Source organism: Lissotriton vulgaris, chromosome 3_1 (genome assembly GCF_964263255.1).
Source record: "Lissotriton vulgaris chromosome 3_1, aLisVul1.2, whole genome shotgun sequence".
In the NCBI taxonomy this organism is placed as follows: domain Eukaryota; kingdom Metazoa; phylum Chordata; class Amphibia; order Caudata; family Salamandridae; genus Lissotriton; species Lissotriton vulgaris.
Genome location: NC_141689.1, coordinates 1,348,568,930 through 1,348,857,287, shown reverse-complemented (window position 1 = coordinate 1,348,857,287; position 288,358 = coordinate 1,348,568,930). Strand labels below are relative to the sequence as shown.

Sequence of the window (288,358 nt, the reverse complement as noted above, 5' to 3'; positions counted from 1 at the left end):
TGGAAAGATCACTTTCACTGTGACTCCTTTTCGTTGTTAAACCCAGCTCTGGAACTGCAGGGGATGGGATGGGAGGGTGCAGTTTGTGGGAAAGAAACTGAGTTCAGTGCGTGGGGCAAATAAGATTTGAGTCCACAAAGGGGCCAAGAAAGGAACTCTTTTCCCCATCGAAGCAATTTAGAGTTGGTAACGTTGGTGGACCCCAATGGACTCTGTTGGTAGGTAAGTGAGCTCCAAGCTGGATCCTACCAAGGTTCTGATTCTTATCAAGAGGTTTAAAGATGAACAGGGAAGGGTACTCTCTGAATAACTCAACGGTCACCTATATGGTGGGTATATATCATTTACCAAATACAGCTGCTGAGAGCACAGTTCAAGATGGAGGTTAGGGAATGATTGATTGATTTAATAATATGTATTTTTTTCTCTTTAGAACTTAATACCACACAGTGGCCCCTTCCAAGCTCCGTAAATGACCTGTCGCTTTTCCCCAGTGTATGGTACTCCGCTTACCTGCCTCAAAGGATGGTGCCTGAATCTGGCCAGGAGAGAATCAACCGTGTGATGTTCAGAACAGAGCATGTGTCAGCAATGAGCGTTCAACTCACTGAGCTGTTCTGCTCGCACAGTGAAAGGGACTATGGGTTGTGACCAGGAAGAGAATTTGGATGAATTGAGAGGAAAATAATTCAGAGTCAACATGCAGTAGGTTTATCAATGGTGGGATGAAGGTAGGTTTATCAATGGAGGGCTCAAGGTAGGTTTATCAATGGTAGGATGAAGGTAGGTTTATCAATGGTGGGATGAAGGTAGGTTTATCAATGGTGGAATGAAGGTAGGTTTATCAACGGTGGGATGAAGGTAGGTTTATCAACGGTAGGTTTATCAACGGTGGGATGAAGGTAGGTTTATCAACGGTGGGATGAAGGTAGGTTTATCAACGGTGGGATGAAGGTAGGTTTATCAACGGTGGGATGAAGGTAGGTTTATCAACGGTGGGATGAAGGTAGGTTTATCAATGGTGGGATGAAGGTAGGTTTATCAATGGTGGGATTAAGGTAGGTTTATCAATGGTGGGATGAAGGTAGGTTTAAATGGTGGGATGAAGGTATGTTTATCAACGGTGTGATGAAGGTAGGTTTATCAATGGTGGGATGAAGGTAGGTTTATCAGGACAATTCAAACAGATTTTGAAGAGAATGGAATGAGCAAGGGCTAACCTTATACATTTTTACCTTAATCATTTTGAATCTTTTTAGGCTCACACAATTACAATTGGTTCCTCTTTCCGTATTTCAATTTTATTCTGCAACATAAGTATACAGGACACTTCCCTCCACCGTAATAGAACTGCTTGTGTTTGCTTTGAAAGAAGGCACACTTTTCAGCATTATAAAATGCAAACAGGATGATTTGGAGGTCACCGCTAAGAGGTTCAGCAGACTATTTGGATCTTTGCCACAGCATAAACATACTTATTGTTTCTTAACTCATGCATCCAGCACAAGTAGGTAATGCGAGACACTTTTATTCCATCTTTACAGTTGTCCAGGTCTGATTTCTCAACAGACAGGGATGCTTGGGGCTCTAATAATGGTCTGTATTGACATGGGCAGAATGTAGGTTGCAGAGCAAGAATCTACCAGTAAGCTGCAGATGAGAATAATAAGGCAATCTAGCCGGAGAACCCGGAGAGATGTCCTAACATCATCTAAAGGAGGACAGTTTCACTGGAGCAACAACATTCGATTGTGCAAGTTTTAAAGTCAGGGCCACTCTCTATCGAAATAAGCATTGCCTTATATCCACCTCAGCAGGGAAGGACATTTGCTGTAGTGTTGACGTCATTGGATGCAGAAACAAACTTTCAGTTGAGGTTTTGAGAATGAAACCAGCACTCGGAAGGCTAATTTGAGGCTCTAACTCCAGCTCAACAATTCGGACCGGTCAGAAGTTTTGTGCAGAACCACACCCAAACGTCACGTGGCGTAGATAGATATGTTAGAGACAGAGTGTGTGTGCGCGTGTCTGTGTGTGTGTGTGACAACATGACCCTGAACATGGCTAAGTGGAATAAAATACTGGGGGCATGGTTGATGTAATTAAGGCTGTGGCTTAAAAATACCTAAGCTAAAAACCTGTGCTTATCATAGTGTGCTCCCCAACTGTTATTTTGTGGTTTCTGTAACTGCATCTAGATATATAACAAGTAACATTACACCTAAACAAGCCAGGATTATTGGCTTTGTCAGTGATTGTTAGTTGCATAAGATAAATAACCACCAGCTATGGATTTGTTGTGTAGAATATTGAAAATGATTCAGTTCTGAAATGAGGAGACTGGAAGAACTATAAGGGATCTCTTCGAAGTTACATCAAAGGCAGTGAAGGGTGGTACTGCTGCAGAGTTACAAATGTCACCCTGAGGGTGAGGGCAAAAATCGAGAGCCCAGTAGGGACCAGTCTCAGCACCAGCTTTATTGAATTGTTGATGCTGAGCACTGTCAGGACCCAGAATACTTAAACCCCTGGCCCTGAAACCAAAAAGCAGTGTCTGCGTCATATGACCCCCTACTGCAGCTCCCTTGTGATAGCCTTGCTGAGATATTTGGTAAAGTGACACAGTCAAAAAAATTAGACCAGACGGCCTATGTACTATTCTTGCCCCAGATCAAGAAAATTTTTGGATAAATAGAAAGGTTCCCAAATAGGATGAAACAGGACTAAACTGTTGCACTGTAGCCTTTCGCCATATCAGATTTATTGCTGCCCCGAGGTAAAAAAAAGTCTATGAATGCTAGTAGCTGCTCTGAGGGTGCCGCTCAAGACAAAAAAACAAGCTTGCAAAACGTTTGCGACTCTGTATCGGCATCAGCTGGGCAGCACAGTGGGTGAGCAAGGCAGCGCAGATTACCTGAGTCTGATGCGCAGTGCTGGGTTCGTCTTACGAGCCCCTTTACAGCAGTTTCCCTATGCAGCGTCTGGGTGTGTCTAATTACGAGCCTCCGTGTTCCATTAGTCGACACTGAAGAAGGACTCTTCAATAATAACAATGACAAATGCGTCTCACTCTCGGCGGGTGGGGGGGAGTGTGGCCGAGAGCAGGGACATACAACGATTTCCTTGCAGGAGCGTGCACCATAATTGCTAACAGATGGCATTGCATGCTCTCGCAAGGGAATAGCCAAACGTGCACGCTTTGCAATTGAAAACAATGCAAAGCGTGCAAGTTATTTGGCAAAAAAGCTGATCGTTTACAAGAGGTCTCCCTACTATGCAGCACATGCGTGCTGCGTAGGCGAGACCTAAAAATACGATATAATACTTGGATGGTATCCAGCATTACTATTGAAGGCTACCTAGAATTTATGTCCCCTGCCTCAAGACAGTATAAGTACAGAAGGCCACGTGGCGGACTCTTGATTTATGCCTCTACTAAACTGTCCCAAAGCATTAAACTGTTAAAATTTGATGTAGATTGGGGTGCCGGTATTGTGGTTGGAAGTCCAACATCAGATAGCCAGTTACTCCTACTCAATGTCTATATTTCTCCACATACCTCTGAGAAAAAACTTAAAATGGATCAACTGATTGACATTGTCTGTAATATACTAAGTGACCATGGTAGTATTCCCTTCATAATCTCAGGAGACTTCAATACAAATCTCTATTGTAACTCTCCCGAGGGCACTGGGACTGCCTCTCTAGTAGTTCCCCCGCACCTCGCCTCACAACCCATACCAGCGGGACACAGACCCTTGAAACTGGGTGAATATACAGCCTTCCAGCTTAGCAGAGTGGGGTCTACCGTACTGAACAGGCACTTTCCTACAGGCAGTTCTTGTCCGCTTGGACAAGAACTGACAGTCGAACCCATTCATATTTGGACTTCACATTAGGCAACAGCGAAATACTCCCCCTGATTGAGAGCTACTACATTGCTTCGCAAGGGGAGAGTGACCACCGACCCCAAAAAATAAATCTCTCGTCCAACATCCCACGCCATCAGTAACTTGCTCAGATGTACTTAGGTTGCCATACAGAGAACTTAAGGAGAAAGAAATGGTCGGTCAGTGCTGCCTTCCCCACTATGGAAAAATGTAGAGCTCTTCTACACTCATTGAGTGATAATGATCTTCCTGTGATTTGCGGCTGGGCAGCCTTGGCAAATCAATTACTCAATTTCCATCTAAAAGTTGCACCTGGCAACACACAATGCAATTTCGCATTTCAGCAGCGAGAAAATGGTTAAAAGCTCAAAGAAATGTGGCTCTTTGCCTGGCTAGGAAAAGTCCAGGAAACAAAATCCTATTTTTCAACTATAAGCAAGCACAAAAAGCTTTCAAGTCATCCATATACAGTGATAAACACGCAGTGTCCGACCAGTTCTGGCTGAAACTAATCCACACAAGCAAGAACTCCAATGCAAAGTTATATTGGTCTCCTGTGAACAGGTTCTTACAAGGAGGAATCCGTCATGGTAGCGCAAACATAAGCGCAGAAGAATGGACTCAGTTCTTATCAGCTCATTTTGGCGACCATAAAAACAGGGACGACTATTCCAACTTCTCTTCAATAGCCGAGCCACCACCTCTTGACGCCAAACGCCCAAGCCTGTTCGGACCCACGATCTCAGTTAATCATGTCATGGCAGGAATAACAAGTGAGGGATAGGCGAAGTGTGACGACCCAATGATAGAGACTCCAACGATATTAGAAGCGCTAAAAAACAACATTGCACGCTCAATTAGGAAAGCTCGGGCAAAAGGAGCCCCACGGCCTAACAGTCTTTCCCAGGCCCTGTGCAAATCGGATGTAGAGTTGTGGTCAGAGTATCTGGCCCCATTGTTTCTCTACTGCAGGCTACAATATACCATCCCGGAGGCCTGGAAAGGCGCTATCATCCATCCAATCTATAAAAGTGGGGAGAGTAACGATCCTAAAAACTATAGAATGATAGCTTTCCTGGACATCAAATCTTAATGTTACACCAACATTTTATTGGAAGAACTCTTGGCCTGGGCAGAGACAACAAAGCGTCTCCCTTTCAACCAGACCGGTTTTATAGCTAACTCCGAAACAACAAGCAATTTACTCACCCTATCTGTCTTAATAGAGAAAGCGGCAGCCAAAGGTAACCAACTCCACTGCTGCTTTGTCGATTTTAAAGCGGCTTTTGGCCAAGTGCCCCAGGGAGGATTATGGCAAAAACTACAGCTCTGGGGTATACCTTTGGCTCGTTTAAATGCCATAATTCAACTCAGAAACTTGGATCAAAATTAAGTTGGGAGAAGGCTCCCATGTTTTCAAGAAGATCGAGACCAAAAGCGGCATCGAACAAGGCTGCTTGTTGGCCCCACTTCTTTTTAATTTGCTCATTATGGTTTTATCTCCCATACTCGATAGTGTTAACAGCCACCCTCCAAATAGACAGAACCCACATTAGTAATTTGTTGGAAGTCGATGACCTTGTGTAATTAAGTCACACAAAGGTAGACCTACAGAGGTTACTCGTTCAGCTGCTTCCCTATGCAACAAAAAACTGGCGTGAGCAGAACTTGTCAAAAACAAAAACTATTTCTTTTGGGAAGCAAAAGCGGCAGATCAGACGGTGGCTCTTTAATAACAAAAAGATCGAATCAGTATCCCACCACAAATACTTGGGATTTATCTTGACAGCAGAGACTCTTTTGTAAAGCAGAAAGAGGCACAAAGGGCTAAAGATCTGTCACTTGTGGCTGCCTCCGCGAAACTTTCGAAATGACTACTCGTCCCTAGTCTAACCCCAGTACTAAAGGTGATGAAGGCAAAGATTACCAACTCCTTGTCATATGGGCATGAGGTCATAAAGAGCGTAATAAGTACTTTAATAACTAAATTAACCATCAAAATCTTCAAACAAGCTTTTCCCCTGCCAAGATCCGCATCACCAGCACAAGACAGACTAGAATTCAGTTTATTGGACTATCACAGTGTTGAGGCAGGTGTGTTCATAAAGCTCTGCAACAAAATGCGTAACGTCAAGGAGGGCTGTCTGGAGGCCAGACTTTGGAACGAAATTTCGACCAGCCAATTTAGTCATAAACATCGGCATCACCTGGACTATTCCCTGCAACTACCCGGTGTCAAAGAATATTGGGGAACAAATCCATCCCAGCCGGCACTAAAGGCAGTCATCAAGTCAAGCGTCCGGCTGTGGTCTTTCTACTCCGACAGGGCAACACTGTCCAGAAGGAAACACGCCTGGGTGGTAATCTCCGATTTTAAACCAGTAGTCGAATCATCTTATTTATCAAGCACATCTGCACTTTTCTGGAAGCTAAAGTTTATGGACCTGAGGATGGGAGAATGGCCTTCTTTTTAAAGAATTTGCATGAATGGCGCTGCTCCAATGCTAGTATCAAATGCAGGGAGTACAGCTATCACTCCGAAGCAATGGAGCATATAGCCTGTGCTTGTCCCCCTCTGCTGATCGACAGAAGGTCCTCACTGCGGGACGATTGGAATAAACTCAGACTTCGTACCTGTCGACAAGCCATTATTACTGCCCTAAACTCAGACAATACGAAGCTGAACATTTGGTTCAATAAGTTTGTTGGGAAAAATCAGGGCCGCAAATCACCCTCAACCTGGCTGTGCCGCTACGTTGCCTTAGGCCTAACCGAAGAATTTCTGATTGCCCAGAACAGTCTATTTGATCATTGTTTTTTGCTTAATATTAATTGTTTACTTTTCCTTATATGGCTCTTTGTGAACGTATGTTTAGCTGTCCTCTAGATTACCCCCCAAAAAAGCGATGCTTCGACTGATCTGATACCTCAGTCTCTGAAAGTCATACCTATCTCCCTATTTTAGATTGTCTTACTATTAATTTGAATCTTTTAAGGCTCTGTTTTTGTACCTAAGCACCGAATGCCTTTAAAAAAAAAATATGTATAAACATATTGTAATGGTTTTAAGTAATCACACAATAAAGTATTATTATTACTATTTCAAAAGTTATGATAAATGTCTCCGTAATGTACTTATAAGTGAACAAGGGGAGAATAAAGAGACAGGCCCTGCTCAGCCCTTTTAAAAATGTTTCCACTTAGGGGCTTTAGCAGTGGCATTTAGACTCTTGCTGGCAGAGCCAGGTGCCACAACTAGCCACAGTGACAGCCTGTGAGGCCTCCGGCAAGAGGTTTGGGGAACAGACAATCGTGCTGGATAAGGTTTATCCCTATCTGAAAAGGCAGATTGCGCTAAAAACAATTAAATAGAATGCGATCCGAGCCTGTGGCAAAGATTCATTCAAACATTCCATTCACCCCTTGTTTGTATTTCGAATTATTGTGGGGTGCATTATACCATTGCACAACACCACCGTGGACATTGTTTTTTAAGTGTGCTTAGTCTTATGTTGTAGTTTTGAAGTTTTTGTAAATGCAACTCCTGCACTGTGGGAGAAAGTGAATCAGTAGATTAATCCATCTTGAGGGCACTATGTGGGCCCAAAATGAGGGTTTAAATCAGTCTGCGAGTTGTTAATAACAGAAGCATTAGTGAATGAATGTAGGTGCTCCGCTTTTAACCAGAGAGAATTTATAGTGGCGGGATCAATTATCAAATTCATAAGGTTGAAGGGCTCTGGGATATCATGAGGAACAAAGAACTCAGCCAAAGCTGGGGACTTTAAGTAGCAGAGCTGCGAGGCCTCAGAACAGGCAGTCTAGATGAATGAGAGCTTTGCACGACTAGCTTGTGAATCCAGCACTTCATTTGGGCACCTACATTTTTGTGGCACCACTTTTTGATGTATCTTTAAGGGTCCTACTGAGTCCTAATAACAAACCCACCCTGCCACCATCAAGACCTAAAATGTAATCTGACACCCCGAGCCCTAAAAAGTACCTTAACCCCCTTAGGCCCCAAAAACGACACCAAGGGCCCAGGGCCTGAGAGGCACCTTAGGGGTCTGGAACTCGCTTAAGATGAGTCCAGGAGCTATTGGGGAGTCTGCTATGTCCCTGAGGCTCAGATAAGGAGGCCAGCAGACTAGCTCTTTGAGTTTCATGTCCAGTTGTTCTTTCCCAGGGAAGGGGGAAGCAGGCCACCAGAAGCACAGAAGTTCCTTGTAGAGCAGCAGTCCTGCAGAGTGGCAGTCCTTGTAGCAGCACACAGCAGTCCTTCCGGGCAAGTATCCACACCTCCAGAAGTGTACTGAAGTGGTATTGTGTGAGTTCCTTCTTTTATACACAGTTGTGCCTTGGAAGTGGGGAGAAGCTTCTGGAGGCACACCTTTGAAATGCACAGATGCCCTGCCTTTCCTGCCCTGGCTCCAGACTAACTACAGGAGGTTTGCTGCCCTTTGTGAGGAGGTGGGACACAGCCTATTCAGGTGTAATTGAGGCTGACCCTAGCTCCTCCCTCCTATCCTGCCAGTGATAGCCCATCCAGTCACACCTAATATATCATTGTGAATGGCTTTCTAGGAGCGTGCACTGTTTCTTCTGAGACCTGCTGTAATTACTCAGTAGGCTTGCAGTCAGGTTATCTTCTTGCTGAATTTTGACTCCTACATTCTGCATTTTGATTTGTTAAAGGCATGTATTTGTCATGCTTTTTACAGTTGACCCTCCCAGAGAGCAGTGAGTAATTGCAATCTTACTCCTGCAGTCAAGAGGATATGGCATAACGGCAAGATTTATGAGTTTTGGTGCTGAGGATCAAGGTTCGAGTTTGGGGACCAAGGGCCTGATTCACAGAACTATCTTAAGACAAAATCCTAATCTTACTATCATTTTGGTATTCACAGAAGGCACTTACTCACTTCGGTATTCACAGAAGTTAGGAGTCCTAACTTTAGGACTCTTAAATGCCTTCTGTGAATACCGAAAGTCTTAAACTTAGGATTTTTCTCAGTTTAAGAGTAGTAAAGTTAGGAGTCCTAACTTTAGGTCTCTTAAATGCCCGGTGAATACCGAAAGTCTTAAATTTAGGATTTTTCTCAGTTTAAGAGTAGTAAAGTTAGGACTCCTAACTTTACTACTCCCGTGAGTCAATGAGCTGTCGAGCTCATGGATGAAGCACCTGCACGCCAGTGAGAGGTACCGGACCTGATATAATGTTTGGCAGCCTACTCAGCAAACCCCAAAATACAACTCTGTATTCTCTACTGATGACGGTTAATAAACCAGAAACACGTGTCTAGAGATCAGCACTATCTGCGCCAACCTTGGCCAAACACTGGAAAATATCGGAGCGAGCTACAAGTGACTGCATTTCCCAGAATGCCAGGAGCGAACCTTGCCTGAGAGGTCAGAGGTGTGCTCCCACATCCTGTTGTTTAGTTTTTCAACAGTTGTCCAGGCAGATTGTGGTAAAAGTGCCTCATATCCCGTTTTTTTGAGAGGGTAAACTGAAAACAGTGTGAGGCTCTTTTTTAGGTGTTCCAAAGCATGGCTAGTAAGCAATTTAATGAACAGGTATGCTGCTGGTTTTAAAAATTACATTGTATTCATTTTCTTAGTGCCTCTTCTGTGTGTGTCTATGGGGATGAGGGCTGTCATTCTTTGCCACTTAATTTTTGTAAATTTGTGGTTCTTCCTCTATTTTTGCGAAATGTCCCGGTTTTTGGGTCGCACTATCTGGTTATCATAGTAGTGTGGCAATAGTGCAATATGAAATAAAGTTGCAAAATAGCTAAAAAAAGACAGAAACTGACGTAGAAAGTTGTCACTTAAGGGTAATCGGTGTGCATGAACGTAATATGATGGCAGCTCATTCATGTGAAAACGCACCATTAGTGCAACAATAGCATAGGTTTGCAAAATGTTATAAACACAAATGTGCAGCATCACATTAATGAGTAGATTCACTCTCTGTAAGTGATGCAGGGTTCAATATCACCTTTTGGGTCTAAATCTTATGGATGCAAAAATACACGGAGTGCAAATTTAGCAGGCATGTGGAAACACATTTAGGAGTACAAATCCCTTTTAGGAGTAAAAACAAATTTCAACAAAATTGAAATTAGTTGCAAAATCAGATTTGGATGAAAAAAGAGCTGGGTATGATGAGACGCTTTTGGGTGGAAAAATAAAATTAAGACAAAAAATTGTTTTGGGGCAAAAAAACATTTATGTGCAAAATCACTCTAGGCACAAAGTCAGCAGGAGAGTGGTACCATTTTGAGGTGCAAAGTCATCGAATACAAAGAGAAAATATGGTTATAAGAAGTTACATTAACTGTACCTATGAGATGGTGGAGATAGACTATTTTCCAATCATCACTCCAAAATGTAAAGCAGTGCAATACACATATGAATTTATACAAATTGGAAATACTCGTTAAGTAAGCAATGCTGAAGGGGGCGACCCAAACAATTCAGTGGCTGGAGGCCACTGACCCAAAGCCCCCTCAGTGGATTTTTGCTTATCTGTGACATGAACCTTAGCTATCAGCAAGGGTCTCTGCAGCAAGGCCTAAAATTAATGAAATGGAGTGTGGAGTGTGCCGCAACTGAATGCACCCAGTGTGCTTCCTGCCCGAGCTAGTGACAACTCTGAATCGGTTAATGGTTGCCAGTGGGACTGGGAGAAAGAAGGGCGGGGTGAAGGTGAAGAGAGGCATCACAGAGGCTGGAAATTAAAGTGCAAACATGTTTCCACAATTTGAGCTACAAACGCTTTGAAGGATCCCACCTCTCTTCTTCGCAGCCCACCTCCACAAGGACTAAAACAATGTTCCACCTCATGGGCAGTGCTTATGTCTCACAGTGTGACTGACATCTCAGTTACAGCGGTATCAGGTGAGTGTCCCCTACATCTAAATATTGCTGCTACCCATCTGCCTTAGTCACCATAGCCCCCAATGGCACTACCCCCACTCAACCGCAGCTCCACCTTGCACTTTCACCTTCCTAAAACTCCCTCTCCTGCATTGACCCCTTCACACAATGAAACCATGCAGCTGAACCCAGCAGTGTAACGCCCATTGGGCTGAAAGGGCTTAAAATCTTACCCCCCCCCCACCGTCCTGTGTGTCAGCCCGGGTTGACACAGGTTCGCGGGCACACACACAGCCTCACCAGCCGCGGTGTGTCCATTGGGGCGTAGGGGCGTAGCCCCACCAGCCACATGGATCCACCGTCGTGGCGTCGCGTCGTGTGCATCGTGCATTAGCAATATTTCAATTACCATCTGGGAATCCGGGACACACCAGGCAATTTCGGAGTGCGCCGGGGGTGGTGGCCTCAGCCTGCTGCAGCTTGAGTGACAGACAGTCTCACACACAGGCTGCAGCAGACAGTAGTGCGTAAGTGCAATTTGGTGAGAAACGTGCCCGAGCATGCGCACTGCAGGTTCCCCTTAGAGAGAGCGGGACCAGGGGGTGCTCGTTTAGCCGGCCGCAGCCCCTGGGGTTACATAGGACGACTGGGCGAGCAGCAAATGTGCCCCCCTAGCCAATCCTGGCGCTGCATGCAGCGCCAGGATTGGCTGGTCCAACGCGCAGCATCCATCATTGGATGCCGCGTGTGGGGGTGGCACACACTGCCTGAGCTGCACTGTTATGGCCAATCACTGTGTGACTTCATGTGAAGCCATGCAGTGATTGGCCATTTCGCCGGGATGCGTGCGCTGCTGCGACGTCAGTTGAGGTTCTTGCTGGCCTGGTTGTAGCGCGTGGTTAGTCGTCCTCGCCACACCTCGTGCGCAGCAGAGAGAGACCGTGTCCGGACCGTGACTGACTCCCTGAGGCGCCTCACCGTCACCGACGTCACGACTTGTGCAACGAAAGGTATATGATCGTGTATACTATCTTTTGCTCATTTTGCCTCCCCTACCTACCCCGCTGAAGTGCTTCGAGACTCCCACTTAAAGGAAAGCCCTGGGCACATCTGTGTTTGAGAAGGTTCAAGAGCGCCCAGGAGGAGTACGTAACTTAGAGGGACCTTTTCTTCCTCCACTGTTTCTGTGTGTACAATGATCTCTCTGACTCCTTGTCCCAGTCCCTGAGAAAACAGATTGAATCCTTCCCACATTTCCTCTCAGATATTACCAAAATGAGGGATGCCGGGGCAAAGACGATATACCTTTCCATGCAGGTCTGTGTTGAGTAACATGACAGCGCAGGTGAGGGTGTGCACGGCATCTAGATGAGAAGAACATGGGTGGAGCCATGAGGAGGGGCACATACGCACATGAGTCAACTTTTATCATATAAAAAAACGATGCAAACGTGAAATAAATGTAGAATATGGGAGTAATGCAAGGGAAGGGATGATGAAAAGGAAGAGTGCATGAGGAGGAAGAGGAACGCTTCCTGCTGTGGTTGAGTCAGGTGAAAGATAACCCATCCACGAGACACAATTTTTCTGTGAATGCATTGTAAATTCTGCAAGATATATATTTTCTATGATTCTCTCAAATACAATTTCAGTTTTCATCTCCTTACTGCCCCAGGAAGCACTTGATTCTGCCAGTCGTGCCCTGGCCTGGTTGGTTGTGATTTTTTGCTTTGCCAATGCCTGCGTAGTTGCTCAGCACATCTGTTTAACATAGTGTTTATTTCCGGCCAGCAAAAACCCACGAATACCTCGCCGTCGCCAGCACAAGCATGCTCTTGGGTTCACGACGAAAGTGTGCCGGCACTTCATGTACATGTTCTTGAGGCCGGCTGAGACTGTCAGTTTGCACTGTTTTCACACTGCCACTGCTTCGTGTGAGGCCGCCATTTTTCACCACATCATGGGAGGTCATTAGTGTTTAAGAGTGGGGCGTGCATTTAATCTGCACGTCTGGATTGAATTAGGGGTGCCTCATAATTTCATTAACGAAGATATCCTCTTTGCCGTGCATATCTCGTTCCAATTTTGAATGCTTTTTCATTGTATTTCTGATTTAGGGAGACTAAGGTATACACATCAGAAACACCCCGTCCAGCCACAAGAACACTTGGTCACTTACTCAGAGTAATCTAGAGAGGGACACATTCATTTTTTATTTTTAGTTGCACGTTACTATCTTGTGCTCGGGATTAAATCTCCGAACAAATCCTTAATTGAAGACTTTTATTGAATTACCAGAAAGCACACAACTTTAGAATGCATTTTCAGCTGTTTGCCATTTGGATTTATCTTTTCTGTAATAGGGTAAACCAGCCCTACCATTTACAACCAGCATTTCCTCCATGACGTACATTAAATTAGGTTGACATGACATGACCATATTTTGAGGACTTGGCCCGCACTTTGGCCAGAGCCCCCATGCAGGCCCCTGGCTCGGCTCTTCTACTTGCTCGGCTCCTGCCAGTGGTAAATGTAGCAGTCCAAACTAGATGCTGCTGCTAAGATATAGCCCAGGCGAACTTAGCTTGATGCACGCACAGTGCACATCACTTGTGTGATCCTCCTTGGCTCCCACTGAAACCGCAAAGAAGCAGAGTGATGAGAAACATGGGGCTGGCCGATCCAGCATCACCCATTATTTACTCAGTTCGTATTATTCTTTCACTTTTCTCTTTGTTCTGTCCCTACATACTCACTTCTGGGCGATTCTCTCCCCACAGACCTACTTCTTTCTTCATCTTACACTTTTCATTTACTTCACTATTCTCTTTTTTTTGCCTACTGCTTTCGTTTTGTGTTTCTCTCGCTCTTTCATTCACTTCCTTTTATTACTTACTTCCGTCTTTCTTCTCAACTTTTTGTTTCTTTGTTCCTTTGTTTCTTTCTTCATTGTTTTCTCTCATGAGTTCTTTCTGTTTAGTTATTTGTAGTACTGCATCCTTCCATCTGGCATTCTTTTCTGTGTTTTCTCCTTCCGCTACCATTTTTATTTCTACATCACATATTCATGTGTCCTTTCCCTTCCTTTTCTCCCTTTTCCTTTTCCTTTCCTTTCCTTCCTCGTGTCCAGGACCGAAATTGTAAATCCATTGGAGACATTCGAGCTAAAATGAAAGCAGTGAGTGGATTTTTGTTACAAGGTTTATTTAGCCAACACTATCCCCACAGGCACCGTGTTAGCTCCAGAATAATAATAGAGTGATTTGAGCCAGAGGTCTGAGGTAGCAGAGACACGCCACATTAGGTTTGCAGCAATCTTTAATCTACACTCGATAATTGTTTTTCATACCTTCCTGTTCTGACCTTGCATCAATATTGAGCCGACCAACTGGCAGAAATGCTGTTTTTGCACTGGTGGTTGTCTGTGGAAATGGTGGTTTTCACGTTGCGGACAATGTTGGGGCACATTACCCCGGTATGGCTTTTAATCTTTATTGTAAGGTTTATTTAGTCATTAATGGTAATGTAAGGCGTGGTTTCCAATGCTTTGTGAAGGCTGTTTCCCAACTGCTGTGCAACTTCTACTCTTAGAGCTGAGATTTTCATGAAAGTCTTATAGTCTGAATTCAGCAGCGTAATAGGACGGAATGTATGAAGCTCTGTGGTTATACTGAATAAGCAGCTACCTATGTTATGGCATCTATTAATGTAATAACTGCACTTTCACAATTGCTTTATTAACCTTCCTGCTTTCTCAAATTTGCTTGAAAATGCACGATTTTTCTTCTCTTTTTTCAAAATTTTCTCGGGTGGGAGTGGGGGTAACCCCCCCCAACACTCCTTATGGGGTTCGGGCTCGCTCGCTGCACTCGCTCTCTATGGTGCAGTATGCAAATCAGTTTGCGCCCCACAAACTTTCAAATGTCACCAGCCGCCCCTGAGCCTCACCCGAGTTCCTCACAAGTCTTTTAAACACCATTTACGTGCTAACAAGGCTTTGATGTACTTTAAGCCCTTCTTAGAGCCCCTGCATCTCCACTCTGGCTATCACTGAAAGAATTAGCCCTCCCCCCCCGAAATTGATGGTAGCCCCCCCCCCCCGGAATGTGGCTCTCTCTAGTTGCTCCTATGCCTCAGCCTATAAGGGGTTCTCTCGTCTGGGTGGCCCCTGCCGCCATGTTAATGAGCTTATACCATTCCAGAAATTAGCAGATCCCCCGCACTCCATATTACAAGAACGAGATAGCGGCCCCTCCCGTAATAGGAAATAAAATGGAAGCAGTGTTCGAAGTGAGGGAAAAAAGTAGGAGAACTGTGGGCAGAGAATAAGAAAGTGGGAGTAACGCTTAGATTGGGTCAGTGGGCGGAGTCAGAGGTGTGGCAGAAAGAGCAAAATATCCCAATTTTTTGTATTTGTTAACCGGTTACAGCTTATTATGTTATTTAATTTAACCAATAGATACACATGTTTATTTAAGGTTTAATATGAGTTATTGATATTAAAATACAATCACAAATTGGGATGTGTTTCCAATCACAGAATGTCCCAAATATCCTTAAAAGTGGATTCGCAAGCCATTTGTCTCCCAGCCTTGGAGTTTCTGTCATCAGCACTTCTCCTCCCTTTTTCCACAAGAGCAGTTCAAACATGAATGGCAAAATAGCCTAGTTTGCAAATTTTTTTTGCATAACAATGGGTTTGACATATTTGCCACATAATACATAATCTGCTGCATAATCTGAGTGTCAGTCGCTGACTTGGATCAACAGAAATCAGAGCGCCTACCTGGTGTTAGTACTGCACTAGGGACTACATCTCCCAGAATGCCTGGAAGGGGAGGAGCATCGTTTATATTAGACAGCCAAGCCAGGGAGATGTGCGCGTAATCTGACTTTGTTCCTGTGTTTCATGTTCTGGGTCTCACGCGAGTAGCGTGGAGACTCCCTCCAGTAGTTGCTGCAGGCTGTGTCCTTCGCCGGAGGTTTCTTCTACGCGCTGCCTCAGCGCGTCTCCAAGTAAGAACTCTTCCTACAGAGGCTGTGCTGGTCGTTCTACTTCGGAGGAAGTTCGTTTGTTTTCTTTTGCCTTTCTGGATTATTACTTCCCGGATTGGTTACTGACTGCGCGCTGAAGGAAGCGCTATTCAAAGTACATTTTCCTGCTCGGGGCCCGTGTTGACCTTAACGCGCCTCGAGCTCACACTTTGTTTGTTTACTAGAGACCGATTTCCTTTGCGCTATCTACAGCGCTTGCTCTCTATCCCCAGACTTGGTGCTCCTACTCTTTTTATGGCAAGGAGCTATGGTCATTGTTATCTGGTGATATCGTTCAGAACAGTTCTCCTGTGTCCTCGCGCTGAAGGAAGCGCCTATGTACAATAGGGTGTTTTTCCATACACCTAGGATTATGGACACATACTTTGGACCCTGAGTTTATTATTTTTGTTTCCACATCACTGGTTGGAGATTCCTCACGACGTCAGTGTCTTATTCTCTCTTGGGGGTTAGGTTACCAACCTAGGATTGGAAAAGAAGGAAAACCTTTTTCTTTGGATCTGTGTTTGTTTTCTCTTGGATGAATGTTTGCAGGGTATGTATGTTTATGATTCTTTTCCCCGTTCATTGGAAAGGGTATGAATGTTAAGTGGTTCATATAACACTGTGGTTTGTCATTGTAGGAAGGCTTTGAAGTCAAAAGCTGAAGGCTCATACGTTTATGTACAGACACAGAAGCCCTCGGCCAGTGGACAGGTACTAGCGAGCTCTAGTGAGAATTTATGAGTGTAGTTAGAATTATAGGATCTGTATTAAAACTGTCTTCTTCTGTTGCAGGTCTCCCACTTTCCGAGGGTGGTTCCCTCATACATTTTTTTCCCTCGCCTGACTACCTTACTACTCTGTGTACTATTATCCAGAGTTGGGCGAGTCTGGAGGTGGACCCCTTTTTGGCATCACACGTAACCAGAGGAGTGGCCGTGACGTTGACACTGATGACTTAACGAATACATTGTTTATAGCTCAAATGGATCAAAGGTTACTAAAACATGTGACTTGTGCTGCTGTGAAGTGGAGGTCCCTTGGCGAGGTTTACTGGTCACCTCTCTCACTGCTACAGTTGTATGTTCCACTTGTACTAATGGGAAAACATCTTTGCAGAGACTGTTAGCATGCGTACAAATTTCAAAATAACAAAGTATCAGAAAATGTACAGCACCACTTATACAAGTGTAGGGTGTCAGAGCATTTTCCTCATACATATTAAACAGAGACAATCATTCATACGTTTTTAAATCACTGTCTAGGAAATGTTATATAAGTCCGCTCGCAGCCGTCTTGCTGGTCTGAGGACTGTGGGATTCACTATCTTTGCCTTCACGGAGCCTGACATTGGGAGGAACTGCTGACTTTTGGAACTATCGCCGTGTGCTGCAAGGGGTCGGGACTGCGAGACCCAGGGTTCACCGCGCTTCACCAACACAGCGCGCCTGGTGTCTCTTCCCGCCCCCTCACAGCTATTTACGGCTCGCGGCCCCTGCTCCGCGGGAGCCGCTCGCAGCCGTCTTGCTGGTCTGAGGACTCTGGGATTCACTATCTTTGCCTTCACGGAGCCTGACATTGGGAGGAACTGCTAACTTTTAGAACTATCGCCGTGTGCTGCAAGGGTCCGGGACTGCGAGACCCAGGGTTCACCGCGCTTCACCAACACAGCGCACCTGGTGTCTCTCCCCGCCCCCTGCTCCCTCACAGCTATTTACGGCTCGCGGGAGCCGCTCGCAGCCGTCTTGCTGGTCTGAGGACTTTGGGATTCACCATCTTTGCCTTCACGGAGCCTGACATTGGGAGGAACTGCTGACTTTTGGAACTATTCCCGTGTGCTGCAAGGGGCCGGGACTGCGAGACCCAGGGTTCACCGCGCTTCACCAACACAGCGCACCTGATGTCTCTTCCCGCCCCCTGCTCCACCTATATAACCACATCCACCACCGCGATCGCGGGACGCGGGCGGGCGGGCCCGGGCTAAGCCCGGGCAAAGGGAGGGTAGTTTGAGGCCGTTCGAGAACGGTAGAGACCGGGACCAGACCACCCCCCTTGCTTTTAACTTCATTCCAAATTTCCTTTTCTTCTCTTCAAACCCTCGAACTATGACCACGAGAGAGAAAAGGAGCAAGAGCACTCTAGACGCCGGGACGGCAAAAGGTACTCTGGACACTTATTTTGCCAAAGCGGGGTCTCTTTTTATAGATGAAATCACGATTCTTGAAAGGCGTATATACCAAGAAATAGAATGGCTAAAGGGATCTTCTATGGGTCCCATAGCACATGCTAAGACCCCAGAAAAGAGATTGTATTGTATAGTGTCAGATAATGGGGATAACAGGGTCAGTGGTACGCTAGACTTGGCTGACCTAACCAACTCTACCTTTTATAATAATGACATTGATACTAGCGCCCACGTAGAGTTAAGCTTATTACCCCTACCCCAGCCCCCTCCCCCCTATCCACCGTTACTGTCACTTTGGCTAACACGGACGACACTACCGATAGAGCTAGCCGCCCAACTCAGGGGGAAGGGAAGGAGCCATCCCAAAAAGGAAAAGAGGGGCACAAAATCCTGGGGGGGCGCAAGGCTAAGGTTGCAAAGCACAACCCTACGGTGGAGGGTAATAAACAAGGGCCAAGCAACAAGGGACGCACACCACCGACTAATAACACGGCATTACCTTCTGTGAATCCACCTTCACAGACATCAGATACCTTCTCGTCCCAGTGTAACCACAGGTGACGATGCAATTACTCTCTCTAAATTGGCGCTCTTCTGAGGACATTGCTTAACCCTCTTGAAGTACGCCTATCTAAGATCAAAGCCAGTTTAGTGACTATAGAAAAAGCAACGGTGCATCTAGCAGACACTTTAAAAAAAGATAATAACGCTGCTAGAGGTGGGGCGGAGCCTAGGAATAAGAAGGCTATACCAGCGCCACTAGCAAAGGAAGCTGGTTTAGCCCCCAAGTCATTACAAATCCAACAGCCCACACCTCACACCTCACACTGCTACCCCTCAGTCGACTGATTGTGTTGCAACTCCCAGTCTCCCTCAGAGGACTGCTGTAGCCACACAGGGAGCACAGGGCATCACCAAAAAACATAGGCCAGTTAACTTGCCGCCGGAGGCGAGCTCATATACAGTTATTCTAGCTGGTGTTCCAGAGCTAAAATCATTCTCTAAAGAACCTGTTGCTGCTCTGAAAAACAAGGTGGTTAATTGGCTCTCCAATAGGCCCCTTCCAAGGAATATCGAGTGAGGATCTTATGGTGAGGAGAGTCCAATGGCTAGGCAACACAAGGAAATCAATCAACGGAGATTGTGTCCTAATACATTTTAGGGATCCCATGACCGTTTCACATATATGTAGATGGTCATATCCTGATCAGGGGACATCCATCCAGCCCTTACCGCTATCATTTTTCTACCCACCACTGACCAACGCCCGAGAAGAGGAGGGATGGGAAACAGTTCATAGGAGGGAGGGAAGCTGGGGTGACAGAGAGAGAGGAGTCTCCCTTCGTCCTAGACCTCAGCAGCCTGTTTACTTTCCAACCTTCAACAGGTACAGCACCCTGGACATGGTGGACTGACAGAGCGGGACCAAGAGGGGGGAGGCCGGTGGTCGACACAGGGGCTCTAAGGAAAGAAAAGTTACTCCCCCCATGCAATGCACTGTCAACTTACGGGGGACGGTCCACTGCGAGGAGCAACATATCACCAGGGAGGCTCATATAACTACTGCCGGGCCCCCACCCAGTCTGAGTGAACCCATAGTCGAACAAGGGGAAAGATCTCACACTGATACACCATTGATGATTCCACTCAACACGGGCACTCCTCTTCCTCCGATCCCGAATCTCAGACCTCCTCTCCTAAAGATACTATCTTGGAACGTGGCAGGCCTGGGGAACAAACTGAACTGCCCGGACTGGAATTCATTCATCGAGGGTAAAGATATATGCCTGTTCCAAGAAACCTGGGCGAGAGAGGATGTCTCTCGTACAGGTTTTGCCACATTTTCCATTCCTGCAAAGTGGGGGTGCAGGGGGCATCCTTCGGGAGGTCTTGCAACCTGGGTGGCCGCTGACCTGGGATGCACGGCCACCGTACTCCCCTTAGCTACAGAGGACATTCTTGGTGTTTTGTTGGAGTGGCCGAATTCGAGTAGACTCGTGGTGGTAAATGTTTACTCTAGGCCGGTAAGCATTACACAAGAGTCATGCACCATTGAGGAACTCTTGGTTTTTCTCAGTGACATCCCCCAGGGCACCCCCTTCCAGGTAGGAGGGGATCTGAATTGCCACTTTGAGCCCCTCTCAGGTTTACTGGGTGGACTTTCCCCGGAGGAGGACGCAGTATGGTCTGTACCCCCAATGGCAGCCCCCTCGCCCAGAGCCTGGACTCCTCTGGCTGTCCAAATTACTGCCACAACTCTGAAGCATGGCGTGCGGGCCTGTAATAGACGCACAAACTCTGACATCCCTCCTAAATATACATACAACAGAGTGGGCAGGGAGTCAAGACTGGATTACATTCTGGTCCCACTTTCCTTGTGGTCACACATCAGCGACTTCCGGGTGATACCTAGGGAGGATAGCGACCACAACGTACTGGAATTGGATCATGCCCATCCTGGCCTAGATGATAGAGGGGCGGTGACAGGTGCCCCCACTCAAGGGCTAGCGCTGACGAACAATAGACGGAGAGTAAGGTGGGAGAAGTTAGCCTCAAATCCAGAGAAGGTCTCAGGGCTTTAGGCCCGGGTTATCCCCACACTCGAAAAGGTTTGTGCAATAACGGAGCAACCCAGTACTCAGGGCACAAATAAACAGCTGTGGTTGATGCACGAGGACCTCATCAAGTCTGTGGCTGAAGTTCTTTTCTCGACAGGAAAGAGTGGTGGTGGTTGTCATATCCGCTTTACTTGGTATAATGTTGCATGCCGTAAGGCTAAATCAGACCTGCTGACTTCAATCAAGGAAGGCAGAGATAGATCTGTAATAAAGGATAAGAGAAGGGTCTACAAGCGCCTGATTACCCATGCCAAGAGCGAATGGGAACAGGAGAAATGGGAAAACCTCACTATCTCACTAGCTTGTAGGGATTCTCGCAAATTTTGGCGTATTGTTAATACGGGGTCTGAGGAGCTAGCCTCGGCAATTGAACCCAATATCTCAGCCAATGGTTGGCAAGATCACTTCCAGTCCCTTTATAGGGTTGACGATGGGGTCCCTAATAATTCCTCACCGACCACCAGTGTTTTACTAGAAGGGGACCCCTTTACAGAAATGGAGGTACGAGCAGCCATTGCAGGGTTGACATCAAGCAAGGCGCCTGGTTTGGATGGTCTACCGGGCGACCTATTCAAACAGGAGCCTGATGTATGGGCGCCCTACTGGATGATGATATTCAACGCAGTTCTGAGAGGTATGGATGTGCCCGGTACTTGGCTGGGCGCAGAGATTGTTCCCATATATAAGAAGGGATCGCTCTGCTTCCAGCCAACTACAGGCCCATCAGCCTCATCGACGTACCTCAGAAAATATTTGGTAGGCTGATACTTGATCGCCTCCAAAATTGGATTGAGGAATTCGCCATCTTGAGTCCCTACCAGGCTGGGTTCAGAAGGGGGGTCTCAACCACGGACCAGATCTTTCGTCTGAATCTCTTGTTCTGGAAGACTGCGGCAACCGAGGGCGGCAGCTTGTACATGGTTTTTGTGGACTTACGAGCAGCCTTCGACTTAATGCCAAGAGACGGATTATGGACCATTTTGGCGGAGCTAGGGATCCCGGCCGACATTCTGTCAATTTTGATACAACTACATCAGGGGAACTTCGCCCGGGTCAGGTGTGGCAAAAGCGGGGCACTTTCAGGAAGATTCCCCGTTGACAGAGGGGTGAGACAGGGTTGTGTGCTTGCACCGACCCAGTTCTGCCTCTTTATCAACGGGTAATCGACCACCTGAATAGGTTGGGTGACATTGACGCTCCCAAGCTCAACGGCAGCAGGGTGCCCGCCATTATGTTTGCGGACGACACCCTGTTGCTGTCGAAGTCCCCCATGGGTATACAACGGGTCCTGGACGGGTTTTTGACTTTTTGTGTGGAGCGTGGGCTAGAGATTAATGCCCTGAAAACCAAATATATGATCTTCAACCCTCCCTACTCAACTTGCCCCAATCCTACCATAGGCCTACTGAGATTAGAGAGGGTCCTCACTTTCGAATACCTGGGGGTAACCATCAACCAGAATATGACATGGGACTCACATCGGACCAAGGCCAATATGAAACTGGTTCAGTTAACGGGTGGCATTTGTAGGATGGCAAGTAGGTCGACCTACAAGCCTTTTGGTCCCCGCCTCTAAATCTATAAAATGCAGGCAAGAGGGGCAGTTACCTATGGTGGAACATTGTGGGGTCAGACAATTGCCCAGAACTTGCAGATTAGTGAGAATAACTTCATTAGGCAGTTGGCAGCCCTACCACCAAGCACCCTCCTTTTCCCGCTGAGATTAGACTTGGGTCTTAGACCGATTACAGAAGAGTTGGGACTAAAACCAATAATCTTTTGGCGCAGAATCTGGAGCACGCCTGAACTAATGAACTATAGGGCTGAGCTTGAAGAGATCCTACGCTTACCTAATGCAACACAAATCCCATGGCTGGGATATATTAAACAAACATGCGAGACCCTAGGAAGACCAGAACGATGGCTAGATCCGGGAAACGCATGCTGTAGGATCCCACGCAAACTTCTTTCGAGGGATTTTTACAAGCAAAAGTTACTTGCGTCAACAGAGAGTACACGCGAGGGGTCTTTAACAAATTTGTTTATTAAATCTAAAGACTCATACCATCTAGAGCTTTTCCTTGATGGCATCAGCCCCGTTCTGACTAGAAAATTATTTATGCAGTGGCGATATGGCACCCTCCCTCTTAGGGCATTTACTAATCGTTGGGCCCAGTCCCAGCCTTCAACACAGTGCCCGGTATGTTCACACCATCAGGAAAACAACCTGTATACTATATTTTTCTGTAAAGCTTACCAAAGATCTAGGAAGTACTGGCTTGTCCCACTCCTTAAAAACCTTGGTTTTAGGCACTACCTCCCAGCTTACAGAATATTAAAGACGGAACTATCACCCCCAATTGTGTTTGCAGTGACAACATTTTTAACAGCGATGTGGCACAGCCGTAACCGCTGCATTAAGTCAGATACAGATCTGTGATAATTGAATTGTACAAATGACTCTTAAATGTAATGTACTGTACCTGATTTTAAACAGGCTAATTGTATTGCTTTTAAACTATGTTATTACTTGATACTATTTTAACTTTATTTTAAACTGCTTGTATTTCTTTTATGATCTAAACAGATCGAAATAAAGATTGAAATGTAATGTATATAAGACAAAGGACTACAAGGTGTAGGAGTCACATGACAACCATACTGGTAGGCAGCATAGTTTAATTGCGATTTGTCTGGAGAAACACAAACTCAGAATTCAAAACGTAATACCATGGTTGGGCATTCTCTTTAATAATCAGAATTGATTTCTACCCAAATGAACACTTTTTTGCAACATCAGGATATTCAAAGACTGGGGAAAAAACCATAATGCTCTAATTTATACCTTGCAATTTGGATACAGCTCTTACATGACAGTTATTAGCTTCCGTTTTATGAGTCAAAACTTCCTCTAGACAAAACACCATCTATCTCTACTAAGAACATTAATCACTGGAGTTATCATGACATTTTTATTGTTGCCGAAAATTGTTGAAGGCCAGGAAGGAGGCAGAACGTGCTTTAAAATCTATATTATACTTATAAACATGACGCCCCCACTTGAAGTCTGTCCCCGGTGCGGCCGCACTGCCCTAGAGCCACCCTTCTCCAGGGTCCTGTGACCTCAGTGACAGAGTCACTGTTGCTCTAGGGCAGGGATCTTCAACCGGTCGATCGCGAGCTACCGGTAGCTCGTCTAGCCCTTCGCTCGGATTGGGCATAATGTGTGGATGGGGCGGGCAAAGAGGATGACGCGATGACGCTCCTCTCCTGGAGCTTCCGACTTCTCTCGTGAGAGTCTGACGTCATTGTCTTCTGAAAACGCGCTGGCATCGCACTGTCTACCATTTTGCGACGGGTGCCAGCACGGAGCAGTAGGAGACGTGACTTCCACCGCCAGAAGCAGCCACTGCAGGTAAGCTCGTTTTTTCGTGCCTCTCTTCCCCCTGATTGTGCCGTTTTACGTGCCTCACATCTGGTGCCCCTCTGGGCTCCAGCAGCCAGGGCCCCCTCCCTCTGCCCCAGCCCGGGCTGCTGTTTTGGCCTCCTCCTGGCCTCCGCTCCTCTTCCCTTCCCGGGCTGCTGTTCCCTCGCCCTCCTCCCAGCGACGGAGCTAGTCTAAAACTCTGCAGTTTATTACTTGTCGGGCACACAGTGGATAAAGAGAGTTCATCATATCCCACTGATCTCAGATAAACCTTATAGTCACATTGTTCACAGAGCCGCCTGTAAAGTATGGCGCTGTTGACGCAGAAAGATATTCAGTAGATTTAAAAGTCACCATAATTGACAGGGAGTTTCTGGTCTAAATAATTGCACACATTTTTATGTGCATCTAGTGTGCTTTTGTATCATAAATTGGGCTTCATTTGCATGTTTTTCATATTACGTACCCCTAATGAGGAAGGCTTGGGTGACATGTATTTTTGTTTGCGAGGCGTATTGTTACTTTATTGTACTGTGCATTTATTAAGTACTTTGCAAGTTGGTGCCTTAAAAAGGTTCTCCTCCTTTGTAATGCATGCACTCGATTGCACGGTTTATATCGAAATAGTGAGTGGTAAAACCTTGGTAAAGCTTCTGAGCATTGGGTAGTTTGTGGTTAGTTGTATGTTTGCCGTGTTCACATAGCATCGGTATGTTACTTACACACGCAAGCTATAAACCGCATGTATTAACTGTCTGAGTGAGACATTGAGTTCAGCACCTGCACCTCAGCTCCTACCTGTATCAATGTGTTTACTCCTACTTCAGCTCCTACCTGCATCAATGTGTTTACTCCTACCTCAGTTCCTACCTGTATCCCTGCACTTAATCCTACCTCAGTTCCTACCTGTATCCCTGCATTTACTCGTACCTCAGCTCCTACCTGTATCCCTTCACTTACTCCTACCTCAGCTCCTACCTGTATCCCTGCACTCACTTCTACTTCTGCTCCTACCTGTATCCCTGCACTTACTCCTACTTCAGTTCCTACCTGTATCCCTTCACTTACTCCTACCTCAGTTCCTACCTTTATCCCTTCACTGACTTCTACTTCAGCTCCTACCTGTATCCCTTCACTTACTCCTACCTCAGCTCCTACCTGTATCCCTTCAATTACTCCTACCTCAGCTCCTACCTGTATTCCTTCACATACTTCTACCTCAGCTCCTACCTGTATCCCTTCACTTACTCCTACCTCAGCTCCGACCTGTATACCTGCACTCACTTCTACTTCAGCTCCGACCTGTATACCTGCACTCACTTCTACTTCAGCTCTTACCTGTATCCCTGCACTTACTCCTTCAGTTCCTACCTGTATTCCTTCACTTACGCCTACCTGTATCCCTTCACTGACTTCTACTTCAGCTCCTACCTGTATCCCTGCACTTACTCCTACCTCAGCCCCTACCTGTATCCCTGCACTTTCTCCTACCTCAGCTCCTACCTGTATCCCTGCACTTACTCCTACTTCAGTTCCTACCTGTATCCCTTCACTTACTCCTACCTCAGTTCCTACCTGTATCCCTTCACTGACTTCTACTTCAGTTCCTACCTGTATCCCTTCACTTACTCCTACCTCAGTTCCTACCTATATCCCTTCACTTACTCCTACCGCAGCTCCTACCTATATTCCTTCACATACTCCTACCTGTATCTCTGCAACTACCTCAGCATAGATACAGTAGCGGGGAGTCCTACTTCAGCCTCAGGAATTACTTTCACTACAGCAGACACCGCGTGGGTGATGGCCAGAAATGAGGGCTTGGGAGTCCCAGCATGAGCTGTCCTGCGGCAATGAGAGGAGAGTGACAGAGATGGAGGTCAGAGAGAGGAGGGAAGCGCAAAAGGGAGTGGAAAGAGTGACAGCAAGGAGAGAGTGACACGGATGGCGATGAAGAGCGGGAGATGAGATTCATAAGGGCCAAATGAGAGTGGAAAGCATGGCAATGAGAGGAGAGTGACAGAGAGAGATGTTCACAGAGAGGAGGGGGAGGGCAAAGGGGAGTGGAAAGAGTGACAGCAAGGAGAGAGTGAAAGGATGAACATGAAAAAGGGTGCAATTCAGGCAGAGCTGAATGGGGGGAAACAGGAGATAGAAATGTGAGTAAATCAAGTATTTCAACGTCTGCTTGCAGCTACAGCAGTCTCTGTGTACTTTTTGAGTACAGGTCTTTAAGCCTAAACAAATGTTTGTGAGTCTTGCTTTATGTGTGTACTTGATAGTGTTTGAGTGTGTGTTTGTACTTGTGTTGGGGTGAAGTTGATGGATAGAAGGATGTTGTTACAGATCCTGCCTGTCATAACACTTTCGCAAGTGCTTTATCAACCTTCCTGCTTCCTAAAATTTGCTTGAAAATTCTCCATTTATCAACTTTTTTTCTCAATTTGCTCGGGGGAGAACCCCACGAACTTCTCGTAAGTTGTTAGGGGTCGCTCACTCGCCACAGTGCAATACCACGATCACTTTACGGCGCACCACTTTCAAAGGTCACCAGCCGCCCCTATTTACAGCATTATTAAAAGTGTCCATGTGGTATTCTTGCATTTTGTGGATTGGATGTGGACTTCATCAACATTTTTACTCTTGCTACAGCCTCAACAACCAATGATGGGTGAAGAGCCAGGTCCCTCCAAAAGGCCGAAGACTTACAACTTCCATCAAGAGTGGGAGAACAAATTTGTATTTACACAAATCAAAGACAACTGTGTGCGTTTAATCTGTGGAGCAAAAGTTGCAGTGGGGAAAAAGGGCAATGTTGAGAGGCATTTTTCAACAAAGCACATGCATTTTGAGAGGGAGTTCCCTAAGGGAAGCAGCCGGCGGTCACAAAAAGTAAATGAACTGAAATCTGCAATGCAGACAGCAATATTTTTTTTACAAAGCCAACGAAGAAAGCCACTGCGGCAACTGCAGCATCCTTCGTAGTTACTCATCACTTGATCAAGCTCAAAGAAACATTTTCAGATGGAGCAATTGTGAAGGAAGCAATGCTTCTAATGGCCCACTCCTTATTCAAAGAATTTAAATATAGCCCTGAAATTATGTCTGGCATTTCAGATGTGCAGTTGGGGTCAAACACTATGGTAAGAAGGGTATCTGCATTATCGGTCAACATGATAGAGCAGTTGGAGCGGGATTTAAAGACATGTAAATATTTTTCTCTGCAATGTGATGAATCTGTTGATGCAAGCGATATTGCACAGTTGGCTATCTTTGTTAGAATCGTTTTTGAAGATTTCACTTATAAAGAAGAATTTGTAACTCTGTTGCCTCTGAAAACCACAACCAGGGGATCTGACATCCACAATGAGGTGAAATTTTTTTTGCGAAACAAAATGTCCCATTGAAAAAGTTAGTGGCGATTACAACTGATGGTGCACCCGCAATGAGAGGGCGTCATTCTGGCTTCATTGCCAATTGTAAAGCAGATCCAGATTTCCCTCCGTTATTGAACTACCATTGCATTTTACAGGCAATATGTGCGAAGGTCATGGGCTTTGATCATGTGATGACTCCTGTTGTTAAAATTATTAATTCAATTCGTGCAAAGGCCAAGAAGCACCGAACCTTCAAATTGTTCCTTGAAGAACTTTCAGCTGAGTATGGGGACCTTTTACTGCACACTCAGATCCGATGGCTTAGCAGAGGAAGAATACTGCGAAGATTCCTTTCCCTATTGCCAAGTCAAAGCTTTCATGGAGTCTAGAAATGAAGATACCACACAGCTGTCAAACACTGAATGGTTGCTCGATTTAGCTTTTTTGACAGATGTCACAAAGAAATGAAATTTATTGAACTACGAGTTGCAAGGCAAAAACAAGATAATAGCCAACATGATTAGTTCTGTGAAAACATTCAAAACAAAACTTAACCTTTTTATACAGCATGTACAGAAAAGAAAGTTGCAGCACTTTCCCTCTGTGCTCCAAATCCTGTCAGAAAACAACATTGAGGCTGAGATCCTTGACACACAAAAATACAGTTACCTCCTCGTGAGGCTTAATCAAGAGTTCAGTGACAGGTTTAGTGATTTTGAGCAACTGGAGCCCTGTGTGATGTTCACTTCAAACCCCTTCATGGAAGTGGATGTTAGTGACCTTTCAGAGAAAATTAGTGTTCTTCTGAACCTTGACTGACACCTTGGAAATGGAGATGGTCTCACATCAAAATGACATCCAGGCAATCTGACATTAATTTCTGGAGTCTTGTGGATGCAGAAAAGTTTAAGAACATCCACACAGCTGCATTGAAACTTTCCCTGTTTGGCTCTACCTATGTTTGTGAATCTGCATTTTCCGATATGAATTTCTTGTTGTTGTTGTTGTTGTATAGCTTTATTTCGAAATATTTCATTTCATAAAAGCATTACAATAAAAATCAATGTGAACATAAAAACAGTTATACAATTTGGCCATCAAAACTGACAGATCTCAAAAGAACAATGTAAAATATACAACATAATAAGTAACAACCATTCTAAAAGCATTTGTACAAACACGTAATTATTATCTTTGAAAAAAATAATGGAAAAGGGGCTCAGCAATATACAGCCGGGCCGATAGAGTGTAGGTTGGCACCCTTACTGGAGGATCATTCTCCTCGCGGTTCTTATCCTCCAAGCCCACCCCAAGAATTTTGCCAGGCCACAAGCAAGCAGTGGGTGAGGGTCTGATCTTAGCAGCTGTAGGGCCTCCGAGTGTGACCGAGTGCCCAGCATCGTGCAGAGCGGTTTCAACCATCTGCGACGAGGAGCAGCATAGGCTGGGCATTCGAACATCAAATGGGGAATGGATTCATCCCTAGTCGCACAGAAAGGGCAAGTTTCTATGGTTTGCCAAGGTGGTTTCCATTTAGCTGTCCTTGTGCCTAAAGGCAAAACCCCAATCCTAAATTTAAAGTATAACGCCCTATCTACTGGATTCGAAATCACATCAAGGTAGGGTTCTCTGAAGGGACGGGATTTGATAGCCACAAACTCCTCAGCGGATCTGCACAAATTCGAATGTGTCGCTCTCTCATTATCCACCCACATCCAGAATATTTTCTTTAACAGCTGTTTGGGTGGTGAAGATCTATTGGCCCAGGCGTCATCCAGACCTAAATCGCAAAGAAGGCGCTTTATTCCCAGGAGCCAACCGATCTTATACCAACCCGGGGTTGAGAGAAGTTCGCTTAGTGCATCCGCATAACTTGAAAGTTCCGGGACATTCCATAAACGGGCCCACAGAAGGAGGGGACGTAACTTGGCCTGATCGGCTATGGCTCGTGTTCCTGTATCGAGTAGTAGAGGTAGAGTGGGAGAGCTGTGGGGGAGCCTCATTAGATCTTTGTGGAACTTGTTCTCCAGATGGGATAGAGTATCAAATTTCTGAGTACCCCACAACTCGGCCCCATACAATGCCGCACTCACAGCTTTTGCCTTGTAGATATCCAGTATCACCCCAATGGGTTTCAGGGATGAGGCGCGATGTTCTTTTAGGAGGGCGCCCGTAACCCTCCTATGTGTCAAGATGATTTTTTGATGGTGCGCTTTCCAACTCATGGATTCACTAAGTCTGATTCCTAGGTAATCAAATTCCCTAACCCTTTCTAGTGGAACTGAGTCTAAAGATGGCGGGTGGACTGTCTTCCTGGGGGGATTCAGCACAAGGAACTTGGTTTTACTGATGTTAATAGCCAAGCCCCTTGCGTCACAAAAGCCCTGGAACCTCGTTAGCAGGGTTTGGAGGCCCGTTGGGGATTTCGAAATCAGCAGGGTATCGTCTGCGAACAGGAGCGTTGGTATCTTCCTGCCCGCCAGGGAGGGAGCATCTGCAGGTATTTGGAGAAGGTGCTCTACCACTCCGTTTAGATATAATGAAAACAGAGTGGGAGCTAGCACGCACCCCTGGCGGACACCCCTGTCAACAGGAATCCGAGAGGTTTTTTGGCCCTGCAGACCCCATCTGACTTGGGCAAAGTTGCTTTCATGGAATTTAATGGTTAAGGCCAACAGATACGCGGGCATACCCATACCCTCAAGTACAGCCCACAGTTGGTTACGTGGGACTAGGTCAAAGGCAGTCCGCAGATCGATGAAGGCGAGATACAGACTGCCCTTGCCCAGCTTAACCACTTTCCAATAAAGCATTAGGAAACGGAGTGTCTGCTCAATCGTACCGGTTCCAGATCTGAAACCGGCCTGAAAGTCAGACAAAACCTGCATTTCCTCGGCCCACTGCAGAATCCTACCCAAAACTACCTTCCCTGCTACCTTCTGGGTTGAATCAAGGAGACTTATGGGTCGGTAGTTGGCAGGGTCGTCCCTGCAGCCTTTTTTGAAAATGGGGACGACTTCCGCACCCCTCCAAGAATCCGGGAAACCACCACCCTCCAATGCCTCATTCAGGAGTTTAGCAATATATAAGCTCCACACCTCTGCGTTGCTTCGAAGCAAGTCACCGGGGACTCCATCTGGGCCTGCCGCCTTATTAGGGACGATACACCTTATTGCTATTTCCACCTCCCTAGGTGAAAAAGTGGGGCCAAGGTGAGGGTTATTATCTGGCACTATATAACTAGAACCCCTACTTGGACCAAAGACCCCCAAGGAGTTAGAGTAGAGTTTAGAAAAATGGGCCAACCAGACTTCCCCTGTGATGTTACACGTTAACAGGGAATCAACAGGCTTGTCCCTGCCTCTAATCAGAGCCCAGAAAGCCCTTGAGTCCTTTCTGGAGCCAGCCTCCATTAAATCGCTCCAGAAATTAGTTTCGTGCGTGTCCTTTGCCACAGCTTGGGTCTTTTTGTAGTTTTTCCTAGCTAATGAGATCAGAACCGGGTCTTTAGTGCTGACCGACAGGATAAGCTCACTTTTTGCTTGACGGCAAGCGGGGGAGTACCATTGATCTCTGCCCCTAGTCTCGTTTTTCCGCTTGGACCCACCCCTCCCCTGGGGAACCAAAAAAAGATTACTAAGCGATACAATGGTCTCCACAAATGGCACAAGAATGGGGGTGACGGAATCCAACGTGCCTACGACACACTTTGCTTCCATCATTATAGTCTTTACTTGGGCCATTCTTGCGTCATCAGAAGCAACCTTAGCCCATTTCAATCGCCTCCCGCAGTTAGATGGAACAACCTCATGGGAAGATTTCCAAGATAGCCGAGGTAATGCTGAAGCCCCTGTCTCCCACGGGTGAACAAGCGATAGGACCAAAGGATTGTGGTCACTATCCGTGGTTTGTTGGACGACCATATCAAGGACATATTCCCACAGGTTATAGTTTAACAATACATAATCAATTCTGGAGGTGTGACCAACCCTGTTGAATGTGTGCACACCCCCAGTATCTGACTTGCAACGGCCATTAGTGGCTCTGAGGGCATATTCCAAGCAGAGTGCGTTAATATCAATGGCATTCTGTGTCCATTTCTTAATGGGGTCAAGAGCAAGCAAGGGAATACCTCTCCTGGCGTCATCCTCCCATGTGTCCAAAATGTCCTCACTTGCCAGGGGCTCAAAACAACAATTGAAATCCCCGGCCAAGAGAATGAAGGAGTCATTATTGCAGCCAGTGAGCTCCTCTTCGACTCCAGTTAAAGACAAGGGGCAAGAGATCCCCGCCCTGGCCCCCCTGAGAAAGATTAAAAAGCTCTAGAGTCTTGCCCCCCGGGCATTGCATAGTGAGTCTCAAAAGATCTGGGGATGGGGTATTTATATGTTTTACAATGAGCCCCAATGATATACTGACCCAGATAAGGAGGCCACCAGAAGGACGGCCTTTACTACTTTTGGACCTGGAGGCCGGCACCGAGCAGGTCGTAAAGCCGACCCTGTGCACAGGCTCCAGGCACCAAGTTTCTTGTAGGAGGCAGATCCCAAAAGGCTCCATGAAAGAGATCCAGTCTGGTTTGTCAAAGTTCCGGGCAAGCCCTGCCACATTCCAGCTTAGAATCTTAAGCTGGGAAATACCTGCCGAGAACTCACCAGACTGGGGCTCAGAAACTGGAAAAGCGGCATGGATGTCATCATCCTGAAAAGACTGGAGAGGAGCTGCAGATGGTGAGGAATCGGGGGCTATCATACTTAAGACTAAGGGAATATTAGAAGAGCAGTCAGCTGTGGGAAGGTGCACCAGATCCTGTACAAGAGAGACCTGGGTTAAAGACTGGGTCGTAGGGGCAGTACTAGACACGCCCAAGGAAGTCGCCAAAGAGGATCTCCCCGCCTCCAGTGTAAGGCTATTGGATTTAATTGGTAGTGCTGTTACTGGGGGCGTTAGGAGTCAGTCGACATCCTCGAGGCTACCAAACCTATTTGGAGTAAGCATGAGCGAATTTTGCGGATCTCGCGTTCGCGAATTTTGCGGATTTGCGGATTCGCAATCCGCAAAATCCGCGAATTCCCGCGAATTTGCGGATTTTTTTTTTTTTTTGTGTTCGCCCGTGTTTCGGCCAGTTCGCGAGGGTTTTTACAATTTCGCAATTTGCGAACTTACCTGTCGGGTCGCAAGTTTTGCGAACTTGTTGTTTCTATGTGTCCAGCCTGTTTGGGACACTCTTCTTCATCACTGCCACTCTCTGTCACCACTGCCACTCTCTGACTACTCATGCCACCCTCTGGCCCACCCATGCCACCCTCTGTTTCATCACCACACCCTCTGGTTGTCCAGTGTACATTATTTTCGGCAAAGCAAAGCACACCTTCCCTGCCTCAAGTGACCTGAATTAATTTGGGGCTGATTAATGTGTCACAGAATATTTTTTTAGCTGGCACCTGCTTCCTTAGTGCGCCCTGATTAGTGATCTTTTGCACTTGCTAAGTGCTTTCATTGTTGCAAAATTAGTTACAACACCTGCCCTGCCCCAACTGACAATAATGAATTAGGGGCTGATTAATGGATTTTAACTTCCAGCCTGGCTCCTGCTTGTCTCCCTTAGCTGTAATTCAGGACCTTTGTGGCATATGTGTAACTATTCTGAGGTTCAGAGCAGGGTCACATACTAGTTTCAACTGGCAACTGAACTCTGGAGGGGCCCCTCAGGAAGCACTCCAGGAAATGGCTACTAATGATGAGCCTGAACTTTTGAACCTGGTAAGTAGTTACTTTCAGTTTTGCTAAGATCGTATTTCTGCAATTTTGCACTTATTCGCGGGGCGCGAACTCACGCGAACAGTGCGAGCAGTGCGAGCAAAATCCGCTGCTCGCGGATTTGCGGATTTTGCGGGAAATTCGCAAATCTCGCGGATTGCGGATTTCCCGAAAATCCGCAAAATCCGCGAGCGGAACGGATTTTCCGCCCACGCCTAATTTGGAGTTGCAATACCAAGCCAACCACTGTTTGGGTTATGCACCTTGGGAGGGTACCCCCAACTGGGCTGTTGGGGGACTGTGGGCCAATTACCCCCCTGCGGGCATACAGCACGGGGGGGATAAAAGAATGACAGAGACCTCGGGGCAATAGAGGAGCCCCAATCTTGATTCCCACAAGAACAGATGTGTTTGGCCGTATAGACATCATCAAAGGTTACAACTATACAGTCACCGGGGGTCGATTTCCTTGTGGTTCCCACCCACGGAACTCTACGTACCATTAAGACTCTGCTCCTCCTACCATTGGGAATAGGTCTATAAGTATTGAGCCAATGCAAGACTTTGTTGTGTAGGGAATGCTGATGTTCGTAGTGGCCAATCTCTAATTCCGGGACACCCGTCAAAACCACCACATAATCATTAGCTTCAGGAGGAAGATCTATATAACCTCCTCGAAAATTACTCCTGGTATGAGGACCCCCTAAAGAATGAATAGGAGGTTTATTCTGGGGGGCCTGGGCAGGGCGGGATCTAGAGCTAACGGAGTTCTGTGCTCTCGGGGCAGCTGGTGTGGTGCTAATATGTGATTGTGTTATTGGAGCATTTGAGGTATTAGCCCTGGGCTGAGGGGGCGGATTTGCAGTAATAAGACTCCTAGTGCGGGGTTTGGGGATAGGCTGGGTAGGACAAGGCACAATAGGATTAGGAGGCAAACCAGGAATGACTGTGGGGGGTGGGGTAGGAACCTGGAGGACCATGTTGCTGTCTATCAAACCCTGGCGTTCAAGGCCTCTCAGGCCAAGAGTGGCCAAGGCAATGATGCTTTTCTCCATCTCGAGGAGGTTGTTCTCTATTCGAGAAAGCCTTAAATCCAGGGGGGATAGAAGATTTTTTAGAGTATCCCAAACCACTCCTATGAATTCCCTCTCCCTCCCTTCTTGGTTATTCCAACCCAGATCTGTTCTCTCAGTTGGTAAGGTGCTTCCAGAATCTACAGGGGCTTTCCCCACATTAATTTCACCACAAGGAGCCAGTGGGGAAGAGTAAGACGTATCGGGGCTGCCATCAGCTATTGTGTTATCGACGATGGACAAGTTACCCCCCTGCGTAGTCATTTTTTTCCGTGGGGAGGTTGGACTGGGGGAACGCTTTCTCTTATTGAAATTTACCGGGATGCTATCGAGGCCACCGTATGAAGTGGAAGCCAAAGAGGTGTCAAAGGATTGTAAGGTGGAGATGAGGGGAACGGGAGGGCTACCCACAACAATGGGCAAGCCGTCAGGCAGAGGAGGTGGGCCTGGAGATGTGGGAGGGATGGGCAAAGCAGGAATGTCGTGAACATCAACCAACGTTACAACACCCTCCCGATTACAAATGCGATTAGGAGAAGTAACAGAAGCTATGTGTCCAAGGGAGGATTTCTTGTGGGAAGCAAATTCAAGTGACAGCTTCCTAGCCGCTTCCAAATCAAGGGACACTCTAGTTTGCAGTTTGATGATTTCGTGATCTATCGCCTTGCTTGTCCGTGTGATGAAGTCGTCCATAGGCCCATTATGGACCAGCCCTCCCTTGGCCGCCCTATTACGTGTAACGCGGGTACACATGTGGACTAACTATGGCTAGCGACCAAGGCAGCACGAATGGACAAACACAAATCTCAGGATGCAGGAGAAGGGCGTAAGAGAAGGGGCCCAGACCAGACCGCTCAGACCTCGAACGGCCTCAAACGGCCCGCTCTTTGCCCGGTCTTCGCCCCGGCCTTTGCCCCGCGCGCGTCCCGCGTGCGCGGTCCAGACACAGCTTATCTAGGGGCAGGGCTGGTGAGGGGGGCGGGAAGAGGACCAGCTGCGGCCGATGAGCGCCGCTCAGCAGGCTGGTCCTCGCAGTCCCGCCTCAAGCCTCACTGCGGGGATCCGGTGTCAGAGTGGCCGCGTTGGTGCTCCAATGCACTGTCAGGGACCCGGTGGCAAAGTTCAACAAGTGTCTACGCCTACGAGCGGCACCCGCGAAGCGGGGGCCGCGAGGCGTGATGTGGCGCAGCGGCCGGCAAACAGGAAGGAAAAGAAGAACCGCTTCTGTGCTCCCAGCAACTCGGGAAGAACCGCTTCTGTGCTCCCAGCAACTCGGGAGAGAACCCAGGCAGCTTCCACTCCAGCAGGGTTTTATCAGGTGGAGGGGCGGGAAGAGGACCAGCTGCGGCCGATGAGCGCCGCTCAGCAGGCTGGTCCTCGCAGTCCCGCCTCAAGCCTCACTGCGGGGATCCGGTGTCAGAGTGGCCGCGTTGGTGCTCCAATGCACTGTCAGGGACCCAGTGGCAAAGTTCAACAAGTGTCTACGCCTACGAGCGGCTCCCGCGAAGCGGGGGCCGCGAGGCGTGATGTGGCGCAGCGGCCGGCAAACAGGAAGGAAAAGAAGAACCGCTTCTGTGCTCCCAGCAACTCGGGAAGAACCGCTTCTGTGCTCCCAGCAACTCGGGAGAGAACCCAGGCAGCTTCCACTCCAGCAGGGTTTTATCAGGTGGAGGGGCGGGAAGAGGACCAGCTGCGGCCGATGAGCGCCGCTCAGCAGGCTGGTCCTCGCAGTCCCGCCTCAAGCCTCACTGCGGGGATCCGGTGTCAGAGTGGCCGCGTTGGTGCTCCAATGCACTGTCAGGGACCCGGTGGCAAAGTTCAACAAGTGTCTACGCCTACGAGCGGCACCCGCGAAGCGGGGGCCGCGAGGCGTGATGTGGCGCAGCGGCCGGCAAACAGGAAGGAAAAGAAGAACCGCTTCTGTGCTCCCAGCAACTCGGGAGAGAACCTAGGCAGCTTCCACTCCAGCAGGGTTTTATCAGGTGGAGGGGCGGGAAGAGGACCAGCTGCGGCCGATGAGCGCCGCTCAGCAGGCTGGTCCTCGCAGTCCCGCCTCAAGCCTCACTGCGGGGATCCGGTGTCAGAGTGGCCGCGTTGGTGCTCCAATGCACTGTCAGGGACCCGGTGGCAAAGTTCAACAAGTGTCTACGCCTACGAGCGGCTCCCGCGAAGCGGGGGCCGCGAGGCGTGATGTGGCGCAGCGGCCGGCAAACAGGAAGGAAAAGAAGAACCGCTTCTGTGCTCCCAGCAACTCGGGAAGAACCGCTTCTGTGCTCCCAGCAACTCGGGAGAGAACCCAGGCAGCTTCCACTCCAGCAGGGTTTTATCAGGTGGAGGGGCGGGAAGAGGACCAGCTGCGGCCGATGAGCGCCGCTCAGCAGGCTGGTCCTCGCAGTCCCGCCTCAAGCCTCACTGCGGGGATCCGGTGTCAGAGTGGCCGCGTTGGTGCTCCAATGCACTGTCAGGGACCCGGTGGCAAAGTTCAACAAGTGTCTACGCCTACGAGCGGCTCCCGCGAAGCGGGGGCCGCGAGGCGTGATGTGGCGCAGCGGCCGGCAAACAGGAAGGAAAAGAAGAACCGCTTCTGTGCTCCCAGCAACTCGGGAAGAACCGCTTCTGTGCTCCCAGCAACTCGGGAGAGAACCCAGGCAGCTTCCACTCCAGCAGGGTTTTATCAGGTGGAGGGGCGGGAAGAGGACCAGCTGCGGCCGATGAGCGCCGCTCAGCAGGCTGGTCCTCGCAGTCCCGCCTCAAGCCTCACTGCGGGGATCCGGTGTCAGAGTGGCCGCGTTGGTGCTCCAATGCACTGTCAGGGACCCGGTGGCAAAGTTCAACAAGTGTCTACGCCTACGAGCGGCTCCCGCGAAGCGGGGGCCGCGAGGCGTGATGTGGCGCAGCGGCCGGCAAACAGGAAGGAAAAGAAGAACCGCTTCTGTGCTCCCAGCAACTCGGGAAGAACCGCTTCTGTGCTCCCAGCAACTCGGGAGAGAACCCAGGCAGCTTCCACTCCAGCAGGGTTTTATCAGGTGGAGGGGCGGGAAGAGGACCAGCTGCGGCCGATGAGCGCCGCTCAGCAGGCTGGTCCTCGCAGTCCCGCCTCAAGCCTCACTGCGGGGATCCGGTGTCAGAGTGGCCGCGTTGGTGCTCCAATGCACTGTCAGGGACCCGGTGGCAAAGTTCAACAAGTGTCTACGCCTACGAGCGGCTCCCGCGAAGCGGGGGCCGCGAGGCGTGATGTGGCGCAGCGGCCGGCAAACAGGAAGGAAAAGAAGAACCGCTTCTGTGCTCCCAGCAACTCGGGAAGAACCGCTTCTGTGCTCCCAGCAACTCGGGAGAGAACCCAGGCAGCTTCCACTCCAGCAGGGTTTTATCAGGTGGAGGGGCGGGAAGAGGACCAGCTGCGGCCGATGAGCGCCGCTCAGCAGGCTGGTCCTCGCAGTCCCGCCTCAAGCCTCACTGCGGGGATCCGGTGTCAGAGTGGCCGCGTTGGTGCTCCAATGCACTGTCAGGGACCCGGTGGCAAAGTTCAACAAGTGTCTACGCCTACGAGCGGCACCCGCGAAGCGGGGGCCGCGAGGCGTGATGTGGCGCAGCGGCCGGCAAACAGGAAGGAAAAGAAGAACCGCTTCTGTGCTCCCAGCAACTCGGGAAGAACCGCTTCTGTGCTCCCAGCAACTCGGGAGAGAACCCAGGCAGCTTCCACTCCAGCAGGGTTTTATCAGGTGGAGGGGCGGGAAGAGGACCAGCTGCGGCCGATGAGCGCCGCTCAGCAGGCTGGTCCTCGCAGTCCCGCCTCAAGCCTCACTGCGGGGATCCGGTGTCAGAGTGGCCGCGTTGGTGCTCCAATGCACTGTCAGGGACCCGGTGGCAAAGTTCAACAAGTGTCTACGCCTACGAGCGGCACACGCGAAGCGGGGGCCGCGAGGCGTGATGTGGCGCAGCGGCTGGCAAACAGGAAGGAAAAGAAGAACCGCTTCTGTGCTCCCAGCAACTCGGGAAGAACCGCTTCTGTGCTCCCAGCAACTCGGGAGAGAACCCAGGCAGCTTCCACTCCAGCAGGGTTTTATCAGGTGGAGGGGCGGGAAGAGGACCAGCTGCGGCCGATGAGCGCCGCTCAGCAGGCTGGTCCTCGCAGTCCCGCCTCAAGCCTCACTGCGGGGATCCGGTGTCAGAGTGGCCGCGTTGGTGCTCCAATGCACTGTCAGGGACCCGGTGGCAAAGTTCAACAAGTGTCTACGCCTACGAGCGGCTCCCGCGAAGCGGGGGCCGCGAGGCGTGATGTGGCGCAGCGGCCGGCAAACAGGAAGGAAAAGAAGAACCGCTTCTGTGCTCCCAGCAACTCGGGAAGAACCGCTTCTGTGCTCCCAGCAACTCGGGAGAGAACCCAGGCAGCTTCCACTCCAGCAGGGTTTTATCAGGTGGAGGGGCGGGAAGAGGACCAGCTGCGGCCGATGAGCGCCGCTCAGCAGGCTGGTCCTCGCAGTCCCGCCTCAAGCCTCACTGCGGGGATCCGGTGTCAGAGTGGCCGCGTTGGTGCTCCAATGCACTGTCAGGGACCCGGTGGCAAAGTTCAACAAGTGTCTACGCCTACGAGCGGCACCCGCGAAGCGGGGGCCGCGAGGCGTGATGTGGCGCAGCGGCCGGCAAACAGGAAGGAAAAGAAGAACCGCTTCTGTGCTCCCAGCAACTCGGGAAGAACCGCTTCTGTGCTCCCAGCAACTCGGGAGAGAACCCAGGCAGCTTCCACTCCAGCAGGGTTTTATCAGGTGGAGGGGCGGGAAGAGGACCAGCTGTGGCCGATGAGCGCCGCTCAGCAGGCTGGTCCTCGCAGTCCCGCCTCAAGCCTCACTGCGGGGATCCGGTGTCAGAGTGGCCGCGTTGGTGCTCCAATGCACTGTCAGGGACCCGGTGGCAAAGTTCAACAAGTGTCTACGCCTACGAGCGGCTCCCGCGAAGCGGGGGCCGCGAGGCGTGATGTGGCGCAGCGGCCGGCAAACAGGAAGGAAAAGAAGAACCGCTTCTGTGCTCCCAGCAACTCGGGAAGAACCGCTTCTGTGCTCCCAGCAACTCGGGAGAGAACCCAAGCAGCTTCCACTCCAGCAGGGTTTTATCAGGTGGAGGGGCGGGAAGAGGACCAGCTGCGGCCGATGAGCGCCGCTCAGCAGGCTGGTCCTCGCAGTCCCGCCTCAAGCCTCACTGCGGGGATCCGGTGTCAGAGTGGCCGCGTTGGTGCTCCAATGCACTGTCAGGGACCCGGTGGCAAAGTTCAACAAGTGTCTACGCCTACGAGCGGCACCCGCGAAGCGGGGGCCGCGAGGCGTGATGTGGCGCAGCGGCCGGCAAACAGGAAGGAAAAGAAGAACCGCTTCTGTGCTCCCAGCAACTCGGGAAGAACCGCTTCTGTGCTCCCAGCAACTCGGGAGAGAACCCAGGCAGCTTCCACTCCAGCAGGGTTTTATCAGGTGGAGGGGCGGGAAGAGGACCAGCTGCGGCCGATGAGCGCCGCTCAGCAGGCTGGTCCTCGCAGTCCCGCCTCAAGCCTCACTGCGGGGATCCGGTGTCAGAGTGGCCGCGTTGGTGCTCCAATGCACTGTCAGGGACCCGGTGGCAAAGTTCAACAAGTGTCTACGCCTATGAGCGGCACCCGCGAAGCGGGGGCCGCGAGGCGTGATGTGGCGCAGCGGCCGGCAAACAGGAAGGAAAAGAAGAACCGCTTCTGTGCTCCCAGCAACTCGGGAAGAACCGCTTCTGTGCTCCCAGCAACTCGGGAGAGAACCCAGGCAGCTTCCACTCCAGCAGGGTTTTATCAGGTGGAGGGGCGGGAAGAGGACCAGCTGCTGCCGATGAGCGCCGCTCAGCAGGCTGGTCCTCGCAGTCCCGCCTCAAGCCTCACTGCGGGGATCCGGTGTCAGAGTGGCCGCGTTGGTGCTCCAATGCACTGTCAGGGACCCGGTGGCAAAGTTCAACAAGTGTCTACGCCTACGAGCGGCTCCCGCGAAGCGGGGGCCGCGAGGCGTGATGTGGCGCAGCGGCCGGCAAACAGGAAGGAAAAGAAGAACCGCTTCTGTGCTCCCAGCAACTCGGGAAGAACCGCTTCTGTGCTCCCAGCAACTCGGGAGAGAACCCAGGCAGCTTCCACTCCAGCAGGGTTTTATCAGGTGGAGGGGCGGGAAGAGGACCAGCTGCGGCCGATGAGCGCCGCTCAGCAGGCTGGTCCTCGCAGTCCCGCCTCAAGCCTCACTGCGGGGATCCGGTGTCAGAGTGGCCGCGTTGGTGCTCCAATGCACTGTCAGGGACCCGGTGGCAAAGTTCAACAAGTGTCTACGCCTACGAGCGGCTCCCGCGAAGCGGGGGCCGCGAGGCGTGATGTGGCGCAGCGGCCGGCAAACAGGAAGGAAAAGAAGAACCGCTTCTGTGCTCCCAGCAACTCGGGAAGAACCGCTTCTGTGCTCCCAGCAACTCGGGAGAGAACCCAGGCAGCTTCCACTCCAGCAGGGTTTTATCAGGTGGAGGGGCGGGAAGAGGACCAGCTGCGGCCGATGAGCGCCGCTCAGCAGGCTGGTCCTCGCAGTCCCGCCTCAAGCCTCACTGCGGGGATCCGGTGTCAGAGTGGCCGCGTTGGTGCTCCAATGCACTGTCAGGGACCCGGTGGCAAAGTTCAACAAGTGTCTACGCCTACGAGCGGCTCCCGCGAAGCGGGGGCCGCGAGGCGTGATGTGGCGCAGCGGCCGGCAAACAGGAAGGAAAAGAAGAACCGCTTCTGTGCTCCCAGCAACTCGGGAAGAACCGCTTCTGTGCTCCCAGCAACTCGGGAGAGAACCCAGGCAGCTTCCACTCCAGCAGGGTTTTATCAGGTGGAGGGGCGGGAAGAGGACCAGCTGCGGCCGATGAGCGCCGCTCAGCAGGCTGGTCCTCGCAGTCCCGCCTCAAGCCTCACTGCGGGGATCCGGTGTCAGAGTGGCCGCGTTGGCGCTCCAATGCACTGTCAGGGACCCGGTGGCAAAGTTCAACAAGTGTCTACGCCTACGAGCGGCTCCCGCGAAGCGGGGGCCGCGAGGCGTGATGTGGCGCAGCGGCCGGCAAACAGGAAGGAAAAGAAGAACCGCTTCTGTGCTCCCAGCAACTCGGGAAGAACCGCTTCTGTGCTCCCAGCAACTCGGGAGAGAACCCAGGCAGCTTCCACTCCAGCAGGGTTTTATCAGGTGGAGGGGCGGGAAGAGGACCAGCTGCGGCCGATGAGCGCCGCTCAGCAGGCTGGTCCTCGCAGTCCCGCCTCAAGCCTCACTGCGGGGATCCGGTGTCAGAGTGGCCGCGTTGGTGCTCCAATGCACTGTCAGGGACCCGGTGGCAAAGTTCAACAAGTGTATACGCCTACGAGCGGCCCCCGCGAAGCGGGGGCCGCGAGGCGTGATGTGGCGCAGCGGCCGGCAAACAGGAAGGAAAAGAAGAACCGCTTCTGTGCTCCCAGCAACTCGGGAAGAACCGCTTCTGTGCTCCCAGCAACTCGGGAGAGAACCCAGGCAGCTTCCACTCCAGGAGGGTTTTATCAGGTGGAGGGGCGGGAAGAGGACCAGCTGCGGCCGATGAGCGCCGCTCAGCAGGCTGGTCCTCGCAGTCCCGCCTCAAGCCTCACTGCGGGGATCCGGTGTCAGAGTGGCCGCGTTGGTGCTCCAATGCACTGTCAGGGACCCGGTGGCAAAGTTCAACAAGTGTCTACGCCTACGAGCGGCTCCCGCGAAGCGGGGGCCGCGAGGCGTGATGTGGCGCAGCGGCCGGCAAACAGGAAGGAAAAGAAGAACCGCTTCTGTGCTCCCAGCAACTCGGGAAGAACCGCTTCTGTGCTCCCAGCAACTCGGGAGAGAACCCAGGCAGCTTCCACTCCAGCAGGGTTTTATCAGGTGGAGGGGCGGGAAGAGGACCAGCTGCGGCCGATGAGCGCCGCTCAGCAGGCTGGTCCTCGCAGTCCCGCCTCAAGCCTCACTGCGGGGATCCGGTGTCAGAGTGGCCGCGTTGTTGCTCCAATGCACTGTCAGGGACCCGGTGGCAAAGTTCAACAAGTGTCTACGCCTACGAGCGGCACCCGCGAAGCGGGGGCCGCGAGGCGTGATGTGGCGCAGCGGCCGGCAAACAGGAAGGAAAAGAAGAACCGCTTCTGTGCTCCCAGCAACTCGGGAAGAACCGCTTCTGTGCTCCCAGCAACTCGGGAGAGAACCCAGGCAGCTTCCACTCCAGCAGGGTTTTATCAGGTGGAGGGGCGGGAAGAGGACCAGTCAGACATGTGCGAAATCTAAGTTTCGCACATGTCTGACTGTTGAACATTTAAATGACTCCATAAGATTTGCCCTCTCAAGCTACACCCCAGATTACAAGGCATTACTGGACCCCATGCAGTGTCAAGTCTCTCACTGAAATTATTTGTATGCAGTCGTAATCAATACTTGTTCAGTCGCAGTTCCTGGTGAAATCACAATTCTGTTTCATTATTAAAACCAAAATTAAAGTCGCTGCAGAGAAGAATCTTCAGCCCCCTGCAATGCTTTTTTATTATTTGAACAAGAACAATGCAATGTGTACTGCAGGCCTGTATTACAAACACAATAAAACTTAGCTGGAGAGAAGAATCTTGAGCACGTTTCCAAATGATTATTTGCAGCATAAGAACAAATCAGTTCCACATTGAAGGTAAGATCGCTTTCCATGTATGTTTGTTAATTGAGCCGCATTACAATGATTATTTCAATTACCACTATTACTGGAAGGTCTTAATTTTGGACCTTAATTTTGGACCTATTAATTGAAATGACTTGAAGCGTCACAAATCCAAAAGTCATCGTTTTGGTTTTCTAGGGAACGCTTAAGTCTGGCCAGTCTTGGGTATTTTGTTCAAACCACAGTATGGGCTCTGATGAAATTAGGCTTAAAGTCAATGAAACTGGGTGTGGGGGGTCTCTCGGAAAAATGTGTGAGTTGATTCGGGTTCAGTAGCTCACGATGATTTTCACTGGCCAGAAGTAGCTCTGACTACACAAAAGGTTGAAGACCCCTGCTCTAGGGTGTGTTGCTTCATAGGCCTGTCCCCAAGACTGGAGGTGAACTTCCTGAATCGTGATGGACAGGCCTTCAAGGTTAACCCACACGTGCCACCGCTAGGGTTCACCTGCTGGTGCTAAGAGACCAAGGGCTGGATGTAGGTAATTTAAATTTACCGATTCAAAAATACCGAATTTTACTGATTCAGTATTTTCGAATCGTTAAATGCTATGTGGGTAAAAAAAAAAAGAAATCGGTAAAAACGACTGAATCGTTAAGATTCGGTATTTACCAAATCGGTAATTACAGATTCGGTATTTGCCTTTCATTCCTATGAGCCTGGAGGCCCATAGGAATGAATGTCAATTACAGAATCGGTAATTACCGATTCAGTAAAATTGGGAAAAAGTCAAGGGTGGCAGGGTGTCACTTTAACACCCTGTTGCACCCCTGATTAGTGCTTGTGTGCACATGTGGCACACATACATTCCCTAAGGGCATGTATGTCTGTCACATGGCACAGGTGTAAATGCACGGATTTGCATTTACATAGGAATTCGTTATTTACGCTCCAGGATACTCGAGAGTAATAGAGCGCGCTATAAAATATTTTATAACATAACATAATTACCACCAACTAATAGTTGGTGATAAATAATGAATCCTTAAAACCCAGAAGCACTCTTTGAAGTGCTCCCTACATTTCATTTACCAATTCGGTAAATACTGATTCGTTATTTACTGAATCGGTAAATGTGCCTCCTACATAGGAAAAGTCCATTACCGGTCGGTAACGGACGATTTTGGCCGTTACCGACCGGTAATGGCCTTCCTACATCTGGCCCCAGGGATTCTAAGGTCTTGAGGGCCTTCTAAGGTCTAGCATGGGAATGTTCTCTCTCAGGAGAGTGGGCTGGAGACTGGTAATAAAGCCTGAACTTGGTTTCCAAGTTCCAAATTCAGTAGCTCTGACCATAGCGCCACATTCTCTCCCCCACGGAACACCATACTCCCCCACTGAGTGAAACCTGCACTGCACTGACCCGCTATAAACACCTGATATGACTGTATTCAAATTACGCACTAGACCAGAACAATATCCTGCCTAAAAAAATAACAACATCCTAGAAAAAGCAAACACTCATAGGGAATGCAATATTAAGTAAACATGTGAAACATTTGCAGGAACAACATGGTTACCTTTTTCCCTTTACACTCATTATTTAGTGAGTGCTTTTGCCTAAAAAAGATAAGACAATGACTAAAGGGCCCGGAAAGGACCTGTTTCAGTGTCCATTTTTTATAACGTTACAAAACATAGGCAGTATGGTTTAAAAATACCAGTATTGTGAACACACAGCAGCTGAACACATTTTTTTCCAATTCACACATCAAGCAGACATTTCAGTACCTCAAGGAAAGGTGCACTTTCCCACCAAGAGAAAACAATGAGAAAACAAAAGTAGCACTTCACTGGCAAACACTGTAAAGTGGCGCTAATGTGTTTAAGTGAAAAAAAATTAATGTGGCCACCTTGCAACCACTCTGTCTTGCTTTCGTTAGTTAGTTGCTTATTTTTCATATTGGGAATGTTTTATTTTTCTCTACTCCGAGGCTGCACGTAGAAATTGAAAAATGTCAGTAAAAGACAGTTTTGAGCAAAACTGTTTTTCTTTTTTAGAGCGATTTTACAGGGGAGCAAATAAACGAAAGAAGAAAGAGAAGGTAATACCTGTTTCTTGAAGTCTCGGTTTTCACTGAATGAGGAGTGTTAGAATTGGGGGTCGCTAGTTGGCACAAGAAGGTACTTGAGACAAATGAGGACCCTCTCCTCTAGTCAGGGTAAGGGGGTACACTCCTAAAATAATCCCTGCTCACCCCCTTGGTAGCCTAGCATGAGCAGACAGCCTTATCTCAGAGGCAGTGTGTTAAGCATTTGTGAACATATACAGTAATACAGTGAAAACACTACAGATGGACACCACATCGGTTTGTATAAAAATAAGTGTTCTTTATATAGACATATCACTAGACCACAAATAACAACACCCCACAGTACTGTAATCACAAGTAATATTTCACGATGGTAGAAGTAATTCAAAAATAGGCCATTCACTTACTCAGCCTTTAGCAACAGATAACCCTAACGGGAGTTATTACAACGCCGAGGTCGAAGAGTTCTCAAACTACGGGGCCCACCGCGAGGTGCGCAGCGTCGGGCCCAGAGTCAAAACAGATTCCAACAGAACAGTACCTTGGAAAGCGAAAATAAAGACAGCTCACGGTGTCATGGAGATGCGGTGTCGTTTGCACGTTGCAGCGTTGGTTCCTTGCTTCGGGGGAGATGATGCGTCAGTGTCCTGGATGCTTGCAAAGGCAGGGGAGGCGTTGGTTCCTGTTAGAAATGGGGGGCTCTATTTGGCATTAGCGCCACTGTCCACATAGGGAACCTTCTTCCTAAGTCAGGGCAAGTGGGGTACCCACTTCGACAACCCCTGCTCAACCCTGTGGTAACGTAGCACGAGCTGTTAGGCCTATCTCAGAGGCAGTTTGTGAAGCGGTTATGATCATGTACAACAAGGCAGTAATGACACCACAAAAGGATACCACTCAGATAGGTATAGAAAATATTATCTTAACAGTTTAACTCAAAACTCTCAAAACGTTTCAACAACTGCAATTCACGTTAACCCGTAGGGACTCAAAAGACAATAACGTATTCACCAAGGCGCGACATTGACTAAGTTCAGGGCTGGGGCCTACGCGACCCCGGGCGCACCAGGTACCTGTCATTGAAATGGGAACACAGCACGCAGCTTCTCGAAGAAGCGGAGACGGTGACAGGGGGACTCCCAGTGACCATAAGTCTCGGCTGCAGAGGTCCGCAGCGTTCACCCACAGTGATTCGGGAACTCTGGGACAGGCACACAATCAGCGGCAGCAGCACGTGGCTGTGGCGCCCCGGGCTGGTGGTGGCACTGATTCTCGTTGTGTAGTTCTGTTGTGGGCTCACTGCGGCAGCAGTTCGCTCTTAACGGCGGCTGCCCACGAGGACATAGCAACATTTCTCAACAAGGGGGGACCAGGTGCAGGCACACAGCGGCAGCAGCTCCCGCTTAGCTGCGGCGGCCCACGGAACAGATCACGATGATGCAAAGTTACCAAAGGTGTGGGGGCTCTGCTCTGAATACCGATCTCTCTCTCCAGCCAGGTCTGACTCAGCTGGCACTGCTGCCTCAAAACCAGACGGCCAATACACATACTCGCAACAGCCTACAGTAAATTTTAGGCAAGAAACTACCTCCTTTCCTGAAGAGGAATTTCACAACATGCGATTATATAAATGGTCCATACTAAAAGGTGTCCATCTCTGTCCTGAGCATAAACATATCAATCTCGAAGTTCCTATCAGGTTCCTAGTGCCGATATGATAATAGAAGTAATCCTGAATTGGTCCATCCTGGCCTATGAGAACGGATCGTTTCATAGTAGCGATAATGAAATGGAGGGTAACTCACTATTGGAACAGGCTACACAGATGTAGGCATTATGGTTGTCCTAATTCATACAGTCATTTATATACAGGGAGCATTCGCGCCATGGCACTGATTAGCAGTGGTACGGCGCCCAGAGCATATAAATCCAGCCAACAGAAAAGATAGGAAGAGTAGAGGGGAAGGGAGACCCACGCCAATGATGCCAGGTCTAACAGTTCCTAACCGGAGAGGAGGTGACATTACGTTGGCACAGAAACCACGGTTCCTTACGATGTCACAGTGTTGATGAGTTCTTGGCTACCTTCGTCAAGGATCGGCTCTGCGATGATGTCGGTTTCAGAGTCAATACGGCACAGCAGCAGGCATTGGGCCTGTGTCACAAGTCAGAGCAGCACTCACGGCTTATGTCAGGTTACGATGACACTCGCTGGCGTCTATGTTGCAATTTCCTTCTGTAGCAACTAGAACAGCAAGTTCCAGATGCATGCAAGCAGAAGGGGTGAAGTATCCCTGAGACTACAGGAAGGAGGCAAGCTCAAATTCAAGCCCTTGGAGAAATATTCTGCAAGATGATGAAAGTTCCTTAAAAGTTCCTTCTCCTTTCCTTGGCAATTAAGAAACCACTGCAGGCCAACCCACCACAGCACGCTGGCAGAGGGGAAGTTCAAACTCATGCAGCCTCCTTCGGTTCTTCTCCTCGGCAAAGGTTTGTCTTGTGTTCCCGGAAGTGATCTAAAGTCCTGGGGTCTGGACCCCAATATTTAAACTGCAAAATCCTTTGTCTTCTGAAGGCAAGCCAAAACCAGTTCTGGGTACACTCTGCCAGTGCACACCTTCTTCCTTTGTCAGTGTGGGACAGGGTCATCAGGCACACCACAGGAAGTGAAGCCAGCATTATGGAAGGCAGGCACAGCCATATACAGGCCCAGGTGCTACTCCTTCCACCACTCCTTAGGTAGATCGCCCTATTCAGCCTAGTGCTGACTCACCCTGTATCCTGGAGCCCCCCAGCCCCTCACAAACCAGACATGCAATTCACAACCCTAGCAGAGGCAGGCTGGATGGTTAGGAAAGAAAATACCTACTTTCAAAAAGTGGTATTTTCAAACACAGAATATTAAAACCAACTTCACTAAAATATGTATTTTATCATTCTGAGTTCAGGCACACTAAACTCGATTTATACCTAGTTCCCAGAGTCAATTAGGATTATAAGATGTTATAATCAAACTGCCCATTCTTGCCTATGGGAACAGGTATCCTTGTAATAGTGAAAAACGAAATGGTCTGTAATTCACTATCAGGACATGCCACAAACATCAGGTCATGTCCTACCTTTTACATACAATGCACTTTGCCCCTGGGGTACCTTGGGCTTACCTTAGGGGTGACTAACATTTAAAAAAGGGAAGGTTTAGGGAGTGGCAAGTGGGTGCACTTACCACGTCAACATGGAAGTGCTAGACTGCACACAGGCTCTGCAAAGGCAGGCCTGAGACACACTTTACAAGCTGCTTCTGTGGGTGGCACAACCAGTACTGCAAGCCCACCAGCAGCATTTGATTTACAAGCCCTGGGCACACGTGGTGCACTGTACTAGGGTCACTAATGCATAACATCAATTTAACAGAGAGCATATGCACTTTATCACTGATCAGTGCCCAGAGTCATAAAACAGCCAACAACAGGTCAGAGGAAATACAGGAGGGAGGTAAAAAGTTCAGGGATGACATTGCAAAGAGGGGCAAGTCCAACACAACCCCCTTCCAGCCAAAACGCAGGGTAGACCAATCACTACCTTGTTGGGCTTCCCTGCTTTGGGCAATAGAACATGGACCAATGCCTGCAACAGCAGGGGCATATTCCAGTTCTATGCCAAACTGAACTCATTTGGATCCCTCGGTCCATACTCTCAGGGCCCACCAACTAACCCATGGGGAACCCTTCTCCTAATTGTGGACACCATCGGTGCAGCACCTAACCTTAGCTTGCTCACAGGTGTGTCCCAACCAACAGACAGCAAGCCACGGTGGCCACTGACAGTGGTCAGAGATGAGATCCAGACCATATGTCTCTCAGGGCTCCCAAACCTCAGTGGTGTCAGAGAGCGGGGGACAGTAGCCCCAGGTGCTTGGCACCCTTTGTCCACACTCCCTCCTGTCATGTCAGGTATGACATCCTGACACTGACCCACCAGTCCCGGGCCTGTACCCGGCGACTGGACCGGTGACTGTGGTGGGCTTTCCAAAACCCGCTCCTCCTCCTTGGGGCTCTGTATCCTCCCACCTGGAGCAGTACCCCCTTACAGAATTGTCAGGGCACCTGTGGTAGGTGTCCTGCACAATTCACCCACCAGTTCAGGGGTTTTATCCTGCAAATGGGATCCCAGCCTAGAGTCTGTACCCTTAGACTGGACAGAGGTCAGGGGTGAGGCTGCCCTCTCCCTGCCCCCATTCCTGGGGCCCTGCACCTTCTCACCAGGAGCCGTGCTCCTAGAAGACAAACCAGTATGGACACTACAGTGGTCCTTCCCTCCAGGTCAGGCAACACCTGAACCTGGCTTCCCGACCCAGGGACGGAACCCTGAGGCTGAGCAAATGCCTGGCGAACCAGGACTTCCTGGGGAAGTCCTGAGACCCTCCCCAGGGTGACACATAACATGTGTCATGTGAAAGTCTGCCTGGCATAATCTTCTGACTCCTGTCAATCTGACATTACACGAAGATCCCCAGGACAGAAGTGGTGTCAGCATGGTCACTCTTTGGCGACTCAGCCCTTCTGGCTGGCCCCTGACCCACTGGTTCTTCCACTGGGGGCTCTTTCCCCCGCTCGCCCCTCAATCTGGACTCCTGCACCCTCTACTTAGAAGTGGCACTGCCAGACACCAGAACTGATGGAGGGCTGCTTACAGACACTCCCAGCTCACCTAACATGGATAGATCCCCCTCAACAGACGGTCCATCAGGATAGATTAGGCTCCCTACCTGGTGTTCCCTTAAGGAACCATCCAGTACTGGAAACTGAGGTTGGGGCTTGGAATACAGCCCAGTCTCACTCCTTCTCCTGCGAGATAGGATGTGAGGCCCTATAACCTCCTCCCTATAAGGGGACCTAACTGGGCTACTCTGAACCACTTCCATCACTCTGGGTTGGAAGACACCTGCACCATTCCTCATAGGGTCACTCCCCCATGCCTCTCCAAACCCTCTTGCATGCGCCACAAGGTCTGCCTCCCATGCAAGCTTCCTAGGATCAGAGAACTCACACTCCAACAGGTGTTGACATAGCTCTGGAAATAGGGACTTACTATATGCTCTCCCACAATTGGATCACAAAGCCCCCTACAAGGGTTAACCAAACTATGATTCACCTCCAAATCCAGTGCCTCGCACACGTACTCCACACTACTCTCTTGAGATTGGCAAGACAGTATCTGACTGTCTCTGTCACTCAACCCACACTTTTCTGGGTGGTCTTCACACTCACATACCAGGACTTTAACCCAGGGAGAACTCCTCTTCCTGCACCTCTCATCTAGCATCAGCAGAGTGTCCCTCCCACCACTAGGACCATGAACCCCTGCGTCAGTTTCCCCATTCTCCTCAGGGACACTGTGCACCACTGGAGCTACCTCATGTCCTTGAACCCCTTGGTGTTTGTTAACCCCTCCTTCAAATCAGGTGCCAAATGTCTGGGTGTGTGTATTATTCCCTCAGCACTAGAAAATTCTATTTTGCTGACACCATCTGACTGGGTTTCCACCTCCAACTCAGCAAAGCTCATTTCCTGAGCTTTACAAATTTCTGCTTCGTGGGCTAAGGCTCTTCTGCCCTGATCAAGCTTTCTCAGCTCCTCATCACTCTCTCTCAGCCTCTGGTCACGAGCCAGAAACCAGGCATCTTTTTCTGTTTCCTCCTCACTTTTAGAGAACTCCTCCTCCTTAGACTCAACTGGTAGTGTTGCCTTCCAGCGGGGTAACTCATACTGAAATAGGGATGCCTCTAGATCCTCCCTGGACCTTCTCTTCACAGGCAGCCCCCTTTCCTGGCAAAACACACGTAGCTCCTTCATTGGGTAGACCACCATGTGTCAGAAGTCGAGTTCCATTTTGCAACAACTAACCAGAGTCCTAGTATCAAAAATTCTTCCAGGAGGACACCAGAAAACAGTATGTGGTTGCGTTTGGTCCGCACTCTACTAGTAGTGTACACCAATCACTGTATATGAGTCACAAATGCAAGTCCGAATCCTCACCGCTGAACACCAATGTTAGAGATGGGGGTCTCTAGTTGGCAATGGTATACACCTTTGACAAAATAGGGACCCTTGCTTCTAAGTCAAGGAAAGGAGATTACACTCTTTAATAACCCCTGCTCACCCCTTGGTAGCTTGGCATGAGCAGACAGGCTTATCTCAGAGGCAGTGTGTTAAGCATTTGTGAACACATACAGTAATACAGAGAAAACACTACAGATGGACACCACACTGGGTTATTAAAAATAAGTATTCTTTATATAGACTGATCACAAGACTACAAACAACAAAACCACAATACTGTCATCACAAGTAATACTTCCAGATAGTAGAAGTAATTCAAAAATAGGTCATTCACTTAATCAGTCTTTAGCATTAGATAACCCCAACGGGAGTGATCACGACGTCTAGGTCAAAGACTTCCCAAAGTACGGCGCCGACCACGAGGTGCGCAGCGTTGGGCCCAAGATAAAAACAGACCTCACAGAACAGTACCTTGGAAAGCAAAACAAAGACAGCTCACTGCGTCTGGGAGATGCGGTGTCGTTGGTGGTTTGCAGCGTCGGTTCCTTGCTTCGGGGAGATGATGAGTCGGTGTCCTGGATGCTTGCACAGGCAGGGGAGGCATCAGTTCCCAACCAGAGAGGAGGTGATGTTACGATGGCGCCAAAACCACGGTTCCTTACGAGGTCAAGGTGTTGATGAGTTCTTGGCCACCTTCGTTGAGGATAGGCTTCGCAATGATGTCGGCTCTGGGGTCGATACAGAACACCAGCAGGCGTCGGTCTGTTACAAGTCGGAGCAGCCCTCATGACTTCGATGCAGATTGCAGTGACGTTCGCTGGCGTTCGTGTTGCAGATTCCTTCTGTAGCAACTGAAATAGGAAGTTCCAGAAGCAAGCAAACAGAAGGGGTGAATTCTTTTGTATCCCTGAGACTTCAGACAGGAGGCAAGCTCAGTTCAAGCCCTTGGAGAAATATTCTACAAGATGATGAAAGTTCTGTAAAAGTTTCTTCTCCTTTCCTCGGCAATGAAGACACCACTGCCGGCCAACCCAACAACGGCACGCTGGCAGACGGGCAGTCCAAACTCCTGCAGCTTCCTTTGGTTCTTCTCCTCGGCAAAGGTTTGTCTTGTGTTCTCAGAAGTGATCTAACTTCTTGGGGTCTGGGTCCCCATATTTATACTCAGAAATACTTTATCCTCTGAAGGCAGAGGGTCTAGAATGTTAAAACCAACTTCACTAAAAGATGAGTCAGGCATACCTAACTCGAATCTCTACCTCGTCCCCCGGGTCAGTTAGAATTATAAGATGTTATAATCAAAACCGCCAGTTCTGACCTATGGGAACAGGTAGCCTTACAATATTGAAAAACGAAATAGGTTGTAATTCACTATCAGGTCATGCCACGAACATCAGGGCATGTCCTACCTTTTATATACAACGTACCCTGCCCGTAGTCCTACCGTAGGGGTGACTGCTATGCAGAGAAGGGAAGGTTTAAGGACTGGAGAGTGGGTGCACTCGCCTAGTCAACACGACAGTCCCAGACTGCGTATGGGCTCTGCAGTGGCAGGCCAGAGTTAGACTTTCCGGGCTGCGTTGGTTGCTGCAAGCCCACCAGCAGCATTTGATTTACAAGCATAGGGCACACCCGGTGCACAATACGAGGGTCTGACAGTAAATCAAATAAGTCAGTCATGGAGTCAATAATCAAAACATCAATTTGCACTATAGCACTGATCCGCAGTGGTAAAGTGCCCAGAGTCATAAGAGCAACTAAAACAGGTCAGAATTCAAGTTCATGGATGACCCTGCAAAAAGGGCTAAGTCCAACAACTATATTTTAAAACTAGTTGTTTTGCATACCACTGTCTAGGCAACCTAGTAGTACGTTAGAATGTAATAATGTTATTCAGTCGGATGAGGAGTGGGTGTTATATTCTGTATAGGTCCCCTCATATAGGCCCGGGTAACATCATAACCCTTCACCTATATTTTTCCCTACCTTTCACTACATACATAATGGGCTTTAGGATTGACCCTTTACCTAGTTTCAGTACTGCTCACAGTACCTGGAGTTTTCCCTGAACAATAGCCTCATACATTATGCATGAGGATTCTTGGAAACTCAGCTGGACCTACATCTACTGCATAATATCTATGTACAAGGTTAATCCCCGACGTCATCCCAAGTCCGAGAATGGCACAGCAAGGTGGAACTCCTGGGGAGACCTCTGGGTATAAATACACCACATCTTGCAGAGAACGAGAGAGGAGATCAGGACTTCCCTGCCGACACACTGACGTGAGATGCTGAGGTTCCTGCATGCAGACACTCCAGCTCGCAGTGGTCTGAACATCCCTTGCGGGGTGTCCAGCTCTAGACCAAGACGAGGACCCACAGTCTCAGACTTCAGGTAATGGGGTTAACTTTATCCTAGAAGTATTCTTGGCTTTACACCTACTGACATGCCAGGTACTTAGGTACATCTAGTTAGGGTTGCATCGCACTAGTACGCATTTTACTGTCATGTAGTTAGATACTTGCCTGTATTCATGGTTTTGGCAAAATGGTAGAAATCTACATTTCTTTTACCATTCTAGTACTTCTAGTAATTTATATAAGTTTCTGTCTAATGATTGTTTCAGCACACTTTTCTTACACTAGAATAACGACTGTTCAATAAATGCTTATTGAAAACGTCCCTACCGTTTATTCCGTTATTCCCTCTCCCCTCCTACGAGGATTTCTGTCTGCTGGCCAATAGTGTGTCCTCAGGATCCCCACTGGATCCGCTACCCCATAAGTTCTGGAAATCTTTTCAGGAGGAATTGTTTCCCCCTCTCTAATAACGGTTATCAATTATGCCGATGACACACAGCTTATTTCTTCCATTGAAGGTAGTGATGTGGTCTCCAAGGAGACTTTTCATCACTGCATGACAGCCACGGCAGACTGGCTGCGCCGAAACTCTCTCCAATTTAATGGGTCAAAAACAGAGGTGCTTCATTGCTCACTGGACCGTACGCCTCGCCCTTTGCCTGAGGAGTTCTGGCCTACGTCCTCTCCCGGCATGGTTGCCACAGCAGATTCTGTCCGTAATCTGGGCGTTATGTTTGGTCCAAACCTACAGCTGGACGCTTTTGTTAATAAGACTACCGCAACATGTATGATGCTGCTTCGATCTTTGCGGAAAGTTCTTCCTTTGCTCCCTCTTTCTGCTAGACCTGAAGTAGTGCGCAGTATCATCCTCAGTAGGCTCGACTACTGTAATGCGCTGCTTCTGGGCGCTCCTAACATCCTTATTAAAAAGCTGCAACGCGTCCAGAATATGGCAGCTGAGCTGGCAATTTCTCGAACTCGCTCAGCCTCCTCCTCTTTGGCACTAAAGGACCTCCATTGGCTGCCGGTTCATCAGCGGATCTGTTTTAAAGCCTCCTGCATAGTTTTCAGGGCCCTCCATGGATTGGGGCCTGTGCTATTGCAGGACCTCTCCTCTTGGTATTCAGCAGCTAGAACTTTGAGGTCCTCTTCAGCCTTTCTGGTAACGGTTCCCAGAATTCAAAGGGTGAGGATGGGTGGCCGCTCTTTCGGCTTCACCGCTGCCAAGCTTTGGAACTCTCTGACTTAGATGCCATTGTTTCCCTAGGGCAGTGTAATGGCGCCTCGCGCAGGTATATACAGGGTCAAAAAGCCAGGATACCCTCTGGGTGACAGTCTGCGCTCTACAAGTATGCGGTACATACAGACATACATACAGACATACATACATACCTCTCTGAGACAAAGTGAGCACGAGTGACTGAGGGAAAATTAGTACACGGTTTCCACGGTCCTGAGGGATCAGGGTTGTCATGTTCGATAGTTGTCACAAATTATTCTTTCCTTGGCAAAAAGAGTTTCTAGTGGCACTGTGAGCCAGCTGGTACACAGGCAAACATCCGCAGTGGGGGTGTCTGGAATCAGTCTGGACACAAGGCATACAGTGTATGTTGTCTAAACGCGAAGATCCTATGTAGGATTTAAAGGAGCTAGAAGATAGTTCTTGATAGAGAGAGATCAGAGTGTTCTCTAGTGACTGTTTCCACTCATGTTAAAGTAGCGCAGAGTATTAAGATGCCTGCTGCAAAGAACATGTCCTTGTGTGTTCATAGGTTTACAGGCAACAATTAAAATGTAATGGTAACTTTGGTAATTAATACTCCTGCTGGAGAGAGGAATTAGAGTTTTATCTAGTGGCTGTTTCAACTCATACTACAGTAGCACAGATGATTAAGATGCCTGCTGCAAAGAACATGTCCTGTGTATCTATAGGTTTTTAGGCAACAATAAAAATGTAAAGCTAACTTTGGCGATTAATGTGCCTACGGGAAAGACGAGGAAGTTTTATCTAGTGACTGTTTCCACTAACGCCAAAGTAGCGCAGAGGATTAAGATGGCTGCTGCAAAGAACATGTCTTTCTGTGTTCAGAGGTCTTCACGCAACAATCAAATTGTGAAGGTAATTTTAGAGATTAATGTCTATGCTGGAGAGCGATGGGAGTTTTATGCAATAATAAAAACTGTAACTGTAACTTTGGCAAATGATGTTCCTGCAGGAGAAGGTCGGAGTTTTATCTAGTTGCTGTTTCCACTCCAGCTGAAGTAGCGCAGAGGATTAAGGGCCATATGTATCAATGTTAGGTTTTGCAATTCTCAAATAGAGAATATTTGAGAATCGCTGTTTGAGAATCGCAAAACTCTAAGTATGTAGGATTTGCAATACATTTTGCGAATCCTCTACATTCCTGAATTGCCAATTGCGATTTGCAATTAAAGAATACCTCCCCATTCATTCATATGGGCCTACAGGCCCAAAAGGAATGAATGGGAAGACATTCTCAATTTGCGATTCCCAATTATAGAATCGCAAATTGAGAATGCCATTTCCAGTGTGCCATGGTGTCAAAAGGACACCATGCTGCACCCTGAAATAAGCATGGGTGCACATATGGCGACCATACATGCACTAAGGCCATGTGTGTGCGCAAAATGCCACTTTGAAAAATGCGAACACAAACGCTGAAATTCTGTGTGTCCTTGTGTGTTCAGGAGGTTTCCAGGCAATAATAAAAATATAAATGTAACTGGCGATTAAAGTTCCTGCTAGAGAGAGATGTAATTTTTTATCTAGTGGCTGTTTCCACTCATGCTAAAGTAGCGCAAAAGATGAAGATGCCTGTGGCAAAGTACAAGTCCTAGTGTGTCTGTAGGTTTTTAGGCAACAATAAAATGTGAAGGTAAATATGGCGATTAATGTTCCTGCTGAAGAGAGATCCAAGTTTTATCTAGTGGCTGCTACCATTCATGCTAAAGTAGCACAGAGGATTAAGATGCCTGCTGTAAAGAACATGTCCTTGTGTGTTTAGACGTTTTCCGGCGACAATAAAAATGTAAAGGTAACTTTGGCGATTAATGTTAATGCTGGAGAGCGATGGGAGTTTTATCTAGAGGCTGTTTCCAGTGATGCTAAAGTAGCGCAGAGGATTAAGATGCCTGCTGCAAAGAACATGTCCTTGTGTCTGTAAGTTTTTAGGCAACAATAAAAATGCAAAGGTAACTTTGGCGATTAATGTTCCTGCAGGAGACAGAGCAAAGCTTTAGCTAGTGGCCGTTTCCACTCATGCTAAAGTAGCATAGAGGATTAAGATGCCTGCTGCAAAGAACATGCTCTTGTGTGTTCAGAGGTTTTCAGGCATCAATAAAAATGTAAAGTTAACCTTGCAAAATAATGTGCCTGCGGGAGAGAAATCAGAGTTTTTTGCTAGTGGCTGTTTTCCACTCATGGTGAAGTAGTGCAGAGGTTTAAGTTGCCTGCTGCAAAGAACATGTCATTGTGTGTTCATACAGTTTCAGGCGACAATAAAAACTGTAAAGGGAACGTTTGCGATTAATGCAACTGCTGGAGAGAGATGGGAGTTTAATTTAGTGGCTGCTTCCATTGATGCTAAAGTAGCACAGAGGATTAAGATGCCTGCTGCACAGAACATGTCCTTGTGTGTTCAGAGGTTTTGAGGCGACAATAAAAATGTAAAGGTAACTTTGGGGAAAAAAAATCCTGCTGGAGAGAGACGTTAGGGTTGTATCTAGTGGGTGTACCGGCTCATGTTAAAGTGACGCATGCAGAGAACATGTCCCTATGTGTCCAGAGGTTTTCAGACAACAATAAAAATGTAAAGGTAACCTTGGCAGTTATTGTTTCTGCGAGAAAGAGATCGGAAGTTTTATCTAGTGGTTGTTTTCACTCATGCTGAAGAAGCGTAGAGGATTAAGGTGCCTGCTGCAAAGAACATGTCCTTGTGTGTCTAAGTATTTAGGCAACAATAAAAATGTAAAGCTTACTTTGGCGATTAATGTTCCGGCAGAAAAGAGAAGGAAGTTTTATCCAGTGGCTGTTTCCACTCATGCTAAAGTAGCGCAGAGGATTAAGATGCCTGCTGCAAAGAATATTTCCTTGTGTGTTCAGCGGTTTTCAGGTGACAGTAAAAATGTTAAGTTAACCTTGGCAAATAATGTGTCTGCGGGAGAGAGATAGGAGTTTTTTCTAGTGGCTGTTTCCACTTATGCTATAGTAGTGCAGAGGATTAAGATGCTGCTGCATGGAACATGTCCTTGAGTGTTCATACGTTTTCAGGCGACAATAAAAATGGTAAGGGGGCGTGGCCAAGATGGCGGCGGAGTAGGACGCTCTCTCGAGTCCCTCCGGCGCCGAGCCCGTGCTTAGCGTTGTTACAGCACTGTAGGCAGCCTGCTTTTCGCCTGACTTGGACCCACTGTGCACCTGTAGTCGAGGGGTCCGGTCCGGAGTCTCGGTAATAGCCGCGGAGACCCGAGAGTGGAATCGACTGCGGCGGCGACCTGCGGCCTTGAAGCGGCCTTGCAGTCCCCAGCCTGCTGTGAGGGGAGACGCCGGACTTCCGGTCCGCGGCGGAACAGAGCAGGCCTGGTCGGAGAAGGGACGTGGAGCGGGCGATCGGCCCTCGCGGAGCAACGCAGCGCCTCTGCACCACGTTGGAGGCGGGGGCCGGCGGGGGGTGCTGTGGATCAGAGCGGCGGGACCTGGTGAGTGCTACAGGCTTGCTGCTTCCCCTCCCCCCCGGCCCAGTTTCGACGAACCTGCGGAGCAGCCCGACCACGATTTTCCCGCCTGCTTCTGTCCTTGGGGAGCATCCAGGCACGGAGCGGTGACTGCCGGAGGGCCTCGCTGAACTGGAGGAGCCTTGAAGGAGGTCCCCGGACCCCTGGCAGCCCGGGACTCGAGATCTGGGGCTTGGGAAGCCAAGCGGACTCGGGATCGGACCACAGCGCTTTGCAGGAGGGGACGAGGAGGGGGACTAAGGCGGGGAAGGTCCCGATCCCTGGAGCTCAAGTTGGCTGGCCCCACAGCTCTGGGGAGCTGCCCCGGGAGGAGAGTGATTAGGCGCTGTAGCCCAGCTGTGGAGATTGCTGAAGGCCCAGCAGCTTATAGGGGCCCAGTTGCATAGCTTTCATCCCCCGGCTCGACCCGATGTACCCCGAGGCACCCTGGACAGTGGAGGAGCCCTACTGAAGCGCTGCCCCCTGAGAGTTGGCATTCGTTTGGGGACTGGCTGGCCCTGCTTTGGTGCTGAATACCTGGGACAACGGAGTGGGTCTGCCGCACAAGAGGGGCGCATTAGGAGTGCTTGACGCCCACGACCTGCCGCAGCCGCGCAAGAGGGGTGTACCAGAGTTCGGCCTTGACTGGGAGTGGTGGCATTTGCGGTTCGTAGGCCTGTGATCCCCGGCCTCCCGCTGCACCTGGGCCTAGTCTTACTGCGCTGCAGAGAGGGGTGCCAAAGACGCCTGGAGTAGGCACTGGGCCCAGCCGGTGGGGGCCGCTGCAGGGGATTTGATAGCGCACCTTGGGTGACGCACCAGCACTGGGCGACGGGGAGAGGAGGCGGACAGTTGGAGTGCCGGAGTCATCCACTGCAGCGAAGGGCACACTGCGCCCCGCGAGAAGTGCCGCAATGTTGAACGCATCCCGCAACAAAGGGAAGGCGGGTAAGGATGGTGCGGCAAAGTCTACCTTGCACCCGGCGTCCCCCGGATCCAGAGCATCGCCTAAGAAGTCGGATGATGAGGCCCCAGCGACTAAGGCCTTCATGACTGAGCTCTTTACCTCCATCAAGGAAGACATTTCGGAACTGCGCGCCCAACTGGCATTGGACCTCCGAGAGGTGCGAAGGGATGTGGACAGTATTGGGGAGCGGGTGGCTACTCTGGAGGACCACGATCTGAGTGTGGCAAATGATGTGCACCAGTTACAGCAAGACATCATCCGACTAACGGAGCAAAACCTGGACCTCCAATCCCATACGGAAGACCTGGAGGACCGTTCCTGCAGGAACAATATCCGCATTCGAGCAGTACCGTGGGACGGAGAGGCTGGGGACCTCCGGGGCTATGTCCAGGCCCTCCTATTGCAGGTGCTGGGCGACGACGACGTCCAGGAAATCAGGATGGACAGGGTGCATAGAGTTGAATTGCCGAGGAGAGGGGGGCCACCACCGGACATATTAGTTTGTATTCATGACTTTCAACTGAAAGAACGCATTCTGCGGAAGGCCCGAACCATCACTTCACTGCAATTTAGGGAGCATAGGCCGCAGCTCTACCAAGACCTGGCGGCAACGACCCTCCAGAAGAGGCAGGAGTTCCGCCCAGTGACTGCCTTCCTCCAGGAGCGTGGCATTTCCTACTCTTGGGGCCATCCATTCCGCATCATTTTTCGGTGGGAGAACAGATTGGCACAGATCCGTTCCCTCTAGGTGGCGAAGGATCTCCTAGGCTTGGACGATGTGCCTCCATCGCAGGACACAGGCGGCTCTCCGTCCCGGAGGCGCAGGCGCTCCTCCTCATGGCAAAGGGTGGGCCCAGATTTGGATACCGGACGGCCTGACCGCTCGACTAGCCTGCAGGAGAGGGGGGCTTCTGTAGCCTCGGTAGCTTCGGCAACATTGGCGTCCTCCCAGTAAAGCACAGGAGCTGCTTAATCTTTAACCGCCAGCAGGCAGGCGCCGGAGGGGCACATGACTTCGGGTACCGTGGGTTTGAATGTACTTTTGGAGAAGACACCCCAGTCCGTGGTCCTTGGGGGCACCCGCTGTGGTCGCCCGGCCCCATCCCAAGAGGATTCTTCCGTTCTACCTTCTACTGGGAGTGTTAAGTACATTTGGTTGTAATGTCTTGAGTTCTTTCCTATTGTCCTTTTGTTTGAGGGGGGGGGGGGGGGTTAGGGGGTGGGGGGCCCTGGGGGGGGGTTGCATGGGGGTTCGATGGTGGCGACGTGGGTGTTTTGTGGCATGTGTGGCGGGGATGGGGGAGGGTGGCGTGCGTGGGGCGGGAGGGTTTGTTGCCAAAATTAATGAAGGCTTATTGTCAGGTTGGTGGTGCCCGGGGGGGAGATTTGGGTCGCCCTTCAACGTTGCCTTTGACTGATGGGTTCTCGAATACGGGATGGGAGCTTCATGAGGTGGCTGTAGAGAGTTCTGGTCTGTTATTCCATTATGCCTGTTAGTATAGGGACTTGGAATGTTAAGGGCCTGAATTCACCGCAGAAGCAACAGAAAGTATGGAAATATGTGACTGATCACCAGTTGGATGTTGTGGGGCTCCAAGAGACCCATTTAGCGCGCAAGGACGAGCTGCGCCTTCGGCATAGGGCGTATCCCCTTATATACAGGTCTTCCGCATCCACGAAACAGAGGGGTGGCACTCATCTTCCGCGCTGCGCTGCACTTCCAACCTGTAGACGTGCGCAATGATAAGGATGGCCGCTGGCTGATGGTGAAGGGGCTTCTCCAAGGGCGGCTGTGTACCTTTGTGGTAGTGTATCTCCCCAATGCTGGCCAAAATAAGTTTCTACAAAGCCTGCTGCAGAGAGTGGGTGACTTTGCTGAAGGGCACTTGTTCCTTTTGGGGGACTTTAACTTGGTATGGGATAAGACAGTGGATAGCTCTGGGACCCATAGGGCTGACACGGGGATATTTTCTGCCTCATCACAGCAGTTGGTGGGGAAGCTGGGGCTGGTTGATGGTTGGCGCTTTTTCCATCCTACCTCCCGAGATTACACATTTTTCTCTCATGTACATCACTCCTACTCCCGATTGGATCACATTTTCCTCAGCCAGGCTCTTAGAGGAGATGTCCTTGACTCCACCATTCTTCCGCTTTCAATCTCTGACCACAGTTTGCTGGTGCTTAGCCTCTGCTGGCCGTCGACCTGTGATGGGCAGCGGAAATGGTACTTCCCAGCCTCGGTGGTCAGGGATGATACCTCTAATAAGGCGTTGCGGGAAGCCATCAGGGAATTTTGTGAGCTTAATCCCGCGTCCGACACCTCGGTTTCCAACACTTGGGACGCCTTTAAAGCGTCCGTCAGGGGCACGTGCCTGGGCCTCAATGCACACCCCAATAGGTTGCGGTGAAAGGACCGGGAAGTCCTGGAGGCTGAGTTGGCGAACCTCGAACAGGTTCACAAGCTCAACCCCTCGAGAGTGACCCTCCGACCCTTGACAGCGGTCCGAGGGAAATTGAGAGCCCACTACAATAACAGGACCGAATTTACACTTTTGAGGTTGGGAAGACAATCTTACTCTTGTGGGAACAAGGTAGGTAGGCACCTGGCGCGTCAACTGCGTGACAGGAGGGAACGTGAATATATCGGAGGGATTCGAGATGCGACGGGTGTGTTGCAACATCGGGACGAAGCGAAAGCGGCCATTTTTGGCCGCTTTTATGCAGACCTCTAGGCGGGGGACAGCAGGATACGGGAGCCCAGAGGGAGTATTTGCGGCGCTTGCCCCTCCCCCAGATATCCAAAGAGTGGAACGAGTTGTTGGAGGCCCCGATTACCAGGGAGGAGGTGCTTGAGGCTATCAAGAATCTAAAACTACACAAGGCTCCTGGGCCGGATGGCTACACCGCGGTTTTTTACAAAACGTAGGCCACCGAACTCTGTGATTTTTTAGTATCCCTTTTTAATGGCATGGCCGAGTCCGGCTCTTCAACCGGCTCCCTGGCGGAGGCGGTGATAACGGTTTTGCCGAAGCCAGGAAAGGACCCCGCCCAGTGTGCTTCATTCCGCCCCATAGCGCTACTCAACATAGACGCTAAACTATACTCGGCGATCCTGGCGCATAGGCTGCAAGACTTGATGCCGGCGATCATACATCCTGACCAATCCGGATTTATCAAGGGGCGCCAGACTCACGATAATACGCGTAGGGTGGTTCACTTAATTGAAAAAGCAGACAGGTTCCGCATACCGGCGGTCCTTGTGGGGCTGGACGCCGAAAAGGCTTTCGATCGTGTGGACTGGAGCTTCCTGTTTAATACGATGGCGGCCTTTGGTTTTTCGGAGAAGTTTATCACCATGGTGAGGGCTAACTTTTGCAGTCCTAGGTCTCGAGTAGCGGTAAATGGCCACATGTCGGCGTTCTTTCCGCACTCTAGAGGCACTAGGCAGGTGTGCCCCCTTTCCCCCCTCCTGTTCGCGCTGAACATTGAGCCCTTGGCGATGGCGGTGCGAGAGCATGAGGGGGGTTCGGGGCCTTCCGTTCACGGTAAAGCAACATAAAATCACGCTCTTCGCGGACGATATTCTATTCTCTGTAGCAGACCCGGAACACTCGCTGCCTTGTATCAGGGAGATCTTGCTGCAATATGAAGAGGTGGCCGGCTTCAAGGTTAACTATAGCAAGTCGTATATCCTGAATCTTACTCTTTCGCAGGCAGAGATGGAACGCGTGCGGCCCTTGACGCCTTTAGCCTGGGCCGATGGTTCAATTGTCTATCTGGGGGTCCACCTGACTCCGACAGTGGGCAAACTGTTCTCGGCCAACTTCCCGCCCGTGTTAGCGAAGACCCGTGCTGAATTGGACAGGTGGAAACCTACATTTTTGTCATGGCTGGGTAGAATCCATGCTGTAAAGATGGTTCTCCTCCCTAAATATCTGTACTTATTTCAAGCCCTGCCCATTCCTCTGGACAGCGATTATTTTCGGCGTCTCAAGACTCAGATATTGCGTTTTGTATGGCAAGTGGGCCGGGCGCGTTTTTCCTTTGCGGTCTTGCGTCGGCCGAAGTCCGAGGGCGGAGTAGGACTTCCTGACTTGCAGCTCTATTATAAAGTGGCGCAACTGAGGGTGCTGGTGGAGTGGTCGCAGCAAACGTCAGAAAAACATTGGCTGCACATGGACCGGAGCGTGGCTGGCAGATCGGTCTGGGACTTTGCTTGGAAGCCAAAGAAGGACCGTCCTCTGAACGCTTATATCAGTACCCCTACAAGTACCACGTTGAAGGTCTGGGACACCCTGGCCTCGGATGAACGTTGGTCTACGTTCCCCTCGTCGTTCACGCCCTTGCACTTTAACCCGGCCTTCCCGCCGGCGCTTCAAGAGGGGGCCTTTGACGCCTGGAGGGAGGGAGGCTGCAGGGCCGTGACCCATCTGTTTCACGGACAGGATCCCCTCACTTTTGCTAACTGTATGAGGGACTACGGGGTCCCCCAGTCCGACCGATATCGTCATATACAGCTGCTTCATTGGGCCACGTCGCCTGGGATACTGGAGGCAGCTACGAGACCTCCGTCGCCATTCGAGGCCTTCATACTGCGGACATCTGCCATGAAGGGAGTCATCTCCTTTCTGTACCAGCTCTTGCTTAAATCGGCGGTGACGCCTAGGCCTCGCTACATGGGGCAATGGGAGGAGATGTTGGGGAGAGATATCTCCGATATTGAGTGGTCGGCGCCATGGCGGTACCTGACAGCGTTTAACCATTCGCTGCATTTGAGGGAAGCTCATCTCAAGACACTTATGCAATGGTATCTATGCCCAACCAGGCTCCACCGCATCTACCCGGCCACCTCCGATAAATGTTGGAGGGGGTGTGGGTTCCTCGGGGACTTCCGCCACATCTGGTGGGACTGCCCAGTGATCCGGCCTTACTGGGAGGAAATTCTCTCACACATCAGGGACATCCTTCACTATCCCATAGAGGACTCTATGGCTTCTGTCTTGTTAGGCCTGCGTGAACCCGGCCTTGAGCATCAGACCCGGGCAGACAAGAAGATTTTGTGGCTTTGTCTAGGGGCTGCCAAGCTTACGCTGGCCGCTGCCTGGAAACAGAAAGAGGCACCGGCAATCTCTCTGTGGCACGCACGACTTTGGAAGCTCCTAAGCTTGGAAAGAATGGCGGACATCTTCCTCGGCAATTTCAAGAACTTTCAGTTCCAGTGGGGTCCCTTGGTTGCCTTCCTCTCTAAGGGTTGCCATCAGCTGTATGCCCTGCATCCTTACGGTCACTACACCTGTTTCAAGTCTAGTCTGGATGATAGAATGTGTGTTGGTATGAATGGAGTCGCCACCATGGGGGGAGGGGGCGGGGGGAGTTTTACTTTCCTGGTTCTTGGTTTATTGAGGTGCATGTAGCTGGGTCCATAGCCTGTTCGACTTGGATATGAAGGATCATGGGCCTGACAGTTCTTATGCTTAGCCTTTACTTCGTACAATGCCCGTAGATAGGCTCACCGAACTGTTACTTTACGGTTGTATGACTGAGTACGTGATTTCGGTCTTGATATGCCTCTGTTACTATGAGATATTGATGCTTAATGACTCCGGATTGTGCCCTCAGCGTGGGGAAATGTGCGGCACCTCGGTGGCCTTTCCTGTGTTTTCTTGTTCTACTCAAAATAAAATTTTACAAAAAAAAAATGGTAAGGGAACTTTGGCGATTAATGTAATTGCTGGAGAGAGATTGGAGTTTAATTTAGTGGTTGTTTAGAGTGATGCTAAAGTCGCACAGAGGATTAAGATGCCTGCTGCAAAGAACATGCTCGTGTGTGTTCGGAGGTTTGCAGGCAGCAATAAAAATGTAAAGGTAACTTTGGAGATTAAGGTTCCTGCGGGACGGAAATGGAAGCTTTATCTAGAGGCTGTTTCCACTGATGCTAAAGTAGCGCAGAGGATTAAGGTGCCTGCTGCAAAGAACATTTCCTTGTGTGTTCAGAGGTTTTCAGGCAACAATAAAGATGCAAAGTTAACCTTGGCAAATAATGTCTCTGTGGGAGAGAGATCAGAGTGTGTTCTAGTGGCTCATTCTAAATTAGTAGTGCAGAGGATTAAGATGTACGTCTGTTGCAAAGAACATGTCCTTGTGTGTTCAGAGGTTTTCAGACGGGAATAAAAATGTAAAGGTAACTTTAGCGATTTTTGTTGTAAAGATGCATATGCCACCCACCTGCATTCCACCAACACATACCTTATAAAAACACACCACACCATGCCACTGTCCCACGTCACAGCACTAGACACCAGGTTTGCAGTACGGAGCACAGCAGCCACACTGCTCTACAACATACCTTAGAAACATTGCTCTGGCTAAAGACTTATAAGGACCCAAAGGCGAGACCTATTGAATATGCCAGTGCTGGTTTAATTCTTCTGAGACTTTATCATGTTACATGCGTTATTGGTGCATAATTCACACGGGAAACATTGTCTGCCCTTGTTTTTAAAATGTTCAAGGAAAAGAGATACATAGTTTCAGGTGAGGCTTCTGGTTGTCATGGAAACAGGTGAGGGTCATTGTGAAGAAGGTTCTTGGAATGTTGGAGTTTAAACCGTGGGTGACAGGGGGGGGGGGGGAGAATGGGACTCACACCAGCCTCAGATCCACTCCTCCTCTGTAGGGGGGTGCGAGGGAAGGATGAGGGTCTGAAGCTCCCTGCAGCTATCACACCAGCCTCAGCTCTGCTCCTCCCCAGAGACCGAAGTAAGGGAAGAGCCTCTCTGTGAAGGGGGCCTGCGGGTAGGAGAAGAGAAGCTCCATGGAGTCAGCATTGTACAGGGACAGCCGCCCCCCCTCGTAGTCCAGATACACCCCAAGCTTCAGGGGCTTCTCACGAGGGGACAGAGGGGTCAGAGGGGAGGTGAGAGCCCTGTACCCACCCCACCCCCACAAAGCCCAGACTCCCCCCTCAGGGGACCATGGGAAGGATTCCTTCCTGTTCACAGACTCTGCTGCGACCCCCACATGCCACCCTGCCCCCTCCTGCAGCGGCTGCACCTCCCAGTAATGTCTGCCGGAGCTGAACCCCTCGCTCCCCAGCACAAGGGGCCAGTAGGTTAATCTCTTGGGGGTGTCCGGCAGGGTCTGCCATGTGTCCGTCCCTTTCACTCGTCTCCCCCCCTCAGACAGGACGAGCGGAGGATGAGCCGTGTCAGGATCCAGAGTCACCATCACTGCGAAGAAGAGATTCACAATTAGAGATTTAATGACACAAAGAAAGGCCGTAATTACTGCTTCTGTTTTACAGACGATTAATGTACACCACATCTGGAAGGAGCACGCGGTGCTAGAGACCGCGCGGCACTAGACCGCTCGCTACACTAAAGCGCGCAGTACTAGAACGCTCACTACACTAAAGCACGCGGCACTAGAGAGAACCCTGTCAGAAACACAACCGGGGCTGGGCCAGAATATCTCACTGAACTCCACCGCCCTGCAGAAACAATACAGGTGCTGGGCCAGAATACATCACTGAACTCCACCACCCTGTAGAAACACTACAGGGCCTGAGCCAGAATATCTCAATAAACCCCACCGCCCTGTAGAAACACTACAGGGGCTGAGCCAGAATATCTCACTTAACTTCACCGCCCTGTAGAAACACTACAGGGCCGGAGCCATATTATGTTACTGAACACCCCTGCCCTGTAGAAACACTGCAGGGGCTGAGCCAGAATATCTCACTGAACTCCACCGCCCTGTAGAAACACTAAAGGGCATGAACCATATTATGTCACTGAACTCCACTGCCCTGTAGAATCACTATAGAGGCAGAGCCAGAATATCTCACTAAACTCCACCGCCCTGTAGAAACACTACAGGGGCTGAGCCAGAATATCTCATTGAACTCCACCACACTGTTAAAAACACTACTGGGGCTGAGCCAGTATATCTCAACTTCACTGCCCTGTAGAAACACTACAGGGCCTGAGCCATATGTCACTGAACTCCACCGCCCTGTAGAAACACTACAGGGGCTGAGCCAGTATATCTCACTGAACTCCACCGCCCTGTAGAAAAACTTCAGGGGCTGAGCCAGAATATCTCACTGAACTCCACCACCCTGTAGAAACACTACAGGGCCTTAGCCAGAATATCTCACTGAACTCCACCGCCCTGTCAGAAACACTACAGGTGCTGAGCCAGAATATCTCATTGAACCCCACCGTCCTGACAGAAACACTACAGGGGCTGTTACAGAATATCTCACTGAACTCCACCGCCCTGTAGAAGCACTACGGGGCTGAGCCAGTATATCTCAACTTCACTGCCCTGTAGAAACACTACAGGGCCTGAGCCATATGTCACTGAACTCCACCGCCCTGTAGAAACACTACAGGGGCTGAGCCAGTATATCTCACTGAACTCCACCGCCCTGTAGAAAAACTTCAGGGGCTGAGCCAGAATATCTCACTGAACTCCACCACCCTGTAGAAACACTACAGGGCCTTAGCCAGAATATCTCACTGAACTCCACCGCCCTGTCAGAAACACTACAGGTGCTGAGCCAGAATATCTCATTGAACCCCACCGTCCTGACAGAAACACTACAGGGGCTGTTACAGAATATCTCACTGAACTCCACCGCCCTGTAGAAGCACTACGGGGCTGAGCCAGAATATCTCACTGAACTCCACCACACTGTTAGAAACACTACAGGGGCCAAGCCAGAATATCTCACTTAACTTCACTGCCCTGTAGAAACACTACAGGGCCTGAGCCAGAATAGCTCACTGAACTCCACCGCCCTGTCAGAAACCCTACAGGGGAGGAGCCAGAATATCACTGAACTCCACTGCCCTGTAGAAACACTATAGGGGCAGAGCCAGAATATCTCACTGAACTCCACCTCCCTGTAGAAACACTATAGGGGCAGAGCCAGAATATCTCACTGAACTCCACCTCCCTGTAGAAACACTATAGGGGCAGAGCCAGAATATCTCACTGAACTCCACCGCCCTCTCAGAAACCCTACTGGGGCTGAGCCAGAATATCTCACATATCACCACCGCCCTGTAGAAACTCTACAGGGCCTGAGCCATGTTATGTCACTGAACTCCACCGCCCTGTAGAAACACTACAGGGGCTGAGCCAGTATATCTCACTTAACTTCACCGCCCTGTAGAAACACTACAGGGCCTGAGCCATATTATGTCACTGAACTCCACCGCCCTGTAGAAACACTACAGGGGCTGAGCCAGAATATCTCACTAAACCCCACCGCCCTGCAGAAACACTTCAGGGGCTGAGCCAGAATATCTCTCTAAACCCCACCGCCCTGTAGAAACACTACAGGGGCTGAGCCAGGATATCTCACTGAACTCCACCGCCCTGTAGAAACACTACAGGGGCTGAGCCAGAATATCTCATTGAACTTCACCACACTGTTAGAAACACTACAGGGCCTGAGCCAGAATATCTCACTGAACTCCACCACCCTGTAGAAACACTACAGGGTCTGAACCAGAATATCACCCTGAACTCCACCGCCCTGTCAGATGCCCTACAGGAGCTGAGCCAGAATATCTCCCTGAACTCCGCCGCCCTCTCAGAAACCCTACTGGGGCTGAGCCAGAATATCTCACATACCACCACCGCCCTGTAGAAACACTACAGGGCCTGAGCCATATTATGTCACTGAACTCCACCGCCCTGTAGAAACACTACAGGGCCCGAGCCAGAATATCTCAATAAACCCCAAAGCCCTGTGGAAACACTACAGGGGCTGAGCCAGGATATCTCACTGAACTCCACCGCCCTGTAGAAACACTACAGGGCCTGAGCCAGAATATCTCACTGAACTCCACCACCCTGTCAGAAACCCTACAGGGGCGGAGCCAGAATATCACTGAACTCCACTGCCCTTTAGAAACACTATAGGGGCAGAGCCAGAATATCTCACTAAACTCCACCACCCTGTAGAAACACTAAAGGGCCTGAGCCAGAATATCACCCTGAACTCCACCGCCCTGTCAGATGCCCTACAGGAGCTGAGCCACAATATCTCACTGAACTCCGCCGCCCTCTCAGAAACCCTACTGGGGCTGAGCCAGAATATCTCACATATCACAACCGCCCTGTAGAAACACTACAGGGCCTGAGCCATATTATGTCACTGAACTCCAACGCCCTGTAGAAACACTACAGGGGCTGAGCCAGAATATCTCACTGAACTCCACCACCCTGTAGGAATACTACAGGGGCTGAGCCAGAATATCTCACTAAACTTCACCGCCCTGTAGAAACACTATAGGACCGGAGCCAGAATATCTCACTAAACTCGACTGCCCTGTCAAACACTACAGGGGGTGAGCAAGAATATCTTACTAAACTCCACCGCCCTGTAGAAACTCTACAGGGGCAGAGCCAGAATATCTCACTCAACTCCACCGCACTGTCAGATACACTACAGGGGCTGAGACAGAATATCTCACGGAACTCCACCACCCTGTAGAAACACTACAGGGCCTGAGCCAGAATATCTCACTAAACTTGACTGCCCTGTCAAACACTACAGGGGCTGAGCCAGAATATCTCATTGAACTCCACCGCCCTGTAGAAACACTACAGGGCCTGAGCCATATTATGTCACAGAACTCCACCGCCCTGTAGAAACACTACAGGGCCTGAGCCAGAATATCTCAATAAACACCACAGCCCTGTAGAAACACTACAGGGGCTGAGCCAGAATATCTCACTTAACTTCACCGTGCTGTCAGGAACACTACAGGGGCGGAGCCAGAATATCTCACTTAACTTCCCCGCCCGGTAGAAACACTACAGGGCCTGAGCCACATTAGGTCACTGAACTCCACTGACCTGTAGAAACACTATAGGGGCAGAGTCAGAATATCTCACTCAACTCCACCGCCCTGTAGAAACACTACAGGGTCTGAGCCAGAATATCTCACTGAACTCCACCGCCCTGTAGAAACACTACAGGGGCTGAGCCAGAATATCTCATTGAACTTCACCACACTGTTAGAAACACTACAGGGCCTGAGCCAGAATATCTCACTGAACTCCACCGCCCTGTCAGAAACCCTACAGTGGCTGGGTCAGAATATCTCACTGAACTCAACTGCCCTGTCAAACACTGCAGGGGCTGAGCAAGAATATCTTACTAAACTCCACCGCCCTGTAGAAACAATACAGGGGCTGAGCCAGAGTATCTGACTGAACAACCAAGACCCGTATCTTGCCCTTTACTGCCGAACCAGCTACAGCCTTGTATAACAATGGCCCTCTCTACATCAACAAGAAACTTAATCATTATGTCCTTTCTAGAACCCTCCGGTCAAGAACCAAATCGCTTCTCTTGGTCCCATGGCTCAGCAAATCAAGGTTAGGTGGGAAAACCTTTTGCTACCTCGCTCCCCTTTATCGGAATCAATTCCCCATTTACCTGAGACAATGTCCCGACTATCTCCGATTTAGAAAGCTTCTTAAGACCGCTCTGTTCTGATAAGGCTAGACAGCCTGTCCAGCAGCACGGCTCAAAGCGCAGAGATACCCCTTTGAGGGTGATTTGGGCGCTATATAAAACCCATAAATAAATAAACTAATTAATGTGAGGTGTGAAATTACCGCATCTGAATTTCCGATAAACGTAGCATGAATGTCCAAGGGGAAGAATGATTTAAACAAAGGAAATGCTGCAGCACATATACAGAATGGAGATTAGTAGAAATCTTGAAAAATCTTGAAAATACAAAGTTTAGGGACAAATCAAGTAACTGTACCCAGGCGTGAGTGCACGTTACCACTAACTACCATACAATACCATACCATACCATACCATACCATACATACCATACCATACCATACCATACCATACCATTCCATATCGCCATCCCATTCTATCCATTACCACCATACCAAACTATCCCATACCACTATACCATACTATACAATGATCTCACCCTATAGTACACCCACCATACCATCATAACATTCCCTTCCATACCAGTCCACACCATCCCATCCAATCCCATCCCACCATAACATCCCATAACATACCATACATGCCATACCATTCCGTAGCACACCACACCATACCATAGCATACCACACCACACCACACCAAAGCCCATCACACCACACCACACCAGGGTATACCAAACCACACCACCCCATACAATAGCCCAATAGACCACACCATACCATAGTACACCACACCATACATGCCATACCAGTCCACACCATCCCATCCCATCCAACCTCATCCCACCATATCATCCCATAACATACCATACATACCATACCATTCCGTAGCACACCACACTATGACATAATGCCATGCCATGCCATGCATTACCACCATACCAAACCATCCCATACCACTATACCATATTATACCATGATCTCACCCTATAGTACACCCACCATACCATCATAACATTCCATACCGTACCAGTCCACACTATCCTATCTGATCCCATCCCACCATAACATCCCATAACATACCATTTTTTAGCACACCACACCATACCATACCACCCCACCCCACACCATACCATTACACGCAACACTATACCGCACCATGCCATAGCCCACAACACCATACCACACCATGCCATACCATACCACCCCACACCATACCATACCAAAGCACACCACACCATACCATACCATACCATAGCACACCATACCATACCATACCATAGCACACCACACCATACCATACCAAAGCACACCACACCATACCATACCAAAGCACACCACACCATACCATTGCCCACCACACCACACCATACCGTAGCCCACCATCCCATACCATATCACATGATACAATATCATACCATACCACACCACACCATACCATATCATTTTCATGAACAGTAATAATCAGAGCTAATCATCGCAATGATATTTACCTTTATAAGTCTTCACTGCCTCTGGGCCCCGAATCTTCACATTATTACACCTGTAGTAACACATACATGATCTTTGTATTAAAGAGCAATGACAGCTACAGGAACAAAGGATGAACATCACATAAGACGTGCATTTGAAATAAGATTCAGTATTAAGAGCAGCACCTGCGGACTAGAGCTCAGTGTGAGTTACTGTCCATACACAACAGTCAAAGCTCTAACGATACCCAAAAGTACCTTCAATATCTTATGATAGGAAGTGGGTGTTCTAAGCCAAATAGCTCAGTGAGACCAGTGCGCTTCTTGTGAGGCCACGGAGTGCCTCAGCGTGGGTCTTCTAGGAGCGTCCGTTGGATCAGTGAAAGGGGGGCTGACTAACAGGTTGCATCTGCTCCCGGTGGAGTCTCGTGTATATACAAAAAAATTCACAGAAAACCATAGGTTTCAGGCACGTTATAGTTAGTTGGACATTTCATTCATACAAAACAATAGAAATTCCGGTGTTATAGTTAGTTCAGCTAACTATACCTCGCACCCCCGCAATGCACTGCAGATGACATCACATATTACATCATTCATGACATGGTCAGTGACATCACTGATGACATCACTGATGACATATCAAATGATATCACTGAATTCATCATCCACGTGAAAATCTGATACATCTCCTCACACCCTAATGTAACCTTTCATGCACCCACTCTAAAATATACACTACCATTTTCGAAACCCTACACGCACCAATACCAGTTACTACATACACACGGACTGATTTACAGGTCTACACACACATCCAGTCATTCACCCATACAGTCACTCATACATGCAGTCACTCATCAATACAACACTATGATACGCACTCATACAGCTAAACAGACGCTCACACACCACCACTCATCCAGAGTTACTCACACATCTAGTCAGTCATGCAAAGAATCAATCACACTCCCATTTACTCACCTTAAATTAAATATACACCAACTCACTTATTCCTACAGAAACTAATCAAAACTTACTCTTCTACAATCACTCATACAAGTACACATTCATCCATAAACCCACTGTCACAATCACTTACTCTCACATATACTTATTTAAATACACCATTACTGAAATATACTGTATTTTACCTATGTAGTTACTCTCACATTTACCACTAGACATCCATTCACTCACAACACACCCATACACTCACTCACCCACCCATACAGCTGTTTCCTTATACAGTCTTGAACCCATACACCCAGTGTATTAACCACTCGCACATCTCTGCAGAGTCACACACTTCCCACCCCCACATACACTGAGGCACCCATACAAATACTCAGGTAACCAAACAATAACGGATATAAACATTCATGTAGCTACTCACCAACGCATGCACACACTTGCACACCAAGTTACACACTGATACAAAGATTCACACAGTTTAGTCACTAACCCATGCATTCAGTAACACATGTTTAATCACTCACTCATACAGTCATTCGCACACCCACAAAATCATCCATACAGACACTCATACACCCATTAATTTCTCAATACACCTTGGAATTTATTTATATAAAGCATATTTAAACTTTACAGAAGCACACAGTCACTGGATGATGTCATCAGTGAGGTCATGAATGATGTAATATGTGATGTCTTCAGCAGTGCATTGTGGGGGTGCGAGTTCTAGTTAGCTGAACTAACTATAACGCCGGAATTTATATGGTTTTGTACGAATGAAATGTCCTAACTATAACATGCCTGAAACCTATGGTTTTTTCAGTGAATTTCAAAGGTTTTTGAAATGCTAATTTCTAAATATAACGTGCCTGAAACCTATGGTTTTTTCAGTGAATTGCTAAGGTTTTTGAACTAACTATAACGTGCCTGAGTTTAGTGTACCCGAATCCTACAACAAATACTATAAAATACCGAGCCAAAGTGGGGGCCTGTCTGGATTTATGTGTGAGGTTAATAATTATGTTACACATATTGTGGACATATTTTTTTTTAGATGTTTTAAAAAGCGCTACACATTTCCAGACCACTTCAGAGCAGAGCACTTCACTTTGCTTCCTTAACCATATTCCCTACTCAGTTATTTGCAATTATTAATGTATAAATTTGGCTCTATTTGTACATGAATTTAGTAATTGTGTTATCTAGAATTTTAACTTATTTGTTTATTACATATTTATATTTCGGGGAATTTTATTAAGAACGTTCTAGATTCAGCAACAGGGGGGCGTGGCTAGCGAGCCATGATGGCGGACGGAGCGTGCTAGAGCTCTGGTGCCGCCGGGGAGTCGCAATCCTGCTGAGTGCCTCTGAAGAGCCCAACACCTTCTGGGAAGAGCGGCTTTTGATGCGCTGGGCCCCCCGGAAGAACTGGGAGGTTTCGGCGGCCCTAGGAGCCGGAGATCGGGGGCGAACAGGCCCGGGACTACTGCGGCCTTGCCCCCTGGCAGAGACCGGAGCCAACATTTTGGTGCATGCCCAAGGTGCGCGGAGCGACTGCCACAGGAAGTGCCGGAGCTGGGCCTGGTGGTGCGGCCTGAAACTCCTGATTCCCCTACTGTCGGTCGGGAGTGACGAGGCGACGGAGGTATCGCTGGACCGGACTGCCCCAAGCAGAGAGGAGACCCTGCACACACGAGGCCGAGAGCTGGGGGGTGCCTCGGCTGTAGGCCCAGAGGTGAGAGGGGGGCCGGAGACACCCGAGACGCGGACCGGAAGGTAGGGGGGTGAGGCGGGTGATACGTGAGGGGGACACTTTCTATCGTACCCCAGGGCCTTCCCCCCTCCTTCCTTACTCCCTGAGAAGGCCTTCACCAGGGATCGGTGTGAGCGCTGGCCACCATAGAGGAGAGGGTAGCCCCACACAACTGGGCCCCGGGACGCTGCGGGACCGCCGTGGACGTTTCGGAATGCGCTGCGGCCGCCTGGTGCCCCGCCGCGTGCCCGGGAAAAACACGCTGGGCTGACCCGATCCCCTGGGCACTGCCCATCCTGGCCCAAGGACGGCGGCACGTAGATAGCAGAAGATAGGTGACTGCGAGGTTCCTAGCCGCCGGGCTAACTTGAGAGGGTGCCCAGCTGAACCCTGCCTTACGTAGTGGGCCCCACTTGCAGTGATTGGGACCGTGATGAGAGGAATGTGACCAGTGCAGGTTCACCGAAGCCCCAGGCTCAGTTCAAGGACACGCCCTGTCACCGAATACTGGACATACCTGATTGGGCTAGCCATGGTCCGGAAAGGGGCCAAGACACTGGATGGCCGGGAGGGCTCGGGGGCTGCTCTGGAGGTTATAGCGGAGGGGACTGCGTCAGGAATAACGGAACAGACTCCTGCTGGGGGCCCACGTGCAGATAAACTGGACCTGATCTTGCAAGAGATTAGGGACGGATAATCAATTTGAAGGGGGTGAAAAGAGGTTGGATCCTTTCAGTCTCCATTCAATTGTTTCTAATCAGTTTGGGGAAAGGATCACTTGTCCTGCGTAAACCAAGGTCTGCAGGTTGGTAACTGGGTGTCTCCCAATAAAATTACCCTCATACCTTTTGTGTGCACCCTCCATTGGAGGGTGCACACAAAAGAATTGACCCGAGGATTACGCACGCACGTGTTAAGAGAAGCGGGGACACATTATATACCGCTACCAAAAAACCAAAAAACACGTGTATGAGGGTCATTTTATTGGGAGACACCCAGTTACCAACCTGCAGACCTTGGTTTACGCAGGACAAGAGATTAGGGACTCCAGATCAGCCATGGACGCACAACTGGGGGCTCTCACCACCAATCTCTCCTTGTTGAAAGCGGACCACAGCAAATTACCCAACAAGGTTAAAGACCAGGGAACGATGCTGGCGGTCCTGACCCCGACGGTAACAGATCATACTAACTCCGTCCAGCAACTACAACAACAGGTGGCGTCTCTGATGGATCGCGTGGAGGATGCGGAAGGCCGCAATCGACGCAATAACATCTGCGTCATTGGCCTTCCGGAGCGCAGCGACGCGACGGAGTTCATGGAACAGTGGTTCCGAGACCATGTAGCCACAGAGGGCCTGTCACCACTCTTTTGTGTGGAAAGGGCTCACCATATTCCTACTGGACGACCCCGACCGGGCCAGCCGCCACACCCACTGATTGTCAAGATCCTGAATTACCGGGAAAGAGAGATGCTGCACCAAAAGGCCCGGGAGAAATCCCTCAGAGTACGAAAATCGACGCATCTCTCTATACCCGGACTATACTAATTTGGTACAAAAACAACGGTCCTCCTATTTTGAGGTTAAGAAGAGACTCCAGAAAGCCAAACTCCCTTACGCCTTACTGTTCCCAGCTCGCCTCCAAATAATCTATGAAAACAAAACACACTTTTTCGAAAGTCCTACTGACGTGGAGGAATGGCAGGAGGTGATGGACATTGAAAAAAGCCAAGACGTGACCACGGAAGGGACGGCCGGCGGTTCTAGAACAGACTCGGCTCGAACGGGAGAGGCATCTCTCACCTCGGAGGCACGGTCGAGAAGGCGCAGACCCTCCAAAAACCAACAGAAGGAAGATCAGATGGACGCAGTTGCCCTGGTGGGCAACTTCAGAGAGGAGCGGGTGCTGATCAACACAGACACGGAGGATAGCACGATACACTCGGACTCGGAGCACAGCATGGTCCTATTCCCGACTGTGACGCCGAGAGCAGCAGATGAACTACTGGACAACGGCCAGGAGTAACCGCGAAGTATGATGTGCCCTGTAGAACCTACGGTTTACTGATATTCTTTTTCGTTACTTATGTGCTGTCATGGCCCACAATGTGGGGGAGGGACCTGGGGAGGTTGGGAGGAGATCTTTCCACTGTAGCCGGATCTTGGTCCGGGTGTTTGCGTACTTCTCCAAGAACAATTGCAGTGGGTAAACCTAACGTGAACATACATTCCCGAGTGGTATGGACATCTATTGAATGGCCCTCCCCAGAGGCCACATGGAACTAACTCTCTAATAATGGCTTCCCTGGTGGCACCGTTGAGCCGGCAGCATAGAAACGAATGGATAAGTTGACAGGACAGTGCTTGGCCAACCCCCCAATGGCGTATGCACCAATAATTGGTTTGTCATGTTTGTGGTTTTCTTGTTCGGCACAGCCATGTTCTCAAGCTGCGCCAAAATAGTTCTGGTTTGGGGTGGGAAGAAGTACGTCTCCTGGCTATTGTTGACACTACATGCTGCTGAGAGCATGACACTGTTTGCCGCGGCGCTTAGGTCTGAGCATGGCTGACACTATAGGGAAGTACAGGCTGGCTACCTGGAATGTAAGGGGGCTTTGGGCCATACAGAAGAGACATAGGATACACGCCTTTTTACTCCGCCATCATGCCCAAATAACGTTCATACAGGAATCCCACTTGACAATGTCTGAGGCACACACTCTGCGGAAGAAATGGAGGGGGACTGTTTTCTCTACTTCTTACTCGGCCTTCTCTAGAGGGGCTACTATATGGGTACGGCATGGCACTCCCTTTGTGGAACTAGAGAGAAAGGTTGATATCCCCTGGATCCTGGGGGGCGACTGGAACATGGTCCTAGACGTAGATTTAGATAGGTCGCACCCTCCCCTTCAGATGACAGGCGTACATCGAATGGCAGATTCCTTCCAAACCTGGCTCACGGGATGGGGACTAGTAGATGTGTGGAGAGCACTTAACCCGACCCACAAGGAATACTCTTATTACTCCCCGGTCCACAACCTACATACCCGACTTGACAGATTTTTGTGCAGCAGCTCTCTGCTACCCAAGTGTGCGTCTTCAGAACACCTAGCGAAAACCTTCTCCGACCATAGGCCACTGACACTTGACCTGCAGTGGGGTAGGGTACCGACCCTGGTGCCCACCTGGAGACTCAATCCACTGCTACTGGAGGATGGCCCCTTCCGTGCGTCCATGTCAGATGTCTTAGACAATTACTTTCGGGAGAATTGGGACACGGCAACGTCTAATCTAATGGTGTGGAATGCTATGAAGGTTGTGATAAGGGGGGCTGCCATAGGACAGTTGGTGGGGGCTCGGCTGGAGATTCACAAGAAGCTCTGTGAAGTGGAAGACCGGCTAAAGAGCCTAGAAGCGGCAGCGAGTGTAGACCCCGGGCGCAAAGGGGAACTGCAGGCTGGCAACATAGAACATGCAGAGTTGCTGGAAACACTGCGGGTCATAGACTATAAATATTATTTACGTCAGCAGGCCGAATCAGACAGGTCGGGAGCCCTACTGGCTCGCCTAGTACGGGATAGCCCTTCCACCCCGGTGATTACGCAAATTAGAAATGAGTCAGGGAGAGTCGTGACTATGCAGTTTGATATCAACACTGCCTTCCGGGACCAACTGAGAACATTATATGCCCCCTGTCCCACAGATGACACGGACGGGATGTTAGATTTCCTGAGGGACTTGCCTTTCCCAGTCCTGACTCGAGATGAACAGGCGAGGATGGACGGGCCCATCACACAACAGGAAATACAAGTTGCCATCCGCTCCCTTAACCGGGGTAAAACGCCTGGCATGGAGGGGCTGGCGGTTGAATTTTACCAGACCTATTCTACGACCCTGGTACCTATTTTTGAGAAAATTTACAAGATGTTGTATGAGTCCGGTCATTTACCTGTCTGGACGATGCAAGCCTTAGTCACGTCCATACCTAAACCTGGCAGAGATACCCTCGACCTGACCAATTATAGGCCCCTCTCCATGCTCTCCACAGAGTACAAGATACTCAGTAAAGCCATTGCTTTAAGGATACAGTCCCAACTCCCTACCCTGGTACATTGAGACCAATGAGGATTCCTTCCCGGGAGAAGTACCTCCCAAAATACGCGGAGACTCCATGCCCTCATGTCCGCCACACTACAGGACCTCCCTCGAGCCGGCTGTGGTGCGTTGGATCTCCGGCAGGCATTTGACTCCCTGTCCTGGACGTTCATGTTTGAGGTGCTGCAACGTTTCGGCTTCCCCGAATCGCTGCTGAAATGGATACGGCTATTGTATACGAACCCAACGGCCAGAGCACGCACCGGCAGATATGTCTCGGACAGCTACTCTGTTCACAGAGGCAACCGACAGGGCTGCCCACTGTCGCCCTTGTTATTTGTCCTGACACTAGAGCCCCTAGCGATAGCTCTCCGGGCCCGAGCGGATAGGGTGGGCATCTCCATAGGGGGGACACACAACTTGATATCGATATACGCTGACGATATCTTACTGTATTTCCGGGACCTAGAAAGAGACCACTCGCCCATAGTGACCGTTTTTTACCGCTTTGAGGCCGTGTCAGGGCTAGCCGTAAACCCAGCGAAATCTGTGGGATTCTATTTCAAGGACATACAGCACGCCTCCCACATGCACTTTGGGGGATACCAGATCCCAATAGCACAAACCACATTCAAATATTTGGGCATTAACATCTATAGATTGCCGGAGGACCAGGTAGAAGGTAATGTCCGGAGAGCCATTAACAACCTCCATAGTAGTGTGACCTTCTGGACGTCCTTGTCCCTGTCCGTCATGGGTAGAATAGCCATCTCGAAGATAGTCCTGCTCCCCCGGATGCTATATTATTTTGTGAATCTACCGGTTCTCCTCCCGCAACAACTTTTTAACATATTAAACACGATCCTGACTACTCTCATTTGGGGCTCCGGACGACGGAGGATAAGTCTCAGGAAATGGAAATTAAGTACCAGACAGGGAGGTTTTGGAGTGCCGGACCTACGCGGTTATTATTACGCAAGCCAGCTCCAGTGGTTGACGCGTTGGGCGGCGGGTAGGAACCTGCACGAAATTAACTTTACAGCGGACCGTTTGGCGCGCGGGGAGTTGCACTCCCTCCTACTGCCTAGGACCAGGATCCCTCGGGATTGCCACCCTCTTCTGCACACCGCCCTAACATGTTGGCGGAAGGCACTGGCGTACGCATCCGGGGCCAAACCTTACACAGACAATGTCCCTCTGTTAGGTCTCCCAACCCCGCAGGGACGACTGACACAACGTAGATTGCAACCTTGGATGGAGGTGGTGGTAGATACAGTGGGCAATCTTTTTGGGGATGACACACTGTTAGATCACAATGCCTTTATACAGCTCACAGGAGTCCCCCCACGACTATATATATCCTGCACGCCACAGTATCGCACCACGTACGACACACATGGGCCCCACAACGCATTAAACCTACACAGCACGAATTAGTACGTCTGCTCTATTACATGGGGACTGGAGGACACTTAGTGCGGTGGCTCTATGCTGGGATTAGGGAACACGCTGCCATATCTCTTGACGCACTCAGAGACACTGGACATAGGGGAGGCTATGTCGGATTTGGCCTGGAAGATTATTCTTGAACATCCCAGGAAGGTGTCCAGGAATGTTAAGTTTAGATTTATACAGGCTATGGTGCTCCATAGGGCATACCTTACCCTTCAAAGGTTATTTAGGATGTTCCCTGATGCTTCCCATTGTTGTCCCTGCTGCCAGGCCGATAAGGCCGGCCTTCTCCACATGCTGTGGGCGTGCCCACGTCTGCGCAGTTACTGGGGGACAGTTTGCTGTATACTACATACAGTCACAGCCCTGCAGGTACCAGAGGAGGCGCTGCACTGCCTGATAGGACATAGGAAACGACCCAAGAACCACAAAGCCCAATTGAAGCTCCTGGACTTTTCATTGCTGTTAGCAGTTAGAGCCTTAACTATGAGGTGGAAGTCAGCCAGGCCTCCTGCTGTAGAGATATGGCGTTCTGACCTGTTAAAATGGGGCAGGGCAGAAAGTGCATCTCTGCGTAGGGAGGAAGAGAAGGGGCAACGGAAATATCCAATTGCACAGGATTGGGAGCAAACGTTGCTGGAGCTGGAGGAAATGGAGCGGACGCCATCACAGGCAGATAACCCTTAACCCCGAACAATGAGGGAGGGGGCGGTAAAGAGGACGGTAAGGGAATCGCCCCAGGCTGCGCGCAGGTTAGTCAGTTGAGTAGGAGTACATTGCTCCAGGGGAAATTATTTTTCCTTGTTTCATGCCAAGACAGGCTGCCATATAGGCGGAGAGACGAGGAGACGTACGGGGTGGGGAGGGAGAAGTTGGGCGGGATGATTATGTTTAAGTGCTCCCGTTCACCTCGTAAAAGTACTTTTGTGTAACTAAAGCTACTTAAGTCGGCCGAAGTTTACTGGGGGGAGGGAAAAAAAAAGAAAAGACTGTATATGATAAGACCTGTCTACTTGTGTGATGTGACACGCCAAGCAGTGGCAAATAAAGAGTTTTAAAAAAATAGATTCAGCAACAATATAAAAAATAAAAATTGAAAAAAGGCCATGGTGTTACAGGCATGTGTAACAGATGTGAAATGAAAAGTTTTAAAAAACACACAGTACACATTTGCCAGATAATTGCTCACCAGATACAAAGGCGATACATGAATCTGCATTAAAAATACTCTGTTTTTTTCCAATCCAAAATTATTATTTCTATAAAATGTGTGGGTGCCGTAAAGGTAAAAATATTTACACATATTGCACAATCTGATGAAACACGCACCTTAGCTATATGTAGACATACACCCTGCTCCCGCGCACCGCTGCCCCTAACACCCCCGGACACCTTTCACTGACGGTATGTTTCCGGTATCTTCCGCAGGGCTTCGCTTTGGGCCAGCAGGGAGAAGAGCATGTCTGTGCTGGGCGAGCCCTTGGGGGCATTCGGCTCCTTGAGAGCGTCCATCACGCATTGCTTCCCCCGCTCTGCCTGCCTCTCCCAGGCGGGGTTCAGGCCTCGGTTCTCCGGTCCGGTCCCACCCAGGCCTGGCTCTGAGGAGGCTGGCGGCACAGGCAGGGTTTCAGGTCCCTGTGGCGGGCCCAGGGAGGGAGGCTGCACGCCGGCACAGGCAGAGCGGGAGGTGGTCTGAGGAGGTGCGGAGCAGGCACAGCGGGTGGGAGTAGCTGTGGGGAATGAGGGCTTCACGCTGCACAGAGAGCAGGCTCATGGGTAGGGGCTGCCTGGGATCAGGTACCGGTGAGGGTTGCAGGCAGAGCAGCGTGAAGTAACCCTAAAAATAGGATTTTTAATGGGAGCAGGCAGGGGTGCTGCGGGCATGCTTGAACCAGGCATGTATGTACTAGATGGGAGTGATCCAGAGGGCAGGGTGTCCACAGGAAGCAGGTAGGTGTGCTGCAGAGACACTGGGAACAGGCAAGTCTGAAGGAGAGTGATCCCGAGTGCTGGGTGTTTACAGGGAGCAGGCAAGGGTGCTAGAAACAGGCAGGTCTGGAAGGAAGTGACCCTGAGTACATGGTGTTCACAGGGAGCAGGCACCGACAGTGCGGGGAGGCTGGATGCAGGCAGGTATGGAGGAGACTTTTCTCGTGTCGGCGGTTTACAGAGAGCAGGCAGGGGTCATGCGGGGTAGCTGGAAGCAGGCAAGCAAGGAGGAGTTTGTTCTTATGTAGGCTGTTCACAGGTAGCAGGCTATGGTGCTGCGGGGATGCTGGAATCAGGCAGGTATGGTACGAGGAGACTGTTTTAGTGCAGGCTGTTCACAGGGGGCAGGCAGGGGTGCTGCGGGCAAGCTGGAAGCAAGCAGGCATGGAAGGGAGGGATCCTGAGCGCAGGGAGTTTACAGGGAGCAGGCAGAAGCGCTGCAAACTGTCTGGGAGCAGTCAGGCATAGTAAGATCAGGAGGAAAAGGTTGGACTGAACCGTGTGGCTTTCAGAGCTCATGGAAAGCAGACAGAGGCGCTAGAGTCGGCCGAGTATGGGGGGGGGTCATGAGGGAGGTGCAAAGGCATTAAAATAATTAGTTTGGCTGTCCGGAACACGGACTCCGCCTGAGTACAAGAAGAAAGGGACTCTCAATCTTGTTACACATGTTAAGGCACCCCGGGCGCATGTGTCCCGTACAGAAGTAGGAAGTCACGAGAGCTCACCAGCAAGTGAAAGCGACGTGAAGTGCACGCGCCAGCGTGAAACACAGCGCCGAGAGACAGTTCTGTGCTGCAGATAGTAACAGTAGTGATAACATGATCTGTGTATTGTAGCTGTGTTTACATCTGTATAGCGCTTCATAAGCTTGACAACGCTTCGAAGCTTTTCGGGAAGGGGTTACACTCAACTCTGGTATTCACCTGGATGGAAATGTGTAGGTGGCCTTGTGTGTGAGGAACTGAGCTGGTAGAATGCAATAACAACACCACCACAACCAATGACAACTATCAACACCACAACCGACGATAACACCACAACTGCCGACAACAATAACAACAACAACTACAGTAATAATAATGATGATATTAAAAAATAAGAGCAGGGGCTCAATCAAATGAAGCGCGGGAGCCCACTCTTCATTTTAAAAAACAATTTTGGCGGGATTTACAGACCCAGCGTGAATTTCGCCGAAATAAAAAGAAAAATGCTTTTGTTTGGCCCTGGGGGTCCTTGTGGGACCCCCTGAGCAGGCCTAGGTGGTCAGGGTGATTCTAACCTACCCCCTTTTCCTCTTTCTCACCTTTGCTTCCCTGTTTTCTTGTGACTCGGTTCTATCGAGTCACAAGATGGCTGCCAACACTTCCTGGTTTGGAGTGTTGACAGCCAATTAGAATAAAGCTTGTGGACGGGAGGGTCTGCGGAATCACCGTGCCTCTATATATCAAAACTTTTTTTTTATTTTCTCAGCAGCTAGTGAATGGATTAACACCATTTAAAAACAAGCATTTACAATGCAACGGTCTCGCCTTTGCAAAAGTTAGAGCTATTGGCATTGTAAATGACAAACTTTTTATTGATTTGTTGGTTTTGAAAACAGAGAAATAAATGGCATTGTCATTTACAATGCCAATAGCTTAATCTCTCGCAAATGCGAGACCTATTGCATTTGTACACACACACACACACAGAGCCACACACACACAGAGCCACACACACATACACAGAGCCAGAGACCACGCAGCTCTTGGTGTGTCCTTTCTGCGTTGGTAATTATCACCCCATTCTCGGTATTCTTCCCCCGGGTGTTTACTTCGCAGCAAGTTTGCAAAGAAAGCTAGTTGAGCAGGAAAATCTCCAAATCATGTTTTTTCCCCTCTCTGAGCTTGATGGAATCAGTGTGGCGGAGTTGTATTTTTCCACGCTATGACCGGGGTTTTTGGTGAGAATGTCCTTTGGGTCGCTTTTGGTGTTGCAGATGGGTGATTTTCGGGAGGGACAGGGGGGTATGTGGTGCTGTTTTCAGGGAGCGGGGGCTCCTTCAGTGGCTGCCATGCAGCACTTTCTCCTCCCGCAGCCCCCATCTTTCTTTTCTCTAGCTCTGCTCGGAGGGGAGGAGATAGAGAGTGAGAGAGAGAGGGCAGCTCTCGGCTCCAGCCAAAGTGCTAAATGTAAAACAAGTATCAGGAAGGGAGTTTAAGAAAGGAAGAGATGGGCCTAACGCGATAAAATGGACGACATGTTGTAGAAAGGATCTGGTAGAGGGAGAACAATGGTTCTGAGAGAGAGAAAGGAAGGAGAAGGAGAGATGGACAGGAGCTGATCAGATGAGAGCAATAAAATGGACAGTGGGAATATTTAAGCTAATAAAGGATCGAATTGATGGGTGGAAGAGACCACAGCAACTTCAAGAGAAACAAGCATTTGCAATGCAATAGGTCTTGCATTAGGAAAGTTTGAGTTATTGGTCCTGTACATGACAAATTTGTTATTTGTGTTATTTTTGAAAATTAAGAAATTAATAGCTTTGTCATTTACAATGCTAATACTTTTATTTTTTGACAATGTGACACTTATAGCATTTTTAATGCAACATGTTTTGTATTTACGTGACTTAGAAGTATTGATTTTATAAAAACAATGTTTTTTTAAAATAATTAATACTTAAATAAAAGTTATTGTAATTTATAATGGCAATAGCTTAAACTTTTGTAAATAACTTTTGTGAAGGTTATGTTCAGTGTATTTTATCGTGACTAAAATATAAGAACAGAAGTCAAATATCAACATTTTTTGTGACATTTGTAATAAAGCTTGAAACATTGAGAGAACATATTTGAACCAGTTGTTGTTGACTGTTAGCACAGATTGATACTGTGGTGGCGCTGAGTGATGTTGCGGTGCCCCTGAGTGATGCTGTGGTGCCCCTGAGTGATGCTGTGGTGCCCCTGAGTGATGCTGTTGTGTGATAGATTGAGGGCGATAGATAGATAGATAGATAGATAGATAGATAGATAGATAGATAGATAGATAGATAGATAGATAGATAGATAGATAGATAGAGTGAGGGCAATAGATAGAGTGAGGGCGATAGATAGATGTGTGTAGTTGTGTGTGTGTGGTTGCATGTGTGTTGTATGTGTGTACATGCATGGTTGTATGTATGCGAGTGTGCGGTTACAGAAGGATGTATGTGGAAGAGAGCAGCAGATCAGCATATTATAAGAGAACAGGGAGTTAAAGAAGGATGCGTGTTGAAGAGATCAGCAGATCAGCGCAGGAGAAGAGAACAGGGAGTTAGAGAAGTAGGCGGTGGAAGGGAACAGCAGATCAGCACGAGAGAAGAGACCAGGGTTTTGGAGAAGGGGACGGGATGGAAGAGCGCAGCAGATCAGGATGGGAGAACAGACCAGGGAGTTAAAGAAGGAGGCGGGTGGTAGAGAGCAGCAGATCAGCACAGGAGAAGAGAAGAGAACAGGGAGTTAGAGAAGTAGGTGGCGGAAGGGAACAGCAGATTAGCACAGGAGAAAAGAACAGAGTTAAAGAAGGAGGCGGGGTGTTTGAGAGCAGCAGATCAGCTCAGGTGAAGAGAACATGGAGTTAAAGAAGGAGGCAGGTTTTAGAGAGCAGCAGATCAGCACAGGTGAAGGGAACATGGAGTTAAATAAGGAGGTGGGTGGAAGAGAGGAGCAGATCAGCACATGAGAAGAGAACAGGGAGTTAAGTGAGGAAGCGGTGGAATAGAACAGCAGATTAGCACAGGAGACGAAAACAGTGAGTTTGATAAGGGGGCGGGGTGAAAGAACAGCAGTTTAGCACAGAAGAAGAGAACATGGAGTTAAATAAGGAGATGGGTGGAAGAGAGGAGCAGATCAGCACATGAGAAGAGAACAGGGAGTGAGGGCGATAGAGTGAGGGGGATAGATAGATGTGTGTGGTTGTGTGTGTGGTTGCATGTGTGGTGTATGTGTGTGCATGGTTGTATGTATGCGAATGTGCAGTTACAGAAGGATATATGTGGAAGAGAGCATCAGATCAGCATATTATAAGAGGACAGGGAGTTAAAGAAGGATGCGTGTTGAAGAGATCAGCACAGGAGAAGAGAACAGGGAGTTAGAGAAGTAGGCGGTGGAAGGGAACAGCAAATCAGCACGCGAGAAGAGACCAGGGTTTTGGAGAAGGGGACGGGGTGGAAGAGAGCAGCAGATCAGGATAGGAGAACAGAACAGGGAGTTTAAGAAGGAGGCAGGTGGAAGAGAGGAGCAGATCAGCACATGAGAAGAGAACAGGGAGTTAAGTAAGGAAGCGAGTGGAAGAGAACAGCAGATTAGCACAGGAGAAGAAAACAGTGAGTTAGATAAGGGGGCAGGGTGAAAGAACAGCAGTTTAGCACAGGAGAAGAGAACATGGAGTTAAATAAGGATGTGGGTGGAAGAGAGCAGCAGATCAGCACAGGAGAAGAGAACAGGGTTTTGGAGAAGGTGTTGCGTGATATTTTAGTAAACATGATCCAGCATTACTTTTCCCACACAGCAGGGGAGTACCACAGGCCACTGAAACCCCTGCGGCGTAGATAACCCCCAAACCTCATGGGGCCCGCCAGCCCTTCAGAGCAGCCCATTCAGTCCAACACCAAAGATTAATTAAACAACAAGGGGTGGTGATGGACAGAGTTTCTGAATTAAGCAGAATACTCTCACCCAGTCAAGAGATCAGGGCTAGATCCAACACCGTTTTTTAGCTCACTGCACCATCCCAGCTCAGAACCTGGCTATATGCAAATTAGTCTGTTCCTGTTCCAGTGCATGATGTGAACAGGCCAAACCAAACTACAAAGCCAATTCTTTCACTGGGAAGGAAACAAGCTTCCGGGGACCGGTTTCTGGCATTACAGCCGTCTTCGGCCCGGCTTGCTTGAATCCTGATGGTGCAATGAGCAAGGGACTCACATCTGAGTATACCCTTCCACGCTTATGGTGGACAAAATAATTAAACAACAAGGGGTGGTGATGGACAGAGTTTCTGAATTAAGCAGAATACTCTCACCCAGTCAAGAGATCAGGGATAGATCTGAAATGCCAGAAACCGGTCCCCGGTAGCTTGTCTCCTTTCTGGTGAAGAATTGGCTTGGTAGTTTAGTCTGCCCTGTTCCCATGATGCACTGGGCCAGGGACAGACTGATTTGCATATAGCCAGGTTCTGAGCTGGGATGGGGCAGTGAGATAAATAACGGTGATGGATCAAGCCCTGATCTTTGGACTGGGTAAGAGTGGTCTGCTTAATTCAGACACTCTGTTCATCACCACCCCCTTTTCTGAATCATCAACACCAAAGATTATCCTGGAAATAGAGGGGCCCGTCTTCACATTCTGTAGGGAGGGGCCATTATTTGGGGTTAGACGGTGCCACTGCCTCAGAGAAGCAGTTCACACAAAAAAATCCATAGCTTATGTTTTCTACAGCGCACATTATCTTTTACCCACAAATGATCCTGTTGGAGGTGTGACTTCACTCCAGCCGCCCCTTCCCCCTACCTCCTCCCACAATACCCGAAAACTCGAACTCGAACCCCTGCTTACGACCTTAACTGCATTTCTATTTTCGCTTCTCCTTTCACCTCCGCTTCTTCGGGGCATAGGGTAACAGACTCGGACTGGCCGTAGCGGGCACCGGGCACCGGGCAATCCCCTGGTGCGCTGCACGGGTGGGGGATGGTTTTGGTTCCCAGTCCGGCCCTGTAGAGTAATGCTGTTGGATTGAGCAATTTCTTCGAGTTAATCACACAGTTGCTTTTCTATGGCATCCCGCCCGGTTCTGGTCAAACAAAGCAAGCCACCAGAAAGCCAGGATAGGCTCCTGCGGGGTTAAAATGTACACATTATGCGTAATAGAAAACTGAAGGCGGCAGGCATTTCCTCATGCAAGATTTATATACAGGGTGTGCCAGTCACCTATGCTACTTCCGGCATTGCGCACCCACTTCCTTCCTGCTCCCTCGCTCCTTTCTCAATGCTTTGTCTCGCAGTCCCAGAAAAGCAGACTGTATGTGGTGTAGGGCTGTAAAGTGAGCATGATTGACAAGTATACCGATGTGCATTGGAAACCCTGTACAGCAGCACAGAAGGTTGAGTGCCTGCCGTCACGAGAAACGTGCTTCTTACAGTCCTTTTAACCAGGCTGTCAGCCTGTCCTCGGTTGAATCTAGTGTAAAGAGACATCATAAACAAAAGCCGCACCATCCCCCCTCCCCGTACAACGATGTAAGCCTCAGGGGTGGGGACGGGGTGGGCTGGCTGGCTGCCCCCACCACGGATTTATTTATTTATTAATGATTTTAATTATGACCGACTAGGCTGTTTCAGCTGCAGGGCTCTGCACAATGTCATTAAGACAAGAGAAAGGGGTCCGAGCAGGCAACCGGGAGAAAGAAGCAGAGGTGGTGGAAACACCACCATGTTTCTCCGAGGCTTTGCCTCGAAGAAACGCACACTCATTTTGGGATTCGGGGCGTGTTTTTCTTTCTCTCCTCTTCCCATTGGCTGGAATGTAAAATTCCAGCCAATGGGAAGAGGAGAGAAAGAAAACAGAAAGAAAGTAACCCCCCCCCCCCCTAATCCCAAAAAGACAGGGCTTAAACGGAGTGACACCCCTCTCCTCCAATGGCTGTCCTCCGTTTAGGAAGCCAGCCAATGGAGAAGAGGGGGGGGGGTGCAAGCCCTACTCTGCAAAACATCAGTTCTCCCCAGTGAAACTGAGCAAGCGCAGCCTTCGCTAGGCGGAGACCTAACAATCATTTACAATGCAATGGTCTCGGCCTTGTTAAAGTTAGAGCTATTAGCATTGCTCATGATATTTTTATTTATGTTTTAGTTTTTAAAACATATAAATAAATGGCAGTCATTTACAATGCCAATAGCTTAATCTCTCGTAAATGCGAGACCTATTGGATTTGCACCCACACACAGAGCCATACACACAAATCCACCCACACGCCCACATAGAGCCACCCACACAGAGCCACCCACACACACACAGAGCCACTCACACACACAGAGCCACACACACACACAGAGCCACACACACACACAGAGCCACCCACACAGAGCCACCCACACAGAGCCACCCACACAGAGCCACCCACACACACACACACACAGAGCCACCCACACACACACACAGCCACCCACACACACACACAGCCACCCACACACACACACAGCCAACCTCACACAGAGCCACCTACACTACAAAAAAAACTACCCACACAGAGCCACACACAGAGCCCAACACACACACACAGAGCCACACACACACACAGACACAGACAGAGCCACACACACAAATTCACGTCAGGACGCATCTGCGTTTCCTCAGGCCCGGCCTCCTCCCGGCTGCAGCACAAGGCCCCGATTAGCTGTGAAGTGTTAAACGTTCACGTTCTTTTGAAGGCCGCCTTCTGCTTATTTTTAAAATTATGGCTGTAACTGTTTTTACAACTTGTAGGATTTTAAAGAGATTAAACCTCACAGTTGTGGGGCGAATGGAAAGGAGGATTATTTTAATTTTCAGAGGTTTCACAAGGCAGTGTGAGTGTTTTGCGGTCTGCTCATCAGTGAGGGAGACATAAGGTCTATCTGGTATATTACATGTCAGGGTTTTCAGGGCCTCTACTTGCAGCCATGAAATAACACATGCCCTTACTATAGAAACCAAAATACACCTGTGATAGCATGTTTTTAAACAAATTTAAGCTATTGGCATTGTAAATGACAAGGCGTTTTATTTATGTTTAAAAAAACAAAACCTAACTAAAAGGCATTGTCGTTTACAATGCCAATAGCCGAAACTGGTGTAAATGTGAGACCTGTTGCATTGCAAATGCTGGTTGTTACTTTTTGTCCTGGCACTCCACTAAGAATGTTTCTTTTTGTCAACGGCTTCCCTGACAATGCTTTATGGTTGACTCATGCTTCCTTGCACCTGGCAGATAATTACTGTGCAAGTTGGGAGCTCTGAAGGAGGCCAGTGATTAGAGCTGCCTTAAAAGTTTCCAGAGGCGTCAGAAGCAGACCTGCTGGCTGAGACCCACTTGGTTACTCAGAGAGTATGTTTCAATTTTTGCAACATTTCTTCCGCCAGCCTGTTAATTTATAAATGCATGAAGACAAGGGGGGGAAGGTAAGATTCTTCTTGTTTCTAATGCTATAGCCGGCTCTACACCTCCCCTCCTTCAATGTCTGGCCCATGGCTTACAAAACAAACAGGAAAAATATTACCTGCCCCCGGTCTTCATGCATTTATAAATTACCAGGCTGGCGGAAGAAATGTTGCAAAAATGAAACAGACTCTCTGAGTAACCAAGGGGGTCTCAGCCAGCTTTGTATTGCCTATAATGGACTGTATACAGGAATGCTACAGATCGATTGTTATTTGAGACAGACTTCAGACCCACTACTATATTCCAGGCCGCTAAGTTTAATTAAAAGAACTGTTCCTGTTTTGCCAAACGCCTCTTGTCTCTTGTTTTTCAAAGGTATTTCATGTTCAAGCAACACCGTGATATAGATGCTCTGCTTACAAGATGGTGGCATACCCATCGGTATCTGTGGGAGGGTGAACTTCATTAAGCTGCTGGCTCTTCCTAAGGTGATCTTCGTGTTTAATACTAAACCACTTCCTTTCCCCAACAAGCTTTTGCAGAAATGCAAGGAAAGGGTCCGCAGCTTCATATGGGCACTCAGACGAGCCAGGATCTCATGAAAGAAGGAGGAGACTGAAGCAAGGGAGGGTCAGCAGGTTTATCTGGGCATCCAGGGGAGCCAGGATCTCAAGAAAGAAGGAGGAGACTGAAGCAAGGGAGGGTTGGCAGCTTCATATGAGCATCCAGAGGAGCAAGAATCTTATGAAAGAAGCTCCGGGGGTGACTGAAGCAAGGGGGCCTGGCTCTTTCGGAATTTCCCGCCTATTGTTATGCTTTCCAGTTCTAGAATTCCCGGCTCTTGGCTGGAGAGATAGTTCATTCTTACATGGGTCAATTGTATAGAGTTGAAGTATTTAGGCCTGAAAACGTTTTTGTTTAAGTTTGGGGGACCCAAAGTTTTTAAACAAGGTAGGCTAAAGGTACTCTTAACAGCCCTGAGGGTGTGGGAATTGTGAGAAGTTGGCCTGACATATGAGGTTTCCAATTCTGGAACCACCTTGTATCAGTCCAAACAATCCCTTATGGTGTCTGGTTGTAGGTCAACCTTATAGACAAGCTATCCTAATGGTAGCATGGACTAAGCAGCCTTAAAGGCTTAACTCTAGAGGTCGTGTTAAGCAAGGTGTTTTACCAATCACAATCCTGTAATATCAAATGAAAGGACACCACACAAGTATATATTATAAAAATATATGTATTTATTACTAGAATAATCCTCTGTACTCTTTATGAGTGCAGAGGTACAAGCGTTTAAACAAAAGCACAGTTAAACATATGAAAGTTGCACAATTATGGATGAGGGCGGGTGGCCACTCAAACCATATATTAAGAAAGTGGTATAAGAGATACCAATCGAACAGTGGTTAGGCCTAGGGCCTAGGGAATCGCTGGGAGCAGTCGGGACTAGCAATGCTGAAGTCGGGAAAAGCCCGCGGGATTCGGGTGCAGCGCTTAAAGCACAGGCATGCACCAATGCAAAGTCAATGGTGCATAAAAGTTATAAAGTTACTGTTTAAGAATACTTCCGCTCAACCTAGAAGGACAAAACTTAAGACACATACACTAGAGGTGTGTACCAGTGTGGTAACACCGGCGTTGCTGAGTTACCTCACCCACAGGAAGCGGGTGCACAGGTGCGAAGTAGTGTCGGGTTTTGTCACGCAGGTTGCTGGTGCTTGGAGCTGAAGATGCTGCAGGCGTCGAGACGAGAAGTGTCCGGTGTGATACAAGGGTGGATCGAAGTTAAAGATGATCTGAAAGCAGAGGGGACAGAGTCTGGGTCACTTTGCAGTGACCAGGGTGGAACCGGAAGGAACCAGGCAATGTCGGGCGCTTTCAGGTTGCTGACGGGTCGCTTCTCTCCGCTGCCACGTGGACTCTGGGGCACAGAGGATATCTAGGAGTGAATCATGCGCTGCCCCACGCAAGCTCTCACTGTCGCCGGTGTCGGCTTCCGGATTGGAGCAAACAAACCTTGGCAAGGGCAACCCACGCAGGATTCGAAGATGGCGTTGTACTCGGACCAGGAGGGTCAGAGCAGGTGCTCATTTTCAGAGAAGCAGGTGCAAGTCTGGAGCAACCAGAATCACAAGTTAGATTTTGTAGTTCGTCGGCAGAGGGGCCACAAGCCAACGGGCAAGTGACCGGGCCAACGCGTTGAGCCAAAAGAAGTAGAAGGACCCCACGCAGCACTCGGTGAGTGTAGAGGGGTGAGCTTCGGTGCAAAAGAGGCTCAGGGCTAGGGCTTCTCAAACCCCGATGTACAGCTTCAAGGGTCACTCGTGGGCTGCACGGTCAGCGTCTCGTGGTCTTTCCAAGATGGCGAGCCCCACGCTTCAGGTCGCCTCCATGGGTCTCAGCTCTGCAGGGACTGTGGATCGGGCTGTTAGAAGGCAGGCTCACTTGGTCTTGTCGAACTCAGTTGCTCGAGTTCTGGCTGGTACTGCAACAAAGCAAACGTCGAGGTGCTGGATGGTGCCCGTTTGCACAGGGTGGTCACTCCTTGACCACAAGGGAGATTCTTCAGTCTTCTACGTCGAGTAGGATGTCGAAGGGTCCAGAGTTTCGTTTCATAAGTTTGTCAGGATAATCTGAGTGCTTTGGCACTGCTCCCATTCTTATACCAATCTAGGGGTCTGGATTACCTGCTAGGTCCCCTCCTATGGGTGAGACCCAGGAAGGGGGTAGTTACACCCCTTTCCCTTTGTCCAGGTCGCACTGGGGCTGGGGCTGGTGTGCCCCAGAACCGGTTTGACCGGATTATGCAAGGGGAAGCCTTGTGCGCACCAGGCAGTGTCTGGTTCGTTTCAAACCTCCCTGCTACAATCCACTATCTCCTGTCTGGGGTGGTGTGACATCTCCCCGCGACAGGAAAGCCTTTGTCCAGGCCTCCTCGTCTGAGTTTCGGTCAGCAGCAGGAGGTCAGACTCGTGTCTGTGGCAGAAGCATCCATTTTGTGATGCTGAGGCTCTTTTAAAATCAACCGTGTTTCAGTAAAGTAACATGTCTTCTCCCTCTAGAGGGGTGAAATGCTATCCCCGTCGAAAGGACTGTCGAGGGGATAGTATTCCAAATCGTATGACACCTTACACGACATGTTTTGATAAAGCCAAACCAAAGTTAACATATAACCGCGATGGATTATAATGCACTTACTAGTATATGGTATGGCATTATCCTGGAACAGCTTAGGGAGTTGTTCCCGACAGCTGCAGACAGGCTCAGCTCTTGCTAGAGCACCATATCACGTTAAACCACGCACTCTGCCTCCAGGATTGATAAGGCCTTCTATAGGAGTGACTCACACGTTTATATGTGTCCAGATATAGGTTTAGATATAGGCATACTATATCTAAGCAAGAGGGGATTACACCAACTTGCCCCAGCTGAGTGATCAGCCAGTTGTGTCAATTTAAGAACCAGCCAGGGGTGACAAAAGATATGGTGCAGCCCCTGGTAGGCCTTGGTGGCACCTATGCCCTGAGCACCTATAGTGCATGGTACAGGGGCTGACAAGGAGTCCAGTTCCAATTGGGTTATGTACCTATTGTAGGAAGGTGGATCTCTGACTATGGTTACCCCCAAACCTTTTGCCTGGTGTTTAGCTGGTTTTTGACATAGTTGGCCTGGGATCCTGCTATTCAGGGCCCCAGGCTGATTGCTCTCTCCTTAAAATGGACTCCATGTACCTTAGGTGGATACACAATTGGAACTGGTTCACCTTATTGGCCCCTGTAACAGTGTACCCTAGGTACCCAGGGCATAGGTGTTTCCAAGGCCTACCAGGGGCTGCAGCATGTATTGTGCCACCCCTGGCCTGGCCTCCATATTTGACACAACTGGCTGATCACTCAGCTGGGGTAAGATGGTGTAATCACCTCTTTCTTAGATATAGTATCCCTATATCTAACCTTAACTGGACACATATGTTCCTATCAGCCACTCCTATGGAAGGCCTCATCAATCCTGGAGGCAGAGTGCTTGGAAATATGTGAGCTGGTGCTCTAGCATGAGCTGAACCTGTCTGCGGCTGTCGGGAACAACTCCCTTAGCTGTTCTGGGATATTGCCATACCATATACTCTTAAGTGCATTATAATCCTCGCGGTTATATGCTAACTTTGGTTTGGCTTTATCAAAACATGTCGAGTAAGGTGTCATACGATTTGGAATACTATCCCCTCGACAGTTCTGTCAACGGGGATAGCATTCCACCCTTCTAGAGGGACACAACATGTACCTAGCCTTAACCCCGGTTAAAGTTAACCAGAGCCTCAGCATCACAAAATGGACGCTGCCACCACAGACACAAGTCTGACCTCCAGCTGCTGGGAGTCCTTCCAGCGAGGGAGGCTTGGACAAAGGGTTTCCTGCTTTGGGAGGTGCGAGCACCACCCCAGACAGGATTTTGTGTATTGGGTAGGACAGGGCTGAATAGATTGAGACATGCCCGGGGCACACAAGGTGTCCCCGTGCATAAGCCAGTCCAAACCGGTCCTGGGATTTTCCAGACCCAGGCCTGGCGAGGAGCTGGACAAAGGAAAGGGGGTGTAACCGCCCCCCTTCCTGGTCCCACCCAGAGGAGGGACCTAGCAGGTGATCCACCCCTCAGATTGGGAATAAGAGTGGGAGCAGTGCCAGAGCACCTCAGATCATCCTGAATCAACTTTAAACTAAGAAGACGACTGGACTTCGACAATTTGATGAATAGAAGACTGAAGAGCATCTCCCTTGTGGCCTAGGAGGGGCCACCCTGTGAACACAGGCACCATCCAGCAACTCGACGTCTGCTTTGCCGCCGCCTCCCGCCGGAGCCCGAGTGCAGAGCTTGACAAGCCCCAGATTCCCAGACTTCTCACAGCCCGATCCACAGTCCCTGCAAAGAAGGGACCCGTGGAGGCACTGAGAGACGTGGGACCGGACATCTTGGAAGACCCCCGAGACGCTGACTGCGCAGCACCCGAGGCACCCTCAACTCTGTGCTTTGGGGTTTGAGAAGCATTTGCACCAAAGATCAGCCCTCCAGCATCTCCACGATCTGCTTGGGGCCCTTTTGCTTTGTGCCACTTGACGCGCCATCCCGGCCACTAGCCACGTGGTCAGCGGCCATCTTGGCGACAAAACCGACAAACTACACTGTGGGTCTGATTGCTTCAGACTTGCCCTCGCTCCTGTGAAAGGGAGCACCCGCTCTGACCTTGCTGGCCCGAGTGCTAAGCCTTTTTCGATTCCTGCGTGGCTTGCAGTAGCCAAGGCCTGTTTGCTCTAATCAAGTTGCCGACACCGCCAACAGCGAGAAGTCTGCGTGGGACAGCTTGTGACCGACTCCTGGACGTCCTCGACCCCTGGTGTCCACGTGGCTGCAGAGAGAAGCTACACCTCAACGCCTGTTTGCACCCGACATCGCCTGGTTCCAATCTGGTTCCACGGTAGTCACTGGCTAGTGACTTTGAACATTGTCCCCTCTGCTTTCAGGTCTTCACAACTTAAGATCCATCCTTGGATCCACCGGAACTCTTCATATCGAGCCGCCTGCAGCATCTTCAGCTCCACCTTCAAAAAACAGGGTAAACCCGGTAAACCAAAAGCATCTGGGTACATAAAGACTATTATAAAGCAAAATGATGCCTAGGACTCTGCTAGCACAATGTTATTTCAAGAATGGGACCACTTAATTATCGCATCCTATACCCAATACATTGTATTTGGATGAATCAAATTTTTATATTTCATTTCCTCAGGTAACCCAACCCTATATAGAGAACAGCAAACGCTTTTCTTATGTGTTTGATTTTCAATTTAATTGAATCAGATTTCTTATTCATTTGAGTCTATTTTTGACACATTTAGACAAACAAATATATATATATATATATATATATATATATATATATATATATATATTTACACATCACTTTTTACATATATACATATACAATACATACAAACAATAATAAACTGGTATTGCGGTATATTCTGATATTCAATTTTTTACACAGGATGCTAGCTCCTAGTACAGCCTCAGCATTCCTTAGACAGTAAGCTCCTCCAGTCCTATTTACAAAGAGTGTACCAGATCGTTTTTAATTTTTGGATCCGTTCAATGTCCTTTTTCGTTTATAGTTTTCAATATTTTGGCTGGGGTCTTCTCTCAAACAAAGGTGTTGACGCGTTTCAGCCCACTAACTTTGGGCCTCATCAGGACTTGGGCTAATGCAATAGTCAGTCTACAAAATCATACAAAAAAAAAAAAAAAAATTACTGTATGTATTCATTATTACGTGGATTCTGAGTCAGGGTTCTATGTACACTATATACAACTATATACACCTTTTAACTATTTTCCAAAGCCTTGGACCGACTCCTGGACGTCCTCGACCCCTGGTGTCCATGTGGCTGCAGAGAGAAGCTACACCTCAACGCCTGTTTGCACCCGACATCGCCTGGTTCCAATCTGGTTCCACGGTAGTCACTGGCTAGTGACTTTGAACATTGTCCCCTCTGCTTTCAGGTCTTCACAACTTCAGATCCATCCTTGGATCCACCGGAACTCTTCACATAGAGCCGCCTGCAGCATCTTCAGCTCCAAGCACCATCGACCAGCGTGACGAAACCCGACACTACTTCGACCCTATGCACCCGCTTCCTGTGGGTGAGGTAACTCAGCAACGCCGGTGTTCCCACACTGGTACACACCTCTAGGGCCTGTGTCTCAAGTTTCAGCTTTCTAGGTCACTCGGAAGGTTCCTAACTTTCTAACTTTTACGCACCATAGACTTTGTATTGGTGAGTGCGGGCACTTTAAACACTGCAACCGAGTCCCGCGGGCCTTTCCCGACTTAGTCACTGCTAGTCCCGAACAGCTCCAGCGATTCCCAAGGCCCTAGGCCTGTTTCCTTTTAGATTGGTATCTCTTATATCACTTTCTTAGTATATGGTTTAGGTGGCCCCTAGGGCTCATCCATATTGTGCAACTTTTGTGTATTTTAAACTGTGTTTTGTTTAACGCTTGTGCTTCTGTGCTCATAAAGAGTTCAGGGGATATTTGTAGTTAATAAATATATATATATTTTCAATATATATCTGTGTGGTGTCCTTTCATTTGGTATTCAAGGGGGTTGTGTATGGTAATACAGCTGGCTTCACATGCCTTTCAGAGTTTAGCCTAAGACTGCTTTGTCCACGTTACCACTAGGATAACTGGTCTAGAAGGTTGACTTACAACCGATCATCATAAGGGTTGTTCGGACTGATATATGATGTTTCCAATTCTGGAACCACCTTGTATCAGGCCAACTTCTCACATTGGTGAGCAGCGGATTGGGATCTGAGCTTGCTGTTTTACCATTACAATCTTTGAGATTATCATTTGAAAGATCATACAGGTACCTGTTAGGTACATATGAAACAAGACTAGTATACATAAGTTCTACTGAACTTAGTTGTTGTAGAGGATAGGGAGTAGCACACCCTGACTACAACTACTAGATAGGTTTAGTAGGTAAACACCAGTGTAGGTAGATTGCAACACATCCACCACACTAGAGCACTGTCTGGAGCAGAGGGGTCCAATGGACTTACTCCTGTTGAGAGTGACCCTCCAAGGGCACCATCCAAATTTGCTATCTTTTCCTTTAAGGAATTAAGGCAGCTTTGTGCCTTAAGGGGTCTGAAGACAGGGCCTTCCCCTACTACAGACCACCTTAGAGAGATCTTGGATCAGTCTGAGACTCTAAAGACCTCTAAAGCAGACCCACAGGGAATGCTGAAGGAGGCCATCCTTCAGAGGATGACACTGCAGATACCCCTGGCCCTATCATCCTGGTAGATAAGGAAGCCCCCATCACTGGAGCTCCTCAGGTAGATCCAGAAGAGGAAGAGGAAGAAGAGACAGAAGGGGGAGCAGTGATTCTGATGATGGTAGAAATAGCCAGGTGCTAGTCAGTAGGCTTAACCAGGCTAACTGAAGTGTATTTGGGACTGAAGCAAGGCTGACCTTGCCCAGACACCCAGGTGGACTTAACCAGGGGCATAGGAGGAGGAGGAATCACTCAGGTGAATCCAATACCTCCCAGGCTTCTAGAGGTTCTCATGGTCACTCCAGAAGGGAGATGACTAGCCCTCAGAGAAGGAAACATGAGGCCAAAATGAGAGAGGCTGACCTTAGGATCCAGAGACAAGAATTAAAGGTTGCCCTAGCCCAAGAGAAGCTTGCTAGAGCAAGACAGCCTAGAGAGAGTGGATTAGGATCCACTGGTGGCAGCACTATCCCCAAGGATAAAGACAGGTCTTTTGATACCAGAAACCTGAGTAAGATTGTGCCCCCCTACAAAGCTGGGGATGATATCCACAAATGGATGACTGCAATTGAGAGAGCCTGCAAGGTACAGCAGATCCCTCAGGCGCAGTGGGCAGCAATCTTGTGGCTCTCCTTTGAAGGTAGAGGCCGAGACAGACTCCTCACAGTTAGTGATGGGGATTCTAGAAACTACCTGGTCCTGAAGAGTGCTCTGATTGATGGGTTAGGCTTAACCACTGAACAGTACAGGTTAATGTTCAGAGACTCCCAGAAGACACAGACTCCGGACTGGTCTGAATTTGTTGAATGTGCCACTAAGGCTCTGGAGGGCTGGTTGCTGGGAAGTAAGGTTACGGACTATACAGGATTGTATAATTTAATTATGAGAGAGCAAATCTTAAGTAATTGTCAAAATCAGCTTCTACATCAGCACCTGGTTGTCTCTGATCTGACCTCCCCACAAGAATTGGGTAGGAGGGCAGACAAATGGGTCAGAACCAGGATCGGGCCTAAGAACCAGGGTGGTGACCAAAAGAAAGAGACTACCAAGCCTCAAGAGAAGGGTGGGGATAAAAGCAAGGAAAAGACTTCCCCGGGGCCCCAAAACTCCAAGAATGGGGGTGGGTCCCAAGACACTTCTTCAACCCAGAAAAAGCCTTATTGTCATGCCTGTAAACAGGTTGGACATTACAAAACAGACAGCTGTTGTCCCAAGAATGGCAATAAAGAGAATATACCTCCAAGTAAGGCTCCAACACCTCCTGTCACTGTCAGCAGTGGTCCCCCAGGTTGTGGGAGCACCCCCAAGAATTTGGGTGGATTTACTTTTGGAGCTCAAGTGGATCCTGGCCTAACCAGGTCCCCTACCTCAGATACTCTTGTCTATGAGACTGGCATGGGGTTTGCCAATTTCACTGCTTGCCCAAATACTTTGAGCAAGTATAGACAGGAGCCCCTCATCAATGGCTTGGAAGTTGAGGCCTTCAGAGACACAGGGGCTAGCATCACCATGGTGGCTGAATGTCTAGTCCCCTCAAGGCAACTTTTACCTGATGCCACATATCAGGTGACAAACATTGATGGCATAGAAACCAATCACCCCATGGCAGTAGTCAATTTTAGCTGGGGAGGTGTCACTGGCCCAAAGAGAGTGGCAGTGTCAGCAAACTTGCCTGTAGATTGCCTACTTGGTAATGATTTGGAAATCTCAGCCTGGGCCGAGGTTGAACAGCAAACCCATTCTAGAATGGTAAATCTCCATGGAAAGGTTAGTGGGGCTGTAATGGCTACAGCCCCAATCCAAGATGTCCTTCCTGAAAAGGTTGGGAGGGCTGAGCAAACCTCTGCCCCATCTCTAGCTAACTTCCCTCCTGAAAAGATTAGCAGAGCGGTTATGATAACAGCTCATACCCAAACGGAGTCTCCTCCTGAAAAGGTTGGTGGGGCTGTGATGGCCACAGCCCAAACTCAAACTGATACATGGGTAGTGAAGCCTGAAATGATGGATCACTCCACCCAAACTGAGAGCATGGAGGAGGAAGAGAAATCTCCCCCTCACCAGACATTAGGAAAGGATCAGCCTCCTCAGGGAACTGATCTTACACCTGATGAAGGAACTGTCCCAGAGGTTGTTAGGCCTGGCCTGACAGAGCCTCTGATGGCAGTGGACCCTTCTCAGGTGGGACCCAGTCTGGAGCAGGTAACCTGCCCCTCTCTACCTTGCCTTACTCAGCCCAGGGCTGCAGAGGACAAGAAGGACAGTGAGCCCCAAAGGGCCCCCTGTCAAATAAAGCACCCTCATCAACAGATTAGGGGCACCGAAACTAGTAGCCCTAGTGAGGTAAAATCTTTAAAATCTCCTGAGGGATCCCCCTTAAAAGTAGTTAGGGACCTCCCCAGATGGATATTGTTGGGCACAGCCAAACCTTTGACCCTAGGGGCCCAAACCTGAACTGTCCCTCCAGTAAGCCAACCAAAGGGACCCAGCCTCCAGCTTTAGGTAGCCAGAGGTTGACCCTGAGAGCACAGTGCAACTCAGTCAAAGAAAGAAAGGCACACATGGTGGAGAGTGATTGGAGGAAGCTGAGTCCTACAGAGGAATCTCACTTCAGTACTCCATCCCAACATCAGCCTTTAACTTTGCAAAGACACACCACAGGTAGAGATTCCCTACGGTGGAGACCCTCAGATACCCTTAGGGTGAGGGATTGCTTAGTGGACCATGAGACAGGGGGTAACCAATCCAGAGCTGGTACTTCCTTATATGGCCACTTAGGCAATATAGGCTTACCTGGTCAAGGATAGCCTTATCTCCTTTCGTTTGGGGGGGGGGGGGGTTATGTAGGAAGGTGGATATCTGACTATGGTTACCCCCAAACTTTTTGCCTGGTGTTTAGCTGGTTTTTGACATAGTTGGCCTGGGAGCCTGCTATTCAGGGCCCCAGGCTGATTGCTCTCTCCTTAAAATGGACTCCATGTACCTTAGGTGCATACACAATTGGAACTGGTTCACCATATTGGCCCCTGTAACTGTGTACCCTAGGTACCCAGGGCATAGGTGTTTCCAAGGCCAACCAGGGGCTGCAGCATGTATTGTGCCACCCCTGGCCTGGCCTCCATATTTGACACAACTGGCTGATTACTCAGCTGGGGTAAGTTGGTGTAATCACCTCTTGCTTAGATATAGTATCCCTATATCTAACCTTAACTGGACACATATGTTCCTATCAGCCACTCCTATGGAAGGCCTCATCAATCCTGGAGGCAGAGTGCTTGGAAATATGTGAGCTGGTGCTCTAGCATGAGCTGAACTGTCTGCGGCTGTCGGGAACAACTCCCTTAGCTGTTCTGGGATATTGCCATACCATATACTCTTAAGTGCATTATAATCCTTGCGGTTATTTGCTAACTTTTGTTTGGCTTTATCAAAACATGTCGAGTAAGGTGTCATACGATTTGGAATACTATCCCCTCGACAGTTCTGTCAACGGGGATAGCATTCCACCCTTCTAGAGGGACACGACATGTACCTAGCCTTAACCCCGGTTAAAGTTAACCAGAGCCTCAGCATCACAAAATGGATGCTGCCACCACAGACAAGTCTGACCTCCTGCTGCTGGGAGTCCTTCCAGCGAGGGAGGCTTGGACAAAGGGTTTCCTGCCTTGGGAGGTGCGAGCACCACCCCAGACAGGATTTTGTGTATTGGGTAGGACAGGGCTGAATAGATTGAGACATGCCCGGGGCACACAAGGTGTCCCCGTGCATAAGCCAGTCCAAACCGGTCCTGGTACTTTCCAGACCCAGGCCTGGCGAGGAGCTGGACAAAGGAAAGGGGGTGTAACCGCCCCCCTTCCTGGTCCCACCCAGAGGAGGGACCTAGCAGGTGATCCACCCCTCAGATTGGGAATAAGAGTGGGAGCAGTGCCAGAGCACCTCAGATCATCCTGAATCAACTTTAAACTAAGAAGACGACTGGACTTCGACATTCTGATGAATAGAAGACTGAAGAGCATCTCCCTTGTGGCCTAGGAGGGGCCACCCTGTGAACACAGGCACCATCCAGCAACTCGACGTCTGCTTTGCCACTGCTTCCCGCCGGAGCCCGAGTGCAGAGCCTGACAAGACCCAGATTCCCAGACTTCTCACAGCCCGATCCACAGTCTCTGCAAAGAAGGGACCCGTGGAGGCACTGAGAGACGTGGGACCGGAATTCTTGGAAGACCCCCGAGACGCTGACTGCGCAGCACCCGGGGCACCCTCGACTCTGTGCTTTGGGGTTCTAAAAGTCCCACAACCGAGCAGCATTTGCACCAAATATCAGCCCTCCAGCATCTCCACGATCTGCTTGGGGCCCTTTTGTTTTGAGCCACTCGACGCGCCATCCCGGCCACTAGCCACGTGGTCAGCGGCCATCTTGGCGACGAAACCGACAAACTACACTGCAGGTCTGGTTGCTCCAGACTTGCCCTCACTCCTGTAAAAAGGAGCACCCGCTCTGACCTTGCTGGTCCGAGTGATAAGTCTTTTTTGATTCCTGCGTGGCTTGCAGTAGCCAAGGCCTGTTTGCTCTAATCAAGTTACCGACACCGCCATCAGCGAGAAGCCTGCGTGGGACAGCTCGTGACCGACTCCTGGACGTCCTCGACCCCTGGTGTCCATGTGGCTGCAGAGAGAAGCTACACCTCAACGCCTGTTTGCAACCAACATTGCCTGGTTCCAATCTGGTTCCACGGTAGTCACTGGCTAGTGACTTTGAACATTGTCCCCTCTGCTTTCAGGTCTTCACAACTTCAGATCCATCCTTGGATCCACCGGAACTCTTCACATCGAGCCGCCTGCAGCATCTTCAGCTCCAAGCACCATCGACCAGCGTGACAAAACCAGACACTACTTATACCCTATGCACCCGCTTCCTGTGGGTAAGGTAACTCAGCAACGCCGGTGTTCCCACACTGGTACACACCTCTAGGGCCTGTGTCTCAAGTTTCAGCTTTCTAGGTCACTCGGAAGGTTCCTAACTTTCCAACTTTCTAACTTTTACGCACCATAGACTTTGCATTGGTGAGTGTGGGCACTTTAAACACTGCACCCGAGTCCCGGGGGCCTTTCCCGACTTAGTCACTGCTAGTCCCGAACAGCTCCAGCGATTCCCAAGGCCCTAGGCCGGTTTCCTTTTAGATTGGTATCTCTTATACCACTTTCTTAGTATATGGTTTAGGTGGCCCCTAGGGCTCATCCATATTGTGTAACTTTTGTGTATTTTAACCCCTTCGCTGCGTTGGCTATTCCGCCGCAGCGCTAAAGGGGCGGGGCGGCCGCGTGGCGGCCGCATGCTGGTGTCAGAACCGCTCCGTCACCAGCCGCGGTTGAGCTGTGCTGGTGACGGAGCGGTTCAGTCATGACCCGCCCCTCTCATTAGAACTGCCGCGCAGGCGCGAAATCAGCGTCGCGCAGGCGCGGCGGCTGGGCCATGACGGAACCGCTCCGTCATCAGCACAGCCCAACTGTAGCTGATGATGGAGCGGTTCCGTCATCAGCAGGGGAGGGGTTAAACTGTGTTTTGTTTAACGCTTGTGCTTCTGTGCTCATAAAGAGTTCAGGGGATATTTGTAGTTAATAAATATATATATATATATTTTCAATATATATCTGTGTGGTGTCCTTTCATTTGGTATTCAAGGGGGTTGTGTATGGTAATACAGCTTGCTTCACATGCCTTTCAGAGTTTAGCCTAAGACTGCTTTGTCCACGTTACCACTAGGATAACTGGTCTATAAGGTTGACTTACAACCGATCATCATAAGGGTTGTTTGGACTGATACAAGGTGGTTCCAGAATTGGCAACATCATATATCAGGCCAACTTCTCACACCTATAGTACATGTATGTGAATTTAGAGAGAGAACAGCAGGCTGGGGGTCTGATTAGCAGGCCCACAGCCTCATTAAGTCGAAAACCAGTGAAGCAAAAAGCAAAAATTGGGGTGATCATAGGATAGCAGACCCTACTCTCCTACAGGAATCCTTAAGGAAATTTTCAGGATAGATTAACATGCAGACCTGGCACCAATTTGGGGCTCTCCTGGAACCCCCAAGTAACTTAAAGATAAACTTATTTCCCCTGTCCAGCATGGAAACCTTTCCACCTGGGGTGACATTACAGGAGCTCTCTGAGCTTTTCAAGGGGGGCTTTCAAAATTGAAATGCCGGCAGCTTTGTTCTTGGTGGTCATCACAAATGTAGTCAGAGGTGAGCGGTTTGGTGCAGGAGGACTTCCTCAAGCGAGTGAGAGCTAAGCAACAACCTAAAAAAGATGTTTCACGTTGGTATTGGGTATTTATTTCTTAACAGATGAGAAAATGAGAGTTCCATACCTGCACTGGGAAAAGGATCTTCTGGTGATGGCTAAAGAGCAATTATAGCGAGTATCTTTAATTCCGTTACACACTCTGATCAAACCAGCGCCACTTAAAAAGAATCATTTGTTTACTGTCCATAGACCTTATTGGTCACCAACAAGGCTGGCTAAGGTCACATTGGAACTATCAAAATATAAGGAGTGCAATGACACAGAGGCGGATGATATACGCATGTTTGTGGACTGCCCGTTATTGGCCTTCTTCTAGGGACATGCAAGTCAGGTGTTTTGGGAAATTACGGGCTGCGAAATAAAGGTAAGCCTCTGCCTCATCCTATTTCGGATGGACTTGTGCCTGTACAGGGATGAGTTAAACTCAGATCTGCCTCATTAATATTTTTTCTGATAATGCTAGCAAGAAAGGGCATCGGTAAGAAATGGATGACTCCTGACGCACCAAAGGTATCAGAAAGGCTCAGATCTGTAAGATATGTCAGTAGTCTGGACTTGGACCGCAAGCCGGCCTCAGCAGAGGAAAGATGGCGTCCATTTGTGATATGGCAAAGTAAATCATAATGTCTTATGATTACACCTCTATCTTGCTGGGAAATGGGCATTTCTCCTTCCTATAAAAGGGCAGTACAATAAGTAATATTCAGCAAACAAATATGTTAGACACTCCGAGTGGAGGCGGCTTGGCTCACAGCTTCCTTAGCTGGATGGTGATGAAGACAAAAAATGTAAACCATTCCTCTACAACCTTGGAAGGATTAGTACACAACACACAACCTCTGTTACTGCAAACTCCATCATTGCTGCTCTAGAACTTTAGAACACAAACCCCCCTATAAATATATCCCTGAGTTACAAGAGGGCCCCGTGAGGAAAGTGATGTCTGACCTGTAAGACACAACTGTGAATCCAGCAAGGCAAACTCATCCTTTCATCCTTCTCAGGTTGTTTCACTGCTCATCATCAAAGTGGAAAATATCTATTTTATGAGCAGCAGAGATGAATGACTGAAAGCTACAGAACTTTGGGAGATCTCTGTCCACACACCCTCTCTACAGAGGGAGACAGGCACACAATCTATGCCACTGTACTCACCATCATCACTGCTCTAGAACATTGGAGGGATTAGCACACAACTGCTTACACTGTACTCACCATCATCACATCTCTAGAACCTTGAAGGGATTACCACACAACCACTAACACTGTTTCATGATCATCACTGCTCTAGAACCTTGGTGGGATTAACATACAACAGCTAACACTGTAATCACAGTCATCACTGCTCTAGAACCTTGGTGGGATTAGCACACAACCACTAACACTTTAATAACCATCATCACTGCTCTCGAACCTTGAAGGGATTAACATACAATACCTACAACTTTAAACCCCTTCATCGTTGCTCTAGAACCTTGGACCAATAAACACAGAATCCCTGCCACCGTAAACCCGTCTTCCCTGTCCTAGAACTTTTCATGGAATTAGTGCACCGCACTACCTCTGCAGAGAGGAGAAGTCATGTCACTATTCGCTGTAACCTCGAGGCACTAATCCTTCTTAGGATTCTTCTTTTCACCTTTGGATCTGTTATTTATAGGATATAGCTGTTCATTTATCCTATGGGGGATCCATAGGATCAGCAAGGCCATTAATTTTATTAATGATAGATAAGATTGGGGGGGCGTGGCCAACTAGATGGCCGGGCGGCAGCACTCAAAGAGCTGCAGCCCAGACACAGGCATACTCAATCCTCCTGCCACTCCCTCAACTCTGAGAATCTTGAAACTGATCTCCGGATAGGGCGCAGCCAGGGGGCATGGAAAAAGTGCCACCCGGAGCGGTCTCCAACACGCTGATGCATAACCCGAGGAGAGGCCAACGAGTCACTACCTCTCAGCCGGAGTCCAGGCGGCTGCCGAAGCTGTGGGGCGGACCTGGGGGGCTGCCGCAAGGAGGTGAACGGAGTGTGGGCTGTAGAGCGGGACGGCCGATACCCTGATAGAGGTGGGGCTGCCCTGCTGACGGCACCTGCAGCCTGGGACGGAGCCCCGGTGTGCCTCCACTCTTGGTGACTGCTTTGCCACGGAGAGACCCCAAACATGGCGGCTGCATTGATTTACCCCCTCCTCCTGTGCGAGAGAAACTGCAGCCGCTGATCTGGACATTGCAGGCACTCCTACACGCTGTGGCAGAGATGAGCCGTGACAACGATGCGCCCTGGTTGATAGAAGGGGTCCTAGGTGAAAAGCCAATCCAATCCAAACAAGCTTTGTTCGACAATTTAGTCCTAAAAGCACAGTACAAAAATATTTCATTATATAGAATGGCAAGCATGATTAGAGAACCTGTTTGGGGAAATTAGATCAAATCATCATAACATACTAGATTTCGATAAAAACTTTAAAAGCAGAGACCTTCATGGAAGACTTGATCAAGATGGCACTCACAAACAAGACACTATTGTTCGTGGTGGAGAGGGCCACAAGTCATTGTTCCCACCGCCGGAACCAGGAGCTCCACCCAGAAGTATAATAGTATAATTTCTAAACTACAGAGACCGGGGTGAACTCCTATGAGGGGTTCGGAGCCTTGCAGACCCGATATTTGAAAATAGCAGTATACAAATGTTCCCAGACTTTACAAGAGCTGTCCAATTCAAAGGCAGTCCTTTAGTAGTGTTGAACAAAAGCTAAGAATGATGGGCTTCAAGTATATATTGCCTTACCCTGCCAACCTAAAGGTGCTGCATGATGGGTGTTCTCATTTTTTCATAATGCCAGAGAACATTGGCTGGAGGTCCATAGTGCTGAATATCAGCCTTTGACATCCACGGGACGGGCTTGGGATGCACTGTGGCACGGAGATGGCCCCTCGGCTACTTCAAGGCGACAAAGCCGACGTAGACGCCATTCTAGATCTCCAATCTGATGGTACTCTGGACCTAGCAAAACAACGACAGGAATGAGAAGCAGCCAGGGCCTTAGTAGAGGCAGGTACCTCTGCTGCTTCCTCAAGCACAGAATCAGATCTTTTGGGGCCTCACGAGCGAGTGGATGGTTGAATATGGACACATATTGATGGACCACACTGAAGGAAGGTGCTGTAGAATGATGTTGCACTTGCCCCTGGCGTGACCGGTATGAGGCAGACTGGAGGGGGAATGCCACTCAGTACAACAGTACTGATAATTCTGTTTGTTGAGGCTTCCCCTGGGACTCTTGGTCATTGTTGTACGGGCTTTAAGTGAGGTGGGATAAGATGAGGTGGCGTCACTGACAGAGAGCCCGGGTCTTTCACTCATCAGGTGGCCAACCTTCCCTTTTTCTCTTTCTCTATTATATTTTACTTCTTGTTTTTCTCCAATACCTTCTCTTGTTTCTACTTTTCTGTGGTGTGGCTGATTACCCGACAACCAGTGTGAGAACCTCAGGGTATTAGGGTGCAGAGCTGCTTATTAAGCCGCCCCATGGGGTGAGATCTGACTGTTCTCTGAAAGAGGGATCGTACACACACTGTTCAATTGAGACTGTTATTGGGTGGGTGGGAGTAGCATTATGTGTGGGAGGACACTAGCTAAGTTGAAAGGTGTTGATCCGGGGTGGAACAATGGGAGTCGCATATGGTTTGGGGTATTATCGTTGTTGCAGCGTCAGTTGTGTGTCTGATGGTGGCAGGGTTGGGAATGGTGTGGAGAGGGGTGTGTGCGGAGGGGAAAATGAAGGGGGTGGGATATTACGAGATGGGTGAAATGATAAATTTGCTCACATGGAATGTGAGGGGTCTAAACCCCTCTGTGAAACAGAATAGATCACACATCTATCTTAGGAGGATTGGAGTTCATATATCGCTCCTCTGAGAGACACATCTGTTGCAGAAAGAAGCCAGAAACTCCGCAAAAAATTGAGGGGACTGCTTTACTCGTCCATTTATTCATCCTGTGCCAGAGAGGTATCCTTATGGGTGGCTCTGGGCTCTTGTTTCAGCCGAGTGGTCAGGTTTCAGACGTGACAGTGTGCTACATACTCATACACAACCTATTGAATGGCCAGGATATCTGCGTGATTAAAGTAGTCACAAGAGTGACTTTTTCAAGACCCTAGAAATGGAATTATTACCCTATGTTGGGTTCCCCATAATTTGGGGGGGCGATTTTAATTGAGTTCTAGATGGTAGTCTTAACCGACATCCACCACGGTTGGGTACAAAACCTCGAATCATGGCTAGATAACGTGACACAATGTCTAGACTACAGCTGCTAGACATTGAAAACGATTTCCACCCTCAGGTTGTGGAGTTCTCCTGTTATATCCCCACTCACGAGGTGCATAGCTGTCTGGATCATAATTTTAATAACCATCGAGGGGGAACTGAATGTCCAGAGGGCAAGTTTCGAAGTACTCTTCTTGTGCGATCATGCCCCACTACTGTTGGAATGGGGCGATCGGACCATAGACTCAGTATCCCACTATGGCGATTACGCTCTGAGGTTTTGGAAGATCGGGAATTTAATATAGATATAGATACAGCGGAAGCATTGAGTGGCTTTTTCGCCACAAATTCGAACTCTTCTCACACACGAGGTACGGACTGGGGACCGGTTAAGGTGGTAGTCCGTGGCGAGTGCCTCGGCTAAGTATATGGTAGAAGAAGGAAATTAGAAAGGGAACCGCAGGTGGAGGAGTCACTCACAAGTCTGCAGCGATGGTGCACAAGACATTGAAAAAGCCTTTGACACCTTATCCTGGGCATACTTGTGGGAGGTGCTTCGTCGTATGGGCCTAAGCGGGGGTTTTCTGGCCTGGGTGAGACTCTTATATGTTAATCCAACTGCAAGGGTGAGTATGAGTAATGTAGTCTCTGAGTCGTTCTACATTGAGCATCTACATTGAGAGGGGTACCTGATGGATGCCCGCTATCCCATCTCCTATTAGCACTTGCTGCGGAGCCACTCACAATCTATCTAAGGGCTGAAATGTGTGAAAGGGGCCTGCGTGTGGTGGATACGGTACATATTGTGTCCCTATTCGCAGACAACGCGTTGATCTATGCGATGAACCCGGAGTAAACGGTGCCTTGCCTCCATTGGCTGCCGACGCAGATTGAAGAAGTTTCAGGGATCTGTGTCAATAAACGAAAGACAGTGTTATTCCCCTTGGCGGTGTTAGCTGACAAACTCCCGTAGGTGGGACTGAAGTGGGAGACAATGAGCTTTCATTATGTGGGAATGCAAGTGACTCAAGAACAAGAACAGTCGGACAGTATTTAATTTCTGATAAATGATTATAAAAAGGAATTAGTGTGATACAAGCAGGACACCAGCCGATGCCCAACTAACACACTTAAGAAGGGACAAACAGGAATTTACAGGCAATTCAAAAAGTCTGTGTATCACAATTCACAGTCAGACAATACAGTTAACACACTATTGCTTGCGTACATTAGCATACTTTGTATGCATATAGCATGACAAGGTCGACGACGTTTCGAACCTTATACTCATTCAAGGTTCATCTTCAGGACAAACATTGCATGCCTTATTATTTGAATAGTCAATATTAACTTAATAGCCCAAATTACGGGCACCAATTGCCACAATACAAATCCAAGAAAAAGAAAGGGAGGAAAAAGAATAAACAAATTAGGGCATTTTGCAAAAGAACACACACATAAAAACAATTGCATGTCAATTAGATCCATTGAGGAATTATACCAGTCGTCCAGAGTGTCAAGAGAAATAAGGGTTAAACGGAAATTGTAGTAAGTGAAGTGACATAGCGACAGGAATGACCCACGAGCGCCTATATCCAAAGTAAGATTAGAATGACACCAATGTCGTGATAACCAAAGACTACGTGTCCACACCTATAAAGCTCAATGTTTGGGAGTATACTAATTACTGTGGTAGAAGGCTGGATTAGTGAACCTGTAACAACCAAAGGGGAGAGTAAGGGAATTTTTCACCAGAAGTGAATGGGGATTACTCCTGTTCCCCTGGGTAGGTATGTAGCAAACAAAAAAAGGAGTATCACCATACAGATTCAAAAAAATCTTAATGGGATGTATGTTGGAAAAAAGGAAAAATTCTTCCTTTTATAAAAACCCCTCACTCACCAACCTAGTGGTGACATGCTTCATCATCGGGGTCCACCCTGATGACCGAATGTCACCAGGGTGTGCTACAACACCTGAATTACAGTGGAGCTGGTTTGTGCTTGAGTGCAAAAAAAGGATGTTAAAAATTGTCCTGGTATAAACTCAAGAAATATATTTTATTAGTGAGCAACTGGACAATGTTAAAAACAACGTGGAGATACTTTGAGGGTAGTTATGACCAAGAGTATCTCTGCAAGTGGTCTGGTCTACATGTTTCAACCTTATAGTGGAAAGTGCCAGGTTTTCTTCAGGACCAAAAAAACAAGAAAATGGATGGTCTACACCCCCTAAAAGGCGTATCCAATCCTAGATTCCTGTGAGAAATTGCAAAAATAATCTGATGCAAAAATGTGAGCGTCTACCAAAAATCGGTGGGCTCAAGAAAAGAGAGACCTGTGGAAGGAAAGACAGAAAAAGAGGGCGTAAATTTACTGAATTACGTGCCTGTAATGTTGTGAAGGTTCTCTCGTGTTCACAAGCAACATGCCAGTCCCATTCTTTTGAAATAATTATCGGACCGTAAATTCAGGGGGTTAGCTGGTACCTAAAAACCAATACTAGGTGTCACTAATCCTAGTGGTCAAGGAACCCAAGTGTGGGTGAGGGCCAACAACTTACACACTTATCAATACGTGCGTGTAGAGTGGCGTATATAGGTTATAGTCATATGCGCCTCCAGACTTATGTGGCGTGGTAGTCCATCCTCTCCAGACTATGCGTGAGGACGGGTTATGAATTGTGCGATTATACCAGGCTTAAAAAGGACGTACATCAACCAACATACAGAAAGACCAACAAACAAATAACATGTAGGGATGACTTTGGCCTGTCTTACTCATATTAGATGTCTTTAAGGCATCGGGGGCAGAGGAGGAGTTGTCCTCAACTAGAACGTATTCTGCAGGACATAGAAATGAGAAAAAGCGGTCAAGCGTTTGTAATGGCCGCGTGGATCTGCGGCGTTTCCGAGATCGAAAGGGCCGTTGATCGTTGGTGCTGTAATAGAATGCAGTTAGAGTACTTACAGTTCCGCTGTTGAAAGGACGGCGAAATACCTATGGCCGTGCCCGCTGCCCCGCTACGGAGATCTGGTTAAGCCGTGTCTATTAATGTCGTCGTTCAGTTCCGGGGTGGGCGTGGCAGGTTAGCGATCACGTGACAAGTTGTCATGGTGATCGATGCTACAGAGGGCTACGGTGTGCTCGAGGTTTCAAAAGGATGCCAGATGGAGATTGACAATCAGCGTTTTAAAATTATGGAAAGGGTAGAAATCAGCTTGTGCCGTCTTGTCCATGGTACAGACGATAAATAATTATTAATTCACCAATAATTTGGAGAATTATTTAATGAAAAGTTGCGGAGTAAAAAAAGGGGGGGGATCTAACCCTATAAAGGTGATATGTTGATCCCGTGGTACGGGCATCGCAAAGTGAAAGTTGCACGCCCCTAAGTGTACAGTGATCGTAATAGTAAAGGCAACAGGAGCATTGGGAATTAACTAATATTGCTTCATTTCAACACATTACAGTTTATTAATAGAGAAGCTTCATAGAGCACGGCAGGGTGTCACCCGAGTTATGTTGCAGTGCTCATGAATTGCCACAAGGGGGCAAAACGCTGCATTGGAAACAATATTTATTACTCCATGTTAGTTAAGGCAACGTGAAAATATCAAGGGCTACTGCTGGACTAAGTGACAGAGACTGAGGCCATGTTTGTCAAATTGCACCCTTAGACAAGGAATTTCAAGAAATGTTATTTCAACACTGAGGCCCAAGGTATACTGTCATTTAATCCGATTTTGTGAGTAGACAGTCTATAGATCCAGCGTTGTTCTTTTTCATAGAGACGGTTCTGTTGATGTGGTCCCGCTTGGACCTGCTCAATAACTGTCCATCTCATATCGTTGGGTGTGTGGTGGGCTGCCAGGAAATGATCAGTTAGTTTAGTTGCATTCCTTTTACAGCGTATGGTGCTGCGGTGTTCACTGATACGTTGTTTCACCTTCCGTGTCGTCATGCCAACATAGGGTTTGTCACATGTACATCTGATAAGATATATTACATTGTTGCAGTTTATATGAGATCGTTGTTGCCAGATTTTTCCTTCTTCAAGGTTGAGTGTTTTTGTATTTTCAGTCAGGTGGCAGACGCTGCAGTCACCGCATCGGAAATGTCCTGTGACGTCTGGAAGACCCCATGCCTGTGTTATACTTTGAGCGGCGTTCGGTGTTTGCTCCTTTGGCCTTGTGTTTACCAGAGTATCTTTCAGGCTTTTTGCCCTCTTATAGGAAAACAGTGGCTTCTCCCATTTGAGGTTGCCGGTATTCAGTATTGCCCAATGTTTGTTAATACTCCTACTCTTTTGGTTAGAGATGGCATTGTACGTTGTGACAAGTGAGTGGAAAAGTATTGCTGGTTGTGGTTTTGTTCTCGAGTAGGGCTTCCCTGGGTTGGTTCCTGGCCCTTTTCTGGCATTTGTTACCAGTCTTAGAAGGGTACCCATGTTGTATAAGCTTAGTAGTGAGGTCTTTAGCTTGATCCCAGAGAGTTGGGTACAATTTCTGCGCAGCCTCAAGTACTGGCCATAAGGGAGATTTTCTCTCAATGGGCGAGGGTGGAAGCTCTCATATCTAAGGAGATTGTTCTTGGCAGTGGGATTAAAATGAGTTTTAGTTATCAGTCGTTCATTGCCTTTGCTAATCTCAATGTCCAGGAAGATAATTTTCTCTTTGTCAATACAGTGGGTGAATCTTAGGTTTGGGTCACATGAGTTGATCCAGACAGTAAATTCTTCCAATAGATCCAATGGTCCTTGCCAAATGGCAAGGATATCGTCTATGTACCTCTTCCAAAATTTGATGCGATTGGCATAGAGGTTCTGGTTGCTCAGAATGTATTGTTGTTCAAAATCAAACACGTATAGCCCCGCCACACTGGGGGCAAAAACGCTGCCCATGGAAGTGCCTCCTGTCTGTAAGTACAGTGATCCTTCAAATTCCCATTTCCTCACTCCCTCCGCCTTAAATCAGGTGGTCATGGCCCTAGTCCTCTCCCACATCGACTTCTCAAACAGCCTATACCTTGGCCTACCTGTAGGACAACTTAGAAGACTGCAGTACTTACAGAATCAGGCCGCCAGGCTGATCTGCAAAGTACCCAAATGGGAATCGATCAAACCAGGCATGGAGAGCCTGCACTGGCTACCCGTGGCTCAAAGAGCCGAATTCAAAGCCGGATGTATCATCTTTAAGGCTCTGCAAGGCAAGGGACCTCTATTCATCAGACAGCTGATCGGAAGATACGTTCCCTCACGGAACCTTAGATCAGCCCACAAAGACCTTCTTGAAGTACCGCGCTTTAAGAAACAACGACAAGGTGGCAGCGGCTTCCACTTCCTAGCAGCTACCCTATGGAATTCTCTGCCACTAGCCCTAAGACAGAGTAGAGACCTCCTTGCCTTCAGAAAGGCATTCAAGACTCACCTCTTCACAAAAGCCTACTTGAAATAACGCTCCCGGCAGACTCACCCTCTGTTATGTTTTTTATCTTTCCAGCGCCAAGAAGCCCTCGGGCGTATGTGCGCTTTACAAATTTTTAATAACATAACATAACATAACCCATACATAGAGCCACTTACAAAAAAAGCTATCCACACAGCCGCACACACACACACAGAGTCACACAGCCACACACACACACACAAATGCAAAGAGTGGGGAAAAAATTGCCTCTCAATTGAGAAGAAATCAAACACCAAATTATTGGCCAGTACTCCTATTGCCACAAAACAAGCTAAAGTGTTGGGGGTGGGGTGGTGTTAGGGTGTAGCAAAATATTATTCTTGCTTTGTCAAGTTGATATATACACGTAACTAACACTCCTCCTTCCACTATACAACAACTGCATCAGACACGAACATTATAAACCTAAGAAGGTCAACCATTTTTATCATACAGAAAGGATATGAAATTAGACTAAAAACAACAAGACGTATGCAAGTTTTGGGAGACTGAGCAACATGTCCACATTTTGACACACATTTTTATGTTCAGTAGGATCAGTCCATTTTTTCTACAGACAGTTATGGTGCCTAGCTGTTGAAAATATTATCGACAATGAGAATTGCACAACTGGTTACTCTATTTATTCTGAACCATACATGCATAACTCTGCTGCTGCAGTGGCTGTGTGCCTAACTTGTTCTCCAGCACACACAGTGCAGACTTGGTACCCAGCAAAATACCAACAGCATTTCTGCAAGGTTCCATTGGGGCAGCTGCAAGGGCTCATTCTGCTGGAATTTAGTCTCTTTATCATGCACTTAGTAAATGGACAACGCTAAAAATCAAGACATTTGCAAATCCAATGTGGACAAAGAATCTACAAGCCACAACTGTTTATAATCAAACTTTAGCCATCAGTATCCTAAATTACACGTATACTAATCTAAGATGCAAACTGTGTTTTGGATATGCATCCTTATCAAAAAGGAACAATTTCTGGAAAACTGCCAAGATACAGTAACTCCAAAGCCTTTCCTAAAACCACCATTATACCTATTCAGTAGAAATATGGCCACCGTGCCACATAGCAAGGCAGAACAATGAAACCTTTCCAGTATTAAAAACAAACTGCAGTGCATGTACACGACACAAAAGAAAAAAAGCCTTGAGAAAAATGAAGCAAATAGAACACAGCATCGTTAGTGCCTGGCACTTGGGAGCCTGCTAAGTAACCGGATGCAAGGACTATGAATAGTGAGCAGAAGATGGATCTCCAGGGAGATAAGCCAATTCTCAATCATGAGCTCATGAAAACTCCCAGCTCTTTCATGGCCTGCTCGGGGAAGTTCATTTGGGAGACTGGTGTGGGAAGGTCATCGGTGACTTCTAACGGCAGCGAGTTATTTCCAACACAACTCAAAATTAGCATCCTGCCGAGAGCATGCGAAAACTCAGACAAGCGCTTCAATTAGACGTCGGGACTAGACAGAAGAGAAAAAAAGCTTTGATAAGAGCAACGATATCCTTGGCGAAGGGCAGGTTCTAAATGAAGGGTACTCACCACACGCCCCCAGCGATTCAGACGTGAGTGAAACCGAAACCTTCCGTGGGGCGGGACTTCCGGCTTTGGAAGCCCGTGCACGTGCCCACGGAGAGAAGCAGTGCTGGTGACGCGGGGCTCCCATGCCCGAGGGAGAGCCCTGCGGTGGCGGCTGAAGTCCGGAGTGGCGGTAAGTGGGCCGGGGGGAGCGCTTGGTGCACTTGTGTGTGTGTGTGTGTGTGTATGCGACGGTGGGGTGGGTTCTCTGTATGTGTGGGTGCGTGCGTGTATGGAAGCTCGTGTGTGTGTCTCTGTGTATGCACATGCGTGTGAACACCTTACAATATGGAGCATTTTAGATCATGCCATGAAACACACTGCTTAAAAGAAACTGAAAGTTACACGTTTAACCGCACTCTAAACGCGCATTGCCGCACTCTAAACCCGCATTGCAAGAAACTTGCAATAAAGTCAATTGAGCGCTCGTACTTGTGCGAGTGCCAGTTTCAAATCGCCTCCAAGGAGATACGCGCGGCCGGGATTGTCTCCTGGAAAGCAGACACGCCGACAAAAGGTCTCTGGCGAGAACGGGCTTCCGCGCGCTTTGCCGAGACCTAAAAATAGCCATTAATAAAAACCTTAATATAAGAACACTTTCCACATCGGCAGAAAGTCATGGCTTACCGAATATATGGCAGAACAGCAATTCCCGTAATAGGGGCAGTACTAAAGGAAAAAGCGAACAATACCGCAAATTACAAACAATCCGAGAAACAAGGCGGTCAAGGCAATTTAATGTCCAGGTCAACCAAGATTCTTACAAACAGGAACGGGACATAAATACGGTCCGCATTCGGGGAAAATTCACCCACACTCGAATAATAGCCCACACCTAGGAAGTTTAAAGCAAGTAGATCATGTGGTGTATGGTGGCCCAATCAACCGCATACAACAATCAGGCGGCCATTTTGGAACAGTTACGAATCGAGTGAGAAGCCGCGTCCGGCATCATGGTAAAGAAATAGTAATAAATCATAAGTGCAACTAAAACCGCAGTAAGCATTATTTCAAGGCCTTCCACGGGGGAAAATTACCAACACTAGAAAAGTAAACCGCAATTAGGAAGCGATTTAGTATATACACCGCGTAATTTACAACGGCCAAAATCGGAACATGCACTAAACGGCAGACATTTTAGAGTGGTGAAATGAAGGCAATAAGGACAGTGAAAACCCACATCGGACATACTGGTTAAGTGGTTCACACACGTTAGAGATTGTTGCAAAGCATAAAATGATAATTTTGCATGGATATTAAAAACACTCAATTAGTTTGACATAACAAACTGCATTACAAAGAATAGTTTTTGAGAGCTACATATATGAACATGTTAGCACCCATAATTGCAAAAAACAGTTAAGAGCAAAAGCAATGCAATTGTTATATATACAGTTATGACTCAAATATATATAATTTCCAGACATTTAGAACAAAATTACAGAGCCGGCAAGGGCCATCACTAAAACGGTTTCCAGTATGTAATTCATAGTAGTGAGGTCCAATCCTCGGCACGGTTCAGCCCATTGTCAATACTCCGAGTCTTAAGTATCCAATATAGTTCTTCTTTATTGAGAGGCTGTTGCACATTCGCCCCTCTTAGAGGTATTTTAATTGTGGAAATGATAGTTCATTTAAAATCCAGATCTGTATGTGCCAATGCGCTGAAATGATCAACCAGCGGTGCGTTGGGCGTCTTGCAACGTATACGACTTCTATGTTGGCACATCCTAAGTCTTGCTCTTTGGGTAGTTTGACCTATATAGATCATTGCACACGGACAGAAGATAGCATAGATAACATTTACGCTGTTACAGTTCGTAAAATGTCTACGTGAAAATTTAACATCATCATAGGCAAATTCTTTACCCTCAATTGTGGTATCGCACATGGAGCAGTTACCACATTTGACATGGCCTGTCAACCGAGGGAGGCCCCATAGGTCATCCAGTGTTTCAGTGAGATTAGAGGGAGGTAACTCAGCCCTCACTAGATGGTCTCTGATGTTTTTAGATTTCCTAAAAGCAAACAAAGGTTTGTCTACAGTAAGTGCTCCTGCATTTACTACTGGCCAATGTTTGACACTTTTCATGATGGAGTTCGATGCAGGGGAAAAAGTTGTAACGCAAACCAATCTATTTCCAGTGGTTTTAGGTTTGGGCTCAAGTAAAACGTCCCTAGGACAGTACCAGGCTCTTTTAAGGGAGCTACGAATAAGTTTGTGAGGATAGCCTCTCACTTTCAATTTCGAGCTGAGTACGTGTGCTTCCCGGAAATATAACAATTCCTACGGAGACTTAGGAATTGGGAATATGGAAGAGAATCGCGCAAAGCGAGAAGATGATGGCTTTGATAACTGAGCAGAGTATTGCGCAATATCGCCACTCTTTGGCCGAAAACACTAAAGTGGGGATAATTTTATCGCGGCTCCTTGGTAATATGCCCCAAAGACTTTATGTGATGCCTACGTTGTAATGGACGCCTCCCTCCCTGAGTTATTCATGAGTGGTTGAGTGCTTTCTGTGGGCACCCCGTTTTTAGTCATACAGTTGACGTCAGAATGGGAGAGGTGCATATACGAGACTCCATTGATGTGGTATAAATGTGTCAATATTTATGTGGTGTAAATATTGGGGCTGTGACCCCATGTTTGGTTGTACACACTGTACTGGTGCTTACCGGAGGACTGCTGGGCGCCAGGAGAAACCGCCACAAAGGATTGTCCCTCTGCTGGAGGGCCCTATGAGCTGGCTTGCCCAGCACTGCCCCGTGTGACTTTGGGCTGGGGAGAGGACTGCCCCTGTGTTTTAGACAACTTTGTGCTCAAGATTTCTGCACTCTGAGTTCGAGCCCATCGCACGGGCTCCTGCTGAAGTATGCCGTTGTGGAGGCAGAGAGAGAAATTGCGCTGTGTTAAGAGTGACGGATCATCTCCCACTGTGGTTGTGGAGAGGAAAGGGGCCCCACTGCTGTGGAGCATGTGGAACGCTTCACATTTCCTTTTTCTTGGTGCCAGACATAATGGCGCCACTGCCGGAAGCCAGGCGGCTGTTGCCTGGTTGTGGGCGGGGCCCGACAGCAAGAGGCAGCCGAGCCTCATGGGCTCACATTAGCTGTTGGGCCACCAGAGTGCGGCAGCATGATGAGTAACGCCGGGAGTCTACCCCGTAGTATTACGCCAGGAGGAGGATCGAAGATTCCGAGCCCGAGAGACTTCACTCCGTAAATCCGGCCACTGTGTGTCACTAGGAAGTTAGGCAGAGGACGCCTGACAGCCGCCAAGGAATGGTGAGTGGGGCTGAGCTTTTTTGTATTGAGCTCCCATTGCTGTGAGGTCGGAGGCCTTGGTGTTCCATGCTGTGTGTGTTAAAAATCATTACATAGCGGGTACAAGGCTGCGTTGTGTCCTGAGGTGCTCTGCTGAGGTGATTTCATTGCAAATGCTTCAGAAAAGGGGGTGGTGATGAACAGAGTGTTTGAATTAAGCAGACCACTCTTACCCAGTCCAAAGATCAGGGCTTTATCCATCACCGTTTTTTAGCTCACTGCACCATCCCAGCTCAGAACTTGGCTATATGCAAATTAGTCTGACCCTGGCCCAGTGCATCATGGGAACAGGGCAGACCAAACTACCAAGCCAATTCTTATACTGGGAAGGAAACAAGCTACCGGGGACCGGTTTCTGGCATTTCAGCCGTCTTCGGCCCGGCTTGCTTGAATCCTGATGGTGCAATGAGCTAGGGACTCACATCTGAGTATATCCTTCCACGCTTATGGTGGACAAAAATGATTCAGAAAAGGGGGTGGTGATGAACAGAGTGTCTGAATTAAGCAGACCACTCTTACCCAGTCCAAAGATCAGGGCTTTATCCATCACCGTTTTTTAGCTCACTGCACCATCCCAGCTCAGAACTTGGCTATATGCAAATTAGTCTGACCCTGGCCCAGTGCATCATGGGAACAGGGCAGACCAAACTATCAAGCCAATTCTTATACTGGGAAGGAAACAAGCTACCGGGGACCGGTTTCTGGCATTTCAGCCGTCTTCGGCCCGGCTTGCTTGAATCCTGATGGTGCAATGAGCTAGGGACTCACATCTGAGTATACCCTTCCACGCTTATGGTGGACAAAAATGATTCAGAAAAGGGGGTGGTGATGAACAGAGTGTCTGAATTAAGCAGACCACTCTTACCCAGTCCAAAGATCAGGGCTTTATCCATCACCGTTCTTTAGCTCACTGCACCATCCAGCTCAGAACTTGGCTATATGCAAATTAGTCTGACCCTGGCCCAGTGCATCATGGGAACAGGGCAGACCAAACTACCAAGCCAATTCTTATACTGGGAAGGAAACAAGCTACCGGGGACCGGTTTCTGGCATTTCAGCCGTCTTCGGCCCGGCTTGCTTGAATCCTGATGGTGCAATGAGCTAGGGACTCACATCTGAGTATACCCTTCCACGCTTATGGTGGACAAAAATGATTCAGAAAAGGGGGTGGTGATGAACAGAGTGTCTGAATTAAGCAGACCACTCTTACCCAGTCCAAAGATCAGGGCTTTATCCATCACCGTTTTTTAGCTCACTGCACCATCCCAGCTCAGAACTTGGCTATATGCAAATTAGTCTGACCCTGGCCCAGTGCATCATGGGAACAGGGCAGACCAAACTACCAAGCCAATTCTTATACTGGGAAGGAAACAAGCTACCGGGGACCGGTTTCTGGCATTTCAGCCGTCTTCGGCCCGGCTTGCTTGAATCCTGATGGTGCAATGAGCTAGGGACTCACATCTGAGTATACCCTTCCACGCTTATGGTGGACAAAAATGATTCAGAAAAGGGGGTGGTGATGAACAGAGTGTCTGAATTAAGCAGACCACTCTTACCCAGTCCAAAGATCAGGGCTTTATCCATCACCGTTTTTTTAGCTCACTGCACCATCCCAGCTCAGAACTTGGCTATATGCAAATTAGTCTGACCCTGGCCCAGTGCATCATGGGAACAGGGCAGACCAAACTACCAAGCCAATTCTTATACTGGGAAGGAAACAAGCTACCGGGGACCGGTTTCTGGCATTTCAGCCGTCTTCGGCCCGGCTTGCTTGAATCCTGATGGTGCAATGAGCTAGGGACTCACATCTGAGTATACCCTTCCACGCTTATGGTGGACAAAAATGATTCATTGCAAATGCCTCACTCTAATTACCATATATGCGTGCCCCGACATTATTATGTGCTGTGGGGGCTCATAACGTGCAATTGTCAGAAAGGGGCACCTGGGTGTGCACCTGGGTGTGCAGTAATGCTGTGTATACCCAATGTGCGTATGCTGTTGTGGTAATGTGTGCACCCTATGAGCAGTTCCGTTTATGCCTGAGATGTGCTCGTGAAATGTGAATGGTGACTAGTGATTACTATGGTGCACGAAGGTTGTATATGTGTAATATGCTCTTCTATGAAATGGTAGAATGTTCATACCTCATGCTTGGTGCTAAGTGCGCCCTTAACAGTAGTTACTGGTTGCCTTCGCTGACTGTGAATTATGATGTTATGACAGTGGCCTGATTGCACCTGTAGAGTATATAATCCCTGTAAAGTCATACCAAGTGCCAGGTGGCACAGTGTATATATGTGATTATATTCTAATGTGTTTTATGAGTAATACAAAGGCTATTTTTGATATAACCTTGTGTGGAGTTTCTTTTGTGGTGTGCCTAGTGTGTCGCAGCTGTGTGTGTGTGTGTGTGTGTGTGTGTGTGTGTGTGTGTGTGTTGCGCAAACACTTTACAAATTGCCTCAGGGACTGCTCGTGCCAAGCTACCAAGGGGGTGAGCAGGGGTTATCTTTGATGTGTAACTCCTCTGCCCTGACTAGAAGGATGGTTTCTGCCTCGCTTAGGCGCTTGCCCTGGCTAACCAGAAATCCCATTTCTAACAACACCGAAAGGAAGAGGACCCTGGCATAAGTACGGGAGGTGACGAGTAAGGCCAGGTTGAAATTGACACAATTCTATTACATATATCAAGCTAACGTGACACCATAGTGCCTACACAGGTTCTACCGGGAGAGACCAGAAGGTGCTGTAATCCCGGCTGAGTTCAGTTATGTTACCTAGAAATGTCCATTGTTCCACCCCTACTGGGACGCGGTGCTGTGTAAGGTCCGCAGAATAATGCATGTGAATGCATACCTAATGATCTGTCATTGTTTACTGGTGTTGGGGCCATTTCACAGAACTAACTTAAGAGAAAATCCTAAACTTACTACTTTTGGTATTCACAGAAGGCATTTAGTAGTAGTAAAGTTAGGATTTTGTCTTAAGACAGACTTAAGACAGACTTAAGACAAAATCCTAACTTTACTACTACTAAATGCCTTTTGTGAATACCAAAAGTAGTAAGTTTAGGATTTTCTCTTAAGTTAGTTCTGTGAATCGGGCCCGTTGTTGCCACTGCACAAAAAGGGGGAAAAAATGCAGTACAAATTTGTCCAGTTGGGGTTTGTATAAGTCCATGGGTTTATAGCAATACACCGGGCGAGCCGGACACCCCTGAACATGGACTAAATGGGTGTCTGATCTCCTGGCATTGTCGGTGGCTCAGGAGGGCAGACTCCAGAGAGTCCGCACAGACAATAACACAGAACGGGACCTTGAGATCCGGGGCAAGATGATTACGAAACTGTACAATCATGACATTGAAAGGAGAGTTACTCCAAGAACATGTAGTCAGAGAGGGGATCAACCGGCCTGCCCATGCTGATTGCTGCCCAATCGCCCATGAACAGTTCACGGAGGCCATCGACACACCCTCGCCCAGCGATTGTACATGATTGGAGGGACCAGGAGAGGGGTGTGGTAAGTTCTTGGCCAACGAGCAGCGACCTCTGCAAAGACTGTATGTTTTACATTTGAATGGTTTGGTGTGATTCTCCTCCTCCTTTCCGTGATTGCACCTTTGTCTCCAGTTTTCTCTCCCCACCTTCTGCAATGGCTATTATTATTAGTATTACTGTAATGTTACCCATACCCGACAAGGGCACATGATGACGCTGAAGTTGTATTGTTTATACCTCTCTTTTTTCTCTCTGGGCAGGGACTGATGTGACACAATAACCCCTCGAAGGATTCCTGCTCCTATGTGTCAAATTATTGTTTTGTCGGTATTGTATATGACCTATGTTGCCATAAAAAAGTTAGGAAACACATTTTCTAAACAATGATAGATAAGATTACTGTCTGGAATTCTTCGAGTGTATAGTTTTGTAGAATGAGATGTGTTTAATAAGACCCACCACTGTGCACTTTAATCCCCACGCGCACCAGGAATTGCATCTAAAACTATTTATTCAATTCCAGGGTTCTGCTACACCTAAAATGCATCCATCAGATTAACTTTAATGGGTAAGAAATAGGATGTAATTCATTTAACTTATCTGCATGGATTCTGCAATCAGAGACCCCCAGCTCCAACTGATTCTCCCTCAAAAACATAGTAACATTGGTTTAAACCTGATTGGTAGATTTAATTTACCATTTAAACATGTCTCAGGCCTGCCACTGTGTTTGAAACTGACATTTCGACCTGGAAAAATGAACCCTTCACCAGGCCTAAACCTCTGCTTTTAAATCGAGCTTATGCGTACAACTTCTTGTATACTTTTGTATTCTTCTCTTGAAGGCTCAAAGCCATCCCCGTGCTTTTGATTTGTTGGTTTCAATGTCCTTTAAAATTTCTTGCTTGCTAGTGATCATCCCTGCCTCTGTCCCTCTTTTTCTCTTCCATTCCTCCCACGGAGCTGGGACTAAGTACTGTCTCATTCCTCTATGGTTCTTTATCCGTTCTTTGGGGGAATATTTTTGTTGGGGTTTCCTACTTGGTTACTTTTTACCTGGGTTTACCATTAGTGCTATAGCTGCTTGCATATAAATATAGCATTCCTTCTTTCCACCTTCACTTAATGCACAGTTGGCAAACTGACATTTCAACCTAGAAAAACAAAACCTTGCATGAGGCCTAAACCTTCCTTTTTAGGTTGAATTTAAGCGTACGACATCTTGTATACTTTAGTATTCTCTTGTGGCCTTAAAGCCATCCCACTGTGTTTGTTTCAGTGTCCTTTAAAAGTACTTGCTTGCTAATGGTCAGCCCTGCCTCTTTGTCCCCCCTTTTCCCTTCTGTTCCTCCCACGGAGCAGGAACAAAGTACTGTCTCATTCTGCTATGGTTCTTTATCTGTTCTTTTGGTGGACTATTGTTTTCTTGGTTTCCTACTCTGCTACTTTTTCCCTGTGTTCAGCTTTGGCGGCATAGCTGCTTACATTTAAATACAGATTCCCTTCCACCTTCTTTTAATGCTACAGTTGTGTTAGTGCTGTCTCCCGCATTGAATATTACATGGCGACTTTATTCCACAGTACGTATCTAAACTTACTACTTAAACATTACAGGAAAAAATAAACAAAAAGTGGACGAATGCAAAGCGGCTGTGTGATCAAAATCATAACTGGGTGATGTATGCTTGTTTTGAAGACATTTGGGGCCTCATTTATGAGACTCCTTGCGCTTCTGGAAGTCACTTTTTGTGACGTTCCGTGGCGCAGAGGCCTGCGTGATATTTATCAGGCAGCACTAAGCCACTTTTTTTTGGTTTAATGCTGCCTGATAAATAGCAGTCCCTTTAACGCAGTGTTCTGCGTTAAAGGGGCATGCAATGGGTGTTGCTGGGGGCGCTCCCAGCCACATCCATGGCCTTTTGACACTGCCCCAGATTTACGAAAAATGTGCAAAGGTGCCTGCGTTGGCGCACTGCAGCCCATTGTGCGCAGGGGAAAAGGACAGGAATGCGCCGTATCTTATAGATATGGCGTATTCCTGCCCTTCTTTTGCTGTAGAAAAGCGCAGCAGGAAGGCCTGCTGCGCTCTACAGCAAAACCTCATAAATGAGGCGCTTAGAATTTAAGCAGGAAGAGAAAGTCAATGCAATATAGAAGTCTTCTAGATTGACATGTTATGTTATCGGCCATTAGTGTGGCCCTTGTTACTCTCCGTATGGATTACAGAAGGAGCCATATTATGGTTTGGAGAGGAGTATTATTGTTTCTATGCCTTTTATAGTCAGAGTTGAGTGTGGTACTGGCTCCAGGTATACTCACATCACAGCAAATCTGACACTGCTGGTCTGCATGCTCATGTTTTAAGGTATTGTGAGAAACATGATAGGTCATACTTTAGGTAGCTTGTTTACGCTTAAAATTGTTGAGGTGTCACTTGGCAGATGTATTACCCTGTTGGGGTTATTTTCAGTTTAAATAATGTTCCCTTTGTAAAATGAGCGTTATTAATTTGAAATGACATTGCAGTGAAGAACAGAACTGTGTTTTCTTGACATATGCGAATTAGACCTCAATTCGGCTCGGACTCCATTTTGGATTGGGAAAGAGCCAGGTTTGTATTTCTCAGTGACACCGCTCAAAGCAAAATGTACCCTGATGCTTTGTGTGGATACGCTGCATTTTATTTGAATTGTTGCTTTTCACTGCCTCTTCTTGCTCACTCGCTGTAGTCCTATCCATTTCTAAGGCTGATATTGTTTATGTGGCCAGATTTGTGCTAAAATGACCGATGACTTCAGGTCAAGGAGAGCTAATTATTATAGTCTTAGAGAGATGGTGCTAGGATGGTGGCATTGAATGACGTATTACATTTGTATTCTGATTGGACAACATGCAATACATTGGCACACCCTATGCTAACTGCTCAATTTAAGTTGCTGTTCTGGTTAATTTTGTTACAAAAGGATGCATGTTAACGGGTGTTCCAGAGAGAGGTCTCAGACACCACAGTGAGGATGCTTCACGAGAGCTCCCTGAACTCCGCAATACAGACGACTTTTCGCCAACTTTGAAAAGTGATTTAATGATGCAGATCTAGAAAACTATTCTAGAAGGTGCTTATATTCGTAAAAGAGAACCGAGAGGAGCATTGTACTGAACCATTGTACTGACCCGGCAACTCCGATTCCTGGAGGCTGTTAGGCTGAGACTGAGACTGAGACGGAGACATCGGAGCCCTTGAGGTGGCGGCTCTGTTGATCCCCTGGTTTGCTGGAGGCTTTGTACTGACCCGGCAACTCCGATTCATGGAGGCTGTTAGGCTGAGACAGACGGAGACATCGGAGCCCTTGAGGTGGCAGCTCGGTTAGTTGATCCCCCTGGTATGCTGGAGGCTTTGGAGCGGGGCTTTTGGAGCGAGGCTGTGGGACTGAGACGCCGGAGCCTGCCGGAGCCAGCGAGATAGCAATATAGTGAGCAGCTGTGGGATTGAGACGCCGGAGCCTGCGAGCTAGCAAGCGGCTGCTCAGCTGCTGATTTTCTTGATTTTGTTCTTGTGAGGGGGGACCACGGAGGAGCGGTGCACTGATCCGGCGGCTTTGACACCAGGAGGCAGATTGAGATACTGGATTCTCTGATGTACTGATTTACTGGGGGCTTGGAGCGAGATTGAGACTGAGACTGAGACGCCGGAGCCGGCTAGATAGTGAGTAGCTGCTCTGTTAATTGATTATAAGCAAAGTGCTCTCTTGATTACTTGATTTACTAGATCAGAGCTAGGAGGCTTGGAGGCATTGGAACGAGGCTGAGGGAGCTAAAAACGGGCGTTCTGAGGCACTTGCATACTTGCACATTCTGATCTTGATTCACTGGGTCTGACTGGAGAGGAGCTGAGGCTGGCCGGCTGGTACGGTCGACATCTGCAGGAATCGCGGTGGCGAGAACCAGGAGCAGTAAGAAACAGAAAAGCACTGAGCAGATGGCGCCCAAAAATTTACCTAAAAATGTGCCATGCTTGAACAAAACAACGAAAGACGCCTCCCCAGATGATGAAGTGGAGGAAAGGACTGCGGCTGCGGCCCCTGCTAAACCAACTGTGGTGACGGCGGTGACTAAGACAGCACCCGCGGTGGTAAACTCTTCCAGCAATAAGGACAAACCAATGGCGGCGACGGCAGTGATTAAGACAGCATCTGCGGTGGTAAACTCTCCCAGCAACAAGTACAGACAAGGACAGACTAGTAGTAATCAACAGGTTATCCGCCCCCCTCTTTTCTTGGCCCCGAGGATAAAAATACTTAGCAAAGTCTACTGATAATGTCATGCCAGCTAAAAAAGCAACCGCTAACACGATTGTTCAGGGGGGGTAGTAACAGTGAGGCAGAGACAGAGTCAGACACAGCCAGAGAGGGTGTGATGGAGATTTGCTGTACAGAACCATGTACACTACAGAGCTAACCTCAAAGACAAGATGGGAATGATGTTGAAAGCAGTGAGGAGGATTCGACTGTTCTAGCCGCCTGTCTGGGAATGGATAATACCTCTGCAATTGACATTTTGAAGCCTACTGTTTTTGCCTCGGCTGGGGTGGGTGTTATTGCGGCTGCTCCATCAACCCCACAAATTTTGCAAGCTCACAACAGTAACCTCAGATCTTGGAACCTCAACAGCTGGGGGCGATGATTTGGACAATGCAGATGTATTAGTAGAAGAATCTAACTATGAATATGAGGAGTTGGTTGAATTGGAGGAGGTAAGGGATCCGGAAACAGAGGAATTAGACCACAATTCCACTTTAGCGGATGTAAGTAAACTCTTTGGCCGCAAAAAAGAGAAGGCGAAAGCAAAGAACAAAGTTAAGAAAGGAAGAAATTTGAATCTTACGACCTTATCGACTACACGGGCCTCTACAAGTACTTTAGAGAAGTTTATTAAAGACCAGAGCCCCTTGCGTAGATGGATACAAGCCAAAGGCGGTGTGAAGAGCATGGCCATGCGGTTATCTGGCACTAGTCCCACAGATGGAGATAGTTTGAAAAATTCTAAAAATACTTCTCTCAACAAAACTACCTCCTTTGGAGGCTTCTCTAATAGGAGCTCGGTCTGACAATTCACCTTCTACTGGCCCTATTACTTTGTATGAGAGCATTGAACCCATACCCCCATCCACTACCTCCTTTGGAGGCTTCTCTAATAGGAGCTCGGTCTGACAATTCACCTTCTACTGGTCCTATTACTTTGTATGAGAGCATTGAACCCATACCCCCATCCACCATTAGAGGAGAAGATTTATCCACCACTCTTCATCATTGCTCTCCGGCCCCTCAGGCAATATCAAAACATTAATGGAACATCGGCAGGAGGCCCAACATCACTTCCTTCAGTTAAGGGAAGACAATAGTAAAATGCAGAATTGCTTGCTAGAGGTCAGATGTAAATTAAATAGTGTTACTGAAGAGATTGAAGAACTGCAGCAAAGGGTGGTCGGGGTTGAGGAATCCTTAACTGCTACAGTGACCACTACTAACCAACATGACAAAGACATCATGGCTTTACAGAGTAAAGTTGAGGACCTAGAAAATAGACAAAGGCGCCAGAACCTGAGACTTTTTGGAGTACCAGAGGGATCAGAGGGCTCTGATGTCAGAGCTTACATGGTCAAGTTGTTTCATAGGGCATTTCCGGACCTCTCCGATTGGGATTGGGACTCGCAGCTCCAACGAGCCCACAGACTACCTATGTTTATCCGAAATTCCCGCGACCTATTCTAATTTACTTTGGCAATTTCCTTTTAAGACAAGCAGTTTTCATCAAAGCTAGGCCAAATAATCCTGTGACTGCGGATAATGTAACCTTTTTTGTGAAGTCTGACCTTAGCAAAGTCACTATGGACAAACGTTGGGAGCTGCGTAAATTGATTGACCCTTTTAAGTCCCAGGGGGCGGTGGTGTATCTTCAGGAACCTGCTCGCCTAAAAGTGATGAAATCTGGACATACTTATTTATTCAATGATGTTAAAGAAGCTGAGCAATTTCTTTTTAAGATGGGGTCAAACACTTAAATGTTTAGTGCTTACTTTCTTTGTTCACTTTGTTGATCACCAGGGCATCTTCTTTTGTGTAATGGGTTTATGAGTTTAAAACGGAGGGACGGGGGGTTTTGCACGTCCTTAAATGCTTCAATACGGGGAGTGGCTATACTCTCTGGTTGGCTGCCCCTACAACGGCAGCAGTTGATAGAGGGAGGCTTCCTGGTAGGTACTTATGGGGGGGCAGGGGTTGGAGGGTAGGGTCAGGGGAAGAGGTAGGAGGGGGTGGTTAAAGGGGAAAAAAGATGATGCAAGCATGGAAGATTTAAAGTACAGACCGAGCAAAATTAATTTTTTACAGATTAAGTTAGGAAATCTTAACATATTTGAAGTAAGATATGTTTCAAATTAATTGTTTAGCCAGAAATGTTTCAGGTCTTAATAACAAAAGTAAAAGGCAACTCGTTTTTGAAGAACTTAAAATGTACAATCCTCATTTTGCACTTCTAAACAAAACCCATATTCGCTTTCAAGACAGGAAGATGATGGAACAAGGGAGGTATGAGCTAATAACATGCACGTCCTTAAATGCTTCAATACGGGGAGTGGCTATACTTAAGAATATACATATTACTCGACACCACATAAAATGTGCTCTCGTATCGATATGGCTTGGGCCTCTGATAACGTATTTTTAGGCTGTAAAATGGAGATTTGTCCAAGAATAACTTCGGACCATAATCCCATCCTTTTACGGTTTAATATTACATCTAAAAAACAGGAAGCTAGGTTATTCTCATTCCCCAGATATTTGCTATCGGATTTAATATTTATTAATCAGCTGAAAGAGCATATTAAAGACTTTCTGGAGTTTAACATTGACTCTGCCCAACTCATTTATGTGTGGGATGCTTGTAAAGCGAGTATCAGAGGGTTTGCTCAGCAGTTTATTAAACAAAAAAAGACCTAGCCTGACCAGTTATGCCTGCCTCAAAGCCAAAGATGATTAGAGGCAACGTGAGAGACAGCGAGATGTTTAAGATAGAATTTAGAGACCTTATTACTTCATCCCAGAACGTGGCGATGTGGGTACAGTCCATGAACATATGGACATCAGATGCTTCGCTGTATTTACATTTATTACATTTCTTTCCTGGGAGGAATTTCGACAATCTCAGGGGCGAAAGATAGGCCCGATGCAGCATGAACAGATGATTTCGCCTGAGCCAGGCTGGCTTCACGATTTTATAAAGGAGGGTAAAAGATTTTAACCATATCTCCTCACAAGGGAACCCCATCTCTTCCTTCCACAATTCATCAGGGAGAGCCAGGTCCCCATCAGCCTCCTCCAACATACTCCAATACCATAGGGCTACCTCCTTGCCGCCCTGACCGCTCTACCAGCTGCTGTTCCAAGCTGGATATCTTTCCCAAAGGAACCCCCTTCCTGGTCAACACCTTGGCCCAACTTTCTAACTGTAGATATTTAAATCTAGAAAAGCCCGGGCCTACCAACTCCCGTAAATCCTCCCAGGCCCTCAACCCCCCTTCAGCCACAAGCTCCCCCCATCTTACCACCCCGGCGTCTCTCACCGGAATGGACAATCTATCTTGTAAGTATAATGGTAACCCAGTGGAGTCCCATACCGGTGCATAGTTAGAATAATAGGTCAGCCCTATTCTCTTCCTAATCTGAGACAAGGTTGTCCCCAGGGATGCTAATATTTTTAGTTTGACCTTTTAAAAAAAATTCTGGTACCCAAATTTAAATAAGAACCCGTCCATTGACAGGTCCGCTCCAATCAGCATGGCTTTAAACATCGTCCCAGAAGATGTACCCACTGGTGTTTTTAAGAGCATTCTTGTGTGGGACAGCTGAAAAGCCCATGCATAGTACTGCAGGTCCGGCAAGGCAAGCCCCCCTTTCTCCCTCCTCCTCCTCAACTTTTTCCACGCTAGCCGGGTGGACCTATAATTCTATACAAAGGAGTTGATTTCTCGCTGACTTTTATCCAGTAATTTAACATCAAAGGCCAATGGAATGGTATTAAAAATGAAAGTATAGTTAGGCAGGATAGACATCTTGATTAGGTTAACCCTGCCCAAGATTGTTAATGGGATGTGAGTCCATGATTTCATTAGCTTCTTACACTCATTGTGTATCTGCTCCAAATTGACTTGGGCAATGTCCCCTATTTCTTGTACCACCCATATACCGAGGTACCTCATAGATGTTTTCACCCCAAGATGTAAGTTGGGGATATTCCACGCCATGATCTCAGTTTTGCTGGCGTTGATCTCGTACCCAGATATATGCCCAAACTCCTCCGCCCGCTTGATTACCATGGGAAATGCTTTACCTGGGTCTGACGTAAAAACTAAAATGTCGTCCGCATACAGTGCGACCCGCCTCTCCCACTCTCCAAATAAATACAGGATATTTTTATCCCCCCGCAAAGTCAGAGCTAATGGCTCGATGTACAAATCGAAGAGAAGGAGAGAAAGCGGGCATCCCTGCCTCGTTCCCCTTGAGATTTTAAAAGGTTCTGTCAGGACTCCATTTATCATAAGCCTTGCCGATGGAGCGCTATACATCAGAGATGACACGACAAAAACCCTCGCCAAAGCCAAACTTTTTCAACACTGCCTCCAGATAAAGCCAATTGACCCTGTCAAAGGCCTTTGTCGCGTCTAAGGTGAGAGTGGCCAGAGGGAGAGAAAAGGTTGAGGCAATGTCAATTGACCCTAGCAAGTCATATGTTTAGGTCAGAAAGCTGCCTCCCTTTAATAAACCCCTTCTGATCTTGTTGTACAATTTCTTCAATTATGGCCCCCAATTTCGCAGACATGATGGACGCAAAGAACTTGTAGTCACTATTTAAGAGCGAGATTGGTATATAAGATCCGCAGTCTGTTAAATCTTTCCCTGGCCTGGGGATTAAAACAATAGTTGCCTCCCCCAAGATTTTGGGGGGATTTCCCCTTCCTTAATATTCCATTGAAGAGGGTCGTCAATATAGGAACTGCTGCGGCGCCCAGGACTCGGTATAACTCTCCTGGCAGACCATCCGGGCCGGCCGCCTTCCCTTGCTTTAATTGCCCAATAGCCTTGCTGACTTCGGACTCCGATATGATCATCTCCAAACAGTTCCTCTGTACTATTGAAAGAGTAGACAATGAGATGTTACCAAGCCATGCATCTCTTTTGGCCACATCATTCGGAGTGTCCTCCCTGTAAATCTCCTCAAAGAATTCAAAGAATGCCTGTCCTATCTCCTGCTTAGAGGTCCTTGCCAAGGGCTCTCCCTCCACCCTTATCTCTCTAATGTAATTCTTAGCTTGTTCCGCCTTGACTTTCCAAGCCAAGATCCTTCCAGCCGCTTCTCCGAACTCAAAGTGCGAGATCTTACAAACCTCTCACCTTTTCGCCACCCTTTCCTGGAGGATATTTTCCAATTGTCTTTTCATTGTTCCTAATTGTTTTTGTTCCTCCAGAGACCCAATAGAGTCCCTCAGCTTTATCTCAAATTGCCTCATCTCCAACTCAAGCTTATTTATTATTTCCCGGTATGCTTTCCGCCTGTAAGAGGCTCTGTTTGTTATACAACCTCTGAGAAAAGCTTTTAAAGTTTCCCAGGCTATTGCTGCGGAGTCTAAGTTGATCTCCAAGAAAGATGTAGTTTCGGATACCAGGAAGTCCATTTCCTCGGCTTCCAGCAGTAAGGTACAGTCAAACGAACAGGAAGGATGTTTCAACTGAGACTGTAGTTTGAGAATGAACATTAAAGCTGAATGGTCCGACAGATGGGACGGGAGATTTTCTATGGTGGTTAGTGAGTCCTTGAAGCTATAAGTAAACAAAGCATAAACAATCCTTGTAATAATAATTAATAATAATCAATGTATGCTTGTATTTCAAGTTACGGAAGGAGTCCCCTAGTTTATTGCCAGCCCTTTCCCGCCACAGATCTGCCAACCCAAGTTGCAGCATTGCTGCAATGAGCGACTGCCTCGATTTGGAGGGTACACTGGCTCTGGAGCTTGGTGTTTTATCCAATTTGGGGTTGAGCACTATATTGAAGTCTCCCACCCACACTACAGGATCTTGCAAAGAAATCAAGTGATTGCTGATAATGTCAAGGAATGTTGTTGATAATGTCAAGGAATTTTGTATCATCCGAGTTGGGGCCATAGTAACCGACCATTGTGCAGATCCAGCCATCCACTGAGATTCTCAGCAGTAGCCATCTCTCGCTTTTATTCAGACTTTTGGGTATGCATGTATAGGGGGGAAAAAAACAAAGCTATAATTAGTCTAGTCTATAAATGTCTTAGCCAATTCAAAACAGATAACTGCCCTAAGCTGGTGCAGAAATGGGTCCCCATACTGGGGACTGGTATATCATCGAACAACATCTCTACATTCTTAAATAACATTAATACTCTTGTTCATTCATCCAGTTTAAAACTTAAAGCCTATAAGACTGTTTGCCAGCTGTATTATACTCCGCTACAAATTTCTAAATGGTCTGTCATAATGTTCTTAATGATCGTACAAAATGCCCGAAATGCAATTTGCAGGCAGCCAATCTAGAGGACATGATTGTCTCATGTCCAAAATTGCGTTTATTCTGGGAACATTTAGAAAATATTTTGACACAGAAACAGTTAATTTACACTCCATTATCAGCTGAGACAATACTTTTAGGTTTGCAACCAATTATTGCTCCATATAGGGACCTTGTTTTTATTTTGCTATCATGTGCTAGACTGATCATTGCAAGGGCATGGATATCAGATCACCAAGAACCACCATTCATTTACGTGAGGTGGTTGAACGAAATACATGATATGGAACTTTCTTTAGCCAGAACAAGGGGGGATCGGTCACTAAAGAAAATTGATAAGATCTGGGGATTTCTTTTTCCAGGCCTGATTTGATTTAGTTGCTACTCGTCACTTGAGTTGTCTTATATAATTGTTTTCTCCTCTCGTATGTTTTTTTTTCCTGGTATTAATTGCTCTTTGTACTTGTCAAATCAGATGTTTTTATGCTTTATTACAAATGGATCAAATTATCTACTTCTGTAAAGTTTTTCTTTTTTTTTTGCTGCTTGTGTCATCAATAAAAAAACTGTAAAAAAAAAAAAGATTGGACAACATGCAATACATTGGCACACCCTATGGGGTAACTGCGCGATTTAAGTTGCTGTTATGGTTAATTTTGTTACAAAAGGATGCATGTTAACGGGTGTTTCAGAGAGATATTTTAGACTCTTTCCCGAGCCGCTAGGAATGTTGTTTGATACTCTATTGATTTGCTGCATATTCTGGACTTCGACCGTTTTTTTTTATTTTGTTCATGCTGTTTTTTCCTAATGACTCATTTATTATGCAATTGAAACTATCTATTACCTTCTGTATTGAACTTTAATATTTTAATAAACTTTCATGGTTTCTAAATTACTGATCTTGAACCTTTTTAAATTAGAGTTGACTCAAACATCAGCATTGACTTATACATGTATTGGGATTTGCTGGACACTTTGGGCCGATTCACAAAGGTAAACTGAGACAAAGATCTAACTTTACGACTTTCGTAAATCAAAAAGGGCATTTATGAGTAGTAAAGTTAGACTTTTGCCTCAGTTTTGGTCTCAGTTAAACTTAAGCACAAAATATAAGTTTAACTGAGACAAAAGTCTAACTTTTCTTCTCGTAAATGCCCTTTGTAAATATTAAAATGTGTAAAGTTAGACTTTCATCTTAGTTTAAGTTTGTGAATTGGGCCCTTTATTTCTACCTCACCATATCGACCTTATCATAGCTAAAGACAACCTCATTCAACTTGAGGACATTTTACCCTGTGACTGGTTGGATCATCACAAATTATATCTTTCTGCATCCTGGAAAAAGTAAATGCGCAGACAGGGCCAACCACGTAAAATCAAGCAACTGTCTCGTATCCCGAGACACATCAACATTAGTGATCTAACATCCATCAGCAAGAATAGTCTTAAGCCACCCCCTAACATGACCAATCTGGATGACCTAACTGATCACCACATTAACCATAGGACTAGTACTTTCGACTCTATTGTGCCTAAGCAACTCAAAAGGTTTCCGATCAAACAATCCAAACCCAGGTTCAATAGCTCGCTAAATGATGAACGTTGCAAACGTAGGCTTTCAGAGAGACTTTGGAGAAACTCTCTCTCCACTTCCAGCCTCAATCAGTTAAGGAAGATGAGAAGCGCCTACAACAAACATATTCACAATGCTAAAACCGATCACTTCAGGGCTCAGCTTGACAGCGCTAAAAACAGACCCATGAAACTCTTCGAAATCATCAGACAGACAGCTAACCACTCTACCGACCATAGCTCGACACATGTGATCTCCTTTCCTAGTGGAGAGGACTTCTCAGCACACTTCTCTGAAAAGACAAGGAAAATTGAACTTGAGCTGCAACCTGCCACTCCACATTTGCTCCCTGTGAACTCCCTCACATCATTAGAGGAACCTACGGAACCCCCTGCAGTGAGTGCACCTTCCTTCCACATAATTTGCGCTCCCAAAAACAACGCAGCTTGGAATAGTTTTCTTCTTCCAGATGACACGGAGCTGCTCCAATCTATAGTGTCCTTAAAACCTTCTAATCCCTTCAGCCATCCACTACCAGCCAAGTATTTTAAAGATCTCAATTCAGCCATCCTCCCACTGTGGTGCCGGATCATCCAAGAATCCCTCTTACATAGGAGGATTTCAGATTGCCTCAAGTCGAGTCAAGCCACTCCCATCCCAAAGAAGCCCAATGCCGACTTAGCTGATCCTAACTACTTCCGTCCGATCACCAGTATCATGACTCTAGCTAAACTGCTTGGGAAATGCGTCCACACACAGCTCTGCAACCATATTGAGAAATTTCAACTCTTTGACCTCTACCACTTAGGTTTCAGAGCAGGGCACAGTACTGAAACAGCACCAACTCACATCGTTGATGACACCCTGAGATCTCTTGATCAAAATGTCCCTTGTCTTCTGATAATTCTTGACCTATCCTCAGCATTTGACACTATTAAACATGAAAACCTAATTGCTCTTCTTCAATACAGGATGAGATTTTCGGGCCAATGTTAAAGTGATTTGCCTCTTTCGTAGAGAACCGCACCCAAAGAATCAAAGTTAACCAATCCCTTGGTCACCATTGGAGTACCTTAGGGCTCCACACTTTCGCCCACTCTTTCCAACCTTTTTATGGAACCTCTCTCAGATATTTTGAAACGGTCTAACATCCAGTACCATACGTATGCGGATGACACTGAACTATATTTGAAGATCGCCTCTCCAGATGACAAAAAAACTCTAAATGATGCACTCCTAAAAACTCAACAATGGTTAACTCATAACCATCTATTGTTAAATACTCTCAAAACTGAATTCCTTCCGATTGCCCCCCCCCAAACACTCTGTACCTACCCACGACTGGCTAAAACAACTTTCTACTCTTAACTGCACACCGCATGTTGTTGACTCCGCTAAATCATTAGGTATAGCCTTGGACAAATACCTAAAAATGCTAAATCACATCAGGGCTACTTTTAGGGGAGCCAATCTTCAGCTCAACATCCTTAGGAAAATCAAGCCTTTCCTTCCTCCTGAGGACATCCAGCCATCTGTACACTCCCTAGTTATCTCACACTTGAAATATGGTTTGGTGACCTTGCTGGGCTACCTAAAACTCCACTTAGAGCCACAATGAACACTTCGGCCAGACTCATGACTGGCTCTAGAAAACTTGACCACATTACGCCAGAGCTAATTCAACTAAACTGGCTGACCATTGAAGCGAGGATCAGGCTCAAGATAGCTTGCCTGATGCACAAAGCTATTCATCACAACACCCCTTTTACCTGGCAAAAAACTTGAGATATCTGCCTCAAGATGAAACTTCAGAAGCTCTAACACCCTATTATTGAATCCTCCCAAATTCAATAAGAAAAGAACTTACAATTGTGCTTTCTCTGGTCTTGCTCTAAGACTATGTAACGCTCTTCCCCCAGAGATAAGAACCAACTCATATTCTGCCTCTTTCAAAAAACATGTCAAAGGGCTACTCCTGAATGACCTCCAACAGTATTAACATGGATATTATCTCAATCTACTTCTTTCTCTGACCTGGATACTCTCTTTTAACGTGATGTTTCGATAAGTTTTATGTTTCTTCTCTGCTGAAACCATTCTGGTCTCACTAATCTAGCTGACTCCCCATGCCCCCCTTTGACCTGGTGTTTTCCCCGCTTGACCTTTTGATTGTTAAGTTATCTCTTCTGATCCATTTTGTTGTTGTACTCATACTTACGCCACTTTGTACAGCGCACTGCTACCCGTTTGGGTCATATTCGCATATTATAAAACTTTTCAAATAAATATAACCTGACAGAGATAAAACCCTGTATTTCGCGCCTTGTGGGGCACTAGTTTTGTTTATTCTTCGAAAAGATACAGAGACAAGTTTTTACAGCTACCAGAAATCAGAAGATGGCCTCCTTTCATGGTGTTTGCCAGACAGGACAGGTGAAGGAAAATGTATATTTTATTGTTTTATAGCCTCTGCAGCCGAGGAGGCAGCCATAGGAATCACATTTCAGTTATACATCACAGGTCCTCAGGCCTTGGGATGCATCCATAAATGATTCCGGGGGCACACGTATATTCCTGAATCAGACTGCGGGACCCAGTGTTTAGTAATTGTATCGTTATTTAGTCCCTGGCGGCACAGCACCGAGGATAATATACTGCATTGCTAAACACTTATAAGGTCCCAAAGGCCACGGCACTGTAAAGCAAAGCACATGGGTAAATGATATTCTCATTTACACCGCAAATAGCATTAACTCTCGCAAATTTCTAGACCTATTGCATTGCAAATGCTTGTTAATGCTTACAAGGACAGGTTGCATTGTATTGAAAACGTAGGATATGTGTTTCCGTTGTACATATTCTAGCAGTGAAAATCTCATTTTACACTGTGTAGGCCTATCTTTCCCATAGGCTAACACCGAGTTACCTTATTAAACTTAATAAGTGATAACTTGGGACAGATAGGGAAATATTTTTACACTCAAATGCATTTTAATTGAAAATTACAATTTTGAAAACGCCACTTTTAGAAAGTTATTTTTGCACTTTATAGAAAGTTGGCATTTTTCTGCTCAAATCACTTGTGCCTGTATGCCAGTGTCCTCATTTACATGACTGTGATTGGCTCACGTATTGTGGGTTGTGTATTCCTTCCAGACACTGAGCAAAGCATGTGAGGGAAAAGGACCTTCCTGATAGAATGGTTGGGGAAAAGCTGGAACCTACCTTATCTACATTTCTAAAGACTCTGCTTGCAGCACACACAAGGGAACCTAACATTAGGCTGGCCTTGCCTTTGTCACCTTGGACAGTTCTGAGACACGACCAGGGGATGGGGAAGAACTGACCAGAACTAGCTTTAGGGTTCGTTGGGGAATTTCCCCACACAAAGCTGACACTAGTATGAAACTGGGACCTTCAAAGCATACCATCAGAACACTCCTATTAGTTTGGAAGATTCAGAAGGACTGCCCTGCTGCTGGAAGGACTGCATTGCTGTCTGAAAAAAAGGACTGGACCTGCTTGCCTTCATCACAAGGGTTGGTCAGCTGATGCCCTGTGTGACCAGTACCAACTTGACTGGCCTGGACCTGCCTGAGCCTTTTGTTGACCTCTGTCTGAAGTGAGTCCTGATTCACAACAGGTGACCTCGGGTCCTGGACTGTGGGCTGGCATCAGTGGAAGCGCCTCCTGCAGAAAAGGTGAAGAAACAGATGTTTTGGGCTCCTCTTGGCTGCAAAGCCATTTCTTTGCGCCACAAATGGACCAGCAATGCAAAGCTTCAACGGGACTTGATATTCACTACGACAACAACCGTTCATGATGACTGCCAATGGGAGGCCTCTGCCACCCAGAACAGCGCTCGTTGCAAGGCCTTTAGAAAGTAACTTCCTAGTGGGACTACCATAGTCCTTGAGTCAAATCTACACTCCATTGCTATTGTCCTGAACTTGTAACTGTATTCCACTTCCCCGTGACCAGATACTTGGGGCTAGATGTAGGTAAATAGGTTTTACCGATTCTTAAATACCGAATTTTACCGATTCGGTATTTAAGAAGAATCGGTAAAACCTATCTAGGTAAAAAAAACGTAAAAAACACCGATTCGGTAAATACCGAATCGGAATTTGCTATTGAATCCTATGGGCCTTGAAGCCCATAGGATTCAATTGCAAATACCGATGCGGTATTTACCGAATCGGTAAAAATACCGATTTGCCAAGGTGGACAGGGTGTCACTTTGACACCCTGTTGCACCCCTGTTTCTGGCTTGTGTGCCATGTGGCACACAAACATGCCCTAAGGGCATGTCTGTGTGCCACATGGCACAGGTGTACATGCACAGATGTGCATGCACACAAGAATTCGTTATTTACCATACAATTGTATTGCATGGTAAATACCAAATCCTGAAAGCCCTGTAGCAGTGTTAAAAGTGCTACCTACATTGGAAACATACAGAATCTGTAATTTTACAGATTCGGTAATTTTACCGATTTGATAATATTTGATAATATTACCGAATCGGTAAAATTACCGATTCTGTATGTTTTCAAGGGCCCTACATCTCCGTAGCCCAATACCGGTCGGAAACGGCCGAAAATCGTTATTTTCGGCCGTTTCCGACCGGTATTGGGCTACCTACATCTGGCCCTTGATATTGGGCTTTGTATTTCTTGGCGCTATTTCTACTAACATCTTTAAAAATGAATAACTTTGGTTCTATTGATTGGATTCATGTTATTTTGGTATCATTTGATTAATTAAAATAAACTAGGTTTCTAAATTGCTTTGGGATTTTTATGGTTCACCCTCATAAGGATTGTGGTTGTTGCTTGAGTGGTGTTCTCACCCCATCATCCCAATATCATACAGATACAATAGAGTGAGACCACATGAGGAGGTGTAAAAGCACAAGACTTGGTAAAACCACAGGAGGCGGTATAACAGAGAGAGAACTTGAGAGACCACAGGAAGCATCACTCAGCGAGACCTAGTGAGACGACTGGAGGAGGTACAAGAGAGCCAGGTCTTGTGAGGCCACAGGAGGAGGTACGACTGAGCGAGACCTAGTGTGACCACTGGAGGAGGTACAACAGAGCCAGGCCTTGTGAAGCCACAGGAGGAGGTATGACTGAGCGAGACCTAGTGAGACCACGGGAGGAGGTAAAACAGAGCCAGGCTTTGTGAGGCCACAGGAGGGGGTCAGCAGAGCCAGGCCTGATGAGCACAGGAGGGTACAACAGAGTCAGGGCTGATAGGAATTTTACAAGGCATACAACAGATTCAGTCCTTGCGAGAGGACATGTGGGGAAAATAGAGCTAGGCCTTGTGAGACCACAGGAGGGTAAAACAGGGCAAACAGAGAAAAGTGCACCTCAGACAAGCCTGTAGAGAACAACCAAGACAGGACTTGAGATCACACGAATAGACAGCAGAGCCAGGCCTCTTGAGATACCAGGAGGAATACGATGGAACGATACCAGTAAATCCACAACCAGGCGTTAAAAATACCCGGGGGATAGCACAGCCAGGCCTCAAGGCTGGAGGGTGGTACAACAGAGACCAGGGCATGAGACCACATGAGGATAAAACAGGGCCATACCTTCTGAGGCCAGAGTCCGGTGCACCTGAGAAAAGCCTGGTCAGACTACAGGGGAGTATAACCAAGACAGTACCTGATATCACAGGAAAGGACAGCAGAGCCAGGTCTCAAGAGACACCAGGAAGAATATGATGGAGCGAGACACGTGAGACATCAGCCAAGCCTTACAACACCCAAGGAGGGGAGGAGGGGAGAGCATAGACAGGCCTCAAGACTAGAGGAGGGTACAGCAGAGACAAGGGCACAAGACTACAAGTGGGGTACAGCAGAGACAGGACTCGTGAGATCACAGGATGTCTACAAACATCAGGCAGAGTTCACAGGAATCTGTCCTTCTCTGGACTGGCCCTTACCCTCCCCCCCACCCAAGTCTCTTTCCATGTAAAACCTCAATTAAATGATCCAGAGACATGTTTGTGTCCTACTGCTCTCAGATAACATCATCCAACAATCTTCAACGCAGCAGCAGATGTCTGTTGTGCTTATGGAAGTGCGACTGTTAGTCTGAAGCAAAGCTGGAATAAAGAAATAGGAGCCTGTCTCCTTTTGGGTAAAACCTGGGCTCGTTCTTCTTAATACTTTTAACTTTTGTTCTGTGTCTTGTTTACTGGCAGCTGCCAATATTAGGGAGTCCGATGCGGCAAAGCAATGCTGCACTTTTCTAGAATCTCACACCGCCTTAGTTGACAGATTTCACTCGAACAGAAACACTAGAACTGTTCTCCTTGCAGTGCTAGATGATATTAGAACTGCTGTGGATGTCATCAACCCAAGACATGAAGAACATATTGTAATGACCTGTCTTCCTGGGTGTGCTGGTTCCATGTTGGAACCTAGAGCTTGGAACCATGTCACACCAATGTTCCTAGTCTTGTAAATTCCATATGTGTCAGTTGCCAGCTGACTGTTGGTTGGGGCTGAATAAATATTACTTGATGAACCCATCCTGTGGAAATCCTACTTTATTACACTGGCGACGTTGGAGGGTGAGATCCACTTGTGCAGACTAGCCTCAACAACAGGAGAATAGCTGAATGAAAAGAAAAGAACTCACATGACTGCTGTTTCGATGTAGGGAGATTTATCCTCATCCTCAAGGGTCAACCGTGGGATCAGCGAAGGAAACGCGGTGAAGGGACTCAGGAAAGTCGAAAACGCGAAGAAAATCGGCAAAGGTAGTCATTTTCAGTGTTTTTTTGGAAAGCAAATTGAAAAAAACGGAGTGTGAAAGTGACGTCGATTTTCGAGGGCAATCTCCCTAAGAAAATAGACCTTTTGTTTGGAGAAAACTTGGCTGACATCTTTGTATGGGAGCGTTTCCAAAAAGGAAAAAACAAGCGAGATTGACAACAGAAAGTGACTCGATTGTTTGTTGGCGGCCATTTTGAGTTGGGAAAAAGGAAACAAGCTCAACCTGCCAAAGAAACAAGTGCTTCGGTTTTGGGGCGGCCATTTTGGCTTGGTTAAAAAAAAAGAAGCCCAATTTTCTTTGAAAAAAAAGACTGAATGTTGATGAAGGATTAGTGGCGGCCATCTTGGATTGTTTTTTTTTTTTTCGAATTTCGTTTTTTTGGATTTCGAGAAGACTACAACGTGTGGAGCGGCGGTTTGGCATTGACATTGAAGGAACTCCTATTCTTCTGGTAAAAGAGTACTGTGTGATCTGCTCTACAAAAAAAAAAAAAAAAACGAGTGAACATGGGAGGAAGAGCAATGTCGGTGGAGCTTGATGGAGAAGAGTAAGTGTCACACACTTGAAGCAGTGACTGGAAAAGAGGATCGGACTCGATTCTTTTAGTCCTACATTGACATCTTGAAGCCTGTCAACGGTGATGGGCACACCTTAAAGAGGGAAGGGAGGTGGAACATTTTTTTGAAAGGAACATAAGTGAATAAAATTAGAGTGTGTTAAGTGGTATAGGGGCAGCAAGATGCAAAATGTAACTGCACCCCCTTTCTTTCTAATGGAACCTGGTGAACCCCTTATTAGGTGGAAAAAATGGAAGAAAATTTTCGAAAATTATGCTAGGGTGTGTGGTGCGAATTTGAGTGGTGAGAGGAAACATGCCTTATTGATGCATTGTTTGGGCGGAGAAGGCCAAGAGATTTTAGAGACTCTTCCAGTTATTCCACAAGCAGAACAAAGAGGGTTGAATGAGTATGAGGTATGTGCTAGGCAGTTGGATTTACATTATCTTCCTAAAGTGAGTACCATCATGGAAAGGTATTATTTTGGGTTACGAGAGCAAGGCAAGGAAGAGAGTGTTGAAGAGTACATTACTGCACTAAGAAAGTTGGCATCTAGTTGCAAGTTTGGGGGTTTGGTGGAAGAACGAATTAGGGATCAGTTTGTTTTGAGATGTGTGAGTGATAAAATAAGGGAAGAGTTGTGGCTAAAGGATGAACCTGCTCTAGAAGAGGTAGTAGGTATTGCAAAAAGAGTTGAACACATGTTAAAATGCGTTGGAGAACTGAGCAAGGAGAAAAAGGAAGAAAAGCCAGGTAGTTCCTCAACACAAGAGGTGGTGTGTCAGGCTGTAAAGAGGGATGAAGAGAAAAAGAAAAAAGAAGTGAGCGAGGGTGAAAAGTTGAAAGGGGAGGTTGAAGGTAGTATTTCTAAAATACAGTCAAGTAAAAAATTCACTACACCTTTTCAAGGAACGTGTTATAGATGTGGGAAATATGGGCATATGGCAAATGCGAGAGAGTGTCCTGCCCTCAAGTTCAATTGTAATGTGTGTGGTAGAAAAGGACACATTGGAAGAAATTGCAGAACAAGAGTTGGGAGAGATACGAGGACTGAGACTAGGTTGGTTAGTTTTCAGATTAATGATGGTGTGATAGAACATCCTTCTGATTTTGTGTTAATTGGGGAAGAAAGGGTGTTGATGAAATTTGATTCTTGCTCACATGTTACTTTCATTTCAAACGATGTATTTGAAAATGTGTTTGGTAAAAGAAAATCTTTGTGTAAACCTGATATTAGACCAACAGGTTATCAGGAACATCCCATAAAAATAATGGGTTATTTTTTTGACTGCATTGAATATAAGGGGAGGTATGCTGAAGCAAAAATTTATGTGGTAAACAGAGGTGACAACTTGTTGAGTTGGACTCATCAGGCAAGATTGGGTGTGAGTCTCAATCCTAATGCACATCCAGTTATTCAAGTGCAGGCTATAGACAATGGTGAGAACAAGTTCGTAAAGAATTTTAAAGAGTTGTTCAGTGAAAAACTAGGATGTATAAAGGGCTACAATCACAACATCAAACTGAAGGTGGGTGCTGTGCCTATTGTTGCTAAAGTAAGGCGTATTCCAATATGTGTGAAGGATGCTGTAGGTAAAGAGATTGAAAGGTTGTTGTCGGCTGGGGTCATACAACCAGTGGAAGCTACTGAATGGCTCGCACCAATTGTGGTCGCGAGGAAGCCCAATAATGAGATTCGGCTGTGTGTTGACCTCCGTGCCTTAAATAAAGAGGTCATAGTTGACAAGTACCCTTTGCCAAACATAGAGGAGTTGGTTTCTTCACTAGATGGGGCATGCTATTTTACCACCTTGGATATGGCTTCGGCCTATCACCAGGTTCGGCTGAAAGAAGAGTGTCAAGAGCTTACTAGTTTTATCACACCAATGGGTGCATTCAAGTTTTTAAGAATGCCCTTTGGTCTGGTCTCGGCAGCCTCGGTATTCCAGAGAATCATGGAAGATCTGTTCAAAGGAATACCGGGAGTAAGATGTTATCAGGACGATGTTCTTATCTCTGGTAAGGACGAACAAGAACATGATGAGAGAGTTTGTCTGGTGTTGAAGAAGATGATGGATGTTGGATTAACTCTGCGTCAGAGCAAGTGCAAGTTTGGAGTAAATGAGCTGGATTATTTGGGCCACCACATTTCAAGGAAGGGCATTTGTCCAAAGAAGGATCTTGTTGAAACAATTGAAAAGTTGAAGGAGCCATGTTCAAAAGAAGAGGTGTCATCATTTTTGGGGATGGCAGAATTCTATAATAAGTTTGTCAGAAATTTCGCTGATAAGACTGTTAATCTTAGGAAAATCATGTGTAAAGGTTCTGTATTCAATTGGTCTGAGGAGTGTAGCAGAGAGTTTGATCAGGTGAAGATGGACTTGAGGAATGCACCAAATTTGCAGGCGTTTGTTCCAGGGGATCCGACGTTTATTGTAACTGATGCTAGCTGTAAGGGTCTGGGTGCTTTGTTGTTACAGGTGAGAAGAGACAAAGAGGTCCTTATAGCTTGTGCTTCGAGGTGCTTGAAGGGGGCGGAGTTGAATTACTCTGTCATAGAGAAAGAGGCGCTGGGTATATATTGGGCTGTGAATAAATTCAGGAAGTTTGTTTGGGGTTCCTTCTTTACCGTAAGATCTGATCACAAGCCGCTAAAAGAGGTCTTTGAAAAGAAGGGGCTAGACTCAATCTCAGCGAGAATTAGAAGATGGGTAATTTCTTTGCAGGAGTTTGTGTTCAAGTTTGAGTATATACCAGGAAAAACTAATGTCTCGGCTGATTGTTTGTCTAGGCTGGTGGATGTTGTAGAGAGTGGTGAGGAAACTTTGGATGATGATTTGGAGGCTCAGTTAAAGGTGTGTGAAGTTACCTTGGGAGCGGTGAAGGAGGATGCCTGGAGAGAAGAGCTGAGTAAGGATGAAGATTTAAAGGAAGTCATTAAGTTGTTGGAAGGTGGAGAGTCTCGAAGATTAAAGAAACCTTGGTCTTTGATTGCTGATGAGTTGGCAGTGGTGGATGGTTTACTCATGAGAGGTACTAGGCTAGTTCCGCCTGCTAATCTTAGGAGTGTTTTGGTGGACATGTCTCATGAGGGGCACTTGGGTATCTCAAAAACGAAAGAACGTATACGAATGGACTTCTGGTGGCCTGGTATTGATTTGTTGGTGGAACGTACCGTTAGGGATTGCTCTTCTTGTCAGGCCAGTGATAAAGTTTTGAGGACAAGATTTTCTCCAATGGTTTGCAGGAGGTTGCCTAGGTCCCCATGGGATGAAATTGCGGTTGATATTGTGGGACCTTTACATGGTGAGCATCAAACTCCATTTATGTTGGTTTTATTGGATTTGTATTCTAGGTGGGTTGAGGTTAGCTCCATTCTTTCTGACAACGGGCCTCAATTTTGTTCAGGGAAAGTTGAGGAGTATTTCAGTAGGTGTGGCATAATTCACAAGAAGATTTCTTTGTATCATCCTGAGGCAAATGGTTCTTTGGAAAGACTCAACAAAACTTTGAAGGAGAGCATTCAGTTGGCAAGGGTTAACAATTTGGACTGGAGAAAGGAGTTACAGAACAGAATTTCTGCTTATCGTTTCTCTCCCCACTCTACCACAGGAAAAACTCTGTTTGAGCTTTTCAAGGGTAGAGCTCCTAACACTTATTTATGCCCTGCTTGGATGGTTGCAGACAAGGGGGTAAAAAATAATGATCTGGGTGCTTGGAGAGAAAGGGAATTGAGTCTACAAAGGAAAAGGAAAATATATGTAGACAGGAGAAATTCTGCAAAAGATTCCAAATTCATGGTGGGGGAGGTAGTAAAGATTAGGGCTCCTGTGGGCTGTCAAAACTGGTCGAAGTTCTCTGTTCCCAGAACCATTGTGAAAATTTTCAAAAATGCTGTAAAGACGGAGGATGGTCGTATCTGGAACAATAGTCGTGTTTCTCACTTTGGGGGAAAAGAGAAATGTGATGACTTTGTTATTGCTCCTGACCTGAGCTCAAAATATTCTCATAAGAGTGTGAGAGTACGCAGGCCTCCTGTTCACTTGCGTGATTATGTCTAGGTAATTTCTTCATTGTTTTTCCTTTCCTTTTTGTTGCCTATTGCGTTGCTGGACATGTAAACCTGTTTGGTGGTTAAGAGGGAGAAGTGTAATGACCTGTCTTCCTGGGTGTGCTGGTTCCATGTTGGAACCTAGAGCTTGGAACCATGTCACACCAATGTTCCTAGTCTTGTAAATTCCATATGTGTCAGTTGCCAGCTGACTGTTGGTTGGGGCTGAATAAATATTACTTGATGAACCCATCCTGTGGAAATCCTACTTTATTACACATATGTTTGTTGACATTTTTTGTCACTTCCAACCCCTTAACTGCTGGGCTTCCCCCCACCGCCAGTGCTGAGCACTTATTTTGGTGAGTTCCAGCTTAGGACCCTGTAACTTTTTGTCCATATAAAGTATTCACATCAAATTTGGGTACTTTTCTTACAACATCCGGAGGATTCTAAAGGTACCCAGAGTTTGTGGATTCCCCTGGATGGGACCCAGAAATTAGCCAAAATACAACTACATTTTTAATTTTGGTGAAGAATGGGATAAACATGCTGCAGATGAAAGCGTCTGTTTTTTCCCTGCAAATGTTATCAACAAATGGTTTGTAGTACTGATATCACCATCCTCCCAGCTTTCAGGGACTGACGGACTTTTGTCAGAAAACCAAATTTATTTACAAAGTTTTGGCATTTTACTGGGACAAAGCCCATTTTTGCTTTTTTTGTGCTTTCAACCTCCTTTCAGTTATTGGTAAAAATGGGTATGAAAGCAATAACGGATCCTGAAAAGCTATACATTTTTTTAAAAGTAGACAGAACTCGTAGTTCAGTAGGGGGTCATTTGTGTAGAATCTTCAAGGTTTTCTTATAGAAACTAACAGTTAAAAATAGGAAACATTGAAAATGAGTTGAAAATTCAGCCATTTGTGCCAACGTTGTCACCTGTAACTTCTTTTAAGTATGAAAGATTTTTTAAAGCAATATACTGTTACATCCACAGGACCCTTCTGGTTGTGTAGACATATAGGACTTGTAGGTTCACCAAGAATCCGATGTGCCCAGAGCCAATAATGAGCTGCGCCTTGCTATGGTTTTTTATTGTGGTCCAGGTATACAGCAAACCACTTGGTAAAATATAAATAATGAAAAATAGGTATTGAGGAAAACTATGTATGTCCGAAATGGGAACAACATATGGAGTTTAGAAGCAGTGGTTATGTGCACAACTCCATATATGAGGGTACCTATACCAGCATCTGAATTAGAGGACTTTTTTGAAAATTATACTTTTTTCACACACTGTTCTACATTTGGAAGGGATAAATGCATAGGAAGTCAATTGGCAAAAACACTTCTACTATTCTATGTTTCTAGAAGTCTCCCGGTAAAAATGGCACCTCACTTGTGTGGGTAGGCCTAGTTCCAGTGACAGGAAACATCCCGAATTGCAATGTGAACACACCATATTTTTACAGTGAAAACTGACCCTTTAAGTGCCTAGTTGTAGATTTTTAACCCTAGCTCTGCTGGTACCTAGGGAAATCTAGCAAACCCATGCATTTTTTAAAACTAGACACCTTGGGGAATCCAGGATGGGGTGACTTGTGTGGCTTTTACCAGGTTCTCTTACCCAGAATTCCTTGCAAACCTCAAACTTTGTAAAAAAAAAACACAAATTTTTCTCAAACTTCTGTGATAGAAAGTTCTGGAATCTGTGTGGATCCACAAAATTCCACCCACCCCACATTCCCCAAAGTCTACTGATAAAAATTATACCTCATTCGTGTGGGTGAGTCAAGTACCCGGGACAGGCAAGGGCCCAAAACATTGTGGAGACATCAAAATCACCTATCACAAAAATACCTGGTTTTGCAAAGGGAGGGCACTTGGGTTTTTGGCCTCAGACTCAGAGGCCCTCTAGGGAAGCCTGCCAAACCCACACATTTCTGAAAAGTAGAAGCCCTAGGGATTCCAGGGAGGTATGGCTTGCATGGATCAGGCTAGGGGATTCCCTAGCCCGAATCCCCTGCAAATCACAAATATAGCTATAGAAACTCACATTTTACTTAATTTCTCTGTGGGAATGTTGTGGGATCACCAGCCTGACACAAATTTCCTACCACCTAGCCTTCCCCCAGGTCTCCCGATAAAAATAGTACCTCACTTGTGTGGGTAGGCATAGTGGCTGCAACAGGAAATGGCCCAAATCGTACTGTGGAGACTTCAAAATGACCTATCATAAACCACCTGGTGTTGCAGGGGGGGGGGGGGGGGTCACCTGTTTTTTTGGCCACAAGGCTCGCGACGGTTTAGGAAAACTTACCAAACCCACACATTTTTTAAAACTAGACACCCTGGGGAGTCCAGTGAGGTATGGCTTGCATGGATCCCCCAGTGTTTTCTTACCCAGAATGCCCTGCAAACATCATATTTAGCTATAAAAATCACCTTTTCCACACATTTCTGTGTGGATTACTGTGCCGCCACAAATGGCCTACCACCCTTGGTCTCCGAGTAAAATGATACTTCACTTGTGTGGCTCTCTAATGCAGAATCAGCAAAAAACATATTTGTGTTTTTAATGTAGCCCTTAAAATTTGCGGTGCTACTCCTTTAAGCCCTATGTTTTTAGCTCTTCCCAGTCACAGGCCTTTGGCCCACCCACATAAGTGAGGTATCATTTTTTTCGGGAGAACAAGGATGGAGGTTGGGTGGTAGGACATTCATGCCGGCACGGTGATCCCATGCAAACAATTCTAGAGAAAGTGATTTTTTTGTTTAATTTGAAGTTTGCAGGGGATTCTGGGTAAGAAAACATGGAGGGATCCACGCAAGCCATACCGCACAGGACTCGCCAAGGTGTCTAGTTTGCAGAAATGTGTGGGTTTGGTAGGTTCCCCTTGATGACCGTGAGCCCGGTGGCAAAAACCCAGATTCACCCTCCCTGCAAAACCAGGTCGTTTTATGATGGGTAACTTTGAAGTCTCCACAATATTTTTTGGTCCCTTGCCTGTCGTGGGTACTTGACCCACCCACATGAGTGAGGTATCATTTTTAATATGGAGACCTGGGGGAGTGCTGAGTGTTAGGAAATTTGTGTCAGTCCGGTGACCCTACAACTTCACACAGAAATTTGAGAACAATTTGATTTTTTTTCAGCAACATTTGAAGATTGCAGGGTATTCTGGCTGGGGAAATGTTGGGAGATCCAGGCAAGCCATACCTCCCAGGACTCTCCCGGGTCTCTAGGTTTCAGAAATGTGTGGGTTTGGTAGGTTTCCCTAGATGGCCTCTTTTGTTATATTACTGACCGATCACCACCAGTCAGTAATAAAATGCTTCTTGCTTATATCCCACTCCACTAGGAATTCGCAAGACAAATAGTCATATTTGCCCTTTTCATTGTATTGCACTACACATGAAATCACTTCCAAACACATGTCTATGGGGTAAAGTCAAATAAGGTATAATCATGGATTATACCTTATTTGACTTTACCCCATAGACATGTATTTCCCCTGATGAAGTGCGGACAGCACGAAATGCATTGGGTATTTGGATGACCAAATGGATTATATAAATTTATTGGAATCCTCATATAGCTGTGATGTAACAGCACACTTTGAGAACATCATTGAACAGATGAATAAATTTGAACAAACCGTTTACTTTGGCATACTTTAAGAGTACTGTATTTCTGAACTTAAGTTGAAACATTGGAGGGATTGAATCTCCCTAAGGAGTGCGATTGGTTACTCTGTCAAGCCTGACAGCACATAAACTGATACATTCAACAACTCCCCACTGGTCAGAGGGAGTAAACTGGTCAGCACCTAAGTCATCCTAGGATTGAATTGAACTAGAATTAAAAAACAAAGTGCCACACCACCTACTTTTACTTTTCTTTATAGTTAGGACATTATGACTTAGTTTTTGCCCAACTCTGAATTGAGCAAAACCTGGGGGACTTTTCCAGAATGGGCTTGCTTTTTCTGTATGTTCAGGGTACTTTTCGTACTACTTCAGTTAAGCTATAAAGATACAAATATGTTTTATGAGGACAGCAGCTCATTTCTGTGGCAATTATTTCAAGACTCAAAAGAGTTTGCAGAAAACTTGCAGGGACTTATGAAAATTTAAGATAGTTTCCGGATGTTGCAGGGGAGGTTTATGAGGACTTAAGAGACTTTGAGAATTTAAAGTGAATTTATGAGGATCTGAAAGTTTCCTAACACTTTGTGTGAGCTCAGAGTGGTATCTACACACAGCAGCATGGATATCTGCTCCTTACACACTGACAGGAGGATAATAAATCAGTCTTACCTGCTTAGGGTGCTTCTGACATCCTGCAAAACAGAGAAACAAGCACAGTGAAATCAGTTTCCACAGGAGATGTCAAAGTTATGGCAGTATTTTTAGGAGTGAAACACTTAACTATCTATGGTTAGAAAACAGTGACTGGTCACATGACATAGCACATTCTCGGGTATCGCATGACTAAGCACAAAATGTGATACTCTGAATGAGGTCACAGGATATAACAGAAACTGATACTCGGAATGGTAATGACAGAGCACAGTGACATTCTGAATGGAGTGACAAAACACAGCACATTCTGATATTCTGGGTTTGTCCTTTCTGCCGTCCTGGGAGTGCTGTCCCGGTTGCTGCTGTCACCTGCCTGCTAAGAATCCCAGAATTAGCTAAGAATCAACGCCTCGCGGCCCCCGCTCCGCGGGTGCCGCTCGTAGGCTCAAGTCACCGGAAGGGAGCAGGTTAATCCTGTAACGCTGTGCATCGGAGCACCAACGCGCTATTCCCAAAGTACTTTCTCTGCTTAAGCCCAGAGGCGGGACTGCGAGGACCAGCCTGCTGTGCGGCGCAAATCGGCCGCAGCTGGTCCTCTTCCCGCCCCTTCCATCTGCTAAAATAGCTGCGGAGAGTGTGCTCCTTGGGTTTGTCCTTTCTGCCGTCCTGGGAGTGCTGTCCCGGTTGCTGCTGTCACCTGCCTGCTAAGAATCAACGCCTCGCGGCCCCCGCTCCGCGGGTGCCGCTCGTAGGCTCAAGTCACCGGAAGGGAGCAGGTTAATCCTGTAACGCTGTGCATCGGAGCACCAACGCGCTATTCCCAAAGTACTTTCTCTGCTTAAGCCCAGAGGCGGGACTGCGAGGACCAGCCTGCTGTGCGGCGCAAATCGGCCGCAGCTGGTCCTCTTCCCGCCCCTTCCATCTGCTAAAATAGCTGCGGAGAGTGTGCTCCTTGGGTTTGTCCTTTCTGCCGTCCTGGGAGTGCTGTCCCGGTTGCTGCTGTCACCTGCCTGCTAAGAATCAACGCCTCGCGGCCCCCGCTCCGCGGGTGCCGCTCGTAGGCTCAAGTCACCGGAAGGGAGCAGGTTAATCCTGTAACGCTGTGCATCGGAGCACCAACGCGCTATTCCCAAAGTACTTTCTCTGCTTAAGCCCAGAGGCGGGACTGCGAGGACCAGCCTGCTGTGCGGCGCAAATCGGCCGCAGCTGGTCCTCTTCCCGCCCCTTCCATCTGCTAAAATAGCTGCGGAGAGTGTGCTCCTTGGGTTTGTCCTTTCTGCCGTCCTGGGAGTGCTGTCCCGGTTGCTGCTGTCACCTGCCTGCTAAGAATCAACGCCTCGCGGCCCCCGCTCCGCGGGAGCCGCTCGTAGGCTCAAGTCACCGGAAGGGAGCAGGTTAATCCTGTAACGCTGTGCATCGGAGCACCAACGCGCTATTCCCAAAGTACTTTCTCTGCTTAAGCCTAGAGGCGGGACTGCGAGGACCAGCCTGCTGTGCGGCGCAAATCGGCCGCAGCTGGTCCTCTTCCCGCCCCTTCCATCTGCTAAAATAGCTGCGGAGAGTGTGCTCCTTGGGTTTGTCCTTTCTGCCGTCCTGGGAGTGCTGTCCCGGTTGCTGCTGTCACCTGCCTGCTAAGAATCAACGCCTCGCGGCCCCCGCTCCGCGGGTGCCGCTCGTAGGCTCAAGTCACCGGAAGGGAGCAGGTTAATCCTGTAACGCTGTGCATCGGAGCACCAACGCGCTATTCCCAAAGTACTTTCTCTGCTTAAGCCCAGAGGCGGGACTGCGAGGACCAGCCTGCTGTGCGGCGCAAATCGGCCGCAGCTGGTCCTCTTCCCGCCCCTTCCATCTGCTAAAATAGCTGCGGAGAGTGTGCTCCTTGGGTTTGTCCTTTCTGCCGTCCTGGGAGTGCTGTCCCGGTTGCTGCTGTCACCTGCCTGCTAAGAATCAACGCCTCGCGGCCCCCGCTCCGCGGGTGCCGCTTGTAGGCTCAAGTCACCGGAAGGGAGCAGGTTAATCCTGTAACGCTGTGCATTGGAGCACCAACGCGCTATTCCCAAAGTACTTTCTCTGCTTAAGCCCAGAGGCGGGACTGCGAGGACCAGCCTGCTGTGCGGCGCAAATCGGCCGCAGCTGGTCCTCTTCCCGCCCCTTCCTGTCGCACCCTATAACATTGAGTCCCAGTCACGCGCACGCGGGACGCGCGCGGGGCAAAGACCGGACAAAGAGGGCCGTTGTGTGGCCGTTAGGTGGCTGGTGAGGCTGGGCTGGGCCCTGTCCCTGAGTTTACAGGCATATACCCTGGTTTGGAATTCCTAATGCATGTTTCCCCATTGTGTTGTACTACGCGGCTGAGGTGATTGTCAAGTGGCTGCCAAGTCCCTCCGACTTGGTGGCAGGCTAACTAGTGGGACGGTTGTTTTTAGTTACTTTCTATAGATGTCATCTTCTGCCATAATGGACATGGTCTCACCTGGGAAAGCGGGGGCAAATTCCAACAAGGGCACATTGGACAACTATTTTAAGAAATCCATGTCTGAGATTGAAAGAGAAGAAGCCCTGGAAGAGAAAAGGATGGAGCGTCGTCGCTCCATCGAGGGTCGTAAGGCTAGATCCACCTTGGGTACATCCCTGCCTATACGATTATCTAGTATAGAATTGATCACTGAGGACCCGTTTACATCCCAGGGTGTCCCTGAACTCTTAAGAGATATCTCTTCCGCACCACTTTCTCTTGTGGATCCCTTTAGTCCATCTTCTCCTGCCCCCCCACCACTTGGTAACTCCGATGCAGCCCCAAATCCCCCGTCCGCTCCTATCCAAACTGGAAAAACTAATCCTAAAAATCAGCAGAGGAAGGTTGTGGCCCAGATAAATCATGGTCCTCCGCCCAAAAAGAGAATGAGGAAGGGGGGCTCCTTACAAAAAAGCAAAATTAGTCACACTGAATTTGGCAAGGGCAAGGGGGGGGGGGACAGCTATAGCTTCTGCTTCTGCTCCTAAATCAACTGAAGGCACCAGACCTGATACTCCAACAGTGATTATACAAGACACTCCATCTCCCTCAGTTAACACTACCCCTCCAAACTTAAATTCTGAGGAGATCCTCCCGCTTGCCCCCACCTTGGAGTTTCTTGGGCAAATGCTTAGGACGCTCACTTCCCCAATTATGGACAAATTACGGGCCATTGAAGAGCGGCTAGGGAATCTGGAGCAGACCATTCATAATAAACTTGACATCCAGATGGTCGTTCCCGGATCCACTACAGTGACAGCTTTAGCTAGCTCATCAAATGGTTTAAAACCCCATGTACCTAAGAAGCCCCTTCCAACTTCCTCCAACCTAGCTAAGACGGCTCACACAACCACTACCACTGTCACAACGGCCTCTCTTCCCTTGTCCAATCTCCCCACCAATAAAGTGGTAAATAATGTCCTGGGAACTTTAAATTCTAAAAATGATTCTACATCCGACATGCACTTGAATGGTGCCATTCCCAAGGGCGGAAACATGCTACCTAGACCAACCCAGACGGTTGAAGAGAGGGAACCCCCTAGTATAGTTCAAAAACGTAGGATCCCTCAGGTCGAACTGCCTCCGGAATCACTACCTTATGTAGTGGTGCTTACGGGTGTTCCCCCTCTTGACCCTGATAAGCGAGAAGGCCCGCAACAACTTAAAAACAAGACCATGTATTGGCTGTCTAAGAACAGACCACTCCCTGGGAATGTAAATGGGGACATAGTGCATGTGCGCCGACTCCCTTGGCTGGGGGGGCGGGTGAAAGACATAGATGGCGACCTGATTGTGATTAACTTCAGGGACCCGGAAGCTGTTAGGCATATTCTGAGTTGGATGCCAGGGAATCTTGGAAAATCCATCATGCCGTGTGATCTTACATATTTTTACCCTAGAGCTCTAGTGGCCCCCCTGTCATGTCCATGGCCCTCTATGCCCTTGACAGGGACAAATGGTCCTAACCAAATCAACCACTATCCCCCCTTGCACCCTGACTCCTTGATCCTAAAGAATGCTCATAGGTGGGGATCTGTCCCTCAGAGGGGCTATGGTTCCAATTATAGAAGTTTGGACCATTCGTCCCTAATGGGGGGGATGGACCACTTGCTTCCTTTTACACCCCTGGAAGTTAGCAATAGATTTGAAGCATTCTCTGGCTTGGACTCTTGTGATTGACTCGAGGGGTGCTCCTCTGGTCACTCTACTGCTGAGGGGGCCTCAAGTGAACATCACGGCAATCCCGATGCCCAAGCTTTTAACCCTCCCCGGCAACTGCTTGGAGATGTCTATGGTATAACCCCAATCCATCTAGCGGGAAGTAATCACAGTTTATCTCCCCCCCCTCGCATCTCTAGCTACCATGTATGTAGTGGTGGAGTCATTTCCGAGGGCCAAAGCCCCTCACTCCAAACTAAGCCCAGAGCCCTGAGGGTACTTTCATGGAATGTTGCAGGGATCCTGAACAAAATACAAACTGAAGAATGGGATTCTCTGATAAACAACTATGAGATCTGCCTCTTTCAAGAGACATGGGCGAGGGAACCGGTTCACAAGACTGGTTATGCTGTCTTTGAAATCCCTGCTACTTGGAATGGAAGGGGAAGGCCCTCAGGCGGTTTGGCGGTGTGGATAGCATCTCACACTGGGTGTATAGCGGAATGTATAGCCACACTTTCCCAGGATATCCAGTGTGTTTTATTAACCTGGACGGGCATCCCGAAGTTGGCAGTTATAAATGTTTATTCCCGCCCAGTAGGACCGACGGCGGAGTCTACCACACTAGAAGACCTTGCATCCTTTTTGAGTCAGCTCCCGCCAGATTATAAGGTGATCTTGGGGGGTGATCTGAACTGCCATTTTGAACCCTTAGAGGGCCTGAGGGAAGGGGCCCTCATGGCAGAAGACGACCATTGGGGCATACCACCGTGCCAATCTCCCCACCCCAGAGCCTGGTCGCCACTTGCGGTCCAAATCATGGCGCTAACTCTTAACTATGCGTTGAGAGCTTGCAATGGTCGCACACCTTCAGATACCCCCTCAAAATGCACATTTAACAGACCAAACCATGAGTCAAGACTGGACTATATCTTCGTTGATACGAGTCTGTGGCCAAAGGTTGAGGATTTTAATATAATCCCCCGCATAGATAGCGATCATAACGCCCTTTCACTCACCTTGCGTTATCTTCCTGAGTCCACTCGACTCTTTTCACCAGGGAAAGGAGATGAGCGGGGAAACTTGGTATTAACCTCTAACAGGCGTAGGGTGAGATGGCAGAAATTCTCCAAGTCGGAAGAAAATATTGGGAAAATTTACAATCTCGTTCTCCCAAGATTTGAGGCTTTGGAAGAAGTAATTAGTCACTCCAGTGCCCAGGACCTATCTAAAATCTTACCTTCTATACACGAGGATTTAGTGGGAACTTTGGGTGAGGTCCTCTATCCAGAGGTACCCAAACCCAAGCATAAAACCAGAACTTCCACTTGGTACAACTCTGACTGCAGAAAGGCCAAATCTGATCTTATTGCTGCAGTCAAAGAGGGTGCCCCCCGTAATAGGGTGTCTGCTTTGCGGCAACTTTATAAAAACATTATGGCCCGTGCGAGGTCAGACTGGGACTGGGATAGATGGCATGATCTCTCAGCAGCATTAATAGCGAAGGATTCTAGAAGATTTTGGTCCTTAGTCTCCACTGGCTCAGGGGAACCTAAAGCTGCGGTTGAGCCCAACATAGCTGCATATATATGGGAAGACCATTTCGGGAAACTTTATGCAGACGAGCTAGAAAACACTGATGCCACTATTGCGGCACTTCTTTCCCTCCCTGGGGATACTCTGGAGTTTACATTAGGGGAAGTGGTCAGTGCAATAGATGGCTTAGCAATGGGCAAGGCCCCGGGCCTTGATAAATTACCTGGTGACCTTTTTAGGTCCCATCCAGAAATTTGGGCACCGTATCTCCTCATCCTTTTCAACTCAATAGCAGGTGGAATGGCGATCCCCTGCACTTGGCTGGGGGCAGAGATAGTCCCCATCTTCAAGAAGGGCTGTCCTCTGCTCCCATCCAACTACAGGCCGATCAGCCTGATTGATGTCCCCCAGAAGATTTATTCGCGACTTTTACTGGACCAACTCATGGATTGGATGGAGGAAAATGAAATTTTAAGTCCCCTCCAGGCTGGCTTCAGGAAAAATACGTCCACCATGGACCAAATCTTCCGCCTCGTTCTCCTCTATTGGAAAACGGTGACCATCGAGGGCGGGAGATTATACATGGTGTTCGTAGACCTGAGGTCAGCCTTCGACCTTGTACCACGGAAAAAACTTTGGGAGGTCCTGAGGGAGATGGGAGTACCCATTAATCTACTCCAGGCAATCATAAGACTCCATCAGGGTAACTTTGCCCAGGTACGTTGTGGGAGGGGTGGTGTTCTGACACAAAGGTTCCCTGTTTCCCGAGGGGTTCGGCAGGGGTGCGTACTTGCCCCAACTCTTTTTTGTCTCTATGTGAATAGTGTCATCTCGCATTTAGCCAATGTTGGAGACAATGACGCCCCGGTCTTGGCAGGCAGGAGGGTACCGGCAATTATGTTTGCGGGCGATACCCTCCTGCTTTCCAAATCGCCCATGGGTATTCAGAGAACCCTGGATGGCTTTGATCTCTTCTGCAGGCAGTTTGGCCTCGAGATCAACGCCGGGAAGACCAAGTATATGATCTTCAACCCCTCTTCCACAACCAGACCCAACCCGTCCCTAAATTCCACAGTTTTAGAGAGGGTAAAAACATTTCAATACCTGGGCGTTACCCTTCAAGAGAATCTGTCATGGTGTCCACAAGTTGCAAATTCTAGGTTAAGGCTATCCCAACTGTCTGGGGCTATCCTGAAGATTACTAACACCTCAACATACAAACCCATAGCCCCCGCAGTTGAGATGTACAAAACCCAAGCAAAACCTGCTGCATTATATGGCAGCGAACTCTGGGGACACCAAGCTGCAAATGAGTTGGTACGTGTGGAGAACAATTTCATGAGGCGTCTCCTGGCCCTTCCAGTTGCAACCCCAATACTTCCCCTACGTCTTGATTTGGGCTTATCATCTATCAGGGAGGATGCTGAACTAAACCCTATAAGATTTTGGCACAGACTCTGGTCAACTAAGGAGCTTAACCACTACAGGAGTGATCTTGTGCATGTAATGAACTTAAATGTCAACGACAAGATCCCCTGGCTAACTTTTGTTAAAAAAGAATTGTTCCGGTTAGGCCTCAGTGAACTGTGGTTGGCCCCCGAAACTGGTTGTATCAAGGTCCCTCGGAAAAGCCTGGCAAAAGCCTGCAAGCAACAAAATCTTGCAACCCAAATGACTGCACCTAGCACCGGCATTTTAACCCATTGTTTTACCCAATCCAAAAATACCTATAAATTTGAAACTTTCCTGGATTTTATTTACCCGGTCGCAGCAAGGAAGCTCTTTTTACAGTGGCGATTTGGAACCCTCCCCCTTAAATCCTTTACGAGTAAATGGACCAATGGAGGGGATAAACTATGCCCTGGCTGCAAATCCTGTGATGAGGAGGAAATCCATGTCTTATTTTTCTGCTCCACCTATAGGTCCCCAAGGAAGTATTGGTTGGTGCCTTTATGCAGAAACATGGCAATAAGAAACTGCTCCACTTCTTATAGAATTTTGAAATCTGATCCCTCCCCTCACATTGTTTTTGCAGTCTCAAAATATCTGTTCGCCATGTGGCGTATTAGGTCCAAGTTGATTAGGGCTCTATCAACATAGGATGATAGTTCCGGCCACTGTCTTAAATTAAATTTTAGCCCTCTATGGCAAAGTTTTTACATCAATATTATTCTAAATGAACCAATATAATTGTGATGTATCTTTTTATCCATTTTTATCTCACTTAACTTTTACTTCCAAAACTTGTATCCTTCGTATTATATGTATCAAATGTTGATGTAAAATGTTGTATGTCTTTCTATGTATCTTTTATGGTCTTAATGGCCGAAATAAAGATTTTTTGGATTGGATTGGATATTCTGAATGAGGTCACTTGGCACATTGTATGATGTTCTCAACAGGGTCACATGCATGAGCATCATTTAGGGATTGCCAGGGGTCACAGCTGTGACTCCAGGCTTGTCCCTTGTGACCCCTGACACTGCTTGTGCGACATCTGGCGTCAGAAGTAGCAAACTGAGTACCAAGTACACAGGGGAAGCTCGCCCTTATGAGAGTCATGCTCCACCTTTGTTTTCAGTCAGTTTTATATTAAACTAATAGTGAATAATAGATTATTATTAACTGTTAGTGTAATAAAAAATGGGGCACAAGGATCTAGAATGACAACTTCTGTGGCAGATGTCTTAAATAAAAAAAAAACTTTTAAATGTATGTAGGGTACGTGCTTGGGGATCAGAGTGTGGTTGTGTGTGAGTCTGTTGGTAAGTGTGAGCATGAGTGTGTGTAAGTAAAAGTGAATGTCAGTGACAGGTAGTATGTGAGAGCCACTAAAAGGGAGTGAGTGAGAATAAGTGCGAATGAGTGGCAGTGAGCATGAGTGAGTCAGAATGAGTGACAATAGGAGTGAGTGCACAAGTGATAAAGTATGAGTGAGTAAGACCTAGAGTCAGTGTGAAAGAAGGAGAGAATGAGTGATAGAGTGTGTGAGAATGACAGAGTTAGAGCAAGAGAGTATGAGTAAGTATGTTGGAGTCAGAGTAAGAAGGAGTGAGATTGAGGTAGACGGAGTAAGAATGAATGAGTGTGGTTGAGTAAATGTGAGTGATATGATGTAATGCTTGCTAGTCTGCCATTGGCCCTAACATACTGAAGGTAATTCTTAGCTTATAGAGGGACTCATAGAAAACGTCTACTGCTGGAATACTGGAGGCAATTGTTGGCATGGACAGGCACCTGTGAAAACTACTGCTACTGTCACACTTGAGGCAATTTTTGGCGTGGAGGTAACTGTGGCAAAATACTGGCACTAGCTCATTGGAGATGCTTCTTGGCAAATGGGAGGAAAACCATGACATACGGGGGCAACAATCACAAAATTCTAGCCCTGATGTACTATATTTAATTCCACCCTCTGTAGTTTCTCTATGGGGGTGTTGCCCCCTGCACCCTAAGATGCATTTAGAAAGTTTATATTACCGGCGGCCATGCTTATATTACAGCCGTGGGCTGGCTGCACATTGCAAGCAGCAGACTTTCAATTTATGAGTGGGTGGGGTGGGGCATCATTATAGACAGCACGGGAAGAGTGTCTGGGTCTAAAGACGTGTAAGTGCGCATGTCAGGGTGAATGGGTGTCTTCTCATGACCAACCCGACATGCGCACATAAGGCCTCCCCTACCTGCACAACGATAGTGAGCCAGAGATTACATCTGCAGCCTCCCCGTCTCCTAAGGAGAGATGACTTTGCATGCTCCAGCCAATCCCGACGCTGCTCTTATGCTGTGAAGCAGCTTCTGGATTGGCTCAAAAGGTGAAGAGTAGGCCTAGTCTTGGAGGCAGCAGGTTTTGCTTTACAGAAGAACATGGCCAATCACAGCATGGCTTTATTATGAAGCCATGCACTGATGGGCCATTTTCTATCCCTTGCTGCCTTTCCTTCAGTCGCTCTACTGTTACTGCCTCACCATGCCCAGTCCAGGGAGTAGCAAAGACGAGGGTGAGAAGCGCTGCGAGTAAGTATCGGTTAAGGCAATAAACTATTTTGAAGGATTAATGTTTTCTTAAGGTGTTTTACAAGACAGAAAATTAACCTGGTAAACAAACATCAGAGATACTTGAGAAAATGTTCAGAATATGGTAAAAACAAATCATGAAATCTGGCCACGAAATTAAAGGGTGTAGAAAGATTAACAAAAGGAGTGAAAAATAGAATCACAGGTGGAAGCCAGATGAGTGAGGCACAAAAAATACATTTTCTGATTAGTAAAATGTAGACTTCATCATTTAAGAGCCCTTTTGTGTGCATGTTTGTGCTGGTGAGTTTCCGTCAGTGTAGTGTGCCATTCTCTTCAGAGTCAAGTGACATGATGGGGGGGTTCCTATTCAGCAGCTTGACCTTCTGGGTGCTATCCAAAATGAATAACCAACAACGGCACCTATTAGCTAATAGCTTTTATATTAGATGGCTCTTGCACAACCTTGGAACGAGCTCCAGCTTCCACATCTTAAACAATAGTGGCAGCTTCACAATTCCGGTGTGTGTGATATAATTAGGGGACCGGCTGTGGCCTAACGGCTAGAGCGGTCAACCTCGAAGCTGGGGAACCGGGTTTGCGTCTCGGCAGAGATGCTCAACATCCTGTGATTCTGGCCAAATCAATTCATCTTTCCATGCCTAACAAAATGAATGTGCTCGTCTGTAACGTAACCAGTGCTCATGTACAGCGCTCCGATACCTTCGGGTTGAGTTTGCGCTCAGTAAAACTAAAAGAAAAATTAAACCTTTATCTCAGGAAAGGCCACTTAAATACGGATTCTTTTGGCAGTGCAGGCTGACTGCTGGGGAAGCGGGTGGTGCGTGTTTAGGACTCCTAAAGACCCTCACTGGAAGCATTATAAATTGTAATAAAGTTATGAGAGAAATGTAAAGTAGGTTCCTGGCTCCGGATTGTGCCTAAAATTCTACCGTCTTTGAGGGTACTGCTCCCACATCTGTGTATTGCCTACTGCTGGGGTCTCCAACTTTTTCTGCAATAAGAGCCACTTGTGATCGAAGAAAAGCACCTGAGCTGCAATCATTTGTGTTGCAATAGTGACCACGTCAGACAAGATTACAGGAGTCGTTGTCCCGTGCACGATTTCCAGCAATTTCAAATGCCTCCGATTGATGGTAACACGTTCAATTGTAATAATATTAATAATACATCCTTCCAAAGCTGGTATGAGTAATACATGACTACCATAGGTGCCATGCCCACTGCCCATGGTAATAATATTAATAGGTCTCTCAGAGGCTGCATGAGTAATACATGACGGCATTAGTTGCAATGCCCCAACCCATGGTAATAATATTAATAATACATCTCTCTCCAAAGCTGCATGAGTAATACATGACAGCCGTAGTTGCAATGCCCCTGCTCAGGGTAATAATATTAATAGGTCTCTCAGAGGCTGCATGAGTAATACATGACGGCATTAGTTGCAATGCCCCGACCCATGGTAATAATATTAATATTGCGCCTCTCCAAAGCTGCATTAGTAATACATGACAGCCATAGATGCAATGCCCCTGGACCATGGTAATAGTATTAATAATACGCCCCTCCTCAGCTGCATGAGTAATACAGGACAGCCATAGGTGCAATGCCCCCGGCCCATGGTAATAATATTAAGAATACATCCCTCCAAAGCTGCATGAGTAATACAAGACAGCCACAGGTGCAATGCCCCTGCTCAGGGTAATAATATTAATAATACGTCTCTCCAAAGCTGCATGAGTAATACAGGACAGCCATAGGTGCAATGCCCCAGACCAAGGCAATAATATTAATAATGAGTCTCTCCAAAGCTGTAGGAGTAATACATGACGCCCATAGGTGCCATGCCCAATGCCCATGGTAATAATATTAATAATATGTCTCTCAGAGGCTGCATGAGTAATACATGACGCCAGTAGTTGCGATGCCCCCGACCCATGGTAATAATATTAATAATACGTCTCTCCAAAGCTGCATGAGTAATACATGACATCCATGGGTGCAAAGCCCTCTGCCCATGGTACTAATAATAATAATACGTTTCTCCAAAGCTGCATGAGTAATACAGGCAGCCATAGGTGCAATGCCCCCAGCTCCTGGTAATAATATTAATAGTACGTACCTCCAAAGCTGCATGAATAATACTTGACAGCCACGGGTGCAATGCCCCCGGCCCATGGTAATAATTTTAAATCTTACATCCTTCCAAAGCTGCATGAATAATACAGGACAGCCACGGATGCAATGCCCCCGGCCCATGGTAATAATATTAATAATACGTACCTCCAAAGCTGCATGAGTAATACAGGACAGCCATAGGTGCAATGCCCCGGCCCATGGTAATAATATTAATAATACGTACCTCCAAAGCTGCATGAGTAATACAGGACAGCCATAGGTGCAATGCCCCCGGCCCATGGTAATAATATTAATAATACGTACCTCCAAAGCTGCATGAGTAATACATGACAGCCATAGGTGCAATCAGGGGATCACTAGCAGGGGACCACTATTGTCAGATAAACCAAACACATAGGACCCTTTGAGGTTCATCAACAGGCCATGGGCCATCGTCCACGACAGACACAAGAGGTTCATAAACATGTCAGGAGTCATCGTCCTGTAATTACAAGAGAGGGTAATCCACAAGGTCATGGGAGAGCATCCCAAAATGAGTTGCGAGGTCATATCAACGGGTCAGGTCCATCATTCCAGCAGGAGGCAAGAGTGGTCCTGTCTTGTGAGAAGGATGAGCCTCCCTTGGACTGTGGGTCTTACGGGTGCCATTTCATTTCTCAACACTGGCTCAAAACTATGGGCCAAACCTTATCTACATTGGTGATGGTGGGCTTGATTCCCATACTCGTCACCCGGGAAACATATGTTTATTATCTATCTTTTTCTTAGAGGCAGAAATGACATTTGAGCATGTGTTTAGATTGACTGGTAAATTACATGTTTGTACCAACATTGACAGGTCATGGTCATTATAAACTACTTCAACTTACACTGTTCCAGACAGACTTTGGAACCAGAGAGGGATGTGCTCTGCCACCGTCGGAGGGACGCTGTCCGTCACCCTCAGAGGGACGCTGTCCGTCACCCTCAGAGGGACGCTCAGAGGGACGCTGTCCGTCACCCTCAGAGGGACGCTGTCCGTCACCCTCAGAGGGACGCTCAGAGGGACGCTCTCCGTCACCCTCAGAGGGACGCTCTCCGTCACCCTCAGAGGGACGCTCTCCGTCACCCTCAGAGGGACGCTCTCCGTCACCCTCAGAGGGACGCTGTCCGTCACCCTCAGAGGGACGCTGTCCGTCACCCTCAGAGGGACGCTGTCCGTCACCCTCAGAGGGACGCTGTCCGTCACCCTCAGAGGGACGCTGTCCGTCACCCTCAGAGGGACGCTGTCCGTCACCCTCAGAGGGACGCTGTCCGTCACCCTCAGAGGGACGCTCAGAGGGACGCTCTCCGTCACCCTCAGAGGGACGCTCAGAGGGACGCTCTCCGTCACCCTCAGAGGGACGCTCTCCGTCACCCTCAGAGGGACGCTCTCCGTCACCCTCAGAGGGACGCTCTCCGTCACCCTCAGAGGGACGCTCTCCGTCACCCTCAGAGGGACGCTCTCCGTCACCCTCAGAGGGACGCTGTCCGTCACCCTCAGAGGGACGCTCTCCGTCACCCTCAGAGGCCGTCACCCTCAGAGGGACGCTCTCCGTCACCCTCAGAGGGACGCTCTCCGTCACCCTCAGAGGGACGCTCTCCGTCACCCTCAGAGGGACGCTCTCCGTCACCCTCAGAGGGACGCTCTCCGTCACCCTCAGAGGGACGCTCAGAGGGACGCTCTCCGTCACCCTCAGAGGGACGCTCTCCGTCACCCTCAGAGGGACGCTCTCCGTCACCCTCAGAGGGACGCTCTCCGTCACCCTCAGAGGGACGCTCTCCGTCACCCTCAGAGGGACGCTCTCCGTCACCCTCAGAGGGACGCTCAGAGGGACGCTCTCCGTCACCCTCAGAGGGACGCTCTCCGTCACCCTCAGAGGGACGCTCTCCGTCACCCTCAGAGGGACGCTCTCCGTCACCCTCAGAGGGACGCTCTCCGTCACCCTCAGAGGGACGCTCTCCGTCACCCTCAGAGGGACGCTCTCCGTCACCCTCAGAGGGACGCTCAGAGGGACGCTCTCCGTCACCCTCAGAGGGACGCTCTCCGTCACCCTCAGAGGGACGCTCAGAGGGACGCTCTCCGTCACCCTCAGAGGGACGCTCTCCGTCACCCTCAGAGGGACGCTCTCCGTCACCCTCAGAGGGACGCTCTCCGTCACCCTCAGAGGGACGCTCTCCGTCACCCTCAGAGGGACGCTCTCCGTCACCCTCAGAGGGACGCTCTCCGTCACCCTCAGAGGGACGCTCTCCGTCACCCTCAGAGGGACGCTGTCCGTCACCCTCAGAGGGACGCTCTCCGTCACCCTCAGAGGGACGCTCTCCGTCACCCTCAGAGGGACGCTGTCCGTCACCCTCAGAGGGACGCTGTCCGTCACCCTCAGAGGGACGCTGTCCGTCACCCTCAGAGGGACGCTGTCCGTCACCCTCAGAGGGACGCTCAGAGGGACGCTCTCCGTCACCCTCAGAGGGACGCTCAGAGGGACGCTCTCCGTCACCCTCAGAGGGACGCTCTCCGTCACCCTCAGAGGGACGCTCTCCGTCACCCTCAGAGGGACGCTCTCCGTCACCCTCAGAGGGACGCTCTCCGTCACCCTCAGAGGGACGCTCTCCGTCACCCTCAGAGGGACGCTCTCCGTCACCCTCAGAGGGACGCTCTCCGTCACCCTCAGAGGGACGCTCTCCGTCACCCTCAGAGGGACGCTGTCCGTCACCCTCAGAGGGACGCTCTCCGTCACCCTCAGAGGGACGCTCTCCGTCACCCTCAGAGGGACGCTCTCCGTCACCCTCAGAGGGACGCTCTCCGTCACCCTCAGAGGGATGCTCTCCGTCACCCTCAGAGGGACGCTCTCCGTCACCCTCAGAGGGACGCTCAGAGGGACGCTCTCCGTCACCCTCAGAGGGACGCTCTCCGTCACCCTCAGAGGGACGCTCTCCGTCACCCTCAGAGGGACGCTCTCCGTCACCCTCAGAGGGACGCTCTCCGTCACCCTCAGAGGGACGCTCTCCGTCACCCTCAGAGGGACGCTCTCCGTCACCCTCAGAGGGACGCTCAGAGGGACGCTCTCCGTCACCCTCAGAGGGACGCTCTCCGTCACCCTCAGAGGGACGCTCTCCGTCACCCTCAGAGGGACGCTCTCCGTCACCCTCAGAGGGACGCTCTCTGTCACCCTCAGAGGGACGCTCTCCGTCACCCTCAGAGGGACGCTCTCAGTCACCCTCAGAGGGACGCTCTCAGTCACCCTCAGAGGGACGCTCTCAGCACCCTCAGAGGGACGCTCTCAGTCACCCTCAGAGGGACGCTCTCAGTCACCCTCAGAGGGACGCTCTCAGTCACCCTCGGAGGTGCATGCTCTCTGCCACCCTCGGAGGGGCATGCTCTCTGCCACCCTCGGAGGGGCATGCTCTCTGCCACCCTCGGAGGGGCATGCTCTCTGCCACCCTCGGAGGGGCATGCTCTCTGCCACCCTTGGAGGGGCATGCTCTCTGCCACCCTCGGAGGGATGCATTCCATCACCCTCGGCGGGACGCTCTCGGTCATCCTCTGAGGGATGCTCTGTCACGTCATAGGGATTCTCCCTGTCACCCTTGGAGGGATGCTTTCTGTCACCCTCGTAGAGATGCTCTCTGTTGCCCTTGGAGGGATGCTCTGTGTCACCCTCAGAGGGACGCTCTCCATCATCCTCCAAGGGATGCTCTCTGTCACCCTCCTAGGGATTCTCTCTATTGCCCTTGGAGGGATGCTCTCTGTCTTCCTCTGAGGAATGCTCTCTGTCATCCTCTGAGGATGTCCTGGATGTTTTCTGTCACCCTCATCTAGTGCCCTCTACATGGAGCTACTGCTCATGAAGCTTCTTAGCAGTAAACTAATCAACCAATTTGATCAAAACATCACTGTTAAAGTGACAGCATATGACCACAATAAGGATGTTTACACCTCTAACTCCACCCTAAGCCAAATTAGAGAGGAATTTGGTTGCCGTTTAAAGGTGCCAAGAAAATCTAGTTTTACATTAGATTTCTAATGCTGCCAGGCAGCAATTTGGAGAGACTCATTTTGCACACTCTGTAATATAATCCAGGGTTACTCATATAAGCTCAGGGAGGAGTCAGGAGAACATGGCGGCCGGCTAAGCAGCTCGGTCGGGAGCTCCGTCAGAATGAGGTGTGCAACGCAGGAGTAGTCGCCCTGAAGACTCGAAAAACGGTAAATCAGTAAACTCGGTAATGCGGGAGTGCGGACTATACATCAGCAGCAGTAAAAGTTAAAACAGTTTAAAATTCCTACCCAGTTTGAACGAAAGACTAGGCTCGGGGTCAGGGAAGACTCCAACGCTCTAACGCTCTATCCCTGTGGGAAAAACTGTTTCAGACTCAGAGCTGGAGGTGGGGCCCGGTGCAATATGTGGTGCGTAGCCGGCAAGGAGCTCACGGAGGGAGGGGGTTGGGAGCAGGAATAGGAGGATTGGAGCGGTTTGGATGGAGGCTGTGCTCTGCTTGTTAGCACGCAGTAAAGTCTTGATTAGGACGGATTTTAGAGGGCCACCGACAGCTGCTCCCTTCTCAGCGTGGGAGCTGATCTCAAAGAAGATGGTTTAAAGGACTGTTTAAACTGCAAGGAGGGGTGTGAACAGAAGAAAAGCTGCCGGTACAGTGTGTGCGCTTGCATGAATCTGACTAGAAGACCAGGAGGGGTGACCTCAGAGAATTTGATAATTAATTCTTCTCAGGAGAACCCCCCAGACAACACAATATTACAAGCCCAAGCCCAAATACAAGTTCAAGCTAAAGCGCAGATTTTGGCATCAGAGGCTGAATTGAAAGAGGAAGAGGGTTTAGAGAACCCCACAAATATAAAAGAGGCTATAAAAGTGGATACAAAAAATCATACAAAGAATTGTACTCAAAATATGAGCTATCCCTTACGCAACACAAGATTACCCGCGTCGCCCCCAGAAAGGTAATGTCATACTGTACTTGAAGAGGGACTTGAAAACTCCCCGGAGTTTAATAAAATAAAACTCACTAACAGAAAACAACAAGCATTGGCATAGCCAATATGTCTCGCTTTTGGGACCTTATAAGTATTTAGTTTTGCAGTACAATATCCTTGGTGCAACAACATCAGCTGTTGCATGGCTAAACCTTGTACTTAATAAATGTTTAGCCATGCAACAGTTGATGTTGTTGCACCAAGTATTTTGTGCTGCATAACTAAATACTTATAAGGTCCCAAAAGCGAGACCTGTTGGCAATGCCAATGCTTGTTTACAAAAGAAAGGACTCACATACATCGATGGATTTATGAGTCAGACTAGCCCAGGCTTGAAACTGCACTGAAGGCCTCCGTTCTGTCCCTCACTCATGGACAACTTTGCGTGCAGAGAAATGCCGAGGCCGGTGTGTTTTGTGGTCATAAAGGTGCTTCCTGTTCGTCTTGTACTCCGAGATCCTCTCAGCTTGCTCCTTCTAGTTCTCACCAGTTTGTGTCAAAACTACCATAGGTGCTGGTGCTGAGTAAATAAAAAAGTCAACAAAATATGCTCCTGTTTAGCTTTAAAAAGGTAATGGTTTTGTGTGCCATCCCTTGCTCCTAACACATGAAGCCTATACCTTTAAAAAATAAAACCAGTGCAACGGCAGAGGATATGGCGCTACAGCCTGAGCTGCAGACTAAAATAATCCTTCAGCTAATGCTAATAAAAAAAATGAAATAAAAAAAGAAACAAACAGCATGGTGTCAATCTAACACTTACAGTACGGATTCCGGAGTTCCTGCCACCGACAACTCGTTCTGGTGTTGTGGGTTGCTGATAAGATGCTGGAGGGGAGGAGGCAAGGCGTGCAGGTCGGAGCCCGGCTCAGCAGCTAATCACCTGCTGCTGTACAGGTGATCTAGACGAGGCTTTGGAGTGTCAAATAGGCAGCCTGTTTTTGGTGGCTGGAGGGCGGGCAGATGCAGCTTTAAAGCGCTGCAAATAAAATTGGATGCTTGATTCTGGTCTAGTAAAGACATGGCTTGGTAGTTCGGGCTGGACTGTTCCCATGAGGCACAGGGTCAAGGCTGATTGGCATATAGCCATTGTCTGACCTAGGGTGGTGTGGAGTGCCAAAAAACGATGGATTAAGGCCAGATCTTTGTACTGGGGTGAATGTAAGACATTGTTCTGCATTCTGTCCATCAACTGTGTTTTTTGTCATTTTCACCCCGAGTGGACTGGGTATGCTCAGACGTGAGTCCCAGGCACTCCACATCATTGGAGTCAAGCTATCCAGGCTGAAGAAGGCTGATAGCTAGAAACCGGTCCTTGGATGCTTGATTCCGGTCTAGGAAAGACGTGGCTTGGTAGTTCGGGCTGGACTGTTCCCATGAGGCACAGGGTCAAGGCTGATTTGCATATAGCCATTGTCTGACCTAGGGTGGTGTGGAGTGTCAAATAACGATGGATTTAGGCCCAGATCTTTGTACTGGGTGAATGCAAGACATTGTTCTGCATTCTGTCCATCAACTGTGTTTTTTGCAAATAAAATTAAAGCACAGTACCTGTAAAATGGGCGCCGCGCAGATTTATATTCGAACATTATTAAAACATGGAGATGAGCAAGCATCGCAATACTGAGAAAAAGCCCAGCACCCGGTATATGCGTGACTGCGAGTGAAACAGGCATGCTGACACAAAGCGCGGCACCGGGTATGTGCGTGGCGGAGAGTCAAGCACGCGCCATGGTAAACAAGGATTGGCCACACAAACGCTAGATACCTGTAAAATGGGCGCTGCGCAGATTTAAATTTGAGCCTTATTAAAAAAATGGAGATGAGCAAGCATCGCAATGCTAAGGAAAAGCACAGCACCCGGTATATGCGTGACTGCGAGTGAAACAGGCATGCTGATACAAAGCGCGTCGCCGGGTATGTGCATGGTTGTGAGTCAAGCAGGCGCCATGGTAAACAAGCATTAGCCGCACAGTCGTGAGAATGACGCGTCCGCACGGCAGCGAAAGTGAAAGTGATAACGATTGCAATGCACTTAATGACCCGTGACAGAGGAAAGACAGATGGCGGCTGCGCACGTACACGCGCGCATAACCGCAAGCTTGAGGCCAGCAAAAGCCTGTGGTAGCACTTTCAAAATCCACTTACTAAATATCTCGCAGAGCGGCGTATGCACTGGCTCAGGCGAGACCTAAAAAGCTCACAAAACAAAAAGGGTGGTATCTACCGGAGCTATTAAGGCGGCCAAAAGTGAACGTTCCAAGAAGGGAGCTAATCCAAATATAACGCCATCCCTCTGTACCTTCTTCAAAGGGCAAGACAAACAGGCGAAGGAGGGGACCTCATTAAGCGAAGGTAAATCAATCACTGCTATCTATAAGATGCAAGAAACAAAATCTCCTTCAAAAATTGGAATAGCAGAGTCCCCAAACCGCTTTCAAATATTGTTGACAAAGGGGCGGAAGATGACTGTTTGGTAGATGTAGGTGAGGTAGGGGATGGCCCGCAGACAGATTAAAAAATCAATACACAACATGGCTTCAAATTATCAAGATGGAGATTCGGAATCGCTCTCACAGGGGGCAGATAGGCAGTCTGACAGCTTCCTTGCTGCTGAAAGAAATTAAACTGAGCTTTGCTAAGTCGGAAAGAAACCAAGAAAAAATATGAGCGTCTTGTGAAGCGGAGTCCAAAGGTAATGCTCTGTTTGATAGGGTTGCCGATATGGAGACAGTAAAAATATGCCAGGCTGATATCAGCAAACTGAGAACCAGTAAGAAAGAACTTGGGGACAAGGTTGAAATCTTCGAGAATAACTCTCGAAGGGAGCCCGTGTTTTTCTTGCCAGTACATCCCAGCACTTACCTTGAATCGCGGCAGAACCTGCCTGGGACACAGAAGGGGCCGCCGCACCGCCCGAGTGCCGCAATTACCCTCTCACAATCAGGGGACTACATCCCCCAGCATCCCACGCTGCAGTTACGCCGCGCCTCACACTGGTGAGCACCAGGAGATGCTCATTTGGGGCTGTTGTGTGTTAATATTCCGCTTTTTCTTCTCCCAGGCCAGGTTTGGTCCTTGCTGTGTGAATGGAACAATGGAATTAACCAGGATAATCTATGTTTTGGCCATTAGAAATTGACCTTGGTAAGACATTTTTGGGGGAGAGAGATTATATTTTTTTGACAAAGAGAGACCACATTCTAATGATCGATACTACTGTTTATTTTTAATATATAAACGGTTCTTGCAGAGCTTAAAGGATAATTCAATAAATGATCAATCAGACTTCAGGAATAATAGTTCCAACGAGTCTTTGTCTGTAAGTAAACACGTGAAAACTGACACGGACAGGGTTGTATATAGTACTCACTTATGCCAGGACTTATTTTGATTCTCTCAAAATTCTTCCTTTGTTTCCCGTCTCTTCAAGCATGTTTTTAACAAATGGTGATGTGAAGGTGTACTTTTGGATTGATGGTTGGCTTTCTGGTATTTCATCACATGTCAAAACTCTACTTGTATAGCTGCATTGTTGTAAGAATGTCCCTTGACCTTCAGTCTTACTATGTGCTCATAGATGGCCAAATACATTATTGAAAATGTATTTTTGGAGATTAGTATCCACAACAGTGTTGTATTCTTGTTTTCTTATGTGCATTTTAGGTCCCCTGGGAGCTGTATATTGATATCTGACAAGGTCCTGATGAACTTGGTCTAATTCCCTTTACACCACGAAACACGCGTCAACGCTTTGTTGAGCCTTGTGCTCCAAATGTTTACATCTGTGTTGAACAAAGGTTCTGCTGGTCATCTGTAAACATCTACCATGAACAGATGCAAAGTGTATGTGAGTGTGTGTATGTGTATGAATGGGCATGACATGTGTGTATTTATTTGAATACAGTCCAGGGACGTTTTGTTTTGTATAGATTAGTTTAAATAATATTGATTGTAATGATTGTACTCACTTTTTGCATTTGTAAAAAAGAATTCTTGATTTTGAAATAAAAAAAGAAAATATATATAAAAGAAGAATAAAAAAGAAAAATGAAATGATGAAGTTATGCAAAATAATAAAGTCAATGGAAAATCTTTTTGCCTAAAGTCACCGTTGTGAGTGTATGTATATCACTAATTGAGAAGAACCACGTCTTGATGTAAAGCATGGATAGACTATGAGGGAGGCTATTTAGCTGTGTGTTGTCTCTTTCCCCTCTTCTCCCTAGTCTTAAATTATCTCCAATTGAGGAGGTCTCTCATTTTTTGCAGATGCTCATAAGGGGGCCAGGGCTCCCGCGAGGCGGGAGCCCATGTTTTTCTTGCTAGTACCTGCCAGCACTTGCCTTGAATCACCGCAGAACCTGCCTGGGACACAGAAGGAGTCGCCGCACCGCTCGAGTGCAGCCGAGTGCCGCCATTGCCCTCTCACCATCAGGGGACTACATCCCCCAGCATCCCATGTGGCAGTTACGCTGCGCCTCATGCTGGTGAGCACCAGGAGGTGCTCATAAGGGGGCCAGGGCTCCCGCAGCGCGTAACGCACGCAGGCGTGCCTGGGCCATGCCCGGGCGAAGCTCGGGCTAAGGGCGGGCCCGTCTGTGCCCGTCAGTGACCGACAGATGCCGGGCTGGGCCACGGCCCAGAACTTCCTGTTATAAAGGTACTGTGATTCTGACTTTGAATTATTTTTAATTGCCAAAAGGTGCACCTACTTTTAAAGAAAGGACTACCATAGTTTCTGGGCATACCTTAATAGGACTTTGGACATTTGGACATTGGACTCCTGTCCTTCTGATATTTTTTTGATCAAGGGAGTCAGTATAGATCGACACACCTATTGGTGAATTGTTTTTATCTGGGCTGCTGTTCATTTTGTGTTTTATATTTTGTGTATTATTTACTTAAATATGGGGAAGCGAAAAACAATGTCTGCCCAGAAGAAAAAGCTAGTTAACGTAGAAGAGCATCCTCGCCAGTCTTTTCTAAACTATCTTACTGGCACGGTTGGTGCCATAGAAAGGCAGATCAACATAGTTGAAGAGGCCTTAAAGCCTAGAGGAGATGAGAGCACTTTATTGAAAGTTGGATCTGAGATAGTTGGAGATCAGAGAGGTAAAAAAAGGCACAAATGGCTCTGTGGTAAACATCTCTGACCATATCTCTGAAAGTGAGCATGAAGTCGATGCACTGCACCAGCCACCAAACAAGCGTGCTAGGAACCCGAGTAACTGTTGCAGAATTGACCAAGTCCCACGGGGGGAGAAGTAATAGATTCCATTGTAGCCGAGAGGCCATCCCCTAAAATACGTAAAAGGGCCTAAAAAAGAATTAAGTCTGCACCAGTAAATAAATCTGAACACTGGGAAAAAGCATTCATTCGCTTAAATATGCGAACGCAGACGGAAGTAGAAAAACTTAAAGCAAAACTGGAGGCCCTAGACAGTCTGATAAGCGACAGCCTTGGAAGCCTCACAACTAGAATTGGTGCAATTGAAGCATTAATATCCAAATGTTTAGATATTGTCCAGCTTACAGCAACGGGAAGAACTAGTTCAGTTGACCATATTGCTAAAAACGAGCTTCTAGTTCACATACAAGATATATGGGCTCTGCCGTTGCCAGTATTAAAGCTCCCTTAGCAGTACCACCTTGAGCAGTTCAAAACACGCTAGCCACCAATTCACAGGCCCACCAAGCTCTGGTAAAGACAGCCACAACCTTCCCCGTTAGAAAGTCTTAGTACTGTGCACCAGACAACCGGGACACAACATGTTACGCGCTTAGATCTACCTCCAGCAGCAAACACATATGTAGTGGTTTCAGTTAATGTTCCTGCACTGACCAATGCAGGGGATGAAACATGGGTGAACCTATGGAATAAGTTCCTACAATGGTTGGGTTGTAGAACAGGACTAACTGGCAAATTGTTTGACGAATGCAAGATGGTAAGGAGGGGGAGTAAAACTAAATCTTGCAGGGGACTGTGTTGTATTGACATTCAAAACACCAAACCTTGTGAAACTGATTCTAAATAGAATTGGGAATGATTTTACAGGTAACAAACAGATTAGTGCTGTTCCCCTGGGATATTTCTGTCAGCCTCCAAGTTCGAATCCCACAAGGTTAAACTGGCCAGATTGAATGACGTCCCATAGAAACCAGTTTAACATTTCCACCGATAATCGTTTTGACTGAATGGGTTGGAAGAAGTGGACTTACTGAGATCGGGGCATCCCTCTGATGCTGCCATTATTAACCCACTTGTTGATGCATGGCAGATGGGTGAATTAACAGACAGTCTAAACAGTATCAGTATAGTACATCCCATACAAGAGAAATCAACCAACATGGCCGCCATCTGTGTAGAGAAGCAGGATGATTACGTGCACAATTCCCCTTCTTATGACAAAATTATTCCCACTAACCGTATGGGCCATAGTGGTAGTGCAGACAGTAACGCTAAGGACACTAAATGCCAGATTATGTTATGGAATGTGGCTGGATTAAAAACTAAGGTGACCAATAAAGTGTGGGTGCATTATGTAAAGAAATTCGAGATACTAGGTTTACAAGAAACTTGGGCTGAAGACCCTATCCACCTGTGTGGTTTTAAAAAACATTTCATACCGCATCCATTAGCTCGATGTACGGTAGGGCAAAAGATGGGCTATGCACCCATATTTCCAATTTTTTAAAAACTGGAAAAGTAGAGATGGTCAATAACAACATCTATTATCACATTGATAGGATACATGTGGACAAGGCACTATGCGTGATCATTGTGAATTTTTATAATAATGCCCCCTCCGAGCTGGTGGAGGAAATGCTGGGAAGCCTATGCAGAAATGTAAAAAATCTACTTGGCCAGATTTCTAAAGATGTCTTTGTGGTCTGGGGTGGGGATTTTAACTACTTTTTATGCCACAAGGGGGAAAGGGGGATGTGTGGGATTACACTTGGTAAAGACACTAGTCTTCCCCACTTTTCACATACAATGTATGGAGATCTCCTGAATGACATCATGTTTTCTTGCGATATGGGGTTCGCCAATAGTCTGTCATCCGGAGGTTCCTTTCAGTCCATTTTTAATGGTAGAGTTGCTTTTTCAACTATTGATTATATTCTGATATCCTGTAGACACTCTGCATGTGTTAGGAATTTTAGTACAGATGACATCGCTTTAAGCGACTACTTCTCGTTGAGTGTTGATATCTTGGTACTTAATCAAGAGCCCAATAGGATAAATATTTCTAGGCAGCTCTTAAATAATATTGCTTTGAGCCGACAAAATGGATATTCCTTGAAGTGGACGAAAGTAATTCCTGAGGACTTTCTTTTTAATCTATTGACAAAGTGTAATGCTAGTTTTCATGCCTGTTTGGATCAAAATTCCCCTGACTAATTATAGAGAACTTTAAAGTCATTTCAGCCCAAATTAAAAAATATCTTTCAGTAGACGCCAAAAGGCGTGATGCTAAAACAGGGTGGTGGTTTGACTCTGCCTGTACTAAGGCCTATTCTAGGCTCAAAAACGCTTTAAAAGCCAGAGTCATGGATCAGGACCTGATAAGGGAAGCCAGAAAGAGCTATAAGAAGGCCCTTGCAAAAAGGAAGGACAAATTAAAAAGTGGAAGCATGGAATGCTTTGTACGAGGCTTCTATGAATCACGATACTGCCGCTTTCTGGAAGGCGGTTAATGCCCCATTTTTTTATGACAACTCCAAAGCAACCATAGAGATTGCTATTTCAGAAGATGAGTGGGTATCACACTATGCTAAACTCTATAGTGATCAACCTTCAACTGATAAGGTACCGGAAGGACTAGAACCTGACTTGGTGCCCATACCCACTTTTCAGAAACTGGATATGGACTTTACTTTGAAAGAGGTAAATTTGGCTATTAAAGCCAGTTTGGGCGGCAAGGCACCGGGCCCGGATGGTGTCCTGTTGACTTGTTTAAAAATATTGTGGCAAGATGGTGTTGGTGTGATCGGAGCTGCAAGCTGAGCTCTGCGAGGTCCTGACCCCTGTCCTCTACTGATGCTGTACAAAAGGGGGTGGTGATGGACATTCCAGCCGTCTTCAGCCCGGCTTGCTTGAATCCAGTGGCAAAGTGAGCAAGGGACTCACGTCTGAGCATACCCTGCCACACTAATGGCGGCCAAAAGCGGTACAAAAGGGGGTGGTGATGGACTGAGCATCTACCGCTTTTGGCCGCCATAAGTGTGGCAGGGTATGCTCAGACGTGAGTCCCTTGCTCACTTTGCCACTGGAATCAAGCAAGCCGGGCTGAAGACGGCTGGAATGCCAGAAACCGGTCCTCGGAAGCTTGTTTCCGGTCCAGGGAAGGCATGGCTTGGCAGTTCGGGCTCGACTGTTCCCATGAGGCACAGGGTCAGACTGATTTGCATATGGCCATGTCTGAACTGGGATGGCTGAGTGGGCTAAAGAATGGTGATGGATTAAACCCAGATCAGTTGACTAGGGTTGAGTGTTTGATTGGTTCAGGTGCTCCGTCCATTACCACCCCCTTTTGTACCGCTCTACTGATGCTGAGCATTGCAGTTCTGGGTGATTGATACAATGGGTGTCAAATATTGCTGAATCCATTGACCCTCTGGTGAAAATCTGGTGAAAATCTCCAGTGGAAAAAAAAAACGTAATCACAGGGGGGAAATGTCGATGATTATGTACCTCTGATGGGGCCCTGATGGAGACGGATGGCTTCAATAGTTAAGCTTCAACAAAATTACCGGGCCGGCCCAGCAGACTTACAAACTAACAGACTTACTTGCGTGGCAGCCCAGGCGCCGTCAGAAAGGGTTCTGGGCATCTCCTTGAAACATTTCCCAAATTAAACAGGCTCTCAGGCTCTACGGTTTTACGGCTCTACGGCGCTGCGGCTCTGCAGCTTCAACTCACTGTGTATGGCCGCGCAGCTCCTGAGTCGCAGCACTTGGGTCATCATTTTCGCTGCCATCGGGCGGGGTGTCCTGCTTGACACACCGCTGAACACCACTGAATGATGCTCTGAAGCAGTCCGGTGGCCGCAGTGTTCGCCCTGACTTCGCTCAAGCAAAGCCTCGAGGCAGATCGATTGTCACACTGACTTGGCGCTCCGCCGCTTTCCCGGCCTTCTGTTGCCAAGGAAACGCTGCAAGACGCTGTCTGATACTACCAGCGCTCAATGCAGAGCATACACACACAGAATCCTCTATCAGGTTCAGGCTCGGGGGTCGGGCTTAGTGTGTCTCCATTCAGGCTGCGCTCCCGGTGGCTCTGGTTGCTTTGGTAGCCTGGTAGTAGCGCTCCTGAGGTATGTGTCCCGTTTGGGGAATGTGTCCCGTCTGGGGTATGGAAGCTCGTTGAAACGGCTCTTTAGCTGGTCTTTGTGCTGGAATTCATCGAGGACAAGGAAGTGCAGACAGATATCGAGAGTCGCTGGGAGAACGGTCTGCTCCTGCCCTAGCCCTAGTTCTAGCTGGCGTACAGGGGCCCAAGAGAGACTACAGCAGAGCCAGAGACCAACGGTGGATAAGGTGGCCAGCATGGCTGAAGTGGAGGGGTCCAGTCTCTGGTATGTACCGCGCAAACAGTGCATTGAGAGCGTTCAGAGCGAGATAGCCTCGACAGGCACACAGGGGGCAGGAAACAGTCTCGAGGATGCAAACATACAAGGCCCGGTAAATCTAACGAGGCGGCCCGAGACAAGGGGGGCTAAAAATAAAGAGGAAAAATCTAAAAACATTGACAAAGATAAGGACAAAGAGAAAGAGAAAGAGAAGACACAGAAGGATAAGGAGAGGGATAGGGAGAAAGACAAGGCGAAAGACAAACACAAAGATAAGGAACAGGATATAGAAGTGGGTCCTGATAGTCTGCAGGCAGCAGCCAAAACGGAACTAATGGCAAGAACAGCCAAGCGGCTACAGACTATAAAATCCTAAATTCTGCTGCCAAAACTAGCGGTCAGGCCAACAATGCTCAACCCCGGATCTCAACCATCTTCACCCCAGTAACTAAAGGGCAATCCGACCAGGGGAAACTAGCAAAAATTGACAGCAACTCAAGTAATCTGTCCAAAATACCTGGCAATCGGAGTAAATACCCGGTAGCCGCAGGTGGGAAGTCCACGACCGGACTAGCGACTGAGGTGTACAGTTCTACAATAGTTGAACCTAAAGGACCTACAGAGGATCCGACAACAGTACCACCGGAATAATCTGTACAGACAACGAGCCGAATTGCTTCGACCTCCCTTTTACCACTGCCTTTAAGATCGATTAGTGCAGAGTTGGAAAAAACTGATAATTCTCGAAGCCTCGATTTAAATCCCGGCAATATAGCTCCACTCTCAGACAGGCCTGGACCAGAGTCGGAGTTGGAGTCGGAGTCTGAATTATATGAGACTGGGATGTCTACCTCAAGTGAACCACATAGATTGAGATACGAAGAGATAAATTCTGATAGTTCAGAACCTTCTGATTCCAATTCCAACCCTAACTCCAAAAAGACGAATGATTCTCTTAAAGATAATAGTGCAAGGAAAAAGCAAGATAAAAACAAAAGGAGACAAAGGAGACATAATAAACTTATCGATGAAGATACCACCGATCAAGGAAACAATACAGATCGAATTGATCATCGTCATAGGAATCCATCTACACAAGGTATATCAACGTCCGATCCAAAATACAATCTGCTAAGAGATGCAAATATGACCATACATAAAAACACTCTGGCGAAGGGGGAAGTCAAACTGAACCTTCCTTGGGCGATGTATTTAACTCGATTATGAAATTTCAAGAAGTCGTGAAACTTGACAATAAGAAACTTCAAGGAGCAATCAACAAGGTGGGCCAAACTTGTCTAGAAATTTCAGATAGAATGGCATCGGTTGAGCTACGGACAGAGAACCTTGAAAAGGATGTTTCCATCCTCCAGAAACAAGGAAAAGAACACGAAGGAATTGTGCGAGACCTGATGATGAAAGTGGAGGACCAGGAAAACAGGGCCCGCAGAAATAATTTACGCCTCTTGGGAATCCCGGAGGGGGTTGAGGGGAACGACTCTAGGGGTTATATGATATCCCTTTTTAAAGATTCTTTACCGGAACTAACCACTTGGGATTGGGATAAAGAGGTTCAGCGGGCTCATCGCTTTCCTCTTACCCTCAACAAATGGTCTCACTCATCAGAGAAATACCCAAGAGCAATTTTGGTCTATTTTGGCAACTTTCTCCTACGTGAAGCAATATTTGACCTGGCACGTCCAACACACAAAAGAGAACACAAAGGGTATATGTTTTTTAGTAGACCCGACTTTGCCCACGCGACGTTGGAAAGAAGATGGCGATTGCGGCAACTCTTTGCCAATTTTGAACAACTGTGAGCTACTGTATTTTTACAGAATCCTGCCAGACTGAAGATCATCATTAACGGAGTAACCAGAAGTTTTATCAGAGAAATTCAGGCGCAATCTTATCTAGAGGAGATTACAGAAAACAGCGATGGCAAAGATAAACTTAAAAAAAGGGAAAAAAACATAACAAATAGTTTGTAACTAAATCTTAATTAATAGTGCACCCGCGGCATGAGGCGATGGACATTTTGAGAAAGAGAGAGGGAGAGGGGTAACATAGGTAGCATAGACAGAGGTTATGTTTGTGCGTAATGAATATAAGAAAATGTATGGCCTAAATAATGACCATTCCTCCACTCCCAATAGCAGCAGGGGTTAGGATGCGGAGACGCCAGCTGCCAACGAATCACATGATGCCCACAACCTGGTTCCCAAGGAACCAGGTAGCCTCACTAGATGGTGGAGGGGGGTGGGTAGTAGAGGGGTTTTAGAGGGAGGGGGCAACCAAACGGGCAAAAAACACGTCAGAATCTAAGACTTGGCGTATTAGCAAGAAAGAAAAACGGGCACTTCGCATTATTTTTTTTCTTTTACACCTATAAATGTCTAAATTAAAAATCTTGACTATCAACATATGTAGGCTTAATGATCTTAAAAAAAGACAAAAATTAGCGATCGGTCTTCAATCAATGTTTGTCTTCAGGAGACCCATGTTGAGGGGTCCCAAAGACATTTATTAAAAAATCTGTGATATAGATTAGTTGTTGCTACAACACAGGCAAACAAAACACGGGGGTGGCTATTTTGGCACGGGGTGGTGGATTCCGTTTCACAGGATCTGCTGCAGACTCATGTGGCAGATGGGCAATCACCGAGGGCCAATGTACTATGGGAAAAAAGTTCACGATTTGCTCAGTATATGGCTGTGTAATTGACGATCCGGAATTATTACTGTTTTGATCTAATGAACTTGCACATTGGCCAGTACCCATGATTGTCTGCGGCGATATTAACCTTAACCGTCCACCAAACTGGTCTTCTGGTCATAACTTCAATTATCAAGGTAGGAAACCTAAAACTTTTAAAGCCCTGGAAGCGCTTTGCTATACTCACGGGTTAGTAGATTGCTGGGAGATAAAGCACCCATACAACCCTGGCTATAATTTTTTTCCCCATCCTCAAAAAAAACTAGCCAGACTGGATTATAATTTTGTATCACAGACCATTGTCTCTAGCTGCTCTATAGATCGGCTACCCAGGGTTCTTTCTGACCACAATCCCCTAATTATTAGCATGAATATGGGGCCGATACAATCTGATCGTAGTATGTGGATCTTCGAAAGAACATTATTTCTCAACGAAAAATACCGCACACACATGGAGAATTGGATTCCAGACTTTTTAAAGTTTAATATGGGTAGCGACCCATTGGAGGGGGTCTGGGACGCACTGAAAGCAGGTATAAAGGGGTGAAACTCTTACATTTTCCATAAACAATAATAAAGAGGAAAAACAAAAGCTAACAAATTTACAGGAAAACCTAGCTAGAAAGGAAGAAGACCTAAGGACCAACATAACACCTAGTTAGAGCGGTGCAAGGTGAAAACAACGTAGAAAGAGCTGTAAGAGAGGTAGCTATCGGAAGGAATCTAATATCTGAAATATTTACCACCAAAGCAATCGGTAAGGCTACAGTGAACAAGGAAAAAACTTATGAATTGAGTGAGCGGGTGGGTCATCAATTAGCTATCCGCACAAGACAACAGAACTCAGAAAATACGATTAAAGCAATTAGAGACCCAATTCTTGGATTAACTCATGACCCCAAAGAAATCAGGGAAGCTTTTAAGCTGTATTATTCGGATCTTTATACTGAGATAGGTAATTGCCAGGTTAATATTGATGAATATCTAGAACCAGTTACAAGGCCCGCTTAACTCAATCGTTTCAAGATATTCTCTAATACTCAGGATTGGATAGAAATTCTACTCTCGATAAATAGTCTTCCTTCGGGCAAAGCAACAGGCCTAGATGGAATCCCAGTGGAATTTTACGCCAGATTTAGCAGCACACTGAAAGATATTCTAACTAATCTAATGATTCATATTTTTCAAGGTGGACGCCCTCCGGCATCTTGGGCCCGGGCAAAAATTATAGTATTCCCTAACAAAAATAAAGACCCTACAGAACTTGGGGCATTTCGATCAATTACAATAATCAACAAAGTTTCAAAAATATATTCTAAATTATTAGCCAGTAGACTCTCACCATTAATCCATAAAATTATATCTGTTAGGCAGCACGATTTGTCCCAGGGAGATCAACTACAGACCATATTCAGAGGGTGATCACGCTTTTTGACATAGCAGAAGTAGCAGGAGACCCTATGGCCCTGATACTGATAGATGCAGAAAAGGCATTCGATAGGGTCTCCTGGCAGTATCTATGGACGAAAAATGCAAAAACAACAGTTGATGGACAGAATGCAGAACAATGTCATACATTCACCCCAGTACAGAGATCTGGGCCTATATCCATCGTTTTTTTGCACACCACACTACCCCAGTTCAGACATGGCCATATACAAATCAGCCTTGACCCTGTGCCTCATGGGAAAAGTCCAGCCCGAACTACCAAGCCAGGTCTTCCCTGGACTGGAATCAAGCATCCTAGGACCGGTTTCTGGCTATCAGCCATCATCAGCCAGGATAGCTTGACTCCAGTGGTGCGGAGAGCACAGGACTAACGTCTGAGTATCTATGGACAGCCATGTCAAAAAGTGGGATTGGGAACCATTTTATTTAAGCTGTTTGGGCGATGTACGCCACTCCTGAAGCAGTGGTCATGGTTAATGGGGACATATCAGATACCATCAAAGTGACTAGAGGTACAAGGCAGGGCTGCCATTGTTCCCCTCTACTGTTTGCCATTTTTATTGATCCATTTATTTCGAGGCTAGAAACAAACCAATTTATACAACCCAGGAAGACCAACAATGGTGAAACGAAGACCTTGGCTTTTGCCGACGATATTGCAATAGTTACAGCCGATCCAAAGAAGGCAGTTAAACAAATGGAAGAGGACGCGAAAAAGTTCAGTGCGATATCAGGGTACAAACTGAACCAAACCAAAACCCAGATTATAATTAATAGTCAAATCAATTACTCAGACGATAGGGTTGTAGATAATGCATTATATCTCGGCGTCAATATTACCTCAAATTTAAATAATTTAGTAAGCCTTAACTTGAATCCACTTTTAGAAAAGGCAGAAAAAAGTTTAATCAGCCTGCATAACTTACATCTAACGATTATAGGAAGATGTAACCTTATTAAAATGTTATTCTTCCCTAAATTCCTGTACTTTAGCACCATCTGTTTAAATTTCGACCCATCAATATTTAAAGCTATAGATAATATTTTTACTCGCTTCATCTGGGGATATGGAAGAACGCGTCGAGCTCAAAGATTCATTACCCTACCAAGGGAAAGAGGTGGTGTGGCGTTGCCAACTTTAAAATATATTGGTGGGCTACTATTCTTAAGTACAGTAGAGCGCTTTTAACCCCCAGGCAAGAGTATAATCCAGATTGGTCTGTCCCAAACCCACAGGAACTCATTCTTGGCAACGAGACAAGTGATCATTTGTGGAGACTAACATACGACTGTCATTTCAAAAAATTGCGCTTTAAAACACTTAAAAGGTATTTATATTGTCTGGAACCACGTGCGAAAACTCTTGGGGCTTGGTAGGTTTTCCTATTATACTACTCTAGATAGAAATACTAATCTACCGGAGATTTTTACAGATCACTGTATGATGCAATGGGTCGGATCGGGAATCCCACAATTCCGCTCGCTGTATGACTGTACGGGCTTCTGCTCTTTCGATTCCTTAAAAACTATGAACTGTATGCTTTCTATCTATGCATTGGCTTTTTTTAGTGTTTTTATGTATAGGTATTGCTTTTCAAGATATGTATCATATCGAAATAAAGCCTAACTGACTGACTTAAAAACTAAATTTGGGTTAGAATTGCATGATTTTTATAAATATCTATAAGTTAGGGACTTTATTTTAAAAAAAGGGGTGCAGCAGTGTGGCCATGAAGAATATTCCAGCAATTGAAACAGTGGTGCGCACGGACAGGGTTAAAATTGGTGAAATTTATAAAGATCTAGTTGTAAGTCTTCCAGATGACTTATATAAACAATCTGAACTGGCAAAACAAATTAGACATAACAGACTAACGCAAAAAGCACTAGAAATTTCAAATTCCTCATTAATGTCAACCAAACTACAAGCCCAATTTTATAAGACGTTCTTCCAATTATACTATACCCCAGATAGGATATCTAAATGGAGCACCGGCAAAGGCACATTATGTCCTTGATGTGCGATGCCCGAAGCAGATCTGATACATATGCTGGCCACATGTCAAACCCTAAGTACTATCAGATGCGAAATTTCTACGTTTTTATCTGGTATATTTCAGAGCAATATGGAGATCACTACAGCTGAAATAACACTAGGGGTAGATAGGAATGCTAGACCCGCTAACATGCAGGGATTGCGGTTTATCTCAATGGCGGTACTTAGAATTTGAATGACATCTGCATGGTTGGACCCGTATCCACCTACATTCCAGCAATGGCGGGCACGACTCTTAGCTACTTATAGCCTGGAAATACCCATATATAACCATAAGGGCTTAAAGAGGAAAAGAAAAGGATTAGAAAAATGGTACCCTATCACACAGTGGATAGAAACACCGGATGTGTAATGCTGATTAACTACTATATCAGAAATGTTTTTCTTTTTATTCATTTGTGCTCTTCCTTCCCGTTTCTTGCTTATTGTTTCTTATTGTTGGGCGGGGTGGGTGGGATAGAACTGTAAAAATTTCAATAAAGAATTGTTTAATAAAAAAAAGAAATTGTGGAACTATGGGGACCCTTGCTCACGCAATTCTTTAAAGCATTCTGCTTTATGGGGTTGCTAACGACATGGTATGAATCTATCATCGTACCAATATATAAGAAGGGTAATAGAGGAAGCCCAGCCTGTTATTGTTCAATATCATTATTAGATTCCACAGTCAGGATAATTGGGCGTGTGTTAATAGATAGACTACAAACATGGGCAGACGAGCAATCAATTATCAGCGATCTCCAATATGGATTTCGAAAGGGCCTCGGAACTATTGATAAAGGTCTAAATCTTGGTATTCTTTTAGATAAATACACGAAAGCTAAAGAAGGGAAGTGGTTTTAAACTTTTGTTGATTTAACATCAGGATTTGATTGTGTCACTCAGGTAAAGCTGTGGGCAATTCTGGAAAGGCTGGGGGTGGATGAACATATAGTTTCCTTTCTTTAGCAACTATATTCAGGGGCAAGGGCTATGGTGCGTTTTGGTAAGGATGGGGATTGTACTAGGGCGTTTCATATTTCAAGAGAGGTGCGGCAGGGCTATGTCCTTGCCCCATTCCTGTTTACTCTATACATTAACGACCTAGAAGGCACTCTGCTTAGGGAGTGCAGGGACCTGCCTACGGCACCGACACAACCCACCCCTGCACTGCTTTACGCAGATGATGCAGTTTTGATGGCCCATTGCCCTGCAAAGGGCTGCAACATCCTTTTCAAAATTTATGACTAATCTGGGCCTCACAATTAATTGTTCCAAAACCTTCTCCATGAATTGTGGGCTTGGGGCTAATAAAAAGAAAATATCAATTTATATTAATTCAATGGCATTAGATAATACACCAACATTCCCCTATTTGGGGATCCTCTTTGATCAGACTGGCTCCTGGTGCAATGCAATTAAAGCTAGAAGGCTCCTATCCTGTAAGTCACTGATGGCACTGACAAATTTTAGCAGGAAAATGGGTAGGCGGTCACCAGGGGAAATGTTGTGAGTTTATAAGGCGACATGTGTAGCGATTGCTACTTATGGTGCAGGCATTTGGGGGTATGCTAACGTTACCACACTACAGGTGGCAGAAAACACTTTTCTTAGGTACCTTTTGGCAGTGTCGGACAGCACTTCCACACCAATCTGTCACACTGAACTGGGTCTGCCCTACCTTGAATATGTGATTAAAGTTCAACCTGTTCTTCTGTGGCACAGGGTTTGAACCACTGCATTTATTTGCTGTATTTTAAAGGACGTAATGAGTATTGACGGGGCTAATAATATAAGATGGCTACATTATGTTAAGATGTTTTTATCCCAAATAGGCCACAAGGAATATTTTAGTGATCCTTTGTTAATGTGTCAAGTTCCTAGAAAGGTTCTTAAAAATCATTTGAGTGAATATTCAGCCTTATATTTTGTTACCTATTAAGGATTTTGACAGGTTTTTGTTAACTCGCCTCAGACTTAACATCCTGCATAGATCTTTAAGTTCTCCTGAGGTGAACGATTGGTCAAGATCACTTTGTAAATGCCCATTTGACGATAGGTCAGCTCAGTCGTCTATACATGTTTTGTTCTTTTGCACATTTTATATGATACCCAGAAAAAGATGGATTGTTCCAGTCTTAAAGAGAATGGAACTAAGACAATGCCGCCCAGAATTCCTGGCAATTCAGAAATTGGATAATATTTTTATTGTTGCTTCCGTTGTTGCATTTTTAAAGAACATTTTTTAATTTCAGAAATCAAATGTAATATGCATTTTAACATATAAGTTCTTGATTACATGCATTTGACATTTTAAAATATGAAATAGGTTTGTGATCTATTAATTGTACTTTTATGGTTATTTTTACCTGTATAATAACCGAATACATTTCTTTAAAATTGAACTCTCGAAGGATCATTTTACGAATTTTAAATATCCCGAAGGGCTCAGAGGGACAGAATATTAAAAGTTTCTTGGTATCCTTGTTGAAGGATTGTTTTCCAGAACTAGAGACGAAAGCAAAGCACTGGATGAAGATATCCAAAGAGCACACAGAGATCCTTTTAGACGAAGTGCACAAAGGAAAAATCCTCGGAAAATACAGGTGCTACTGTTCAGATGAAATTCCCAGCATTACTGAGAATTATGTGGGATAACAAAACTTACAATATTAAAGAACCAAAAGAAGTTGAGACATTACTTTAGCAAATTAAAGTAAAAAAATAAGGGCCAGTTATGTCAAACGGATGACCTCATAAAGTCGGAACATAAATAGGGCTATAATATTTGCCCAAAGACAGAAGGGAGTGTTCTCCAGGAGAGGGTGACCGGAGTTAGTTTAGGTTATTTTATTTTTGGTTTATCGAGTGGGGAGCATTAGGGAAAAACAAAACAAAAATTGTCGATATGCAAGAGACAGGGAATAAAAGGTTCTGAAAACTGAACCTTTTACCTAAAACAAATCAGAGCCTGGGTAGAGAGCGGCAAAGGAAGTGAGCAGAAAATATAGATGGTAGCAATAGAGGGTAAAATTAAAATTATAACATGGAACGTAAATGGCCTGAAGGTGTGGAGAAGGCGGCAAAAAATCTTTGAATACTTGAAGCTCTATACATGTGACCTTATAATTTTACAGGAAACCCACTTGTTAAATCGGAGTGGCTTGAAATTATAAAACATGAAAAATGTGTGGAAAAATCAATCTGCCCTAATCAGTCCTGCTGTATTAAAGGTGTAGCAATAATGGTTAAAACCCTCAAAGATAAACATTGTAGAAGAGTTTGCTGATTCAAATGGCAGATGGGCTGCAGCTAAGTTCAACATAGGGGGCAGACTTTTTTTGTAGTCGGATACAATGGCCCAAATTCAGATGACCCAGCCCCTCTGCAATTCCTGTATGCTCAGCTAAGTAATATATTGGTCCCAACAATGATAGGGGGAGACTTTAATCTATTATTAGTCCCAAGAAAAGACAGACACCCACCGGGGAGAGCCTTAAATCTCCCCAAAATGAGGGAATGGATTAATAGGTTTAAAGAAGACTTGGGACTAGTGATATATAGAAGAGTAAAGGGGATCAGAATAGCAGATTTACATATATAAACCATAAGTATGGGCATTCATCAAGAATTATTTCTTGATAGATATATCATTAAGCAAACATGTTATTAAAGTAAATCATGTATTAGCCCATCTATCCGATCACTCCCTAGTCCAAATCAAATTCATCCAAAGCTATACACATGGTGATGTTAGGTGGACCTTAGATCGCACACGCTTATTACATGAGAAAATTATAGAAAAGTTAAAACTAATACAGAGATAGACTTTCAAATTAAGCCTAACTGTAAAGTTTCATTACAAGGTGTGTGGGATGCATACAAAGCCGTAGTCAGAGGAGCTCTGATTGGATGCCGAAAGAAATAAGGAATCTAGACATATTATAATTCAATTAGAATCAGATATTCTAGACCAACACAGGAATTATGAAGCAGCAACCTCTGCAACAGAACAAGAAAAAGTAAAAGAGGAAATTCTTAAAAAGAAAATTGAATTGTCTGTCTATTTGGAAGGAAAGATGAAAAGATGGGTGGCTAGTTCAATTCAATTCAAATAACTTTATTTGATTGTAAACATTACAATCATAAAAGTACAATTTATCAACAAACAGTTAAAAACAGTCCGGATAATTCATTTATAAGGTACAAAATTCTTTTATACAGAGTAAGAGGTAAAAGCAGCGGGCAGCATAAACATTTTAAAAATATGTAAAATATATAAATAATTTCAATATAACAAAGGATAAAAAATGCCCAATGGGTGGCTAGTTGATTGTCAAATTATGAATACAGAGAGAATAGTGGCAAACTCATAGGATGGACAACCAAAATTGACAACAGCAGGAACATAATAAATGCAATACATAGCAACTTGATAGATGCAAAGGTAGAGAGCAGGACAGAAACAGAAGAGGCATTCGAAGATTTTTTTCAGACATTGTATAAGGAGGATCAGACCCCCTCAGTCAATGTGGTAGATTTGTACCGGAGGGAATCAAAGTTACCAATTCTGGGAGAAGGGAGGGCTTAGCGAAGTGTTAAATGCAGTAATTACCTGCAAAGACGTTTTAGAGGTTCTACAAAAATCTAAAAAAGGGAAAGCTGCAGGCCCAGATGCTATCCCAGTGGAATTATATGCAGTCTAAAGGGAAATACTAATTCCAAGATTGACGGCCCTCTTCAATAACATTTACTTGAAAGGTCTTGAGCTCCCTAAATCGTGGAATGATGCCACCATCAGCTTAATGTTAAAATCAGGAAAAGATCCACTCAGATGTGAGTCATAGAGACCCATTTCCCTTTTAAATTGAGATTATAACATTTTTACCCAAGTATTAGAAATACGGATAGGGAATATCACTGGTAAAATCATACATACTGAACAAAAGGGGTTTATAAGAGGGAGACAACTACATGATCTTACTCCTCAACTAGTCTGGTCCATTGACAAAGCCTCCAAAGCAAAGTTACCATTACCAGTCTTAACCTTTGATGCTGCTAAAGCATTTGATCATCTTTGTAATTTGTATATAGAACCACTGGCCAATATGATGAGGAGCGTCGAGGAAATTATCCCATTCCAATTCAACGGCTCGGTAAATAAAGTGGCATTGTATGCCAATGATTCAATTGTTTATAAGAGCGATCTTAATAAAACTCTCCCCTTCACCACAAAGCTGCTTGTTGACTTTGGCCAAATTTCAGGCTACCAAGGGAATATTCAGAAAATGGAAATAATGCACTGGAATGTAGTAACACCATTAGTTGAATCAAAAAATAGCATCAAGTATCTGGGAATAGAGGTTACGAAAAACATTGAAGAAGTTGCTCAGGTTTACCTAAATTCAAAGATTAAGGAAATGAGGAAATTAATAAAATGGTGGAGTTGTCTATCCCGGTCCTTTTTGGGGCGTTCAAATGTAATTAAAATGTCTATTTTGCCAAAGTTTACGTTCTTATTTAACGCTGGACTGTTAGAATTTAAGATCCCTTGGCTAAAAAAAGATACAGAGTGAAATTAATAGCTTTATTTGTGCCTCAAAGCGAGTGAGGATATCATGGAGAAAACTGTCAGAGGAAATATCGAGGGGGCATTGCTAGCCCTGACCTGCTTTCTTACTATAGAGCCTTTCATTTTAAACATAAGAAATGTTCTTAGACCTCATTCCGACTATTCTTCTTACTGGAAAGCCGTAACACAGGACGATCATTGTTTCTGCAAGTTTGGACATCCAAAATACTTTAAAAAGATCGAACTAAAGGTACTTAACACTGCAGTTAAGTTATGGTACGATATTAGAAGAATTTGGAAGATTCCGTACTATAGCCAGCTAGCAACCATTTGGAGGTCTCCAGGAACCCCAGAGTGCCTAAAAGATACAGTAGCAACCCCACTTAGGGAAGCAGGAATAACAGGATGGGGACATTTGATTGACTCTGGAGCATTAATAAGTTGGGACTCATTATTGAAAGTAACACAGGGCAAGATCTCCAGGTTTAAATATGATCAACTACAGAATTGGTCGAAAAATCTGAAAATAAGTTTTAAAATCAGGAATCTGGAATATGAACTATTAAGCGATGTACGGAAAAAAGAAATATCAAAATGGTATTGGCACTTGATACAGTCCCCTGACAATGAATTCACTGTCCTGGATGAAGTATGGAGAAAGACCTTCCCTACTCAAGACTTGCATTATCTTTGGCAAGTATCCTGCACTCTTTTATGGCAAACTATAGTCTCTGCACCACTTAGGTGAAATCATCTCTTCACTTTACATAGGTCATACCGGACGCCGGAAAGACTCTCCAAACTGAAAACCAGGTGGTAAGAAAATGTCCAAAATGCCGGGATCCCAAGGCGAATGATATCCACACGTTCCACCAGTGTCCACACCTGGGAATCTTTTGGGAAGAAGTGGGTAAGGCCATAGATAAAGTTCTAGAAACAAATATTGAGGTAAGCCCACTAATTGTTAGATTTGATATTTTCGATAGTAATCGTTCTGCTACTGTATTAAGTAAAAGCCAAAAGTGTTTGTTTACCCTAATAATATTAGCTAGGCGGGAGATATGTGTGAATTGGATTCTTACTACCCCTCCCAGGGCAATAGAGTGGATTGGCTCAGTAAGGAAAGTCAGGCTATTGGATAAACAAAGAGGGAACAGCAACAAAACAAGGTTTTGGGATCAATGGGACAAAAACATGAGGTAGGGTTCGTAGGAATGTCCAATTATACATATAATGCGATCTTTCAGATTCAAATGGTTGGCACGTGGTTTCTGTGACCAACTTCAACAAATCTAAAGGTCCTAGGATAAGTCCCAGTCCTCAGCACGTTAATAAAGGGCAGTCTCCAGCCATACCAATCGGAACCAAGACAAGGGACCTTGTCCGACAGGACCATAAAAATCGCATAAAGGAGGGGGGGGAAAAAAGGGTTACTCGAAATATAGAATTGTCACTACTGTTCAAACTAAAGAGTTTTCTGAGGAAATCTCTACCTTTATCTGGGGCAACATGCCATCACCTACTCCAAATGCTTAGTTACATAGCTGGTTACAAAAAAAGGGTACAACCCAATTAAGCCACCGGGACCTGGGTGATTAACAGTACAGAGGATAGGTGGTCCCAGTGGGACAATTTGGAAAAACACACATTTATGTAACATCCATTAAATTACTCATACCATAACATTCTGCTCAATACTATTTATTCATATTGAACATCAATCTGAATGTTCAAAATCCAGCAAAACATCTGGAACATACATATACAAAAGTGCCTCGAATGTGTAGAAGGGAGAAAGGAAGTACTTGTGTGCAAAGTGAGGGTTAAATGAAGGTGGGAAAGGAATGAAAATATACATATCAACAATGATATTGGTATGTCCTACATGACAATTATATACAAGCAAAATAATTAGCAGCCATTATGCCATTGAATAGGCACAATGAACAAAGCACTGTTGCCCGCATTGGCTTATATACAACAATATGTCAACATTTCGACCATTGACAGACGTAGGTGACCTTGATCCTTACAATGGGGGTCTTCCTCAGGACTGTAAAAGGGCACCAGAGAATTTAATAAAGGGAAATACTTAGAATTTGTCATAATTTGTAATGCAAAGTCTAGATATAAAAGGGAAACTAAACTACTGTAAACTAACATTGGCTAAGTGGTTGAAATCATAGTAGGAGGCCCGTGGGCTGCTAGGTCAGAGAAAAGACAGACAGCAACCTAAAAGAAGGGGAAGGTTGGACGCCATCAGTTATTTGCAAAGGGATTTGATTTAGGGTTGATATTGTGAATACAAAACACAGAATTATTCTGGACTTCTCATAAGGTAATGTCAAAATTCATCTATGTTCTTTTCAAAAGAAACCGAGGGGGCAAGTTTGAATCCAAAGTTTCCCAATTACTGTGAAGAGTAAGAAACAAGCACGCGACCAAAGATATAACACCACTCCTCAAAATAATGTAAGGTTTTAAACGTTTAAAGGAAAAGCGTGATTGTAAACATAAGTCTCATTACCTTGTGGAAAAGAGCGGTCGTCGTTAACTGGGTAAACAAAGTTCAAGAGTTCCAAAGAGTCTCCGAGGTACCACGTTTCTAAACAAAAGGATGGACAGACAATAATTAACCCTCTGCCCAAAGTTCCACTCATAATGAAATGGAAAGTGGTTTAACCATAGACACTGATAAGACTACATCAATTACCTCGAGGCAAAGTGCATCCTTTCACTCCATCGTAAACGGAGAACTGAAGGGAAAATTCATCACTCACACGCTCAGCCTGCGCAGTGACAGACGCTCAATGCTGACTCATCATGACTCACACGCTCAGCCTGCGCAGTGACAGACGCTCAATGCTGACTCATCATGACTCACGTGCAGCCTGCGCAGTGACAGACGCTCAATGTTGAGTCATCATGACTCACACGTGCAGCCTGCACAGTGACAGAGGCTCAATGCTGCGGGGTGGAAGTCACATAGGTGACAAGGCTTGGTACCTCAGAGACCCTTTGGAATTTTGTTTACCCCGTAATGACAGCTCCCTTTCCATGAGGTAATGAGACCGATTTTTACAGACACGCTTTTCCTTTAAACATTTTAAAACCTTACATTTTGAAGAGTGGTGTTGTATCTTTGGTCCCCTGTTTGTTTGTTACTCTTCACAGTAATTGGGAACCTTTGGATTCAAACTCGGCCCCCTTGTTGGAAGTTTTCTTTTGAAAAGAACATAGTTGAATTTTGACATTATCTTATGAGAAGTAAGTCCAGAATAATTTTGCACACAAGTCCTTCCTTTCTCCCTTCTACATATTCGGGGCACTTTTATATATGTATGTTCCAGATGTTTTGCTGGATTTTGAACATTCAGATTGATGTTCAACATGAATAAATAATATTGAACAGAATTTTATAGTAGGAGTAAATTAATGGATGCTGCTACATAAATGTGTGTTCTTCCGAATTGTCCCACTGGGACCACCTATCCTCTGTACTGTTAGTCACCCAGGTCACGGTGGCTCAACTGAGTTGTACTCTTTTTTGTAACCAGCAATGTAACCAGGCATTTGGAGTAGGTGATGGCATGTTGCCCCAGATAAATTTAGTTTGAAGAATAGTGACAATTTTATATTACGAGTAAACCTTGATTATATTACAGAGTGTGCAAAATGAATCTGCAAATTGCTGCCCAGCAGCATTAGAAATGTAATTTAAAACTAGGTTTTCTTGGCACCCTAAATGTTTACCAAATTCCTCTCCAATATAGCTTAGGGTGGGGTTAGAGGTGTAAACCTCCTTATTGTGGTCATATGCTGTCACTTTAACAGTGATGTTCTGATCAAATATGTTGATTAGTTTACAGCCAAGAAGCTTCATGAGAAGTAGCTCCATGTAAAGGGCACTAGATGAGGGTGACAGAAAACAGCCAGGACATCCCTCCTAGGACGACAGAGAGCATCCCTAAGAGGGTGACAGAAAGCATCCCTCCGAGGATGACAGAGAGCATCCCTACGAGAGTGACAGAAAGCATCCCTCCAAGGGCAAAAGAGAGCATCCCTCCAAGGGAAAAAGAGAGCATCCCTACAAGGGCAAAAGAGAGCATCCCTACGAGGGTGACAGAGAGCATCCCTACGAGGGTGACAGAGAGCATCCCTACGAGGGTGACAGAGAGCATCCCTACGAGGGTGACAGAGAGCATCCGTCCGAGGATGACAGAGAGCATCCGTCCGAGGATGACAGAGAGCATCCGTCCGAGGATGACAGAGAGCATCCCTTGGATGTTTTCTTGGGAAATTGCAGGCAGCCTTTGACAAAGGTGTTTGGGGCTCTGAAACGCGTTAAGCGGAAAATAAACTCAGCATGAAACTTGCGGGTTCCCCTGGTAGTAATAATTCAGATGAATTGCCTACCGTGGAGTGCTCCCTCATGCGTAGGACAACTTAGAATTCATACTAATATCATTGTTGATGTGTATATGGTCACTCGCTTTCCACTCTCATTTAACCCCACTTTGCACACAAGTCCTTCCTTTCTCCATTTTACACATTCGGGGCACTTTTGCATATGTATGTTCCAGATGTTTTGCTGGATTTTGAACATTCAGATTGATGCTCAATATGAATAAATACTAATAACCAGAATTTTATAGTATGAGTAATTTAATGGATGCTGCTACATAAATATTTGTGTTCTTCCAAATTGTCCCACTGGGACCACCTATCCTCTGTACTGTAGTTACATAGCTGTTCACCCTAACAAGAGATCAGTGCACTCGAAAGTAGGTGGCCACTTGCATCAGGAGAAAAGTAATCAATTTAAAACAGAAATGTTTTTAAACTTCTTAAAAAAGAAGGAATTTGGTTTCTTTCCAAATTTCTTAGATGTTTGCTCACATTATGCTTTACATTTTTATACGGCTTTTTTCACATTTTGCTCCTTTGGTTCCCCGTTAATTACTGTCACTGGAATTGCTTGGTGTGTCGCATTAACTTGTATGTGACACTGTAAGAGGTCACTGCACATTCCACTGCTTGTATATTGAATCGGGCTCTCAGCATCAAGTAGGACAGTGTAAATAATCCAATACTGTATATTTTGTGCAGCTTTCAGAGTGCATGGGGTTACTGTGCATTGACCCTGCCAAAGAGATCATGTGTGTTCCACTCATACATTTAATAATGCACACAAAATAGGAATATTTCACTTCCTTCTTTTGTTGAATTTCCCAAACAGTATCTCACCTTCAGGAGTTCCCATGCTGGCGCCTCACACTTTTTTCCTATCTCCGTTATCACTGCATTGAGAGAGGTGATTTGATTGGAAAGTTTGGTGATATTTGCATTTTCCACCATGGTGATTTTCGTCTCCATCTCCTTCAGTCTCCCGTGCAGTGTTTGCTCATTTTCTTTCAGGAGTTGCCGCAGTTTTTCAATTTCAGATTCAAGTATCTTCTTCTCAGTTCTTAGCTTGTTCTGTCAGAAGCAAAGAAAAGCTGGTTCGATTTTATAAAGCTCCCTATAGGCCGTCCAGAGAGTAGGGGTCCAGGAGGAGGGTGGAGGGGTTGCCTATTCTGATTGTCATCACCTTGCACAAAGGCTTTGTCTGAGAGACATCCCAAAAATTACATTTGAAAGAGAATTTAGATTTTTCACAACCTGGTGGGTAGAAAGTTTGTATTTTATTAAAGACACAGGGGCCACGATTATGCAAATCTCCTTTATTGCCCGCTCCTTTATTGCCCACTCACAGCAGCAACAATCGAAGAATATAGAACTTCAATAACTTTTTAATAGACAATAAAGTTCCCCCGCATGCAGTGTTCTTCCTTTTTTTGGTTTTTCGAACAAGATAGTTTCTTTGATCCATAACTTACTAACGAAAAACTTAATCAGTGAAAACTTCTTACTCTGGAAAAGAAAAACCCAAGACAAAATCAATAACTTTTCTCCATCAGGGAGGGTTCCAATGTGGAGGGATAATCTAAGCCTCCATGTCTTTAATAAAACCCAGAATGTCTGCCCACCAGGCTGTAAAAAATCTAAATGTTATGGTATGACACAGAGGTTAACATTATTCAGTTTTGAAGTGCATTTAATACATGGTCAATAAAGCTTGTAACAGGTCGAAAATAGCAACTTTTAAACATATTTTCATTAACCCAAGCCGCAGCCCCGGGGTTGAGGCTGTTGGGTTCCTTCCTTTACCAGCTGCCGACTACGCCAATGTAAGATCCTCAAAATTATTGAGAAAAAAGGCAGGTTTGATGATGGAGATAAAATCCAAGTTTATTGTAGGTAAAGATGAAACTCATCCAATACCACATCCAACCTCAGTAACTGCTCTGCATAAAATCAAAAGCTAACATTCTTGAACCTTGGCAACAGAGTAGGTTGGAACCAATACATCAGTGATGTCACCCGTAACCATGACAAGTGAGCATCATTGCTTAACTCTAGTACAGTTATGTTAGGTTATATAGAGATTTGTAGCGCGCACTGCTACTCAGAAGTATCCTACAGTTAACATAAATACAATTGAATATCACACATATCTACCGGGAAGAGAGGTTTAGAGGCTGAGGCACCCCTAAGGGAGTGTACACCAAGCATAGTAATGTCTACACCTGCTTCTTTTATTACTTCTGTCACCCATTGTGCTATGGTTGGGGAGTAAACTGCTCTATGAGGCAATTTATAGGATATTAGCATTTTTTCTGTATTTCCTCTCATACTCACAGTCCTCTCATATTCCATCAAACATTTCACCACAAACATTCTTTCATTCTCTGTAAATAAGGGGTAGAAAACATTAGTTGACTTGGTCTCTGTACGCCTTTTAAATAAAACGAACCCATTCTGATTGGTAGTCCCTGATGGTGATGTCTAAGGCTTTTATGTCTGAAGTCCATCTACAAGACACCAGGCACAGCAAGACAGTGAGTTTATAAGAGATATGTTTTAGGGATAATCCAGAATTCTCTCTCCAACTTATTAAGACCTGTAGGACATCTCTAATGTCCCATAATGCAGTATATTATGCAGAAGGTGGGTTTAGTACCCACATACTTCGCCTTAATTTTTTAGTCAGTAAGTTTTGGCCCACAGATACTCTGTCTACAAGGCAGTGACATGCTGCAAAAGCCGATCTGCAAACTTTAACTGTTCTATAAGAAAGAGAGTCCTAATGTGAATAAACCCGATAAGTAATTAACTACATTTACTAAACCAGTTGAAACAGGATTGTAGTTCCTTCAAAGGAAAAAACCCATTTCTCCCAAGTCAGTCTATATGCGTTCCTTGTGCCAGGCACTCATGACTCTGATAGGAGTCTACAAGCGTCTGCCGAAAGGCCTGGATCTGCCATTGTCTCCTGAAATCCGCCAGGCCATCAGCATCAGATGTCCATGCTCTTCAAGAGGATGTGACTCTCCTTCTGACTGGGCCTGTAATTACTTCCCTGAAAGTTGGAATTAAGATTGTAAGCCTATGCTCATTTGTAGTAGAATTGAGAACCATGCCTGTGACCTCCAAAGTGGTGTTATCACTACTGTGACCTTCATGTTCCTGCAAACATGCAACAGTAGCTTACGTAGGAGTAGGTCTTGGTAGCATGACAAAAGGAGTGAAAGCATAAGGTGCTAGGCCCTGCCAATTCTGAAGGAAGGCATCCACCCAGAGGCCTGAGGGTCCGGCATCCAGCTGAAAGATTTTGACAGTTGAGTTTTCCATCTGTCCACAAAAAGATCCACCCGAAGGGTCCCCATATAGACTGGCAACTGAGGAAAATGTCCATGTTTAACCTCCTATTGATAGAATCTCTGAAATTCCGGGAGAACAAATCTGAAACACCATTGCTCTATCCTGGGATCTGTTCCGCTGCTACCAACATGCCCTTGCTCAGAAAGTAACTCCAGAAGACCTTGACTAAATCTGAGGCCCCCCCATTGTGTTGACGTATCGGACTACAGATACGTTGTCCATGCACATGTTACAGAACACTTCATTAAGTCTTTGGTGAAGCATAGAATTGAAAATGAACCTGCCAATAATTCCAAGCAGTTGATGAGGAACTCCTCCTGATCTATCCAGCATCCCCCTGCTGATGGGTCGCCACATCTTGCAACCCATCCCTCTAAACTAGCATCTGATTCTATCACGATCTCCTGGATTTCCCCAAAAATGGCTCCTCCATTCCATGCTTCTTCATTCCTCAGCCACCTAAGTAGTTCCTTCTTTGAATCCGGGTCCAGAAACAGCATTTGAGAATACGATTGACATGTTCTTGATGCTTTGACTTTGAGTCTTTGGAGCGCACAGTAGATTGCTCTGCTTCTTGACGACAGAAGGCCTAGGATCCTTGCTAGAGCCCACAAGGAGAATTTCATTCTCCCCAAGAGATTCCTCAATTCGTTATGAAGTTTCTTTAACTTTTCCAGTGGCAATTCCAATTCTGCCCTGGTTATGTTCATGACAAAACCCAAGAACTGCATTTACTTGTTTGCTACCATGCTAGATTTTTTCCCGTTTATGACAAAACCCAGGTGTTCCATTAGGCTCATGGTAAGTTCTGTGTGGGGTGAGATCACTTATCTGGACTGTGCCATTATCAGGATATCATCTAAGTAAACTATTAGTCTCACCCGTCTCGCGAACCTTGGTCAAACACCAAGGGGATGAGGAAAGTCCAAAAAGGAGACTGCACCATTGCCATAGTCTGCCCATTCAGGTGAATTGGAGAAACTTTTGGTGTGGAGTCCAAATTGGGATGGGCAGGTACGCATCCTTTAGATCTAACCGTGTTAGTCAATCCCCTTTCCTTAGCACATCTCTAAGGAGGTGCACCCCTTCCATTTTGAAGTTGTGGTAGTCAACCTATTCGTACAACTCTTTTAGATTTATCACGGGTCTCATTCCTTTGTCCTTCTTCTCCACTAGAAAGATATTGCTGATAAAACCTGATTCCGTTACCTCTTGTATTGCCCCTTTGGTCAATAATTCCACTCCCTCTTGTGTTACTAAGATAGAATCTTCTGGTGAGAATATCAATTCTGGGGGAATTTTCCTTTGTAATGGTGAATCTGAAAATTCGATCTTGTGTCCCTCCACTGTGTCTAGGACCAAAGGGTCCTGATTCACCAAGTTCCAGTTTCCACAAAATTGGGCTGGTCTGCCTCCCACTTTTTGGGGTATCTGAAAGGTCTTTCATACTTCTTACCTACTGAAAAGCCTCTTTGTCTCCGCTCACTCCAGAAGCCTCTCCTGTGAGGTATTTGTTTCTGTGGGCATAAATGACAAATGTGGAGCAAAGTGTGGGTGCACAAATCTTGCTCAGTAATCCCAGGTAGGGTCTTGAAGAGCTTTGGCCACGGCCGAGGAACTGATCACCTGTTCTCCCAGCCTAGCTCAAAGCAAGACTTTCTTGATGTCTTTCTAGGACTTCTGAATTGAGCTAAATGCTCCCATGTACTTAGCCATGTCCCTGATAAAATTGTCCCCAGAAACGTAGACCCTGGGAGGCAGCTACTCCTTCTCTAGTGGCCAGTTTGACCAATTTAGGATCTATTTTTAGCAAAAGCTTTTTCATCTCTCATTTGAGAGTGCAGTATTTGCATTCCCCAAGAGGCAAATGGCTATTTGTGCCCATTGACACAATTCCTTGGGGTCAATGAGGGTTTCTTCAAGATATGCCACTTCAGCCATCTCAAACGTCTTTGTGAGTGGGCCAGTAATATTAAATAGACAGTCTTGGCAGGACTTGAGGCCTTTATCAATACCTTTCCTAGGGCCTTTTTCTCCCTTGGAGCTAAGAGCCACCACCTTTGCGTCTAACTCTGAGGTAGACCTAACTTTATCCGGGAGGGAGGGGTGTGGGCATTCGGATCTAAGACGGGACCTGACCTCTTTTGGTATTTCCTTCCTAGGCCAAAAGGAGGGGTACTCAGCAAAATGCTGCGATGGAGCCAACTCTGGAGACAAGGGTTGTATGATGAGCAGCGGGTCAAACATATTCTCTACGAATGGGTCAACAATGCCCATTTTTTACCCAGATGCCCTTGATGCCTTCTTAGTTGTACCCATATTCCTCACCTCTATCTCCTCAATACCTGAATCAAAGTCGGAGGAACAGGATAGGTTAATTGCATCCTACAATGTTTCATCACAATCTATGGGAATAGGAACCTCTGGGCCTTTTTCTTGCCCATCTGCAGTGCTAGAGGCACCATCCTTGTCACTGCTAATGCGTGAAATAATTTGTTTTGAGCGTTTGGCTTTTTAACTTCCTCAGGCAGGATTTCCCCTGCAGCCTCTTCCTCTGGGCCTTAATCACCCCATCTCTCCCATCAGGGTGTCCTGGGACAGTAACTGGCCAACCCTTCTTGGAGAGAACCTCTACTTTTTTATTAATTATGTCATCCAGTCTCCCATTACCTTATCCAGTGCCTTATTTAGAAGTTCTTCCAGTCTATCCTCCATAGTATTCCCTGAAGGTTCAAGGGACCTGGCAGAAGGTAAATATTATTTAAGATTACTGGGCTCAGTGTAAGGAAACAGCTGCTCCGACAGTTCGTTGGACTGCAACTGTCAGAATTCAAACAGTTTGCCCAATCAGTTAAAATGGCCACTGTAGTGTCTTTACTAAGGTGTCCCAATCTCCTAAAATGGCCCGGCACATACAGAGTGTGGCTGACCATCTCTTAAGGGTCTTTCTTCTAATTGTGTGGTCCTTTCTTTATTGCTGTGCCTCGGATTATCTCTTTTTTTTGGTGTTATTTATAAAACTTTACGATAATTGCGTATCGCACCGTTGCCTTTATTTACATGGGCCAGAAGTCGCTGAGGGGAAAGGAGGGCTGCTGGCATCTTTGTTAAGTAGACAGACTTTCTTCTGTTGCCACGCCTGTGAGATGACTCTACTGGACTGCTGCAGATGGGTGAGCCCCGCTTGCGTAGCTCAACGGCCTCAGTGGGAGGTGACCTTAGCGAGATGGTCTATATTTTTTTCTTTCAAGAAGCTCCCGCTACTATGGCAGTGGGGTACGGGCTCACACTTTTCAAAGAAATCTGGCCCGCAGCAACAAGTGGTGTGGGGTCGGATTTAGAAATAAAATATCGGTCCACAGCAAGGGAGTATTTCTCGGCCTTAAGGAGCCGAGAGAAACGCTGAAAAGTTGTGTCGGGTACAGAGAAAGTAGGACCTCCGACCCAACGCTGTAAGAGAGGGGAAGTTAAATATAAAAATACAACCACACTCCTTTCTAGGGTTAGGAAAAGACATTGGGAGACATGGGAAGTTACACAATAAACTGGTTGAGGGTGTTGGTACAAGGGTAGGAGGGAGATATTACTCTTATTTTCTATAGGGGAGGGTGGGATATCTCAAGGCGAAAAAACACAGTAAGACGCTGATTATGATGCGGCCTGTACAGGCTCCGACCTTAGGGCAGAGCCTTTATTGCCGTGTAGGAAGGTGGAATCTGACTATATGGTTACCCCCACTTTTTGCCTGGTGTTTTAATGGTTTTCGACTTAGTTGGACTGGGATCCTGCTATTCAGGGCCCTGGACTGAGATCCTGCTATTCAGGGCCCCAGTCTATCTGCTTGCTCTATAAAATGGATTCCATGTACTTTAGGTACGTACCAGACTGGCTACTGGGTCACCCTTGTGAGCCCCTGTATATGGCCCCTTAGGTACCCAGGGCATAGGGACCCCAGAGGCCTACCAGGGGCTGCAGCATGTCTTGTGCCACCCCTGGTTAGCCTTCCAAACTGACACCACAGGTCTGTACTTACAGCCTGGGTAATGTGGTGTAAGCACCCCTTACTTAGATATTGTATACCTATATCTACCTTACTAGCAGCCCGTACGGACGTTGTCTGGGTATGAATTTCTGCCGGGCAGTAGTATATTGTTGTGTAGGATTTCGTTTTGATAGCATTTCTTATCTGTGACAGGCCTGTGAAACGCTCCGATTCACAGTGCACTGCTGATGCACTTAAGAGTGCGCGTTCAGTAGTGTGTGAACTCGAGATTCCCTACTTTATTTTTCCTTGCAATATTATATAGCGCGGACTCGACAACATGGCATGAGCACAATTTACATTACAGAAGAACACATTCATTTGTGGTAGGCACGGGGAGACAAAGCGATTTGCCTGGAATCACAGGATGTTGAGCTGATGCCGAGATTCGAACGGAGCTCCCCAGCTCTAAAGTTCGCAATTCTAGAACTTGTGGCGGGAGGTGTGTCTAAAAGTGTATGTCGGTGCTGGCCATCAATGAGAGAGAACTGTGCATTTTTCAAATCGGTGGTGAAAAAATATGAGTATGTTGCTGGAGATGTGGGCCGCCGTGCCACCAATGTACTTACCAGGGAGGGTAAACACCCATTATTCCGCAACTTTCTTTCCGCATACCCTCACTCCGCATACTTTTATTACGAAAGTACCATGACTCCGCAATGCCATTATAACGCATGGCATTACATTTTATATGCTTTTACCACGGATACATTTACAACAAAATTAGTTGTAAATGCATGAATGGTAAAAGTATGTCTTTTTTTAATGTTTGGATAAGGTAAGTATGGGTATAGGGGTATATGTTTTGGGGTACTGAGGTATATGTTTTGGGGTGTTTGGTATTTTAAGGGTTCAGATATAGTTTTGGGTTATGGGGTGCAGGGGTAGTTTTAGGCTTTAGGGATAGGTATGGGTTTTGGGGTACAGGGGTATTTTTAGGGTTCAGGGCTAGGTTTGGCTTTTGGGCTACAGGGGTATTTTTAGGGTTCAGGGCTAGGTTTGGGTTTTGGGGTACAGGGGTATTTTAGGGTTCAGGGATAGGTGTGAGTTTTGGGGTACAGGATTATTTTTATGGGTTTTGGGGTACATGGTTAGTTTTATGGTTCAGGGCTAGGTTTGGGTTTTGGGGTACAGGGGTATTTATAGGGTTCAGGGCTAGGTTTGGGTTTTGGGTACAGGGGTATTTTTAGGGTTCAGGGGTAGGTTTGGGTTTTGAGGTACAGGGGTATTTATAGGGTTATGGGGTAGATTTGGGTTACAGGGGTATTTATAGGGTTCAGGGCTAGGTTTGGGTTTTGGGTACAGCGGTATTTTTAGGGTTTAGGGATAGGTTTGGGTTTTGGGGTACAGGGTATATTTATAGGGTTAAGATGGGTTAGTGTTTAAGGGTGTTGGGGTATTTTAAGGAGTACGGGTGGGTTATGATTATGGGGCGCAGGGGTATTTAAAGGGAGCAGGGTGGACAACCGGAGCTGGAATGTACAGAACCTGGGTAGAAAAAACAATGAAATATTGGGTACAACGCTTGCTTTTTTTCCGTAATCCCGCGCCCCACACACGCCCACGCCCCCAGCACACGCCCACAGCACACGATATGAGACATGGCACGAAGGGCGGAACGTCCCACAAGCCGCCTCTTTGTCACGCCCCAGCACACGCCCACAGCACAACGCAGGCATGCCCACAAGGGACTACTTTGCTGGCACGGTTCTTTTACCTTTTAAATGTATATGGGGGGCGTCTGCATAGCCTATGTCCTTCTGCTGCAACTGCCCTTTCTAACGCTGTATTGGGTGTTGTGATTGGTGCTGTGGTTCCTGAGATTACCCGTCTCAAAGGTTTGGGCTATCTCTTTGTGGAGAAGTGTGGCTCAATGGTTAGAGCGGAAGACCCTGATGCAGAGGTCTAGCCCGGGACCAGGGTTCAATTCCCCGCCTCTGCGGGTCTTGGGCTCAAAATTCCACGGACCTGATAATTCTCGCCTCGGTGCCTATTCCAATCATGGAGTCCCACTCTGCAACTCTGGGCAATAGCTTGCTTAATCTCCACAACGGCCCCCACAACGCTAAGGATGCCTGGCCTCCACGATGGGGGTGCCTAGGAGTGGACGCCTCACAGGGAAAGCCAGGATGGGTCCCACAGCGGTATTCGTACAGGCGCCTTGAGACCCTTGCGGGTGAGTAGTGCGCTATACAAGTATCACTTTACATTTACATTTGACATATATTAGTACTAGCAGCCCGTCCCGACCTTGTCCGGGAGCAACAGGCTTCCCTGACCCCCACCCGCCCCGACATTGTCCAGCAGCCCGGGCCCCCGCCCGTCCCCCGCCTGCCCCGACCCCCGCCTGCCCAGACATGGGTCCCCTTACCTCAGCCGCCGCTTCTCCCGCCCGTCCACTGCTCGCACCGCCGCTGGCCTGTCCGCTGCTCCTCACGTCACTGCTCCTCCCCCGCTCCATGTCCGCCGCTCCCTTACCTCAGCTGCCGCTCCTCCAGCCTGTCCGCTGCTCGCACCGCTGCTGGCCTGTCCGCTGCTCCTCACGTTACCGCTCCCCCCGCGCCATGTCTGCCGCTCCTCGTCACGCTCCAGGACGCCGCTCCTCCCCGTGCTCCTGACGTGAGCACGCACGTCAGGCCGGCGCTACTTCAGAGGGACTGCATGTTTTTTAACTGTACCTTTTTTAAATAACTTTTTTTTTTTAATTTATATAGCCTATAACCATCTACACACCCTGACGATTCCAACGGTGTATCGGGTGTGTGGATTGGCGCTGTGGTTCCCAAGTTTACCCCCCTCAAAGGCTGAAAGTTCTTCCTTTATTATAGTAGTATAGATATAAAGACACATATTAACCTATTAGTCACTCCTATGGCAGGCCAGGCTGAAGAAGGCTGATAGCCAGAAACCGGTCCTTGGATGCTTGATTCGGGTCTAGGAAAGACATGGCTTGGTAGTTTGGGCTGGACTGTTCCCATGAGGCACAGGGTCAAGGCTGATTTGCATATAGCCATTGTCTGACCTAGGGTGGTGTGGAGTGCAAAAAAACGATGGATTTAGGCCCAGATCTTTGTACTGGGGTGAATGTAAGACATTGTTCTGCATTCTGTCCATGAACTGTGTTTTTTGCAATTGACAATCCTGAAGGCAGAGTGCTTGGTTTTGTGTGAGAGGGTGCCCTAGCATGAGCTGAGCCCCTCTGCTGCTTTCGGAACCATCTCCTTATGGCTCTTCTATGATACAGCCATACCATATACTCTTAAGTGCATTATAATCCTCGCAGTAAATGTAAACTTTGGTTTGGCTTTATCAAAACATGTCGTGTAAAGTGTCAAACACTTTGGAATACAACCCCCGCCGCCAGAGCGGCGGGGGTAGCATTCTACCTTTCTAGAGGGAGAAGACATGTAGTTACTGGTAAACCCGGTTAAAGTTAAACAGAGCCCCAGCATCGACAAATGGATGCTGCTGCCACAGACACGAGTCTGCCCTCCTGCTGCTGGACAAAACTATGGCAGGGGAGGCCTGGACAATAGGTTTCCTGTCTAGGGAGGTGCTGGCACCTCCCCAGACAGGCTTTAGTGGATTGGGGCAGGGTGGGTTGCATTCAGTGAATGCTTTTCAGACAGTGCCTGGGGCACACAAGGTGATCCATGCATTTCCCAGTTCAAACAGGTTGCTGTGGCGCTCAGTCCCAGCTCTGGCGTGAAACTAGACAAAGGGGAAGGGTTCTAACCACCCCCTCCCCAGGTCCACCCATAGGAGGGACCTTAGAGTTAGTCCAACCCCTAAACTTACTGTAAGTATAGAAACCCAGTCCCTAGGACTTTAGATTACCCTGGACGAAACTCTGCAACATATATCTTGGACCTTTGACATTCCATTTCGACTGGAAGACAGAAGAAATCTCCCTTGTGGTCAAGGAGTGACCACCCTGTTCAAACAGGCACTAACTGCATCTTTGATGGTCTGCATTTTCGAGGCTCCCGCCCGATCCCGAAGAATCTGCGACCCAGGACACAGACTTCCAGACATCTCTGATGCTGACCTGCACTCCCAGCAAAGCTGATACCTGTAGCAGACACGAGAGACGTAGGACCGGAACTCCTGGACATCCTGCTACTTTTCAACTGCACCTACTTCCTGAGGTATCCTGAAGTTGTGCATTGGGGTATTTGAAGCCTCTGCCTTCTGCACCTTTTGCACTGAAGCTCAGAGGCCTACACTCCACGAGTGTCCCATGGGCCCGCTTTATGCATTTCCGCTCAAGGCCCCTTTGCAGTTCCTAGTCCGTTGGCTAGCGAGCCACCACGAAGGGCCATCTTTGATTTAGTGAGCTTTCCTGGTTGCTCCAGACATGCTCCCACTCCTCTCCAAGAGGAGTCCCTCAGACCTTGTTGGTCTGCACCGAAGCCAATCTTGTCATCTTGCATGGGTTGCTGTTGTCAAGGCTTGTTGGGTCGACTCCTGATTCCGACACTGCAGTCAACTAGATCCTTCGTGGGACAGCTCAAATCCAGCTACTTGTCGTCGTCGGCCTCCTGGTCCTCGTGGCTGAAGAGTCAAGCTTCACCTCTTTCACCTGAAATCACCCGACATCGACTAGGATCTTCTCCTCGCCATCCTGGTCACTGGCTAGTGACCCTGACTCTGTCTCCTCTGGTTTCAGGTTCTTCACATCTCCGATCCACCCTTGGATGTACCCAGACACTTTTCCTCTGGTTTCAGGTTCTTCACGTCTCCGATCCACCCTTGGATCCACCCAGACACTTTTCCTCTGGTCGCCTGCAGCATTTCTTCGCAGCTCTCCATAGGAATCGACGACTAAACCCGACACCTAAGCACCCGGCTTCCCTGGACGAGGTAACACAAGTACTCCGGTGCTCCCATGGGTCTTGACTCTCGAAGTGTCCTAGTCTAAAAGGGTTCCATCGTAGTTCACCTAGAAGTGCCCTTAATCTTTCAAATTGTAACTTGTTCGTTCTCCATAGAAAGTCAATGGTGATCCGCGGCTGTGTTTAGACACTGCACTCGTCCCCAGTGGGCCTCCTGCATTCTAACCTTAGGTGGTTATAGCGGTTCTACAGGCCCTAGGCCTGTATGCCCCTAGGGCATAACATATACTGTGCAACTTATTGTATGCTAATTAAGTTCCTTGTATTGTACTTTTACCTCCGACCTCATAAAGAGCCCAGAGGGGTTGTATTTAGAATAAATACATATATATTTGATACATACCTTGTGTGGTATGCTTTTATTGGATCATTCAAGAGATTATAATTGGTAAAACAACTAGCTTAACTCACCTGAAGGCTGCTCTCCACAGCTACCACTAGGATAGCTTTCTATAAGGTTGACTTTACAACCTACCAACAATAAGGGTTGTTTGGACTGGTGCAAGGTGCCCACTAGACTAGTGGACATCATATACCAGGCCAACTTCTCACAGGCTGCATCATAAAGTGCCAGTTGGTTTACTTTCCGACCACCTAATCAAGATGAGATATAAGAAATGGGCAGTCGAAAAGTAAACCGGCCGGTCATTACGGCTGACTTCCGACGGGCTCTCGAGCCCATCCGCCAGATGGCAGCCGGCCTGTAATTTCAAGGGCCGGTCTTTTCAACATGGAAACCATGTCGAAAGCATGTTTGGGAGCCCCCAGCAAGGCCTCCTTTGATGCACGGTCTCTAGTTGGAGGCAGAGGGGGCATCTGTGTTGCACCCCTGTTGATCCCTGCAAGGGGTGCAGGGTGCAGGGATGAACCACACTTTCAATTTCACTATCTGAGCATGCATTACAGACGATTTACAGCCAGAATGCATGCTCCCATAGTCTTATATAGGCACGCGACATAACAGTGTTCAATCGCATCCTAATGAGGCAGTTTGGACCGCCAAAATCGATATCAGCCCTAAGTATTAGTATTATAGAGGCTGTACTTCTCGTATGAGCAGAAGCAACACCGAAAGGGAGAACACTGCATGTGGCGGAACTTTATAGCCTATTAAAATGTTTTTGAAGTTCTATATTCTTCAATTGTTGCTGCTGTGAGTTGGCAATAAAGGAGATTGCATAATGTAAGCTTCCGGGTTATGCCATAAAATCTAACTCAATCAGTTCAAAAGCTTTCGAGCTTTAGTCGCAACTGCCAATGACGACCATTTGCTGAAGACTCGACCATGCAGTTGCAACTGTTATCATCGAGCATCTTTGTGCAACTGCCCTTGAAGCCCACACTGTCAATGACAAGTGGCACGATGGAGACCTGACAAACTGATTAACTCTATAAGTCATTGGCTTCAATGAGGATGCCCTATAGCTCCGTACAATTATAGCTTGAGCTATAGGAACGGGTACTCCGAGCACACCACCACCAAGTACGTATAGCAGGGCAGAGGAATGTGCGGTCTGAAAAATATAGTTTTTGCCTGGGTGAACTCCTTGAGGCAAAAGTCACTGAACTGATACATATTAGTCAGTGGGGTACCCCAGAGTCGATGCTTGATTAATACCTATGTTCATACAGGGGACTAAAGTATATAGAACTCTTATAGAGAGTAGAGGCTACCAGAGGCCCGCTGCGCTATTCTGGGGATCGTACAGTGCAAACGTGTAATTGTACCTTTATTGAACTGGGTGGTATTTTTTGTTGTGACCTTAGGATATTTTTTTCTTACTAAAGATAAGTATTAGGCTAGACATAATATTATTGTGTCTGTTGATGAACTGTTGGGTTCTGAGTGCCTGCCGCGCCTTCTGCCTCTGTCAGAAGATTTTGACTCCTCGACCTTGCTATCCTGGGAGTCAAGGGCAGAAAGGGATATCCGTGGCCTGATTCATAGCCACTGTAGGACAGACCTCAGGACACCAGAGGCAAACAACCTCAACCAACATGTCCATCAGCCCCTCTCGGACGTTCGTCCCTCCTGCCTCTGATCGTGGTCTGGCTGTGCTCAACCCTGAGCCTCATGTCCAGGGCTAGGATCTGGTGCACAGGGTTTTACAGCAATTAACGGGCGCTCAGCTGTCAATACTATCAAGGGTATAGCGACAAGTGAGGTAACAACCACTAAAGAATGAAGAGTGCACATTAGGAGAAACACTTCATGAAAAGTGTAGGAGGGTTTATCAGATACCATGAAAGGTTTATGGCAATGACACCCTTGTTAAATGTAAATCTACAGACACCCCCTGTTGAATACTTAAATATCACAACCAATGGCAGTGTTAGAGTGTTGATAAATGTGCACCATTGTTGAAGGGGCTTCCATGTTACAGGCCTGCCCTTTCTCCCATCCTGAGGCAGAGCTAGGTGCACTAGATATCCTGGGACATTGCAGTCAGCTATGGCCTATCCCTGTAAGAAAGGTCTAATGAAGCCATAAAAACTGACACGTCAAACTATGGCCGATTAATAAGACTGTTGCAGGAAAATCTTACAATGATGATTGAGCAAAACAGAGGATATCCAAGCTCAGAGGCTGAAGCTGAGCTGTGCCCATTTCATTTCTAGAATTAGAAATGCATATGTCCTGAAGAAAGGAATGTAAATGTCCCCAAACCTGCTAAGTTTAGAGGGCATTTGGTTTAGATGAACTATTCTTGTGTTAAACCTCACGTACACAATGTAGCAGCTTCCATGCTTGTTTTATTACTGATCACATCCAAAGAATTTTGTGGGTTTGCTTATTGATCTGCACATCTATTGACATACTAAGTCTAGGTGTTGATTTTCAATCGTACTACTAAGGGGTGCTCATATGATGTTGTAATACCCACCCACCAGGGTATTTTTATCTCTAGGACTGCAATGTCTAGAACAATGATCAACCACAGTACATCAGAGCACACCCGATCATTATATCTATGATCCAACAAGATAGTGAGCCAAAAAATGGTGGAGATTCTTCCACAAAATGCGTTCCAATTGTCCTTGTCAAGTGTCCTTTCAATAAAGTTTCAAGCACAATCCTGAATCAGGTCTTTTCCATTTGACTTTTATTTCCAATTTTCCAAACACACGAAGAACAACAGCAGCCGACACGCGTTTCGCCCACTGGGGTTTTTCAAGGCCCTGAATTGAATATTCATCGTTTTATTTCCATTGCCAGCGAATGTTCAGCTGAAAGTCACGACTACAAACACAGACAGAAAAGACACAGACACAGAATGGACGTATCAAGGTCCGAAAACGCACACAAGCTTTTAAGAATGGTTGCGATTCTCAGGATCAGGAGTTAGTTTCCAAAACAATTGCACAGTTTGAAACATTTTTTCGCTGCTCTACTACGGGCCAAACGTCACTTGCTACTGTTTCTGCAATAACTTAACACGGAAGCCTCCCTTCAAAAAGCCAGGCCAGCATTGATTGGCAACGGAAATCGCACAATAAATATTCAAATCAGAGCCTTAAAAAAGCTCAGTGGGCGAAACGCGCGTTGGCTGCTGTTGTATTTCGTGTGTTTGGAAAATTAGAAATTAAAGTTAAACTGAAAAGACCTGATTCAGGATTGTGTTTGAAACTTTATTGAAAGGACACTTGACAAGGACAATTGGAACGCATCTTGTGGCTGAATCTCCACCATTTTTTGTCTCACTATCTTGTTGGATCATAGATATAATGAACGGGTGTGCTCTGATGTACTGTGATTGATCATTGTTTTTTACTTAGATGAACTCTCTTGGATGTTCTGTGGTTTGTTGATGTATACACAATACCATAGCATGATTACACTGATAAAACCTTTGTTTAGGAAGGGGCTTACACCAGGCTTGCTCAGTCTGATGGATGTATAGATCATTACTGATCCCTGCATACACAACCCACAGAGTTACACACCCACACAGAACCACACATACATTTCCAGACTCACACACAAACCTTGTACAAACTCACAGGTGGATATCTTCAGTCCATGCATGCACAGACTCACAGCACAGAGGCACACATCCATGCATATATATATACTCCCACACAGATGCATATAAAGTCACACAGATGTATAACTCCAGATCCATGCATACACAGTCCCAGAGGTACATATTCATACAAATGCACACATTAATGTGCACACTCAAACACAAACCTTGTAAAGACTCACAGATGGATATCTTCAGTCCATGCAGGCACAGAATTACACATCCATACATATATATATATACTCACACAAAGATGCATATAAAATCTCATGGTTGTGTAACTCCAGACGTATGCATATATCACACCTTGTGATACGCAAACTCATAGAAGCATCCACATACGCAAGTACAAACCCACAGACTAAAGCATGCACAACTCTCAACCACACATGCACATAGACACACGCATGTATTTGCATACTCTGTGTCTCAAAACCTATATATGCATAGGCACACACACACAAGCACTAATCCAAGCCCAAAAAACAGACAGATATAGAGATGCTCAGACATGCATGCACTCCATCAGATAACTCCAGGGCCATCCATACTTGAACAAATACTTAGACACGTGTCTAAGTGTGAACATGCACGCACACACACATGCACGCACGCACAGACACACACACACACACACAGGCACGTACTCACAGTCATATAATGCCACACCTGTGCACATACTCTAACACACACAGTGTGAGCATGTAAGTACTACCTTAGTATCAGAGGAGTAATTCTTGATTTTATTACTTTTTTTAGGATGAACCCTTGGCCGAATGCATTCCCAATATCCAAGTGCAGTGCCTCCTGTCAGTATATTCATTTGCTGGGGATCATGACACAGTTTGTAGGGTGACTCATCAGCCTCTGTGTTCTTGAACTCTAAGAGATCACAAAAAGACATGGGAAGGGACATACACAGACACACAGAGACACAGGACTCACTGCAGCCACTCACCCTCATGGTTTGATACTGTTCTTCTTCCTTGATTTTAGACTCCTGAAAATATTTGTCCTCATTCTTCAGAAGACGCAGCCACTCTTGAAGTTTTACCTGCAGAGATGAAAGTGCAAGAAATAAGTGTAGATATATGGAGTGCAGTCTTTTTTTTATTATTAATACATTTTATTGACTTTAACACTACATAGCGGGCGGTGCTCGAAGCATACATTTTGGATACAGTTTATATGAGATGGTACCAATTATATTCAAACAACATTGCCTGTGAACATACATGTTCAATAACTAAACTTGGCACAGGTTACTATATGTTTCACTATCAGTAAAATGTTCAGGTGTACATGTTTAGATGACAGAGCGACTCATCTTACCTAAATATTGGTCCAGTTTGATTTGATTGCCTCGTTTAGGGAGGGTCTGATGGGAGGCAAGTCTTTACTGCGGTATGTTGCCCAGTGAGACCATATTTTTGTGGACAACCCACGCCTGATACACTCCGATTTCAGCCTCCATGCATTTGTCCGCTGCCTTTCTCCACCCACCCATTGATGGAGGGGAGGTACCCTTCCATGTTTCAATGCCCCGCTTGGCAACTGTGAGGCCCAAAAATAGTAGATGTTGTTTATTGCGATTCCCCCCAATCCCTTCGGTGCTGTGAATCAAGAAAAGCTTGGGATCGAATGGAAGACGCCAGTACAGGACCCGACCCAGGCATGCCAAAATGGTTACATTGCCCCACAGCACCAGACCGTGTGTAGGAAGGTCCCCTCCGATTCTCCGCATCTGAGACATATGGGGGACTGGATAACGCCCATCCTCCAGACGGGGGAGCGGGTGTAGTATGCTCACTGGAGGTATTTAACAGGGATTATGCTGTAACATGTGGTTATAGTGGCAACTCGTGACTAGCTAGAGCCTCAGTCCAGGCATAGTCTGTAAGGTCGGGGATGTCGGCTTCCCACGCATCTCGGGTTTTTTGTACTGTGGTTTGGATATGGGTAGTCCGTGTCTGGTAGATTTGCCAGATCTTATGCGTGCCAAGATCCCCCATTAGTAAACGTCTAGGGTGTGAAATTCTGGTAGACCTCCAGTGAACAGATTAGGGGAGTCAGGGCGTGTCTCAGCTGCAGATACTTGTAAAACTGTGTCCAGTGTAAGTGGAATTCTATCTGCAGTTGCTGAAACGATTTGAGAGTGGGTCCCAGCAGAATGTCACTCAGGGTAGAGATTCCAATGAGGTCCCAGGCTCGGAAGCATGGAAGTCCGTTAACAGGTCGCAGGTAGGTACTCTGCCACAGAGGGGCTGTCTGCATCAGGCGCCCGTCCCAGCCCATTTTATTCATGATATAACGCCAGAGCTGGATGACAGTTCTGCAGGTGGGGGTTGAGTGGCCAAGGTTTTTACGACTGTGGAGGAGGCTCAAGGGGGGGGGGGGTACCCTTTATTGCATGTCACTCCACAGCAAATGCTGGATCGGTGAATGAGCTGTACCGCCACTCGTTGATATTCAACAGATGAGATACCACATAGTAGACATATATATCGGCCACCGCAATCCCGCCACAGTACGTCGACTGGGTGAAGATTCGTAGCGCAACACGGACGATGCCCCCTCCCCATAGGAAATTGTTAAGGAGTGCATTAACCTGGGCGAACCACGTGTGTGGATTGATATTATGTGCCAAAGATATCGTGGGACAAGGCGAGATGAAGACCCCAGGATATTTGAAGCCCTTGGTTGCGTGAGAGAACTGTGAAGCCCAGGAGACGCGCCCATGGTGACCGCAAACTGGAAATAACACTGACTTCACTGGATTGTCTCCAAGGCTGGAGGTCTCCCCAAACACCCAAAGTATCGGGAAAATCCGGGATTGGTTGAAAATAATAATACCTTGTCTGCATACAGCGCAATACTGTCGGACTGGTCTTGTGACCATTCATACCCACAAATTAATGGGTCCCGCTGCACCCCTGTAGCTAAGGGCTCTATGGCGAGCACAAATAGCAATGAATGCAGGGGGCAACCCTGCCTGAAACCCCGACGTATTGGGAAGGGTGCGGACCGGATGCCTGATACCCGCACAGAGGCTGAGAGCTCTGTGTGTAATAATGGTATGCAAGACAAAAAGCGTAGGCCACAGTTGAGAGATCAGAGGAGCTGAAAAAAATATGTCCAACTCCGGGAACTCAGGGAATCAAACGCCTTATCTATATCAGCCAAAAGAATGGCCGCAGGGCAGCCCAGCTCCAGGGCCTTCACAATGGCATTGTGAACCTGCCTAATATTGTGCTGGGTAGACCGGTGCAGCATGAAGCTGGCCTGGTCGGGGTGGATCAGTTGGTGGATACACGTGTGGAGGCGGTCAGCAAGGACCTTACCCATCAGTTTGGGTTCAAATTTAGGAGGAGAATGGGGTGGTAAGAAGATGGATCTTCTGGGGGTTGGCCTGGTTTAAGGAACACCACTATCTCGGCATGGCATCAATCAGGAAGTAAGATGTGCTGCTCCAGAGCCTCATGGAGTGCATTCAAAAGATGTGGCTGAGCTGCGCCATGTGTTACTAGGCAGTCACTAAGGAAGCCATTGGGGCCAGGCGTGCGACTGGCGTGCATGTTGGATAAAGCTGCACAGAGTTCCTCTGTGGTAATGGGGGCATCTAGCTGGTCGCGCAGGTGGTCTGGAAGATTTTTGGGTGATCTCTAATGTAATGTAATGCGTTTTTATATATCGCTGCTATCGCCCTACGGGGATCCTGGCGCTCAGACAAGAGATGTAACAGCTATAACTGCGGCTCAAGGTTGATAACAGATAGGCTAGCTCCTAGGAAACAGTAAGGTCTTCAAGCCCTTTCTGAAGTCCAGCAGGCAGTCGGATTCTGTGGCAGCCCGTTCCATAGTTGTCCAGCTGCCACACTAAAGGCCCTGCCACCCATTCTGGACCGTTTAAATCTGGGAACCAAAATGAGGCCGGTGTTTGCGGACCGTAGATATCTAGGGGGCTCATACCAATTACATTTATTCTGTAGAGGTAGTGGTCCATGTCCATGAACCGCCCTAAAAACGATGCATAGTGACTTGAAGCTAATTCGTTCTTTTATTGGTAACCAATGGAGATCCCTCAGTGCCAAAGTTGTGGAGGAACTCCATGGTCTATTCAAAGCCACCTTAGCTGCTGCTGACTGCACCCTTTGCAGCCCTTGAATAATATACTGAGGTGCCCCCAAGTACAGGGAATTGCAGCAATCCAACCTGCTTAACACGATACTCCTCACTACCATGGCTCGAGAGTCTTCTGGTAGTAACGGGAGGGTCTTTCACAGCATACGGATTAGCGCAAAGCCGACTTGAATGGTTTTATTAGCCTGCAACACCATTTGAAGATTGGCGTCTATTTGCACTCCGAGGTTTCGTACAGTATTAGCCGGGCTTAGAGGGACTATTAATATGCCGACTCGATGGAGGTCGAATGATCATGCTCTTCGACCAGAGCTTGCGCCATATTAATTGTCCAATCTGGCCCACTTCTTATCTAGTCTATATGTGTTCGCAGCCCTTTCTCCTTCCTGTTGAGCACCTACACTAGGAGTGAAAAGGACCACATAATGATCAGTCCATATTTGGGGTAGGATGTCCAGCCTCATTGGCAAATACTAAGTCTAATATATGCCCCCCATGAGGAGTGCTCTGATGTACCAACTGTTGCATATTTAAATTCGCACAGGTCTGTTGTAAGTCTCTCTGGTGTTTCCCCAAATTCCCATTCTCCCAGAGATTAAGGTCCCCCAGTATAATTAATCTAGCATGAGTCTGGGCAAGATTCGTAATAGTCTCATAAAAATGCTGATAGTGTGTAGCTTGTCCCGGAGGCCTATAACACACTACTCCTGAGAATAAATTTACCTTAGTTCCCTGTATAGTGAATCCCAAGAGTTTGATTCCTCTTATTTCATCTAGAACTAAGGGAATGCAATTCCATTTCTCCTTGAAGATCATCCCCACACTTCCACCTCTGCCCATCACTCTGGGGTTATGTAATGATTTATAACCAGGTGGACACGCCAGGCCTAGTTCAAATGAGGAATTATCATTGGTCCAAGTGTCTTTTAAAAACATCATGTCGAGATATAAATCTTCTACCACACAAGATATCTCAGAGTAGTGTTTGATAAGTGATCTGCAGTTAATTAGGCCACAGCTTAAATGCTTGCCATTAACTGTTAACATATTCAGCGGCGTAATCTCCCGGTTGTCTATGGCCAGCAATTCTTCACGCGAGTAGGGTATCCGCCGTTGGTGAGATGTAGTTCCCCAAGTACTGGAATTTTGGGCAGCATGACCGGCCCTAGGCGCGATCAGGTCGCGGACGGGCACAGAAGGGCTTGCCTCGGGCGCGCCATCGGCGCGTACGCTGCGCGCTTGCATTGGCTGTTTTAAATAGGCCGTCTAGTGCAGCTCGTCAGCAACTAGACCGTCAACCAAGATGGCTGCCCAAACTACCCTCTCTATGGCCCTAAGATCAAAGGTGATAGTCCGCAAGCAGCGTGTGGTTTTAAATTTTTATTGTGCAAGTAAGTGGCATTATTTACAATAAAAACATAATCCCCTAAATACAATTTTATTAAAAAGTATACCTAGCGCGAACCCTGTGCTATTCACAGCGCGACTATTTGATGCTCGGTCTGTTGGAAATTCCCCTATTGTCACGCGTGATACGAGCTCCTTCTGCTCGTATAAGAAGGCATAGTTGGACCTTGGACGACTGTGTCAGGGTGAAGGACTCTGCCCGCGTTTCGCAGTGCCGGCACCGAGGCGTGGGACATCGCCACCTGACACAAACGATGAAGCATTTTGTTTGATTTGTCACCCCATTGATAAATCATATGTTGGGTCGCTAACCAGATCTCATGCATCTCATTAGTGAGATGCTGATGGATTTGTTGTACTTGGAGGAGGCTGCGTTGCGGTATTGGGCCTGAGGTCTCTGCAGCTTTGGATTTTCTAGGTCTACTATTTGTGCAAGGCGCTTGCGTTTTTCCCTGCACTAAAGTTGATGTCCACCCCGGGAACAGTGGGTTTAAGGGCTTTCTACAGTATGACACTGGAGGGGGCAGTGCCCAAATTGGACAATAGATAGTCTGTAATTGCCTGTCAGAGAACGTATTGGTAACCCGGGTCGCCGAGGTGCCAGGGTGACAAGCATCATCCGAAGGGGGGGTTTGTTTGCCCAATGTGGAGTCTAAGTAGATCCGGGGGTGGTTGGAGAGGCCTCTGGGTAAGGATAGACATGTGAGGCCCTATGTATGTGGCTGCATGGTAAGAAGACGTAGTCAAATCTTGATAGGGAGTAATGTACTGCTGAAAGGAACGTGGCGGGCATTTCACCCAGTTGTGGTGGTAGCTGGTGGAGTTTGGATTCTCCCGATTGGTGCCTATGTCCTGACTCACGTCGGCGGTCCAAGGTTGACGTGGCTTCAGTGCAGTTGACGCCCAGTATTATTAGGCCATCCGGGAGTTCTCCCCACAGTGGTGCGATTTTGTCAATGAAAGTGTGTCCTAAAGGGGGAGGGGCGTAAACGCTGCCTATGGTTATTGTTTTGCTGTATAATGTACCTGTCGCTATAGTGTATTGTTCCCCTGGATCTGACCAGAGTTTGGACAGAGTGAAAGGGATACTGCAGTGCACCAGAATGGCCGTTCCGCGACAGCCGCCTGTGAACCCTGAGTGATCTACTGTGTCATAACCAAACCGGGCAAGACATGGGGCTTTATTGCCTTGTAGATGGGTCTCTTTCAGTAGGAGTATAGCCGCTTCCCAGCGATTGGCTTGCTGAAGGACAGTGCTTCTCTTTATTTTATTGAGCATCCCTCTAATGTTCCACATTATAAAGTTCAAACCCCCCAGGCAGGGAATTACTTGTGTGCGCGGTCATCTGTCATCTAGGGAGGTTCCCAGCTAGGATGAGCGGGTGAAAATTTACTGGGTTCCCTGTGCCTATGTGTGAACTAAAATAACTCAAGGCCAGGAAATCTAAACATCCCCGCCACCCAGCCCCCACCCCAATACCTCCACCAACAAGGAGTATCTGTTGAGGGCCCAACAGGGGTTGCCAGGGTACCTCTGCCAATAGAATCCAAACTTCCGACAAAACTTAAACATAATTGTTCAGGGGGTGTTAGTGGCTCCAGGCCCCCAAGCCATATTTGCTCTCTAAGTGAGCCATAGTCTTCGGGGTGATAAATATCCTCAGTCAAAGCCATGGGCAGAAGAGGCAGGAGCATTCCCACTGTATTCATGACTCGTTGCCCTGTGTCTGGGAGCGCCAGTTAGACCTCGACCAGTGCCGCCTTTTGGAGTTCGATTCAGAAAAGGGGGTGGTTATTGCACAGAGAATCTGAATTAAACAGAACACTCATACCCAGTCAACAGATCAGGGCTTGATCCATCACCGTTTTTTAGCTCACTGCACCATCCCAGCTCAGAACCTGACTACATGCAAATTAGTCTGTACCTGGCCCATTGCATCATGGGAACAGGGCAGACCAAACTACCAAGCCAATTCTTTTACTGGAAAGGAAACAAGCTTCCGGGGACCAGTTTCTGACATTACAGCCGTCTTCGGCCCGGCTTGCTTGAATCCTGATGGTGCAGTGAGCAAGGGACTCATGTCTGAGCATACCCTTCCACGCTTATGGTGGACAAAACGATTCAGAAAAGGGGGGTGGTGATGGACAGAGTACCTGAATTAAGCAGAACACTCCTGCCCAGTCAACAGATCAGGGCTTGATCCATCACTGTTTTTTAGCTCACTGTACCATCCCAGCTCAGAACCTGGCTACATGCAAATTAGTCTGTCCCTGGCCCATTGCATCATGGGAACAGGTCTGCCCTGTTCCCATGATGCAATGGGCCAGGGACAGACTAATTTGCATGTAGCCAGGTTCTGAGCTGGGATGGTACAGTGAGCTAAAAAACAGTGATGGATCAAGCCCTGATCTGTTGACTGGGCAGGAGTGTTCTGCTTAATTCAGGTACTCTGTCCATCACCACCCCCCTTTTCTGAATCGTTTTGTCCACCATAAGCGTGGAAGGGTATGCTCAGACATGAGTCCCTTGCTCACTGCACCATCAGGATTCAAGCAAGCCGGGCCGAAGACGGCTGTAATGTCAGAAACCGGTCCCCGGAAGCTTGTTTCCTTTCCAGTAAAAGAATTGGCTTGGTAGTTTGGTCTGCCCTGTTCCCATAATGCAATGGGCCAGGTACAGACTAATTTGCATGTAGTCCGGTTCTGAGCTGGGATGGTGCAGTGAGCTAAAAAACGGTGATGGATCAAGCCCTGATCTGTTGACTGGGCAGGAGTGTTCTGCTTAATTCAGATACTCTGTCCATCACCACCCCCCTTTTCTGAATAGCCTTTTGGAGTTGACCCTCTTCGGACGATTCCTATGTGTACCCTGCGAGGAGTTAGACTCCAGAGGCGGCGGGGTGTGTACTTTAGATGTACTGTCTCGCCGGCATAAGTTAAGATTGCTTCCAGCGTATCAAAGAAGAGAGATTTAGAATTATATGTTATTCTCATTCAGGCTGGGTACAACAGCATATACTGCACATTGAGTTCTCTAAGTCTGCGTTTGAAGGCTGTAAATGACTGGCGCTGCTGCAGCCGGCGGGTGTAGTGTGGGAAGATCATTATGTTCTGCGAATTGTAGAGCAGTTTATCCCTGTGGGTTCTTGCATATTGAAGGATGGTGTCCGGGTCTACATAATTCAGCAGCATGGCAATTAATGGCCTGGGCGTTCCCCCGGAGGGGGTTTCCTAGTCCATGCCCTGTGGGCTATCTCCACCACGAAACAGGAGGATAAGGAGTCTTTAGGCAGGAGGGATCTCAACCACTGCGAGAGAAAGCGTTCCATGGAGGAGCCCTTGCACCCCTACGGAAAGCCATTGAAGTGCAGGTTATTGCATAAGGAGTGGCCCTCTGCATCTTCAAAGCCGGACGTCACCTTTTTTGCAGGGTTGCAACTGTGTCCTCCACCGTCGAAAGCATGGGTTTCCACCTATAGAAAGGCGGAGTGCAGTGTGAACTGCAGTTTGTGCTGGTATTCCTACTGCTCAGCTAAAAATTCTACCCGAGCTGAAGCTCGCACTCGTGAACTTACCGTTTGGGATCGCAAACTTACCGTTCGCGATCGCAAGTGGGGAAAAAACTCCACTGCACATCACGAAGCGGAGTTTTCTGCACTCCGTGAGCTCCACGGAGTGCAGAGTGCAGAAAACTCTGCAAACACTGCGAATGGAGCGAAGTTCACCGCCCAGGCCTAGATGCGATCCACAGCCTTTCTATAATCTTGAAGCAGAAAGGAGGCTCCCAAACCCACAGCACTGATCTTTGTGTCTAGGGTATCGCGGACCAGAGTGCTCGCGGCCAGCAAAGTGGCGCTGTCGGAAAGAGGGCTCTTGATGTCTGTGTTGCTTGCACCACCAGGGGCTGTTGCAAACTGGTCCAGGGTGCTTTGCTTGGAGGTGGGGCCCGCTGGTTTATCCTTGGCCATGATGAAAAAGGGGAGGTGGGGAGGAGGAGCCATAGTACAGTGTCTACCCTGCTCCTGATTGTATTTCCTTCAGTTGAGGATTCTGGCAGGTATCTCCGCTAGTCGACCTGCCACCTAGGTGCCCCGTTGTCCCTCCAGGATGTTGTGGAGCTGGGCCCACAGTCTTCAAGTGAGAGTGGCCCACTCCACCAGCCCTCGATGGGGTAGTTCAGTATCCACTCCAGGAAGGCCACCACGCGACATCAGGGGAGATCTCCAGTAGGCCCGGTTCCTCGGGGTGGGGGGGTAAAAGTATAAGCTCCGTACCACTGGCCTACTTGCTGCATTCCATGTGTTCAGTGGGAGAAGTTGGCCCCGTCCGGCAGCCCAGTGGAATAGTGGCACATCTCCTCAGCAGGCCCTTTATGTGAAGGGCCACCTCTGCTATACCATCAGCCAGGCCGCGAAACCCTCAGCACAGGCCCAGAGGTCATCGGTCTGCTAGAGCGTCGTCTTCCAGGCCGCTCGAGCCCCAGACAGTGGGTCCCAATGCCTGCCTCCACTGCTGTGTCTTGGTCCTCTTGAGCCCCACGACCCACCTAGCAGGATGGTAGGAGCAGGCGGGTCCGAGCCCCCCTACTGGCTCAGCCCAGACCATAAGCAGGTCTCTTCTCAAGGCCCTCAGGCCCAGCCAGCCACGAAGATGCGTCAACAGGGTCGGCCCGGGCACAGTCAGTGTCACAGTCTGCTTCGGCGCGCCTGGGTCGATGGGAATCCCTGGGGTGGCACACGGCCCCGCGGGGCACACCCACTGCTCAAGGTGCCCGCAGGGCCCCTTTGAGCTGCACAGGGTCTACCTCGAGGACGCTGCACTACCTCTCGTATCTGAGGCCCTTTGATGTGGGTGAGTCTTCTGTGTGGGGGCCAATGGCTATGCCCCAGCCATCAGGGGCCCCAACTGCCTGGTGCACCGCCGCACGACACACATGAGGGCCTCCACGAGCCCCGCAGGGCCTTCAAGATCTCCCAGGCACCCGCAACCAGGACCCAGATCTGGCTCCAGCCGCGATAGCCCCGGCACCTGAGTCGACGTGGGAAGCAGTAACCCTGGGTGTAGTTTGCGTAGTAATGTTACGCATAGTTACGCAAAGTGCTAGTTTGCATAGTAGCGCTATGGGTAGTTACGCGAAGTACACTTCGTACTACGCACGCTACGTGTAGCTACGCGAACTGCGTAGTGCGGTAGGGAAATGCTGTTTGCACTAATTGCACAGAGCCAGATGCTTGTCCGCACTTTGCAATCATTGCAAACGGCATCTTGAACAGTGCAAGCAGTCGTTTTCTGCAGCTCAAGTAAATTTGTACTCGAGCTGCAGCTTTCTCAACGCGGACTGGTAGTATCTCATTGCGAGTGGTCGCGAGCATACGTGACCACTCGCAATGAGGAACCTGACCTCCCCGCATTGAGAATCTCGCCGGGAGGTGTATTTTCCACACTCGTGATCGGCAACTTGATGTTGCTGATTGCGAACGAGGAAATAGTCTCTCCGGGATGTTGATTTTGCTCGCTCGCAGTTGCCAACTTGACGTTGAGGACCGCGAGCAAGCAAAGAATGCCCGCTAGTTTCGAGCTATAGCATTACAAATGCTTGTTTAACTTTTTCCACTTTGCACAGGATCAGGGATTCTTTGCAGCGTGTTTAGAATACATTGGCAAAGTAAATAGGTCACAAAGCGAGACCTATTGACTTTGCCAATGCTTATTAAGTAATGCGTCTAGTAATATAGACGTTTTATTGATTTTAAAGATGTGGTTACAATCATGAACACCACCATCGAGTTACAGCTGCTCCCTAACCAAAACCGGGGACTGAAACATTGGACATGACGCATGAATTGCACCAGCAGCTGTTTCCAGAAGGACTTTTCCACAATTATGGAATTATTTTGCAATTGTGAAATGCATTCACTCAATTCCTAATTGTCCTATCCAAGCCTCTTCCCCCCTTATAATGTTTGGGATCCGAGTGGCAGAGCCTTCTGAGTGCCCAGGAATGGACCTGAGCCTCTTTATAGCTATAAGGCGAGAGCCGAGGGCCACATTCATGGAACATGTGAAATAGATACAGGAACTAAATGGCAGATATCGATTATCTTTAAGCATTTGCATTTAGTGTTAAAAAATGGATAAGTGTTATTTGCCTGTAAACTGGCCCCGTTGTGTGTCTGTTTCAACGCCCGGTGGTAATTATCAACGGGGGTGGGGCCCAGCCCAGTTATACCACTGTCTGCAAAACAAAGAAAACATCGAGGGGCAGTGAAGGGGCAGAGTCTTTGGATGAATTGAGGGGCAGTGGGAGAGGAAGGGGCAGAGTCTTTGGATGAATTGAGGGGCAGTGGGAGAGGAAGGGGCAGTCTCTATGGATGAATTGAGGGGCAGTGGGAGAAGAAGGGGCAGAGTCTTTGGATGAATTGAGGGGCAGTGGGAGAGGAAGGGGCAGAGTTTTTGGATGAATTGAGGGGCAGTGGGAGAGGAAGGGACAGAGTCTTTGGGTGAATTGAGGGGCAGTGGGAGAAGAAGGGGCAGAGTCTTTGGATGAATTGAGGGGCAGTGAAGGGGCAGAGTCTTTGGATGAATTGAGGGGCAGTGGGAGAAGAAGGGGCAGAGTCTTTGGATGAATTGAGGGGCAGTGGGAGAGGAAGGGACATAGTCTTTGGATGAATTGAGGGGCAGTGGGAGAGGAAGGGGCAGAGTCTGGATGAATTGAGGGGCAGTGAAGGTGCAGAGTCTTTGGATGAATTGAGGGGCAGTGAAGGGGCAGAGTCTTTGGATGAATTGAGGGGCAATGAAGGGGCAAAGTCTTTGGATGAATTGAGGGGCAGTGGGAGAGGAAGGGGCAGACTCTTTGTATGAATTGAGGGGCAGTGAAGGGGCAGAGTCTTTGGATGAATTGAGGGGCAGTGGGAGAGAAAGGGGCAGAGTCTTTGGATGAATTGAGGGGCAGTGGGAGAGAAAGGGGCAGAGTCTTTGGATGAATTGAGGGGCAGTGGGAGAGGAAGGGGCAGATTCTTTGGGTGAATTGAGGGGCAGTGAAGGGGCAGAGTCTTTGCATGAATTGAGGGGCAGTGAAGGGGCAGGGTCTTTGGATGAATTGAGGGGCAGTGGGAGAAGAAGGGGCAGAGTCTTTGGATGAATTGAGGGGCAGTGAAGGTGCAGAGTCTTTGGTGAATTGAGGGGCAGTGAAGGGGCAGAGTCTTTGGATGAATTGAGGGGCAATGAAGGGGCAGAGTCTTTGGATGAATTGAGGGGCAGTGAAGGTGCAGAGTCTTTGGGTGAATTGAGGGGCAGTGAAGGGGCAGAGTCTTTGGATGAATTGAGGGGCAGTGGGAGAGAAAGGGGCAGAGTCTTTGGATGAATTGAGGGGCAGTGGGAGAGGAAGGGGCAGAGTCTTTGGATGAATTGAGGGGCAGTGGGAGAGGAAGGGACAGAGTCTTTGGATTAATTGAGGGGCAGTGGGAGAAGAAGGGGCAGAGTCTTTGGATGAATTGAGGGGCAGTGGGAGAGGAAGGGGCAGAGTCTTTGGATGAATTGAGGGGCAGTGGGAGAGGAAGGGACAGAGTCTTTGGATTAATTGAGGGGCAGTGGGAGAGGAAGGGGCAGAGTCTTTGGATGAATTGAGGGGCAGTGGGAGAGGAAGGGACATAGTCTTTGGATGAATTGAGGGGCAGTGGGAGAGGAAGGGGCAGAGTCTGGATGAATTGAGGGGCAGTGGGAGAGGAAGGGACAGAGTCTTTGGATTAATTGAGGGGCTTTGGGAGAAGAAGGGGCAGAGTCTTTGGATGAATTGAGGGGCAGTGGGAGAGGAAGGGACAGAGTCTTTGGATGAATTGAGGGGCAGTGGGAGAGGAAGGACAGAGTATTTGGATGAATTGAGGGGCAGTGGGAGAGGAAGGGACAGAGTCTCCAATGCATGGAGGGGAGGTAGGGAAAGACAGGACAAAATGTAAATGAAAATAAAAATAAAAATCACGCAGGTGGGTGTGGGGGGGGTTCTTAGCGGGGATCGAACTCCCAAATCTCGAAAGGACAAACGGTACGTGCAAACCTCTGAGCTATTGTCAGACACAGTGACTGTAAAGCAACAAGCGTTGACAAGAAGCGCCTGCGTGGTATAGGGCGAGACCTAATTAACAAGCATTTGCAATGCAATAGGTCTCGCATTGATGCGAGTTTGAGCTATTGACATTGCAAATAACAATGCCTTTTATTTCGGTTTTCTTTTTAAAAACATAAATAAAAGGCATTACTATTTACAATGTCAATAGCTCAGACTTGTGTCAATGCGAGACCTATTGCATTGCAAATGCTTGTTTTCATTGGAGCCTAAATGAGCGTCTTAATCTGTAGCTGCACATTTAATCTGACCTAATTTCAATTACTCCTGAGCATTTCAGGCTTTTTGTTTCTTTGGCCCCTCACACTTTTACTCGTGCTGCATTTTCACACCTGACAACTGCATTTTGCTTTGTAACTAGTTCCAAGGAAGGAGCAACAGCAACATAAGAAGAGGGACAGTGACGTCAAAGAGGGAGGCTGAGACGAGGGGCGAGAACAAAGGAGAGGACCCGCTCCCTCTGGAGGTTTGAGGTTCAGCAGAGGAGAGGACAAGGGGAGGAACATAGAGGGTGCGCTGCGATCCAAGGGAGAGCTTGAGACCAGGGAATAGTGGATCGAGCAGATTGCAGAGATAAAAAAAGCATTTACAATGCAATAGGTATCGCATTTGTGAAAGTTTGAGCTTTTGGTTTGTCATTGTAAATGATAATGCCATTTATTTAGGTGTTTGTTTTTTAAAACAGATTAAAAAGGCATTATCATGAACAATGCCAATAGCTTAAACTTTTGAAAACGCGAGACCTACTGCAGGCAGGGCGCGGAGTGTGGTACCTGGTGTGAGTCCTCATGCGACAGTCACAGGCTGGCGCCCGCATAGCAGACGAGTGTGGCTCTGGGTGTGAGTCCTGGTGAGACAGAGTCACAGGCTGGCGCAGGCAGAGCGCTGAGTGTGGACCGGGTGTGAGTCCTTGTGCGACAGTCACAGGCCCACTGCAGGCAGAGCGCCGAGTGTGGTACCTGGTGTGAGTCCTTGTGAGACAGAGTCACAGGCCCTGTGCAGGCAGAGCGCTGAGTGTGGACCAGTTGTGAGTCCTTGTGAGACAGAGTCACAGGCCCTGCGCAGGCAGAGCGCTGAGTGTGGACCGGGTGTGAGTCCTTGTGCGACAGTCACAGACTGGCGCAGGCAGAGCGCCGAGTGTGGACCAGGTGTGAGTCCTTGTGCGACACAGTCACAGGCCCGGCATATGGAGGTCTCCAATATGAAACGAAGAACTAGCCTTGTTCATTTTAACTCAACAACCTCTGACCTTAGACAAATAACAGGTCAATGAGTGTTCCGTTAAAGTTTGAACTGTCAGCAAGCTATCCGTTAATCGTTAATGTAATTTATTCCATTGTATACAATTTACCATCTCTCACTTTACAGTGACTTGCATCTTTATTAGGCTGATTCTACTAAGAAGTTTGCAATAATTAGCAAAGACCTTATTAAGGAAAAATAAATGTTTGAATGTCACCACTGCTTGTTTCCCAACGTTTTGAACAGTTTACTTAAATATTGTAAACACTGGTTAGCGAAATGTGAACATCTCCCTGCCTCTAGGTGGAAAGCAGCCTTCTACCCAAAATTCACCCTGCATGTGTTTTACATAATGTATACACACTCACCAGTAGACCTTTGGGGGCATTCTGTTCCTACGCGAGCGAGCAACTTACCAGGCGACTGTGTGTGTGGTTCCCCGCCGCCGCAGGCAAACGCGGCCGCCGAGTGGGAACTACACTACCCAAGATCCTCTGGGACGTCGACTTCCTGTTCCCCAGACTTCCGCGCCCGGAGGCGCTTAAATTCCAGCTGCCCCTCCGGTGGAGCGGGTCTCACCAGTAGACCTTTGGGGGATTCTGTTCCTACGCGAGCGAGCAACTTACCAGGCGACTGTGTGTGTGGTTCCCCGCCGCCGCAGGCAAACGCGGCCGCCGAGTGGGAACTACACTACCCAGGATCCTCTGGGACGTCGACTTCCTGTTCCCCGGACTTCCGCGCCCGGAGGCGCTTAAATTCCAGCTACCCCTCCCGCGTTGCGGGAGCGCGCGGGGCCGCGCCGGGCTAAGCCCGGGCAAAGGGCGGGCCCTCTGTGGCCCTCAGAGGCACGTGGAGGACGGGACGGGACGGGGCCACCTCCCTAACGTTTCCACCATAAGGTTCTTTTCTAATCCTGGCCTATATGTCTGAGCTGTCACTTTCATCTTAGGGACCGCTGATACTGCCAACACTGTTGCTTATTGTGGTTGGGACTATCTGCTTGCTGATTCCAACTATCTTGCCCCGTGTATCGTGTGGTAATCCACTTTCCATTCTAGCTCATTGTTGTTTTGCATTTGCCCTGTTTTCACTGTTTTGTTGAAATAGACTGTAGCCTACATTGTGTTTGGACTAGTGTATGCTACTTCCATTATGTCTCCAAGGGGCAGTCGTAGTAAAACTGCTGCTGCAGGGGGCGGATCAGTAATTGGCCCTATTGACAATTTTATAACTAAGGCCAACGATGCCATAAACCAGGGCATTTCCCTTTTAGAACGTAGGGTCTCACAAGATCTGGCCCACGCTAAACGTTCCTCCCTTGGCCTTATTGCCACTGCCACTACACCTGCACAGGCTATGCCCAACAATATTAGACCTTTACTAAACGTATGTGCTGATATCCACACCATCCCAAGTGAGGTAAATCTCTCAGCCTCTATTCCTTTGATAGATTCTGACACAGATATTAGTATGGATCTAGAGAAAACCCCAGATTTGCTTATTAATCCCACTCCTGAAGCAATATCTGTTGATAACACAAGACAATTGAGAGGCAGACGTGAGGGTGCCATTCAAAAACAAAAATTATATGCACCAAAGCCCCGATCTACAAAGGTTAGGAAATATGGTCAGTCAAAAAGAAAGACTGGGAAAAGTACCAATTCTGGCCTTAACCAAAATGCGAGCAGGGCTACGGAAATCACTCAGGGGGATGAAAGAGAAATGGATCAGCAGGGTGGAACAACAGATACCAATAATACAACTAATGAAAATACTGATAATGCACATGACCGCATGTTGGAAAGGTTGGGGGAATTACTAAGTATTTATTTATCTCCCATTGAAAGTAGGCTTACTCGGATAGAAAAACAAATAGCTGAACTGAGTATCCCTATTAAGAATTTTTTGAAAGAAGGTTCCGTAAAGAGTGCAAATAATCATAGTACCATCAAAACAGTAGGCACCAAATCTAATACTTCTCAAGCACCAATCATAAACACAAATAACGCACACAAAGTCCCATCTGTTACATTGGTTAATTCAAATGGTCCAACCATTAGTCAGCAAACAACTACACCGCATACCAACAATGTAGCCTTAGACAAAAGGAAGGACCACAACACTAATACTAACACCAAACCACCAAATGGGACTACCACAGGCCAACCTGCAAACCCCATAAGTAGTTCTACCATGGCCCAACCTACACAAAAAACAGTTAGGCAAGTTCCTGCTCGCATTAATCTTCCACCGGAATGTGGCGCATATGTATTGGTGTTAGTAAATGTTACCAAATTAAGGAAGGATCAGGACGAAACTCCCACATCTCTTAAAAACAAAACCTTACACTGGTTAATTGCAAACTGCAATTACCCTATAGATGGTGCAAGGGAGATTATTAACACCGAGCGAGTGGGCTGGATAGGCCCACTCAGGAAAAAGTTTGAGAGTGACTGCGTTACCATAAGCTTTAGAAGACCTCAATGGGCAGAGAAAACACTTGCCAGCGCCCCGTCACCTTCGCCCTGGGAATTCAACACCACACTCCTTCCATTAGGATACTTTTACAGACACCTGATACCCCCCGAACAAGCCACGGTGAATTACCCCACAATTCCTTTTCAAGATTTGAACTTTGGAGCAAGGATTAAATCACCACTTTTCATTCAGAATCAGAATCCCAATGCCACTCACATTAACAGCCGTAACTGGCATCATCAACCCTCAATGTCAATTCCAACTCCCAACCCTCCGCATTACTTTCAAGCTCCAATCATGCATCAATACAATTATAGAGATAGGCCCTACCCAGTCCCTGATCCTTATCAGTTTACACCGACAACTGAAGTCAGGTCAATGTATAACATCCCTACTCACAACCGGTTCGAGTATTTATCCAATTTAGATGAACAGGATTGACTGGGTACATTGGCCAATAATGAAATGCGTAGCCATGTTGAAGCTTGTCATTTAGAGGGTCTCACAATTCCAGCCGCAGTGTGCCAGGACCAGAATGGTTCTACAGAAATTACATTGTCTGACAGTATTTTGCCCACTTCTTATGAACTAGTCCATCATGACAACGGGAATACTGGGAGCAGACTTGATAAACATGGAACTATTTATGGTTTATCAATATTAAGCTGGAACGTTGCAGGACTGGAATCCAAGTTGTCGGACCCTGCGTGGATTGAGGTAATAAATGATGTGGACATACTTATGTTTCAAGAAACTTGGGCTGTTGGAAATCTGTACATTGCTTCAGCCTAACGTCACCAAAACCTAGCTTCGGTCGAGCAGTGGGAGGCCTTTTTATGGGGATTAGAATTCTGGCAGGTGGTACAATTAGAGATTTACAGCCCGATAACCTTGCTAACCCTAATATTCAAATTTGTGAATATAAACCAAAGTCAAAGACCACGATTTATTTAATCAATTTTTACAACAACGATTTTTATGGTGTACCGAACAAACATTTTGTGGCATTAACTAAGGTTTTAAATATGATTGATTGTTTTTCATCAGTAGATACTAAGACTGGTATTCTAATAGGGGGTGATTTCAATGTGAAACTCACAGAGAACTATGGATCTACTGATTCTATTTACCCTGATGATCGCAGGGGATTGGAACGGACCAGAATACTATCCGATTTTGATCTTGCTGATGCCATGCGAGTAGGGTATAATATGAATTTCCCTTATGCCCCCACGTTTAATGGCAGGGATAGTAGTTCCATTATCGATTATGTATTTACATCACCACCGCTAACAGACTGTATAGCTAAAACTTCGGTGGTGCAAACATCCTTTAGCGATCACAATCCATTGTTGGTGATTTTAAATTTTGTACCTAGTCCAATTTTTATGAATCTTAATGGGGCAAGGGATATTACACCCTCAATTGATGGCCTTCGCTTAAAAGGGAGGGGAATTGATTGTGGGCCCATTATAGATACTGTTTTGGAGACATACCCACACTTGCTAAAATCGTGCTTGTCCCCCAGTGGAAACTTTGACTTTGACTTTGACTTTAATGGCAAATTGATTGCAGATTTTGAAGTTTTATGCTCAACCATTAAAACCCTCCTGTCAGTCCCACTTCCCAATGAACATAAAGAGCCACGGTGGTTTGACTCATCTTGCTCCTCAGCCAACAGAGAATTAAGAAAGGTGCTCTCTGCTAAACCAAGGTGCAAAGTTGCTGTTCGAGCTGCCAGGAAAAATTATAAAGATAAAATATCGGAAAGGAAGGCTAACTTGCCCTCCGACCACTGGGAAAAGTTGGTAATTAGCGCCAACTTGGGTGGCAGCGGCCCATTTTGGTCGGCTGTCAGGAGAACGAGGGAAATGGGCAAAGAGCTTACACAAATTAGCTGCAATATAACAAGTGCAGTATGGGAGAGCCATTTCTCCAAAATCTATGCAGCCCCCTCGGATGAGCATTCGCTCCCTAATTCAGGTCAATTGGAGGGTCTACAGATTTTGGATCATGAAGTCAGGAAAGCCATAAAAGAGAGTTTAGGTAATAAGGCACCCGGTCCAGACGGTCTTCCTATCGATATTATCAAACATAATGTCGATTTATGGACACCAATACTCCTTAATATTTTTAATAGTCTCCCAAAAGTAGCCATGCCTGCTACCTGGGCTACCAGTATCATTGTCCCTATTTATAAAAAGGGAGACAGATCAGATCCAGCAAATTATCGTCCTATTTTCCTTTTGGATAACACTTTAAAAGTATTAGGACGTATAATTTACAATAGGGTATTGGAATGGGCGGCTGATACTGACTTTTTAGACAGTGGAGCAATGTTTAAATTTGAAATTGATAATTGATAAATATTGCATTTGCTCGCTTATCCCCTGCCTACCTAGCTTTTATGGATCTTTCATCCGCTTTTGATCTTGTGAATAGATCCAAGCTTTGGTCAATTCTCTCATCCAATGGCCTTGATGTCACTCTCGTTAGATTTTTAGCCTATCTCCATACTGACCTGAAAGCACGGGTACGTATTGGGATGGGTGGAGAGGTCTCGGGAGTTATTGAGATAGGGAGGGGGTGAGACAGGGGTGCGTTTTAGCACCCCTGTTGTTTATTATTTATATTAATGGTCTGTCTAATTGTTTGAAAAAAGCCACCCCTGATGTCCCAACGATTTTAGGCAATCCCTTACCTGTGCTTTTATATGCAGACGATGCGGTGCTTATGGCAGGCACTCCTAATGCTCTTCGTTTGCTTGTACATAGTTTTGTAAATTTTATGGAGGGATTGGACTTGAAGGTACATTTTAAAAAGTCTTTTATTATGTCCTGTGGGCCGGGCAAAAGGAAACTTAGCACAATTCGAATTGGCACAGAAATTAGAATCTGTTCCTAAATTTCCTTATTTGGGGTTGGTTTTCGCTGCGAACAGCTCGTGGAGCGGGCATTTGGCCCACGCCAGGAGTAAGTTCTCGAAAGCCAACAATTCTGTTCTGAGTCTCCCTCGCCCAAAGAAAATTGGTGCCACAAAGGCTATTTTAAAGATTTTTAAATTACAGTGTTCACCTGTCGCCACGTATGGAGCAGAAGTATGGGGGTCGGATAGCAGCATCTGTATTCAAAGAGAGGAAAACCATTTTTGTAGAAAAGTGCTGGGCCCACCGATTTCCTCATCTGATTTTATTTGTCACAATGAACTTAACCTCCCCTACATAAGTGATTTTATCAGAGCAAGACCAGCTCTCTTCTGGATTAGAATCTGGAGGAATGATGCCGCTGTCCTCACACAAAACATTATTAAGGACTGCCTAAATTGTGAACATGGCATGAAGATTCCTTGGTTTACAGAAGTTTTTAAATCGCTTAATGAAATTGATAGAGGTACTTTGTTCACCGACCCAATGACAATTGAACTGAAGGACAAAGTTGAGGTACAAAATGCACTTTATAGAAATGGTCGCATAGGAAGAGAATCCCAGAAATCAAGGGTCATGAAATATATAGGAAATGGTCTTTGCATGCAAATTCTGCCGCCCTACCTTTCCCTCCCTATGTCAAACTGGGAGCGATCTCTATTGTTCCGTTTAAGGGCAGGAACTGTGAAATTTCTGCTGTCTTTTCCTATGGGGTATCGACACAGTGCCGACCTCACTCCATGTCCTTGTGATGGTGTGAGCACACAAGATGACCTGCACTTTCTATTTTTCTGTAAATTTTACTTGAGATTTATTAAATGGCTTTTAACTCCGTATTTTAGAAAACACAGACCTCTCACACTTAAAGAATCTTACATGTTGTTGCTTACCTTGGATACTGTTGAACTGACCTTCCGCACTAGCACTTTTTTAAGATTAGCCGTACGAGCACGGTAGACAATGGAAAATCCCTGAAATCAGAAACTAGTCATAATGATGCTACTGTGTAAATATTATAATGAAATGAAATTTATTGTACAGTTATTGTATGAATTATTATGATAATAAGGAATGTTATTTATATAAATCCTTTTTTATTCTTTGCTTGTATTATATATAAATGTGTATTTCTGCTGTATTCGGTACTTTTATGAATTTTATGAAATTCGAATAAAGGTCTTTTGAACTTGAACTTGTATACACACTCCAAGCTTGAAGTGCGTGATTACTAATGGTGTGCTAAGTCTGTATGTACCCCTAGTTGAGAATACTAAAGGGTCGGTCTAGACTACTTCCTTATGCATGCATTATGAATGACAAAGGACGGAGGACACAGGTATCCAATGTTGGTCCATGAACACTGGAACCATACCAAATTCTCAGTAGATCCATTTAGGATAATAATTCATTCAATAAGCCTAATTTGGAACCAATCACAGAGCCTATGGTTGTCCTGAAATCTGCCTTGGATCTGGCCCTTGTGGTTCAACACTGGACACTTTTAAACTATAGGATTTGCCATTCAGTATTTACCATGCAAATTACGCAAATTCACTTTACAACAAACCCATGATATGAACTAATCCATACGTATGCATACACAAGCATGTGTGCATTTAGAACATGGGTAGACTTCTTCAACTTTGCTGAGCACACGCAATATCCACCTCACTCATGGCTCTTTGGAAGCTACAAAGGTTACATGAATAAAGAAATCGGAGGCAAAATGTGTGTTAAAGCAGTATCTTAAAATGCAAACCTCCGTTCCGAAACACTCTACCCCCGAATAAAAACTATCCATAAGAGCTTTATCCTGATGTCTGTTGTCTTTCTGTAGGAGCTCCAGAAGTCTTTAAAGCTCCCTCAAGATCACACTTCCAAAGAGCTGGAACTTCAGCAGTGGGGCTGTCGTGCTGCTCAGCAGCTCATACCATTTGACCTACAAACCCATTCTCAGCTGAGCTCCAATTCCACTGTGGCCAAGTATCAAGACTATTTGTAGGAAGTGAATCAATTGTGGACTGGATCAATAACATGTATGTTTCTCATAGCTAGGGCCACTGGGATTATGAGTTTCTATGGTCACAGCTTTATCAACATTGCTAAGTGTTTACCACATAATCCTCCATCTGCTGCATAATTTGCATACTTGAACAAGAAACCTATTTTGTTTGTAGCTCAAGTGGATCAACATTTTTTTTTCAATGCCTCATGTGGTACTGCACACTGGGATACCCTTTGAAAACGTTAACTGGTCACATTTCTGCCACTGAATGCTGTATTTAGGTCTTACGTTGTTACTAAAGTTGCAAAATCTTAGACTATGTGTATTAAAATGGCAGAATATGGCAGAATAATATTACAGAAGAATGGGCTGCATCTTGCCATACAATTTGCTTTCTCTGCTGCATAATTTAGTCAACTCTACCACATAATCTGGTCTTCCATTGCTCCATACTTCTACAGCACATCTACCGAATTCTGTCTAGATAAATAAAAAAAAAACAGAGATGCTCTATACTCCTCAAAGTATTCAAAGGCTGAAAAGGAGCTTTTTTTACAAGCTAAAGGTGACGGAAGAAGGCACTCAACTTTGCTCCAATGTCAAAGGTTACTTGAATATAATCAGCTACTTTACCGGGAAAAAGGCTACCTTCAGCAGGTCTCCAGCTACATTATGAGACTACAAGTTACCTGGTCATCAGCTATATCATCCGACTGCAGGTTGCCTATATAAATTCATCAGCTATGTCACTACTCTACAGGTTGTCTGATGAAGGTGGCCAGCTACATTACCAGGTTGGAGGTTACATGATATACTTGGTCTGCTAACTTAGCAGGCTACAGGTCACATGAACTAGGAAGCTAGCTGTGTTACCAGGCTACACAATACATGAAGAAGGTGGCTAGCTATGTTGCCAGGTACAGGTTGCACAAAAAGTTTATTGGCTATGCGCCCAAGTTACCTCAATAAAGGTAACTATGTTACCAGGCCATGCGTTACCTGAATGTACTCATCGGCTATGTTACAGGTAAGGAACTAGGTTATCAGTTTATAGGACCCGGAACCCCAGTTTGCTCCCAGCCCCGCTCCCATCCAGGCCCACAAATCAGTGATTCGACAACCAGTGTTGTGGGTGAAAAAAGGCCATGTTTATTACCATAAAACATTCAAATAAACATGACAATACATAACTAGCAATTCAATAATTCAACACTTATCAAACTTTATCAAAAATTCGTCACACATGACATCACGTTGGATGACCACCCCACTACTTTGTAGGGCTAAGGAATGATTTGACGGACGGAATATGATTTTCACGTGCACTGTGTCAGCCAGCAGCGCAGCTTCCCTTTGTACAGGAGTTCCACTGGGCCCAAGGAGTCCACTGAACCCTAATTGTTTGGCATATTTTACAGTTCTAGCAGCATTAGCTTCCTTACACTAGCCCACGTGACACGCTGCGCACTGGTGCAGCTGCTACACTATACATTAGTGAACATTATTCACCCTTGTGCCGCGCCAACTGAGCCAAAGTGTCTTCAGAGCCAATGAGACACCCGAGACTATGTGCCCCATGCCCAGCTGGCCCTCTGAACTAAAGCAGGGCAACTACCAATCCAAAGCGTCATATCTCCCCGTGGTGAATGTGCCACCGAGACCCAATGTATATGCTGACACAGCGTATTGAACATAAAGGCAAATAAGCCGGCGTGCTGACACAGTCCGGCAAACGTGGACCCAGCGTGGTATGCGCGAGCCCTCAACTACCGACCGCTTGTGAATATTTCATAAAGAAAATCAGTGACGCAAGAGCACTTCTTCCCCTCAGACACCTCTTTGTGATGTTCAAAAACAACATAAAAATAACATGTGAAGCGTCAAATAGTGCGATATACACAATATATATATTTCTCCATGCCAGGTGCGCACAGTGTATTTTGTAGGCTGGTGGGGCTGCTTAATGGTTCAACTATATGTCTGTACCTCAACAGCAAAGCAGCATGCACCTGTATCTGCAAAGGGACTGCGCTCTACTCCCCGATACCATGAAACACGAAAAAGTTATAAACCCCGGGCGCTCCCCCATTACACCCTGGGCTGCCGGGTGGCTAGCAGTGCTCGAAGTGTGGTTACCCTGACCCGGGAGCGCCCCGAAACATCACTCCCACGCCTCGGCGCTGTCCTCACCTTCAGTGCTCTGGGGCGATCCCTGTGCCGGGTTGGACAGGCGGGACGCGAGCAGCAGGAGCGCGCAGATCCTGAGGCCCCTCATCCTTCTCCGGTCCGGCTGCCTCCGTCGAGCTCCAGGGTCCCTGATCGTGCTCTTTGATGATTCACCACCTCTCTGAGGTGCAGCTTCCCCGGCGCTTCAGCCTCTCTTTGAGCCCTCTTCAGCTGCAGTCCCGCCGTTCCAGCCCAGGACTCCGTCTGCTAGGACTGCTCCTGTACCAAGTTCCCGAAGTTTGCTGTGAGAGATGGAAACCGGGGAAGCACAGACATAGTAATTCACACACACAAACACACACTCAGACACAGGAAAAGAAACACACAGAAGCACACAGGAGACACTCGTAGAGACAAATAGAAACACACTGTGAAAAGTTGGCCGGATATATGATGTCTCCAATTCTGGGGGCACCTTGTATCAGTCCAAACAATCCCTTATGGTGATGGTTGTAAGTCAACCTTATAGACAAGCTATCCTAAGGGTAGCATGGACTTAGCAGCCTTACAGGCTTACCTCAAGAGGTCGTGTTAAGCAAGCTGTTTTACTAATCACAATCCTGTAATATCAAATGAAAGGACACCACACAAGTTATATATTATAAAAATATATGTATTTCTTACTAGAATAATCCTCTGTACTCTTTATGAGCACAGAAACAAATGCGTTAAAACAAAACACAGTTTAAATACACACAAGTTGCACAATATGGATGAGCCCTAGGGGCCACCTAAACCATATACTAAAATAGTGGTATAAGAACCACCTAGCTGAAAGGAAGTAGGCCTAGGGCCTTGGGAATCGCTGGAGCTGTTCGGGACTAACAGTGAAGAAGTCGGGAAAGGCCTGCAGGACTCTGGTGCAGCGCTTACAGCACACGCAGGCACCAATGCAATGTCAATGGTGCGTAAAAGTTATAAAGTTACTGTTTAAGGAACCTTCCGAGTGACCTAGAAGGACAAAACTTTAGACCTAGACACTAGAGGTGTGTACCAGTGTAGGAACACCGGCGTTGCTGAGTTACCTCACCCACAGGAAGCGGGTGCACAGGTGCGAAGTAGTGTCGGGTTTCGTCACGCGGGTCGATAGTGCCTGAAGATGAAGATGCTGCAGGTGGGTCGACGAGGAGAGTTCCGGTGGATCCAAGTGTGGATCTGAAGTGGTGAAGACCTGAAAGCAGAGGGGACAATGTTCAAAGTCACTAGCCAGTGACTACCGTGGAACCAGGCGATCTCGGGTGCAAACAGGCGATGAGGTGAAGATTGTCTCTGCAGCAACGTGGACACGAAGAGGTCAAGGACGTCCAGGCATTGGTCACTAGCTGTCCCACAAAGGTTCTAGCTGTTGGCGGCGTCGGCTTCTTGATCGGAGCAAACAGGCCTTGGCTAATGCAAGCCACGCAGGAAGTGAAGAAAGCTTATCACTCGGACCAGCAAGGTCAGAGCGGGTGCTCCTTTTCAGGGGAGCGAGAGCAAGTCTGGAGCAACCAGACCTGCAGTGTTGATTGTAGGTTTCGTCGCCAAGATGGCCGCTAGCCACGTGGCAAGTGGCCAGGATGGGGCGTCGAGTGGCAAAGTGCAAAAGGGCCCCCCGCAGATCATGGAGATGCTGGGGGGCTGATCTTCGGTGCAAATGCTGCTCGGTGGTGGGGCTTCTCAAACCTTAAAGCACAGCGTCTAGGGTGCCTCGGGTGCTGCGCAGTCAGCTTCTCGGGGGTCTTTCGAGATGTCCGGTCCCACGTCTCTCGGTGCCTCCATGGGTCTCTTCTTTGCAGGGACTGTGGATCGGGCTCTGAGATGTCTGGGAGTCTGGGTCTTGTCGGGCCCTGGGCTCGAGCTCCGGCAGGAGGCGGCAGCAAAGCAGACGTCGAGTTGCTGGATGGTGCCTGTGTTCACAGGGTGGCCACTCCTAGGCCTCAAGGGAGATACTCTTCAGTCTTCTGTGCAGCAGAATGTCGAAGTCCAGTCTTTTTCTTTGTTTCAAGTTGATTTCAGGATGATCTGCGGTGCTATGGCACTGCTCCCACTCTTATTCCATATCTGAGGGGTGGATCACCTGCTAGGTCCCTCCTCTGGGTGGGACCAGGAAGGGGGGCAGTTACACCCACTTTTATTTGTCCAGCTCCGCGCCAGGACTGGGGCTAGAAAGCCCCAGCACCGGTTTGGACTGGCTTATGCACAGGGACACCTTGTGTGCTCCAGGAATGTCTCAATCTATTAAGCCCTGTCCTACCCAATACACAAAATCCTGTCTGGGGTGGTGCTCGCACCTCCCAAGGCAGATAACCCTTTGTCCAAGCCTCCCTCGCTGGAAGGACTCCCAGCAACAGGAGGTCAGACTTGTGTCTATGGTGGCAGCATCCATTTTGTGATGCTGAGGCTCGGGTTAACTTTAACCGGGGTTCAGGTTATGTACATGTCGTGTCCCTCTAGAAGGGTGGAATGCTACCCCCGTCGCCAAACTGGCGAGGGGGTTGTGTCCCAATTCGTATGACATCTTACTCAACATGTTTTGATAAAGCAAAACCAAAGTTAGCAAATAACCGCGAGGATTATAATGCACTTAAGAGTATATGGTATGGCAATATCCCGGAACAGCTAAGGGAGTTGTTCCAGACAGCTGCAGACGGGCTCAGCTCGTGCCAGAGCGTCATCTCACATGAAACCAAGCACTCTGCCTCCAGGATTGCTGAGGCCTCCCATAGGAGTGGCTTATAGGTTAACATGTGTCCAGTTAGGGTTAGATATAGGGATACTATATCTAAGTAAGAGGTGATTACACCAACTTACCCCAGCTGAGTGATCAGCCAGTTGTGTCAAATATGGAGGCCAGGCCAGGGGTGGCACAATACATGCTGCAGCCCCTGGTAGGCCTTGGATACACCTATGCCCTGGGTACCTGGGGTACACTGTTACAGGGGCCCATAAGGTGAACCAGTTCCAATTGTGTATGTACCTAAGGTACATGGAGTCCATTTTAAGGAGAGAGCAATTAGCCTGTGGCCCTGAATAGCAGGATCCCAGGCCAACTAAGTCAAAAACCAGCTAAACACCAGGCAAAAAGTTTAGGGGTAACCATATTCAGATATCCACCTTCCTACACACACAAACAGATAAACACGCGCAGACGCGTTAAAAGAACAACAAAATGACGGCACAAACGCAAGAAAAAAAAAACAAACGGGGCGGAAACAGGATACTGAATCCCGCCCCTCCAGGACTCCCTGACCTGCCTCATGGTTGCCAAGGCGATATTTCAAGAAATATTGTCGTGATACCGTAAGGCAGGCCATGGAGCCCTCGAGAGGCGGTATCCAGAGCAAACAAATATGCAAAAACAGGAGCTTTTTCCAATGGCAGGTCTCCGTTTCGAGAGGCCTGCCAATGGAAAAAAGGGGTGTGGCTTCATGCCGTATTGAAAACCCCTCCTGACAATATCTCTTTGCCTGCTACAGCGCATGCGCTGCTAGCAGGCTTCGGCCTAAAAACTAGCATTGATTGCTATTGAGGATATCACAAAGCTGAACTCCCTCTGGAAGCACTCGTGATTTCTTTCTGCTACTGTGTTTTCCTCTGTCCTGAAAGCCCATCTGATCCCTGGAACACCCCAGGAACCGGATATGCACAATGACTGCACTTTAAACAAACTCCTAATCCCCAAATTCAGAGCATCTCCTCGACTCACCTGGAAAGCACCCCTTAAAGTTTTGCATGTGCTCCGTGCTGGTAAAAAGAGCATACCGGGGCGGCCATGTTGGAATGGGCGGAAGTGTGCGTAATAACTACAAGTGAAATTTTCAGCATATCTCTGCCGAGCCTGTCCATACTCCTAGCAAGACGGCGTGTCTAGAGCAGTCAGAGGGCCACCCACTCGCACGCATCAGTCATTAGCTATTGCTCGTAGCGACTACTCCTACACACACCCCCACCGCCCATTCCTTGATGGCCACAGTTAAACATCCATATTCATTCTTCATTCACATTAGAGGTTTTTCTGCAGCGGAAACAATTTGGCGCTTCTGTACAGAACCTATGTGCAAGTCTTCGTTTTCTCCATGTTTACGTCTCTGTTCTACTATGTTGCTTGGATCACAGTCCGTAGCCCAGAGCTTTCCAAACTGTGTGTCCCGACACAGTACTGTGTCACCTGCAAATGGTGGGTGTGTCGCAGGCACTTAGCACATAATTGCTGCTAATTAAGAGGCATCCCTAGACACTCTGCTCTATGGTCTTTTAAAGACCTGTGAAGTGCTCGGTGTGGCTGTGTGAGTGCCCAGGAAGCTGAGGTGAGGTGACAGAGGGAGACAGAAGGAGGAAGACGGGGGGGACAGCTGGAGGGAGACAGAAGGAGGAAGACAGGGGGGGGGGCAGCTGGAAGGAGACAGACAAGAGGGAAGGAGACAAGAGGGAGGGAGAGAGAGATATAGACGGAGGGAGACCGAGATACAGACAGAGATAGGGACAGACAGAGACAGATAGAGGCAGGGGCAGACAGATAAAGACAGGCAGAGGGGGAGGCAGAGGGGGAGGCAGAGACAGGGACAGACAAAGATAGAGACTGAGACAGAGGGAGGGAGACAGAGAGATACAGAGAGGGAGGGTGGAAGAGGGAGGGAGACAGAGAGATACAGAGAGGGAGGGAGGCAGAGTGAGACAGAGGGAGGGTGGCAGAGGGAGGGAGGCAGAGTGAGACAGGGGGAAACAGAGGGAGGGTGGCGGAGGGAGGCAGAGTGAGACAGGGGGAGGCAGAGGGAGGGTGGCAGAGGGCGGGAGGCAGAGTGAGACAGAGGGTGGCAGAGGGCGGGAGGCAGAGTGAGACAGAGGGTGGCAGAGGGCGGGAGGCAGAGTGAGACAGAGGGAGGCAAAGGGCGGGAGGCAGAGTGAGACAGAGGGAGGCAGAGGGAGGGAGGCAGAGTGAGACAGAGGGAGGCAGAGGGAGGGAGGCAGAGAGAGACAGAGGGAGGCAGAGGGAGGGAGGCAGAGTGAGACAGAGGGAGGCAGAGTGAGACAGAGGGAGGCAGAGGGATGGAGTCAGGGTGAGACAGAGGGAGGGAGAGACAGAGGGAGGGAGAGAGAGGGAGGGAGAGACAGAGGGAGGGAGAGAGAGGGAGGGAGAGACAGAGGGAGGGAGAGAGAGGGAGGGAGAGAGAGGGAGGGAGAGACAGAGGGAGGGAGAGACAGAGGGAGGGACAGAGGGAGGGAGAGACAGAGGGAGGGAGAGACAGAGGGAGGGAGAGACAGAGGGAGGGAGAGACAGAGGGAGGGAGGGAGTCAGGGTGAGACGGAGGGAGGGAGTCAGGGTGAGACGGAGGGAGGGAGTGAGGGTGAGACGGAGGGAGGGAGTCAGGGTGAGACGGAGGGAGGGAGTCAGGGTGAGACGGAGGGAGGGAGTCAGGGTGAGACGGAGGGAGGGAGTCAGGGTGAGACGGAGGGAGGGAGTCAGGGTGAGACGGAGGGAGGGAGTCAGGGTGAGACGGAGGGAGGGAGTCAGGGTGAGACGGAGGGAGGGAGTCAGGGTGAGACGGAGGGAGGGAGTCAGGGTGAGACGGAGGGAGGGAGTCAGGGTGAGACGGAGGGAGGGAGTCAAGGTGAGACGGAGGGAGGGAGTCAAGGTGAGACGGAGGGAGGGAGTCAGGGTGAGAGGGAGGGAGGGAGTCAGGGTGAGAGGGAGGGAGGGAGTCAGGGTGAGAGGGTGGGAGGGAGTCAGGGTGAGAGGGAGGGAGGGAGTCAGGGTGAGAGGGAGGGAGGGAGTCAGGGTGAGAGGGAGGGAGGGAGTCAGGGTGAGACAGAGGGAGGGAGTCAGGGTGAGACAGAGGGAGGGAGTCAGGGTGAGACAGAGGGAGGGAGTCAGGGTGAGACAGAGGGAGGGAGGCAGAGGGAGGGAGGCAGGGGGAGGGAGGCAGGGGGAGGGAGGCAGGGGGAGGGAGGCAGGGGGAGGGAGGCAGGGGGGAGGGAGGCAGGGGGAGGGAGGCAGGGGGAGGGAGGCAGGGGGAGGGAGGCAGGGGGAGGGAGGCAGGGTGAGACAGAGGGAGGGAGGGAGTCAGGGTGAGACAGAGGGAGGGAGTCAGGGTGAGACAGAGGGAGGGAGTCAGGGTGAGACAGAGGGAGGGAGTCAGGGTGAGACATAGGGAGGGAGTCAGGGTGAGACAGAGGGAGGGTGGCAGAGGGAGGGAGGCAGGGGGAGGGAGGCAGGGGGAGGGAGGCAGGGGGAGAGAGGCAGAGGGAGGGAGGCAGGGGGAGGGAGTCAGGGTGAGACAGAGGGAGGGAGGGAGTCAGGGTGAGACAGAGGGAGGGAGGCAGGGGGAGGGAGTCAGGGTGAGACAGAGGGAGGGAGTCAGGGTGAGACAGAGGGAGGGAGTCAGGGTGAGACAGAGGGAGGGAGTCAGGGTGAGACAGAGGGAGGGAGTCAGGGTGAGACAGAGGGAGGGAGTCAGGGTGAGACAGAGGGAGGGAGTCAGGGTGAGACAGAGGGAGGGAGTCAGGGTGAGACAGAGGGAGGGAGTCAGGGTGAGACAGAGGGAGGGAGTCAGGGTGAGACAGAGGGAGGGAGTCAGGGTGAGACAGAGGGGGGGGAGTCAGGGTGAGACAGAGGGGGGGAAGTCAGGGTGAGACAGAGGGGGGGAAGTCAGGGTGAGACAGAGGGGGGGAAGTCAGGGTGAGACAGAGGGAGGGGAGTCAGGGTGAGACAGAGGGAGGGAGTCAGGGTGAGACAGAGGGAGGGTGGCAGAGGGAGGGTGGCAGAGGGAGGGAGGCAGGGGGAGGGAGGCAGGGGGAGAGAGGCAGAGGGAGGGAGGCAGGGGGAGGGAGTCAGGGTGAGACAGAGGGAGGGAGGGAGTCAGGGTGAGACAGAGGGAGGGAGGCAGGGGGAGGGAGGCAGGGGAGGGAGGCAGAGGGAGGGAGGCAGGGTGAGAGGGAGGGAGGGAGGCAGGGTGAGACAGAGGGAGGGAGGGAGGGAGTCAGGGTGAGACAGAGGGAGGGAGGGAGTCAGGGTGAGACAGAGGGAGGGAGTCAGGGTGAGACAGAGGGAGGGAGTCAGGGTGAGACAGAGGGAGGGAGTCAGGGTGAGACAGAGGGAGGGAGTCAGGGTGAGACAGAGGGAGGGAGTCAGGGTGAGACAGAGGGAGGGAGTCAGGGTGAGACAGAGGGAGGGAGTCAGGGTGAGACAGAGGGAGGGAGTCAGGGTGAGACAGAGGGAGGGAGTCAGGGTGAGACGGAGGGAGGGAGTCAGGGTGAGACGGAGGGAGGGAGTCAGGGTGAGACGGAGGGAGGGAGTCAGGGTGAGACGGAGGGAGGGAGTCAGGGTGAGACGGAGGGAGGGAGTCAGGGTGAGACAGAGGGAGGGAGTCAGGGTGAGACAGAGGGAGGGAGTCAGGGTGAGACAGAGGGAGGGAGTCAGGGTGAGACAGAGGGAGGGAGTCAGGGTGAGACAGAGGGAGGGAGTCAGGGTGAGACAGAGGGAGGGAGTCAGGGTGAGACAGAGGGAGGGAGTCAGGGTGAGACAGAGGGAGGGAGTCAGGGTGAGACAGAGGGAGGGAGTCAGGGTGAGACAGAGGGAGGGAGTCAGGGTGAGACAGAGGGAGGGAGTCAGGGTGAGACAGAGGGAGGGAGTCAGGGTGAGACAGAGGGAGGGTGGCAGAGGGAGGGAGGCAGGGGGAGGGAGGCAGGGGGAGGGAGGCAGGGGGAGGGAGGCAGGGGGAGACAGAGGGAGGGAGGGAGTCAGGGTGAGACAGAGGGAGGGAGTCAGGGTGAGACAGAGGGAGGGAGTCAGGGTGAGACAGAGGGAGGGAGTCAGGGTGAGACAGAGGGAGGGAGTCAGGGTGAGACAGAGGGAGGGTGGCAGAGGGAGGGAGGCAGGGGGAGGGAGGCAGGGGGAGGGAGGCAGGGGGAGGGAGGCAGGGGGAGGGAGGCAGGGGGAGGGAGGCAGGGGGAGGGAGGCAGGGGGAGGGAGGCAGAGGGAGGGAGGCAGGGTGAGAGAGGGAGGGAGGGAGTCAGGGTGAGACAGAGGGAGGGAGGGAGTCAGGGTGAGACAGAGGGAGGGAGGGAGTCAGGGTGAGACAGAGGGAGGGAGGGAGTCAGGGTGAGACAGAGGGAGGGAGGGAGTCAGGGTGAGACAGAGGGAGGGAGGCAGAGGGAGGGAGGCAGGGGGAGGGAGGCAGGGGAGGGAGGCAGGGGGAGGGAGGCAGAGGGAGGGAGGCAGGGTGAGAGGGAGGGAGGGAGGCAGGGTGAGAGGGAGGGAGGGAGTCAGGGTGAGACAGAGGGAGGGAGGGAGTCAGGGTGAGACAGAGGGAGGGAGTCAGGGTGAGACAGAGGGAGGGAGTCAGGGTGAGACAGAGGGAGGGAGTCAGGGTGAGACAGAGGGAGGGAGTCAGGGTGAGACAGAGGGAGGGAGGCAGAGGGAGGGAGGCAGGGGGAGGGAGGCAGGGGGAGGGAGGCAGGGGGAGGGAGGCAGGGGGAGGGAGGCAGGGGGAGGGAGGCAGGGGGAGGGAGGCAGGGGGAGGGAGGCAGGGGGAGGGAGGCAGGGGGAGGGAGGCAGAGGGAGGGAGGCAGAGGGAGGGAGGCAGAGGGAGGGAGGCAGAGGGAGGGAGTCAGGGTGAGACAGAGGGAGTCAGGGTGAGACAGAGAGAGGGTGGCAGAGGGAGGGAGGCAGAGGGAGGGAGGCAGAGGGAGGGAGTCAGGGTGAGACAGAGGGAGGGAGTCAGCGTGAGACAGAGGGAGGGAGTCAGGGTGAGACAGATGGAGGTTGGCTGAGGGAGGGAGGCAGAGTGAGACAGAGGGAGGGTGGCAGAGGGAGGGAGGCAGAGTGAGACAGAGGGAGGGTGGCAGAGGGAGGGAGGCAGAGTGAGACAGAGGGAGGGTGGCAGAGGGAGGGAGGCAGAGGGAGGCAGAGGAAGGGAGGCAGAGGGAGGCAGAGTGAGACAGAGGGAGGGTGGCAGAGGGAGGGAGGCAGAGTGAGACAGAGGGAGGCAGGCAGAGGGAGGGAGGCAGAGTGAGACAGAGGGAGGGTGGCGGAGAGAGGCAGAGTGAGACAGGGAGGCAGAGGGAGGGTGGCAGAGGGAGGGTGGCAGAGGGAGGGAGGCAGAGGGAGCGAGGCAGAGGGAGCGAGGCAGAGGGAGCGAGGCAGAGGGAGGGAGGCAGAGGGAGGGAGGCAGAGGGAGGGAGGCAGAGTGAGACAGAGGGAGGGTGGCAGAGGGAGGGAGGCAGAGTGAGACAGAGTGAGACAGAGGGAGGGTGGCAGAGGGAGGGAGGCAGAGTGAGACAGAGGGAGGGTGGCAGAGGGAGGGAGGCAGAGTGAGACAGAGGGAGGGAGGCAGAGGGAGGGAGGCAGGGTGAGACAGAGGGAGGGAGTCAGGGTGAGACAGAGGGAGGGAGTCAGGGTGAGACAGGGACGTTGGCTGAGGGAAGGAGGCAGAGTGAGACAGAGGGAGGGTGGCAGAGGGAGGGAGGCAGAGTGAGACAGAGGGAGGCAGGCAGAGGGAGGGAGGCAGAGTGAGACAGAGGGAGGGTGGCGGAGGGAGGCAGAGTGAGACAGGGAGGCAGAGGGAGGGTGGCAGAGGGAGGGAGGCAGAGTGAGACAGGGAGGCAGAGGGAGGGTGGCAGAGGGAGGGAGGCAGAGTGAGGCAGAGGGAGGGAGGTAGAGCGAGACAGAGGGAGGCAGAGTGAGACAGAGGGAGGGAGGCAGAGTGAGACAGAGGGAGGGAGGCAGAGTGAGACAGAGGGAGGGAGGCAGAGTGAGACAGAGGGAGGGAGGCAGAGTGAGACAGAGGGAGGGAGGCAGAGGGAGGGAGGCAGAGTGAGACAGAGGGAGGGAGGCAGAGGGAGGGAGGCAGAGTGAGACAGAGGGAGGGAGGCGGAGGGAGGCAGAGTGAGACAGAGGGAGGGTGGCAGAGTGAGACAGAGGGAGGGAGTCAGGGTGAGACAGAGGGAGGGAGTCAGGGTGAGACAGAGGGAGGGAGTCAGGGTGAGACAGAGGGAGGGAGTCAGGGTGAGACAGAGGGAGGGAGTCAGGGTGAGACAAAGGGAGGGAGTCAGGGTGAGACAGAGGGAGGGAGTCAGGGTGAGACAGAGGGAGGGAGTCAGGGTGAGACAGAGGGAGGGAGTCAGGGTGAGACAGAGGGAGGGAGTCAGGGTGAGACAGAGGGAGGGAGTCAGGGTGAGACAGAGGGAGGGAGTCAGGGTGAGACAGAGGGGGGGAGTCAGGGTGAGACAGAGGGGGGGAGTCAGGGTGAGACAGAGGGAGGGAGTCAGGGTGAGACAGAGGGAGGGAGTCAGGGTGAGACAGAGGGAGGGAGTCAGGGTGAGACAGAGGGAGGGAGTCAGGGTGAGACAGAGGGAGGGAGTCAGGGTGAGACAGAGGGAGGGAGTCAGGGTGAGACAGAGGGAGGGAGTCAGGGTGAGACAGAGGGAGGGAGTCAGGGTGAGACAGAGGGAGGGAGTCAGGGTGAGACAGAGGGAGGGAGTCAGGGTGAGACAGAGGGAGGGAGTCAGGGTGAGACAGAGGGAGGGAGTCAGGGTGAGACAGAGGGAGGGAGTCAGGGTGAGACAGAGGGGGGAGTCAGGGTGAGACAGAGGGGGGGAGTCAGGGTGAGACAGAGGGGGGGAGTCAGGGTGAGACAGAGGGGGGGAGTCAGGGTGAGACAGAGGGGGGGAGTCAGGGTGAGACAGAGGGGGGGAGTCAGGGTGAGACAGAGGGGGGGAGTCAGGGTGAGACAGAGGGGGGGAAGTCAGGGTGAGACAGAGGGGGGGAAGTCAGGGTGAGACAGAGGGGGGAAGTCAGGGTGAGACAGAGGGGGGGAAGTCAGGGTGAGACAGAGGGGGGGAGTCAGGGTGAGACAGAGGGAGGGAGTCAGGGTGAGAGGGAGGGTGGCAGAGGGAGGGAGTCAGGGGGAGACAGAGGGAGGGAGAGGGAGGGAGAGGGAGGGAGGCAGGGGGAGGGAGGCAGAGTGAGACAGAGGGAGGGAGGCAGAGGGAGGGAGGCAGAGGGAGGGAGGCAGAGTGAGACAGAGGGGGGGAGAGGGAGAGGGAGGGAGGCAGAGGGAGGGAGGCAGAGTGAGACAGAGGGAGGGTGGCAGAGGGAGGGAGGCAGAGTGAGACAGAGGGAGGGTGGCAGAGGGAGGGAGGCAGAGTGAGACAGAGGGAGGGAGGCAGAGGGAGGGAGGCAGGGTGAGACAGAGGGAGGGAGGCAGGGTGAGACAGAGGGAGGGAGTCAGGGTGAGACAGAGGGAGGGAGTCAGGGTGAGACAGGGACGTTGGCTGAGGGAAGGAGGCAGAGTGAGACAGAGGGAGGGTGGCAGAGGGAGGGAGGCAGAGTGAGACAGAGGGAGGCAGGCAGAGGGAGGGAGGCAGAGTGAGACAGAGGGAGGGTGGCGGAGGGAGGCAGAGTGAGACAGGGAGGCAGAGGGAGGGTGGCAGAGGGAGGGAGGCAGAGTGAGACAGAGGGAGGCAGAGGGAGGGAGGTAGAGTGAGACAGAGGGAGGCAGAGTGAGACAGAGTGAGGGAGGCAGAGTGAGACAGAGGGAGGGAGGCAGAGTGAGACAGAGGGAGGGAGGCAGAGGGAGGGAGTCAGGGTGAGACAGAGGGAGGGAGTCAGGGTGAGACAGAGGGAGGGAGTCAGGGTGAGACAGAGGGAGGGAGTCAGGGTGAGACAGAGGGAGGGAGTCAGGGTGAGACAGAGGGAGGGAGTCAGGGTGAGACAGAGGGAGGGAGTCAGGGTGAGACAGAGGGAGGGAGTCAGGGTGAGACAGAGGGAGGGAGTCAGGGTGAGACAGAGGGGGGGGAGTCAGGGTGAGACAGAGGGGGGGAGTCAGGGTGAGACAGAGGGGGGGAGTCAGGGTGAGACAGAGGGGGGGAGTCGGGGTGAGACAGAGGGGGGGAGTCGGGGTGAGACAGAGGGGGGGAGTCGGGGTGAGACAGAGGGGGGGAGTCAGGGGTGAGACAGAGGGGGGAGTCAGGGTGAGACAGAGGGGGGGAGTCAGGGTGAGACAGAGGGGGGAGTCAGGGTGAGACAGAGGGGGGGAGTCAGGGTGAGACAGAGGGGGGAGTCAGGGTGAGACAGAGGGGGGGAGTCAGGGTGAGACAGAGGGGGGGAGTCAGGGTGAGACAGAGGGGGGAGTCAGGGTGAGACAGAGGGGGGAGTCAGGGTGAGACAGAGGGGGGAGTCAGGGTGAGACAGAGGGGGGGAGTCAGGGTGAGACAGAGGGGGGGAGTCAGGGTGAGACAGAGGGGGGAGTCAGGGTGAGACAGAGGGGGGGGGTCAGGGTGAGACAGAGGGGGGGGGTCAGGGTGAGACAGAGGGGGGAGTCAGGGTGAGACAGAGGGGGGGGTCAGGGTGAGACAGGGGGGGGTCAGGGTGAGACAGAGGGGGGGGTCAGGGTGAGACAGAGGGGGGAGTCAGGGTGAGACAGAGGGGGGGAGTCAGGGTGAGACAGAGGGGGGAGTCAGGGTGAGACAGAGGGAGGGAGTCAGGGTGAGACAGAGGGAGGGAGTCAGGGGGAGACAGAGGGAGGGAGTCAGGGGGAGACAGAGGGAGGGAGTCAGGGGGAGAGGGGGAGACAGAGGGAGGGAGTCAGGGGGAGACAGAGGGAGGGAGTCAGGGGGAGACAGAGGGAGGGTGGCAGAGGGAGGGAGGCAGAGGGAGGGAGGCAGAGGGAGGGAGGCATGGTGAGACAGGGAGGGTGGCAGAGGGAGGGAGGCAGAGTGAGACAGAGGGAGGCAGAGGGAGGGAGGCAGAGTGAGACAGAGGGAGGGAGAGGGAGGGAGGCAGAGGGAGGGAGGCAGAGTGAGACAGAGGGAGGGAGAGGGAGGGAGGCAGAGGGAGGGAGGCAGAGTGAGACAGAGGGGGGGAGACGGAGGGAGGGAGGAGAGGGAGGGAGGCAGAGGGAGGGAGGCAGAGAGACAGAGGGAGGGAGAGGGAGGGAGAGGGAGGGAGGCAGGGGGAGGGAGGCAGAGTGAGACAGAGGGAGGGAGGCAGAGGGAGGGAGGCAGAGTGAGACAGAGGGAGGGAGGCAGAGGGAGGGAGGCAGAGTGAGACAGAGGGAGGCAGAGGAAGGGAGGCAGAGGGAGGCAGAGTGAGACAGAGGGAGGGTGGCAGAGGGAGGGAGGCAGAGTGAGACAGAGGGAGGCTGGCAGAGGGAGGGAGGCAGAGTGAGGGTGGCAGAGGGAGGGAGGCAGAGTGAGACAGAGGGAGGGAGGCAGAGGGAGGGAGGCAGAGTGAGACAGAGGGAGGGAGGCAGAGGGAGGGAGGCAGAGTGAGACAGAGGGAGGGTGGCAGAGGGAGGGAGGCAGAGGGAGACATGGAGGCAGAGGCAGGGAGGGTGGCAGAGGGAGGGAGGCAGAGTGAGACAGAGGGAGGCAGGCAGAGGGAAGGAGAGGGAGGGAGGCAGAGGGAGGGAGGCAGAGGGAGGGAGGCAGAGGGAGGGAGGCAGAGGGAGGGAGGCAGGGTGAGACAGAGGGAGGGAGTCAGGGTGAGACAGAGGGAAAGAGTCAGGGTGAGACAGAGGGAGGGAGTCAGGGTGAGACAGAAGGAGGGAGTCAGGGTGAGACAGAAGGAGGGAGTCAGGGTGAGACAGAAGGAGGTTGGCTGAGGGAGGGAGGCAGAGTGAGACAGAGGGAGGGTGGCAGAGGGAGGGAGGCAGAGTGAGACAGAGGGAGGGTGGCAGAGGGAGGGAGGCAGAGTGAGACAGAGGGAGGGTGGCAGAGGGAGGGAGGCAGAGTGAGACAGAGGGAGGGTGGCAGAGGGAGGGAGGCAGAGTGAGACAGAGGGAGGGAGGCAGAGGGAGGGAGGCAGGGTGAGACAGAGGGAGGGAGTCAGGGTGAGACAGAGGGAGGGTGGCAGAGGGAGGGAGGCAGAGTGAAACAGAGGGAGGGTGGCAGAGGGAGGGAGGCAGAGTGAAACAGAGGGAGGGTGGCAGAGGGAGGGAGGCAGAGTGAGACAGAGGGAGGGAGGCAGAGGGAGGGAGGCAGAGTGAGACAGAGGGAGGGTGGCAGAGGGAGGGAGGCAGAGTGAGGGAGGCAGAGTGAGACAGAGGTAGGGTGGCAGAGGGAGGGAGGCAGAGTGAGGGAGGCAGAGTGAGACAGAGGGAGGGTGGCAGAGTGAGGGAGGCAGAGTGAGACAGAGGGAGGGAGGCAGAGTGAGGGAGGCAGAGTGAGACAGAGGGAGGGAGGCAGAGTGAGGGAGGCAGAGTGAGACAGAGGGAGGGAGGCAGAGTGAGGAAGGCAGAGTGAGACAGAGGGAGGGAGGCAGAGTGAGGGAGGCAGAGTGAGACAGAGGGAGGGAGGTAGAGTGAGGGAGGCAGAGTGAGACAGAGGGAGGGTGGCAGAGTGAGACAGAGGGAGGGTGGCAGAGGGAGGGAGGCAGAGTGAGACAGAGGGAGGCAGAGGGAGGGTGGCAGAGGGAGGGAGGCAGAGTGAGACAGAGGGTGGCAGAGGGAGGGAGGCAGAGTGAGACAGAGGGAGGGAGGGAGTCAGGGTGAGACAGAGGGGGGGAGTCAGGGTGAGACAGAGGGGGGAGTCAGGGTGAGACAGAGGGAGGGAGGCAGAGTGAGACAGAGGGAGGGAGGGAGTCAGGGTGAGACAGAGGGAGGGAGTCAGGGTGAGACAGAGGGAGGGAGTCAGGGTGAGACAGAGGGGGGGAGTCAGGGTGAGACAGAGGGGGGGAGTCAGGGTGAGACAGAGGGGGGGAGTCAGGGTGAGACAGAGGGGGGGAGTCAGGGTGAGACAGAGGGGGGGAGTCAGGGTGAGACAGAGGGGGGGAGTCAGGGTGAGACAGAGGGGGGGAGTCAGGGTGAGACAGAGGGGGGAGTCAGGGTGAGACAGAGGGGGGAGTCAGGGTGAGACAGAGGGGGGGAGTCAGGGTGAGACAGAGGGGGGGAGTCAGGGTGAGACAGAGGGGGGGAGTCAGGGTGAGACAGAGGGGGGGAGTCAGGGTGAGACAGAGGGGGGGAGTCAGGGTGAGACAGAGGGGGGGAGTCAGGGTGAGACAGAGGGGGGGAGTCAGGGTGAGACAGAGGGGGGGAGTCAGGGTGAGACAGAGGGGGGGAGTCAGGGTGAGACAGAGGGGGGGAGTCAGGGTGAGACAGAGGGGGGGAGTCAGGGTGAGACAGAGGGGGGGGGAGTCAGGGTGAGACAGAGGGGGGGGAGTCAGGGTGAGACAGAGGGGGGGAGTCAGGGTGAGACAGAGGGGGGGAGTCAGGGTGAGACAGAGGGGGGGAGTCAGGGTGAGACAGAGGGGGGGAGTCAGGGTGAGACAGAGGGGGGAGTCAGGGTGAGACAGAGGGGGGGAGTCAGGGTGAGACAGAGGGGGGAGTCAGGGTGAGACAGAGGGGGGGAGTCAGGGTGAGACAGAGGGGGGGAGTCAGGGTGAGACAGAGGGAGGGAGTCAGGGGGAGACAGAGGGAGGGAGTCAGGGGGAGACAGAGGGAGGGAGTCAGGGGGAGACAGAGGGAGGGAGTCAGGGGGAGACAGAGGGAGGGTGAGACAGAGGGGGGGAGTCAGGGTGAGACAGAGGGGGGGAGTCAGGGGGAGACAGAGGGAGGGAGTCAGGGGGAGACAGAGGGAGGGAGTCAGGGGGAGACAGAGGGAGGGAGTCAGGGGGAGACAGAGGGAGGGAGTCAGGGGGAGACAGAGGGAGGGAGTCAGGGGGAGACAGAGGGAGGGAGTCAGGGTGAGAGAGGGAGGGTGGCAGAGGGAGGGAGGCAGAGGGAGTGAGGCAGAGGGAGTGAGGCATGGTGAGACAGGGAGGGTGGCAGAGGGAGGGAGGCAGAGTGAGACAGAGGGAGGCAGAGGGAGGGAGGCAGAGTGAGAGAGAGGGAGGCAGAGGGAGGGAGGCAGAGTGAGACAGAGGGGGGGGAGAGGGAGGGAGGGAGAGGGAGGGAGGCAGAGTGAGACAGAGGGAGGGAGAGGGAGGCAGAGGGAGGGAGGCAGAGGGAGGGAGGCAGAATGAGACAGAGGGAGGGAGGCAGAGGGAGGGAGGCAGAGTGAGGCAGGCAGAGGAAGGGAGGCAGAGTGAGACAGAGGGAGGCAGAGGAAGGGAGGCAGAGTGAGACAGAGGGAGGCAGAGGGAGGGAGGCAGAGGGAGCGAGGCAGAGGGAGCGAGGCAGAGGGAGGGAGGCAGAGGGAGGGAGGCAGAGGGAGGGAGGCAGAGGGAGGGAGGCAGAGGGAGGGAGGCAGAGTGAGACAGAGGGAGGGTGGCAGAGGGAGGGAGGCAGAGTGAGACAGAGTGAGACAGAGGGAGGGTGGCAGAGGGAGGGAGGCAGAGGGAGACAGAGGGAGGGAGGCAGAGGGAGGGAGGCAGAGGGAGACAGAGGGAGGGTGGCAGAGTGAGGGAGGCAGAGGGAGGGAGGCAGAGTGAGACAGAGGGAGGGTGGCAGAGGGAGGGAGGCAGAGGGAGACAGGGAGGCAGAGGGAGGGAGGGTGGCAGAGGGAGGGAGGCAGAGTGAGACAGAGGGAGGCAGAGGGAGGCAGGCAGAGGGAAGGAGAGGGAGGGAGGCAGAGGGAGGGAGGCAGAGGGAGGGAGGCGGGGTGAGGCAGAGGGTGGGAGGCAGGGTGAGGCAGAGGGTGGGAGTCAGGGTGAGGCAGAGGGTGGGAGTCAGGGTGAGACAGAGGGAGGGAGTCAGGGTGAGACAGAGGGAGGGAGTCAGGGTGAGACAGAGGGAGGGAGTCAGGGTGAGACAGAGGGAGGGAGTCAGGGTGAGACAGAGGGAGGGAGTCAGGGTGAGACAGAGGGAGGGAGTCAGGGTGAGACAGAGGGAGGGAGTCAGGGTGAGACAGAGGGAGGGAGTCAGGGTGAGACAGAGGGAGGGAGTCAGGGTGAGACAGAGGGAGGGAGTCAGGGTGAGACAGAGGGAGGGAGTCAGGGTGAGACAGAGGGAGGGAGTCAGGGTGAGACAGAGGGAGGGAGTCAGGGTGAGACAGAGGGAGGGAGTCAGGGTGAGACAGAGGGAGGGAGTCAGGGTGAGACAGAGGGAGGGAGTCAGGGTGAGACAGAGGGAGGGAGTCAGGGTGAGACAGAGGGAGGGAGTCAGGGTGAGACAGAGGGAGGGAGTCAGGGTGAGACAGAGGGAGGGAGTCAGGGTGAGACAAAGGGAGGGAGTCAGGGTGAGACAGAGGGAGGGAGTCAGGGTGAGACAGAGGGAGGGAGTCAGGGTGAGACAGAGGGAGGGAGTCAGGGTGAGACAGAGGGAGGGAGTCAGGGTGAGACAGAGGGAGGGAGTCAGGGTGAGACAGAGGGAGGGAGTCAGGGTGAGACAGAGGGAGGGAGTCAGGGTGAGACAGAGGGAGGGAGTCAGGGTGAGACAGAGGGAGGGAGTCAGGGTGAGACAGAGGGAGGGAGTCAGGGTGAGACAGAGGGGGGGAGTCAGGGTGAGACAGAGGGGGGGAGTCAGGGTGAGACAGAGGGGGGGAGTCAGGGTGAGACAGAGGGGGGGAGTCAGGGTGAGACAGAGGGGGGGAGTCAGGGTGAGACAGAGGGGGGGAGTCAGGGTGAGACAGAGGGGGGGAGTCAGGGTGAGACAGAGGGGGGGAGTCAGGGTGAGACAGAGGGGGGGAGTCAGGGTGAGACAGAGGGGGGGAGTCAGGGTGAGACAGAGGGGGGGAGTCAGGGTGAGACAGAGGGGGGGAGTCAGGGTGAGACAGAGGGGGGGAGTCAGGGTGAGACAGAGGGGGGGAGTCAGGGTGAGACAGAGGGGGGAGTCAGGGTGAGACAGAGGGGGGGAGTCAGGGTGAGAGAGGGGGGGAGTCAGGGTGAGAGAGGGGGGGAAGTCAGGGTGAGACAGAGGGGGGGAAGTCAGGGTGAGACAGAGGGGGGGAAGTCAGGGTGAGACAGAGGGAGTGAGTCAGGGTGAGACAGAGGGAGTGAGTCAGGGTGAGACAGAGGGAGTGAGTCAGGGTGAGAGGGAGGGTGGCAGAGGGAGGGAGTCAGGGGGAGACAGAGGGAGGGAGAGGGAGGGAGAGGGAGGGAGGCAGGGGGAGGGAGGCAGAGTGAGACAGAGGGAGGGAGGCAGAGGGAGGGAGGCAGAGTGAGACAGAGGGGGGGAGAGGGAGGGAGGGAGAGGGAGGGAGGCAGAGGGAGGGAGGCAGAGTGAGACAGAGGGAGGGTGGCAGAGGGAGGGAGGCAGAGTGAGACAGAGGGAGGGTGGCAGAGGGAGGGAGGCAGAGTGAGACAGAGGGAGGGAGGCAGAGGGAGGGAGGCAGGGTGAGACAGAGGGAGGGAGGCAGGGTGAGACAGAGGGAGGGAGTCAGGGTGAGACAGAGGGAGGGAGTCAGGGTGAGACAGGGACGTTGGCTGAGGGAAGGAGGCAGAGTGAGACAGAGGGAGGGTGGCAGAGGGAGGGAGGCAGAGTGAGACAGAGGGAGGCAGGCAGAGGGAGGGAGGCAGAGTGAGACAGAGGGAGGGTGGCGGAGGGAGGCAGAGTGAGACAGGGAGGCAGAGGGAGGGTGGCAGAGGGAGGGAGGTAGAGTGAGACAGAGGGAGGCAGAGTGAGACAGAGGGAGGGAGGCAGAGTGAGACAGAGGGAGGGAGGCAGAGTGAGACAGAGGGAGGGAGGCAGAGGGAGGGAGTCAGGGTGAGACAGAGGGAGGGAGTCAGGGTGAGACAGAGGGAGGGAGTCAGGGTGAGACAGAGGGAGGGAGTCAGGGTGAGAGGGAGGGAGTCAGGGTGAGACAGAGGGAGGGAGTCAGGGTGAGACAGAGGGAGGGAGTCAGGGTGAGACAGAGGGAGGGAGTCAGGGTGAGACAGAGGGAGGGAGTCAGGGTGAGACAGAGGGAGGGAGTCAGGGTGAGACAGAGGGAGGGAGTCAGGGTGAGACAGAGGGAGGGAGTCAGGGTGAGACAGAGGGAGGGAGTCAGGGTGAGACAGAGGGAGGGAGTCAGGGTGAGACAGAGGGAGGGAGTCAGGGTGAGACAGAGGGAGGGAGTCAGGGTGAGACAGAGGGAGGGAGTCAGGGTGAGACAGAGGGAGGGAGTCAGGGTGAGACAGAGGGAGGGAGTCAGGGTGAGACAGAGGGAGGGAGTCAGGGTGAGACAGAGGGAGGGAGTCAGGGTGAGACAGAGGGAGGGAGTCAGGGTGAGACAGAGGGAGGGAGTCAGGGTGAGACAGAGGGGGGGAGTCAGGGTGAGACAGAGGGGGGGAGTCAGGGTGAGACAGAGGGGGGGAGTCAGGGTGAGACAGAGGGGGGGAGTCAGGGTGAGACAGAGGGGGGGAGTCAGGGTGAGACAGAGGGGGGGAGTCAGGGTGAGACAGAGGGGGGGAGTCAGGGTGAGACAGAGGGGGGAAGTCAGGGTGAGACAGAGGGGGGAAGTCAGGGTGAGACAGAGGGGGGGAAGTCAGGGTGAGACAGAGGGGGGGAAGTCAGGGTGAGACAGAGGGGGGGAAGTCAGGGTGAGACAGAGGGGGGGAAGTCAGGGTGAGACAGAGGGGGGGAAGTCAGGGTGAGACAGAGGGGGGGAAGTCAGGGTGAGACAGAGGGGGGGGAGTCAGGGTGAGACAGAGGGAGGGAGTCAGGGTGAGAGGGAGGGTGGCAGAGGGAGGGAGTCAGGGGGAGACAGAGGGAGGAAGTCAGGGCGACACAGACAGAGGGCGACACAGACAGAGGGCGACACAGACAGAGGGCGACACAGACAGAGGGCGACACAGACAGAGGGCGACACAGACAGAGGGCGACACAGACAGAGGGCGACACAGACAGAGGGCGACACAGACAGAGGGCGACACAGACAGAGGGCGACACAGACAGAGGGAGGTGGGCAACAGAGGGAGGGAGACAGACAGAGGGAGACCATTTGCCCACTTGTATTTCAAAATGTTCTTCCGGGGGGAGCAGCTGCCATGTTCCAGACCATAAGCAGGGTGAACAGTCCAGTAGCCCAGCAGGAAATCGGCGGACCGCCAACTAGAGAGCAGTGGGGCCAATCAAGCGAGGTCAAGGAGATGCCGGGAATCGACCAGAGGAGGTACGCGGAGGAGAAAGAAGGAGCCAAGGAAGAGAGGACCGAAGATTCGACTGTGAGCAGGAGGAGAAGCCGCCGTGGAGGGACCCCTCCGGGAGCAACGAGATTGAGTCCAGCTTTCCAACCGGAGAAGAGGAGGCTGGGACTCCCAAACCCGCGGCCCATGAGGTTTGTGGTTCCAGGCAAGTGCCCTGAGCAAGACTTATTTGTCTTAAGGGCTTGTGGGCGGGGTTATGAGTCACTCTACCCCGAAACACTGAAATCCCCTTGGCACCTAGGCTCGACACGTTAGGAAGCACAGGTGACGGGAGCACTTTTTCCTCAAAACTGGCACCAGACCAAAGTGATCCAACTGTGTCCTTCTTTCTTTTGTTTTTTTTATGTTCCTTTTCCGGTATTTCAGCGTGAGGAGAGAAAACAAGGCCGGGATGGTACCCTAACAAGAAGAAAATCGCTTCCTCTGAATGTGGACTTATTTGTTTTGTTTTACACAAACATTGTTCAAGTCTGTGAAAAAACATAAGTACCCGCGAACTACTGGGATAAACGAAGAAGTGAGTCTTAATAAAAGAGACCAAACCCTACCCATATTGTCTCCAGTGTGCCTGCTAACAAGGGGGCGGGCGACCAGGATAGCCTCCAGATCACAAGTACCTGTGACACCTGCCCAGACTGTTCGTACCAGTCATACATTAATAAGGCAAGTACAAGACAAACATATCCAGATTGTAAGTACCAGTCCCACATATCAGGATTGTGATAACCAGCCCTAGGTATCACAGAGAAGAATCCAGACACTGTTATGGCCCCTTTCTTGAATATGCTCCATCTACATCTCACTGACTGAATAACCATATTAGGACCTTGTTCTGTACAGGTGCCAGCCACATGCAGGGTCTGTGACAGAGAACAGACACAGGAAGAGAGCACGTACCAACCCCAGGCAAGGTCTGTGACAGAGGACAGACACGGGAAGAGTGCAGGCACGAACCCCAGGCAGGATCTGTGACAGAACAGACACAGGAAGAGTGCAGGCACCTATCCGTGCAGGATCTGTGACAGAGAACAGACACAGGAAGAGTACAGGCACCAACTCCAGGCAGTGTCTGTGACAGAGAACACACAGACACAAGAAGAGTGCAGGCATCAACCCCAGGCAGGGTCTGTGACAGAGAACAGACACAGGAAGAGTGCAGGCACCAACCCCAGGTAGGGTCTGTGACAGAGTACAGACAAAGGAGGAGTGCAGGCACCAACCCCAGGCAGGGTCTGCGACAGAGAACAGACAGACACAGAAGAGAGCAGGTACCAACCCCAGGAAGGATCTGTGACAGTGAACAGACAGATACAAGAAGATTGCAGGCACCAACCCCAGGCAGGGTCTGTGACAGAACAGACACAGGAAGAGTGTCGGCACCAACCTCAGGCAGGGGCTGTGACAGAGAACAGACACAGGAAGAGAGCAGGTACCAACCCCAGGCAGCGTCTGTGACAGAGAACAGACAGACACAGGAAGAGTGCAGGCACCAACCCCAGGCAGGGTCTGTGACAGAGAACAGACAGACACAGGAAGAGTGCAGGTACCAACCCCAGGCAGGGTCTGTGACAGTGAACAGACAGACACAGGAAGAGTGCAGGCACCAACCCCAGACACTGTCTGTGTCAGTGCCACAGTGCAAGTGCTCCCTGAGTTAAACTTTTGTTTTGGTTAGTGACTCCATGATTGACTTATTTGATTTACTGTCAGACCCTAGTATTGTGCACTGCGTGTGCCTAGGGCTTGTAAATCAAAAGCTGCTGGTGGACTTGCAGCACCGATTGTGCCACCCACCAAAGCAGCCTGTAAGGTGTAACTCGGGCCTGCCATTGCAGAGACTGTGCGCAGTCTGGGACTGCTATTTTGACTCAGCGAGTGCAACCGCTCACCAGTCCTTGAACCTTCCCTTTTCTATACATCAATCACCCCTATAGCAGGCCTACGGGCAGGGTGCGCTGTATGTAAAAGGTAGGACATGCCCTGGCATGTGTGGCATGTCCTGATAGTGAATTACAACTTATTTCGTTTTTGACTATTGAAAGGCTACCTGTCCCCATAGGCCAAAATGGGTGGTTTGATTATTACATCTTATAATCCAAACTGACCCAGGAGACGAGGTAGAGATTAGAGTTTAGTATGCCTTCAAATTGTCTATAATATCAGACTTTTCTTGGATGCCAGACAATCAGCCATACTAGTCCTTCTTGACCTGTTGGCAGCCTTCGACACCATTTCGCACGGCGTCCTTCCGGATTGCCTACGCGTATCTAGTCTCGAGAGCACAGCACTGAACTGGCTCAAGAGCTATCTGACGGACCGTTACTCCAAGGTTCAAATAGGAGACTTCTCCTTGAAAAGCCAGCCAATCAACAAAGGTGTCCCACAAGGTTCTATCTTGAGCACTACGCTTTTTAACCTGTACATGCCACCACTAGCCAAACTTATTAAAGCTTTTGGTTTACAGACAGTGTCTTACACATATGACACACAGCTATTAATCACCTTGGGACCGGACCTCCCAGAGACCAAAAAGCGTTTCAAACACTGCATGTCCGCAATAAATGATTGGATGACGAATAACCACCTCCACCTCAATGCCAACCAAACAGAGATTTTGCTCTGTTCGGGGACGCATCAAAACTATGGAACAACGACTGGTGGCCCTCCAGCCTGTGACCCTGCCCTCCACCCAACACAGCTGTGCGCAATCTTGGTGTAATTCTAGACTCTAAACTCTCCATGTTAAACCACATCAACAATCGGACTCATGCACAGTCTCAGGAAAATATTTAAGTGGATCCCTCTTTCCTCCTGCATGCCCTTAGTACAGGGACTAATTATTAGTCGCCCAAACTATGGTAACTCACTCCTTGCCTCTACTAATGTAGAGCTACTGGCCAAACTCCAGGTCAAGCAGAACACAGTGGCCAGACTGCTCCTAAATGTGCCCCGCATTCTCCCTCTGCGCCTAGTCTAAGGACCCTCCACTGGCTTCCAGTCAAAAGGAGGATTCATTTAAAACTCTGCTGTCTGGTGCATAAGACTTAATAACAAAGGACAACATTATCTAGCCAAAAAGCTTACAATACACCAACAGGTAAGAACCCTTAGGTCCACTAGCAAGTACCACCTAACAGTGCCTAAGGTTTGTACCATTAGGAATGGTGGCAGATCCTTTTCCCGGATAGCGCCCGAAACCTGGAACAAACTGCCTCTACCCCTCCGCCTGGAAACTGACCACAAAAAATGTTGTAGACTCCTCAAAACCTGGCTATTCTAGCACAGTCCCTCCTGTCCGGTTGTCTTGGCGGTCGGTCTGTCCAGAGTATTAGCTAGCGCTATGAGACCTACGGGTGATATATGCGCTCAATAAATACCAAAATACATACATCATCTAGAAGAATATTTCTCCATGGGCTTGAACTGAGCTTGCCTCCTGTCCGAAGTCTCAGGGATACAAAAGGCTTCATCCCTTCTGTTTGCTTGCTTCTGGAACGTGCTGTTTCAGTCGCTACAGAAGGAATCTGCAAAACGAACGCCAGCAAACGTCGCCACAATCTGCATAGAAGTCATGAGCACTGCTACGACTGGTACATGTAGCCCAAAGCTTGCTGCTGTACCGTATCGACTCCAAAACTGACATCATCACGAAGCCGATCCTCCACGAAGGTGGCCAAGAACTCATCAAGATTGTGACATCGTAAGGAAACGTGGTGTCTGCACCATCGTAACGTCACCTCCTCTCCGATGAGGAACCAAAGCCTCCCCTGCCTGAGCAAGCATCCGGAACACAGCTGCATCATCTCCCTCGAAACAAGGAACCGACGCTGCAACGCATCAACAACATTGCATCTCTCCGACGCCATGAGCTGTCTTTGTTTTTCTTTCCAAGGTACTGTTCTGTGGGGGTCGGTTTTGACTCTGGGCCCGACGCTGCGCACCTCGCGGTCGCCGCCATACTGTGGGAACACTTTGACCTCGACGTCTTGATAACTCATGTTGGAGTTATCCGTTGCTAAAGACTGCTTTAAGTGAAGAACCTATTTTTGAATTGCTTCTACCATCGTGAAGTATTAATTGTGATTATAGGATTGTGGATTTTTGTCGTTTGTGGTCTTGTGATAAGTCTATATAAAGAATACTTATTTTTATACAACCCGTTGTGGTGTCCATCTGTAGTATTTTCACTGTATTACTATATGTGTTCACAAATACTTAACACACTGCCTCTGAGGTAAGCCGGTCTCCTCATGCCAAGCTACCAAGGGGTGAAAAGGCGTTGTCCAGTAGTGTAATCCCCTTTCCCTGACTTAGACACAAGGGTCCCTATTTGGACAGGTGTATACCATTGACAACAAGAGACCCTGAGTTCTAAAAAGTCTGTGAAAGAGAAGAGGAACAGGAAGACTGCAGGCACCAACCCCAGGCAGGGGATGTGACAGAGAAGAGACACAGGAAGAGTGCAGGTATCAATCCCAGGCAGGGTCTGTGACAGAGAACAGACACAGGGAGAGTGCAGGTACCAACTGCAGGCAGGGTCTGTGACAAGAACAGACACAGGAAGAGAGCAGGCACCAACCCTAGGCATGGTCTGTGACAGGGAACAGACACAGAAAGAGTACAGTCAGCAATCCCAGGTAGGATCTGCAACAGAAAACAGACAACCAAAATGAGAGAGCGTGCATCAAACATGTACATGGTCTGTAACCAAACCTAAGAAGAAACACTGCTGCAGCTGAGGGACCCCGGAGGAGCTAGACCCCAGGACCGAGGAAGAAACACTGCTGCGGCTGAAGGACCCAGGAGGCGCTAGACCCCAGGACCGAGGAAAAAACACTGCTGCTGCTGAAGGACCCCGGAGGAGCTAGACCCCAGGACCGAGGAAGAAACACTGTTGCTGAAGGACCCCGGAGGCGCTAGCCCCCAGGACCGAAAAAGAAACACTGCTGGTACTGAAGGACCCCGGAGGCGCTAGACCCCGGGACCGAAGAAGAAATACTGCTCCTGCTGAAGGACCCCAGAGGCGCTGGACCCCAGGACCGAGGAAGAAACACTGCTGCTGCTGAAGGACCCCGGAGGCGCTAGACCCCAGGACCGAGGAAAAAACACTGCTGCTGCTGAAGGACCCCGGAGGCGCTAGACCCCAGGACCGAGGAAGAAACACTGCTGCTGAAGGACCCCGGAGGAGCTAGACCCCGGGACCGAGGAAGAAACACTGCTGCTGCTGAAGGACCCCGGAGGCACTAGACCCCAGGACCGAGGAAGAAACACTGCTGCTGTTGATGGACCCCGGAGGTGCAAGACCCTAGGACAGAGGAAGAAACTGCTGCTGAAGGACCCAGAGGCGCTAGACCCCAGGACTGAGGAAGAAACCCTGCTGCAGACGGACCCCAGAGGCGCTAGACCCCAGGAACGAGGAAGAAACCCTGCTGCTGCTGAGGGACCCCAGAGGCGCTAGACCCCAGGACCGAGGAAGAAACACTGCTGCTGAAGGACCCAGAGGCGCTAGACCCCAGGACCGAGGAAGAAACACTGCTGCTGCTGCTGAAGGACCCCAGAGGCGCTAGACCCCAGGACCGAGGAAGAAACCCTACTGCTACTGAAGGACCCCAGAGGCACTAGACCCCAGTACCGAGGAAGAAACACTGCTGCTGAAGGACCCAGAGGCGCTAGACCCCAGGACCGAGGAAGAAACACTGCTGCTGCTGAAGGACCCCAGAGGCGCTAGACCCCAGGACCGAGGAAAAAACACTGCTGCTGAAGGACCCAGAGGAGCTAGACCCCAGTGATCACAGAGGTCCCTTCAGGGACCCGTGAAGACCCACAGAGTGATCACAGAGGTCCCTTCAGGGACCCGCGGAGACCCACAGAGTGAACAGTGATCCCTGAGTGATCACAGAGGTCCTTTCAGGGACCCGCAGAGACCCACAGAGTGAACAGTGATCCCTGAATGATCATAGAGGTCCCTTCAGGGACCCAAGGAGACCCACAGAGTGAACAGTGATCCCTGAATGATCACAGAGGTCCCTTCTCCAGGGAACCGCTGAGACCCACAGAGTGAACGGTGATCCCTGAGTGATCACAGAGGTCCCTTCAGGGACCCGCGGAGACCCACAGAGTGAACGGTGATCCCTGAGTGATCACATAGGTCCCTTCAGGGACCCGCGGAGACCCACAGAGTGAACGGTGATCCCTTAATGATCATAGAGGTCCCTTCTCCAGGGAACCGCGGAGACCCACATAGTGAACAGTGATCCCTGAATGATCACAGAGGTCCCTTCAGGGACCCACAGAGACCCACAGAGTGAACGGTGATCCCTGAATGATCGTAGAGGTCCCTTCAGGGACCCGCAGAGACCCACAGAGTGAACGGTGATCCCTGAATGATCACAGAGGTCCCTTCTCCAGGGAACCGCGGAGACCCACAGAGTGAACGGTGATCCCTGAATGATCATAGAGGTCCCTTCTCCAGGGAACCGCTGAGACCCACAGAGTGAACGGTGATCCCTGAATGATCACAGAGGTCCCTTCAGGGACCTGTGGAGACCCACAGAGTGAACAGTGATCCCTGAGTGATCACAGAGGTCCCTTCAAGGACCCGTGGAGACCCACAGAGTGAACGGTGATCCCTGAATGATCACAGAGGTCCCTTCAGGGACCCGCGGAGACCCACAGTGTGAACGGTGATCCCTGAATGATCACAGAGGTCCCTTCAGGGACCCGCGGAGACCCACAGAGTGAACGGTGATTCCTGAATGATCACAGAGGTCCCTTCAGGGACCCGCGGAGACCCACAGAGTGAAAGGTGATCATTGAATGATCACAGAGGTCCCTTCTCCAGGGAACCGTGGAGACCCACAGAGTGAACGGTGATCCCTGAATGATCACAGAGGTCCCTTCAGGGACCCGCGTAGACCCACAGAGTGAACGGTCATCCCTGAATGATCACAGAGGTCCCTTCAGGGACCCGCGGAGACCCACAGAGTGAACGGTGATTCCTGAATGATCACAGAGGTCCCTTCAGGGACCCGCGGAGACCCACAGAGTGAAAGGTGATCCCTGAATGATCACAGAGGTCCCTTCAGGGACCCGCGGAGACCCACAGAGTGAACTGTGATCCCTGAATGATCACAGAGGTCCCTTCAGGGACCCGCGGAGTCCCACAGAGTGAACGGTGATCCCTGAATGATCACAGAGGTCCCTTGCCCTCGTCTAGGAGGTGCGACTAACCTGTGATCCCTAAAAGCTGATTTAAATGCTGTGTATTGCTCTAAAATCCAACTCCCATACCTTGTGCGATTGGACAACCATTTATGTGGGACCCGGCGGGTGTCTGATCCCTGAACACCCAGATATTGCATCTTTTGGGAGACTCCAGTAATGTATTCACTTGTGAATCATGAACACCCACGCACATACCTTGTGCTCTTGGACAACCATTTCACTTTGCTGAGAAATCCTTTGAGCTGCTGTGGAAGGGTTTGAATGGGAAGAGTATTCCTTAATCATCAATAACCTTCTGAAACCCATCTCTGTGGAAGTCGCTCTAGGAAAGCGAGTCATTATGCATCCGATGACTTCTTGCTCGTCTTCTTCAGTTTCACTCTTCCCTCCAGCTTGTGTCCTCTCTGGTCTACGTTCCTCAACCTCTCAGCCGTGTTGCCCTTTCCTACTGTTTTACTTATACTCCTAGACTGTTTTTGCTTCTTTGAAATCTGTTGTCTGCTTGTCTGTCTGAAAATGCCCTGGCCATCATAAAGGGTCTGCTCAGAGTTCGTGGCTTAGCTCGTTTCTGTGGCCAGGGGTAGGGGCAATATGCATGTTCTTCATAGTGGCGACCGTCAGCTCTTTTCTGTGTTTGGATTTGTGGGGATAGAAAAGGCCTTTTTACCCGTTTGCTACAGTGATGTCATTGCCTTCTGGTCTTGCCGGTGTGACATGTCTGACCAGTCTTCTGGGTTCTTCGTTGCATCCAGCGGATTTGGACACTATGTGGTCATAGTAGAATGAACCTAGTGTGCGCGCCTCGGCTGGCTGTAGGGACGGGGCGCCATCTTGAATCTCTACTGTAAGTATGATAGAGGTCGGGGTTAGCCTGCCAGATGTACAGTGTTTATTGCAGATGTTCATGAATCTTGTAGGACTCCCTTTGTGGGATGACTTGGGACCCCTCTATCCTTAGAGGTGCAGCTGTGGCCTTTTGTCAGGCCCTGCTCTTTGTATTCCTTCGGATATCTCCTCTAGCAGATCATGGGTGATGTAGTTAGTAGGAGACAGCTGCCTCTTGAGAAGGGAAGGGTAAGTCTTCGACCATGACCTGCCCTTCTCTTCACCTGGGGTGTTACTCACCAAAGACTGACACATGCACACCTGGAAGACTTATCTCCCCTTTCTTCTCCATTGTGGGATTCTATGAATAAAATACTCCTGTCACCATCCAGCCTTACTGCTGAGACTTGGAAGGAGAGTGTGGCTTGAGTGTCTGTAGATTGATACACGAGGTGTCAGAACGCCCTCGAGCCAGGCACAGCACTGTGCTGAGGGAGTAGATACACCAGCATCTAATGTGGACTGAGCTCGTGAGTCTCTACTCCAGGGCTTCCTACTGAGATCTGAAGGGCTTGTCTCCAGGTCAGGTGTGCTGAGGGAATAGATACACCAGCATCTAATGTGGACTGAGCTCGTGAGTCTCTACTCCAGGGCTTCCTACTGAGATCTGAAGGGCTTGTCTCCAGGTCAGGTGTGCTGAGGGAATAGATACACCAGCATCTAATGTGGACTGAGCTCCTGAGTCACTACTCCAGGGCTTCCTACTGAGATCTGAAGGGCTTGTCTCCAGGTCAGGTGTGCTGAGGGAATAGATACACCAGCATCTAATGTGGACTGAGCTCCTGAGTCACTACTCCAGGGCTTCCTACTGAGATCTGAAGGGCTTGTCTCCAGGTCAGGTGTGCTGAGGGAATAGATACACCAGCATCTAATGTGGACTGAGCTCCTGAGTCACTACTCCAGGGCTTCCTACTGAGATCTGAAGGGCTTGTCTCCAGGTCAGGTGTGCTGAGGGAATACATAAACCAGCATTTAATGTGGACTGAGCTCTTGAGTCACTGCTCCAGGGCTTCCTACTGAGCTCTGAGAGGTTCTCTCTAGGTCGGGTGAGGGGCACCCCTTGAAATGCATGTAGCTCTCTGTTGAAAGGGTTCATGGTCGGCTTTGTTTGAAGGGGAGAGTGGGACTGCAAGTGGTCATGGCGAGCCCATGCCTGCTTTATGTCCGCTGCAGCCCCCATCGGGGTCTTGAGGCGACTCACTCACACAAGCCCCCAGGATGTAAACGTGCAAGCGTGGACCTAGTGACCTGGTAGTGACGTGGGTGACTGTTGACCTGCCTTTCATCTTCTCGTACTAAAGAAAGGCACAGTTTGGCAAAAGGAAACTTTGCGGACAGGCCTTTTCAGGCAGAGCCTTGGACCAGGGCTGGATCACTCGATCACCGATACTGGCTTTCTTATTTTCCCAGAACGATTTACAGTATTTTTGTATTATTAACCCTGCGTTTGTGTAACACATGATGTTGATTTAGATTAAAGTGTGTTTCCTGATACAAAGCACTGTCCGAGCAGTTGATTTATTGAGCCGTGTTTGGTTAGACTCTGGTAGGAGTCTCTATCCCTCCACCACCTCCCTGGGTAAACCTTGGCTGCTTGGCCTGCGACCCTGCGAGGCAAGTGCCAAAGGGGTGCACTAATGTTCGCTCTTCCAAGTCCTAATAGGTCAGCCCCAGGACACATGAGGCAAACAGACTCAAACCCCCTCAGCTGAGGTCAATTGAACCTGTGTGTCCCGCGGCTCCAATGCAGTCTGACAGCTTGCTTTTAATCACTGAAATAATACTCCTTCCTTCCTTCACTCTAGCTTCGCCTTGGCCAGCTCCTCTCATCACATTTTCCATTTTTTCCTCATTCTTATTGTGATTTATTCCTATTCTTCCTTCTCCAATCCGTACACAACAAATCAACCCCTTTTCGACTAAGATAAAGATGCTTCACACTTCATCTCTCTTCTCTGTATTCATGCAATACCATGTTTTCTCCTCACGTTCTGCACGTCTGATGAGTGTTTCCTTTTTATATTCTTTTTTTCTTTGGGTGCATACAAACTAAATGTATTTTTATGTATTTTTCCCCAATTTCTTAATATGGTTTCAAAATCGTTCTACTCGTCAAAAAAGCGTTTCAACGCCCCTTCAGGGGTAGCAAGCGCTATATAAATGCAAACCTTTTTCCCTCTTCTATCCCTCCGCTATCCTACTGAGTCCAAATAACTGACTAACTTACCCACCACTCAAATTACTTTTCATATTTCACTATACTAATTAAACACTAATCCTTTAAGGGATCCGGAGTAGCCTGCTACCGCTAAAAAAGCGCTTTGACGCCACGTCAGAGATAGTAAGCGCTATACAAATGCAATTGCAATTCAATTCAATACAATTCATGTGGGGCCCGCAGGGTGCCTTTGAACTCTGACTATCCAGACACACTGCATCTTCTATGAGCCTCCAGCAGTGTAGTCAATGGTGAATCCTGAACACCCACACACACACCTTGTGCTCTTCTGCAGCTTCCTATATGGGGTGCACTGCATGACTTGACCCCTCTGAACACTTGCACACAGAGCTCCCGCTCTCAGGCTGCCTCCCTGATGGGGCTCACAGAGGGACTTTGTGATCCCTGAATTTCCACAGACGTACCCTGTGTTCTTCACTTGTCGTTCCAGGACACTCACAACCCCCCCCCCCCCCCCCCCTCCCACACACACACACACCCACACACCCCCCTTGTGCTCCTCTGCAGGTTCCTCAACTGGGCTCACCGCGGGACATTGGAATCCATCAATGCCCTGGCACATACCTTGTGCTCCTCTGCAGCCTCCTCTATTGGACTTGCTGCGTGTGTTTTGTGCTCCTTGGACTCCCGGCACACCAAACAGATCATCCTCTGCACAGAACAGCCTCAGTTTCTCCTGATGTTTCCCACACATATTCTCCTCTGGGGGCTTCACGGAGGGCAAATGAAGCTGTTTTAACATTTCCACCATGTTCCCCAGCTGCCTGTTGGGTCGGAGGTTTTTCCCAGATGTTTCCCTGCACTGTGGACAGGGGAAGTTTCCATCTCTCCCCTTCCAGCTCGCGGTGATGCAGGAGCGGCAGAAGTTGTGTCCACAATCAATAGTCACCGGATCAGTGAAATATTCCAAACAGACGGAACAAATGGCCTCTTCCTGGAGGTTCCCGAGCTGAGCTGCCGCCATGATACAGAAACGCAGGAAGTGAAGGTAAGTTTCGCTTCTCTCTTTATGGAGTGGGTGTGTCTGTGCGTCTGTCCCTCCCTGTGTGCAGTGGGTGTGTCTGTGCGTCTGTCCCTCCCTGTGTGCAGTGGGTGTTGCGTCTGTCCCTCCCTGTGTGCAGTGGGTGTGTCTGTGCGTCTGTCCCTCTCTGTGTGCAGTGGGTGTGTCTGTGCGTCTGCCCCTCTCTGTGTGCAGTGGGTGTGTCTGTGCGTCTGTCCCTCCCTGTGTGCAGTGGGTGTTGCGTCTGTCCCTCCCTGTGTGCAGTGGGTGTGTCTGTGCGTCTGTCCCTCTCTGTGTGCAGTGGGTGTGTCTGTGCGTCTGCCCCTCTCTGTGTGCAGTGGGTGTGTCTGTGCGTCTGTCCCTCCCTGTGTGCAGTGGGTGTGTTTGTGCGTCTGTCCCTCCCTGTGTGCAGTGGGTGTGTCTGTGCGTCTGTCCCTCTATGTGTGCAGTGGGTGTGTCTGTGCGTCTGCCCCTCTCCGTGTGCACTGGGTGTGTCTGTGCATCTGTCCCTCTCTGTGTCAGTGGGTGTGTCTGTGCGTCTGCCCCTCTCCGTGTGCACTGGGTGTGTCTGTGCGTCTGTCCCTCCCTGTGTGCAGTGGGTGTGTCTGTGCGTCTGTCCCTCTCTGTGTGCGCTGGGACTTCCGGGTTCATGTTACAGGCAGAGAACTGACTCTTCTGCTGCTTGTGATTTACCTCTGGGGTTGACGCCATTTACGCGTCATGTGGTTATATTTCCAGAATCTGTAAGTGCAGAACTGAAGCTTGTAGATGAGTTTCTGTAAAATCCTCTGTGTTGTTTTTGCCAATTCCGCAAGTTCGCTTTTTAAAATCTTTCAGGAATCTCATAAACGTTTCTAAAATACTTTCTAAAGGGCTTTCTTCCCGTATTTGTATTTTAATGTTTGTTTCAAAGGCTGAAAAATAAAAACTTTTGATCGTTTCTCAACATTTTTACTGGCCTTACCATAGCATTGCTGGTCAGGCCAGTAAACTAGTAGTTTTGTGTGTAAGGGAAGAATATATTGCTGCCTGTTAGTGTCTGTTCTGTATGAAAAGGGCGCTTACAATACTATTGCCTGCGCCGTATCTGTTCTGAGAGCCAGGGAAGCTTGCACTGCTGATGCTCTGATGTACTTGTTCTGCGAGTGAGGGAAGCTTGCACTGCTGATTCCCTGATGTACCTGTTCTGTGTGCGAGGGAAGCTTGCACTGTTGATGCACCGATGTACCTGTTCGATGAGTGAGTCAAGCTTGCACTGCTGATGCCCCGATGTACCTGTTCAATGAGTGAGCAAAGCTTGCACTGCTGATGCCCCGATGTACCTGTTCTGTGAGTGAGGGAAGCTTGCACTGCTGATGCCCCGATGTACCTGTTCAGTGAGTGAGGGAAGCTTGCACTGCTGATGCTCTGATGTACCTGTTCAGTGAGTGAGGGAAGCTTGCACTGCTGATGCCCCGATGTACCTGTTCAGTGAGTGAGGGAAGCTTGCACTGCTGATGCCCCGATGTACTTGTTCAGTGAGCGAGGGAAGCTTGCACTGCTGATGCCCCGATGTACCTGTTCAATGAGTGAGGGAAGCTTGCACTGCTGATGGCCTGATGTACCTGTTCAGTGAGTGAGGGAAGCTTGCACTGCTGATGCCCCGATGTACTTGTTCAGTGAGCGAGGGAAGCTTGCACTGCTGATGCCCCGATGTACCTGTTCAATGAGTGAGGGAAGCTTGCACTGCTGATGGCCTGATGTACCTGTTCAGTGAGTGAGGGAAGCTTGCACTGCTGATGCCCCAATGTACCTGTTCAATGAGTGAGGGAAGCTTGCACTGCTGATGGCCCTATGTACCTGTTCAGTGAGTGAGGGAAGCTTGCACTGCTGATGGCCTGATGTACCTGTTCAGTGAGTGAGGGAAGCTTGCACTGCTGATGCCCCGATGTACCTGTTCTGTGAGTGAGGGAAGCTTGCACTGCTGATGCCCCGATGTACCTGTTCAGTGAGTTAGTCAAGCTTGCACTGCGGATGCCCTGATGTACCTGTTCTGTGAGTGAGGGAAGCTTGCAATTCTGCTTCTCTGATGTACCTGTTCTGTGAGTGAGGGAAGCTTGCACTGCTGATGCCCTGATGTACCTGTTCTGTGAGTGAGGGAAGCTTGCACTGCTGATGCCCCGATGTACAAGTTCTGTGAGTGAGGGAAGCTTGCACTCTTGATGCCCTGATGTACCTGTTCTGCGTACAAGGAAAGTTTGCAGTGTTGTTACCCTGATGTAGCTATTCCATGAGTAAGGTAAGCTTGCACTGCTGATGCTCTGATGTACCTACATTGAGAGCGGAAAGCTTGTACTACTGCTATCATGATGCAATTTTTCTGTAAGAGGGAAGTTTGTACTACATGTTAGATATTTGGCCCCCCAATTAGACGCGGACCCGGAGCTGGGTGTAACTGCCTCTTTATTCTTCGTTCCCCGATCCCAACTACCTCCTGTTTCCCCGGTCCCTCCCTTTCCTGTTCCGCCTGCCCTGCATGCAGATAGGGTCAAGCAAACAACACTGCACCTCCCCCCTTTATACAATAATGCTTACTGTCTCTTAGAGTTCTTCAATGAGTCGAGTGGGTCGCTTGACTACTCTCTTTGGGCGACAGCTTCGTGTTTGATCTGGAGTAGGCCTGTCTCGTGCGTCCTCTAGCTTCACTGGCATGGGACATGCTCCATCGCTGTCTTCTAGATGGTTCGACAAATCCGTGCTGGACCCGCTGTCTTGGGAACGAACGTGGGCCGACGAGTGGTATCTCTTGAAATGAGAGATGTTCCGGGTTATCCTTTTTCCTTCTGATTTGGCGGTGATCATAGTCTCCTTTTGGCTAGAGACTCGCATCGGGTGGGCAAGGTATCGGCTGTCTGCTTTGGTCTTGCGATCTTGTCTTACCAGCACCCAGTATCTTACATGAATGTCTCTCTGTCGCGCGTGCCGGCGCCGATCAGCGTAATCCTTTATTTTGGCTTTATTTGCACGGTCTAGTTTTACCAGGGTGTCATGAGCGGTGGTCACGAGTCGGGGTTGCATGACGGTATTTGATGTCGGCAATCTCGTGCGGAGAATTCGCCCTAGCATCAGGGTGGCGGGGCATTGATTTGTGGTGCTGGGTGGCGTGGTCCTGTACGCTCGCAGCACTTTGTTTAGTGCCTGCTGAATGTCACGGTGAGCAAATTCCGCTTGCTGAACTGTCTTTTTAAGGGTTCCCATAAATCACTCAACCATGCCGTTGGCTTGGGGCCATAGGGGAGTGATTTTCCGATGGTTGAAATTGAGGTACTTCGTAAATTCAGCAAAATCGTGATTGTTGAACGGTGGTCCGTTGTCTGTCTTTACTCCTACAGGTATTCCCCAGGCTGCGAATGCCTCATCAATGACGGGAATAACAGCTGATGCTTTTGTGAAGGACACTTGCTGCGCTATAGGGATGTGGGAGTATTCGTCCATGATGACAAGGATGCATTTGCCTGATTTCAGTGGCCCGAATAAGTCGAAAGCCACCTGCTGCCACACCCCGTCGGGTAGTTCAGACATCTGCAAATGAGCCGGTGGTTCCTCCCGACTAATGAACTGACATGAGGCACAGTCTTTGAGTGTGGCTTTCACCATGTGGTTGAGGGACGGGAACCATACACGTTCTCGAAGTGCTTTCTTGGTGGCCACGACTCCTCGGTGCCCTTCGTGATAGTTTGATAATCCCTTGACGAAGCGGTTGGGGAATGACTATCCTCCCTCCTCTTAACAGAAGACCGTCTGTGCTGACGGTGAGTTCTGCCTGAACATGCTTGAATATTTTAAAAAGACAAAGGTCCTTAGTAGACATTTAGGAATGTATAAAGAATAAGATATAGACCGTATTAGGTTACTATATGGTTCCAATGTCCAGCCGGACATGGATTTTTATTTTTATGATATTCTAGAGATAAAGTAAAGGGTACAAGAACAACAACATATCAAGTAGGGCACAGTCCTGTACTGTACATTGAGGGGAAGGTGCGCAGAAGTGGAAGGACGAGTCAAACAATTTAGGACAAGCAATAATTGAAGAAAAACAGGCAAAGAATGAACACATTCGCCACTTGTATTTCAGTATACACAAGGGTTTCAACAAGTATAGCCAAAATAGTAATCGCAAGGGTTAGGCACAATGGTCAAACATGACTCTATTATAGAAAGTCGACGTTTCGATCCCTTGCTCAGAATTTTATGGGATCATCATGAGGACTAGAACATAACTTTTGCCTGGTATGTACAGTTAAGGCCTGTTAAGGGAAAAACAGGGAGACAAAAAAAGAGAGACGGAAGTGACCAATAGGAACACTTACACCATTTTAGAAATTTAAAAGGGGTCAATGCGTGTATATTGCCGGTACACATTATTCACATTCAGACGATCAATTGAATAGATTTAACATTTGTGGCGGAAAGGTAAAGGCAGTGGAAAATTGTGACAAGGTATAACAATGCTTATTGTGAAAGGGTGTCATAAAAACATTTTGAATAACAGTTTATCTGGGCAAGTGCCCGAGAGTGGTCTAACCATGTAATATGCAAATTATCCGCGAGCGGTATAAACGGGGCGTACTCTGGTATCCTTAATTCAAAATAGAAAACCCTTCTAATAATAGACATAGGTCAAATTAGACATACTGAAGGAACAGTGCAGTGTTTGTGCCTATCCGGGGGAGAGTTTGCCGTGGCTAGACTAACCCGATTGTGACATGGTGTCATAAACAATTGGAATAACGGTATATCAGGCAAGTCACCCGAAAGACGTATAACAGTATGACATGTTAAGAAGCGGTATAATCGGGATTCAATGAAAAACATTTGTTTATGAACATACTAAACAATAAAACAAGTTTAAACTGTGATAAAAAAAAACGGCGCAGTGTTTGTGCTCTTCCATGGGATAGTCGGCATGGACTGAACTGAGCCGGGTGGTGTTCAACTTGCTGGGTCCAGTGCACAGCGAATACGTGTAAGTGACTGTCGGTGAGGTGGTGAAAGCTTACCACGGTGCGGGAACGGGACGGCTCGTCGGAAGAAGGGCCAGCCTGGTTAAGCCTTGAGTTGTAAGGCGGGAAACCGCTGGGGAGCAAAGAGGTGTGGGTCAATGCTAGTAAGGAATTAGGGCGTTATAAAGGCAAGGAGAGGGGGCAGTCGCACCTTCCTGTAGCAGAAGGAGTGATTGCTCTGACGGGGGCATGTGGCCCATTGTTTGTAGATGGCCAAGTTTGTGAGGTACCTTGGAGGTACTCCTGGGAGTTACCACGTCTGGTGGCCGAGTGCCAACAGTGGTTCTGCTGGGGAGAGAGAGTCGGGTTAAAGCACTATTCAGATGGGAACAGACAAGGGCGTTAGCGACTGGGTTCGGTAACATGGACTGACATGGCAATCTTACCTAAAATAAGCGGTGGTTAGCCGTGATGGGCTAACGGGAGGATTTGCAGCAGTGTGCTGGATCAATGCGGCGTGATGGCAGGCACTGAGTATATGAAGCGAAAGCCGTGCTTATAAGGAGTGGTGCGGCCGCCATTATGAGTGAGTCAGCGGTTAGGGAAATGAAGAAGGGACTCACTGGGTGAAGTCAGAGTGAGCTGCCATCTTGGATGAGTGAATAGAATGTCGTGCAGAGTGATTGGAATAGGTTTTTACGGACGGCGTGACTAGCAAGTAAAAAGTGACATGGCCATTATGTATGTTACATATTTACAATAAGGAGAGAAAATGAGATTAAAGCAAAATACAAATAAAACAATCAAGATTTCAGCAATTATTATATTAAGACTCAGATTCGAGTGCAAGGGCGAAAACGTGAAACCTCCAGAAAATGAACCAGCGGGAGGTTATCCAGGGCATTATTGAGGACAGAGTGTCAGTTTGACCAATCAAAGGAGAGTGGTCCAGTCCTCGCTTCTGTTAAGGCCATTTTGAATTGTATCGAACAAGATTATAGTTTTTAGTTCCTCACGGTTAAGTAGTTGAGACATGTTGCCACCGCTTTGCGGCAACTTGAGAGCTTTCAGAATTGTCCAGCGAATATCATCTTCGTTGTGATTCGCAGCAGAAAAATGGTCCACCAACGGTGCATTCGGTGTTTTGCATCTGATGCGGCTCCTGTGTTGGCAAATTCTGGTTTTGGCTTTCTGAGTCGTTTGGCCTACATACAATTTCATGCAGGGACAATGTATTAAGTAGATCACATTACTGGTGTTACAATTTGAAAAACCTTGTCGAGCCACTGTGATGTTATTAAACGTGAAGTTCTTACCCTCAATCGTGAACTCGCATACATTGCATTTACCACACTTAGCGTGACCTAAGATGGGGGTTAGTCCCCAGACAGTGTCAATTGTAGTGTGTGGGACTGGTGCGGGGAGAGCTGCTCTTACAAGGTGGTCTTTCAGGTTCCTGCTTTTGCGAAAAGCAAACAGCGGTCTCTCGATATTGAGGTTCCCAGCATTGATGGTTGGCCAGTGCTGTATAATGGATTTCCTTATTTTTTTTTATACTGGGGAAAAAGTGGTTACACAGGCTATTCTTTCAAGTTCATTTTTCGTTTTCGGGGTAAGAAGAACATCACGTGGGCAATACCATACTCGTTTTGAGGCATTCCTCACTATTCTTTTTGGATAGCCACGATCTTTTAGCTTACAGGAGAGATTTACTGCTTCTCTGAAATAGTCCTCTATGGAGGAGCAATTTCGTCTGATCCTGAGGAATTGGGAATAGGGAAGTGAGTCCCTTAATGTTCGTGGGTGGTTGCTTGCGTAGCTCAGGAGCGTGTTACGCTCTGTAGTCTTCCTGTAGAGACTAGTAAGTAACTCACTCTCTGAGTGAAAAATTGACAAGTCAAGAAAGGCGGTGGCTGATTTGTCAAGAGTGATAGTGAAAGATAAACCGGAACAATTATTGTTTAACCAGTGAAGAAATTGATATAGTGTGTTGGTATCCTGATCCAAATGATAAAAATATCGTCAATATATCTTCGCCATAGATAAATGCCTGTGAAAAATGGGTTAGTGGGTGTGAGAATTGAAACGGTTTCTAATTGATCCATAAACAGAATAGCTAGGCTGGGAGAAAAAATAGCGCCCATGGAGGTCCCCTTAATTTGCTGGTAATACGTGTTCTCAAAGATGAAGAAATTCCTAGTCAAGCATAGTTCAAGGAGTTGGAGAATGAAAAGAGTAGGGACCGTATGTGGACGTGGGCGAGAGTCAAGGGTTTTCTGTATCACTAGAAGAGCAGCTGTCTGTGGAATATTTGTTTACAAGGACTCTACGTCCATGGTGCAGAGTGTGTCAGTAGCTGGTTTGAAAGGGTGATGCTCAATGAGGTTTATCATAGCCATACTATCTCTCACATAGCAGGCTGTTTCTGGTATAAAACCTTTAATGAAAAAGTCCACATAGGAGCCAAGTGGTTCCAGAATTGAGCCACAGGCAGAGACAATGGGCCGCCCGGGGGGGTTGGTGGAGTTCTTGTGAACTTTGGGCAGAGTGTAAATGACTGGTATACGGGGTGACTTTACATTAAGGAAATGTCATTCCTTTTTACTGAGAAAGCCGTCTGTACTAGCTTGAGAAGTCAATTTAAAAATGATCTCCTGAATTTCTTTTGTGGGGTTGCCAGGTAATCTTTGATAATGCTCAGTATTACCAAGTTGACGTAAGATTTCAGCTTCATATGAATCTGCTTTCTGGAGCACGATTCCGCCTCCCTTGTCAGCACTTTTTATCACCAGGGAGACATTGGTTTTGAGAGTGTTAATGGATTCTTTTTCTTGGAGAGAGATGTTGTAAGGGATACATCTTCTCTTACTCTCCAGGTTGGACAGGTCTTTGAGAACCAGCTTCTAAAATGTCAAAATTTCAGCGGGTAACGTACCTGTAGAGTGTGAGAATGTAGAGGGAGGACGGAATGGGGTGTTTGAGGTATTGACAGGGGATGGATGTAGTGGAAAAAAGGCCTTTAGGCGAATGCGCCTAAAGAATCTGAGGAGTTCCGTTTGTAGCTCAATAATATTAAGACGAATGGTGGGGACAAAGGAGGACTTTTTTTGAGCAAAGACAATTTATGATCAAGCAGAGTATGTTTAGATAAGTTAAAAATGGGGATAACATCTGTCAGTGTCATGGTGTCAGTAGGAGTAGCTACCACTGGTAGAAGTTGTTGCGTGTTCTGCGTTATCCTGGTGGGTTGAACCACCGTTGTGTTTTCTTTACTCGTCCCCGTTGAGGAGTGTTGGGTTGGCCCCTGCCTAAAAAATTAGTGGAGTGACCTGCACCTCGTCTCGCTGTACTGGCTCCTTCACCTGAATCTGAGTTATCTCAAGAGTCAGCAGACGTGTCAGAGAAACCCACTAAGTTTTGGCGCCGGTTAAAACGTCCCCAAGGTCTACTGTTCTGAGGATTCGAGTAGGCTCTGTTAGTGTAGTAATCTTTCTGTAAATATGGGTAAGTGTTTTCCACGTTGTAGAGTCTAATGTCCTTTTTAATTTTATTTGCTTTCTTGTTCTGCTCTATTCTATGGAAATCGGCTACCGTTTTTTCCACCTGTTCTAAGAGTTTTTTGCTATCTGTAGTGGTGTTGGGTCCCCAGGGGGTTTCCAGGCAGAATTCCAATGCCTCAGGAGTGAAGCTGATGCCTCGACCTTCCCTAGGAGTACCGCCACCCCGCGTTCTAAAGAACAGGCAGAGTGACCAGGTAACCCCAGAAAAGGAAGAGACCAAGTCCAAAAGGTCTATCCGCTGAAGGAAGGTTCCATGGGACAGGACAGAAACAACTGCAGTGGAAACAAGAAGAAAAATAACAACAAGTTACTCTCGGGTGCAACCCACTCTTTACCCCAGCTAAAAAGGACACTGTGTGTGTGATGTTTAAAACTTACCCGGGAAGTATATAACTCAGGACTACAACAGCGGTATCAGAAAAGTAAGCAACTCGGTCTCCAACAAAAAATAATGGTTCCAGTGTCTCCAGGAAGAATGTGATAGCTTTACACGAAATCCGGTAAAGGCAAAACCGAAGGAAATCCAAAAATAACCAATGAATAGCGATCCTACCTTAGGACCAGGAATGTTTGAAATTGTCAATAAAGTTTTTTATAGTCCGTGATTCAATTCCTCCAAACCACAGGTCTACTATGCACGTAGCAGGGGAAGCGTCTTCTCTCCGTGTTGCACACGTGACTCCAGCAACAGGGAGAAGAGAAGAATAGCGTCTCTCCCGATAATCGGGGCAAATCGGGAGCGCGTGAAATAAAGTTTGACAAACTATAGAACCAAGGAACAAATAAACACAGCCAGCACAGAGTCTACCCGTTAACATCACGGGGACTCACAAGAAGTCTTTGGCGAAGTTGCAGAAACAACGGAACCAGGCAGCAACGACCGCCCTTCTGGAAGCAGCCGGGCTAAATGGATCCAAAGATTAGCAGGTCTTCGTTCGTAAAGGGCATCCCAGCAACCTCAGGAACATGAACCAGAACGATTCCCGCAGTCACAACTCCCGCTCAGTACTGGGAGAAAGGCGGGCACAATAACACCAGAAGGGAAGACGAAGTGTATCATGGAAAAGAGGAAGGGGCTTGACCCAAAGGGAGTCCTCAGGCGAACTGGGTCGGGAAGGAAAGCCAAGCGCCGCCATTACCGTGCTAGGTGGTTAAGTTACTCCCACCAAGATCATGTGACCTGTCTCAGGGTAGCATGGAACATCACACCACTCCTCCCCGTGTAGGAATTATGGGACTTGTAGTGTAGCTCGCTATACTCTTCTAGAGGACCTAACAGTTCTCCCCCCTAAAGGCCTCCTTATGGGTCGGGGTTTTGTTGGATGTAGGGCGTGAAATCTTCTAACCAGTAAGGGAGCATGTACATGTTCGGCAGGTTCCCAAGTCCTATCTTCTGGGGAGTACCCAACCCAATCTATCAAATATTGGAGTTTGCCTCTCACCCTTCGGGAATCTAGTACTCGTCTTACTTCGTACTCCATTTCATTGTTTACATTGAGTTGAGGTGGAGGTGGTTCTGGACAGGAAGGGGGCAAATAGGGTTTCAACAAGGAGGCATGAAAGACAGGGTGGATTTGCATTTCAGGAGGGAGCTCCAGTCTCAAAGCTACAGGATTTATGATTTTAGACACAGGGAAAGGACCTATATACCTGGGCTGTAGTTTGCGTGGCCCTTCTAGTCTAAAGTTTTTGGAGGCCGACCAAACCATATCACCGACAGCGTACTCAGGAGCTGAATGGCGATGTTTGTCTGCTTGTTTTTTCATATGTTCTTTGGCTTCAAGCAGGTTTTCTGTAGCTTGCTCCCAAATCTTCAAAAGGTGTTTGTGATGGTCTACTACAGCTGGAGTGTGTAACAAGGAAGGGGGAAGATGTAAAGGAAGAAACCTAGGGTGAAATCCCGTGGTGAAATAGAAAGGGGAAGTCTTGGATGCAGAGTGTGTGGAATTATTATAAGCGAATTCAGCTAATGGTAGGGCTTTAACTCAATCACCCGTGATGGTAGTAATCAGACATCTCAAATATTGCTCTAGGGTCTGATTGGTCCTTTCTGTTTGCCCATCAGTTTGGGGATAGTAAGAAGAAGATAGTCGGGGATCTATGTGGAGGGCTAAACATAAGGTCTGCCAAAATTTGGAAATTAATTGAGGTCCCCTGTCGGAGATGATTACAGAAGGCAACCCATGTAGTCTGACTATATTCTGTATTAAGACTTCAGTGAGTTCCAATGCTGTGGGAAGTTTCTTCAAAGGAATGAAATGAGCCATTTTGGACAATAAATCCACCACTACTAATATCGCAGTGAATCCTCGTGTCAAGGGGGGTTCTGTAATGAAGTCCATGCTAATTGAAGACCAAGGACTATTGGGCACTGGTAGGGGCTGTAGAAGACCTGCAGGGGCACAATGTAAGGGTTTCTGTCTAGCACAGGTGGGACAAGTAGTGACATAGGCAGCTATGTCCTTTGTCATTCCCTTCCACCAAAACCACCTCTGGCATATCTGTTTTGTCTTTTCTTCACCGGGATGTCCCGCAAGTGGAAGGGCATAACACAATTGAATGATTAAGTCTTGCTCTTCTTTCGTAGGAAGGTATAACTTCCCATTATGAAAGAAGAGATTATCTGCAATGGTGTTAGCGGGATCTTTTACCCACTCAGTCTGATCTAAGGAGGAGTATACCTTTTCTAAATGTGACATGAAGTTGTGGGAGTTGATACTCCTTTCCCCAAGAGCTACTATTCGATGTTCAGGAATAATGGGAACAGGGTCGTCAATTGACCATTTGTGTTCCTTGCCCAATCGTGATAGCGCGTCAGCCTTGCCCTGTTTTACCCCAGGCCTGAAGTGTATCTGGAAATCATATTCCCCAAAAAAGGTTGTGCTTCGTGTGCGTGTTTGACGAAGGGAGTTGTAATGAATTGGTGTTTTAAGACTTGAAATGCCTTTTCTGCTTCAGTATCCGATTTGAATACCACACCTTTCTTTAAAAGTCTTGTGATGGGTTTAATGAGTTCTGAAAAGTGACTAATGAATCTCCTATAAAAGTTCGAGAACCCTAAGAAGGATTGTACTTCTTTGACCGAGGTGGGACTGGACCACTCTACAATGGCAGAAACTTTTGCTGGGTCCATATGTATTCCCTCAGGAGAGATGAGAAATCCTAGGAATGCCACTTTTTGTGTATGGAAAATGCTCTTATCCAATTTGGCAAACAGATGATTCTCCTGCAGTCTTTTCAGTATCAATTGTACATGAGTCACATGTTCATCCATGTTCTGTGAGTATATAAGGATGTCATCAATATAGACGATAACAAGCACGTCTAAATAGTCTCTGAGGATTTCGTTGATAAAATACTGAAATGCTGCAGGCGCATTGAATAAGCCAAAGGGCATTACACAATATTCATACAGCCCAAACTTGGTGCGAAAGGCCGTGTAGGAAGGTGGACACCTGACTATGGGTACCCCAGATTTTTTGCCTTGTGTTTAGCTGGTTTTCGACTTAGTTGGCCTGGTTCCCTGCTAATCAGGGCCCCAGGCTATCTGCTCTCTCCTTAAAATGGACTCCATGCACCCTAGGTGCATAACCAAATTGGTACTGGACACCTTGTCAGCCCCTATATAGTGCACTATAGGTGCCAAGGGCATAGGTGCATCCAAGGCCTACCAGGGGCTGCAGCCTAGCTTTTGCCACCCCTGGCTGGTTCTTAAATTGACACAACTGGCTGATCACTCAGCTGGGGCAAGGTGGTGAATTCACCCCTTGCTTAGATATAGTATACCTATATCTAAACCTATATCTAGACACATATATACCTATAAGTCCCTCCTATGGCAGGCCTTAACAATCCTGGAGGCAGAGTGCTTGGTTTTATGTGAGATGGTGCTCTAGCATGAGCTTAGCCTGTCTGCAGCTGTCGGGAACAACTCCCTAAGTTGTTCCGGGATATTGCCATACCATATACTCTTAAGTGCATTATAATCCATCGCGGTTATGTGCTAATTTTGGTTTGGCTTTATCAAAGCATGTCGTGTAAGGTGTCATACGATTTGGAATACTATCCCCTTGACAGTCCTGTCGACGGGATAGCATTCCGCCCTTCTAAAGGGAGAAGACATGTTACTTTGCTAAAACGCGGTTGATTTCTAAAAGAGCCTCAGCATCACAAAATGGATGCTGCTGCCACCGACACGAGTCTGACCTCCTGCTGCTGACCGAAACTTGGCAGAGGAGGCCTGGACAAAGGGTTTCCTATCGCAGGGAGGTGCTACACCTCCCCAGACAGGAGATAGTGTATTGGGGCAGGGTGGGTTGAATGAAACCAGACACTGCCTGGGGAGCACAAGGCTTCCCCTTGCATAATCCGGTCAAACCGGTTCTTGGGCACACCAGCCCCAGTCCCAGCGCGACCCTGGGCAAAGGGAAAGGGTGTAACCACCCCCTTCCAGGGTCCCACCCATAGCAGGGACCTAGCAGGTAATCCAGCCCCCTGGATTGGTATAAGAATGGAAGCAGTGCCAACGCACTCAGATTATCCTGACTGAAACTTATGAAACGAAACTCTGGACCCTTCGCCATCCTACTCGACGTAGAAGACTGAAGAATCTCCCTTGTGGTCAAGGAGTGACTACCCTGTGCAAACAGGCACCATCCAGCACCTCGATGTTTGCTTTGTTGCAGTTCCTGCCGGAACTTGAGCAACAGAGTTCGACAAGACCCAGCGTGCCTGCCTTCTAACAGCCCGATCCACAGTCCCTGCAGAGCTGAGACCCGTGGAGGCGACCTGAAGCGTGGGGCCTGCCATCTTGGAAAGACCATGAGGCGCTGACCGTGCAGCATCCGAGGCCCCCTCAAAGCTGTTCATTGGGGTTTGAGAAGCCCCAGCCCTGAGCCACTCTTGCACTGAAGCTCACCCCACTACACTCACTGAGTGCTGCGTGGGGCCCTTCTGCATCTTTTGGCTCAACGCGCTGGTCCGGTCACTTGCCCGTTGGCTTGTGGCCCCTGTACCGACAAACTTAGAAATCTAACTTGAGAGTCTGGTTGCTCCAGACTTGCCCTCGCTCCCCTGAAAAGGAGCACCCGCTCTGACCCTCCTGGTCCGAGTCTTAAGCGATCTTCGAATCCTGCGTGGGTTGCGCTTTCCAAGAGTTATTTGCTCCAATCTGGAAGCCGACACTGCCGTCAGCGAGAGTCTGCGTGGGACAGCTCGTGATCCACTCCTGTACGCCTTCGGTGCCCCAGAGTCTACGTGGCAGTGGAGACAAGCTTCCTGTCAACGACCTGATTGCGCCCAACATTGCCTGGTTCCTTCCTGGTTCCACCCTGGTCACTGCTGAGTGACCCAGACTCTGTCCCCTCTGCTTGCAGATCATCTATATCTTCGATCCACCCTTGGATCACACCGGGCACTTCTCTTCACGACGCCAGCAGCATCTTCATCCTCAGGCACCATCAACCTGCGTGACGAAACCCGACACTACTTCGCACCTGTGCACCCGCTTCCTGTGGTGCTCCTGTGCTGGTACACACCTCTAGTATATGTGACTAAAGTTTCATCCTTCTAGGTTAAGCGGAAGTCTCCTTTTGCAGTAACTTTATAACTTTTACGCACCATTGACTTTGCATTGGTGCATGTGTGTGCTTTAAGCGTTGCACCCGAATCCCGCGGGCTTTTCCCGACTTTAGCATTGCTAGTCCTGACTGCTCCCAGTGATTCCCGAGGCCCTAGGTCTAACCACTGTTCGATTGGTAACTCTTATACCACTTTTTTAATATATGGTTTACGTGGCCCCTGGGCCTCATCCATAATTGTGCAACTTTTATATGTTTAACTGTGCTTTTGTTCAAACGCTTGTGCCTCGCACTCATAAAGAGTACAGAGGATTGTTCTAGTAATAAATACATATATTTTTATAATATATAACTTGTGTGGTGTCCTTTCATTTGATATTACAGGATTGTGATTGGTAAAACAGCTTGCTTTAGGGTCCCAACCCTACCATTCCCATCCTGATAGCCATCCTGGAGAAGGATGACTTAGATAAGGCAAGTGCAGTTCCCTTAGATACAGGAGATGGAGTGAACCCCCCTGAGATTGAGAATTCCCCAGAGATAGAGGAGGAACCTGAATCAGATACTAATGAAGATTCAGATCAGGATCAGAGGACCAACCAGGTACTAGTGGGGAGGCTTAACCAAACCAACTTGGACCTACATAGGAATGGAGAGGGCGAGCACCTCCCCAGATCCTATAACATAGTTCCCTCAGGTAATAGAAGGCTGAGATCCTCCTCAAGGGATTCTCATATTTCTAGTGCCTCAAGGGAATCTCAAAGGGGAATGACTTCCCCCCAGAGAAAAGAGCATAGGGCCAGAATGAGGGCTGTCCAACTCCAGATAGAGAGGGAGGAGGTAGCCCTGGCTCAAGCTAAACTTGCTTTGGCAAGGGAATAAAACTTAAGTGGCTTAGATGCCACTGGTGGCAGCAATATAAATCCTAGAGAGAAAGACAGGTCCTATGATACTAGAAACCTGACAAAGATTTTGCCCCCCTACAAGGAAGGGGATGACACCCACAAATGGATGACTGCTCTGGAGAGAGCCTGCATGGTATAGCAGGTTCCCCGAGAACAGTGGGCTGCAATTGCATGGTACTCCTTTTCTGAGAAAGGGAGAGATAAGCTCCTCACAGTTAGACCTGAGGATGCTAAAAATTACACTGCCATGAAGAATGCTCTAATAGATGGGTTTGGCCTAACCACTGAACAATACAGGTTAAAGTTCAGAGATACCCAGAAGACACAGACACAGGACTGGACTGATTTTGTAGATTGTGCTACTAAGGCTCTGGAAGGTTGGCTACATGGCAACAAAGTACATGACTTTACAGGATTGTATCATTTGATTATGAGGGAGCAGATCCTAAGTAATTGTCAGAACCAGCTTTTACACCAGCACCTGGGGGCTCAGATCTGACCTCTCCACAATAATTGGGTAAGAGGGCAGACAAATGGGTCAGAACCAGGATTAGGCCTAAGAATCAGGGCAATGACCAGAAGAAGGAGTCTACCAAACCTCAAGATAAGGGTGGGGATAAATCAAAAGAGAAGACTTCCCCAGGGCCCCAAAACTCCAAGGATGGGGGTGGGTCCCAAGACACTTCATCTACTCAGAAAGAGCCATACTGCCATGCCTGTAAACAGACTGGCCATTGGAAATCAGACAGCTGTTGTCCAAAGAATGGCAATAAAGAAAATATTCCTCCAAAAACAGCTCCAACACCTCCTGTCACTGGCAGCAGTGGTCCCCCAGGGGGTGGGAGCACCCCCAAGAATTTGGGTGGGTTTACTTTTGGAGCCCCGGTGGACTCTGGCCTATCCAGGGCCCCTACCCCAGATACTCTTGTCTATGAGAATGGCATGGGGTTTGCCAATTTCACTGCTTGCCCAAACACTTTGAGCAAGTACAGACAGGAGCCCCTCATCAATGGTTTGAAAGTTGAGGCCTTTAGAGACACAGGGGCTAGCATCACCATGGTGGCTGAATGTCTAGTCCCCCAAGGCAACTTTTACCTGGTGCCACATACCAGGTAACAAACATTGATGGAATAGAAACCAATCATCCCATGGCAGTAGTAAATCTTAGCTGGGGAGGTGTTACTGGCCCAAAGAGAGTGGCAGTGTCAGCAAACTTGCCTGTAGATTGCCTACTTGGTAATGATTTGGAAATCTCATCCTGGGCTGAGGTTGAACAGGAAATCCATTCTAGAATGGTAAATGTCACTGGGAAGGTTAGTGGGGCTGTGATGGCCACATCCCCAATCCAAGATGTCCTTCATGAAATGATTGGTAGGGCTGAGCCACTCTCAGCCCCATCCTTAGCTAACTCCCTTCCTGAAAAGATTAGCAGGGCTGTCATGATAACAGCCCATAAACAAACTGAGTCTCCTCCTGAAAAGGTTGGTGGGGCTGTGATGGCCACAGCCCAATCTCAAACTGATTCCTGTGTTGTGAAGCCTGAAATGATGAACCACTCCACACAGACAGAGAGCATGGATGAGGAAGATAAATCTCCCCCTCACCAGACATTAGGAAAGGATCAGCCTCCTCAGGGAACTGATCTTACCCCTGATGAAGGAACTGTCCCAGAGGTTGTTGGGCCCGGCCTGACAGAGCCCCTGATGGCAGTGGACCCTTCTCAGGCGGGACCCAGTCTGGAGCAGGTCACCTGCCCCTCTCTGCCTTGCCTTAGTCAGCCCAGGGCTGCAGAGGACAAGAAGGACAGTGAGCCCCAAAGGGCCCCCTGTCAAATAAAGCACCCCCATCAGCAGATTAGGGGCACCGAAGTTAGCAGCCCTAGCCAAGTGAAAACTTTAAAAACTCCTGAGGGAACCCCCTTAAAATTAGTTAGGGACCTCCCACAGATGGAGTCTGTTGGGCACAGCCAAACCTGGGACCCAAAGGGCCCAAACCTGAACTGTCCCTCCAGTAAGCCAACAAAAAGGACCCAGCCTCCAGCTTTAGGTAGCCAGAGGTTGACCCTCAGAGCACAGTGCAACTCATGGTGGAAGATAATTGGAGGAAGCTGAGCCCTAAATTAGTGGAGCCTCACTTCAGTACTCCATATCAACACCAGCCTTTTACTTTGCAAAAACACACCCAAGGTAGTGATTCCCTATGGTGGAGACCCTCTAATACCCCAAGGGTGAGGGATTGCTTAGTGGACCATGAGACAGGGGGTAACCATGCTAGTGCAGGTACTTCCTTATATGACCACTCAGGCAATATAGGCTTACCTGGTCAAGGATAGCCTTATCTCCTTTCGTTTGGGGGGGGGGGGGGTTGTGTAGGAAGGTGGACACCTGACTATGGTTACCCCAGATTTTCTGCCTTGTGTTTTGCTGGTTTTCGACTTAGGTGGCCTGGTTCCCTGCTAATCAGGGCCCCAGGCTATCTGCTCTCTCCTTAAAATGGACTCCATGCACCCTAGGTGCATAACCAAATTGGTACTGGACACCTTGTCAGCCCCTATATAGTGCACTATAGGTGCCAAGGGCATAGGTGCATCCAAGGCCTACCAGGGGCTGCAGCATAGCTTTTGCCACCCATGGCTGGTTCTTAAATTGACACAACTGGCTGATCACTCAGCTGGGGCAAGGTGGTGTAATCACCCCTTGCTTAGATATAGTACACCTATATCTAAACCTATATCTGGACACATATATACCTATATGTCACTCCTATGGCAGGCCTTAACAATCCTGGAGGCGGGGGGAAGAGCCAAGCAGGCATTCGAAATGGCCGCATAGTCGCTCGGCTCCGTGATCCCTTTCACCCCACACTTATATCCTGGCGTTTATCCTGAGCTACGGAGGCGTACTTTAGTAGGAGAAGGAGAACGAGCACTTACCGTCTGCTCCTGAAGCTCCTGCGTGCAGCAGGCCCTGAGAACTGTCCCCGACTGCTCTGCGGCCCACGTGGTGATGAGACCGGGGCGTTGACCTGGACGTGCATCCGGCCGCGACTGCAACAACAGCGGCCGTTGGTGGCGGTGAGGAGCCAGCCAGAGGGTGCAGTTGACTTGAAGCGGCAATTGCAAACAAAACAGGTGATGGACCGAATGTGGATCAATGTCACACATTCAACCCAGTCAAAAGATCTGGGCCCAAATCCATCGTTTTTTTGCACTCCACACCACCCTGGGTTAGACAATGGCGATATGCAAATCAGCTCTGACCCTGTGCCCCATGGGAACAGTCCAGTCCGAACTACAAAAGCCATGTCCTTCCCAGAACGGAATCAAGCATCCGAACACCGGACCGGTTTCGAGGTAACACCTCTCATCAGCCTGGCTAGCTTGACTCCAGTGGTGTGGAGTGCCTGGGACCCACGTCTGAGCATCCCCAGCACACTTATGGCGGCAATTGCAAACAAAACAGGTGATGGACCGAATGTGGATCAATGTCACACATTCAACCCAGTCAAAAGATCTGGGCCCAAATCCATCGTTTTTTTGCACTCCACACCACCCTGGGTTAGACAATGGCGATATGCAAATCAGCTCTGACCCTGTGCCCCATGGGAACAGTCCTGTCCGAACTACAAAAGCCATGTCCTTCCCAGAACGGAATCAAGCATCCGAGGACCGGACCGGTTTCGAGGTAACACCTCTCATCAGCCCGGCTAGCTTGACTCCAGTGGTGTGGAGTGCCTGGGACCCACGTCTGAGCATCCCCAGCACACTTATGGCGGCAATTGACTTGAAGGGCCGCTGATAGCGGTGAAGGCCCGGTCCACTTGGCAGTGACCCTTGAGGGGCAGTGTGGCGAAACAGGATCAGAGGGGGCGCATGACTCCTGCCCCCTCCCCAAACTCCTTGCCCGGGCATAACCAAGGATTGCCCCCGATATAGGCGGGCGACTCCCGGGGTGCGGCAGGGATTTTAGCCTTTTGGTGACTCTCCTCCGAGGAGCCCGCCTCACAGTTTTGAACCCCGGTGGTGCATCCCGTGGCGTCCCGCTTCGGTGCCTGGTCCCTGAGTGAGGTGAAGAGGAACGGGGCCAAATTGACTAAGATGGCGGCTGGTGCCCTCCTCTATGGTCCATGTCCATGTCGGACGGCTGTCACACGGATGGGGCCGGGATGCTTGCAACGTATGCAGGAGCCCACATCCAAGGACGTATTGGCTGCCCTAACGGTTTTGCACGAGACCCTGATTTGTCATGCTCAGGACCTGGGTAAAAGAATGGCCGCCATTGCTGTCTCACTGTCTCTAGCGGCCACGGTCCGATCCCAAGGGAGTCCCAGCTCCGCCTAGGTACCGGGAGCCGCTGACGGACCCGGTTCCCGTGACCGTTCGGGCCGACATGGTTCTACATGTGGGTGTCTCTTTGGGACACATGTTCAACTGGCGGCTGGGATAAAACGCTATTTTCCTTATTGGACTGTCCCGCTATGTCGTGGAGCTTGCCGGACTGTGTGACTCTTCTTTCCTGGATGGTACTACTGTGTGTGAACTCTGGGAAGTTCCCGGGGTCAACGTCGATATTAACGGATCTCCGCTGTCGATACTTGGATGGGTTTGGACTGTTGTACTTTCCTATGGCTACGCTCCGACCTGACCTGCTTAGATCGTTTGGACCTTCCGGGCTGTTCTGTAAACCGATTGACGAGTGGACTTCTGGCGGTACCATTGCCAGACAGGGTCAGGGATGATGTGGTTCACAATTGATTGGTTTTATTGTTGACAGACGGTGCAGTGGGTATGTTTGACCAGGATTTTAATGCTGTTGTCACCGGGACTTGATGTTCTTCATTACTGTACTACTTCGTTTCTGGGATTTTCCTGGGTGTAGGGGTGAAGGGCGGGGTCAGGCGGCAAGACCGTGGGCCCTCCTCCTCTTATCTTTTTTCTCTCTTTTCTCTCTCTTTCTATATTTCGGGTCTCTATTAGGGTGACAGGCACGCTGCTGGGGGGGTAGGCCATGGCCTTCTGCGGGTGTGCAGGGTGGGGGGTTGGGGGGTGGGCGTTCGTTTGGTATTTGTTTCTATGGGCCTTTAGTCTTTCTTCTCTTTTTAGTGTTGTCATCGTTCATGGTCTCTGCAATATGTTTAGTTTTGAGGGGTGGGTTTAGACTCGCTACGCGCCGGGGTTGTGCCTGCATTTCTCCTGCCTTGTGTATCTTGCCCCCAATATTCCTTCGTATGTGTACTGTTTGTAGATATCCTGATTCGCGTGCAGTATTGTAGGACTGTGTAAGACTGTACGACACCCCTTTTTTAGTTCCTTATTTGAAAATGAACCTCTCAAATCCTGATTTCAAGTTTGTGCACCTGATTACAAGATCTGTCCTGGTATTCTTATGACCCTGGATTCGAACTGCTACAAATTTTCTTACTGCTTGCTGTACTCTTGCTTTGTTTAGCGGCCGGGATGGTTGTAGGCCCATACTTGTAAATGCTTGTACTACTAATAAAGGTTAAAAAAAAACAAAAAAAAACAATCCTGGAGGCAGAGTGCTTGGTTTTATGTGAGATGGTGCTCCAGCATGAGCTGAGCCTGTCTGCAGCTGTCGGGAACAACTCCCTAAGCTGTTCCGGGATATTGCCCTACCATATACTCTTAAGTGCATTATAATCCATCGCGGTTATGTGCTAACTTTGGTTTGGCTTTATCAAAACAAGTCGTGTAAGGTGTCATACGATTTGGAATACTATCCCCTCAACAGTCCTGTCAATGGGGATAGCATTCCACCCTTCTAGAGGGAGAAGACATGTTAATTTGCTAAAAAGCGGTTGATTTCTAAAAGAGCCTCAGCATCACAAAACGGATGCTGCTGCCACCGACACGAGTCTGACCTCCTGCTGCTGATTGAAACTTGGCAGAGGAGGCTTGGACAAAGGGTTTCCTGTCGCAGGGAGGTGCTACACCTCCCCAGACAGGAGATAGTGTATTGGGGCAGGGTGGGTTGAATGAAACCAGACACTGCCTGGGGAGCACAAGGCTTCCCCTTGCATAATCCGGTCAAACCGGTTCTGGGGCACACCAGCCCCAGTCCCAGCGCGACCCTGGAAAAAGGGAAAGGGGTGTAACCACCCCCTTCCTGGGTCCCACCCATAGGAGGGACCTAGCAGGTAATCAGCCCCCTAGATTGGTATAAGAATGGGAGCAGTGCCAACGCACTCAGATTATCCTGACTGAAACTTATGAAATGAAACTCTGGACCCTTCGACATCCTACTCGACGTAGAAGACTGAAGAATCTCCCTTGTGGTCAAGGAGTGACCACCCTGTGCAAACAGGCACCATCCAGCACCTCGACGTTTGCTTTGTTGCAGTTCCCGCCGGAACTCGAGTGACAGAGTTCGACAAGACCCAGCGTGCCTGCCTTCTAACAGCCCGATCCACAGTCCCTGCAGAGCTGAGACCCGTGGAGGTGACCTGAAGCGTGGGGCCCGCCATCTTGGAAAGACCACGAGGCGCTGACCGTGCAGCATCCGAGGCCCCCTTGAAGCTGTGCATTGGGGTTTGAGAAGCCCCAGCCCTGAGCCACTCTTGCACCGAAGCTCACCCCTCTACACTCACCGAGTGCTGCGTGGGGCCCTTCTGCATCTTTTGGCTCAGCGCGTTGGTCCGGTCATTTGCCAGTTGGCTTGTGGCCCCTGTACCGACGAACTTTGAAATCTAACTTGTGAGTCTGGTTGCTCCAGACTTGCCCTCGCTCCCCTGAAAAGGAGCACCCGCTCTGACCCTCCTGGTCCGAGTATTAAGCGATCTTCGAATCCTGCGTGGGTTGCGCTTGCCAAGAGTTGCTTGCTCCAACCCGGAAGCCAACATCGCCTGTAGGAAGGTGGATATCTGACTAAGGTTACCCCCAAACTTTTTGCCTGGTGTTTAGCTGGTTTTTGACATAGTTGGCCTGGGATCCTGCTATTCAGGGCCCCAGGCTAATTGCTCTCTCCTTAAAATGGACTCCATGTACCTTAGGTGCATACACAATTGGAACTAGTTCACCTTATAGGCCCCTGTAACAGTGTACCATAGGCCTACCAGGGGCTACAGCATGTATTGTGCCACCCCTGGCCTGGCCTCCATATTTGACACAACTGTGTGATCACTCAGCTGGGGTAAGTTGGTGTAATCACCTCTTGCTTAGATATAGTATATCTATATCTAACCTAACTGGACACATAGTAACCTATAAGTCACTCCTATGGCAGGCCTTAACAATCCTGGAGGCAGAGTGCTTGGTTTTATGTGAGATGGTGCTCTAGCATGAGCTGAGCCTGTCTGCAGCTGTCGGGAACAACTCCCTTAGCTGTTCCGGGATATTGCCATACCATATACTCTTAAGCGCATTATAATACTCGCAGTTATATGCTAACTTTGGTTTGGCTTTATCAAAACATGTTGAGTTAGGTGTCATACGATTTGGAATACTATCCCCTCGACAGTTCTGTTGACAGGGATAGCATTCCACCCTTCTAGAGAGACACGACATGTACATAACCTGAACCCCGGTTAAAGTTAAACTCGAGCCTCAGCATCACAAAATGGATGCTGCCACCACAGACACAAGTCTGACCTCCTGCTGCTGGGAGTCCTTCCAGCGAGGGAGGTTTGGACAAAGGGTTTCCTGCCTTGGGAGGTGCGAGCACCACCCCAGACATGATTTCGTGTATTGGGTAGGACAGGGCTGAATAGAATCAGACATGCCAGGGGCACACAAGGTGTCCTCGTGCATAAGCCAGTCCAAACCGGTGCTGGGACCTTCCAGCCCCAGTCCTGACGCGGAGCTGGACAAAGGAAAGGGGGTGTAACCCCCCCTTCCTG

The 288,358-nt window shown here is 48.4% G+C and overlaps 1 protein-coding gene across 1 annotated transcript; it reads right to left on the bottom strand.

The window, feature by feature from the left end:
* Window positions 1-65,520: 65,520 nt before the first annotated feature.
* Window positions 65,521-265,453, bottom strand: LOC147727870 (E3 ubiquitin-protein ligase TRIM39-like). Its single transcript, XM_086963191.1, has 6 exons — window positions 265,040-265,453; window positions 210,566-210,661; window positions 194,129-194,359; window positions 150,649-150,671; window positions 72,052-72,101; window positions 65,521-66,348 (listed from the first exon to the last, which is right to left on the bottom strand). The coding sequence occupies exons 1-6, from the start codon at window positions 265,121-265,123 to the stop codon at window positions 65,840-65,842; spliced, it is 993 nt and encodes a 330-aa protein (XP_086819317.1). The 5' UTR covers window positions 265,124-265,453; the 3' UTR covers window positions 65,521-65,839.
* Window positions 265,454-288,358: the final 22,905 nt, after the last annotated feature.

Excerpts from the sequence above, each read along its gene's own strand:
- LOC147727870 (XM_086963191.1), bottom strand. The coding sequence starts at position 265,123 with ATGATCTGTTTGGTGTGCCGGGAGTCCAAGGAGCACAAAACACACGCA. Across the intron at positions 210,662-265,039 it reads AGGCTGCAGAGGAGCACAAG|GTAAAACTTCAAGAGTGGCT; the intron begins GTATGTGCCAGG and ends TCATCTCTGCAG. Across the intron at positions 72,102-150,648 it reads GTCAGAAGCACCCTAAGCAG|GTGTAATAATGTGAAGATTC; the intron begins GTAAGACTGATT and ends GTGTTACTACAG.